Here is a 224,013-nt window from a genome sequence, read left to right on the forward strand (position 1 = left end):
CAATTTTTCGTTTTTGGTCTTCTGAGGTCCCAACTATTAGGAAAAGACGCACAAAAAATGTCTCCGGCCAAAATAAAAAATCCAGGGCTGAAAGGGATAAGGCAGACTCTTGATCGGCAGCGCACCTGTAGACCGGTTGACGTTACCGGCTGTCGCCTGGATCGGCCAGAATTCCACAGAAAGCCGCTAAAGCCGACGACGTGGGAGTTTGTCGAATTCGATGCGGTGGTCGTTTTACCATGCTATGCTCAGCGCGTGTACTCCTTTGTCACGCGAACTTGCGGGCATCGTTTTTATGTTGTCGCAGCCTTTCGGGGGAGTTCTTTGTTTCCCCCACGTACAAAATTTCACGACCAGCACGTGGCATGGAGTAAACCATGCCCCTGCGCTTTCTCTTCGGCCGGCCTGTCATTTGGGCACGAAAAGGCGCAGGTGCCAGCAATCCACCTGCTACATCCACTTCCACGAGAAGCATGCATGCCCGTACAGTTTCTCATGGCGAATTATGCGGCTTTCATCAAGCTATGTGTGGCGATGGCCAAAACCTCCACACAAGGAGTCGGCGCGTCTTAAGAAATTGGTCCCAACAATTTCCACAAAAAAGAAAAGCGATTCCGCCAGCGCTTTCTTGGTCAATGCCTGGCAGGCCGACAGCTGTCAGACGCTGCGACAAAAGAATTTGTCGGGGCGAGCTCTGAGAAGACTGCACCCCCAGGATGAAAAAGTAACGAGTAACGTGACGCCACACGTTACCGAAAAATGTTAACGTAAGTACGTTACCCGCTACAGTTTCTAAATTGTAACGAGTACGTTACTAAGTTACCGAAAAAAGTGACGCGCTACCGGTAACGCCGTTACTTGTAACGCGTTACCGCCAACACTGCATCCTAACAATCTTCTTTCACAATTAAATCTAAAAGTGAAGCACCAACAATAAATAAGTAGATTCGTCGAATGCACACGGAGAGAGAGCGAATTTATTAGAAGTCATAGAGGTCGGCCTGAGCTTGTGCGCTCTGGCCTGCTACAGGGACCCTACTGCTACTCTGCACAGGATAAAGGGGGGGGGGGGGGGAGTGACTATTCACGGTGTAAATTATTTGGTAAATGTCTGGCTGCCCGAGCGACGTATGCTTCACTACACCTAAGATTTCATGTTGATGCTTTAGGAAATGTGTCGTATGTTTCCGCCAGCCTTGTTTGTTCAGGTGCTGTTAACACTTCCGAGCATTCGTAAACTGTTCTAAAAATATTAATACTTAGAGGTTTGAGTTCGTTTATATTCGAAAACCGAAACGAACAGAAACTCAATCGAAATTTCGAGATATTCTCACACCCCGGCCTAAATTTTCACCTAAATTTTGCGACAAATGCGTTTGTATTTCGCCCCTATCGACTTGATCGTGGCCGGGGATCGAGCCCTCGAGCTTGGCAGCGCTACGCCTGTTATTTCAACAATAAGAATGATTTACGCAATTGTTTTGCAATGAAATTATGATATCAAATGCTTAATTACGAATTGATAGAACACTACTAGGTAACATTAACTGTTATGACAGATATTTCTTTTTTCTAAGCGTTTGTTATGTTTCAAAGTTGTATTTTTGCTTGTCTTTCTTCTTTTTTGTTTGTTTGTGTAGCGCTCATACTAGTATTGTTTACCAACGACATGCAGATGCCTTATTTTTCTGTATTTCCTCTGATGTTGAATATGCTATAGGTACATGCGTATCTAATTTGTCTCCTTGTTGTGTGCCTTTTATAGGGGGCCCGAATCTTCGTTAGGTGGAATTTACCACTCTTCTTTTGGGCCTTCCTGCATTCATATGGAAAGAATATTGAAATTGAGGCGCCATAGCCGCCGAGTCAAAGCGGCGGGTAAAGGTGCCCTACATCAGTGCATCTTGAATTGCATTTATCTTTTTATTGAACATTCGGAGGCAGTAGGATGGCTTATAATCGTTCAGAGGAGGGAACCTGAAAAAGACGGGAAAAGTTCGTTTTTTTTTCTTTCTCTCTCTTTCGACAGCTTGCCCTTAGGTATAGTGGAACAGCGTGTCAAAGTTATACATCAAGTTACTTGCTTCGTGTAGAAAGTCCAACTATAACAGTATTAATGAGCACTAACAGACAATAATGCCAAGGAAAGTATATAGGGTATGTTTTTAATAGTAAATGTAGGGTAAATGGGAAGAAAGAAAAGTGGACGAAAAGATAGCCTGCCACGGGCAGGCACCGAACCTGCGACCTTCGAATAACGCGTCCGATGCTCTATTCGCGTTATTCGAAGGTCGCAGGTTCGGTCTCTGCCCGTGGTAAGAGCTCTATCTTTTCGTCCACTTTTCTTTTTTCCCCATTTACCTTACATTTACTAGTAAAAACATCCCGTATACTTTCCTTGGCATTATTGTCTGTTAGTGCTCATTAATATTGTGTATAACAAAGAAAACGAGCCCTTAAAATTAACTATAACAGTGGACGATGAAATCCTCCACGAATCCAACGGTCAAGGTGTCGGGTGGTGCGCCACGCCTGAGGCTACTTACACGGATAAAGTCCATAGCAAGTGTGTCATCGTTATTAGCCCTGATATGGAGGTAGAACTTCTTGGAATCATGCAAAGGGGAGCGCTAAAGCAGTGTGGGAAAAAGAATAGACAAATTAAGTAGTGTACTTTCATGTGCATTTCAAGCCGCACAGAATATACGAGTTTGGACGTTATTTTAGCTACCTGAACTCGTGCTCGACTGTTTGCGACTGTCTTTGCAAATCTTGTGTTCTACTGTATGACATTTTGTGACCTTCTAATCATTATTTTTTATTGCCTATGTCGTCCGCTAAGCGAGGAGTAACCGGTGCAGCCATGAAGGCACCAACATCTCCTATTCATTTAAAAAAAAAGGAAATATAGAAAGAAAGAGGCATTTGCGCGCCGCATTTTTTTTTTTTGCCCCCTATTTTGCAAGAAGTCAAGCCTAAAATCCCTAGATTTTGTTCTCATTTTCTTTACGTGACACCTATTGAAGCGCCGCCGACGAATCTCATCGAGCCACACGCGGCCTGCGTGTACCCGCTGCCGGCCCGCACATGACTGTCTTCCATCCCATATATATATATATATATATATATATATATAGATGCTGAAGTGAAGTGGACGAACGAACGAAAAACGATGCTTTATTGCCAACGTTGCGGCCGGGGACCGGCCTTCGTCAGGGCACGCATGTGTGCCCTGACGAAGGCCGGTCCCCGGCCGCAACGTTGGCAATAAAGCATCGTTTTTCGTTCGTTCGTCCACTTCACTTCAGCATCTATAATTCTACCGAATCCAGGAAGACCTTCTACATATGTATATATATAAATATATATATATATATATATATATATATATATATATATATATATATATATATATATTTTTTTTTTTCATGAGCTACACAGACATGAGTGGTCTCAAGCATTTCTTTCGTGAGGCACCCCATGCGGTCACCACGTGTTCAGACACAACCGTGGAACAAAAAACTCCATGTTTCAGAATCGGCGTCGAGATTTTAGTGATTCTGGAGGTCCGCATCGATATATTCCTGGAACCCTGACGCCGAATCCCCTTCAGAAAAGGCCCGTATTGAGATATGGGAAATGCCTTCTTTCAAATAAATGGCAGCGTTGGCTGATATCGCCCTGCAGAGTCGTAGACAAACCCTGGTGAAACAGCGAGGTATGCGGCCCCCGTTCACTAATGACGGGGGGATTAGCGTGGGGGGATGCGTCGCGCTCGCACCTTGTCCACTAAACGGTGCGTGGCTAATATACTCAGATGTGCGTGGCTTCGTAAGCCTTCAGGAAAAGCATGACGGCAGGTGCCAGCTGCGACTGGGGGCCGTGGGGAGAGGAGGCAGATTCCGCTACCTAAAGCCATTCCATGCGTTTGCCGCCGGCTGTCAAACCAACAAGCCCAACAATACGCTATTCTGGAGTTCTTGGAACATTCTCGGTGGACTGCGAACATTCAAGTGGCGACAGGTTTACCGCGCTGGCTTCCAGAAAAAAAAAAAAAAAAATGCCAGTTCACACTGTTGCACGAAACGGTCTGGCTAAAGTCCCTAGATTTTTCCCTGTTCTTTAGGTCAGGCATTCGGAGGCACACAAAGCACAACCTTATCCTCTCTCCTGTACAGCATTGAGAAAGTGTTGGCGTGCGAATAGGGATTTTCGAGACCTAATCGCATTATATATAAGCACGTTCTCTCCCCCACGTATCGTCGGGCTCCCACTTTGGGCTAAATTAAAAAAAAAAGTGCGTTTCCATGAATATGGCAAGTGGCACATAGGTATCCGTGTGAGCTGCACCAGCACGCTTGAAAAGACCGTTGAGCCAGTCTCTGCCGGCCTCTCCACACAATAGAGGCAAAGGCCCCCCCCGCGAAAGTGTTTCTGTGTCCAAAAGAGACGTCCTCTTTTGCCCCCGTCCTTTCCGCGCTAGTGATTTCACCTCCCGTAAGCACAAACGTGCACAACTAGACCGCGCTTGCCAAAAACGAGAATGCTGTTTTCAGAAGTAAGAATTCGTGGAAGCTGTCTCGAAGAGCATGTGCCGGGTTCGAAAAGGCAGGATTTCAGAGAGAGAACCGTACGTCTCTGCTTGTTTTCTCTCGATCACTTATCGCTTCTTCGCTGGAGTTTCTTGAAAGCCTGCAGCGTGTGTTCCCGCTAGGAGACGGGGGACTCATCGCAAGACACATTCTTGTGTGAAGAAAGTGGCAGCTTCTTCTATCTTCCTTGTTTCCTGTTCTTTTTTTTTATCACTTCGATTACCTGTACACTAACTCGCCCAACATAATAATCTTCCTTAACAATTGCTAAAAGCACGGGTTCGAGTAATGCGCTTTATTTGGTGGCGTATGCACTTAGGCATTCCTGTGATATGGCCCTAGTAGCTAGCGTTTCTGGACAAATTCTTCGTAAACATGACGTCCGAAATAGATTTGGGGTGTGGTACGTTCACGTTTCTGGCGTTGACTAACCAACCTTTTGCTTGTACATTGTTAGGCTCAACCCACCTCCCTCTCGCACATTGGAAGCAACCATCTTCAGCCTATCTAGGCCGAAGGCCTCTCCCATGCGCGATCTGGTTCCATTTTATGCCTGCTTCATCTATTTGAGGAAAAACTGTAATCGCGCAAAGAAGAACCTTCTGCCGTACACGTCTGCGTTGCCGATCTCCCGGTGTCCATTCAGTCGCTCTAACTGACGGTCTGACGATCGGTTACCTGCATAGGCGTGCGCACGAGGGAGCAGGGGGATGGGGGGTCGGCCGGGGCCCCGCTTGATCGTCTGAGAGGGGCGCCAAGTGTTCCCATACTTTTACTCAATCGGACCTGTCCCGTCATTGATTACAGTGCAAGGTTACCATGCTGGTTTTTGACGATAATGGCGGCCATTGACGTTGCATTCCAAGAGTGCCTGACTTCCCATTTTACTCCCCGAGATTCGGGGACCAAAGGCAGGCCGTTTTGAGAAGCAGTGCGTCGTCGATTATTTTCATTTTTTTCATTCCACAGCTGCGAAGCTTGTTTTCTTTCAAACCCGACCGTCGGAAGCGGGGGGGGGGGGGGGGGGGGGGGGGACGTTACTCTAATTCCAGAGTTTCAGTCTTAGGTGTTAGTACACTGACAATACACGATGATTCTACACTTTTCCATTTACGCACAGCGGTAATTAAGCTGCCGGTCATGAGCGGGGATTTCCCACCGTATGCGCAAGAGCCCATCATGTTCCTTTAGTGCATTTACTCAAGCTAAAGAAGTAAAGAGTGGCTGCCTCATTCAAGAACGTGGAATACTTCATTGTTACGTTATTGCGCACCACTTTGAGGACGAAGACTGAATCACACGAACACAAGCGCTTGTGCTCGTGTGATTCAGCCTCCGTCCTCAAAGTGGTGCGCAATAGAGTAACAATGAATAGATGCCAACTTGCGGAGGCTAGGGGCGTAGCAAGAAATTTTTTTCCGGGGAAGTTCAACCATACTTTATGTATGTTCGCGCGTGCGTTTGTATGTGCGCGTGTATATAAGCAAAACTAAAAAAAAATTAGGGAGGGTTTGAACCCCCTCACCCCCCCCCCTGGCTACGCCCCTGCACGAGGCCATTAAAGCGATGTGACTTTTAAAAGCGACCTTGAACGATGGTTTTTCCCAGCGCCAGTGAACACTTCAAGAGAGGACACATACGTCGCTCTCATCCAAGTATGTTTTAATTATCGAAAACCAGATTCTACTTGTACACTCATTCCCATGAGTCACAGCCACGTGCTCATGGCATGTGCATGAATTTCAATTATTTATCGCATACAGCCAACAACTAGATAAAAAAATAATTGTCGCTTCGATTTGTTGGATATGCACACTGGCAGCGGGAAAAGATAATTAGCACAAGTTACATATGACCGGGCAACAAAATCGCGAATAGCATTGCAAATTTGGGCTTTAGAGCTTCGCGCCGGCCGCTCCCGCTTTTTATCATGGTAGATCGTGCCTCCTCTTCTTGTCATATCTGGGCAACAAGACGCGGACGGAATTCCCCACTTTTGCTAAACTTTTTCTGTCGCGACTGTACTTGATGAATGTAGACAACTACAATGTGGTTTTCGATAACAAAGCATTCTTGGAAGTCACAGAACCACGCGATCTTCTCGTCCAGTTTTTACTGAGCAAGCGGTGATATGTGTACACGTAGCAATAAATGGAAGGAATGGCTCTGGGGCCAACTACCATTGATGTTTATTTCCCACGCGCACCTGGCGTCGCGGATTATCTAGAAAATAACTTTGTGAGGGTAAATCGTTGCTTTTTTTTTTGTCCCAGCTGAATCTTTCCGATGACAGGTTTGAAAAAAATCCGCAAGACGGCTTTCCTGCAAAGTTTTTTTTTTTTTTTCCACCAGCCACTCTTAGTCACAGGACAGCTTATCTCGCTCGTTGTGTTTTTACCGCTCCCAGTTCCAGTGAAGGCACGCGAACATCACAAATGCTTTTCAAACGTCTTATACATATATAGCTTGCATTGACGTCACCGTGGCCGCCATCTTTGCGAACAAACTGGTTGAGACGCAGGGTGAACTCTTGCTCGAACGCGCGGAGCAAGAAACGGTGACATCAGATTAGTTCCGGTGCCCCCTCCTATTCTTTTTGTTCCACCTTGGCGCAGCTGGCGAACAGAAGAACGCGCGGGGAGGGAACGACTGGGTTTCCCCCGCTGAATTATGACACTCTACTATGACACTCTGAACTATGACACTCTAATATGACAACATGGCCGCCATGTTTGTGAACAAGCGCAGAGAACCTGTCTGTGACGTCACGTGCAAGCCATGTATTGTTACCTGTCAACCAGGCCAGTAGCCAGGGGAGGGGGGGGGGGGGATAGGAGCCCCCCCCCCCCCCCCCCGAAATTTTGGTGAAGTACGTAGTTTTACTAAAAATAAATTATGAAAATAGGTGTTTTCTCAAAGTAGCTTTTCAGCAAATGCCCCCCCCCCCCTGAAGAAAATTCCTGGCTACAGGCCTGCTTGTCAGCTTACGCGTGGTGAACGGGGAACTAGTCGTTCGGGGGACACACTTTAACTGGAACAGGCACAATGCTAGAGGTGTCCGCTGACCGCCCCCGAGAGTCGCAGACACACCCTGGTGAAAACTGTCCCCCGCTCGTTCATGACGGGGTGATTAGCGAAGAAGACAACGCGTCACGTTCACATCTTATTCGCTAAAAGGTGCATGACCGCACTTAATCTAACCTGCGTGGCTTTGTAAATCTTTTGGGTTAGGAAGAACATGGCGGCAGACGCCGGCTGCGCATGCTGGGGGAGAAGACGCCCAATGCCGCGATTTTCCCACTGCGACATTCGCCACTATAGTGGTAATATTTTCTTTCGCGACTGTAGATAAAGAATCATGAATGTATGACTACAATCTGGTTTTCGATAACAAAACATTCTTGAAAAGTTACAGAACCGCGCCCATCTTTCAGTTTTTGCTGAGCAAGCGGTCATATGTGTAGACCATGGTGTCAGAATATTTTTATCTTTTTACGGCGTGGTGTCGACGTAGAAATTAGAAAGTATTGGTTCCGGAACAAACTACCCACGATGTTTTTTTTAATATTTTTTTCATCGCATCTTGTGTAGTTGATGATTTATAAAGTAATTTTGTACCACCCCCTGGCTACGCCACTGGTTGCTCAAGAAACAGGCAACAGCAGGGGAATCCATGCAAGACATACATGTACAAAAGGTAACGTGAATTCCTGGAGGGAGCTGTTGGTCGCAGGATCGAATCCTGGCCGCGGCGGCTGCATTTTCGATGGAGGCGAAAATGAGAGGCCCGTGTGCTTAGACATAGCTGCACGTTAAAGAACCCCAGGTGTTCGAAATTTCCGGAGCCCTCCACTACGGCGTCTCTCAGAATCCCATCGTGGTTTTGGGACGTTAAACCCCAACAATCATAGGCGTGCGCAGGGTTCCCCATCAAGGGGGCTGAAGGTTCATCGCAGCGCCCCCCCCCCCCCCAAACATACTAAGTCAATGTATGGGGCAGATTTTGCGCCCCCCCCCCTCTTAGGTGACTAGAAGGGTCGATGTACGGGGCAGATTTTGCCCCCCCCCCCCCTCTTAGGTGATTAGGGGGGCGGTCCCCCCCCCCTGTGCGCACGCCTATGCCAACAATTATTATTATTAAATTACTGAAGGGAGCTGTCTTGCAAGGATTGACAAGGCGCGGAGAGGGATAGTGGTTTTGAGGCAAGGAAAAGACGCTATTTTTTTTAGCGTACGTCGCGATGGGGAGGGTGTGTTGAAAGCTAGCTAGAACATACAGGAATGGCAAGTTCTCGAAATCGGTGGTCAAGCGTTGACCACCTACTATGCGGGCTCTATTCCCTGTGGGGTATGCATTGAGCCTTGATCCGCAAGGCGGATGGATGGATGGGTGTATACGCTGGTATACGGCTGTGCCCTTTAGATCGGGCGGCGGCTCATGCCACTTAGCCATAAAGTTAAGTACTATCACTATGTATTGAAGGATTGCATTTCACTCGTGCCTTGATTGTAGCCACCAATGGGTTAGCCTCCTCCTGGTTATTTCTACTCGTTTAAAATCTATTTTGCCTTCACTGTCCCTAAACCCCAATGCTTTCAAAAATTCCGCGCCATTATCTTGGACTGTAGGGTGAAGCCCTTTACAGAACATTATCATATGTTCAGCCGTTTCCTCCTCCTCTCCGCACACACTACATAAAGTGTCTATGCCTTCGTATTTGGCTCGGTACGTCTTTACTCCCGTCCTGGCCTCAAACAGCAGAGAACTACCCCGAGAATGATCGTAGATCTTTTCTTTTGCAATTTCCCGCTTGAAAGTTTGGTAGGTCTCCAGCGATGATTTCGTAAGCATCCCCATTTTCCACATGTCCCTCTCTGTTTCCTTCACCTTCTTCTTAACCGATGTTTCCTTTTGGCTTGGTATTCTGCTGTTGTCTAAATACTTGCTTGACAATTTTCGAGTTCGCTTCCTCCATTTAGTATCAACATTCTTCATGTACAAGTAGCTGAAAACTTTCCTAGCCCAACGCTCCTCTCCCATTTTTCTCAATCGCTCCTCAAATTCTATCTTGCTGCTAGCCTCCCTGCCCTCGAACGATGTCCATCTCATGTCACCCTGTACCCCCTGATTTGGGGTATTCCCGTGTGCTCCCAAAGCAAGCCTACCTATGCCACGTTGTTTAATTTCCAATCTTGCTTGAACTTCTGATCTCATGCACAAGACCGCATTGCCGAACGTCAATCCTGGGACCATTAACCCTTTCCAAATCCCTCTCACAACGTACCTATTGTAGTTCCACAGTGCCCTATTTTTCATTACAGCTGCATTCCTGTTGCCCTTAGTCATTACGTATCTTTCGCCATCTTGGAGGTCCGTTCGTACACGCCATCCGTAGACCGGCGTGCAGGAGGAGTTCAAGAGATCTCTAGTCATTTGTGCCGTACGGATATCGGACACAGCGCGTGCAGTGAGTACGCGGACCGTCAAAATGGCGACCCCGCCGCTAGCGCTTCTCGCGGATGACGTCACGTGCATACCCCCGACATGGGGATGTGGGGCAAGGGATCACGCTGCGCCCTTCTCCTTTGGCCGCGCTTCCGGTACTTCCTGGTCACGAACGACGTGCGTTATCAGCGTGACATAGCATTCTTGATAGGAAAGTGACGAGAGCCGCGGGTTTTCAAGAAAGGAAACGCGACCAAGGCATTTTTTCTTAGAACATGCGGGACAAAAAGGCTCCCTGAAGGGTGCAAGCTCTGTCCAGTCATCAAGACAAAAGGGCGAAAATGCTATGTCACGCTTCTACAACACACGCCGTTCGGTACCGAAATGCACCGGGCGCGCGGCGATAACGGAGTAAAAGCAAGCCAGATATTTGACGAATATAGTGTTCTGTGGTGGAGGCCCCAGATACACTATTTTTTTTTTTTGTCTTCACATCTTAAGCGCCTTTCTATTAACTGTCGCCGCAGGCCGGGGCTTTCTTGAGCTTGAAAGGCAAGTGGTGAATGTTGAGTTTTTTTTTATTAAAGGAAATGCACGCAAGCCAGATAGTGCAATGATTGTTATTGGGACACCCTAAATACGTCCTCTTTCGGAACACCGGCACGCCAAGGGGTAATCACAACCTACTGTACTCCTGACCTGCACAGATATCCTCTCTCCAGCGCCCACGTTCTAGTTCACACCTCCTGCCGCTAGGGGCGTAATCTACAAGCCACTAGGAATGAGTAGCAAAGAGAACGTTGAGATTAGCAAGGGGCTGAGACAGGGATGTCCTTTGTCCCCGCTGTTATTCACAACGTTTATAGATACTTTTTCAGTTTCCGAACTCCCCGCTTCGCCTTCAGGGAGCAGGCGGCTGGCTGCAGTTCCCGCCACCGCAGCGCTGCAGTCGAACTTTGCGCCAATCAAACGAGGGTCCTCTGCTACAGCTAAGCGCGGTGTGAAGCGTTTACACGACGATTTCAGGGGAAGAAAGAGCCCTGCAGCGTAACTTCTTGTTTTAGGCATGAGTAGTATAACGTCGGGCCTAGATACGTGAGCTACGTCTTTCCGTGACCTCGGTAAAAACAGTAGCTCACGTAAGCGTGGTGCTAGGCGTGCACTTGTCGATTAAAGAGCCGTTTCGCCGCCCTGTAATTTCTTTTTTCAGATACTAGAAGCAAAATTTGGAGCTCAGTTGCATGAGCTACGTCTCAACGAAGCCTGGGTAAAAGCTGCGGCTCGTCTGTTTCCTGCTGCTAGTTATTTAAAAGCCGTTTTCGTGAGTCTTAGCCATAGGTCGACAAACTCACTCATTAGTCGACTCACTCAGACTCAGATCGAGCCGTGATTCTGTGTTTAAGTGAGTCCGGGTGATTAATATTTTGGTGAGTTTGAGTCTGTTTGAAAAAGATTTTAGTGAGTCTGGGTCCGATTGAGTCCGGTTGAGGAATTTTTGGTGAGTCTGAGTCCGAGTGCGCCCTGAGCGCAAAATGTATTTCTTGAGTGAGCTCTACATTTTTTTGCCGAACTTTGGTTCTATTTACTCAGTTTCAGCATTACTATCAGCCTTACGTCGGTCCACATCTATACTGACGCCGACTCACACATACTTAAATGCATCAGCGTTCAAACGTCAGCTTAACATTTATTGATGGGAGGCGTGATCGAGTTACGGAGGAAGGGGGGGGGGTGCCGTGACCTCCACCCCCCTCCCCCCCGAAAACTATTATTTGAAAAGTCCTGATGATGATATCTCGTTTGAGTCATCTCTTTGAATAAAAAATGTTCTTACTGGATTGAAACCATTGATATATCTCATATCTGAAGGTACCAGATCAAAAGGCACCATGTAGAACACCGATTATGCGAGATATTTGTGTTAGAAATGAGTCTGAGTGAGTCCGAGTGAGTAATATTTCGGTGAGTCTGAGTCAGAGTGAGTCCGGTTGAGGAAAACTTTGCGGAGTTTCAGTCCCAAGGGCCAATATATTTCATGAGTGAGTCTGAGTGAGCTCCGCATTTTTTGCCGACCTACTGTCTTAGCATAGGATCTTCGACATTAACTTTCCGCAGCGATAAGCACCTCAGCGTCCCGTGCCATAGAGCAAGTTGAAACTGAGCCTTTGCTGTAAGGTAAGACCCTCGTTGAAAATCCCACTGAAACGACGCTATTTCTCTATTCAGATGACATAAACCAGTGCACTTTCTTCTTTTCAAGTATTCAGATTTCTGGGTGTCTGTCAGTGGATAATATTTAGGATCATTCAAACAGACAATGCAAATTTTGTGGAAAGAAATAGGAAAACATCAATATATTGACACAAGAACACTTGCCACGGCTTTAACTTAAGAAAAGGAAAATGTATCTTTATTAAAGCACAGTTGTCACGAGCATTCGACTATCACACAGGTTTGGCCTTTTTTCTTCTTTCTGTGCTTTGATGGCACTGCCATTGTCTTGAAACTTTTGTCTTGCAAAGAAATGCGTCCTAGTTACAATGTAGACGGGAATAAACTTTGCAGTAAATTCACTGCAGTGTTGTTCGCCACCAACAAAGCTGGGGCTTCTCTGGGTAAGTGCATCCAAGACTCTACAAAAGAGGTCGCCAAAGGAATCATCTTTTTTTTATTCCTGGCTGATGACGTACTCCACACTCCTCACACATTCGAAAAGTGTCTTGGAGGGGTAAACGAGGCTGCCGCTCACGTATTCCCTCTCCAACACCAACAATGTTTCAGAAGGAAGGGAATCCTGCGCATCTTATATATCTTCAGGATGTCGCTTTCTTGGAGGTGAACATCGCACACCTTGCACGTATTTCCCAAACTTTTGTCCGCGTGTGTAATGGATCTTTCCTACTTTTGCAGAAACAGCGGGTCGGACGGCGGAGACAAGTGGCGTTTCTTGGGGTTTTTTCTGTACCGGCTGGTGCACCCGGGCACAAAACACGTCGGCATAAGGTCTGAGGCATGACGCACAGATAGCAGCAGTAGTAGAATTTACCTCGGGAGACGTCCACACATACACACGTGCTCAGTGCATCCACGCGTGGTCAATGCTTAGATCGTGCCCACGATACACAACAATCAAAGAGTCCTACGTCGCAGATATCAGTGTAGACGTGGGATTGTCTTCAGAAGAGCGTGGAAGCTTGCCACGTGCACAGACATCGACTATGCAAACGCACAGAAAAAAAAGGCGCTACCGAACACCAACACGAAACGCAAACAACAGCGGCGGCAGTGAAGCCAGCAGAGAGCGGCCGTTTACTTGGCGCAAAGTTAGACTGCAGCGCCCCCACACTCCCTAGGAGCAAATCGCGCCCGCCTTGAAAGGAGGAGTTCGGAAAAAAAGTATCTATAAACGTTGGTTATTCATGCTGTACATGGTGAATATGGAAAAAGCGCTAGAAGGTAGCAACTTTGGTTTTAAGCTGTCACACAAACAGGGCGGCGTGATGATTGAGCAGAAGCTTCCAGGATTATTTTATGCTGACGATATTGTCTTATTTGCTGACAGTCGAGAGGATATACAGCAGCTGGCGGATATATGCGGAAGGGAAGGGGAAGCTCTAGGACTAGGATTTAGTGTAACAAAATGTGGATTGATGGTATTCAATGACCCTTGTGATCAGGCGGTGTCAATACAGGGCCAAGAAATACCGAGAGTGAGCGAATACAAGTACCTCGGAGTATGGATAAATGAGGGTGACAGGTACATGGAGGTACAGGAAAAAGCCTCAGCAGCAAAAGGAAAGAGGAATGCTGCAATAATGAAGCACAGAGCATTGTGGGGATACAATAGGTACGAGGTGCTTCGAGGTCTGTGGAAGGGTGTAATGGTTCCGGGGCTTACTTTTGGGAACTCAGTGGTGTGCATGAGAGCAGAGGTGCAATCGGGAATGGATATAAATCAAAGGACTGTGGGACGCCTCGCGTTGGGTGCTCACGGGAAGACGACAAATGAGGCTGTAAAGGGCGATATGGGATGGGCAGGTTTTGAGGCGAGGGAGGCTCAGAGCAAAATAAGGTTCGAAGAAAGGCTAAGGAATATGAAGGAGAGTAGATGGGCAGAGAAGGTGTTCCGTTACTTGTATAGGAAGAGCGTGGACACACAGTGGAGAAAAAGAACTAGGAGGCTCACTAGTAAATATACGGCTGGTAGTGTAAGCAGTATGTCAACAAAGAGCGTTAAGCGAAAAGTCAGAGAGGCGGAGAGGATTTACTGGATGACAGCTATGGAGAAAAAAACCGGCTTTGAGTAACTACCGGAAGGGCAAAAATGAAATAAGGAGGGAGGCATTTTACGACAATTCAATGGGAAGCGCTTTACTGTTTGAAGCGAGATCGGGTTGCCTTAGAACGGGTAGTTATAAAGCGAGATTCAGTAAAGAAGAAGAACAATGCACGTGCTGCGGGGAAGATAAGGAAACGGCGGAGCATGTTCTGATTGAATGTGGAGACATCCACCCAGGTGTACGTTTGGGCACGAGCCTACATGACGCCTTGGGTTTTAGAGACAATGGAAAGCTGAACACACCCGCGATTGAAATAAGTAAGAGACGGTTAGAGTATTGGTGGCAGAAAACTAGAGAGAAAGGACAAAAATAAATAATGGGGAAAAAAAATAAGGACATTCTGCCGTAAAGGGCACAGAACGAAGCTGAAAACTTAAGGTTTTTTTTTGTCTTCTGGAGTAAAATAGTTTTAATTGAAGTAAAGACACTAGGCCAACGCTAAAAAAAAAGAAAAAGAGAGTAAAGGTTTTCTTTTTTTTTTTTTTTCGAGCCTGGTGGCACACTTGTCACCGCCCCGTTATAAAGGGGACGCTCATAGCATCCATCCATCCATCCATCCATACAAGCAACGTGGCTAACGTGGCGCTAGTCAACACTTGTTCGCCCACGTCAGCCTCGGCGCTCGTTGGGATGTTTCGGCCAGCGCAGAGCGATTGTATCGTGTATGCGTAAATGCAAAATACCTCGAAAATAAAGGTATGAGAAGTGATACAGAAGTTATTTGCATTACACGGCATCATATAGGCCGTCCCACACCATGCTAGCCTACGGCTACAGCTAGACGTTTTCAACCGCTATACAATAAATATTTAACCGCAATGAATATCTTACTGAACCCTCTGTTTAAGTTTGCAAAAACAGTCATATATATGCCGGCAGTTCGTCACAGAATGCGGGCGTTCTGACTCAACGCCGTGCGAGAGCGGGGACACGCGCTCCCATAGGAGCTTGCTGTCTGTGCAGATCAGGAGTACATTATCCACGTGCAAGCAAGGGCCACATGCTTTCTTTTAATCTTGCGTGTGTCCAATTAACGAGGAGCTCGTGGTCAAATCTAGCACAAACCCAAAATCGTGTCATGCCGCCAGAATGATGATACATGCACTGCAAAATATGTTTAGTCGTTACTTTCTCCTGAATGCCACAATACCAGCATAAGTGGTCAATGTGAGAAACTACGTGGTCAGTGGCGCAAGTAAAAAAAAAAAAAGTTGCAATTAAATACGAAACCATTGAAAAACACTGGAAGCATCATTGCCTGCGCATCACGAAGGGATAAACATGGCGGCCAACGTAGCCGTAGCGTTGTTTTGAAGCCCCGCATCATCGAGCTGTTTATCTGCACAAATTATCCGCGAAATAATAAAAAGTAGTCATGGGATCGTCCAAGAAACACAAGGACAAGGATCGCGATCGGGACAGGACAAAGGAAAAGAGCAAGGACAAGAAGAAGTCGCGTCGTTCGCGCTCCAAGTCGAGGGAGCGAGACGGTACCAAGGAAAAACATCGGCACCGCGACCGCAAACGCGCCCGCACTACTGTTGAGGACGAAGGACAGCCCGTGGAAAAGGTCCGCGTCAAAGAGGAACGCGAATTGTCGCCCAGACCAAAACAAGACCAAAGCGGGTCCGAAAGTGAGTGACCCGTGTAACCACATAGTGACCGTGTCTCCTGCTCGCTTCGTGTGAAACCTAGCAGCACAAACCATTCGTCGTTTAGAATAACAGTGAGCTGAGCTGGTTGGTAGGTGTTCGTGTTAATAAGACTGGGCGTGCAAACAGGGACACAAGAGGGAAGTCAACGCACCACAAACGTTTGTGGTGTCTTGACTTCCTCTAGTGTCCGTGTTTGCACACCGTCTTTTTAACATGAATGCCATTCGCCGTACTTCACTCTAACAACAACTCGATTCTGAGCAAAGTCTGTGGTAGTTAACTGCGTGGAAAGTCTTGCAGTGGATGATGTGCTTCAGCTACATGAACACGTGAATATTGGATTGGGGAGGCATTAACTAGGTGATATTTTGCCTTTCATGCGAGTTCATTAGCGTTGACGTCAGTTTTATTGAAGGTGTGCTTACAAGTAGAGCACACGCACACCTGTATGGATGAAAGACTCGTGTGCCAGAATGTTTTAACATGTTACTAATAGCACGACATCATTACCATTTTAAGTAATCTACTAGAAGTTGCATTACAATACCAAAATGATTGGCTTTGATTTTTGTTTACGTTCGTTTTTGTTCGTTCAGCTAGGGAGACAAAATCAAGTAGAACGAAAATTGGAAAGATAATACTTCTCGTACTGTTACGCAGTGAAGGCTCTGTGGTGTGGGACGTGAAAATTTCAGCGTAATTTTTAGCACAACTTTTGTAGCAGTTTCTGCGTAGTCGAAGAGCAGCCCCTCTCTTTAGCCTTCACATATAGGTCTAGCATGTAGGCTAGCCTTGGTAAATGTATTCCAGCTGTGAATTACAAATTTCATTGTATTCCCTGAGTGCCTCTGTCCTATGCGGTCAAAATAGGCTCTATGGTCCTGTACCTTCCAGTGCTCTCAGTTTTGTGATAAAGTTCACCTATTCAAACTCATTCTGCAGTTTAACTAATTCTTCATCCACTTTTATGAAAAATCGGCTAGAAAGTTTTGCTTGCCAGTATCTGACTTTACCCTTGTTAGTCTTGTGATTGTGAACATACACGAGAGGGAGATAATTATTTTCGAGCTCACATATTTATCTTAATTATAATGTGTCCATAACTTCGTATGATAACATGTGTTCATGTGCATGCGTTCCCCAAGCAGATGAAATTGGCTACAGCAAGAGAGACCAAAATGCTACTTGTCAGGTTTAATTTTTGCCTCTACTTGTGTGCTGCATTGAAAGGCAGATCACAATAACCGTATGCACACCACTGAAATTGTGCTCTGGGTAAACATAAAAAATTCACAGCATATCCACGGGTGAATGATGAAGAGCTTGGGCGAAGCTCCTGAAGCTGTGGGATGTAGTGGGAAGCAGTGTGAAGTAGTGGGATGTTTGCAAAGGCGAAGTAGTGGGCAGTTTGCAAAGGTAGCTTCCGTTCCTCCTTCATTATAATGGCTTTATGGTCGGCGAAGTCATGGATCGTAGTGGGACGCAAAGACGAATTAGTGGGCAGTTTGCAAAGGATCGGTGATGGGTCGTAGTAAACTGCCGGTTACGCCTTACGCCGGACGTGTGACAAGGTTAGACTAAGAGGAGCTTCGCCCCTAAAAAAAAAGAAAGCATTCTCTTTCTACTTCTGCTGTCATGTCCAAGGGATATCAATTCACATGCTGGCAGATAGGCATTACCGCAGCAATTAATAAGTGTGATGCTTCTTGGCTTCTTAGGTGATACTGGGTACCAAGACAAATCTTCCCTTAGCATTGACGAGACCAAGTAAGTTTCTTATTGTAATTTTGGTGCTGCTTCTTGCTGGATGTGGTCGTCTGTTGCTGACCATTCCACAACTTTTCCTTCTCTTTTCCAGCAAGCTACGAGCAAAACTTGGACTCAAGCCCCTGCAAGTTGATGGAGGAGGAATACCAGGTGCAACTTACTTCTGATTTCTTTTTCTTCTTACCAGTAACTTCCTTTTCAGTGATATCAGTGAATCTGATGTTTGTAGACACTGAAAGAGATATTTTGATATCATGTACCGCAAAGATAAACGTTTGGTTCATTTACGCTTCAATTTGCATAAAGTTTTAACCTTTTGCAGTTCGAAACCTTTACACCGTCCATCCGTTTCGGTCCGAAACTACAAAGCTCTAGTGAAAGAAGTTTACTTACTCTGTTAGAGACAGTGCATAATGCAGTGAGAAAACGCGCACTTGAATCAACTACGAAAGAACTTGTCGAGTAGTGCCCAACCGTGGACTGCTGCAGCCATGTTACGTGGTCTGGAGGGGCCCCGACAACAGACCACAAAGAGTTAAAGCATTTGCTATTTCCACATTTGTTTTGTTTTTTTTCCATATGCTTCCTTATAGTCAAGTATGTCAGCAAACATGTTAACTGGGATTTATCTGGAATAAAGATCCATTACTTTGCTTTTGTAGAACAGCTGACTGCCAAAATTTCTGCACCTAATTAAACTATACATTGTTTCTAGTCCAACGTCTGCTTGGTATTTGGGCTTTCCATATGGCATACGATCTTCAACTACTATTATGGGCTCATTACTGTGGACTGACTGTTCCTCTAAAGAATGAACAAAAGAAGAGGTCTTGATCAAGGGCTCGTTTTCTTTGTTAGACTCAACCTAATGAAACCAACAGACATCGACATCAGGAAAGGTATAGGGTACATTATTTGTAGTCAGCAACTGTAGTGTAGTAATTATGGTATAAACGTAATCACTGCACTACAGTTAACGACTACAAATAATGCCCGCTATACCTTCCTTGACATCATTGTCTATTGGTTTCGCCGGTTATCTATTTAAAGAAGGCATTTACCCCACTAAAGAAGGTTTCTCTTGCTTAAGGATACCCGTTGTGCTAGCTTAGCTGCTAAAGTGTTGCTCTGGCCCCGCCACGGTGGTCTAGTGGTCTAGTGATTGGCGGAACATGGGAGAGGCCTTTGCCCTGTAGTGGGCGAAGTCAGGCTGATGTTGATGGCTCATATATAGTTGGTAGTGTATGCGTGGAAACATGCGGTAGATGAATTCCGTCGGAAAATCGGCCACACGCCATAAGGGGTGCATGCACCATTTTTCGAACGTGAGTTTATTCTGCCATACAGATCTGAAAAAGAATTCACACTGTCAAAGGCGCCGTACGTCATACTATGTGTCTCAGTTTTAAACGGCGCTTGTCGTTGACGGCACGTCAACGTGGTGTACCGACAGCGACACCACGTCAGTGACAGTATACGTCAGCTACACCACGTCAACGACACCACAGGTAGCACACACACCACACCGATACCAGATATACATGACAGATATTGCCCCGCCACGGTGGTCTAGTGGTTATGGCGCTCGACTGCTCACCCGAAGGTCACGGGATCGAATTCCGACCGCGGCGGCTGCATTTTCAATGAAGGCGAAAATGCTTGAGGCCCGTGCACGTTAAAGAATCCCAGGTGGTCGAAATTTCCGGAGCCCTTCACTACGGCGTCTCTCATAATCATATCTTGGTTTTGGGACGTTAAACCCCAGATATTATTATTATTATTATTAAAGTGTTGCTCTGCTAAGCTTGAAAATGCGGGTTTGATTCCCGGTCTCAGTGGCTGCATATTCATGGGAGAGAAATGAAAGAATGCCCTTGTACTCATAGATTCGAATGCATATTAAGGAAGGTGAGACTTTGAAAGTGAGTTTCGAAATTTGGATATACAGCAGTGGTAATTAAAAGCTATAGCTATAAAATTTGCAAGGAATGTTAAAAATAGATGCAAGTTGCATTTGAGCTCAAAATTAGTTTTAAATTACATTTAGTGTTTTCTATTTTTGTTTTTTAAGATTTCTACATATAGGGGGTACTTCATTAAAGTCTGCTACCTGCAGAGCATTGCAATTTTGTACAAAGGTAGTCACTAACGTTTTACAGAAGTGGAACTAAAAGTGTGAGCGTACAACAAAAACTAGATTTGTTATGTTTATTTTACGTTTGTCGATGTAAGGTAATTGCCACTTATGAATGTTTTTTTTATACTGAAAAAAAAAATACCAGTGTACCTAGGCTACTGATTCTGGTTCCAGTTATGTAAATCCCACTAGTTAACACAACTGAAAATTTTCGTTTTCTTATGCCCTGCAGTTCCTGAGAGAAAGGTATTCAAATTTCCAAAAATGTTGCTTTGAGAAAAACGCAGAGATCACGTAGGGGAACACCCATGTTTCCTGTCACCGTGTCGAGGAAAAAGGACCAAGAATTATTTCTGAAACCGCGAGTATCCAAGTCTGATACGTTTTCTGAAAGATAAAGAAATTCTCTATCAGATGCTTGCAAAATCTCAAAATAGAATTTTTTGACCAAACAAAATCTCGCCTCACCTTAAAGAGACCAACAACAAATTATTGTGGTTCCTATTTTCTTTAGCGCAACAGAAAGTTTACCGGCCAGAGTGTCTAATCATGGAATGGTAATGTGGAAACCGCCGTGAAACATTTGTAATCAGAATTTTTCTATCTGCGGCGAATATGAAGTGACACGTGACAACACGTGCTGCAAACAGTGAGAGTGGTTTGTATTCGAGCACGGCGGTTTACTGCACATGCGTGCACTGCGAGCGCATGCGCCGCGGCTCGGCATTTCCCACTGGCTGCTGTGAAGGCAGTACCACTTCGCACTGTGCAACTCCTTTTACCTCGTAAGCAGCACAGAATAGAGCGGGGATGGATAATAATATACATACTCTAATTCTGAGAACTAATTGTGAAGCGCACGAAAGCATCAGACTACATGCAGCGAAGTGATCGACTCCATAATTCAGCTTCAAGGCACTTCCGCTAAGCTGCGCGACATACCAGTTTATTGTTGCTTTCAAACACGATTTAAAAATATAGATCCTACTCAGAACGCAAAAAGGATGCTGGAATCTGTAACTACATTTCACTGTCTCTTCATTTCTACCAGGATCTAATCACACATTCTGGCCAGTTGTTGGTTCCTTTAAAGAACCAAAAGGGCTCAAAATTGATCCAGAGTTCCCCACTACGGCCTGCCTCATAATCATATTGTGGGTTTGCCACGTAAGACCTCAGGTTTCTTTTGTATAATGCCTTCCATGTTCGTAGGCCTTGGAGATGCACCAGTTGGTGATGCCAACGAGGACGAGAGGAAGGAGGTCTTTGTCAAGACCGAGAACATGCAAGACAAGGTGGAGGCGCAGAAGCTCAGGGAGAAGATCACGGCAAATCGAGAGAAACGGAAAATTGCCGATAAGTACAGGTGAGTGTGGTTAGCTGCCTACTAATACACAGTGCTGTCAATGTTGCACTTGCGGTAATTCGAATAAAAAGGCTTTGCGCTGAGCGTGAAATTTGCGTACTGAGCATATTTAGCAATGCAAATGCTTTGCAAGTATCAAATGAAATGAAGCTGTCTTTGAACACTACAGCCTGCAAGTTTCTTCTCTAAACATATACCATAGTTGCAAATAGTACCAAATTATTTAGCATTTTATGTGCTTGATGACTCGACACGGTGGTCTAGTGGTTATGGCGCTCGACTGCTGACCCGAACGTCGCAGGATCGAATCCCGGCCGTGGCGGCCGCAATTTTTAATGGAGGCAAAAATGCTTGAGGACCGTGTACTTGGATTTAGGTGCACATTAAAGGGCACCAGGGGGTCGAAATTTCCAGAGCCCTCCTCTATGGCGTCCCTCATAATCATATTGTGGTTTTGGGACGTTAAACCCCAACAGTTAGTTAGTTGCTTGATGACTTCTAAAATAAATGTGTTCACGAGAACGCATAAGCCACTTTACTGTCCCATCTTGTGCAGTGTGGTCATAGGATTGGAATCAGAAATTCTGTGTGCAGAGAAGGAAAACTTTTGCTTACAGCATGACGTGGACAATGCTAAAGCATCATCAAGGTCCTGCACTTAATAGTAGAGTAGAAGTAAGTCAAAATGGGTGCTTCCGAGCGTGCCAATCTTCGTCCTCACGCTAGCAAAATTAGGAGCACAAGGCCCTCTTAAATGTGACAACCCAAATGCGTCTCCTTTTTAGTGCACTATAGCATCTAGTATATCAAGAAACTGTCACATTCCAGAGAGATCAAGGGCCTTGGGGACAGTGACGAGGACGACGACGCCTTGAGATGGGTTCAGAAAAGCCGCAAGATTCAAGAAGAAAAAAAGAAGGCCGAGCAGAGAGTGAGTGTGATGTCTTGCATATTTCGCGCTTGCATCATATTTTGGTTATTCCCAGTAAACCTGAAGCACGTTGGAGTTCTTGGAATTGGTTTGACTGATTGGTTGCCTCAAAGGGTAGTTCTGAATATCACCATTAAGAAGTGTGGGTATTTACATTGCACTCTAAATCAGTCTGTACAGTGTCTTCTACATCTGTGTTTGGTGATGGGGCAGTAAAAATACTTTGTTGTTTTTGTATTTCTTGAGATTGCTGTAGCATATACGTGCCCATAAAGAACATGGACTATTTCGGGCCAGGCAACAAAATGATCAGGATATTCGTGAATGTATGGATGAGTCTAGTGTGAAAAGAAGCGATAAACAACTTGTTGCCTTTTCATTTCTTTTTTCAAGGCAAGAATGTTAGAAGAGATGGATGAGGAGTTTGGTATTGGAAAGATTGTGGAGGAGGAGTTTAAGCCCACCAAGGTAAGTTTGCATTACTGCAGACTAGTCTTTGCCACTAATCGTGAAATGCTTACCGTGTCCGTTTCTTTCCCATTGTCAGGAGTACACAGCCAAGCACCTGAAAGGGCTCGAAGTGCTTCACAGCACAGACCGCTTCAAGGAAGGACAGTCCGTCATCTTGACTTTAAAAGACCAAGGTAACTAAAGTTTTTCAACTATGCAGGTGCCCACTGCAAGATTTGTAACACTAAGTGAAACACGACCGGACAAAGTGACAAAACGACTAGTGACATGATTGCCTTTGTCACATCGTCCTATCACATTCTTTGTCAGCTTATCCTGTACGACGAGTTGCCAGTCTGCGCTTGTGTGTGTGCCTTCCTAGTCTCCATTTTTCTTTTCACGCAGTTATCATGCGCAATGTATTACCAACTCACCCAGTGCACAGTTTTTCTAAATTGCCTTATCCTGCCGTCGTTTGCTTAGCGCTATAACTCTTGCTACTAGTAGTCACCATATACCAGCTTGCCCAATCCATTACTCTTTCTGATAATTGGACACTGAGATAATCTGTTGTTGAGAGAAATTGAAGGTTGTAATTGCCACTTGTGTTGATGATCCCATGGTAATAAAATTGCATCGAATGTTTTTGAGGCATTGAAGTGTAATGTGACAATTGTAGGCATTAACAAGGGGACGTATTATCAAGCTCTCAGATGCACAAAGTGGCACATTAGGACTGTGTTTTTAATATGGATGCATACCATACAGTTGAAGCTTACTGCAAATAAATCTGCATATGACACGAAAATGTTACATGGAATCTTAGTTATAAATATAAGCTTGTGTATTCTTTGCACACTGCATTGGCAGTGAGGAAACTTCTAGATTTACCTCACTGATATATTAATTTGTCACATCAATGTTAATTGTATATCAAGGTTTGGCTTGAAGAAAATGGAAACAAACATAGCGGCTGTTTCACGATGAGTGATAGTACTAAAATAACATAGTGATAGTGGAATCAGATGGATTAGAGCAGTGTTTTTTGTAGAGGCGAATAAAAAGGAATTCCGTCTACCTTCTTCTGTTGCTAGCGATGCTGTATTCTGAAGTGCATTTGTAGCCACCTTGCTAAGAATGCAGTTGAGACTGTTAAAAGCGTGTTGCTGTCTACTTTTTTTTAGGCGTTCTTGATGATGGGGATGATGTGCTCGAAAATGTCAATTTGGTGGAAGCTGAGAAGGCAGAGCGAAACGTGGAAAACCGCAAGGGCAAGCCTGGCTATCAGCCTTATGACGACACTGAAGTCGACGAGTTTGGAATTGTAAGTTCAAACACCTTTGCTTCTTTTTCTTTCTTTGAGGTCAGCTTCGTACTCCTTGCTGATAGAATAAACATTCTCGCATATTTTGTTGCCCTTATTAGTATGCTCTTGTTTCTCTTCCAAGCATATTCTTTTGAGCACTTGCTTCCAGTTTTACCAGTGTTCATAAAAAGCCTCCTAAAGAATAAAAATCGATGGTTTAGGTTCAATTTGTGTTATATTGGATACATATTACATCAGACCATAACATTACTTAACCCTTTCAGACACCACCTATGAAGAACTGTCTGTAAATGCGTCAAATCGATACAGCGTTATTTCAAGGCACTGGGTATTATATTGCAACAAAAATAATGTCATAATACGTTAATTTATGTGTGTTATAATAATCATTTCTAATTAATTTGTAATTAAATATCTCTTTATTCTGAAGCTGTTCATGCTCTGTTTTTGCATAAATAGAATGAAATCTCAGGCTACAAATATAGTGCAGAATCGTTTTCGGTTATGTACACTGTTAAAGGTTATGTACACGGTCCGCTGTTAAAGGGAACGCTCGAATGAGCACCCTTCATATTGCTGGCCCCCTAACGGCAAGTGGATGGGGAAACTTCGTTCGTGCATGGCACTGTTCTGTCAAAAGGAGTCGCAGCTGTCAACCACCAGTAGTCTTATGCCAATCTAAGCCACTATGCTTTTGCAAGAGAGTGAAATCCGAACATGCCCTGCACGCAAGTGTTCCCTTTAACAGTGGACCCGTCTGTACATGTTGAGCAAAGAAAAATTATACCTTTGAGGTGGGTCGCGCAATGCGGCACGACGAATGACTCGTCGAATATGCTAGTGCTTTCAGCAAAGTGATCATACGCAACAGTACACTGCAAAATAAAGTTAAACGAAGACAAACTTACTATGCAGGAGGTTCAATTCATCGAAAGCTCAATGTATCTTGCTCTTTCTTAGCCCCTAGTCGACACAAATAGCAAAAACAAGTGGTATACACAATTGCCTACATAGCGTCCCAAAGGGTTAGGGTGGGGACGAATTAACTGTCAGGATAATTAATGAATATTGCTTGAGTTCATTGAAAGATTGTGAGCAGCTGGGACTCTCGCAGCACCTGACAGAGCAGATCTCAACCATGCGCTTCTTTCTATGTGACCTCTGAGATCCGTTACGGCAGCGCATGAAACAAAGTTAACCCAAGGAATACACCTGGGCACACGAACGCCGGCATGCAAGTGCCATTACCACGCACCCAAGCCAACGAATAGGGTCACCTCCAGGATTTTTTTTAAAGATTTGCTTGTCTAGGCCACCTGCGTGAAATCTAAAGGCAGATGTTGGCCATTTCATCATATCTCTTCGAAAAATGTGATTTGTGCCTTTATTTTAGTAACAAAAAATTGTTGCTCGACTCTCTGTTTCTGCCTATAAAAAAGGGGGGGAAGGCGCTCCGCTTTAAATGTTAGCATGAAAGTTGACATAATGTAGCTTTGCTAATTATGCACTTAACTGCTCAAATCAGTTATTATTAATTTCTAGTTGATTACAACCTAACAAAAATTTTGCTCAGTCTGCTGAACAGTGTTGCTCTTGCCTTCCATCTCTGTAACAGAGCCGTGCCAGCTTGTTTCCATTCGAAGCGCAAGTATTTTTTCTGTGCTGATGACAGGTTACTAAGCATATTGGAAGTCTGTCACTTTTTTGTAATATACTATCTTTGGCTGAGTACTGATATCAGGATCTATCATTAAAATTTTCCGGTATGTTCAAGTTCTCGACCTCAAACCAGCGACACAAACGTATATTCCTGTGGCTAAACCAACTGTCTTAAACATCCAAAAGTGTTTGACGTTATGGAAATGAGTGGATGTCATTAGATCAAGCGTCTCTGCAAATGCTGTTTGGGTGGTATAGCAATGGCTGTAGCCAGTGATTAGGTTGTTTTAAAGCGCAGCTCTTAGGTGCCCGTTCCTCCGTTAAGCGGTGCTGCCGTTGTCGGCGGCGTAACCGATAGAGCGAAAGAGACTGCCCCAAGGAGTTTTCCACCATGAGATCCAGCGAGCCGCTGTGTTAGCATCTGCAATGCCTCGTGCCTGCTCGCGCTTCTTGTGACAGTGCAACGCATGCAGGCACGAGAAAGTGGGTGAGGCTTTGGAGAAGAAGACGTGCGTTGGTCGAAGGGAGACTTTGTGTGTGGAACGCTTCAGTGGACTCTTAAGGGCCCTTTATAGTGCGGCGCAGTGTTCACGTCAGCCAGCGGCAGCGGAAGTTGGCGACGCCATGTTCACTGTGTTACATTAACGTGAAAACCGAGCATTCTATACCGCACCACGTCACCTTGATGCACGCGACTTATCACAAAATGAAAACACCTTAACAGCTGCGCTCAGAATTTGCATTAGGCAGTATCATAATCATATGTGATCTTTTTTTCCTGGCTTGTTACTTGACTGTAGAGACTTCCAGCCTTGAGCTAGCAGCGACATCACCACAGCTTATATTGTTCTGATTTTACTCTATTTGCCCTTGACCCTGCTTTTAGGTAAAGAAAAAGTCTCTCTTGTACAAGTATGACGAAGAGATTGAAGGCGTCAAGCGGGAGAAGTTCAGCATAGGTAAGTTTCATGCCTGCAGCTGCGGTTTGTTTTGAAATGAAGCTGTCTCTGTAGTTAAGTGGGGATGTGGCAGTGAAAAATATTTTTGTTATTTATAGAAAAAATGTGGCATGCAGATGTGATTCATTATGCTGATATCAGTACTGATATCTCTTTTGAGCTATCTGTTGTAGTGTTTGAAGACCTGATAGACTCTCATTGTCATCCCATAATTAATTAATTAATTAATTAATTACACATTAGTTCGTGAACATTTTATCATAAGCATACTCACAAGGGCCCATTCTGGGCCATAAAGCTCTCGATTTATTTTTTAATATTCAAATAAGCACACAAAAAGTTTTTCAAATGTCCTGTACATATTGTTTTATTAACAACTTTTACAAAACGCCATTTATAAAAATCTGTATGATGTGGAGACATATATGGACAGCTTTACGCCACTCGCCAGTGTTTCAGGATCTAAGCACAAAAAACGGGATGGTTTTATCTTTTAATTGTTGAGAAATGGCATAGGGTTGACTGACAGCAACTGCACAAAAAGTGAAAGCTGAGAAAACAGAGCGCAAAGAAAATGGAACTCAAAGCTAAGAAAACGGAACTCAGAACAGAGCTAGTTTTATTTTCCATTGGAGAAATGCAGCTTTCACGTTACATTGGGCTCTAATCTCTCCACTGTACGATGATGCCAAGATGGCAGCACAGCACTAAGGGAAAGCTGCAACATTCGAATTTTCTGTAGCCTGATTTTCTCAGTTTTTGATGACAGCACACTTGTAAGGTGCTTTTTTCTCAACTTCTTCTGCTTATGCTCTTCAAATATTTCACCACAATTGTAATAGATGGCCTGAGGATCGGAAAAACAAATTCATTAAAAAATATGACATTTTGACTGAAATTATCGTTCCACTGTGGTTCTACTCCAGGTGCGGGTCCGACTGAGGCCGATAAGGAGAAGGAGCTGGAATTGGTGCGAATGAAGCTGAAGCAAAAGCAGAAGGCAAGTGTGATGACTATGCAACGGTGTGTTATCGAAAATGTGTTTTTCGAAATTTTGTCACTATGAAAGAGAAGTGTAGCGATTAACAATTTTTACCCTGATTGCTTTCGAGCCAACAACTTGTACTCACATCTTCCACATGGTGCAGAGGTTGTGGCTCCCACTGACAGCAAATTTTTTTCTTTTTCATCCACTTTCATTCCTTTTTTGCTTTCTTTTTCATTTCAATGCTTCAATTGAAAAGTACAGCTAACATTGCCTGTGTTTTTCTTGGCTTCGTTATCTATTGGACTTATACGATAGTTTTTAACAAAGATGGGCCCGGTACAGTAATCTATTCTTCTTCTCATTTGTCTTAACAGCTGAAGCGTTTTGTTCAGTTAATTATTGTAGTACTAAATATTAACAAAATTGACACCTAATTGGTTAGGCTGTCAAAGAGCTTGGGCTGTGTATAGAGGTTCATGCATGCATGGGTTGATAATGTGACACCAAGAATTCAAGCACTCTGTGTTTTAAAGCCGGCACATCTGGACGTCCTACGTTTCGTGGTTGTTTGACACCATTCGCAATTACTTTGCAGGACAGCCTCATCATGCCCGCTCCTCAGATTGCCACCGAGTACTTCACTCCCGATGAAATGGTAAGTGACCCTTCTTTTTCCTTTATGTGTTTCCATCGGTTTTAACAGTGGCTTGATTTCCCATGGTGTACAGGGAGGCCTGGTCTGAGACCAAAAATCTAAGACAGCTTTTTAAGCGTAGCTTTTATGAGTTAACAGAGTTCGGGGGTGGTGGCATCATATGCGGAAAAGCCGGCACTGGCGAGCGTCCAGAAATGTGGCCCTCGAATGTGTACTTTGGTGTCATTAGATGAAATTACAGTTTATATGTTGTTATTGAAAGTACAGTACTAACCGATCGAAACGGGAAAATTTAGGGCTAAGTAATGCCCGTAGTTTCGTTTCCAGCGTTGACAGTTTGTGTGATATCGGCGTAATTTTGACTTGAATACTTGTATCAGAGCCAACGTTACCCTTACCGGCAAGATTTGTGGCGAAATGGCCCAGTTATCACGAGCAATTGCTCATAGCAGTCGAATAACAGAGGGCTGAGCTAGTTGGTAAGTATTCATTCTAAAAGACTGCGCGTGGAAACACGAACACAAGAAAGAAGTCAAGACACCACAGATGCCAGTGTTTGTGTTGTCTTGATTTCTTTCTTGTGTCCGTGTTTGCATGCCCAGCCTTTTATGATCGTAGCAGCCGTTATACTAAAAAAAAATTGTCACATTTCTATGTAGCTTGGCATTTGTATGCAATAAGTGCCCTTGCCAATTACATTGGAATGTTTTATGCTGTGAGATTTTGTCTTATAGACTGTTATGTGTACTTTCTCCCCAGGCGACATTTAAGAAGACCAAAAAGAAAGTGAGGAAAACGCGCAAACGTGAGACCTTCAAGGCGGATGATCTAGCTCCGTTGCCTGGACATGAGGATGACAAAAAAGACCACGGATCACGGTAATATGCTTCTGAGTTTATTACAGCTTTTTTATATATTACAGTGGACCAGAACTCGAGCACTACAAGTAAGGCATTCTGTGTACAGCATGTAGAAGGACAGGATACTTTAGCATGTCATTTGCCTCTATGATGATCGCAGTTGACTGTTGAGCTAGGATCGCATGCTTTTTAGAGGCAGGCTACGAGTTTTGGTGAGCAGCTGTGTACAGTAATACCTCGTTATCTCGAAGTATTAAAAACCAAAAAAATGTTTCGAGATAAGCAAAGTTGCTGAAATTGAAGTGAAAAGTCGAGTTCTGTCTAAAAACTTCACCACTACTGATCAGCTATCTAACAGGAGTTTCTAAGCTGTATGCCATAGTGCATGTGTGCTTAAATGTGAACCAAAGTGCGATTTCTGTTAACATTGACGATGGATGCTTTTTTTTTTATTGCGAGTTTGATGCCTTTTATGGACAGTCTCGGCTGGTTTTTGCCGTCACCGTCGCCAGCGTCATGCTCCGTATATGTATAAGTATGTGTATATATATAAAAGTCCCAAAGAAAAATAATTCAGAAAAATGCTTCCGAAGTGTGGAATCGAACCAGCGACCTCTCACTCTGCAGTGCGTGGCGCTAACCACTACGCCACAAGACGCAGATCCCTTAGGTATCTAACGGCGAGCGTTATATACGCACCCTTTATCGCAGTACTCAGAGACGGCAGGCGTTATAAGCGTTTCTTCATTACCAGCGAGATAGCGTGAGGAGCGCAACGGGTGCATTTAAAAGTCGCCGGCCAGCTCGCTCGCTTCTAATATGTGCGCAGGGAGGACCTTGCCCTTCCGCTGTCTGCTCGCTCGGTAGTTGCTGCCGGGGGGGCAGATGTTTCTGCAGCGTAGCAGTGCGTCCATCACGGGCTGCTTTTCTTGCTATCGCATTCATTGCTTCGCCCTTGCGGCGAAACTGTGACTTTTTTCATTTATGTCCAGTTGTTGAAGGTTTCTATGGAGGCAGACTGTGCTAATTGTGAATGACGGGCATAACTTAAGGGTTCGACGTGATGTTGAGGAGCATTTTTTCGTGTTCTGGTATGACATTTATAGTAGTCATATATCGCCCCCTTTTGTCACCATAGACGGCGCCGCGAGAACAACTTCACGGAACCCGTCTTTGTGAATCCCCAGAGCCAGCAGTTCTTTGATGAAGCCGCAAAGCCACCTGAGGAGGAAGGTGAGTGAGCTCGTGTCTATGGCTTGCCTCAGTGTCCTGCATCTGTGTCGTGTGTCTGTGTCTGTGCAAATTTTAGTTTGGCAGTGCTTGCGAAGGCAACTTATCGTTTTGCTCACGTTTGCACGTTTGTCCTCTTTCAGACGTGGTTGGACCGGACGAAGACTTGACTGGTGTGGCAGTGGAAGAGGATGACACAGAGCAGACTCTGGAAGCTGCGCTAACGAAGGCGAGGCGGTTGCGTCTCGCCGAGGGAAGCTCTGTGCAGAAGGTGGGCATGCGCTCGTTGCAGCGCGTTAGTAGTTGCATCTTGCCAGCCTTTGTTGCTGAAGGAATGGTGACACATCTATTTTTGTATTGGTCAAAGAGACAGTACCTCACACTCCTTGCACAATTAAGGATCTCACTTTGCAGCTATGAAGCTATGAAAAGGAAGAATGGCATTTCAGGTTGATCATGAAGTTGCCCTGCATCATCAATGTCACTCCGGCGTGATGACTTAGAGCTAAATTTGCTGATAGCATGTAAGGCTAGGTGTGATGGTTTACTACATAAAAACAAAATTACGGCGCCATAGTTTGGAAAATTCGTGTGTGATCCTACTCGTTAGAACTTGGACCGAACCATTGTCCGAGCCTGTGCTGAGTCCAGCTGAGTGGTATTTTCGAGATTCCGAGAGTGCGCCAAGCAAACAGGTGTATATATTGTGAATCAGTCTGAGGGAGATTTGGTTATTTTGCCAAACTGTGGTGCTGTGTGCATTTCTTATGGCTATATTTTTGTGTGGTCTCTTGTTTGATGCCTTTTTTGGCCAAAAAGTGAAGGTGGGTGCCGCGGTCGTATAGCACAGTTAATTGGAGTTAGTACAAGTCAAAGCTATCAGTACTACAAGTTAAAGCAATAATTCTTTCGACGTGTCATGTTGCATATTTAGTTGGCATCCTTTGCTGTATGCAGGTGTCTGGTTTAGGTTCACAACTGTTTGTTACAGTAAATAGTTCATTCTTTTGTTCTTTCAAACAGATAGCAGAGTCTGCACGATTGGCACGCGACCAAGATGATGGCGAAGACAAAGCAAACGCGGCAAAAGCCATTGTGCTAAACTCCACGGCTGAATTTTGTCGAACTCTTGGCGACATTCCCACGTACGGCATGTCTGGAAATCGTGACGAGGAGGCTGAGGAGCTGCTGGTACGCGATTCCTTCGTATCTTTGTCAGACGCCGATTGCGTTTTTCTGAACTAGACTGTCAGAAGTGCTGCAAGTGACCTTTCCTATCTGATAAGAAGCCTGGCCTTCTTGCAGGACATGGACATAGACAATGAAGAGGAAGATCAAGAGGCAGGGGATGCGGCGAATCGCGGTGCATGGAACGAAGTTGACATTGAAGAAAAGCCTGTAGAAATCAAGGTACCACATTTCGTACTGATCTTTGATTCATTTGCCGTTACCTTGAACGGAGAGCATATTCCCAGGAAAAAAGCGCTGTGTGTGGAATGTTTCAAAAGTCGGTGCATTTACATAATTTATTTTGAGTTTAAAAGCAATGGTAATGTTTGAGTGAAGCAACTTTATCACAGTCGAGTGTAACCAGTAACGTTATCTGCACACAGCTGCGGATGAGATGCAGAACTTGATACCAACATCAGGCCTCCTTCAAACGGTGGTTTGGTGCTTCTTTCTGTTACAATTGCACCATTATTCTGTCAAGGGAAAGAGTTTTCGAGCAAGTTTCTCTCTGTACATGGGCTACATGCAACGTGGGCCAGTGTTCCATGCTTTCGTCGGTGCATTGGTGTACATAGTATTCAAGCTATGTTGTCAGAACACATGTGCATGAAAGGAGCCCAGCTGCAATACTTGCCTCATGTGACACGTTTTGGCGGTGGCAACATATAGTGTGTTGCGGCATTGCTTCAGTGGTAATTACATTAATGTCAAAAGTCATCCTACGATGGTTTCTCAAAATGTTTGGCAGCACTGCATGGGTAAAATGGAAGGCAACAAGTTACTGGACGTGCACTGACTTCTTGCCAGACGTTGTCTGTGTAGTGGTGCCACGCCACTGCGAACTTTCAATGAATTGCCAAGTTTTCCATTCTGCAAGAATATTAAGATATGTGCGTGTCTTACACAGGGGCGGCGCCAGGGTTTCTTACTGGAGGGGGGGGGGTGGTACCTAAGAACAGTGAGCTCCTTCAGGGAGGCGGAGAGGCTGGGAACTTATGCGCTGTGCTTTGAATATGTTTGCTGTTGGGAGGGCCAAGGGGGGGGGGGGCAGACCTTAGACGGGCAGCTGCCCCCCCCCTCCCCTCCCCTCGCACACCCCGCAGGCACTGCCCCTGGTCTTACACACACCCTACACATGAACCTGAGCTTGTACAGCTGCAGCATAAAAAAAGTCAGTGCAAGTGACCTTCTGGATCATCTACTTTCTGCCGGCCACCCCTGCTTTAAAACATAAATTATGCCTGCTGCTCATCATTGGCAAGCTTGGGCATTAAGTGGCGTGCATGGAAAGTTTGCCACATTTGCTGTCAGTCACTTGTGATCAAAGCGTGTCATGAATATTATATCTGCTGCTTCTGTTTTCAGGACCGTGAGAAAGAGCCTATTTTAGAAGAGGAACCTGACCTCTCAATTGGCATCTCCGGTGCACTAAGACTTGCAGTGAAGAAGGGTAAGATTATTAAAAGTACATCATGCAGGGCTTTCCGTTGCGGAGTCATCTTGATGTTCCTTGTTTCTTGGAATGTCTCTGGTCAGGGCTGTGACATTTGTAGGAGCTGCACTTGTATTAAAAATTCGCTCTATGGTTGCTGTGAACTGTCACGGGAACACTTAAAAGGTAACTCTCATGAAATGCGTCGTCAGACATTACTGTCTCTTCCACAGCTGCTTCACTTTGTGCTGAGGTAGTATTGTTTTCTTTGACTTATCAAACCTAAGTTCCCAGAGCAGGAATTACGTTGAGTAGGATGTAATGAATATCACATTTAAAAAACCAAGTCTGGCAGATGTCAGTGACAGTAGCAAGCGGCAAAGTTTAGAGCGGCATAGTTCAGTTTATTAAAAAAAAAAGTACCTGTTGTTGCAGCTGTGTCTAATGCTAAAGAACTTCCTTCTTAAATTAATAACACAGAGAGTGAACTTTCCCATTTATTTGTTTTGCCAAGAATAGGTTGAGCTCTATGTGCCCATAAAGTGCAAGATTGAATTTGATGTGTTAGGGTGATCTGGCTATAATGGTATGAGAAATAGGTCAAATGCATTGGCTAAACGCATGCATGCTTCCGACAAATGTGAAGCGATTTCTTTGGTAGTGGCGCTCTCTGACAATGACAGCTGTTGACCATGTTGCGATTTCTTTCTTGCATCACTTCGACTAGGCAGCGCACAAAAGGGCAACAAATACGTACACATAAAAAGACACAAACACAAGCGCTGTTCCTTTTTTTTTTCTTAAATTAATTTAAGCCATTAACGTTAATTTAAGCCACCTTTGGACCTTGGTTCACATACTACCACTGTACGTATAGTCAAAGCTCGATAAAGTCAAATTTGACAAGAATACCTCTCTTAAATTTTATATTTGTTATGAGTATATGAATTCATTATACATTGATATCAGCCAGAAACAAATCATATTTGTTTTGTTTTATGTAGTAATATGTTGAATTGATGTTTGTTGTGGATCGGCTGTATTGATGATCTATGAGCTCTCCTCAATGACATCCCTGATCGAACCTAGCTGAAGCCTGCGTGCTGTAGTTGCTTGATTTTAGCGATGCGTAATGAATGCTCGCTGCGAAGCCTCTCTGCTTGTGGCTCTGGCATATGTGTTGACCAAATGAGATGCCCCACAGGCTACATCGAGACTGGAGAGAAGAAAATCGAGGAGAGCAAGAAGCACAGTGACCTGCATGCACAATCATACACCATCGAGGAGAAGTTCTAGTAAGTACCTGTGGACTGCCTTTATGTTAAAAAAAAAGCACAAATAAGGTTTGACAGTGATAGAGGCTGGTAGGAACGACCAAAGGTGACTGGACAAGGCATAGACTTTGAACCTCTTTGACAAAATCAACCAGTGATGTAGCCGGGAACATAGGCGTGCGCAGGGTTCCCCTTCAGGGGGGCCAAGGTTCGTTGCAGCGCCCCCCTCCCAATTATGTCAATGTGTGGCGCTGACATTGCACCCCCCCCCCCCCATGCGCACACCTATGCCTGGGAAGGTACCTAAAAAAATTTGTCCACACGCCTAAAATCAACAGCAGCACAATACTGGCTGTTCCAGCTAATAAATACAAATACAAAAGCCACTTGTATGGATGAAAACAGCTTTATGTCATTAGCAACCCCTTAAAGGAGCCTTTAATCTTTTGTTGTCCTTTTTATTGTGTGGTTGGTACTGATTACATACAGTATAACCTCATTCAACGTAACCTGAAGTGACAGGGAAGTTAAAGGCGCACAGCATAGTAATGCATGAACCACCAACTGGCCCAAAGAATTACCATCCTATGACAGGGGAGATATGTTGCATTTGACAGTAGTCTCATTTACAGAGAAAGACGTGTAGATGCACAATTGCGTACAAAACCACCCAAATCAAAGTTGTTCTGTTTAAGCAATTTCCATTTACCGAGAGTCTTTGTTACATTAATCACTTTATGCCGCAAGGTCAGTAAAAGCATTTACTCGCAGTGGCTAGTAGTTGCAGATGTTGCAGCATGTGTAATGATCACTTAATAACTAGTAATAAACAATGTTTCGTTAAGCATGATTGAATTATGCTCTGACACGTTTTCTGAATTGAAGCTAGTGAGGGTTTTGAGGCATATTCACTTGGCAAGATAGATATGATCCTGATGCATGCTCTGCCATTAAATAGCAGTGCTATTCCACTTTGCCTGTTGATCTATTAAGTGAGCAAGGCTCTGTTCTTCTTCTTTTTGTGATAACTGCATGTTTGGGAGGATATACCTAAGAATAACCATAAGAGGCAGCTGCATGTAGCAAATATAAAAACGTACTAACAAATTAAAACAGTCACATAGAAAACCGAAGATAATTTCATAAAGAGAAAATAATCTCGTAGTAGAAACCTTCGATTCCCGCAACCGGCTCCCGACGGGGCTTCCCCGTCCGTTGACGTAGCGGTGATCACGTGGCCTCGCAGTGTGGCGAGAGTTAAGCTCGGTAGGAAAGGGAGGGCCGCACCGTGCTGCGAGAGCCGAGGGCGATGGCCGAGGATGTCGAGGTTCGGAGGAGGGGTGAACCTTCGAGAAACGCGCCAAGATGGGGTGTGGGTGAGGCTCTCAGTGGAGTATAAAAAAGCGTGTCAGTGTCGGTGTTCAGGAGTTTGCGCTTTCAGAATGGCAGACATTTCTCGTTCTCCCGATGAAGCCGCCCGACGTGAGCGTCAGCGACAGCTGACGCGAGAACGGGCGTGTCGTCGCCAAGCCAACCGCGATGTTCGCGCAAGGGAGGCCGAAGCTAAGCACCAACGAAAGGAAGACTTGAAAAACATGGAAGTGCGATATAGCGGGATGAAGGAGGGGCATCAGCACGCACGAACATACATAAAGTATGGTTGATCATACATAATGGTTGAACCCCCTCCCCCCCGAAAAAATGTCTGGCTACGCCCCTGGGCATCAGCTTCACTCTCTCGGGTGTTCGCGAGGTGGAGCTGGCTGGATTATGATTATCTTTTTGTTTATGTCCTTGCTTTTTAACATTTTAGCGGCAGTCAGTAACCTTTTATTTTCTTATGTCAACCGTTTAGCAATGTCGCCTATTCAAGCTCCGCGCATCGTTCTCGTCTGATCAATCTTGTCAAGGAAGCAACGCACGTGGCTTGAGAGGTTCAAATTTCGCGCGTTCCGCATCGCCACTGCTCGTAGCGCCCCCGTGTACTTCGCCACCGACGCTACGGCACGCATCTGACGCATTGCGTGCAAGGTGTACGTGGTGGTACCAGACGCTGTACCTCTGCCCTCATTAATTATCTTCACTTTTGGTGAAGGCACGTATCACCTTCCTCGCAAATACTGATTGGGCCAACGTTACTAGAACAAACTCAGTTTAAAAGCTCCGCCGGAGAGGCGGTCCGCGTGGCGGTCGTGAGAACTAGTGGCGCTGCAGTCACGTCTAGCTCCCCGCGGCTGGCGCTTGTGATCGGCGCCGCCGATGTACGAGCGCACGCGGGTTACAGCGTCGTCTGCGCTTTGTTAGCTCGTCATTTTTGCGACTGTTCTTGACCAGGCTTAGCGTCTTGTACGAAGACACGTGCATGATGTACGAAGCGTAACGAGGGCGAACAGATTAACAGTGCGGTATGCCGACTTGCTTTGCGCCGGGCTGCAAGAGCGGCTACCGCAACGACGACTCCGCTTCACGACACTTCTTCGGACCTCCAAAAGACCCTACGCCATTCAAGCTTTGCATCACAAAGATAGAAAGCTTACTGCGAAATGCAAGGTCTGTGACGTTCATTTTGAGAGTGACGACATTGTAAAGCACTATCGTCGTGTCGTTGCGGGACAAGAAGTTTTGATCCCACGTGGAAAGTGGAAACGCGCACCCGGTGCCGTGCCGCGCTTGTTCCCAGCACTTCCACCCCACATTTCAAAGCCAAAATGTTCGGGGTTTAGGCGCAAATCCCCCCAAAACGCATGGCGTCCCGCGAGAGTCCAGTGCCCAGTTTGGAGGAGCCGCCAGAAATAGAACAGCAAAACGAAAGGCAGGCGATTACCTATATACGCTACCGAGACTGAGGGTTGCATCACACTGACATTCGATCAGTTGTCAGCTGTCGCTATGCCTTCAAAGCAGTGGATTTTCGAGAGATTTTACGACGAGGTATTGAACAAGATGCGCGGAATATTTTACACTCGCGGGCTCGGGAACGGGCTGCTCAGCGCAAAAATTTGGCACGGTACACATAGAAAAGACGAGGACCAGCGCTGGTCCTCGTCTTTTCTATGTGTACCGTGCAAAATTTTTTGCGCTGAGCAGTTTAATAACTTAATACCAACTAGCCCAATCCCACACTTTGCTTCGGGAATGGAGACTTACTTGTGCAAAAGATGATTGTAGTTGGCGAGCAGTTTAACTGCGTAGTGAACGGCTACAGCACGAAACGCAAACGGCTGTCGTACAGTGTAAGAAGTGCTGCGGGCATGGAATATCTGCTCGGTGAAGTCGGAAAACTGAAGTTCAATACTGACGACTCTTCTAGCGACAGAGTACGTGCGAATAACTGCTCGGTGCTCACATCACGGCCGATCTGTTCGAATTGTTTAAGGCACCGTAGAAGGATGCGACGTATCAAGATGAGACATCGAAAATACAACTATCCGCTGAAAAAATTGCTCAGAGTCGACATCTATTCGACGTAATAGCACACTGAGATTTCATTTACCGAGTTCTCGTAAAATTTTCCGATTCTGGGTCAGTATCCCTTTAACCGTCGCGAAAACGTATCTTGTAAACATTGCAAAGCATTGGTAATGTTTTTGGAGAAAGTTTCTTTCAATAAATTGTAGACAACATGAGTACTGTTTTTCTAGGACGTTTCTGTATCTCTTGCCCCGCCACGGTGGTCTAGTGGTTATGGCTCTCGACTGCTGATCCGAAGGTGGCGGGATCGAATCCTGGCCGCGGCTGCTGCATTTTTGATGGAGGCGAAAATGTTTGAGGCCCGTGTGCTTAGATTTAGGTGCACGTTAAAGAACCCAGGTGGTCTAAATTTCCGGAGCTCTCCACTACGGCGTCTCTCATAATCATATCGTGGTTTTGGGACGTTAAAACCCCAGATATTATTTATTATTATTATTATTATTATTATTATTATTATTATTATTATTATTATTATTATTATTATTATTATTATTATTGTTGTTGTTGTTGTTGTTGTTGTTGTTGTTGTATCTCGAGTAAGTACGCTTCTTTGTACTCTATAAAGGCTTTTACAAACGTGTTGGGTTGTTTTTGGTCTAGATAAGACGGCAGCGGCTAAAATTGTGGTGGTAGTTATAAAAATTACGCTGAAAACCATCATTGGCTTAGAAACTCATATGCTTGGAAGTTAAGCGCAATGTAGACAGCTCGAATATTGTCACAGGGTCATGACGTCGACAAAGGCAGCAGTCAGCAGGTCCGAGATGAAACTCTTCATTTGGCCTAACTTGTGGCCGGGAAACTGAAAGTCACACGACAGAAATACACTGATAGCGGGGAACAGAGCGTCGACCGTCGATCAACTGACAAGCGGTCAAGCGCGGCGGCTTTTATACAGGCGCTATCGAACTTTCCAGCGATATCGCTGGTGGTGGCGGTATCTCTCGACAAAGCTGGAACATTCGCGTGCGGCGCGCAATGTTAACAAAACGATCTACTACAATCGCGAAGCTTCTCGAACACTGCTTCGCGGACAGCGTCGAGCGTTGATAACCGTCCTTGCTGGTCAAACCCGAATACATCAAAATAAAACAAGAAGTCGGCGTGGCAATATAGACCGAACATCGATTCTTAGCCATTCAATGAACAACGCACGCGGGCCAATGCATACAGACGACCTTATGCATATCCACCTAAGTATCCACCCAACTAGTACAATAAGAAAGTTGCCGCGCAGTTGCCGCGAGCAACTGCGCGGCGGACCGCAGCGTTATGCTGTGGCAGCAGACGACGCGCCGATAGTGGCGCAAGACGGAACTGCAGCGCCGCTAGTTCTCGCGACCGCCGTTCGGACCACCCTCCTCCGCTGGCGGAGATGTGGAGCTTTGAAACTGAGTTTGTTCTAGTAACGTTGGATTGGGCACATTGTATTTTTGGAAAAAAAATGTGGTTAAGTGCCGCGAAGTAAGCGGCTGTGCCTTAACCGTATGTGTGTTGAGGCCCAGGGGCCATTCCGTCCTTATCAAGGGGAGTGCTAACCGTCTCTCCTTTTATACAACACGTCAGTAAGTGTACGCCATCGGGTATATATAGTACCCCCGTTTCGACCTCCCAGTAATTGCGACCCCGTTTGTTGTCGCGTTACCGCAGCTAATTGATGTAGATTACATGGGTTTTCTTGTACTCTTCCGATTGCTGAGGCTTCTGCGGATTGGCCTTTTAATTGAAACCGGCGGTATCTGCGCGTTTTTAGCGCGGTTTAGCGAAATAGTAACTGACCACGCGAGGCCCATCCGCGTGAATTATGCAAACTTGGTTGTCGCGATTTGTGCGTGGAAGAAAACGCGCCGCGTGAATCGTTTGGCACTTTCTGGTAACTGAACGACGTTTTAACTATATGCTGCAATACAGCTATTACAGTGACGTATTGTTTGTTTACTCGTTTATTTCTTGTGCGCGATTGTGGCGCGCAGGGCGAAACGCCTGGGTGCACTGTGCGCGGTAGAAACGAGTGTTACTGTCGTCACAGCTTCACAAATCTCGTTTCTTGTCGTTTTAGTCGACTGGAATGGTGTGTCGTACGTATTACTTTTATAAATTGATTATGGATTAGTAATTAATCTGACCTTCAACGATGCACGTAATTTTTACTTTTTAAAGGCAACAGCCTTCAAACGAAAATGTAATCTAGACTATCGTTGTGCATTGTATGTCATCATCGATGCTTACATGGATGCGACGGAAGCGTATTGTGTCAAATTCTAACCGTGTTGCAGAAGTGGCGCGAAATTTGAAACATTGACTGGCACAGTGCCTCGGTTCTCCGCTAGGTAGAGCTAGCTTCCGATCACTGGATGTAAGTTAGCTCAGCTAGATCAGTGGTGCTATTCTGGACACTGCCAAATTTCGTAAAGGCGAAATTTAAGCCAATCAGAGAGGCAGTGGCAGCCCTCGAGGCCAATCAGAAATCGCCATTCGCGGAATTTGAAAATGCCCAGGATATCACCTCAAGGACAGTTATGCGATTTTTTACGTTTCATTCAGTGCGGAAAGAATGTTTGAGAAGTAAGTTGACCTTTTTAGATGGGAAGGAACTGTGTCAGTTCAATTTATACTAGACCAATGTAAGCAAAAGAAGATTAACAGTTCGTTAATCTTCCTTATAGTTCTGTGTAATCATTACTTCTTTAGCATAGGTGTAGCGGGAAAGTCAGGGGCGTTAACTACCCTACCCACCCCCGCCTGGAAAATTTTGGATTTATGTTCATATACGCACACGCACGGGGGGTCGACGCTTCCCCCATTCCTTCCATTCGATTATGCCCCTGTATTCTAGTTCATGCATCATTAAAGGAGTTGAGGCATGCAAACATGGAAAAAAGAAATCTTAATGGAATTGTTTGCCTCTCGCATCTCTACATGGCACTGACTTAATTGTCCAGGTAATACCATAAAAATTCCTTAGATTCTGTACAATGCCTAAATGTACTTACTCTGATGTTGAGTTGCTGTACCTTTCAATACTGACTACTCTGTGACTTTGCTTTATGTACCGTGTTGCTTTGTTTATTCATGCAGGCATATTGTTATGAATGTTTACTTCATATTGTTCTGACATGATGCCCCTCCTGCATGGGCCCTTCACAGGCCTGCAGTATTTTTGTAAATAAATAAATAAATAAATAAATAAAATTTAAAAAAGACAACACAAAAGCCGTTGTTTGTGTTCTCTTGATCTCTTCTATTGTGTTTGCACGCGTTCCTTACCTCCTTTTATGATGAGCTTTCTGTCGCTCTAAGCTTCATTTCTAGTTTATATTTCTCTTGTCTCTATCGGCGATATTGAGCTTTGCTTTTACGTTTTCTTTTAAAAATTGTTCAAATAGGAAAAAAGGTTCACTGATGATTGCGATACTGCCTAATGCGAATTCTGAGCGCAGCTTAGTGTTAGGGCAAGGCCAACTGTGTTTGAAGTTTTGGCTTTCCGCAAGATATCGACTGCACCATAAATCATAATTTTTGCGAAATAGGACAGCACCCACTACGCCATTATTCATCTTTCTGCGGATAAGCGAGGTACCCGCTACACATCTGTAAGGTATTGTGTGCACTTTGTTGATGCTGCATGTGGCTGATGATGAAGAAGAGTTACGGCTGAGCACTTTGCAGTGGGTGGAAAGCATTAAACCACACACTCGTGCAATTAGCATTGTGTGATGACTGGTTGTTATTTTACTCATCTGCCATGCTATACATAGGTTAACGCAATTCCTTGCCCGACATGATGCCTGTGTAGGGTCTTATTGCAAATCAGTTTCAAGCACCAGCGTAGCTCTGTGGTAGAATACTCGACTGCCACGCAGAGGGCCCAGGTTCAAATCCCATTAGATCCTGGGTATTTTTTTCACATTTTATTTTTTCATGTCTATCGGTTACACTACCGATGGCAACGGCGACGGCATTGCCGCTTCAACGCAGGAATGTGTGCCTAAGAGCCGTGCTCTATAAAAAAGTCGAGCCCCTCAGTTTGCCTGATTCTTCCCTGTCAGTGATTTATATTCTTTTATTTGTGGATTGTCCAAGCTGAAGCAGGACTGTCTGCTTTCTTTTTTCTATTTTTGAAATTTTAGTCACGCTACAACATTAGGATTAGTGCTAGGGCACGTTGCAGGTGGCAGCCATTTTTTTTTCTTCTCTTGCATCCATACAGCGATGACGACAAAGCGAGCCGCCGAGAGCGTTACTGCGGCCCGGTGTCAGACTTTAAGGAGAAGGACTCGTACAAGCCGGATGTGAAGCTCGAGTACATCGACGACGGTGGACGGATACTGAACGCCAAGGAGGCTTTCCGCTACCTGTCGCATAAGTTCCATGGCAAGGGCTCAGGAAAGAACAAGGTCGACAAGCGGGCAAAGAAACTCGACCAGGCCGTGGTATGGCACTCTTTTCTAACCTTTTGCGACACAGTTTGCCATTTATGTGTGCTAGTGGCAATTAAGAGACCACTTCTGGGCTCATGGTAAATTATAAACATTGCTACCTAAACTTCTTATATATCACTTGTGGTTGAAATATTCTGCTACGCGCGATTACCTTAGGGAAGGTAGTACCATGTTTAATGAGACGTTGGATGTGGGGCATTTCACCAGGAATTTCAAAATATATTTTAATTCTTTTTGGGAGTGCTTGCTGCCCGCAGATTAATATTGCACATAATTTGAGTCGGTCATTGAATTCGTCTAATGAAGCAACATGGCATGACTAACTGTACAATAATCAGATAATTATATCTATGTTGTAATTTAAATTAATTGCTGTGAAATACAACATAGTGTATTCGAACACTTCAAGTCGCTTTAAACTGAGTCTCCAGAACTTTGCCGTTAAATTGTGCAAATTTCATGCATTTATAAACAGTCTATCAGAATGCATGTTGCAAGGGGCTACACAGAGGAAGAAAGCATAGGAGGAAGGCAGATTATTTTATCGGTGACCCCGATTATTGATATCTATTGATATTACCTTTGAGGTCCCGTAAAGTATGCTTTGCATTTTGCCATGGCAGCTTAGCAACTAAGGCATTGCACCACTAAGCACAGGGGTACAGGTTTTACTCCCAGCCACGGTGGTCACAGTTTGATTGGAAGGGTGGGGGAACGCATAGATGCCAGTGTACTTAGATTTAGGTGCACATTACAAGAGCTCCGGCGGTTCAAAATGAATCTGGAATCCCCCACTACTGCATGACTAAAGATGTTGTGATTTTGGCACATGAAACTGCTCTATTTGCGTTTTATTGGGGACCTTGCATGAGGCATTACATGAAAATTAGAAGTAAAGGTGGGATGAATGTCATATTCTTTAAGGGAGAACGGCAGTTTCACCACTGGTGGATGCGACCTATTCTTGTATCCTTGAAAATTCCCCCATGTTCAAAAAAAAAAAAGGAAAACAAAAAGAAACATGAAAGCAAATAAATTTCCTCCTATGCTTTCTGAGATTTTCATCGATGTTGCCTTAACACGGATGTATGTTGACTTTACTTGGTTTAGATATTGTCTCGTGTGACATGCTGAATATTATTTCTTTGCACTGATGCCTCTTGCAGAAATTGAAGCAGATGAGCTCCACTGACACCCCACTGAGTACGCTCAAGTTACTTCAAGAGAAACAGAAAGAGTTGCAAAGTCCATACATCCTGCTTAGCGGAGGATCGAAAGCACTAAACCAGTGAGTCACATCTTTTTGATGCATAAAGTGCAGCTCACTTCACTTATTTTGTGCAATTCTGGTGGCCACTGCTAATGCAAATTTTCTATCTTTTTTCAGGAGTTCGCTGATGAAGCCAAAATAACAGCTTGGATCGGTTTTATTCCTTTTCACTGTAAATAAAAGACCGTAAAACATGGGATGTCTTGTGTTGTCAAAATAAAAGCTGAACATCTGGATGTTTCCTGTATAAGGAACCGAATTTAATTCCCCATATTTTATACATGTAATTGCTGATTCCTGAAACTGCGTAGCAAAAAAAAAGAATAATAATATCTGGGGTTTAACGTCCCAAAACCATGATATGATTATGAGAGACGCCGTAGATGAGGGCTCCGGAAATTTTGACCACCTGGGGTTCTTTAACGTGCACCTAAATCTAAGTACACGGGCCTCAAACATTTTCGCCTCCATCGAAAATGCAGCCGCCGCAGCCGGGATTCGATCGCGCGACGTTCGGGTCAGCAGTCGAGCGCCATAACCACTAGACCACCGTGGCGGGGCTAGCAAAAAAAAAAAAAAGAAACCCATACAGGCGTCAGATTTGGGCAATGTCTGTTGCACTGTTGCCTATGCATGCTTTTATAACAATGTAATAAACATTGCATAGTCCCCCCTATGTAATACCCCAGAAGAGGGACCTTTAAAGGTTAATGGGTGATGACGATGTAGGGCTTTTGTGGCTGTCATGCAAATAAAGAAGCGCCCGGGGACGAACTCCAAGACACATTTATTAGCAGTGTTGTAGGCGTTACTGAAAAAAAAGTAACTAAATACGTTACTCGTTACACTATAAAAAAAAATCGCAGCATATCCACGGAGTGAATGATGATGAGTGGGCGAAGCTGCGGAGGTTCATCGGTAAACCGTGAATCTTCCGTGAATTCTGCCCAGTACATCATCACCGACGTGAGATCGGGCGCGTTTATACTAAAGGTTCGATGAGAGTTATGACGACTTGCAGCTCACTTTAATTTTACATGACGCTGTGAATTTTCATTGTTTAGAAAACCATTGCTTTAGAAAACATCTGGCGTCTTTCGTTAAGCAGCTGGCGTCTTTTCGTTTTGCTTTAGAAATATCTGGCGTCTTTTCGTTTTGCTTTTAAAAAACATCTGGCGTCTTTCGTTGGTTTATTTCATCAGTCAACGGCGTTTTGAACAAAATTTTTATTGTTTAATCACGCACAGGAGAAATCTCACCAGGCACTACTTTGGAGGTAAACAATGGCTGCTAATGGGAATGAGAGACAGAAGAAGTCGGCTTTTAGCTAACACTTACACTTCTACTAACGTTTCCTACTGGAACATGCCAATGGCTGCTAATGGGGAATGAGAGACAGAAGAATTCGGCTTTTAGTTAACGCGCACGCTGCGAATTTTTTATTGTTCAACAACGCACAGGAGAAATCTCCCACCGGCACCACCTTGGAGATCAAGATCTGGTACTAGCGTTAAGACTGGTTACGCACTACGACGGGGACGAACGGGTGCCGCTTTAAGGAGCTTCGCCCCTAAAAAGGAACGCGTTACCGCCCTACGTTACTTACAAAAAAATGTAACGCGTTACCGTTACCGTTACCGAAAAAAAGTAACGGACGTTACCTCTGCCGTTACTCCGCAATCATAAATTTTAATCGATGTGTCTTTGCTGCAGGAACCCACAATAACAATAATTTAAATCTGAAATTAATTTCAGATTTAAATTATTGTTATTGTGGGTTCCTGCAGCAAAGACACATCGATTAAAATTTATGATTGTTTATGTTTCACGTAAAACTTCTAACCCAAACAACGAATATACGCAAAATGCTGATTTAACGAGTATTACTTGCTCAAATGTACCGGACGTTAGCAATGGTATAGTGGCTTAAAGTTGCCTTTAGAGTTACGTGTGATGGCTTCTGACTCTGGCACATGGTGAAGCCATTTTTCTCAATGTGACATTATACAGAATATGAGATTCAATCATCAACGCTATTCGCAAAGAAAGCATCAATGAAACCTCAAGAAATTTACAATAATTCTGATGGTGTGCTTCTGCTAGCAAAATAGATGCGCGAATTTTGTAGTAGTATAGAAATGCTTAAATGGGCTAGTCACGTAAAAAAATATCTGTGCATAAACATTTTTTGTTCACTTTAACCTGAATAATTACCGCAAAAATTGCGAGCGTTTATGTGAGGGTGTTCAAGATCAGCCTCACTCGCTCAGGAGTTCAATAACCAGAAACTTCGCTGCAGTTGCAGATAGAAAAAGCAAAATTTATTTTTAAAACAAAGTTGATAAGCCTTATCAACTTTGTAGCTACTATACCATGTCGCATATTTAGACATTTTTCAAAAACAGTTTCGTTATCTCTACAAGTTTCAAACAATGTTACTTTACTCTTTGTTGCGCATAGATTTCATACTCAAAATATCTTCTTTGTAATGATAATATTTGTGTTTTACAACGTCGTGAACTTTTGAGAACGATTGGTAATGAAATTGGTCCCTCCGGATTGAATATGTTTGATATTTCTTCCCTCGTAAATTATGCAGTTAATAAGAAAATTAAGTTCGTTTTCGGGCTACTCGCATGGGACCATGCATAAAATATAAAATATTCAATCAAATCTAAAATATCTTTTTCGGATCCGTGTCGATCTCTCGTGGAATCACCCGTTTCCAATAACCACGATTAGTACACTAACTGCGGTAATGTCTGCCGTGTAGCCACCTGCAACCGTGGTTAGCCAGCCGTTACGGTTGTTAGCTTAACCGCGGTTAAGGCTGTTCGTGTGACAGCGGTATTAAACTAGTGAGTTAAAAAGATTTTTTGTTTTTGAGTTCGCCACACAGAAAAAATTCTACGTTTCGCGTCTCGCTCGCATTCTTTTTCAGGGTTTTTTTCCAGCCGGGGGTCACGCCTATTCTCCACAATAAGGCGACTCTCGATCGGCAGCGCACCTGTAGACTGGTTGACATTGCCGGCTGTCGCCTGGATCGGCCAGAATTCCACAGAATGCCGCTTAAGTCGACGACGTGGGAGTTGTCGAATTCGACGCGGTGGTCGTTTACCATGCTATGCTCAGCGAGTGTACTCCTTTGTCACGCGAACTTGCGGACATCGTTTTTGTGTTGTCGCAGCTAGTCGCAGCCTCTCGGGGGAGTTCTTCGTTTCCCCCACGTAAAAAATTTCACGATCAGCACGTGGTATGGACCAGCCCTTGCGCTTTCTCTTCGGACGGCCTGTCTTTTGGGCACGAAAAGGCGCAGGTGCCAGCAATGCATCTGCTACATCCACTTCCACGAGAAGCATGTCCGTACAGTTTCTCATGGCGAATTATGCGGCTTTCATGAAGCTTTGTGTGGCGATGGCCCAAACCTCCACACAAGGAGTCGGTGCGTCTTAAAAAAAAGCGATTCCGCCCGTGCTTTCGTGGTCAATGCCTGGCAGGCCGACAGCAGTCCGACGCTGCGACAAAAGAATTTGTCATATATATATATATATATATATATATATATATATATATATATATATATATATATATATATATATATATATATATATATATATATATATATATATATATATATATATATATATATATATATATATATATATATATATATATATATATATATATGCGTGCGTGAGTGTGTGTGTAGAGATAGAATTTGGTTAGCAGTGCTTAATAGCATTATAGAACAAGTATAGTTACTTCCACGTAGCATACACTGGGACAACCACACATATACTTGATATGCACGTAACAGTATTGCAAGCAACACTTCTTATACATTACCCACACAATTTTATGCATGAATACAATTCTAGGAGGTGCTCACTAATAGCGTTTTTTAAATTTAGGTAAGAGTGAATGCACCTTTTCTTTTTCGTAATAAGTACTGCACTTTCTTGCACATATTCAAGTCTACGTATCTTATATTTTATCTTGTTCGCTCCTAGTCGAAGTAGTGTTTCTAGTGCATTGTTATTATTATTACTAGAGACCGGATTTTAGGCAAATGCCTTTTTTGTTCCTTGCGCTCCTATCGTGCACTTTGATATATGAGCATGAATTAGAGGTTAAGAAGGGCTTTTATAGTGTTTTTATAGTGCCTATAAATGCCTATTTTTGGGGTTCGTGCCTAAATGCCTATAAGTGCCTATAAATGCCTATTTTCAAAAACGGCGCTTATATGAGCACTATTTAACCTCAAATTTCGCTTTCAAGTGCAGTTTGAAACCGTTATTCATGTTACCGGGCAATATTGACCTTTTAAAACTCTATGTGGTTCAACAGTAGCCCTCTAGTTCAACCAACTTCGGGAAAAACAACCGCTAGCAGCAGTGAACCTGAATGGAAGCCCGTCTCAGCGTCTGCAGGCGAATGGGGAGAGAGAAATGAAGATGGGAATCAGAAAGAAGAAGTAGAGTGGCGTCCATTGCCGAGGACGTGGCGGGTGGCTTGTACAGCCGGTTGTCCAGTACAGAGTGCCCAAGGAAGTCAAGAAGAGCCTTGAAGACCTGCGTGTGGTGGTGGGCAGGGAACAGGAGGTCCCTCTGTGCAGCCGCGGGAAGGTGGAGAACGAATGCGAAACCGTGCAGTGCCGTCAGGGGTAAGGAAGGTTTGGATCAAAATAAATAAGTGTGATGCACACGCGGCTATTGTTTTCTTTGCAATTTACTTCTGAAAAAGCCGCTCCGAGCTCACATGAGAAATTGTAGTTAGCCACTGGGCGTTGTTACGTGCCCAATGAAGAGCGTTTTACCACAAGAATGTTTTAAATTGGTTCATTATGAGCCGAGAAACCGTGATGCAAGAAGGCGATCTTGAAATCCTTGTCACTAGCCCCGTGTATCCGCGTTGACGAGCCGTGTCGTTTCGGCGTTCGTTTCTGTGGGATGGACTCCTCAGTGCGCACACGTTTGGAGAGGCTGGCTCGGATCACGTATCGTTACACCGCATCGCACAGCTAGAACTGCTGTAAGGGACGATGGACCAAAAAGGCACCGAAAAGGCGCCAAGCGTTGTCGGGGCTGCACTGTAAACGAAAATTAGCCGAGATGGGAGCTTTTCCAGCATATGAGCCCCTAAAACCCCCATGCCCCAATCATTTACTCCGTGGTAGCGGGGTGAAGTCGGCACATGTCGTCGTAAAACGCCCCTTGCTTAATGAGGGAGTTTATGAACGACATGACCTTGTTAAACTCCCCACGGAGTTTTAGATCACGTGGTTAGAAACTCCCTATGGGAGTTTTAGAAACCATTTTTGGTCGTGATGTGCGTGCGTGTGTGAATGTGCGTGTGTGTACAGGCATCTGTTTGCAGCGACGATTTGCAGCGAGGATTTGCAACGGCCGGTTGGTTTGTGTAGACGTGTAGGACTATTTTCTCCACTGAACCGTTCTGGTCAGAGACAAGTTCAACTCGCGCCAGCGTCCGACCGCGAACACATCGAGCTGGCTGTCCCGTGTTTGTTCTCCCGTCAAGCGGCAGTGCCCATGCACACGAGTGCAAGCCTCCGACACGCCACGGATACCTCGCTTCAACGTGCCGAGTTACGAAGAACTGCGAAGAATAGTTTCATCGGTAACAAAAGTAAGCTGTTGCGATCGTCAGCGGGTTGTTTCTGGAGTTTCACCGGCTAAAACTTCGAAGCAGTAAGAAGTAGGCTTCGCTACGTCGTCGGCATCAAGCCGGCCGGCGGCCGGTGTGAGAGCTGCGCCGGCGACGCGCTCGCCCCGACCACCGGCAACGCTTGCTTCTCGGAGTGTCACCGAACCGATGTTCCACCGGCTGCAACTTCTAAGCGGTAAGAAGGCTTCGCTACGTCGTCGGTACCAATCCGGCGGCGCGTAGTGAACTCGCACAGCTACACCGGTCGCCATGGCGAGTTCTGTGTATAGCTCGCACCGGCCACCGGTGAAGCAAAGATTATGTTTCACAGAAAATAAAAGCTGCTGGAATGAGTAAGTTTAAATTGTCTCTTTGCGCCATGCAACCACCGTTGTCAAATGTATAGCGAGAAGGCGAGCGCCGATACGAGATAGATTGAACTACAGTGTACTAGACTGAACCAACATGCGGCCGCCGCTGCACTGCGAGCAACAGGAACCGCGACTACGAGCCGTCTCGTTCGTTGTAAGTGCATCGCTCCGTAGCTTAACGCGGATAGCGGACACCTGTTTTTTATTGTGTGTGTAAAATAACGGCGACGAAAACTGCACAGCAGCAAGCATTTTGTGATCGCGAGCTGCTGTTCGTCGTATAGCCGTGCCGTACTCCTGCGAGAGGCCTAGCGACGCCGTCGGCAACAACGCGGTATACCGGCGGCGCGGCGCGGTTCTTCGTCGGTGTTGCTGAATGTGTGCTGCTGAAGCGTTCGTGCACTGCCGCTCGTGGTTCGTGTACGATTAGGTGCATTTTACGGACTCACGCACTGTACTGCTAAGGCGGATACATCCCATGCGACAGAGTGCCAGCTGATAATCAAAATTCGCTAATTAAAAAGGCGTTGAATGTTAAGCGGGTTTACAGTAAAAGACGGGTGTACCTCAGTAGTATCTATAAGCCCACCACAAATATACACGTACGCCATGAATGTTTGGTGCATAATTACGCGGAAAAGGAGTGTCCCATCCGAGCTACATTGGAGGTCAAGATGTGGTGCCTATATATACTCGGTGACCAAAGTTTGATTGTGAAGCGCGGGGCGAGCGGTTGTCAGTTTGAGTGTTGTATTACTTTGCGAATGTTGTGTGCATGTTTGTGTACGTGTGATCGAATTTGCGTGTTTCGGTGCTAATTTAATTAAAGATTCTCTGGTGCATGGTGCGACAGCGAAAAGCATTTTTTTTTCGATGGTTATAAAAATTTACTCCCATACTTACCTGGAAAAGCTCCCCTATGGATGTAAACAAACCCCCCTCAGTCCATCCAAAACCTCCGTCCTTAAGGGGGGTAAATTTTTTACTCCCCTGGACGGAGTATATAAAACCCCCATCGGGGCGTGCGCTAGAGGACAAGTCCATTTACTCCCATCTCGGCTTTTTTTTGCTTACAGTGTGGCATTGGCACGACGCGGCAATGGCGAGAACACGAACGCATGCGGAATTGCGGCAGATAAGTCTGGCATCTCGCTGCGATTAGAAGTAAAAAAAAAGATACAAAATTGCCGAAGTTGCGCTAAGCCGAGCAAAGCTCGAAACAGCGAAACTGGACCATTCTGAAGACTAAGATGGTTGCTTCTAGGTTGTATCTAGTCTTAGCTAGTTGATGCAGTTTGTTCCCTAGGTTGCTTCTAGGTCGTTGCAAGGTTTAGCTAGGTGATTCTGGGTTGTTTCTACGTTGAACCTCAGCGTACAGAGGTTCGAGTTAAACCAGACTGTAACAGACACGACACGGATGTCGAAACTCCCGAGACAGAACCTCGCGCTGAAACCAAGCGTTTGCAACTCTCAGATCTACGGGCACTGTCGTTGACGTCGGCCTTCCATCGCTTCGGGGTCTTCTCGCAGCCGCCGTGGCCTTTCCCGTTCCCTGATTATGAGACGTGTCTTCGGCTCGCCGCCATCGCTTCTCAGCCATTTGTTGGGCTAAATGTTGCCTTCTTCATCTTTAGTTGACGAGTGGTGGGATTTACCCAATTTCTGTGGCACATACCCGTTTATGATGGTGATAGTTTTCTGATTGGCACATATCCGTTTTCTGGTAGGCCACACACATTACGGCTAGCCTGAACAGCTTCGCTGTTAAATTCCGTTTCTGTGTTTTATTATTTCTCTTAAAGGCCAACTCCGGCGATTTTTCGAGGTCGATGGATCTCAAGGAATTCACTGGGTGCGTTCCTTTGCACGTTTCCGTCATTTATGCTAAATTACAGGCTTGAGACATGCGCAGATTGTTTGCGAATGAATTTTAAAGATTGTCTGCAAACGCCTTCCTGGCTTCCCACAATTATTGCCAACATTGCGTCTGTGACGTCAGTATTGGGGAGGCGGCGGAAGTGACGCAGCCGAGGGCACCGCTAACTTCGGCCGCTACAGCGAGCGTCTGCTGTGCTGGCCGAGACACTGTCATTATTAGACGCGGCACTGTCAGTCGCAGACATTACAGCTGATGCGCGGCGTGCTCACCTCTCCACTGTGCGCCTGCTAGTCCCGGCTGTCACAGTTTTCATACTCCGCGCCGGCGTGACCGGCATGCCTTGCACGACTTCCGGTTCGTTCGTAACAACGCTTACGTCATACGTAGACTACAGATTGGGTTTCGGTATTGCGCTTTTTAGCTTATTTAAAATTATTCTCCAATTTGCCGAGTATTTCTGCTATCGGGCCCGTACAGGAGCGTCTCAGGAACATAAAAGCACCATTACTTTGACATGGCCAAAAAATCGGCGATTTTTTGGCCATTTTTTGGCGATTTTCCGGCCAGCCATCTACCGCATTGAGCCATTATGGATATTACCGCATTGCATCCATAAAACGCACTAAACATCGACACGATAAAGTTTTGGGGGGTGTGCACACCCATATGCCTGCCCCGTCAAGTCCTTTTGTCTATCGTCCGAACATCGTGAAGCGTGAACATCTACAAGTATCGATGCCTACCAACTCGCTCGAGCTTCTATTCCAATGCCGACCTAAGGTCGGACCGTAAGCAACCTGCTAAGGTGCCATGGAGTGTTGTCGACGTGCCTGGTAAGCCCTCGATATGCCTTTTTTTTTTACACAAGGTCGTCGGTCCACCTCGTAACCTCACAGCAAGAAAAGATGCAGCGTAGGCAGCTGACTGCTTCGCATGAAATCGGTTTCCACAATGCATGCGATCATTCGGAGTTTTTCTTTAGATATACCCGTGAACTGAACGTCAGATGCAGAGGCGTTGGGGCGTGGTTTTATTTGTTTTGTGCTAAGCACAGGCGTTCGCGCCGGCACGTCTGCGGGGGGTGAGAAGTGTAGCACCAAACTTTTCCAGGTTGTCTGACCAAGAAAGCTGCACCAGTGAACCCCAAAGTCACACACTCTCTTATGGTGCGTAGCACTTTAGGGGCCTGGCTTGTCGTCCATCAAGTATCTCATGTCGCATGGTTGCGCTCAAAATCAAATGGTCAATACAGGCCTACACGGCAGCAATACTCAAAACCGGATTAAAATAAACGAACAAGGTCTAAAATAACATTGTTACGGCGCCTCTGGAGCGAGAAAGAGAAGCTGTGGGAGAAGACGACGAGGACTTTGTTGTTGCTTCCGTAGGCTCACTCCATCCAGTGCTCCGCCGCTGAGCGTTCTCAATAAACGCCTCCTGACTCGTAACAATATAATTAACAGAATTAACCTGGAAGTAATCGCAATAATTAACTTAATATCGCTAAAAAACGCTTCGGAAACATGCGGCTCACAGCCTGCGCCGCGCAAGGGAGGGCGCCACCGCCTCGCAGGAGCGAGCGAGGTTCCCACTCCCGTTTCTTATCAATAAAGTTTATTCTTCCGCCTTGCTCCTCCCGCCTGTGCTTCTCCGGTGCTTCATCGCTACCTCTGAAAGGGGAAACAATCTGACGGAACTCGCTGCAGACGACACGTATCTCAATTGCCGTATACCAAGCAGGAACTTGATAAAGCGCAGCAAAAAGTAGCGCGCATGTCGCACACCGAGTTTGCGAATCTATCACTAACAAGATTATACTCGTGCCAGGGAAACCGTGCATGCTTACCTGAAACACTGACGCCATCGGCGGTTTGGTTACACATAAGTGGGAACACTACGAGAGGGAATCGGTGGGTGCCCGTGCTACGCACTTACTAATTCCTCAGGTTTCATAGTAGTGGAGCTGCATTTAGCGCAGGATTTAGAACTACTACAATCGCTACACAAGAACGAGTTGCTTTTTAACAAATACGCTGTTTAAGCTCGCCGTGATTTGTCTGTCGGAAACAGAAATGATAATCATCATGAACTGGCACGCGTTCTCTACATCTTCTTCTTCATCTTCATCTTCGTCCTCTTCTGCTTCGCTCCCAGAACACGTGCGCCGATTTCTCAGGCGTGGCCTGTAATAACACTGATGGGTGAGAGAACGTGTACAGAGAAAGAGAGAGAGAAAGGAAAGAGAAATTCTTGCCGAAAAAAATTCTTCACGAGGCGGGATTCGTACACGCGTACCCTCAATCCGAATGCGAGCGGCCTAAACACCCGGCTATCCAGGCAAGCTAGTAGAGCGCAGCATAGCCTTGTATGTATAGTGTAGCAAGGGGGTGGGAAAGGGAAGTGAGCGTGAAGGTGACGAAGATGGAAAGGAAGAGGGGAGAGTAAAACATAGCATAGAAAGAATGACAGAGAGAAAGAAATGCAGAAAGAGAAAAAGAGACAGAGACAAAAAATAGAGCGACAGAGAAAAAGGATAGGAAGGAGGAGGAAGCAAGCGAGAAATAGAGAGAGATGGAGAGAGAGAAAGTGATGAACAAGGAAGAAAGATGGAAGGAGCAAGAAATAGAAAGAAATAGAGATAGAGAGATAAATAGAAATTAACAAAGAAAAAAAGATAGAAAAAACAGAGAGAAGAAAGAAATAGAGGAAGAAATAAAGAGAAAATTTGCAACAGCCTTTTTAGCATTGCACCTCCAGTTGTTGTTGTTGTGTCCCTACACATGGCTAATGCCAACGCTGGGGGATGTTGTGCAAGCTACGCTATTTTTTCTTCTCAGTCGACTGTATTGATCCTCCCCCTCCTCCTCAATATATATATCAAAACGTTTATTGAGGAAAAAAAAAGAAAAGAAAAAAGTGTTTAGGGAGCGGGTGGGTGGGGCCCCTATTCCAGGGCTCCACTGGCTTGAGCGGCCCGCCGCGCCTGGTCGAGGAGTGCTAGTTGCACCACCCGATCCCCGCTGGCGAGCAAAGTCTCCCACTGCTCCCTTCCGGAAATTTTGCCGGCTATTTGCGGCGAGTTAATTTCGGGTGGCCTGTTCTGGCAATCCCACGTTATGTGGGCGAGAGTGGGCCTGCCTCCGCACCACGGACAGCTATCGCTGTACATTGTGGGGTGAATGGCATGTTTCAAAGAAAGGTTCGGATATGTATGTGTTTGTATACGGCGCCAGTCGTAAGAGTCCCGCCCGGATAGATCAGGGTGGGGTGGACTGTACTGTCGTCGCTCAAGCCGTTGGTGCTCAAGGATGTCTCGCGGTAAGGTTTTCTGCATCCAACGTAGTTTCGCACTGCCGCCCTGAAGGACCGCAATAAAGTTGTTTATCCATTCATCCATCCATCCCGAAACGGCTCACCTTTGCGATGACGTCATCATGTGACATCATGATGACGTCATTACGTGATGACATTTTTGCATTCTCGTGTTGACGCCGCCGATGATCACTTTTCGCGTTTTATTAGGCATCTAAGGCTTTCGCCTTAAGGGACTGACAACCAATTTTTAGGGCACCTATTTTCTTTAGCGCAACGGAAAGCTAACTGGTCAGAGTGTCTAGCCAGGGAATGGCAACGCGGAAAACGCCATCAAACATTTTTAACTAGAATGTTTCTATCTGCGGCGAATATGAAGATTTATACACACTTGACAACACATGCTGCAAACGGTGAGCGCGAGAGCGTTTCGTGTTCGAGCGCGGCGGTTTACTGCGCATGCGTGCACACCGCGCGCATGCGCCGCGTTTGGACATGGGCCACTGACGGCCGCGAAGGCAGCGCTGCTTCTGACCGTGCAACTCATTTTACCTCGTAGGCAGCACACAACAAAGCGGGGATAGATAATAATATACATACTCTATTTTTGAGGACCAATTATGGCGCGCATGACAGCATCAGACTACGTGACTATATATACGCACACCAAAGTGACCGACTTCATAATTCAGCTTCAAGGCTCTTCCGCTAGGCTGCGCGACATACCGGTTTTTCTAACCTTTAAACACAATTTAATATTATAAATCCTACTCACAACGCGAAAAGGATGCTGGAATCTGTCACTATACACTTCATGGTCTTTTCATTTCTACCAGGATCTAATCGCACGTTTTGTCCAGTTGTCGGTCTCATTAATATATGCGAGCGAACATCGACAACACGACGGTGAAAGTAATTAAGGCACGCTCAGTAGCTTCATTATGATCGTCATTGAACTATTTGCACGAGAGGGCACGGCCGAAGTGCTCGAGGGAGCGTGGGCGCGAGAGTGCGTGACAGAAGAAGAAAGAGGGCGAAACATATGGTCGCGTAGCGCGGTCACCTGCCCGTCATGGTTGCCCAGACACCGATGATCCTGCTCCTTGTCTGCGCTCTCGTTTGCCAAGGTAGGTGGACCACCCTTCTGTCCCGCCTTCCAGATCAAGAGACGTAGACACTATCGGGACTGGACCCGCAGTAGCGTCCAGGAACACCACTTTATTCATAGGCTTAACATCAATACCAGCGACCAGGGGCGTGCATGTGGATATATACACGCATACACACAAACACACGCACGAACATACAAAAAGGATGGGATCTTGCGTTTCCCGAGAAGCAAAGTGCGCTGGGCCGCAACGAATACGAAGCGAATTGGACCGTCTGCGCTCCGCTCAGTCGGGTCGGTGATGGAGTAGAGTAGAGTAGAGTAGAGTAGAGTAGAGTAGAGTAGATCCTATAACTTTGGCACACACCCACGCTGGGGTTGATGGATCCCGGGACAACGAACCTCCTCCCCTCCGCGGCTGCGATGGGCGTTGTGCGTATGCGCATAATCAGGTACACTGACGTTCATTCAAGGTTGACTTGGAGCTCTTTCATTTAGGAATTCTTTAGCGTGCATTGAAAGCACGTACGATTCACGAGAGTCCTTGAATTCATCAGAATGGCGGTTGCTGTGGCCCGGATCGAACACAGGACCTCGATGGTGCTCAACGGCACAACGCCATAGCAACCGAGCAACCACGACGGGTCGGAATATTAGCAATCCGCCTCTTTCATTTTCCTGTGCTGCCCTCTGCCGTTTTGGTAGGGGTTTAGTAGAGGCCGGGACAACCGGTACTGCCAGAAGCAAAGCCTCCGAGATGAGACGTCCCGCGACGTTTCCGCTAGGGGAGAGCGCATGCAAAGCCTCCGAAATGATGAGATGTCTCGCGACTTTTCCGCTAGGAGAGAGCGCATGCGCGGGGGCGCCGTGAAAAAAAAAGCGGATACTGTGACGCACTTCGAAGTTCAAAGACGAGAGAGTGGTTTCTCTCTCGTCTTCACTACCCTTATTACAGGCGCCATCTCCTCCTCGCCACCACAAAACCCGAGGACAATGGTCAGTACTAAGCGTTGAGCCTATCAGGATTTCGCGCTTTTCGGCTACGCGCTGTTATCGGCGCTTGCGCATGTCGAAAACGCACAAAACAAAGTGAAATCAGTCGATCACGCACGATAGCCATGCGAGACAAGGCAGAGCGAGCATGCGACCGTATGGCAAAGTATTTGGACCGTATTTGGACCAATCGAGAGCCTATATATTTCGTCATGACGTCACGACAAGAGACTGCTGGCGTCGCGAATTGTGCCGAAAAGACATGAAACGTCAGGAGAGAATAACGCGCTCGTTCGTTGTGTTTTCAGAGGCTGTTTAGGGGCTCTTTAACAAGGACACGCAACAAAGCAGTCTTCGTTATTCTATAGTCGTATACAACTTAAGAAGGCAGGAGAGGCCCCACCCAGAAGACCGAAGCGCGGCAGCCGATCGCCTCCGCGACTAAAGAAATAGTCCCGCTCATGCACGCGCCGATGTTCTCCGAAGGCGGAGCCCCCGGTCGTCCCGCTCATGACGTCAGTCCCGAGTGCGCGCCCATTGGTGCAGGCTTGTGCTCATCCGCCTTTGAGAAGGAAATACCGCTGCCTTCTAACGTTGTCACCGGAGCTGTTTGAAGCCCTGGGGATCCGTTGTCCACACTTTCTAGCACAGCTGCGAGAGCGAATCCTGACGAGAGGGAGAGCATGGGAGAAGCTAAGCGGTTGAAAGGGAAGGCAACTGTAGCGAGTTGAGCCTAGTAAAGCAAAGGTAGCGATATGAAGAGAGGTGAAAATGGATAGAGAGGATGATGGCAAAGGCAAAGCTATGGCGGGAGGGGAGCAGATGGTGTGTAGAGGAGAGAGCAGGAGCACGATTGGCTGTGCTGGTGAAAGGAGTCGACTGATTGGTTGCGCTCGCTCGAGCACATGTGATGCTGGTGAGAGAGGAGAAAGGGCGCGCCAAGCGTTTATTTCTCTTTCTTCTCTTCTTTTCTCCCACTTCCCCCTACCCCCTAAGGCACTGCGCCGTGCTCCCTATTGGGCTGCAGAAATTAGGTGCCTTCTTCCTTTTCCTTCGAATCACTAATAATAATAAGCATTTGCGAAAGCGGGGGGAAGGCGCGCTGATGCCGTCAGCTCCGCTGTTTAATCAGCCTTCGCTACATTAAAGGGACACTAAAGAAATAGAAAAAAAAAGATTTTTCTCATATGAGTACATTACTCTTCCACAATTCCAAAATTATGACGCATACCGCAAGCAGACACTTAAATAGGCGATAAAATGCTGGTGGTGACGCCACCTTGAAATTCCCGCACCAAACGTCGTGACGTCATAGATTTTGACGGAGTCTACTAGGTTCTACGTAGCTTGTAACCAGTAAAAATAGAGTATACACTGACCTCTGAGCGGGCCGTAGACTTAATATAACAATCATTAGAAAATTTCGTTGAGCCACTGTCGCCAAAATAAGAAAAATACACTTTGAGATCCGTGACGTCACGCGCGGAGATTTCGGCGCGAGATTTGAATGTAAACTTCGACCTCGATTTTCTTCACTATTAATGAACGTATGATGGTGAAATAACGACATTAGAGTTTTCAGAGTACAATTGATCAATGTAAACCGATTCATTGTTTCGCTTTAGTGCCCCTTCAAGTCAATTGAAGATCCGCGTGATTTTTCGTTTTCATCTTCCACCTGCATTTTAATTTTTGTCCCGGCCTACGTACGCCTCCAGGAGCCGCAGCCAGTGCGAAGCCGCTGGATGTCTGGTACCTGGGCAGCCTGGACTCCGGCTTGCACGGCATCAGAGGGAAGGTCTACGCGGCCTCTGGAGACACGCTGGTGCTCAGGGGCTTCAGCTACGACGGTCGAGCGCCAGGTGCGCGCTGCTCTCGTTGTCGCAGTGTTTGAATAACGCTCTCGCGACTACACTCGCTTGCGACCTATAAAAAAATTACACATCATCTCCCCCTACGGGCAACCATGGTGGGATGCGAAATCATCGCGGGGGGTACGCATCGAGTTCCCGTTTCTCTTATCTGACTTATGAGACAGTGGTTGTCGAGGCGTTTGAATTACCACTTGCCGACGCTGACGTTTACGTTCGGCTTCCCGAGCCTTCCTCTGCTCCGCGGCGGTGTCGCTGCCGCTGCAACTAGCGCCGACGTTGACGTTGTTCATGGCGTTTCACACACAGTTGCACAGAGAGAGAATGACGGAAGCAGAGCGAACGCGCGCTTCCGCAGCCTTGCAGCTTCGAGATCCGCTTGCCGGCGTTGTCGTTTACGTTCAGCTTCGCGAGCGTCCATAGCGCCGTTGCGAAGGAGAGTGCAACGGGAGCGAGCGCACGTCGCATTATATACGAGCGCACAGCTGTGGCGGAGAGAGAGGAACGGGAAAGAGGAACGGGAGAGGAGAAACGAAGCGGAGGCAGCGCTCACGCCACCTCCTCCCACCTCACGCGAGGAGAGGGGGGAGAGTTGGCGCATGCGCAGTATGGGTGCGGACGCCGCAGAACGGACACTGCCCCCGAGCATAAGATGCTTTCGCATATAAAATGTAAGCTCCGCCCACAAAAGTGCGGCGCGCTTGCCCTTGACCTGTGAAAGACAGTCGTGCTAGACGGTTTCCGCTCGAACCGTAAGTACTTTTTCTCGGTAATGTAAATACTACGCATTTAAAGAGCTAAAGGTTTGTCGTTACTACCTCGAACATCAAGTTTATCTGAGCAGTGATGTCAGACTCCCTGACAAAATTTACCGGGACGTTCAAGTATCCGACCTAAAACCGGCGACACAAACGTGTCTATATGGGAAAGTCAACTATATCTGAAACAATCGAGAAGTGCTTGACGTCATGAAAATGAGTAAGCGCTATTGGTTGAAGCATATATGCAAATTCTCTCTGTGGGATGGACAGCGATTGGCTGTGGGCGGAGCTGTTCTTCTTCTTAGGTTTTAAAGGGGTCATGAAGCACACCTTGGGCTTGTTGAAAAAACACATCCTGCGGAAAGCTGACACGGCTATGAACTGCTCTGCCAAATACTACAGTCGTGCGCGCCGCGTAAAAGCCACAAGCGGAGCGCGAAGTTGCCGTTTTCCCAGGCGCCCTCTTTTCAAACAGAGGCCGGTTCTCACTCTCGTCGGTGGGCGGGGCGTCTGGCAGTTTACGTCGCAAGGGACATAGCATGCTTATTGGCCGATAGCCGACGTAAATCGAGAGCGGCGTTCGGATCAGATGCGCTTCTTGCCGCGGGGTGCCGCCACTTGCCGGCGCCGCACTCCTCAGTACATGGTAGCCGCACTCGCGCAAGCGAATCACAGCGGGAGAGCGATCGCGTTTCATGACGCGCGCTGGCGTAACTTCTTTCCCCCATGCCATCCCTCCGTGTCTAGCTTCCAGTGCGCTCGTCGGCACGAGAAAAGAGAGAAAGCGCTCGGAGCGTGCGCCAAACCCCCGTAACTCCGCTGATTCTTGACGGATTCGAGAAATTTTTGCGGCAATCGATTCGGGAGGCAGTAAACTCCGATACTGAGGTCATTACATCATTACTTGGAAAAGTGGCTCATGACCCCTTTAAGCGAGTATAGCCCCTGCAGGCGCAAATTATGATGCACTCGCTGCAAATGTGTCAAATTCGCCTAGCATAGTTCCAAGGCACTCAGTATTACATTCCGAGAAAGAAAATGAAGGAATGTGATGTTTTTTCTGAATTTCAGTAACAAACCTTAATTAGCTTGTGATTAAATATTTATTGTACTTCAGTTAGTAACGTTCCATTTATACATAATAAGAATGAAATCGTAGGCTCAAACCGTGTGCGCAAATAATCTTTGCTTGCATTCATTTCAAGAAAAGAAAAATAATACTTTTGACGTTGGTCCTGGAACGCGGCACGTCGAACGACCCGTCGAACATCATAGTGCCTTCATAAAGTGATTGGTTACAGTCATACACAGCACACTGTGGTTAAGTCAAGACATCCTGACTGTGCAGAATGTTCAAATCATCCAATGAGCAATGTACCTTGCTCTCTTTTGGCCAGAAGTCGACACAACTAGCATAAACAAGTTGCGTACACAAACGTACGTAGCCATCGCTGCTGAAGGGGATAGACAACTGCCCGACATGCTTACTGAATATTCAGACAAGGCTTAAACATTATTAGTGCACCGCTGAGTATAAATGAATGAATGAATGAATGAATGAATGAATAAAACAAGCTTTAATTTCTATCGGTTAGCACACATCCTCACCCGTGACTTCTTAGTTGATTGAACCTTGTACATACTTTTGTGATCGTCGACCTGCACACACTCCAAACGTGGTAACCGATAAACGTGATTTTGTGCACCTCTATAGTAAGGGTTACATTAGATTAGAGTGCATGCATTCTAAACTTGGTTACCCTTACTATCGGTGTACAAAATCACATTTATCGATTACCACGTTTGGAGTGCATGACCCAACGATGAACTGCAACAAGAGCACCGAGACGGTCGATCACGTTACGAGGGGACCTCCCGATTTTACCGATTACCAGCGTTTAACTAGCTTCTACATGTTTCAGGAGCCCGCTTCATCATCGGCAGAGGAAACTCACCCGACGGGAACGGCATCGTCGTGAAAGATGACGCTGGCAGGTAAACACCTGGTGTTCTATACTTAGTGTGACGTTCTCACGCTTTCCACCTTCCAATGCTGCTTTTTGACATACTAATGATGTACTGGAAATGTTTAAGCACTGAATTAATTCATGTTTAAACTGGATATGGCGCGCACACAGACACGGACACTAGAAAGAAAAACGTGAACAATAGAGGCGCCTGTTCACGTTTTTCCACACCTGGCGACAAATTTCTGTGGCAGCACAGCCAAAGCTACGGCGGAGATTCTGCACGTGTCACTACGCCAAATAGTCCGTTTGCAGGCGATTGTTTACGGGTTCAGGAAAATGTGAAATCGACACCAGAGAGCCCGAAAGCTAGAAAGAGCCAAAAACGAAAATCCTTCGCGGGATAAACTTTCTCACTTACAAGGCAGAGTGTCCCGAGCATAATGCCTGTTTCGTTTATTTTTGTTTTCTTTTATGCTACGTAGTCTACAAAAGTTTGCGTTCACGGACTACATGCAGCAGCGTAGTAAAAAAAGTGTGTGCTTCGGCTCTGTAGCCTTGGCTGTGTTGCCACAGAAAGTTGTCGCCTGGTATAGTGTACATGTTTGTGTGCGCGCCTTATCCAGTTTAAACATGAATCAATACCAATGAGCCCAATTTGCCGTGCTACTGCATAAATTACTGGGGCTTTTCTCTGCCAAAGTAACGATGCGATTGAGTACACGCATTATGTTTATATATTCGGACACGTATTATGTTTATATAAACGATGTATGATTTGCATGTACAGATTAATTGACGCATGGCCCTGCCGTTGTTTATAAAGTGAATTCCAAAATTTGGCTGCACAGCAGTGGTATTAAAAACTATGGCTATGAAACTGGTAAATTATTTTGAAGGTAGACGCAGTTCCATTACAGCTCAAAATTAGTTTCAAATTGTGTTATATATATATATATATATATATATATATATATATATATATATATATATATATGCCACACAAAGAATAATTCAGAAAACTTTCCGACGCGCGGAATCGAACGGGCGACCTCTGGCTTCGCAACGCGCGGCGTTAGACGGTTAGGCCAAGAACAGTGCCGTCTGCTAGCCTATTAACGGCAAGCTATTTATATACACCATTTACTTTAGCATGCTTCCTGCGCGCGTGGCGCGCTTTAAAGATCGTCGCCCCGCTCCTGCGAACGCCGTTGCTTTTCGCCTTACAGGGCGTAGTCGCCTTCGTGCTCTTGTCTCGAGGAAAGAAGGGGCGGCCGGTGGGGTGGAACGGGGGGTACGAAGGTCACTTCGCTCGCTGCAGCGGCCGCGTCTACGAAAGGAGCGCGCTGTTCAAACAGAAATAAGTAACAACTGTGACAATTAGTTCGCGCTCGTCCTGTGTGTACCTGTTCGTTCGTTTCGTGCGTCCTGCTTTATGGTTGAGCAGTTCGCTTCAAGTGTCAAGCTGTGACGCATTAGTTCGCGCTCGTCCTGTGTGCGTTCTTTTCGTGCGTCCTTTGGGCTCGAGCGACGCGCTGGCAATTTCGAGCTGCTTTCCGTTCTTCGCGTTACATTCCAATTTATTGCTATCGTATTCATTGGTTCGCCGTTGCGGCGAAACTGACTTTTTTTTTTCTGTTTCTTTTACTTAGCTTCGAGGCACTCAAGGCGTACCGTAACCAGACGCTGGTGCTCAAGCTGACGGCTGGTAACAAGATAACCGACTTCAACTGGTTCAGCGTGTACGACAGAAAAGCAAAGGTAACGCATGCGACACTTGCAGCAGAGTCGCGAATGAATTGAAATTTGCAAAAGAGCGAGCGCCCCCTAGCGTACGTACTTTGCAACATTGGTAAGTTGACTTTGCCGCGAGAATAGTTTTCCGCACGAAATTTCTCGTCCATAGACTACTACTTTCGCTCTAACCGCGTCCGCCCCCTCCACATTTCAGCGAACGTGCGTGAGCACCGCAAAGGCTTTTCAAAGCCAGCGCGTCAGAACTTATTGCATTAAAAGGGGCCATGAAACGGTCACCCAAAAATTTGCGGATTTCAGCGAAAAATTGAAGTACAGGGTCTATTTTGCGTATACGTATATGAAAATTACACCATCTCCCGCTAAAGGGGACCATGAGGCGATGCGAAGCCGGAGCACTTGCACGATCTTGTTCCGTTGGCGTTCGTTGGGCATGCTACCGACCTCGCGTCGTGGAACGCGAAGAGGGACGCTACGCGCGTCGTATCTTCCATCTAGCCTGGCCGTTAATTCTCACAGGGCGAGCGGGGAACGCGGTCGACAGGCGGGCGAGAGGGGGGCAGCGTGGGAGCGGAGAGAGAAGCGGAGGGGACGCGCATGCGCTCGAGCTCATCGCGGCGTTGCGCAGGAGAGAATTTCGGCATGTCTAGCCCGCGTTTCAGAGGAAGAGTGGAAAGGGGGAGGGGAGAGGGAAAGCCGAGAGGGAAAGTGGAGAGGGGAGGGGAGTGGAGGTGTGTGGAGAGGGTATGCGCATGCGCAGTAAGGGTGGTCACGCCGCACACCACCACCACCGGATTGAGCTCCGCCTTAAGATACTTCGCATCTAAAAAATGAACCGCAGAGGAACGTTTCAGTGCAAAATAGCCCTAGAAGTCGCCGGCTATAAATGCCGCCCACCGCCGGCGGCCGCCGTTTTGCGATAGCGTCTGTGAGGTCATGTGCTTCATGGAGCAGAGCCGTCGTCTTCTACCAACGTTTCAGCCGCTGTAAGTCGTTCAATTTCAGTACCAAGCCGAACAAAGGTGCAACGGCTCGATTGCACGCGCAGTTGACCACGGAACAAAATCTTTCGACGGAATGCGGACGCCCGCACAGGAAGCAGCTTGTTACGTCACGGCTCGAGAGGGTGCCAGTGTTGCCCGACTATCACGCCGCTCACGTGATTATAAAAATGTTCAATTTTGTAGCGTTAAGGCTGTTTCACATGCCGCGATTGCAGCGAAGAAAATCGCTCGGTTCGTTCTATTCGCTCTGTTCGCAACCGCCGCTAATGGCGGTTTCGTTTCACATGGACCGCGAATGGTCTGCGATTTTTGCTCTGCGACTGGCGCGGCGCGCAAAGTTGCTTGCTGCCGTTGTTCGTGGCAGACACGGCATAATTTTCGAATGTAATGTAACAATCTGTGTGTTATGATATTCTTAAATTTTCATCACCGGTAGCGAAGAGAACGCCTGTCTTGTCATTTAAAAACACTTTACAATCTAAATTCACTTGAAAATACGCAACAACGGCCATAACCAAAACAAACTCGTTGGCGCAATTTCGACGGCTCCGCCGGGTCGGCACAATTTCGACGGGTCTCGACTGGAAAATCGCTCCGCCGCTGCGAACAGAGCGAAAAATTTCCAACATGTTGGTCGCTCGCCGCTGACCGCTGCGGCGAGAGCGATCGGCCTTTTTTTTCGCTGCGAGCGAATTCGCAGCCTGAAAATCGCTCTGTTTTGTGTCATGTGAAACGGCCTTTAGCTACACTTGCCTAGCCGGAGCCGATTTCGCGTGGAGGGTCATGAGCCGTGCTGCGCATGCGCGAGGATCTGTGATGTCACACAGCTGGGTCACCGGAGCTGGCATCTCACGCGCTCTCTGACACCGCCGCGCTGACTCCTTACACCGCTGACTCCTGACTCTCTGACACCGCGCGCTGACTCCGCCACCGCCGCGCGGGGCTCGCCGCTGCTGGTCTGCGCCGCATTCGAGAGGAGTGACGTCGTAGCCATATATAGACACAGTGGCGCCGGCGCGTGCGCAGCTATTCGCCTTCGCTGTGCAGTCGCCGTCTGACACTGCGCTGGGGCCGCTTGATAGCGCCTCTGACTGGCGTTTGCAGGTGGGTAACGCCATGGAGAAGGAGAGCGCAAATGCTGCTCGACGGCGCAGTAGAGCCGAGAAGCTTATCTCATCGCATCCCGAAGTAGTTGCCTGGTAATTAGCGGTTCAGCGTACGAAGAATGAACAGAAGACTAATAATCCTAGACAATCTGGAAAGCTAAGAATAATCAGCTGAACCTTTGCTAATGCTACGTATATCCTGGCATAGCCGAGCTAAGCCACTGCAAATTTTTGATTAAGTGCTCGACCAAATGCGCTAAAATTTCGCCAGCTTGTTTGTAAACGCACAAGGATTAATCCACATTACCATCGGAAATTCGGTGTCATGACCCGTTTAATGTCACGCCTCATTCTAAGCTCCGTAGTGTGCAGAGAGAAAGGGAGAAGCGAAACAAAGGAAAGGCAGTGGAGTGTTGAATGTAAAATATATAGCTTGTTAAGCTATAGACCAGAACACAGCGAATTCCATGCGCATCGCCATATTTGCATCGCGCGTCGCGCCATCTATCGCACACGCGACGAAACAACATGCGCGGGCTGCCACGCCAGCATACGCTACACAGAGCAAACGTGAAACTCCCGAAACTCAGCCCGTCGGAGAGCGTGTTTCGCGTCTTTTCTAGCCTGGACATTTTCGCTGATTTTATTGGAACATCAAGAACATCTTGCTCATGCAAGTCCACAATGTATACAGTACGTGCTGAGTCGGCTGCGGAAGCAACCTCGTCAGATACGTACGCTGTTACATTTGTAAAAAAAAAAAAAAAAAACGTTCTCGCAGTAGTACACGTGAATCGTAATTGCAGTGCAGCTCGCGAAAGAGTGAAACGATATTTTGTTGCCCCATAGGACAAGTTGTGCACAAAGGTTTGTGAAAGCTCATCATTTCAGCACGCATCGCGTAATAGAGTACGCTTTACGGGTAGCTTCGCGGAACGTAATTTTTGTTTCACGAGCGCTCTTACAATAATGCGTCTTGCTCACAAAAGCGTGCTATCAGAGAGTATAACTTGCAGTATCGTTCACGATCCCTTTTGGAAGCTACCTGCGCGATTTTATTCTTCTAACGATGGTGCTTTACAAGCGAAACTGCGCTACTCTTAGTTAAGCCGGTTAGCTACGCCTGCGACGTAAAGGACACTGGCGCGAGTACTGTTTACTTACGTGCCAATATATGTATTATGTGCAGCTGGGTGCCTCATGTCCAAATAAATTTGGCGATCAAACACTGACATGAAAACACGAAATTCTGGCCAGCTGTTGAGGAGCACCGTGCCTTTATTACCTTTTGAAGACGAAATCTCGAAGGCGTGGATGCCACCAAAAGCACTAAAGCTTAATATTAATACGTTGAAAGTGGCAAAGCATGCTGATTGCTTGTGCTTGAAAGCACTACCTTGCACTAGGTTTTCGTCACGGGAAACGCTCAAAGGTATGAAGTGCACCCCCACACAGAGCTATAGCGCCTGCCTTCAACCCAGCTGCGTGTCACGCAAATTACATTCGCAAAATGAAATAGGTGGGCATCACACTGCAGAATACACGCAGTTAGTGTACTTACTCGCGCATTTTCACTCGGCTCCTAGATTTTCTGCTTGAATCACTGCTATCCACTCGCGGCGAAGCTGAAAACAACGCACCGGCACTATTTCCGTGGCGCGTCGTAATCGTCGCAGACAACGCTAATATCCTCTTGTTGCGCTGCTTGTTTTGACATCCAAAGACAACGCAGTAGTGCCCAGACGAGCTCTTATACGCTGAAGCGGCGTGAACGGGTACTTTTTCGCACTTTAAAGACTCAGAACTGCAGCTTGCCCTGTTTACTTGGTGCAGCCCGCGCGCGCCTTGGCTGCCCGCTTAGCCCGGCGTCTGGGTGCGAGAGTATCCGCTCGGCTCGCCAGCAGCCTAGTTGCGAGACAGGCGTGCTCTGGTGTATAGTCTGTGGTCGAGGCTGTGCGTTTGCAAAACATAATTTGCAAAGTGTCAATTATCTGCAAAACGGCAGTGTAAACGCTCACAGCTAAAGAATACAAACTGTTGGAGGAGCAGGAATTGAGATGCTGTCACGTAACTACCGCGGTAAGCTTTGTTTGCGTGACGCACTTCAAGCATAATTCAGAAACATGCTCGGAAGGTTCAGGGTTAAAGTCCGCGTATAGTTAGAAGTAGAGTGTTCGATTACATGCGTGCTCAGAAAGCCCAGCGGTCAAGTGCCGAGGCATTTGGTAAATCGCGGATTCGAGTCATCATTCGCTTTATACCGTGATGTTTCTTAAGTATTTTCTGCGGAGATCTCCGTGTATTCTCATGGAATTTTACAATTATGTTTTTATTTCATTTTTTAAGGACCACTCCAATGTGACCAATTATCCAAATTTGCAACGTTTTAGCTTTACAGTGTCACAAACTCTTGACTTAATTATCATAATCATATACTGCTATATGTTCTCCCATGTGGTCTAGTCCGCATGGGAAATCTTTGTATTTTTTCGTGTTTACTTTTTATGAAGCACCCTACAAAGTCGCCAGTTATCCACATTTGTCATATTCTAACGTTGCAATGCCATTATATCGAATTCTTCTCCAACCACAAGGCAGTATACGTACGGACACGATTTTCCCGCAGATACTTTCCAAAGAATTTGCATTGAAAAAACGTTTTTGTTTTCAGTTCTTTTTTAAGGGCCCCTAAACCATCCAGAGGTCGAAATTTAGTTAAGGTGTTGCAGTTGTGCACGAGTCTACAACGAACATGTGGCCGCGAGAGTTTTTCGAAGTGGTGCCCTAACAGCGGAGCAACACGAGTTTGATGATCGAAATGCGGCCCTCGCTCGTTTCGCTCTTTCCTTCGCTACGCTCCGTTCGTTGGCTCGTCTTTCCTCCTGGCTGAGGTTCCTCCTCGCCGTGCGAGGAGAATAAGCATGGGAACGCGCGTATCTGCAAACAGAAAAATGGGTTCTTTGTGCTGCTGACATGATCAGGTTCTCCCGGTGACGTCACGACCAACGATGGGTATACAGAAAGGCCCGGAGAGGAGCATCACGGTATTCTTTTTTTAAACATTGTGACGTGCCCGCGGCGCGTAGCACTGCCGCGTCTGGCACTGTCGATCGTGACGTCACGCTGAACTCGATGCGTGCGTTTACTTGAAATGGTAAAAGAATATCGTGGGTGGTTTAGGGGTCCTTTAAGTATCCTTTGCATCTCTAACGCAGAGGAGCTTTGCTCACGTTGAAATTCCGGCCAACCTACATCTGCCGAGGGCGAGGACGGTGGCAACGCACATGATTGGCGACCACGCCAACGCGACCGCCATCGTCATCGAGGACAAGAACACGTTGCTGCTGAAGAACTTCTACTTCGACGGCTCGGTACCAGGTACGGCGGCTTCATAGCCGTGGATCAGGAAATCGCATTGCTGCCACCACCTCGCGTAACTTTGAAACAGTTTCATGTTTATGGGTACAGCGCGAGAAACGACGAAGACGGAATAGAGCAGAAGGGACACGGACGAGCGCTGACTCGCAACTGAAAAGATTTATTTGAAAAACACATGAACGTAAAAACAAAAGAAAAAAACGTATCAAAATTGCGTAGAAGTGTTAAAAACTAATGGAAAAAGTAACATAGCGCATCACCTAAAGGCACCATGCTGAAATGATAGGGGAACTCCGTGTCCGTAAGAGACAGCGATGCCTCACGCATGTGTCACCCATCTTATTAACGTGGAATGCCTCTATCACTTCTCTAGTTGTCTGGGAACCAGGCCCGTAGCCAGAATTTTTTTTCGGGGTGGTGGGGCACTTGCTGATAACGTTTACTTTTTGAGAAAAACACCTATTTTTAATTTGGTTTGGTAAAAACGCCTACTTCACCAAAATTTCGGGGAGGGGGTAGGCCCCCCCCCCCCTGGCTACGGGCCTGCTGGGAACTATGTTTTAACAATATATCTGCAGCGGCAAAAACAGATGAGCAGCCCCACGTGTTGCAATGCGATGCCAGATGCGAAGCGTTACGATTCCTCAGTGAATTTTTGTGCTCTCTTAAGCGCATATTAATGCATCGGCCGATGCAGAGATATTGTTAAAACATAGTTCCCAGACAACTAAAGATGTGATAGAGACATTCCACATTAACCGAATGGGTGACGCATGCGTGAGGCATCGTTGTCTCTTACGGGCAAGGAGTTCGCCTATCTTCTCAGTACGTGTGCTGTTAGGTGATACACTACGTTGCTTTTTCCATTCGTTTTTAACACTTCTACGCAACGTTGATACATTTTTTTTTGCTTTTACGTTCACATGTGTTCTTCAAACAAGTCTTTTCAGTTTCGAGTCAGCGCTCGTCCGTGTCCCTTCTGTGCTATTCCGTCTTCGTCGTTCCTCGCGCTGTACCCAAACATGCTACCGTACCAACCCGCCCAACTTTCAATACTGTCGAAGCAGTTTACCTATCACGTTCATTGTGAACCTCTCTGGGTATTACTGACAGTGGCCGCCAGGGGCGTAGCCAAAGGTGGGAGGGGAGATAGGTTCCACCACACTTTACAGGTATGTGCGCTCTCACTTGTGCGTGTATATATACACATGCAAAATTGAAAAAAAAAAATATCGGCAGATACCACGACTTCTGGGAATCGGTTTCATGCGAAGCAGTCTGCAAGCAATTGTATATGCTGCATTTTTTTCTTTCAGCCAAGCGTTACGATGTACATCGATGTGTATTTGTAAGTGTAGTAGTAGCGTGCACATCGTGGGCTTACCAGGAACGTCGACTAGACTGGCGTTTAAAGGGTAGTTTATAGTGTGGTGTAATGTCAGCACTCACGTTAGAGCACATACGTCAGTATTATCGAAACGAAGTGCACTTTACGGTGCGATGATGGACATATCAGTCAAGCGTTGCTCCGGGGTCGAGAAACGATTGACTATAGCTTCCAACTTCATTAGCTTCATCCAAACCTTCATCTAACCTGGCTACGCCAATGGTGGTCGCCGCTGGGTGCTGGCATAGAAACGAATGGGTCCCTCTTAAAGAAGTCGGTTTCGCCGCAAGGGCGAATCAACGAACGCGATAGCAACAAATTGTAATGTTATACGAAGTAAGGCCGGCAGCTAACTCCTGTAGCATCCGAGTTGACGTAAGACACGTAACTCAACAAAACGCTGGCGTAAGGCGACTCGCCCACTGCAGCGAGCGAAGCGACCTTCGTTCTGTCCATCGCTTCAACGCAAGCACAGCTGAACACACACAGCGCGTACAAAAGGTGTGAGGCGTGTGCTGATCCCTGTCAATACAGTGCGCGCGCGAGCGCTCAAAGTACGCAGTATCCGCCGGAACCACGCAGCCCCCGCCTCGGGGACACCCAGTGGGCCTTCCGGGAAACGAAAAACGACCGGCGCGTTTCCTCTCTGCTTGAGCTGCCGATCGTCGGCTGCACTCGCACGCTTTCACTCGCACATAGAACTACGACGCGCGGGGCGATGTTATCGCAACCTGGACTTTTTACGGAGCCTCACGGCGACGTCGACGGCGACGGCAAATGCACTGGAGTGTCCATATATTTGTTATCGCAATAACAATTGCAGCAGATTCGACGCGTTAATGCGCACCTAAATTCTGTCATGCCACTTCACACTTGAAACACACCACAGCGCTTGTGTTGTTACCTATCTTCGTCCCGTCCGTTTGCGTGCTGTTTTTTTCCCGTAATGCCACTCCAGACGGCCAACTGGCTTACTGGTGTGCATTTGCCGTATTACGTTCACTCGCGGGTTCTACTTCCGGTTTATGATCACATCCGGTATGTGTGTCGTCTCCGGTTTTCACTTCTGGTCCGTGCTTAATTCCCGGCATACACTTCTTTACGCTTCACTATCGGTGAATGCCTGGGGCTATGGAAGGGGAAAATGGTCAACATCGTGGACATCGCACAAATGTTCCAGAATGTGACTGGTGCCCTGGAATATTACGACCGAAAAAAAAAACGACGTCACGTCAACAGGAGGCTGTCTTCGTGACAACGAGCATGTCAGTGCCGTATAGGATTTCATATGACAGTACGGTAGGAAAAGAAATCACGTTAACAGGAGGCGCTGTCTTCGTGGGAACGAAAGTAATGGCATAACCATGGTATTTCGGCAAGTGTGCCGCACCTGTATGGTGCCTAGACCATAGCACCAGCATAGATGAAGGGGAAGGAGATAGGCGGGAGCGTGACGTGACAATATTTAAGCCTAGTCATAAAATATTTAAGGGAGAAATAGGCTCTGGTCACGTGATAGCAAGCGCCACTATTTGTCGGTAGCTTTTCTTGCTTCTGTGACGGGCTCCATACGGGGGCCTAATGCTATCCAGGAGTCGCCGTGCACTGGTCGGGAGGGACGGCGTCAGAGGACGTCGGCTTGACGAGCCTAGCGGAACCACGTGACGCTCCCACCTAGTTTTCCTTACTTCCTCCATGCGTTCGAATGTGGCTTAGAATATCCTTTAACATTCATCTTTTCTTTTTGTCGCTGCATGCAGGCACGCACTTCCTAGTTGGAAAGGGTAACGAGCCAGGACTCTCGAAAGGGATAATCCTGCATGAAAAAGGAAGGTGAGTTTTAGAGGCTGCAGATTGAGTGTAGATACTATAGACTTACGTGGTAGCGTGAACCGAAGCAGGCAATATCAGAGCTCTCAACCTCTGTATACAATACTGAAGGCTGCACTTACTATAGCGGTGTAGTTGCCCCAAGCTTGTTTCGCAGACATGTCGGTGTCGGCGATGTTGGTTGTGAGCGAAAATTGTTGTCCGGGAGCGAAAAATCAGAATTTAAGGGAAGATTCTGAACAAGCTATGTACCCAAACGAGGAATTTTATTTCTTAATCTAGTGTTTACGCGCCAAGTATGTATAGTCGGCGTCATAAGCTTAGACTGTATTCGATCGAACTGCGCAGTATACGTATTGTTATAACTGAGCGCGTTTTTAGAGCAGGCCGCAAATTTTAATTTAGGCTGCGCCTGCCGAAGCAGCGGTAACATTCGGCTTTTTTTTCTCGTGTCTCGTGGTCGCTAAACTTTTGGCGCTAAAATTACCAATCGGTCTAACTGAACACGCTAGCTGTTAAAGGGGTCACGAACCATCCCTCAGGCTTTGTGAAGGAACACGTCCCGCGGAAAGCAGACACTCCTATGAACAGCTCAGCCAAATATTGCGGTGGCACACGGCAAGGAGAGTTCAGAAGCGGAGAGCGAAGTTGCTACATTATCAGACGGCCTCTTTTCATACAGATGCCTGTGGTCACTCCCCTCAAAGCTGCCGGCGCATGCTGTTTGACTTAAAACAACAGATAACATGCTATTGGCTAATAGCCGGCATAAATCAAGAGCGTCGTTTAGATCAGATGCGCTTCTTGCCACGGGGTGCCACCACGTGCCGGTGCCGCGCCCCATAGTCTGCTAACATTACACAGTAGCCACACTCGCGCGCATGGGAATCGCAACGGGAAAGAGCGATCGCGTTTCATCACGCGCGCTCAAGGTCATGGTGCCACTGACGTAACTTCTTTCCTCTGTACCATCCATCCCTGTGTAGATTCCAGCGCGCTCGTCGGGATTAAAGCCCCTAGATTTGTTTTTGAGAAATCTAGGGACCTTAGTCGGGAAGAGAGCAAGCGCTTAAAGCGTGCTACAAATCCCTGTAACGCCGCTCGTTCTTGACGGATTCGATAAATGTTTACGGCAATCGATTCGCGGGGCAATAAACTCCGATACTGAGGTCGTTCGATGATCACGTGGGAAAAGTGATTCAGGACCCCGTTTAGGGCGCTACTCGATAAGCGTGTGATCTTGGTATATGCTGCTTGCCCTAATTAGACGCGACTCGTCGGACACGCAGTAACAGCGCATTAGGAATGTACGCCGGCGCGAACCTGCGTCTCACGCTTCCCAAGAACATGACCGTGGACGACATCGACTGGTTCGCGGTCTCCTGCGCCAACTGCACCAGGCCTCTGGTGCACGGCGCCATACCGAAACACATCAACGTGCCCGTCAACGCAAGGTTGATCAAGAGGAAGGTAAGAGAGAGGAGCTTTCGTGTTGCAAAATTACTGGGTGTTTTATAGAACTCTTACTACGTCTTGTATGCCAAGGTCATTCATCGCGTCGCAATGACCTTGAGCCGCCGGAGCACGAGTGTGGCAGGCGTGACGTCACGACACGTGATCCACCGCAAGAGACGTCGCAGCTGCGGTACCACGTGACCAGGCGAAGGTTTATTGAAACACCCCGTGCACATACGTTTTCCGTCGTGATGACTAGGTTTAGAAGAGTTAGGCGAAATTTTCTCTGCAATAATAATTGTTGGGAATTTACGTTCCCAAAACCACGATATGGTTATTTGAGACGCCATATAGTGGAGGGCTCCTGAAATTTTGACCACCTGGTGTTCTTTAACGTGCACCTAGATTTATGTACATGGGCCTCTAGCATTTCGCTTCCACTGAAATGCGCCCGCCGCGGCTGGGATCGAACCCGCGACTTTCGCGTCAGCAGCCGAGCAGCAACCCTGCGCACGCCTATGACTGTAGCCCGTGGCCGTTTCGTCTCTCCGTGAACGCTGTTTTCTCTCCTTTGCGTCGCACTTTTGCGGCACTTCACGGTCGACGCGCTCTGAGGATCGTCCAAATCAACCGGGTTGCGGCCAAATGTGATCAAATGAACGAGATATGATGCCAATAAACAATGCATGCGCTGGCCACGACCAGAGTACAGGTTCGAATTATCCGATTTTTCGAATGAACGAGCTTTTACTGTACTACACTTATTAATAATTAAAACTTCGCCGTCGCTACTTAAAATATTGCGTTTCCCCGAGCAGTGATGTCGCAATCTTTGCCGAAATTTTCCAGGAAGTTCTAGTCTTCGATCGAAAACCAGTACCATGAAGATGTGTCTGTATAAGGAAACCACCGACCTGAAATACGCTTTGACGTCACGGTAATGAGCAAATGCGATTGGGCGAGGCACATATGCAAATCTTCCCTGCATGGGTGGGGAAGCGACGGCTGTGGGCAGAGCTTTTATGTTGTGGCTGACTATATAGGTAAACACTCGAACTTGACCGCTTCGACCTATTGCTTCCTACGTCGTTTCTTGGCGTACCCCGTTTATAAGGTTCGTTCACTCCTGCGACTAGCACCGGTCGCTCGGCCGTTTGTGACTGGCGGTTTCGAAAAAGCGACGTAAAGCTACCGATGTTCACACCTGCGTGCGACCTAAATGCGTCGCCACATACAATGCACGTCTCCTCGTATATAACAGCTCGCGTTGCCATTGCGCCGTAAAATAAGCTGAAGTCCCGTTCCTGTGCACGTGATTGGCTCAGAGCTTTTGCGACTGCAAAATCGAGCAGCGAGCGACTGAGCGAATGCAGTCGCTTTGCGACCAAAGCGGCCATTTGCGACTATTCGCTTTGAGTCTACAACTTAGTCGCGCGATTGTTGCTAGTCGCAAGTGTGGACGAGCCTTTATTCCTTACAGCCCTCAACAAACTCGCACAGCAGCAGATGTTTAGTGGCGCAAGCAACGAGTGACTTTTTTTTTCTCTTCTAAGCAGTTCCGGTCGAGAAAGCCCCATAAAAAATAAAACTAGTGCGAAACCGGTGCTTCTGATTCAAGTTAGTTATATTGGATACATACAATAATGGAGCATAGGTTTACTTAAGGGCCAATTAGCTGTCAGGATAATTGACGAAAACTGAGCGAATGAGTTCGTTGAAATGAGCAGTCGCTTTTCTTGTGAGCAGCTAGGATCGTTTTCGGCAGCTGGCGGAGCAGATCTCAACCACGCGCTTAATTTCTACGTGTCCTCCGAGATAGGCTGCGGCAGTGCGACGAAACCCAAAGTTAACCCAAGAAACACACCAGGCCACGCAAACGCCGCGGTGTGGGTGCCACTACCAGACACCTAACTCAGAGTCAGAATGAGAATCAGAATTTTATTAATACAAATACAGAAATATTACATGTGTTTAGTATACATAAGGAGGTCCCAAAGTCAAAGACTGTATCGCCTTCAATTTTTTTTTGTTCTCTGATGCACTTTACCGTTCTCGTATGGGACAGTCACGACTGGGTCTGCTGAGGATTCGGGCCCAGCCTGCCAACCCGGGCGACTTCAAGAACTGCGAGACTGTCTACAAAGACGTGATACAAGTGGGATGGCACCTGGACGCAGACACCATCACTTTCAACGTGCGCGCAGTGGCCGGTCAGTTCTCGCTTGCATGCAATCCATGGCGCTATACCAGTCATGCAGAACAACAACAACAACAAAAAAAAAACCAATGTGCGTACTCCTATATGGTAGATTCGCCGCCAATAGCGATAAAGAATCTACTTGTCGTGGGCTCTCGTGGGTCGAGTCTCGCGAAATCTCGGGGGAAATAGTGACCGACGATACTGCGCGCATGAGAGTTATGTCGCCCTAAAGTTAGCACGACGCCCCCATCTATAATGTGCGGACTTTCTGCAGCTCTCAACATGTGGACCGCATTCGGCCTCAGTGGCGCTGACGACAAAAGCATGATGGAGGGCGCTGACGTCGCCGTGATCTCCGTCATTCCTCCGAACAACAAGGTCACCGTGGAAGACTATTACTTGACGGAGAAGACTCAGGTGAGGGGCGCGGGCGTACGTTCTTACCGTGGAATTGTTCGACGTAACACACACACACACACACACACACACACACACACACACACACACACACACACACACACACACACACACACACACACACACACAGACACAGACACAGACACAGACAGACAGACAGACAGACAGACAGACAGACAGACAGACAGACAGACAGACAGACAGACAGATAGATAGATAGATAGATAGATAGATAGATAGATAGATAGATAGATAGATAGATAGATAGATAGATAGATAGATAGATAATGCTTGACGGAGACGGTTCAGGTGAGGGGCGCGGGCGTACGTTATTATGGTCGCAAACGTGGAATTTTTCGATATTAAACGCACTCACGACAGACAGACAGACACAGACAGACAGACAGACAGACAGACAGATAGATAGATAGATAGATAGATAGATAGATAGATAGATAGATAGATAGATAGATAGATAGATAGATAGATAGATAGATAGATAGATAGATAGATAGATATGCGTCAAAGTAGGCGGGTGGATTCGCATTTAACAGTAAACATCAGCATACTGGCTATCACAATTTTCTGTGATTATATTGCGCTGGTATTTTTCTTTTCTTTTTTTGCTACATGCAGTGCTCCGGCAAGGACGGCGTTTGTCCGGACACTGTGCAGTCCGGCACCAACGACCTGACGGTCAAGTCGGCCACCTTCGCCAACGGTATCGTCGACGTGGTGTACTCTCGCAAACTGGACACAGGTATACGTGAACCACTGTAAGAGTGGTACCGCTCTCTCATGCCCACTCGGACGTGTCCGTAACTATAGTTACTGGTGTTTAGCGGAATGCGCAAGCTTCGAGACGCAAAGAAGGCGGCTTTGCCTGTGTCGAACCTCGAACCCTCTACGCGGCGAACACTGAACGAAACGGCAGCAAACAAATCTTCCGCGTGCAGAAATCTATACGTTACAGCTCGCGCTTCAAAGGCAGACTAAAAAGTGTGAGATATAGTCAGTTTCGCCGCAAGGATGATACAGCGAATTCGATAGCAACATAGTGGAATGTTATACGAAGTAAAGCGTGCGACTAACTCCTTGAGTATTCGATCTGGCATTAGGGAACAGCCAGCGCAGCGCTTGCGGAGGTATGAGCCGTCGGCTGACCTCCGTTGAGATAGCGCGTGCGCGACGGCGCGCTACCACGCCCTCTTGATCAGAGTTCGCCTACCAGAGCGACGCTCCTAATGTGGATTTGCGTTGCCTCCGGGATTGGAGGCACCTAACCTGGGTTTGCACTGCCTCCGTGATCGGCCCACCGTTGACGATGTCATGGTGACGTCATCATGTTACGTTACGTCACTTTGACGTGATAATGACATCACAAATTTTGGCGATATGTGACGTCTTGATGACGTCCTACGGTGACGTCATCGACTGATGATTTTTTGCATCACTTGTGTTGACGCCGACGCGGAAATCAGGCCAATTTTCGCGTTTGACGAGACATATGAGGCTTCCTTCTTATTAATATAAGGTAGTTACACCTCTCCGCATTACCGGAAGCACCACTCCCGATGCGAATGCTTCGCCCTTTGGGCGACACTCTGGTTTTGTTGTTGTGGTAGCTCTCAAACTGATGCTAACACGTACAGTAGTACTTAAAAGCAGTACGTAACAGCGACTTCCTTAGCGTAGTACAATAGACAATTTTAGACTTCCGTACCCAGTTCACTGTGTAGGCATCCTTCGCCACTGCGCATGCGTCATTTGCTAACCATGCCCTTTTTGAGTTGTAGATCCGGTTTTACGAAAACAGCCTGCGTGCCCAGGCTACCATACCATAGCTCATTTGCGTTGATCTCGAGTAGATCACTGAGCCGATTTACTTGGGTTCGGGTTTACGGAGGACAGAGCCTATTCTGAGACATCTGTACGTCGCGCTTAGGCAATAACGAATCCTCCATGGGCCCTGGTATACCAATATTGAAAATCTTCTAATGCCACGCGATGCCGCCGTTACCGCTGCAGCTGTTTGCGTGCTGGGGCTGAAACCCGTCTTCGTTGCCGTTTGACGCAGGGGACGCCAAAGACAAGGTCATAAAGGCTCAGGGACAGACGGCCGTGGTTGCGGCGCAAGGTCCGCTCAACGAGGCTCAAACGGATACCGTGCTCTACCACACCGCGGTAGTGACCAGAAGTAAGCGGCTAGTTAGATCGTTTCTGCCAACCGGCTCTTTGCTGCCTAGAAAATGGTTGAATGGTGGCTACCAACGTTTCTAGAACCACTTATGGCGACTGTACGTTGGTTCTGTAGGAAGGAGGAGAAAGTTATGAGGGGACCCAACATGTGACTCCGTTTCCAGCAACGCCTCATCCACAGGACCTTAACCTCTCCATTTTTTAAAGGGGTACACGGCTTTAACCGAAAAAACTGACCTTAGCGTTGATGCAATGAATGATAATCTGACTAGTATCATTAAGGAGTGTGCAGTGGAAGTCGGGGGTACAGTCGTTAGACAGGACACTGGTTAGCTATCCCAAGAGACGAAAAACCTCATTAAGAAACGTGAAGACACGAAAGCCTCAAATGCAACAGAAAAAATAGAGCTGGCGGAGCTTTCGAAGTTAATCAATAGGCGTAAAGCAGCCGACATAAGAAAGTATAATATGGAGAGAATTGAGCATGCTCTAAAGAACGGAAGAAGCCTCAAAGCAATGAAGACAAAACTGTGCATAGGCAAAAATCAGATGTATGCATTAAGGGACAAGGAAGGCAAGATCACAACCAATATGGATAGAATAGTTGAGGTAGCGGAAGAGTTCTACAGAGATCTGTACAGCAGCAGAGACAGTCAAGATGATAACGTAAGAAGCAGTAATAGCCCAGAAGAATCTGACATCCCACCAGTATTGACAGAAGAAGTAAAGAAAGCCCTAAAGGGAATGCAAAGAGGCAAAGCCGCTGGTGAGGATCAGGTAACATCAGACCTGTTGAAAGACGGTGGAGAGATTATGTTAGAAAAACTGGCCAGAATACCAGAATCTTGGAAGAGTGCCAACATCATCTTGATCCATAAGAAAGGGGATGTCAAGGACCTGAAAAATTACAGGCCCATCAGCTTACTGTCCGTTGTCTACAAGTTATTTACAAAAGTAATTGCGAACAGAATTAATACGACATTAGAGTTCAATCAACCAAAGAACCAGACAGGATTTCGTACAGGCTTTTCAACAATAGACCATATTCATACTATCAATCAGGTGATAGAGAAATGCGCGGAATACAACCAAATCCTATACATAGCCTTCATAGATTACGAAAAGGCATTTGATTCGGTGGAGACATCAGCAGGCATGCAGGCACTGCGGAACCAGGGCATCGACGAAGCCTATATAAACATAATGAAAGAAATCTACAGCGGATTCACAGCCACTATAGTCCTCCATAAAGAAAGCGACAGAATCACAATAAAGAAGGGCGTACGGCAGGGAGACACGATCTCTCCAATGCTATTCACCGCGTGTTTACAGGAGGTTTTCAGGGCCCTAGAATGGGAAGAATTAGGGATAAGAGTTAATGCAGAGTATCTCAGTAACCTGCGGTTTGCTGATGACATTGCATTGATGAGTAACGCGGGAGACGAATTACAGCTCTGATTACTGAACTGGATACGGAAAGTAGAAGAGTAGGTCTGAAAACTGATATGCATAAAACTAAAGTAATGTGGAACAATCTTGGCAGAGAACAGCGCTTTGCGATAGGTGGCGAGACACTGGAAGCTGCAAAAGGAGTACGTCTACTTAGGCTATTCTCAGGAAGGGCTTCCATTCGCCCATTTGACTCGACCACTTAGTTCCACTGGTTAAAAAGATAATTTTCTTAATTTCTATAATTACTGCCGTAATTAATGCTTGTACACATCTCAAAATGCCCTCTCCCACAGTTAAGGTAACGCCGCAGGTAGCACGCAGATACCTCTTTTCAGTGATTTAAAAAAAAAATATTGGACACATTTCTTGAAACACCCTGTATAGAATAACGAGCCTAAAGCGGCGACGACAGCCTCTGTGATTCCCGATTGTAACCTCCGTGACAATCACGTGACAGTGATTCATAACCTGACCTGACACTAGAGGGAAATCTGGCGCTAGTGTCTATGGGAGCTGCAACGCATGGCGCGTCAGCCAGCATGGGAATGATGGGTAGTACACGGATTTGTCTAAACTTCGTTCTTTCGGCTCCGTTTGGCTCCATGTGGCACGCAGCCTCTTTGTCGCAAGACCAAGTTCAGCAAATATTCAGCAGTTCCACTTAACCACCTTGACACCTTTTTAGGCTCACCAATTCAAGTCAGGTCACGAAGTTCACAGCGATCCATTCATCTATCCGAAACGGAAGCCAAGACACAATAACAAACGAAGCCACAAGTGTGTTTGAAGCCGCAAGCACGAAGATCGGGGAAATCCATGTACAACCCGTCATTCCCACGGTGGCCGAACAATCGCAGCGCCAGAGTTCCCGCTAGTAAATATTCGCAATGCCCATAGACTGTCGCGCCGCCAAACGGAATTCAGGAGCGTCCTCTCGAGGAGGGTTAGTAGACAAGATGGCAGCACTACGCAGTCGCTCCCTTGTTCGGCTGTGCTAGCCTCAGTGTTAACGCGTTGCCAAGAAAGGAACACTACGACTTTGCATGTTCCCTGCATTAGTGAACAAACCGGGCCCTCCGTGACACGAGAAATCTGATTCGTTCTTGCGAGACGCGAAGTTTTCCTGAAAATACGTGGCAGCTCGCGCTTCCAATGCTAGCCCTGAGCGTACACATATCAGCTTCGTGAGGCTTTCTGTAGCCACGTAGGCTAGTTAACGTCTGACATATTCAGTTGAAGCTCACCCTGTTTTACTTACATATAGCATCGGTCAGTGTTTCTTGTAGTGCATGAGTCCCATAACACTGTACGCGGGTGGTCGCGCGGGCTCGCGATGTGCTCCTTAACTGAGCGATTTCAAGTTGGCGATACATTAAAATAGGGCCTCTATCCTTTGTCAGCAAAGCGCTGTTACGAATCGTGCGAGCGACGTTTCAATCATTCGAGGACGTGTCTGCTCGACGCCTTTCGTGGAGCGAACGCTTTCCATCCACGCCGTCCTTCGCCAGTGTGTTGGGCCAAGTTGGGCTTCATAGCCACCGCTGCGCCGCTTGTTTTTGTACGTTTGTTGATAGGTGGCAGCACACTGCAAGCGATTTGCTTGTTGACCGGTCTGAGAGCAAAATGTTCTCCGCGCCCAGACGTCTCTGTAATTGTAAACGTGGTGACGCGGACTAAGTCGTTCGGCGGAGGAAATTCTTCAGATTGCTTTCAGCAGTGATGTTGAAAGAAACCGTCTTGACGACGAGTATTTTTCACTGGACGTAGAAGACTGTGAAAGCACTGAGATTGACAGCGACGATGAACCACCAGCTGCTAACCCACGAGAAGCGAGTTGCACTTCACGTCCCCTCGTGCGTCAATGTTCTTTCACTCTCGTAAGTCACTTTGATTGTAATTAATGTATAATATCCTTGAGCGAGATCAAAATAAAAGCATAGTTCCTCTTGTGCATTGCATGTATCACAATTATTGTGGATATTATGGAGCGCCGCATGCCGCCAACACGCTCGAGCTCGACCAACGAAGCGAAATGGTTAGAGCGATGGAACGTGCAGTCACGGCCACAATTCAGGGCCGTAGCCAGAAATTTTTTTCGGGAGGGGGGGGGGGGGGTTCAGCCATAATTTAGGTATGTTCGTGCGTGCGTTTGTATGTGTGCGTGTATATATATATGCAAGCAAAACTGAAAAATTTCGGGGGGGGGGGAAGGGTTGAAACCCCCCAACCCCCCCCCCCCCCCTGGCTACGCCCCCGCCACAACCCACGCCTCTCAGCTAATTTCTTCGACGTTGCGAAAAGCATACGTGTGCATTCTTTTCGATATTCATGTTTCGATCGTGCTGATCGAACCTGCAACATGCGAGTGAAGTGAATTGCACATGGCTAGAGTCTCAGCATGGCTGTGACACAAGCGCTACTGAATAGGATGTTAAATGCTTGTGTTCCGTTGAAGACGTAACTCCGCGTTCCCGACTGCGCAAGTAATGACGACGACGTATTATGTTTGCAAACCATCACCACGTTAAACGTGTGGTCCCGTGCAGCAGCGATGGCGCTACTCGCTGGCGGCCTACTACTGCCGCAAATCCGCCAGGCAGGCTCGGTACGTACTACCTCGGAGTGCCGTTCAGCTCATACGTCAATTCTAGTTCATGCAGTTTTATGTAGCACGCACAGGATTTCGCGAAGCATCGTTATGCACGGTAACGGAGCTGAAATATAACCTTTCACACCGCAGCAAATAATTAGGTGGCGAGTACTTAGCACTTTCCATGGTTTGGGAAAGTATTTTAATCTCATATCCATTTCAGCGCAGCTCATGACTTCATCCGGTGAAAGTGGCACGGGCCGTACGTCCGCACGTTCTATCTGTTCCTATGCTAACAAACGGGTTGACCCTCCTCCTGGCGCCATCTTGAATAGAGTCACTAGAAAAATTTCAGAGTATCGCATCTGTTTTCCGCGCGCCGCCGGCGACGCGATTGGCTTACTCGCATCACGTGACCTCTCGCCGCCATATCCCTTCCAAGCGCTTTGGGTGCAGGCGCGTTGAATGCAGAGTGCGGCCGGACATTTAGCAGTACCACGGTCCCTAGAAGTACTTCGTCGCTTTTTTAAACGCGTCTTGCAGATGCCAGAGAGTAGCTCACCAGTAATCGAACGTTGCTGGTGAGCTACTCCGGGAATTTCGTATATTTTTGCATTCTGTGTGGGAAACACTAACGTCAAAGAGCGTCGTTGTACGTGGCTGCATAGTTGGCCGCGGAATGAATTCGCCCCCCCCCCCCCTCGAAGAACACTCCTTTCTGCAGTGAACTACACAAACTTGGCTGTAAAAGCTCTCATGCAACAGGACACTTCACCTTTTCGGTTCACTATGTTCAGCGCTATTGAAAACTACATACATGCCTTTCTATTTGCTCGGCTGTTTGTATCTCGATCTGTTGAATAGATTGTGCATGCATTTCGAGTTATAAGCGTGTCACGCACGAGAGCGAAATTGAAGACTTATTAAAATAATAACTGTTTACTGTATACCTTGAAGGCAATTATCGCATGATCATTTGCCACTGCGCAAAACTGAAGCGTGGAACTCTGTTGATAAACTTGGTATAAGGCAATGTTATTAAGCGTATTTTATTTTTTTCAAAAAAGAATGTTGCTAATGCTGCATTGCGCCTAGCGTACCCTTACAATACTGTTTAGTAGGTGAGAAGTGGTCACAGCAAAAAATAAATAAATAAATAAAAAATTGGCTTATCCTCTCACGCATTGAGGGTGTGGCATACTTTTCTTCTTCTTCTGGCACGACGCACTTGGGACATAGACTAGTAGTGGGTAGTCGGCTGAGGAAAAAGAAGAAGTAGTTGGAACAATGGCGGAGATACATTAATAAACCGCGCTGTGTTTTCGGAACCGCGTTTCAGAGTGCTATATTTATTGGTGACCCGGACTACGAACGCGACCTTCCATGGAGCAGCGTGAGCATCTCGACGGCCTCAGCCCTGGTACCGCTGCCACTGCACCTGGCCATGTACCCTCTTCCGGTGTTGTTGGAGGTACTACTACTATAACGCTACCACAGCTGTGGCTTGCCGATCCCTCCTTATGGTTCATTCAAGTCGAGAACAAGTTCCGCATTCATCGCATCACGTCAGAAGTTCGCAAGCATGAAATGCTCGTTGAAGCGTTGCCGCCACAGGCAATGGCCGAAATACGCGACATCCTCGTGGGCCCGCCTGGTGACACTCCATATACGACAGTCAAACAGGCTCTTCTTCACCGACTCGTTCCGCCTAAGCATCGGCGCATTCAGCAACTTCTGTGCAACGAAGAGCTCGGGGACCGCCGTCCTACACAGTTTCTACGTCACCTGCAGCATCTACTTGGGGACCAGCCGGACGGCTTGGAAACATCCATACTACGTGAGTTGTTTCTACAGCGTCTTCCACCTACCGTGCGAATGGCTCTTGTCCCAGCTCAGGATAAGACGCTGTCGGAGCTGGCAGAAATGGCCGATGACATGATGGACGTGGCTCCGGCAGTCATAAACGCTGCCCACACCTCTCCGATTTCCGAAGCAGATTCCCTTCGAGAAACGGTAAAAGATCTCGCAGCTGAAGTCGCCAACTTGCGTCTGCAATTGCTGAGCATTCGCAACTTAAATGACCAGCCTCGTCCACACCGACCATCTCTCACGTCGCCTGCTCCGCAACGGCCCCGCCACCAGCCCGAGCACCGCTTTTCACCGCGGAACACATGCTACTATCACCGGCGTTTTCGTGCCGCGGCTCGCAGATGTGTGCCACCCTGCTCATGGCGCATGGGAAACGCTCCGGCCGATCGTCAATAACAGCGGCGGGCGATCAAGGCCAAGCATCAAGCCGCCTCTTCCACATCACCGACAGAACCACAGGTCTTCGCTTGCTGGTGGACACTGGAGCAGAAGTCAGCATAATTCCAGCGTCCAAAACTGACCGGCGTCTCCGCGAGAAGTCAACTCCTTTACAAGCGATCAATTCTTCGGTCATCGCAACTTACGGACAGAAGTCTCTGACCCTTGATCTCGGTCTCAAGAGGAAACTGCAGTGGTTATTTTGGATAGCAGACGTACGCTACGCAATCTTAGGCGCCGATTTCTTAAGGCATTTTCATCTGCTCGTGGATATGAACCGCTGTCGCCTGGTGGATAGCTATACCGGCTTATCGGTCAATGGTTTTCTGTCACGCGCTACGGCCCTAAACCCCACTTTCGTGAAACCGCCTACGTCACCATATACAGCTCTGCTCAACGAGTTTCCGGAGATTACAACGCAGTCTCCAATGGATAAGACCCCCAAGCACACTGTGACCCACTGCATCGTAACCACAGGCCCACCGGTTCACTGCCGCCCTCGCCGACTTGGCCCTGATAAACTTCGCATTGCTCGCAACGAGTTTGAGCATATGTTACAGCTGCAGATCATTCGTCCGTCATCAAGCTCGTGGTCGTCGGCACTACACATGGTTCCCAAGAAGAACAATGACTGGCGGCCCTGTGGTGATTATCGGGCTCTCAATGCAGTCACCGTTCCAGATCGATACCCGTTACCCAATATTCAGGACTGTACTGCCTTTTTAACCGGCACAACAGTATACTCGAAGATTGATCTCGTGAAAGCTTATCACCAGATCCCCGTTGAGCCTTCTGACATTCCCAAAACTGCAATAATTACCCCATTTGGACTCTATGAGTATTTACGAATGCCCTTCGGTTTGAGAAACGCAGCTCAGACATTTCAGCGTTTTATAGACGAAGTCACAAGAGGCTTGCCGTTTTGTTTCGCCTATATCGACGATCTTCTCGTTGCCAGCAAGGACGCTGAAACGCACAAGGCACATCTACGTGAGCTTTTCACTCGACTGCGTGATTACGACCTTGTCATCAATGTAGAAAAGTGTCAGTTTGGAGTCTCGGAGATAGCATTCCTCGGACATCAGATCACTAAAGATGGCATCACTCCTCTACCTGACAAGGTTCAAGCTATCCTCGAGTACCCGCCTCCCACGTCCATACGTAGTCTGCGACGTTTTCTCGGACTCGTCAATTTTTATCGCCGCTTCATCCCTAAATGCTCTACACTGCTGCAGCCTCTGGAAGCACTACTCTCGACTTCGCAAGCCGAGTCAGCCGCACTTCCCTGGGACACGGTCGCGGATCAAGCTTTTTCCGCCGTTAAGACCAAACTCGCCCAGGCCACCCTCCTGCATCACCCTTCACCAACTGCTCCCACTAGCCTCATGGTGGACGCTTCTTCAGAAGCAGTTGGAGCCGCTCTTCATCAATGGATCAATGGTGCATGGGCTCCAATTTCCTTCTTCTCCCGCAAGTTACGCGACACTGAGCGCCGATACAGTACTTTCGGACGGGAGCTCCTCGCGGCCTACCTTGCGGTGAAGCATTTCAGGTACTTCCTTGAAGGGCGACAATTTGCCATTCTCACCGACCACAAGCCACTTGTTTCGGCTTTACGTTCCTGCAGTGCCACGCACACTCCTAGAGAACTTCGGCACCTTGCTTTCATTGCCGAATTCACCACAGACATACGTTATGTAAAAGGCAGCTTTAACAGTGCAGCGGACGCTCTCAGTCGTATTACCATCAATGCCACGACAGGCACCACCGACCTTTCATTGTCTTCGCTCGCGGAGGCACAGGCATTAGACGATGAGCTTCCACGACTCCGATACTCTACTTCCCTCCGACTGGAACAAGTTAACTTTCCCGACGACGACGTTACGCTCTGGTGCGATGTTTCACACAACTGCACTCGTATCTATGTTCCTTCACAGCTGCGTCGTGCTGTTTTTGACACCCTCCACTCCATCTGCCATCCAGGCGTAAGAGCTACGCAACACCTGGTCACTGAACGCTATGTCTGGCCGCGCATACGCGCTAACATTCGTGACTGGGTTCGCACTTGCACAGCGTGTCAGCGTATCAAGGTACAACGGCACACCAAGCCTCCATGGGGAAAATTCCCTCTCCCTGATGCACGTTTCGACACCATTCATTTGGACATTGTCGGGCCTTTACCTCCATGTCGGGGAAATACGTATTTGCTTACGTGTATTGACAGGTACACTAGGTGGCCTGAAGCAGCTCCAATGCCTGACATCACGGCAGAAACAGTTGCTCGTACCTTTCTTGCTACCTGGATTAGCCGTTTCGGTGTACCATCAACGGTGACTACCGATCGAGGCAGACAGTTTGAGTCAGCGCTTTTCACCTCTGTCACATCTCTACTGGGTTGTGCGCGTATTCGCACAACTGCGTATCATCCAGCATCAAATGGCTTAGTGGAGAGACTCCACCGTCATCTAAAAGCAGCACTCGCCTCGCAGCCTCACGCCGAAGATTGGGTATCACACCTCCCCATCGTGCTTCTCGGCCTGCGTTCAACACTTCGGCCAGAACTTGCCTGCTCTGTAGCCGAGATGGTCTATGGCTGCACACTCCGTTTGCCTGGTGACCTCGTCAGCCCCGTTACTACGCAGAGTGTTTCGGATCCATCTTCTTTCGTCCAGCGTCTGCGGGTCTTCATGCAAAACTTGCGCCCATCACCAACTTCAGCTCACACTAAGAACGACGTTTTTCTGCCGGCAAACCTACAGACATCTTCACACGTTTTTGTTCGTGTCGATGCGTCTCGCCGTGCTCTTCAGCCTCGCTATGACGGTCCTTTCCCAGTCATCAAGCGTTCTGAACATCATTTTACAATCCTGCGTAATGGGCATGAAGACACAGTCAGCATTGAAAGGATCAAGCCGGCACCCATTCTGACAAGTTCCGTCTGATCATTTTTTTTTTCTTCAAGTGCCCACGGCCACTTGTCTGCAGGGGGGGCCTATCTGTGGCATACTTTTCTTCTTCTTCTGGCACGACGCACTTGGGACATAGACTAGTAGTGGGTAGTCGGCTGAGGAAAAAGAAGAAGTAGTTGGAACAATGGCGGAGATACATTAATAAACCGCGCTGTGTTTTCGGAACCGCGTTTCAGAGTGCTATAAGGGAATCGATTTCATGCGAGCCCTAGATCTATATACATACTGTGTTGCAGTAGCATGCGCGTTAAAGCTTTTCGGGATGTGCTATTTCTGATCAAAATAACATAAAGCACTGCACCGAGGAAGTTTTAACAAGAGTGCATTACGAAAAAAAAAGTTGAAATTAAAAGCAGTGCAGAAACCGAACCCCAGCCGTTTACGCCCTGGCAACGCCAAAAAAAGAAAAAAACTTTGTCGGAACGCAGCAAAATATTTGCGAATGCACTGCAACGTTGGGAATACTAAGGAGACAAAAAATAGGAAATGAAACAACCGAGTAGTGACGTCAATCATTTTTGATGGCCTATTTTCTACGCATCTGTTAGGAAATGACAACGTATTCGCAAAATAAGATGCACCTTACCTACCGCACGCCGATTCACCCATGCGTTCGGCTGCTGGCGTTCCGAACCGAGACAAATACTTCACGCACAACTTCCACTTGCCGTACACACACCACATCTATTACAGATAACACCCAGCTGAACAGCAAGCATGGTGCACAAGTAAGGTATGCGTCAGCGATCAGTTGAAGGACGCAATGCTGAATGTTCTTGATGTTCGATAATGTTCTCGAATGCAATATGAAGTGAACCTGAACACCGACTGCAAAGCTAGCGCATACAGTCAACATTCACCAAGTGTCGAAGTAAATGGCATCTCGCACGGTCATTACGCTAATGCAACTATGTCTACAGCTCCGGACCTTGCGAACACACCCGGCCGTGAACGAAAAGAGACCGATGAAGCCACGAAGAGAGTTCGCGAGCACATGGCAACATTCGCCGCACGTTTCATTAACTACACCGCTTACCGCGCACTCAATTCAGACTGTCGATGACTCGAATCACTTCTGATATCCTTTTGATGAAACACACACACACATATTGCAGTTACGCCGAGCGTAACACGGCATCGAGGCGAAAAGATCGGTCACTTCTCAACACACGCCACCAACGCGCCGGACGGTCCGGAAGGGAAATGGCCGCCGCCGCTCAATGTTGCCCGCGTGCAGCCTACCTTTGCGGTACTCTGAAAATTTCCAGTGACTCTAATCTTGAAAAGCACGGCGCGCCACCTATATATTCGTGAGCATTGCGAATTGTAGGAAACTCTCCTCCGTGAGTTCTGGTCAACCATTGGCAAACATTGGCTAACTCTTGACTGCTGACTCACGGCTTCACTCTTGAGACATTATTTCCACTCCAGCAATTCTTTTTAATCTAGGCGGGGTAAACGGGAGCTTCGCAAACTGTCGTCAGTAGTAACCTTTTGATGTGGTGCCGTCAGTAAATTACTCTCTGTTGCCGCAGATTACGTCACCCTGGAATTTGCGAGGACCACCCCGGCACTCAACTGTCCGCCGCTGCCGACAGCGCCGCAGCCGCCTATTCCCGGCGGTGGAAGCACATCGAAGTTATTCGGAGGACACGACATGATTGGAGTCACCAACTTCACCGCCTCCATTGGACCCACAGGGGGCGAGAAGTTTGGTTATCAGGCAATCACAGGTGCGTGCGCCTCTCGGGTTTCAGCATTAAAGTGTCACTAAAGATTTCAAAGGGTCCCTTATACATCCACCTCAGTCCACTCGAAGGCGAAAGCCATCTTTTTTTTTGTAAGTCGATGTATTGAGCCTCCCGCGCCCGCCACCCCCTCCGAAAGCTTTCGGCAACTGGTCCAAAGCTTTCTGCAACGTGGTTTTGTAATGCCTCCAAAATCGGAGGCATTGGAAGCCTTCACCTTGCTTTGCACTGCCTCCGGGATCGGACCTTTTTTGACCGAGCAGTGATGTCATGTGATTACGTCACGTCATGTGAGGTCACGGTGACGTCATGATGACGTCAAAAGTTTCGGCGATCTTGACATGTTGACGTCATATGGTGACGTCATCACGTGATGATTTCTTGCACCACTAGTGTTAACGCCGCCGACGGGGTACGTTGACGCGGGACGCCGGTCAATTTTCGCGTTTGATGAGGCATCTAAGGCGGAGGCTTTCGCCTTAATAACAGAGCTGAGCCACTTGGTAGGTATTAATGTTTATAAAGAAAGGGCGTGCAAGCGCGGACACAAGGTAGAAGTCAAGATACCGCAAACGCCGATTAACAATTGAAAAGGCGCACAGCGGCGGAAAAGAAGGTCGGCACAAAAGCTTTTGTGTCTAGTGTTATGATCGGATTTCACGGTGTGGCGCCGCTTGGATGAATCATTCCCATGGGAATGATTTGGCGGCGTCTGCCCTGCTTTCTGCATTGCCAACGTTCCCCGAAACGCACCTGATGCGGTGACAACGCGGCAGTCGTGTCCTGAACCCTTCAAAGCTGGTTTCCAGATGGCCTGGAAGTGAGCTGTTTGCAGCCAGGGCTGATTCAGCGGTATATTCACACGGGGGACAAATCCTCGGGGGACAAAAGGCGGAGCCTGGTGACGTCAGCTCGCGAGGAGAATTCGTCACAAATGTCCCCAACTCACACGGACGGGGCGAACGGAGGGGGAGACTTAACTACTCTTGTGGCTTATTGTACCGCCCGTTTCACCAGTTTCACCAGCTACTGACGACGAGCTGCAGATGACCCCAGCTGCAGACTGGACACCCACTGCCGCTCTCTGCAGGAGCAAGTGCAACAATGTGGCCAAACAAGAGCCCGAAATTCCGCCATATCCCCCGCCGCTGGGGGATCGTTTGTCATATCGGGGAAAAGGTCCCCGTGTCCTCCGAGGAGGTGCGGGGGGGGGGGGGGAGGGGGTCGCGCCCTCTCAATAATCCCTGACGTCGCGGTCACGTAATGCGCAATCCCCCACGTGTCCCCCTCGTGTGCATAGCGGCAGTCACTTGTGCACTGCTTTGTCCAACGCTCGCCGGGTGCCCGCGCCGATATCGAGGAGAGGAAAAGACCTGACGGCACGGCCAGTTTTCAGGAATTTGCGCCGCCGCGACCCCTTGAAACGCTTACAGCAAAGAACGCGCAAGCCACAAGTTTGGTGGCACCACACCTTTAAGTCAGTTGAAACTGGGCATAATTTTTTTACCACAGCCAGTGTCGGAACAGAACGAAAACCGAAAACGAAAAAAAAAAAACCGATATATTTGACCGGAACGAAAACGTAAGTGAAACTTTATCTATTATTTCGTTCCGGAGTAAAACCGAAATTTTTTCAATCGTTTTTCGGTTCACGAGAAAACTTCGCAATCCGGAACAACTGAGCTCATGCAATGTGAGCATATCTCAGGGTACAGTATTTGCGCGTACCTAAGGCAGGAATTCCAGAGCAAAGATATGTTGAAATTGTGCGAAAAACGAAAACAGTGGCCACCAGACATATTTATATTAACGCAAGTGGGCTTTTGCGCGCCTGTCTCGCAGGCCAAAGTCGACAGGGCGTTGTCGGCGCTGAAGTTTGTTACAGCGAAAGCTGTTATGAGATCACAACAGCTGATTTTGGCGCCATCGTTGTCCGCCACCGCCCGTGTCCGGGACCGCTATCGCGTGATGTAAGCAAAAATTAAATTACAAACAAATTTCTTGGAGCGGATGAGATTTTAACCCGCGCCCTCTGCGTGGCAGTCCGGTCTTCCACCACAGTGCCACGCTGGTGCTTGTAACTCCTTCGCAAAAATGCTCTATGCAGGCGTCATGTCGGGCAGGGAATCGTGTTAGCATATGTAATATAGCGTGGCAGAAGAGTAAGATAACAACCAGTCATCATCCAATACTAATACCTCTAAGAGTGTGTAGTTTAATGCTTCCCACCAGTGTTGCGGAGTTGCCCCACCAGAATTGGAATGACTCTGGAATCATTCCAGAATTTCGCGACCCCGGAATAGAATGGGGACAACGCTTGGATGAATGGAACGGGAATGGCATTAAACGCCTTTTGCACGGAATGGAATGGGAATGGAATTACGTCTTTTTCCGAAAATACAGCACGTTTTCGTCTACGTGCTGTTTTCAAGCTTCGAACATTATAGTAAGTCAGATCCTCGAATTTAACAATAAAGAGGTATTTTTAAAATGGCTTGGCTGATCACAAGCACGGTGCATTTATAAGCAACGCGCCCACTACAAACCGAGGTATAAGTTAGTGTACAAACAAATGCATTATCCCAGCAGATACTGAAGGGAGAAACAAATTACCCCTGCGCGTTGGTTCCCATTGATACTCCCACACGAAAGTGGCGAATACTCTATGCACAGCCTGATCTTTGTCTCACGAGCAGTTTAGTACCTGACACACGTAAATAACCTTTGCGACACGAAAGACATTGCGTACTTGCGCACAGGGAAACACAGAAAGTTCTCCTCACCCCATCCATGCTTGCGAGGCGCTCTTGACAAGCGTGAGTGCTGACGAGCAGTGCGGCCCAGTGTTCCGTATTCGATGCAAAGGCACAAGGGGCCGGAGAGCGGTGCACTGTTACAACTAATACCAGCAGATCTAGAGGGTTTCCCCATTAACCAAACCTTAGTTTTCTCAATATTCACCACCGCTCCAGACGCGTGGCAAAACTGTTTCTTCTTGAATACTACTTTTGTCAGCATAAAAATACGCTATGTCGTCGTTTTAGCATTAATACATTTCAGCTTTTAAGCTGAAATGTATTACTTTGGCCTGCATGGTCAGCATGTTTGAACGAATGGTGGTGTTTTAATATTGTTTAAAAACAATATTAAAACACCACCATTCGTTCAAACATGCTGACCATGCAAATACTATAGGTTGTGGAAAAACTGCCCCTATGAGAATTAGTAGGGTGGTTGTACTGCACGAGATGTGTCACCATCCTTACAAAAATCGGTTTCACCAGTCTGTCACCTATGAGTCACCGCCCAGTCACCCCATGTATACTTGGCCTTTCTGCAGACCCCGAGCAGACGGCAAGCAGACTTTTCTGATAATGTGCGCCCAGAGTGTGTGCGTGTGGATGTGTATAATATATATGTATGTATCTATATATTCTGGACCATGACACGTTTGATAATAATGATTAAATGAATTTCACCTTTCAGTCACCCACCAGTCACCCCCATATAGACCTAGTCTGCAGATTTTCTGCAGACCCCGAGCAGACGGCAAGCAGACTTTTCTGATAATGAGCGCCCAGAGTGTGTGTGTGTGTGTGTGGATGTATATAATATATATGTATGTATCTATATACTCTGGACCATGACAGATTTGATACTAATGATTAAATGGATTTCACCTTTCAGTCACACACTGATAGGGAGTGACAGAAAGCCTGTCACTTGTCTTCACGTGCTCTGCACTTGGGTTGTTCATGGTCTGTAGAATTTCTGCAGAAAGGTTGCAGCTTTTCTGGAGCACCATGTGACAGCCTGCCAGCTGGTAATTGGAATTCGCTAATTAAAATAGCGTTGCAATTTTTTCGGGTGTAGATTAACAGATCTGTGTGTTTTATGGCAACCTAAAATCCAGCATAAATTTACATGCATTCTGTGAACGTGTAAATTTAAAATTTTGAAGCGTAGGAATTTTCCCACCGGCACTGAATGGCAGGTCAAGATATCATGGCAATATATACCGGGTGGTCGGTTTTAGGTTGTGAAGCGCGAGTGTGCGGTATTTACTTTGCTGTTGTTGCGTGTACGCTGTGGTCGTGTGTTGGTGGGTGTATGTAGTACGGTATTCTACCCCTGGCTGCTGCATGTTGCCTGACTCGTGGTGCTAACTCAAAGGGTAGCTCTTATTATTTTTTTCATCCGCGACAAAGCTCCGCACATATTCTGCAGAAATGCTGCAGAAATTCTGCAGACGCTCTGCAGACGTTCTGCAGACATTCTGCCAGCATGCTGCATCCTGGCAGCCACAAATGCTCTGCAGACTTTCTGCAGAAAGGGTGTTCCAATTGTCTACTGGGATGTGACAAGGGGTGACAAAAAGTCTGTCACTTTTCTTTCCGCATTCCGAATCTGGGGTGACTGGTGGTCTGTAGAATTTCTGCAGATGGGCTGTAAGTTTTTTTGTAAGGGCAAGCTACTATCCCTCGACCTTGGTAACGTGTTTTGCGTACTTTTGCAGTTCTTAATGCATCTGATGACATCAGGTTTATGGGGCGTTCATTCTTAACTCGATAAAACTATCAAGATGCCTCTCCTACGTTGAGAAATTACAGGAATGAAATTGAACTTCCCGGCCATTCCCAGAGTACGAATGGGCCAAGCTTTTTTCGTTCCGAAGAATTGAAAGGAATGGAAATGCGGCAAGTTTTAATTCCCCGGAATAAAATTGCAATGGAATGGAGGCGCCCAATCCGCAACACTGCTTCACACCTACTGCAAAGTGCTCGGCCATAATTGTTCATCGTCATCAGCCACAGCACAAAGTGCACATAATGCCTTACAGATGTGCGTGTAGCGGGTACCACGATTCTCAGGAGAATGACGAGAAATGGCATAGTGGAAACTTCGATACTTAGAAAAATTGCGATGATTTGTGACGTAGTGGGTACACCTTACATGTGTACTTGTATTAGTTGCCCCAAGAGCCTCTACAGCGGGCTCTACGTAGTCCGCTCTTCCAGCTTTCGTTGTGACTATGCTGCGTGTTCCGCGCTGGCCTGGCGATCTTTTTATTAGAACAGCGGTCTCGCACATCAGAGAGTACACTCAATGACGTGCTGCTTCTGAGATCGTGCTTACTCCCTTGACACAAAGAACTGAGCCCGCTACAAAAATTCGTATTTGTCTTTTGAGAAAATATATACCATGACTGGTATTATTACTGGTTTGTGCTAGTTGGTATAAATTAGTGATATAGTTAAGTCCGCTCCCTTGAAGAACGTGTTTTACCGTTGTCCCACTTTCTTAAGAGGAGGGCAAGTAACTACATTACAAATCCTTGCATACAAAAAAAAAAAAACCGTTACGAACCGTTACGGAACATTTTTTTTTTCGTTCCGGAACTGAAACGGGACGGAACTTCTTGCGGTGGAACGAAACTAAAACCGAAACGAAAGTCATTTCGTTCCGACACCCTGATCCACAGTCCTTAGGAAATTACGTTGGTGTATACGGACTTTCAGCGCCGTCTTTCGCTTTTGCAGCAGCGCCGAAGACTGTAGCTTCTCTCGTGTGAGCGTAAAAACTTTAACTTCGTTGTGTGTCGCGTGCACAGGCATGCCCGGGTGGGGCATCTCGTGGTGGATAAACGGTGAGCTCATCCCTGTGCTGCACGTCGAACGGGGGAAGACGTACACATTCAACGTGCAAGGCGGGGACAACGTTAACATTAGCGCCAAGTACCATCCTTTCTACATCACCGACAGCAACAAAGGCGGCGGCTCGAAGGTGCTACCACCGGATGCGATCGGCAAACCGGTATATACCCTTTTTCTCTCGGATACAAAAAAAATAAATAAATTAGGAGAATAGCACGTGTGACGACACCCGGAACCTTCTGGATGGTTAGACTGGTTGCAATGTTCTCGCCAATTTAAATGTCACTGGATTCTGCACGTGCTAAGGTGCGCACTAGTAGTAATTTCGCGGTTCTAGCATTCCTAGAAGAAAAGTTACGAAGCTTGAAAGTTCTGACTCGAATGACTGAATTTTTTTTTTCACTCTTTCCAGACATCTGTAACTTCACGATTATAGAGTAAGAGTTGACGCCCTTGTGCATCTCTGAACATTCGGCTTTTGAGCCCATCGAAGATGACAACGAATGAGTGTGCGAAATCTGGGAAGAGCTTGTCAGAAGATTATAGGATTACGAGAAAGCGGTACAGGAAAAATAGCAAAAAAAGAAAGAAAACTTCGTCGGTAGTTGCTGGGATACGAAATGTTGTGGCTACAGTAATGATCGAGGATGCATAAAAATTTGTGAGAATATGCTGTGGCTGTATAGAAAATTAACATTCTACAAAAATCACGTTTTTCGTAATTTTTGGATCCGAGTGTTCTTGCGAGGCACTCGTCGTTATTATTTTTTTTGTACGCCAGACACCGTGTTGTGACGATTTCTTCTTGACAGGTTGACGAGACACCCAGTCATAACGATTTCTTCTTGACAGCAAACAAAGGCTCGCCAAGTGGTGGATTCGGCCGTGCGATCCCGGGGGGAGGTAGGGGGTTGGTGGAAGCAAAACATTACAGCAGGGTAGACCCCCCCCCCCTCCCATATGGTGTTGCTGTAATCACGACTTCCAGCGTACCATGTATACAGGGCGTCCCAGCTATCGCGCAGCACGATTTTTTTTTAAAAGGAGGAAAGTCGTTACGCCGCAGGACACCTGTAGTGCATATTGTTTCCAGTATACTGTAGTAGCCGCTATTAACTTTTTCGTTAATGAGGTTTAGTTATTTAGTTCCAATTATGTTTCTAACTCGACCGGTATACTTACCTAATCATTAAAAATGTCAATGAGGCATATGTAGGCATGCTCAAATGACATCTAACTGCGCTTTTTCAGCAATGTACTAATTACGCGCGTATTTTTTCCGGTTGATAAAGAAAGCACGCGAGATATGAAAAAATAACACCTTACTACGCTCCCAGCCGCAATGGGTGGGAGCGTAGTCTTGACTTGCTACCTCGCAGTGATCCTGTTTGAGCGCGCTGAAATCTAGTCACGTGTCATTTGTCAGATTTCGTGGGCTTTATTTAATAGCAAAAAAAAACAAAAACAAACCAGGACGCTATTAGTAGTTGTAAATAGCGCAGTTAGATGTCATTTGAACATGCCTACATATGCCTCACTGACATTTTTTGTGCAGTTACAACCTAATTAGGACTACTTAACTAAACCTCATTAAAATTAGTAGTGACTACTACAGTACACTGGGAACAATATGCGCTATAGGTGTGCTTCGCGTAACGATGTTCCTCCATTTTTAAATCGTGCTGCGTGATATTTGGGACACCCTGTATATATATACTGTTAATTTTCGCAGTGAGCCTTCTACTTATTTCTTAATTCTGTAATCCGTGACACAGGTAACCTGACGAAGGAAGAGGACGACACCAATAGATAGTGTGGGGTGTTGTCAAAGGGAGAGGGAAGGGGGCAACACCTCCCCCCCCCCCCAACCGCCCTCTAATTCGCAACTGGGCTCGCCACAGTTTGAACAAAAATCCAGTTTTGATTATGTAAGCAGGAGTTGCGGAAGTGTAGCGAAGCGTCATAGAAGTGCCTTGTCACTCTAGTAATCTTCATTCCGTAGGCAGGGCATAATATCGGCGTAGCACATTGCGCGCCCGTCCACCTAGGCGGTGAGTATGTAAACGACGTTGATTTTAACCTTCTTTTTTTTTTTGCTCGTGCTTAACGCACTCTTTCAGGGCAATTTGCTGTATGCTGGAGTAGTCATCGACCCTGCCGTGAACGCCATCGACCCCAGCAAAGGTGAGCGCAGCGACTTTAAGTGAATTGATGAGGGACGAACAAGACCTTAAAAGGGAAGCTAAAAACAAATAATAAGTCGACGTGGATTGTTGAAATATAGTTTCAGAAACCTCGTATAGTGCTTGTTTCGTGCCAAGGAAATGCCTAGTTTGAGAGGAAACCACGTTTTAGTCGTCCGCATACCGTTAGCGTAATTCAAACCGCTCACCTCCGAGAACGGCCTTCTGACGTAGCCATGCCCCATGGCATCCGAGATTGTGCGCGGCACCCACCGGCGCGCAATCTCGGAGGCCATGCATGCCCGCCCTTTACTTGCTCTACTGTCCGACCGCCGGCGCTGCGGCGCAACGGAGAAAGGGGTATTAGCGCAGCACAGCCCGGCGAAAACGGAACTTACGTCGTTCTCAAGGCTAACTTACGGAAGTTCTTTTTTGCATGAATGAGACTGAAACGCGGCTATAGTTGCATATTTCATTCCGTCTCGTAATGCACTGAAATGTTCTTTTCTTTCGTGCGTAGTTTGAGCGCTTGTGATGATTGATTGTACTGAGGCACAAACACAAGCCCACGTCACTGGGCTTCTGTTCCAGAATGCCATCACTGGTGGTGCAAATCGTGTCCCACATCTATAGTAATTTCTCGATTGCTAAAGCGCTACTGTGTATATTATTGACATTTCATACGTTCTCAAGCATTGACCTCTCATTGTGATATGTGATTTGCCTTTAGTGTCCATTTAAAGGGCCCCCAAACCAACCGAGGCCGAAACGTTGTGGTGTTGCAGTTGTGCACGAGTCTACAGCGAACACGTAGCCGCGAAAATTTTCGGGAGCCGTTTGTCGGCTGGTACCGCGTTTTCGCCGTTCGCCAAGCAACACGACAGGGAAGAGCACCGAGCGCGCGTATACCTTATATATTGTCACGTGGTCGTGACGTCGATGAAGACAGCAGTCGGCGTTTGCAGGATGAAACTATTTATTTGGCCGAACTTGTGGCCGGAAAATGAGAACTAGAACTACAGCAATACACGCTGTACAAATATAGCGGCGAACAGGGCGTCGTCCGTCGATCAACTGACAAGCGGTCAAGCGCGTCGGCTTTTATACAGGCGCTATGGAACTTTCCAGCAATATCGCTGGTGGCGGCGTTATCTCTCGACAAAGCTGGAACATTCGCGTGCGGCACGCAATCTTAACAAAGCGATCTACTAAAATCGTGAAGCTTCTCGAACACTGCTTCACGGCCAGCGTCGAGCGTTGATAACCGTCCTTGCTGGTCAAACTCGAACACATCAAAAATAAAAGAAGAAGCGAGCGTGGCATTGCCCCCCTCTGAGAAAGCATCGTCCCGATGCTTGCAACAGAACATGCAAAGGAAAAAACAAGTGCATACACAAATAAATTACAATAAAAAAGGAAAAAGTAGAGTTCTCAGGTTCGCTAACGCGCAAAAAACGGCTTAAGGCGCACGACATGGACGACTTCAGGTCGTGCGCGGCGTCGCTGGGAGTTCGTAATGCCGTCCGGGACGACCTCGTAGTCAAGAGCGCCGTGACGTCGAAGCACCTTGTATGGGCCGAAGTATCGCCGAAGAAGTTTTTCACTGAGCCCACGTCGGCGTATCGGCGTCCAGACCCACACACGGTCACCGGGTTGGTACTCCATGTGGCGTCGTCGAAGATTATAGTGACGGCTGTCGACCCTCTGCTGCTTCTTGATGCGCAGGCGGGCGAGCTGTCGAGCTTCTTCGGCGCGTTGCAAATAGGCGGCAACGTCGAGATCGTCTTCGTCGGTGGCGGTTGGTAGCATTGCGTCGAGCGTCGTTGCCGGGCTCCTTCCGTAGACCAGCTTGTACGGCGTCATTTGCGTCGTTTCTTGCATGGCCGTGTTGTATGCGAAGGTCACATACGGAAGGATGGCATCCCACGTCTTGTGTTCGACGTCGACATACATGGCCAGCATGTCGGCGATGGTCTTGTTTAGCCGCTCGGTGAGGCCATTGGTCTGTGGGTGGTACGCTGTGGTCCGGCGGTGGCTTGTTTGGCTGTATCTCAGTATTGCCTGAGTTAGGTCAGCAGTAAACGCCGTACCTCTGTCGGTGATGAGGACCTCTGGGGCGCCATGACGCAGGAGGGTGTTCTCAACGAAGAACTTTGCTACCTCGGCGGCACTGCCTCTGGGTAGGGCCCTTGTCTCGGCGTAGCGGGTGAGGTAGTCGGTAGCTACGACGATCCATTTGTTTCCGGTATTGGACGTCGGGAACGGCCCCAGTAAGTCCATCCCAATTTGCTGGAACGGCCGTTGAGGTGGCTCGATAGGCTGCAGAAGTCCGGCTGGCCTAGTCGGCGGTGTCTACCGCCGCTGCCAGTACCGACAGATGGGACTGCGTGAATTCGCCATCGACGCGCCGCGTCCACAGCGAGGGGAAAAACCACGTGACATCGCCGACTACCTCGCGGGAACGCAATGGACGCCCCGACAACCTTCCCGTTCGCCGTCGCCAGGCCGCTACGTCTCTCCCCAACGCCGACCATACACTGGCCCAACTCGGGGCCGTGAAGCTTCTCGACGCTGGCCGTGAAGCTTCTCGAACACTGCTTCACGGCCAGCGTCGAGCGTTGATAACCGTCCTTGCTGGTCAAACTCGAACACATCAAAAATAAAAGAAGAAGCGAGCGTGGCAATATAGCACAAACAGCCACGTTCTTGTTCGACCAATCGACGGCGTCTGCTCCTGTTGACGTCTCCAAATCACCGTTGTGACGTCACGGTTAACGCTGGGGATACCGGAAACATATAGATTACCACAATATATAATAGAGGGAACTGTGGCGCTGCTATCGCTCGGCCACCGTGGGAATGATGGGTAGTACATAAATTTTCTATAGTCTTCGTGATTGCGGCTTGAAACGCACTTGTACAAGGCTTTGTTTATTGTTGTGTTTCGGCTTTTGCTCCGTCGGATAAAATAATGGCTCTTTGCAAACCTCGTGAGCTGATTTGAATTGATCAACCTCAATAGGGTCGATGCGGAGAGCTGGGACTGCCTACCTTTCTATGAACTGCGTTGCAGCTCCCATAGACAGTACACTCGGATAGAACATAAAAAAAAATGTCACCTCTACCCTCAGCCATCGCTTCCCTCTGAGAAAGAATTTGCATAAATAGTCAATCAAATAGCGCTTACTCGTTTTCGTGACGTCAAGGACTTCTCTCGAGTGTTTTCGAGAGTGGACTTTCCCATGCAGACACGACGTTTGTGTCGCTGGATTTAGATTGGAAAGTTGAACGCTATGGTAAATTTGGTCAGGGAGTCTGACATTTGCTGCCCAGCCAAACGTAATGTTCGAGGTAGTAACGACGAACCTTTATCTCTTTAAATGCGTAGTATTTGCATTAGCCGACGAAAAGTACGTACGGTTCGAGCGGAAACCAGCTAGCACGACTTTACTTTTTTTTCCCCGTCTTTCTTCGTGTTCAAACAGCGCGTAGCAAGTGTCAACGATGCACAACCACCTGTAGCCCTTACTACAGCCCTTCTGTCTCACAGAGCGGACATTTTTAGGTTGTAACCGAGTGTAGCGCCATAAGTATACTATATACCGTTATGAAACCATTGCTGCAGCACCCGCAGCAGAGCTTAGATTTAGGTGCACGTGACAAAAAAAAACAAAAAAAAAAACGGTTGCAGTAAATTTATGGACTCCTCCACTACGGCGTCTCTCGCAATCGCGTCGTTGTTTTGGGACGTAAAGCCTCAGCAACGAATAATTCTATTCGACTATGGACGCAGGCGAAGGACGCTACTGCGAGTACAAGGGGACGTCCGAAACTAACAAGGCCACGAATATCGTGGACTTCAAGAAGAGCGTGAAGTTGGTTTGCGAGAGCGGCACTGCGGGAGTATTCACCTGGACGCCAGACAAGAACATACCCGACGAGGTTTACTACCAGGTTCGTCACTCGTCAGCCGATTGGGATACAGGGACGACGCACATGTTTTGCTTCATATCACGCGAAAAAAAAAAAAAAAAAACTCAACGGGGTCCCTTATACGCATTCTCCAGAGAAGGCGAACGCCATCATTTTCTTCTATTCCTTCACACTGGATGTATTGATCCTCCCACGACCCCTCCGAAAGCTTTCTCCACCTTAAGTGGTTTTGAACTGCCTGCAGGATCGGACGCATTGCAAGCTTTCTGCACCTGGTTTTGCACTGCCTCCGTGATCAGCCCATTTCGGACCTATAGCGATGGTTTCATGTGATGACGTCATCATGTGACGTCACGTTACGTGACGTTATGATGACGTGACAAATTTTAGCGATCTGTGGCGTCTTGACGTTGTCATACGGTGAGGTCAACACATAATAATGATTTGTTGCATCACTAGTGTTGACGCCGCCGACGCCGCCAACGGTGAGTTTTCGCGTTCGATGAGGCATCTAAGGCTTTCGACCTAAAAAAAAAAAAGAACGCCAGGCCTGCGTGGAACACGCAGCACAGTCAGAGCAGAAGCTGGACGAGCGGATTGGCTATTGTGATCTCGTAACAGCTTTCGCTGTAAAATCCAGCCAGTTGTACGTCGTGAAAACGGTCTAACAGCGAAGCTGTATGCGCACGAGTGTTGCGATTGGCTAGCGAGATCACGTGGTGTCGTAAGTCGGCCGCTAGATTTGAAATACGCGCGCTTACACTTGATTGGGCAAAGCGATATCAAGTGAGCTGCGGAGTCGGGGCAATGGCGTTTCAGCGAACGCCTCGCGCTACGCGATTCGCCGCCAGGAATCCCGCCAAGTGTGCGCTCTTTGTTGTCTACATGACCCTCTTACGCGTCCAGTTGGCCTGACAATTGGTTTATTGCAAATAAAGGGACACGAAAGAGAAAACCAATTTTTCTCGTATTGGTAAATTACCCCTTCACAATACCAAAATCGCCACGCTTGCCGCGAGAAGCGTGGTATGCGAGAAAACGCGCAAAAAGAAAATGCGGGTGGCGACGCCATCTCGAAGTACCCGCACCAATCGTGGTGACGTCATAGATTTTGATGACTTCTGCTAGCGCCTGCGCAGTTCCTAATCGCAAAAATTTTGAAGTGCATTTTCCTATGAGGGGGCTAGAGTCTTAACATGCCAAGTTTCAGGAAATTAGCTTTGGATAATGCCGCCAAAATACGAAAAATACACTTTGAAATCAGTGACGTCACGTGCGGTGATTACGGGGCGAAATTTCAAAATGAAACTTTGTGCCTGATTTTCTCCTCTGTTATTAAAGCTATGATGGTGAAATTAACGACGTTAGAGTTTTCAGAGGGAAATTTATCACTAAACCCGTTCACTGTTTCGCTTTAGTGCAAGTCTCTAATTGATGTAGTCGATGGAAGAGCGTCTTGCTTTCTCAGCATTTCGTGCCGAAAATGATGATCATCATCATTTTGTTGTGTTTATTTCTCGTTTTCGTTTTTTACTTACTTTTCCCTCTGGTCACGTGACCTGCATGACGCCTACTACTTTACTACTACTACTACGACGACGACGGCGACGCCGCCGTCATGACAAGCTGGCGGTGTTTATAAGAGGGAGGAACTGCAAAACCTAAGCGGAGATGTCAGGAGCATGCGACCATTTCATGGAAGCTCAGAGGCAACGCAGTTTGTGCCATTTCCGAGACGACCGGAGATTCGATCACTCCCGGCGACAACAGATATGGCAATGTTTCACTAAAATCGCTGCAAAACAAAATGTTTCCTTTGGGACCGGGAAGGACATGACGCGTCCACACGTCGCTCAAAGGTCGGGTCGCCTTGGTGCGATGAGTTGAAGGCGGAGGGAGCCCACGGCCAGGTGAAGCCTTTAGCTTAAAGGGACACTAAAGAGAAACAATGAATCGGTTTAGATCGATAAATTGCGTTCCGAGAACTCTAATGCCGTTAATATCGCCATCATATGTTTTTTAATAAAGGAGAAAATCAAGTTCAAAGCTTCATCTTTAAATTTCGCCCCGAAATCTCCCCGCGTGACGTCACGGATTTCTAAGTGTATTTATCGTATTTTGGCGCCATTCGCTCAACAAAATTTGCCCAAACTTGGTATGTTAAGTGTACGGCCCCCTCAGAGGACTATGTACTTATTTTTACCTTTTACTAACTACGTAGTCCCTAGTAGGCGCCGTCAAAACATGTGACGTCACGGCGAATGGTGCGGAAACGTCAAGGTGGCGTCGCCACCCACATGTTTTTGCGCGTTTTCTCGCTTACTAAGCGTCTTCTCGCAGCAAGCGTGGTGTTTATCGTATCGTGAAAGAGTGCTTTACTAAGACGAGAAAAATCGTTTTGCTCTTTAGTGTCCCTTTAAACTCTTGGATCTCGTTGCCGGGGGTGCGCACTTTCGCATGTGCCCCACATGGTCGCCGTCTTCTGCTTCTCGCACCTCACGCGGAGAAACCATCATTGATTCGCGCGCACATACTAATCCAGAATCACATACTAATGCCAGAATCCTTCAATATGAGAGTCATTCAATACATTTGCTGGTCACGAAGCTTCCGCGAAAGTTTGATATAGGGACAGGAGCGGCCGCTAGGGGCGCCCTCGCCCTTGTGGATTGATGGTGTTCAGTGATCACGAAGACCAGGCGATCTTTATACAGGGCCAAAAAATACCGAGGGTAAGCGAGTGCAAGTACCTCGGAGTATGGGTAAATGAGGGGGATAGATATATGGAGGTACAAGAGAAAGCATCGGTAGCAAAGGGAAAGAGGAATGCTGCAATTATGAAGCACAGAGCTTTATGGGGATACAATAGGTGCGAGGTGCTTCGAGGGCTGTGGAAGGGTGTGATGGTCCCGGGGCTTACATTTGGGAACTCAGTGGTGTGCATGAAGTCAGAGGTACAATCAGGAATGGATGTAAATCAAAGGAATGTGGGCCGCCTCGCGTTGGGCGCTCACGGGAAGACGACAAATAAGGTTGTAAAGGGTGATATGGGATGGACAGGCTTTGAAGTGAGGGAAGCTCAGAACAAAATGAGATTCGAAGAGAGGCTGAGGGAAATGAAGAAGAGTAGATGGGCAGAGAAGGTTTTCATGTATTTGTATAGAAAAAGCGTTGACACGCAGTGGAGAAAAAGAACTAGGAGGCTCACCAGTAAATATACGGCTAGCAGTGCGGGCGATATGGCAACAAGGAGCATTAAGCGGAAGGTCAGAGAGGCGGAGAGGACTTATTGGATGGCAGCGATGGAAAAGAAGCCGGCTCTGAGTAACTACCGAAAGGGAAAACACGAAATAAGGAGGGAAAGGTTTTATGATAATTCAAGGGGAAGCGCTTTACTGATTGAAGCAAGGTCGGGCTGCCTTAGAACGCGTAGTTATAAAGCGAGATTCAGTAACGAAGAAGAACAATGTACATGCTGCGGGGGACTAAGGATACGATGGAACATGTACTGATTGAATGTGGCGATATTCACCCAGGTATACGTGTGGGCACGAGTCTACATGAAGCCTTGGGTTTTAGGGACAACAATGGGAAGCTGAACACGTCCGCGATAGAAATAAGTAAGAGACGGTTAGAATATTGGTGGCAGAAAAGTAGAGATAAAGAACAAAAATAAATAATGGGGGAAAAATAAGGTCATTCTGCCTCAAGAGGCAGAGAGATGGACCGTGAATTTATATTTTCTTGGTATAATAACGTAATTTAATCAATGTAGATAAGGTATTAGGCCAACATGAAACAAGGAAGCTTTTTTCTTTTTTTTTCTTCGAGCCTGGTGGCAGACATGTCACCGCCCCGTTTTAAAGGGGACGCTCATAGCATCCATCCATCCATCGGCATCGGAGCAGCGCTGGCGCTGCATCAGTGCTACGGCACGCATCGGAACTGAAAAACGGGATGAAATGTACCCGTGAACGTTGATTATACCTTCAGAGTGATACTATCTTCAAGGAAGCTCGGGGAAGCTCTGATACAGTGCAATCTGTATCAGAGCTTCCCCGAGAACAGTGCAATCTGTATGACGCCTCGGAGGTAGAAATTCGTCTGCAACAAACGCATGCTGCTTCCGCTGTGCGATGTTTCTTCCGTTTTCTTAAATCTAGTGGAAATGCAGAGTCCTTCAAGGACTCTGGCGGATCTTAAAGGGTCAGCTGCCAGCCTTACTTCGGATAACATTACAATTGCATTAATTTCGTCGCCCTTGCGGTGAAACTGTCATCTTTTTTTCTTGATTAACGGCATTTTGTCTCTCGGCGCGTCATTTCTTGCAGTGCTTCACTCACTTTTACCTCGGTTGGAAGATTAAGGTACACGACCCAGGCCAAGGCCCGAAACCGGCCCCTCATCCTACCCAGAAGCCAAAGCCCAAAACCAAAAAGCCAAAAAAGCCCAAGAACCCTACTCCTGCTCCCAAACAACCGGCGAGTGACGACTCGGGAGACTCGGGCGGGTCTGGCGGTTATGCCGTTCGACCGGTGCTTCCACCCTTCTTGTTTGCCTGCGCTGCCGTTCTCGCCACAATTCTCCTCAGGCGGCACGCAAGGGACCGACATGTCTGACCGCTTCTTGCAGTAAACCACTGAACCACTGGCGTTGTCAATGCTGCTTCCTTTGAAACATTTATCGCAGCGCGGCAAAGCACTACACCCGGGGACAACAATACTCCACTTCACACATCAGGTGCAACTTCGAAACAGGCGGCGCAAAAACAAGGGCAAAGGAAAGACTACACACCACAAAGCGCTCTGTGGTCTGTAGTCTTTCCTTTGTCCTTGTTTTTGCGCCGCCCGTTTCGAAGACGCATAACCAATTCCAACTTGCCCAGACATCAATTCTTCAGGTGCAACACTGTGGAAGCCATGCAAGAAGTTCGGTTTTCTAACTCCGTGCGTGTCGCGAGGTCGGCTTTCGTGGTTGGCAATGCTCTTGCGGGCCGAGCGCGAGCCTGTGCATGATGCGTCGCGACTGGCAGCAAGGAAAAAAAAAATTGGACGCTTGAACTTCGCCTTCAAGAGTAGAACGCGATAGCGTAATCCGGCCCCGTGCGCATAGTCTTCTCAATTCGCCTTTTAGATGCGAAGTATCTTGAGGCCGAGCTCAATCCGGTGGTGTGCGGCGTGACCAGCCTTACTGCGCATGCGCATACCCTCTCCACACACCTCCTCTCCACTTTCCCTCTCCACTTTCCCTCATCCCCACCCTCTCCACTTTCCCCTCCCCCTCTCCACTTTCCCTTTCCCCACCCCCTTTCCACTCTTCCTCTGAAACGCGGGCTAGACATGCCGAAATTCTCTCCTGCGCAACGCCGCGATGAGCTCGAGCGCATGCGCGTCCCCTCCCCTTCTCTCCTACGCTGCCCCCCTCTCGCCCGCCTGTCGACCGCGCTCCCCGCTCGCCCTGTGAGAATTAACGGCCAGGCTAGATGGAAGATACGACGCGCGTAGCGTCCCTCTTCGCGTTCCACGACGCGAGGTCGGTAGCATGCCCAACGAACGCCAACGGAACGCGATCGTGCAAGTGCTCCGGCTTCGCATCGCCTCATGGTCCCCTTTAGCGGGAGATGGTGTAATTTTTTCGTGACGCCCCGCGGCGCATGCGCTCTCCCCTAGCGGAAAAGTCGCGAAGCGTCTTTTCATCTCAGAGGCTTTGCATCTGGCAGTACCAGTTGTCCCGGCCCCTAGCAAACCCCTACCAAAACGGCAGAGGGCAGCACCGGAAAGAGGCGTATTGCTAGCCTGGCTTCGGTTCTCGCTGCAATCCTCAACCGTGCCGTTAGGAAACGAACGACTGTGCGCGTAACATTGCCCGTTTCGCGCTATCCTAGAATGCAGCCCACTGCGCCATAATTCTTCCTTTTGCGAATCGGCGAAGGGCCCACTACGCGTCCGTAAGGCAACACGCGAACCTACGCAACTGTTCACTTTGTTGATGCTTTTGCTGATGACGATGGTTAAATACGTCTGAGCACTTTGTAATCGGTGGGCCTTTAAAACACCCACTCGTTGCGAAATTCACACGTTTTGACGCATGGCGTGATTCTAGATCTGCCGAATTTTTATTTCATTTGCATCTTTCTCGATTTTTTCGGTCACGGACAAGGTGATTTTTTCGCTCAGAACCAACGACGCCGACACCGACAACGGAATTTCTGCGAAACGAGCTACAACTGAACGATAAGCGATGTGGAACAGCATATGAGGCAACCTAAAGTTTGCGCGCGACGCCAGCGCCGGATGCTCCCCTGGTGGGCCCCTGAAAACGTCGAAAGTCGTCGGCTCGCCCGCGGTTGCCGCGCGCGCGTTTTCGGCGTAGCACGTGCTGCAGGTGATTGCGTTTCCAAGTTGCGAAGAAATCCACATAATTCCACAAGTAGGTACGCACCATTCTTAGGCCGCGCAGGGCTGCATCAGCCTTGAGAGTATAAGCACTGAATTTAACTGTGAAACTGCATACTCAAGGGAAATGCACAGGCAAAACAAGCGCGAAGCTGTACGCAAATTCAAATCGTCATTTATTTTGCACGCCTTATTTTGATCATTGTCGTACGGCAGACGAAGTGATCCTTACGCATACAGAAATAAAGTTTAGTCGACTCCTCCCATATCATCGCGCCCAATCAGTACCTTCAGGAAAAAAACACCAACTGATGTGAAAACTCGTTGTGGTACTGCGCATACCGCGAAATAGTTAACACAGTGATCGCGATTGCGTATCTGCACTAGTGTTCTCCGATAATCCTACTTGCGGCCTGCGAACCCGTGCGGCAGCCGCGTGACACAACGGGTTCTGTATTGTAGGTTAGTTTATTCTGATAAGCCTTTGAAAGTCCTTGTATTATTGATTGTACGCAGTACTCACCAAAACAAAGACAGTTTTGATGGTTTTGTATATGTCGTTCATCCGCTCCGATGACAAACATTTTTGTGCCTCGCAAAAGCGGGCGCTCAAGCTACACAACTTTTCATTTTTATTTCAAGCACGTAAAGAGGCCGTATTGGTGTAACGGATATCGCAGCATTCCGTTCTTTAGACACTAATATATGTACAAATCATTGTAATTGGTGACAAAAAACGCCAGGCCTGCGCGGAAAGCGCAGCACAGTCACAGCGAAAGCTGGAAGAGCGGCTTTTCTACAGCGCGTTATAAACTCTCCTGTGGCTACTAATACAGGTATATTAGCAACGTACCCACTACGCCACAAAGCGTAATTTTTGGGAAGTTTGGAAGCACCCAGCGCGACATTATTCGTTGTTCTGCGAAGAAGCGAGGTACCATATGTAAGCGATTATGTGCAGTTTGTTGATGCGGCGGTTGATGACGATGAATAATTATGGTTGCGCCCTTTGTAATGGGTTGGAAGCTTTAAACGACCCACTAGTTACGTAATGCATGTTGTGTGACGCCCGGTCGTTATTTAACTGTCCCACCACGCTTTATAACACACTTTAACCGGAGAAACGTAGAGCGAGAGAGAGAGAGAATTTACTTTATTGAGACCCTGAGGAAATGGATCATGGGAGCCTTATGGGCTTCCTTGGCAACCAACAGAAGTGCACTTGCGAGGAACCCACTACGCTATAAATCATTGTAATTTTTGAGAAGTAGGGCAGTAGGCACTGTGCCATTTTTCGTCATTTTACAGACAGCCGTGGTACCTGCTAAACGCATGTAAGGCATTATGCGTACTTCGTTGACGATGTGCGTGATGACGATGAAGAATTATGGCAGAGCTCTTTGTAATGGGTTGGAAGCATTCAACAACCTACTCGTTGCGCAATTCGCATTGTATGACGCCTGGTTACATAATTCGCGTTGTGCGACGCTTGGTGCTTATTTTACTCTTCTACCACGCTATATTGCATATGCTAATGTGGTTCCTTCCCGACATGAAGCCTGTATAGGACCTTTTTGCAAAGCAGTTTCAAGCACCGGCATGGCTCAGAGGTTGAATACTGGGCTCCCACGCAGAGGGCCCAGGTTCGAACCTCGTTCCATCCTGGAATTTTTTTCTTATTTAGTTTTTTTTCTTATTTCGAGAGAGAGAGAGTAAAACGTCTTTATTGATGTTTGCATGGCAAAGAAGCGCGTGGGAGGAACCCCTAGTCCGGGGTCCCTAAGATGACTCCAGCGACGAGTCGGGCCCGCTGTATTACAGCTCGGAGGACCTCGGGAGGTCCGTCGCGGAGAGTATCATCCCACAGCTCCTCGTTACGTAAGGAGCGATACTGGTTACGGACACCGGCGGCGGCGGCGGCGGCGGCGGCGGCGGCAGCGGCGGCGGCGGCGGCGGCGGCGGACAACTACGGCACCAAAAACGGCCGGTGAAATGATCTCATAACAGCTTTCGCTGTAAAAATTCTCGCCCGTCTTTCTGAGGAAAAGCAGCACGAAATGTTGCCATTCGCTCAAGTGCTGCTAGCCAAAACAGTGCGTGTCTGTGTATATATATATATATATATATATATATATATATATATATATATATATATATATATATATATATATATATATATATATATATAGATAGTGTGTGTGTACGCATCTTCGTTTCCACAGATTTTAGCAATGTGGCTTTTATGTTGCTCTGAAATGACATTGGAAAGAAATAAACAGCAGTCGTGTTTTTTTCTTCGCACTGTTCTATTTTCGGAAACCGCAGGGCCAGGAAAACAGCCCACCTGCAACTTGAGACGCGAACGCACCTTTCTTCTTTCGCCCTTGTGCATCGGTAACAGCTTGATGAGGGCTAGTCTGTTCATAATTAGAGCAGATAATAAAACAACAGCGTGACAGGAACGAAGCTCTTGTCCTATCGCATTCTTTCCCTTGTTGTCCTTGTTCTCCTCGTACGTGTTTCATCCTCTGCCCTTGTGCAGTTAACCCCAAAAATCGTTTACCAGGAAGCCTAGCTTAAAATCCGTTTTTGGGGGACGCCCGTTTTCGGGAGGTTTTCATGCAAACTCGTGTTGGCATGAGTTTAGTCCATGTTGGTTGTGTCGTTTATAAACGCTAATGTCATATGCACACACACTTTGAAGCAGGGTGAGTAATTTGACTTTTTTTGGCGTTTATTTTCATACAGAGGTTGCAGAGGTTCTCGTCATAAATGTTTTGCGCGATCATGGTGCCATTTCTTTTCACCATTATAAAAGCATGGTGCACTAATTTATTTTCAACCTTTAATTTGCCCAACCACCTGGGCATTACCGTCATCAAAAGGGTGGCTTTTTTGACCAGTCTCTTGGCAAACGTGCTCTACACCATCTCCACCGACCCCGTGAGACCACGGCCCGCAGTTCAACACAACGCTAGAGCAAGCGCAGCGCGAGGTTAGCGCGCAGGCACGCTCACATGAGCGCTGCGAGCAAGAGCACGCGCACTGCTGCTCCGCAGAGCGCGAGAGGAGAACGCGCGCTCGAGCGCCTTGAAGAGCGCACGCGTAGCACGAGAAGAAAACGAGAGGGGGGAGAGAGAGAGAAAGCACGCGTAGCACGCGCGCTCGTCCAGCGAGACAGATGAACAAACCGGCGGCGGAGGGCCATGCGTCGTGCGCGAACTAAAGCGCGAACGCATAACGAGATTTCCGAAAAAGGGGGCGCTTTTCAGAAAGACGCAGCAGTGCCCCCTGGCCCAGGTTTTCTCGTCTATTGATAGCCGCATAACAGAGTTTGTTGTTTTCTAAGGCACAAAAATATTCATGTGTTACTGAGCTTTAAGCAGGAAAAAGGAATCTGTTATGACGCGAACGCCTTTGGCGTAAAACGTCTGCTTGGCCTGTACAGTGTTGCATCTGATGTATGAAACTGAGTACACATCTGGCTGTGCGACCAAAGTATACGGCTGCGTAGTGACAGCATGTATGGCTCCGCACTGCGGCTTCCCTTATATTTTATCGTGGTTTTAATTCGAACGTGTTTTTAACAACCGTCATCATGAGGACGTCTTCGGAGCCGGTTTTATGGAGCATGTTGCAGGGATATAGCTGCGCAGCCATTAAAAAAAAAAAACTCTAAGGACACTCGGAGAAGGTGGGTAACCAGCGGAGCTGACGGGCGCAAGATCGCCTTTGAGAGTTATCTAAGGGATAATCAAGGATTTCTTTCCTTATTAACCCATATATGCCCAGTGTCCTACATAGAGGACGCTTCTTTGACGCACTCTAACATCGCTATTTCTTTAGCTGATGACTAGCGCCACCTACAGCACATCAAGCAGGCCTCATTCTCAACGTGTGCAAGCCTAGACATTGCTTGCTTTCCATGCTGCAACGTGCCGACCGCTTTCTCCGGGCAAACGCGTGCTTTGTGTGAAAGACGTCATGGAGAGGAAGAAGTGCAATGTCGGTGTGCACGTGAAACGTTTCAAGGCTTAGCATACCCGCACATAGCACCCCTAATGCCCAGTGTTTTTGTTGCATTTACCTGGCAGTAAATAAAGAACTTGTGCTTTCTTTTGAGGGTAGAAGTACACTCCTTATGAAAAAAATTTTTTCTGAGTATGGGCTTATATCGGTTAAACTGCCCATTTCTTGACAGATCCCCAGAGCGACAGTGCATTACTAGCTTCTGGGCTCTGCCCTTGCATTTACCTTAAATATTTCATCGTCACAGAGCTGAGGGTGATCTGGTAGCCTCCTCACTCTGCCCATTATGTGCAGTGGATGAGACTATTTTGTCTTTATGTTGCGCTGAGGGCGTTTCCCAAAGGCATGAAAGAGCGAAGCTGGACGATTCTGAAGTCTCTGGTTGATTTTAGGTTGTTGGCTACAGCTACGTGATGCTAGGTTGTCTCTAGGTTTCTTTCAGGTTGTTGCTAGGCTTTAGCTGGGCATTGCTAGGTTGTTTGTAGGTCGCTTCTCAGCGCAGAGGTTCGAGTTAAACCACAGGCAGTCACAGATACGACACGAATGTCAAACTCCAGAGACAAACTCGCGCTGAAACCGAGCTTTCGCACCTCCCATAGATCTACGGGAACGTTGTCGTTCGCGTAGGGCTTCCATCGCTTCGGGGTCTTCTCGCAGCCGCAGTTGCCTTTCCCGTTCCCTATAGCATTCTCTCGTTGAACGTACCGCTGAAGCACTCCGTGCAGATGCTTCAGCGATGCTGAAACGTGCGGCCACGGTGTTTATCACTGGGTTAATCCCGACGGTTTATTAAAGCTCTTCTCAATTGCTAGTTACACCTGTCTAGAAATCTTAACTGGTGTTTTCCGCCCGTCTGTCGCCTTCATTTTTAGTGCACCAGCGGTGAATAGGGGGATTTGCCCAATTTTTGTGGCACATACCCGTTCATGATGAGGATAGTTTTTTGTACAGACCAAAGCTTTTACGGCCGGCCTAAACACATTCGCTGTTAAAAGTCGGTCTCACTGCAAGGGCTAAGTAATGAATGCCATAGCAACAAGTTGGAATGTTATACGAAGTAATGTTAGCAGCCGACTCCTTTAGGATCCGATCTCTCGTAGCTCTACAAAGCACTGGCGTAAGAGGATACGGCCGCTCCAATGAGCGAAGTGGTTTTCGTGCTGTCCGTCGCCTGAGCGCGAGGCGGTTTGAGCACGGCTCGCACTACAAGGGTAGGAGCCGGTGGTTACAAGGGTATCCACCGGCACCCCTTAATGCTCCTTCGCCCGACGGCGCCGACCGTCGCGTTTCATCCCTGCTTGAGCCGCGCCCGCGCAAGCTTTCACTCGCACACAGAATATACGACGTGCGGGGCGATCTTACCGATTCTGACTTTATACGGAACATCACGGCGACGGCGGCAATGCACCTCGAGTGTCAATATAATTGCTATCGCAATAAAAGCGTTACATAGAAACAGTTCAGGGAAATTCCCATAAATCATTCCGTACCGGACATTCATTCTTTGGGAACCTCTTTTCTGGTGCTCGGCGGCAGAGAAATTCCTAGTTACTTCGGGGCGATCCTCAAGACACGTTTTCTGCGGGCCATATTTCGTTAACGTATTTCTGGAAATTTCTGCTGATTTCAGCAGTAAATTAACTTCGTTTGTGTGCCACCCGAACCACGTCCGGCCGCTCGCAGTGGGTATACGCACCACCAGCAAGCGAAAACGAAATAGAAGCAGTACTTCAATTGTGCAATATATTTGCGGCTTTTTCTTCATACATTTCTTTAATTTCTTTTTTATCGTTACGTAGCATTTCATGATAGTAACCAGCACTTCAGCTACCCATATTTTTCGCTTAATACCCCAGTGTGGGTACGAGCCATGTTACATGATCATAACAATGACAATGATGCTTATTTTCGCATCAATACAGTGTAATGATGGGAAAGGCCATGCTGAATAAACTGCCTGTCTCCGCATTTGCGTTCGCAGCACTCTTGCAAGGATGCACAACACGACAATACATCGGTCAAATACAAGAATAGATGTTAGAATAGTTTTACAGGAATACATTAAATGCAGTCTTATATTCTTACACAGATAAATGCATACTGGAATATTGGCAGCGCAAACTAACAGGACACAGAAGGGGAACACAAACAAGCGCGGTCCCGTTAGTTTCCTCTGCCAATATTTCAGTATGAACCTATACCAACTAGCCCGCCTTTCAACCCTTCTGCAACAGATAAATGCAGTCGTACAGAGACTAACAAAAAAGCACGATGCGTACATTACGTTTAAATACATTTATTGTAAAAAAATGTCACAGTTTCATCGCAAGGGCGAAGCAATGAATGCGATAGCAACAAATTGTAGTGTTATACGAAGTGAGGCTGGCAGCTAACTGTTTTGTATCGGATCTCGCGTAACTACAAAACGCTGGTGTAGAGAATACGGCCGCTCCAGGAAGTGACTATGCGTTCCGGCCGCATAGTCACTTCGCGTTGAGAGCGCAGCACGTAGAAGAGTATACGAGCCGCCTGCTGTGATGGCTGTCCAGATAGCGCGCGCGCCAGCTATCGCGACCGCGCCCTAATTTTCAAAGTTCAAAGTGGCTACTCGCGCGACAACCCCCCCTCCCCCCACCTCGCCTCTTTTCATGGTCGCTAAAGGCGGGCGGGGCGTTTCCTGTCTGATTCGACGACAGGCCTTCCGAGCAGGGTTGCCAATGGTGGCTACTTTTCGCCAAATTGGCGAATTTGAGAGTCCCGTGGCGACCTAAAATTATGAATGGCGACATGGCGAATTTTTGGCGATTTTCGGCTTAGGTCTCCACTGAGTTATGCATCATAAGCTCAGTGTCTTCTCAACGAATGAGCGGCAACATTCTCTGTATTTTTATTGGTTTTAGAACCACGAGTATAATGTGCACATTACGCGTCATTCGGTACGTCCGTCCTGTAACTTGTGTGTATCTCCTCAATTCAGAAAGGGAAAATAGACAACCACCCGTTTGTAGCACGAATCCACAAGGAAAGACACGACGCGCGTAGTGTTCCTCTTCGCGTTCCACGACGCGAGGTCGGTAGCATGCCCGAGGTCGGTAGCATGCCCAACGAACGCCAACGGAACGCGATCGTGCAAGTGCTCCGGCTTCGCATTGCCTCATAGTCCCCTTTAGCGGGTGATGGTGTAATTTTTTTATTGCGATAGCAATTATATGGACAGTCTCGGCTGGATTTTGCCGTCGCCGTCATGCACCGTATATGTATAAGTATGTATATATATGTAAAAGCCCCAAAGAAAAATAATTCAGAAAAATGCTTCCGAAGCGCGGAATCGAACCAGGGACCTCTTGCTCCGCAGCGAGTGGCGCTAACCACTACGCCACGGAACGCAGGTCCGCCACGTAGCTAACGGCGAGCGTTATATACACACCCTTTACCGCTGAACGGACTCAGAGACGGCAGGCGATAATAAGCGATTCTTCATTACCAGCGATATGGCGCTAGCAGCGCGACGGGCGCATTTAAAAGTCGTCGTCGAGCTCGCTCGCTTCTTATATTTGCGCAGCGAGAACATTGCCCTTCCGTTGTCTGCTCGCGCGGTTTTCTCGCGGTGAGGGGAAGAGGAATGTTTCACGCTTTCACCGTGATGTCCGCGCTCATGTTACCGAGCGCACGAAAGTCACTTGAGCTGAAGGGACGCCGCTAAACGAACAAACAGAAGATGAGCGCGAACTATCAAGTGTCAGAGTTCGACACTTGAAGCACGCTAGTTTCCTTCGCTGCTTCGGCCGCCTTCGCAACAGGAGCGATGTTCAAACTGAGAGTATCCATTGGAGAGCCTCACTTCGTATAGCATTAGTTTCTTGCTATCGCATTCATTGCTTCGCCCTTGCGGCGAAACTGTGATTTTTTTGCTGCATCAGTTGATACACATAAGGTGTATCAAAGTCTAAACATGTATATGAATACACTGGAAACGTGGTTGGAGGACATTAATTTATCCGTCGATATCAGTTAAAGTGCTAATTTTAATTTTCCCTCAAAGTGTTCCTTTTCAAATTTCGTTGCTTTACCGACAAGACATTGTCCTTCAGGTGGATTCAGTTAGGTATTTAGGGGTCACTTATACCGAAAAACTTAATTGGAGCCCGCATATAGAAAATATGTCAGCTAAAGGAACACGCGCTTTAGGGACGCTACGTAGGCTCAGTAGTCAGCGTTCCGGTTTACGCCGTGATGTGCTCATTATGGTTTATTGTACGAATATTCTCCCTATATTAGTGTTCTGCTGCGTTTTATTGCGATAGCAATTATATGGACAGTCTCGACGGGTTTTGCCGTCGCCGTCATGTCCCGTATAAGGTCCAAATTGATAAGATTTCCCCGCGCATCGAATGTTCTACCGCGGGTAAAAGCGCGCGAGCGGGGGCGACGAACGCGGCCGAAGCAGATATAAAATGAGCCGGCCCATTTACGTCGCTCGGAGGGCGCATGCGATAACATTAACCCGCTCGGGAGGCCTGCCGTCGAAGCAGACGAGCATGAAAAGACGCGAGGGGGGGGGGGTGTCGCTCGAGCAGCAACTTTGAACTTTGATTCTAAGGGCGCGGTCGCGATCGCAGGCGCGCTGTATCTCAGGAGCCATCAGCTGGCGGCTCGTATACCCCTTCTACGTGCTGCGCTCTCACGCGAAGTGACTGCGGAAAGAGCATCTCTCCCTGGAGGGTCGTATTCCCTTACACCAGCGTTTTGTAGTTACGCGAGATCGGATACAAGAGAGTTAGCTGCCTGCCTCACTTCGTATAACACTACAATTTGTTGCTATCAAATTCATTGCTTCGCCCTTGCGGTGAAATTGTGAGATTTTTTTTTCTGGTGCACCTGCTTACAAACTTCGGCAACTGGTTCTTCTAGAACGCGAATCATTACGTTTATGTCTTGGGCTTGCTAAATTTGTCGCAAATGATATTTTATATAAAGAATCGTGCCTGCCTTGTCTTCATACACGGTTCCGCACCCTAACAGTACGAACAACCCTAAAGATATATGCATCGCCACAAAGAAGGTTGTAGTATGTCTTTATTAATCTGCCGGCATTATTTTTTAACCAGCAGTGTTCTAGATTTTGGTGTTCGCAAGTCATTTTCGCACAGAAACTATTGGAAATGTTGCAAATGCGCCTCCGTTTAGTACTTATACTAAGCAGTTCTGTACAAAAAATTACAATAGAATTTGACGATATATTTCTCAAGAATTGCAAACATTTACCCGATAGATACCTAAATGGCATTTTGTAAGAACATTTGACAAAATTTAGAAACAAACATCGTGATAGCGACTGATGCTTCAGTTTAGGAAATAAAGTAGGAGTGAGAATTGCATCATTTTCTTTGGATTGGTCTTTTTCAGTTCGGTTACCTGACTTTACGGCTGTTTTTCAAGCGCAATTACTTGCAACAATCCTATAGCTTTACACATATTACCCCTATCTATATCAGAAGCAGTCATTCTGACAGGCTGTCTGTCTGTTTGTCCTTCCTTAGCTGCACATAATTTGTCAAATGCCTTAGAAGTATTTTATTCTCTCGTCCCAGGACGCTTACGTCTTGTTCGTTTGGTGTGGGTGCCAGGTCACAAAGGATTAACCCTAAATGGATATGCGAATGGACCCGCAGTTGCATCACGTGATGTTCCCATGATTTCTATATTTCCGACGTTGGCGTTCGTCTCTATAATGCGTGATTTGAAAAGTTTGCCACGTCGGATAACTTTGCTAAATCTCCTTTGTCAACATCTGAGTTTCCTCGTCTTGATTGTCCTTGGAAAAATCGATGGTGCTCCACCAGAAGGGCAGAAATATCAATAACCAGACTACGATGCCGTGTTCCCCCACTGAACTTTTACCTACACAGGTCTAGTCTTGTGCAGTCACCTTTATGCCTGTAGTGCAACGAGAGTGAATCTCTGCATCATTTCTTTTTAACAGGCAGATTGTTTACCAATCAAAGGAAAAGACTTCTAGACGAACCCCTCAGAAAGATGGGCTTAAATTTAACACTTCAGGTGGTTCTTTCCCTTGGTGCTACCGAAACGGGCTTCAGCCACAGGAACGTTTGCGATGCCGTATGTGAGTTCCTACCTGAGACAAAACGAACTGAACGTTGACTTGAAGAAAATCCAGCAAATTCAGGGGACATGAGGAAGAAGCGAACGCACACAACGCGTCATGTCTCGTGAATTTGCTGGCTTTTCTTCAAGTAACATGAACCAACTGGGCCAGATTTCGACACTTCAGAACGTTAAGGTTTTCTAAATTGAGTTCCTTTTTGAACCATATTGGTTTCTTATTATTATTTATTTTTTCTTTGATTATAATGTTACAAGAAAACGTATGTTTACAGATATTTACAGGAAGAGACAATGGCTGAATCAATGGCGGACAGGAACCTTTGTTTGTTTGTTTGTTTGTCGCCTAAAGGAGACTGGCTCATACCCACGAGGCGGATTGGCCACACTGACAATTATGAAGGGAAACGCAAACCCTATGAAACATAAAAAAGAAAGGAGAACGAAACGCGGTGTAAGTAAAAAATGAAAGAGTTAAGACATTAAAAAAATTACACCATCTCCCACTCAAGGGAACCATGAGGGGATGCGAAGCAGCATTGGGGGCGCACACCAAGTTTCCGTTACGTTCACTCGGCGTTTCCGTTAGTGTGTGAGGTTTGTATTTAGTGCTTGTGTTATCATTACGTTGTTTTTGTGCGTTGCTTTCCGTTAGCACCGAGTGAACGAGTGGCGCGGACGTTGACGTTACAACTCATCTGAACGGGAGCGAAGCGAGAATGACGGAAGCCGACCGAGCGCACGGGCGTATATAGACATGAAATGGGGGAGGGAGAGGAGAGAGTGGGTTACAGGCTGTATTTGGCTGCGGTGTGGCTGCATCACGTGGGAGGAGAGGCTGCGCCGCGTCTGCAGCGCGGGGGAGGAGAGGAGAGAAGGCGACCGAACACCTGCGTAAAGGAGGAGAGCGTGAGAGAGAGTAGGCGCATGCGGAGTGGAGCGCGGACGCCACCACCACAACCGGACACAGCCCCGAGCAAAAGCTGCTTCGCATCTAAAAGCCGCAGCACAAAGATTGAAAAAAAAGAAATATAATACTAAAAAAACATGGTTGATCCCTCCGCCATAGGAATCGGAATAACACGAAAGTGAAACGTTCCCTTATAGAAGTAACTGAATGTTTAATGTACATTGATATAAGAGAGTTTTCACAATGTATATTGATGTCTGGCAGCTATAGCACCGTTTAACGTGGATGCACCCACTTTGATGCTTGGTAGTACATCTCCATGCCGACGACTAACATCCATGTTCAATGATTAAACAAACCCTTGTGGTAGCTGTAGTAGTTAGCGGTGAAAGCGTAATCAGAGAACGAGTTGTGATAGCCGGAAGAGCGTCGCATATTGGACGCAGAACTTCGTGGCCATCCCGCTGCATGTTAAAATGTGATTGAACACTATACTATACGGCCGAACTAGAGGGAAACGCAAAGCGCGTCGTGCCGCCCCCCGGCCGCGATTTTTCTCGGGGCAAGCGCGTGAGCGGGGAATGCGGTGTTATGAGGCAGGCGCGCGTCGCAGAGCTATTTTTGGTTTGATTAGCGTGATGCTGTGAGCGAGGCCGACGCTTTTACGACGCTTGCGTTGAGGTCGCCACCTCGCGGTGTGTTAAGGCATTGACAAAATTGCGCTTCTATTGAAAACGCGCCGAATGGGACGAACGTGTAACGCGTTGCAGGTACTAATCGCGGGAGCCACAGTAATGATGAATTACTTTACCTTACCGCTCCCAGAGGGCAACACCACCTCGCCGACCGGGAGAGTGGTATATATAAAAGGCGCGTTTGTAAAGCCTCTGGAGTCTGTGACCGTGGCGCAGTGGCTAGCGCGCCCGGCATCTATTGTTGCGGACCGAGCCGTCGTTGGTTCGATGCCCGTTGACGGAACTTTTTTTCTTTGCCATCTGATCGTGTACATTTTTTCGACGTCATTTCCGTGACGGAAATACGTCACTGAAATTTTGGTGGACCCCGGCATAAAACACTTTCGTGTTAAAAAAGAGAAAAAGGCTGATTTCAGTGGTCGGTAGCTGCAGCAGCGCAATCTTCTGGTTTCTTGAATGAATTTGTGTAACGCAGTCATAATAGCACTGCGGCTTGCCCCAAACTGATCGGCTTCAAACGACAACAGGCTAGAAGTGGAAGGAACCTGTCTATTAGCACTTCGTCGTTGTTTCTTCCCCAAACCAGGACCCTCTACTACCGTATGCCACTAACCCACTACTGAATTGTTTTAATATCGATGAGTTATTTTATAAACTAGCTATTTTAAACATATTTAGTACATAAAACAATTTAATTTATAAAACAAGGTATAGACTGTTTCGGGGCCGATCCGCCACGGTAGGTTGCGCCAGGTTACCGAGGAACAACCAACCAACAGAACAACACAAATTCATTCAGGCATCCGGAAGGCCACGCTGCTAGTGCTACCTACCACAGGAAACAATTTTTTCTACACTTTATCTGTTTCTCTTTGAATGAAAGCCTATTATGCTAAACTTATTTACGTCGTGTTTCGCAATTCTATCTTTTTTTATGCTTCATAGCGTTTAGTATCGCCTTATTGAATGCTCCTCACTCATTTACCTTTTAAATCGACAGTGTGAGTGTGGTCAATTCCCCTCGTGGGTGTGAGCCAGTTCCCGAAGGCGATAAAACAAAACAAAACAAAACCTGTGACCACCGTACCTCCCCTCTGTGCCTCTTCTGTAATCAGGAGGAAAGGAATGGTCATTTCTTCATATCCTGTCGCCGGTTCACTACACTGAGGAAAAGAATACTAGTAGCACCTCTTCGAAAGCTGGGCCCGGATTTATCAGGACTGGTTATTCTTTCTTTTGGGACCACTACTCTGGGATGCAGCCACAGGGATATTTTCTTCGGCATTGAGGAATTTGTCATTCATGTTGCTAAATTCTGCCGGCTTTAAATATTTCATTACTGATAATTGGCACTTCATATCGATAGATTAGTTAACTATCGTATCTAGGAATTATGAACTACGGAAAATATTGGAAAAATTTCCCCACTACACGGCCAACCCCCTCCATTGGGTATGTGCCAGTGCAATTGTTGTTTTCGCAAAAAATGTACCAGTGCAAATTTCATTACTTTACCGACAAGCCGTGATACCTCAGGTCGAGTCAGTTAGGTATTTAGGAGTGTGGCATACTTTTCTTCTTCTTCTGGCACGACGCACTTGGGACATAAACTAGTAGTGGGTAGTCTGCTGTGGAGAAAGAAGAAGTAGTTGGAACAATGGCGGAGATACAATAATAAACCGCGCTGTGTTTTCGGAACCGCGTTTCAATGTGCTATATTTATTGGTGACCCGGACTACGAACGCGACCTTCCATGGAGCAGCGTGAGCATCTCGACGGCCTCAGCCCTGGTACCGCTGCCACTGCACCTGGCCATGTACCCTCTTCCGGCGTTGTTGGAGGTACTACTACCTATACTACTATAAATATAGCACATTGAAACGCGGTTCCGAAAACACAGCGCGGTTTATTATTGTATCTCCGCCATTGTTCCAACTACTTCTTCTTTCTCCACAGCAGACTACCCACTACTAGTTTATGTCCCAAGTGCGTCGTGCCAGAAGAAGAAGAAAAGTATGCCACAGGAGTAACCTATACTGACAAACTTGACTGGAGACCCCATATAGAAAACATGGCTACTAAGGGAGCACGCGCAGTAGGGATGCTGCGTAGGCTCAGCAATAAACGTGCCGGTTTGCGCAGAGACGTGCTCGTCATGATTTATTGCATGTACATTCGACCAATACTAGAATTCGGCTGCGTTTTGTTTTCTGGCGCTCCGGCTTATAAAGTTCGACCATTAGTTTTGTTAGAACGTGAATCATTACGATTATGTCTGGGGCTACCAAAATTTGTTGCAAACAATATTCTATACGAAGAATCACGCCTGCCGTCTCTTATCAAAAGATTTCATATTTTAACAGTACGTACATTCCTAAAAATCTATGCTTCTCCACAGAGGAGGTCACAGTATGTCTTCATTAACCAGCAAGACTCATTTTTTAAACACCAATGGTCTAGATTACGTTGCCCCCAGGTCATTTTTACACAGAGACTCTTGGACCCATTAAAAGTTCACCTCTGGGAAGTACAGATACTCAGCACTGTAGAAACAATTAGGATTGAATTTGATGATATATATCCGAAGAACGCGAAAAATTTACCATATAAATATCTAAATTGCATTTTGGAAGATCATTTGGCCTCTTTAGAAACAAACACTGTGATAGCGACTGATGCTTCCGTTTGTGAAGAGAAGGCAGGTGTGGGAATTGTATCATTTTCTCTAGACTGGTCATTCTCGATTCGGTTACCGGACTTCACCCCTATTTACCAGGCTGAATTGCTGGCAATAGTCCTAGCATTGAGTAAAGTGCCCCAGTGCCTATCAGCAGTGGTTGTACTAACAGACTGCCTCTCTGTCTGTTCTGCCCTAAGTGCACCTAATTTATCGAGTACCTTACAGACGTTCTATTCGCTGATTCCCAGGCATGTACGGCTGGTTCGATTGGTGTGGGTACCAGGCCATAGAGGGCTAGCACTCAATGAATACGCGGATGCACTGGCAATATCATCCCATGATGGCCCTATTTTGTCTGTATTGCCCACGTCAGCGTATGTCACAGCAGCGAGATTTGAAAAGCGAACCACGGCCAATACTTTCGATAAATCTCCTTTGTTTTTATCAGATTTCCCACAGCTAAAGTTTCTTTGGAAGAGCAGGTGGTGTTCATCTAGGAAGGAAGAAATACTAATTACAAGGCTACGCTGTCGAGTCCCACAACTAAACTTTTACCTTCACAGGTCGGGTCTGGCTCAGTCACCGTTATGCCTCCACTGTAATGAGAGGGAATCTCTGGAGCACTTCTTTTTGACGTGCCGAAGATTTAAAACACAAAGAAAAATATTACTAGAAGAACCCCTGCGGAAGTTGGGCTTGAATTTGTCACTTCCGGTTATTCTTTCATTTGGGGCAACCATATTTGGTTTTAGCCACAGGAGCGTTTTCAACGCTGTCTCTAATTTTTTACGAGAATCCAAAAGAATTGAATGTTGAGTGTAGCTGAATTCAGTTGTCTTATAAGCAACTGTATATAGTTATTTTTTTTATTGTTCTTGATGTTGTTTCCATATAGGAGTTTTTTTTTCTCTTCTTTAAATTTTGCGAGTTTATATGTAAAGGCTAAACATTTTCCTTCTCTAAGTGAATTAGTTTCCTAAGCGAGGCACCGTCCGCTTCATGGCCTATCCCCCGCAGTGGGTTGAGCCAAAGAACTGAGGAACCAACCAACCAACCAACCAACCAGGCCCAGAGGACAACAACAACAACAACAACACCGTCATGGTTGCCCAGAAACCAATTATCCTTCTTCTTGTATGCACTCTCGTTTGCCAAGGTAAGTGGACCACCCGTTTGTCGCATCCGCCAAGACCAAGGGACGCAGACACCACAAACGCTGGCCCCACACCAGCTTTTGTGGTGTCTATATTTCTTGGGTTTGCATTTTGATGAATTCTGCACCCATGTCACGCGAGCCAGAAATCCGGCAACCAACTACACAGGCTGTCTAACAGCAGCGCACTCAATGCACTGTTGACGCAGTTCAACCGTGTGGACGTGTGAGGGGTGTCAGCGCCGTCGCGGTTCGGAGCGTTGTCGACGTCGCCGTGATGTCCCTCTTTTGTGGGCGTAAGCACCACTCTCGTTCCGCGTAGTTGGTTCGGTGACGGACCCCCATGACAACGAACGCGTCCTCCCTTCCGCGGCTGGAATGAGCATTGGGCGCAATGCGTACAACCAGCAACAACAGCGTTCATTCAAAGTCGTATTGAGGCTCTTAATTTAGGGATTCTTTAGCATGCATTCAAAGCACGATTCACGAGATTTCTTGCATTCATCGGTATGACGATCAGTCACCCTGATCTAGCCCACGACCTCGATCGTGCTCAACGGCGCAACGCTATAGCAACCGAGCTACCACGACGAGTAACTACTAACTGCTAGGATACTACTTTGGTAAACTCTTACACGTTAACAGGAACAGGCAAGCAGAGTCTTCGTTGTTGCAGGGAATTTTTTTTCTTCAGCTTCCAGCTGCGTTTTCATCCTCGTCCCTTCGTGCGTACGCCTGCAGGAGCCGCAGCCAGTGCGAAGCCGCTGGATGTGTGGTACCTGGGCAGCCTGTACTCCGACTTGCACGGCATCCGAGGGAAGGTCTACGCGGCCTCTGAAGAAACGCTGGTGCTTAGGGACTTCAGCTACGACGGTCGAGCGTCAGGTACGTGCTGCAGGGCATCAATCCGTCGCGTTGTCGCAATCAGGGGCGTAGCCAGAAATATTTTTCGGGGGGGGGGGGTTCAACCATACTTTATGTATGTTCGTGCGTGCGTTTGTATGTGTGCATGTATATATACGCAAGCAAAATTGAAAAATTTCGGAGGGGGGGGGGTTTGAACCCCCCAACCCCCCCCCCCCCCCTTGGCTACGCCCTTGGTCGCAGTATACTTGAATACCGCTTTCACGTCTAAGCCACCCACCCGATATGCACGCTGGGATATTCAGACTAGGCCTAAACATCGTTAGTGCGCCGCTGAATTTAGCGATGCGCTTATGGTAGGGTAACGCACACTAAAATCCCCCGCACCTCCCCGAAGGGGATCGTGAGGAAATGCGAATGCATTTGGGTGCACCCGATGAGTGTGCGATGAATTAATGAAGAGAGACGAGAGTGTGCACGTAGAGGCGTAATGCTCGAGTTGCATTGTGTTACACTTCGTCCTAGTGGTATCGTTGCCGCGAGAGATTCTACTTCACCGACTTCCATCGCTATCAAGACACCAAAGCGCTCGCTCCCTGCATGATATATATAGGTCCGAGCGTGGAGAGGAGGAGCGCCCGAGCTCTCTCTCCGCCGAGCGAGCTCCGCGATGCGAGCGCCCTCACCGGGTACACTCCTCCTCTCCCTTGCCCTCCGCTGCTCCGCGATGCGAGCGCCATCACACGCCCGCGCGCTCCTCCTCTCCCTTACCCTCCGCCGCTCACCACCTGCTCCGGTTGCTAGGCGCGGCGCAGCTGTTGCTAGGGGCGAGGAGGAGCGCGTGCGGAGAGATCTGTGCGCACGCCGGCCAGGGACGCAGGACAACCCCCGACTAAGAAATGCATTCGCATTTAAAAGAACACACAGGACACAATTTAACAGGACGAGCGCAGGATGAGCACAGGACTCGCGCTCGTCCTGTTTAACAGTGTCATGTGTGCTCTTTGTAGTGCGTTTTATCCTACCATAAGGATATCGCTAAGATATAATGAACCAACTATAGCCCCATTCATCACATTAGCGCCGCTGAACATTGAAGGAAATAAAGAAGGAAATTTATTCAACGTTTTGCGCGCTTAGTCATTGGTTGTTGCTGTCTGCCTGAAGTAGCGTTTTATCATCCACAGCCTCCCACCATCCATACCAGGCAGTCACATTCTTGCATGGATGAGCTGCAGAGTAGATGATCTGGAAAGTTGACTAAAGCATCTTCGCTGCACAGCCACGTGGCGGGCACAGCGATATTTAGAGGCAAATGTGCCACCGCAGCCGTGATTCGAGATTACAGCGGTGATACACGTAACTGAGTACATTTCACTAACGTACTGGGATTGTCCGGAAAGTAGTTGGACTGAGTTTTTCCCGCGAAAACGTGGTGAAGGAGGGGTGTGTTACTGGGTGATGGGGGGTCTTAGCTACCAGCGCACCAGTCGCTAGTCGTCTCGTAGCGTTCACGGAGTGTATACACCGAGTTTAATGTGAACCCCTTTCATGGTGCCTTGTCATCTCGACAATGCATCGTTTATTAGAGCAGCGTTGCGCGGTGAAGTGCTGCGTCTAACTGGGTAAAACTGCGAGTGAGACCCATGACATGATCAAGAATGCTTATGGCACAGTGATGCCATGGGTCGATCAAGTGTTTCTGAGTGGAACAAATGGTTTCGGGATGGAAGAGAGCAATTTGAAGACGAGAAGCGGTCAGGACGCCCTACAAGGGCAAAGGTCACGACAATGCGCTCAGCCACACCTTTGCTGTCATGGACTTCCTGACCAAACATGGCTCCACAAAGCTTCCCTTATAGGCCAGATGTCGCTAATTCAAACTTCTTCCTCTTCCCCCGACTGAAAAGGGTCATCAAGGGCGGCACCTTGGCTCGGTCCAGGACATTGAAGAGGTCGTAACTAGGAAGCTGAAGAGCATTCCAGTTTCTACGTTCCACGCAGCCTTCAGTGATTGACAAAGTCGCTGGAAACGCTATGTTGATGCAGAACGGGCATATTTTGAAAACTATTAAGTCGATGTGCCTAAATTGTTAATAATTTCTTGCTAAAAAATTCAGTCCTACCACTTTCTAGACAAACCCTGTAGCTCTTTATTATAGATCGCCCTGCGGCACCATGATCTCAACGAACCGGCGTTGAAACGTGAAAGTTAACCGATTTCTTGCCACTTAATATTACTCCAAATTCCGACCAAGTTTTATTCTTTCTACTTCCTGCGCAATAGGCTCGCTCCTCCTGCTTACGCTGCCACCCGCAAAGTTACTGTCACGAGCGATAGCAGACGACGCTCGGTTTGTGTCTCGCGCTTTCGCGCGAAGAAAACGAAGAAGATCGACGCCGAGCTCGCGCGCGCTCGGGCAGCTTCGAGGAATAAAGAAAAGGGCCTGGCAGTCCCTTCCTGGTCTCCAATGTGTTCGGTCGTCTTTCTTACGCCGCCTCGGAACCCATAGGCACCCGTCACTGACCAGAGGGCGCGATGGAGCTCTTATCGAACGCCTGAGTGTTGAGGGCACCAGCCGCCAGGGATACCAAGAAAATGAAACGCTCGCTGGACACATCGACGCGCTCAAGTGTCTCCCTTCTGGGCGCCTCTTTCAACGAACGCTTCCTACGTGCGTTCGTAATCACCTCAGGGATGTTGCCACCGCCTTCAATGCAGCACAAACGCGTTTAGAACGCGCTCTTTTCAGGCTGTGCCAAGGCAGCAGAAACGCTACAAACGCGTTTCAAACTCACTGCATTGAGGCGATGGCAAGTCACGTTCAAGTCAAGGAGCGTTTCTGAACATAGAGGATGCGGAGGATAGACACTCGATTTTGCTGCGTCCACTCGCTAGGCTGTGTTTTCTGGCGCTACCATCGTATCTCGGAAACTGCATTGCAGGGTGCCTATAGATTCCGACGGCCACAACGGCACGTCACAGTTACTATGCATAGTACACATAACATCATTTAGAACTAACAGACAAGAAGGCCAAGGGAAGTATAGGGGATACTAATAGTAGTAATTGGGATGTAAATGTGAAAAAAGTGAAGTGGACGAACAGATAACTTGCCGCCGGCAGCAACAGAACCTGCGACCTTCGAATGACGCGTCCGATGCTCTACCACTGAGCTACGACAGCGGTCATCTTCCCGTCCAATTTATGGGGTGTATATGTGCATTTAAACCCAGGAATGTTAGTCAGCGCCGCTAGTAGCCATGACGGCGGGTGTGAAACACGTACTCTCCACACGCAAACCACATTGTCTCCTGCTCGGTTGGCATGGTGTACGAGCTCCCGCTCAGTTGCGGTACGGTTTACATCGGCCAAACCGGCCGGTGTATAAACGACGGAGTTTAGGGAGCATGCACTTTCCCTAAAAAACGAACTTTCAGCGCATTTACCTCTGCACTGCGGTTCCTACAAGTGTGAGCCTGGGTTTTCCGCTGTATCTGTTCTCGGTAAGAGTAATGATACCCTAGCACGCGAAGTCATGGAAGCGTACTACATTAAAAAGAAGGATGAAATGTGTGTAAGTGACACATCTGTTGTTCTGCGTGGCGGCGCGTTTAGTTTCTTTCAATATTTTCTAGATTAAATGATTCTTGTCATTCTCCTTATCTGGTGTGTTTTAACGAGCGTGTGAGGCGATGTGCTTTGCGCATCGTTGCTACGGCTGTATATGTCGCTGTTTTCCTGAGAATAAACCTAGTAGCGAGTGACGGCCTTTTCTCTTCTGTCTTGAATCCTTCTTTGGTGGCACGCGTCTTTTATGTAATTCATTAAGCATGCGCCAACTATCCCATAAACAAGTTTTACTAAAACAAGTGCACAACGACCACGCTGCAAGTGACCTCCCTATTTTTCACCGATTGTCAGCGTTTAACTCTTGTCCCTATTTCAGGAGCCCACTTCTCCGTCGGCAGAGGAGTCTCTCCCGACGGAAACGACATCATCGTGACAGATGACACGGGCGGGTAAACACCTGTGTACCATACTATGCGTTAAGTGCTCGTGTTTTGCAACTTCCGATGATGCTTCTACCGTACTGATGATCCATCCAAAATGCTTAAGCACTGAACTCCAACACGTTTAAATACTGCTTAAACACTTTTGCACAACGGAGGAAATTTTTTATTGAAAATGGTGGCGTGTAGCCATTTTCGCCTTTTCTACTCGTGCTTATACTTTCATACCTCTACCACTTGTTCAAATGCGTGCACAGATCACACGCCGTCAAAGTTCGTACAGCACTGCTTTTGTGTAGACAACCTGCAACTTTATAAATGAACAGAGACGGAACTTATATTTACGTTTTATTTTCCATTTCGGCACTGTATTTACATCTCTCCCGGCGCTTCTGCACGTTCCCTGTTGTTGTATACTTTTATATTTACGTTTCTCGTAATGATTTGGTGTTGCCGTTTCAGCAACGCATGAATTTATTCATGACTATGTATTGTTGCCTTTTCTGTCTATGCTAGCTTTTAGTTACATAGGTTTCTATTTGCACTAGCCCTTAACTTTCGGAAGGGTTGGGACACACTCTATGTTTATATAAATGATGTGTGATTTGCATGTACAAGTCGGCTTTGCATATGTCTACTCTGCTGTTTTTCAAACCAAAAAAATACAGGAACAGGCCTCCTCAAGACTTCTATCGAATTCAGCATTACTATCAGCCTTATGTCGGCTCACGTTTATACTCACGCCCACTCACACACAATTAAGCGGGCTAGCGTTCATACGCCAGCTCACTAGTTGTTGGTCAGAGGGATGAGTTAGGGGGGTGGGGGGATAACTAGCGCTGTTATCAGCACGTGCCCTTTGGACTCGCTATGGGACGGGCGTTTGTCGTTGGCTTTGAGAAAGAGGAGCGGGAATTAAAGGAGCGCCAACGCGCACAGAAGCGCGAATGAGCGCGAAAACGACGTAAAGGCCGCTGCCGCAGAACTTGCACTCGCTGGCGTCGCTGGCTTCCGTCTTCACAGTAGTGGAAGAGCTCTGATATATATATATTTTTGACAGCGGGGCTGTTTAAGCTCGAGCTTGGTCCGTCAGGTGTTCGCAGAAAAACCTTGCAATGCCATGACGTCACCATGCGTCGCCTAGCAACGCGTCGGAGGAAGGAAAGGAGGAGAGGAGAAGTAGAGAGGAGGAGAAGAAACGAATGAAACGAAATAAAATTCCTTGGTGAGGGGGAATCCGAAACTATGGGTACCCATGGTCTGAAGGCGAGCGATCGTAACTCGGCTATCCAGGCACGTTAGCAGAACAAACATTTACGTGGACAATATGATTTTGTTGCTATTGGCGAGAGGACGAGAAAAAGATAGAGAGAAAGAGAGAAACAAAAACAGAGACAGAGAAGAAACGGATAGAAAGAGGCAGAAAGAATAGTATAGCGAGAGGTGGGAATGGGAAGTGGGGGTGAGGAGGAGTTATGCGAGGGTAAGGAGGAGGGAAAGGAGAAGGGAAAGGCTACCGGCTTCCCTGTTTCCACAGTCTTCGAACCGCCAGCGCGTAGCTGCCCCGATTTCTTTTGTCTTCTACAACTTCTGTAAGGGAAAGCGTTGAATAAGAAGAATTCGAATTTGAGTACTTCGAAACTGTCACTGACGTGTCCTTTCTCAATAATTGAGTTCCTCTCTCTCTCTCTTTTGTTAGCTACAAGGCACTCAAGGCATACCGAAACCAGACGCTGGTGCTCAAGTTGACGCCTGGTAAGAAGATTACCGACTTCAACTGGTTCAGCGTGTACGACAGAAAAGCAAAGGTAAAGCAAGCGACTCTGCTGCAGCAGCGTCGCGACGAAATGCCTTCCAGAACGGCAGTATAAACGCGCACGGCTGAATAATATAAACTGCCGCAGTGGTGGAGCAGGAATGCAGAAGCTGTTATATAACCTACCGCGGTAAGCTTCGTTTGCGTGACGCACCTGAGGCATAATTCAGTTTCTTTTTTCTGTTCTGTACTATTCCGTTGTCTGCACCATTATGACTTGTCGAGGGCTTGACACTGTACAAGCTCGGAAGGTTCGGGGTTTAAGTACTTTAGAGACAGTGTTCGAGACCATACATGGTCAGAATGTCCAGGGTTTGAGTGCCGATACGTTTGATATAAGTCTTGGGTTCGAGTCGTTATTCACTTTATACCATTCTGTGTCCCATGAATTTTCTGTGGAGCTCCATATATTCCTGGAATTTCATAATTATTATGATTTTAAAAAATTTTAAGGACCACTCTAATGTGATCATCCACATTAGCAATACTCTAGCTTTCCAATGCCACGAATTCTTCAGTTATCATAATTACAGACTGCTATACGTTCCCCATGTAGTTTCCATGGTGCCTCGTGCACTGCTATGAGAAATCTTTCTATTGTTTTATCTTTACTTCTTAAGGACCATCGTATAAAGTTACCAATCCACATTTGCCATGTTCTAACGTTCCATTGCCATATTATCGAATACGCTTCCAACTATACGAACCAGTACACTGTGGACACGATTTCTCCGCGGGTTTGTAAAAGGTAAAAACAGCGCGATGGAGACGCAACGCAAGCGAATGAACGCACAGGGCGAGCACTGACTAACGTTGTTAGTCAGCGCGAAGGAGACGTTACACAAGTGAAGGAACACACAGAACGAGCACTGACTAACGCTGTTAGTCAGCGCTCGTTCTGTGTGTTCCTTTGCTTGTATTGCGTCTTCTTCGCGCTGTGTTTACCTTTTACAATGTGTGACCAGCTAGCCCAACGATCCACACTTCCCGCGGGTGCTTTCGAAAGAATGCGCATTCAAAAACGTTTTCGTTCTCGCACTGTTTCATTAATTGTTTGGTTCTAAATCCTTCGCATATTTCCGACGTAGAAGAGCTTTGCTCACGTTGAAATTCCGGCCAACCTGCACCTGCCGATGGCGAGGACGGTGGTAACGCACCTGGTTGGCGACCACGCGAATGCAAGCGCCATCGTCATCGAGGACAAGAACACGTTGCTGGTGCAGAACTTCTACTTCGACGGCTCGGTACCAGGTACGGTGGCTTCGTAGCCATGAGTCAGGGAGTCCCATCGACGCCACCGTCTTGCGGAGTTTCGGAATAACTTACTTATTAGCAGAGTGTAACGTTAGGCGAGTTGGTGCATGGCTTAACGAAATGTTTGTGTTGCAATTGAGAGTGATCGAGGATCCCTATCCTGTCTTCTCTCGTCTTTCTTCCTCATTCTCAGTTGCGCCGCGAATATCCCGTTTAACTTACCTCTTACTTTTACTGTGAACACCTTTGGGTCTTCCTGACAGGGGCTTCATGCTGCTGGGTGCTGCTGTTGTCAACCGAAGGTTCACTATAAACAAAAATCAGTTTGTGACCGAAGCACCGAAGGCAATAGAAACAAATTGTAATGTTATACGAAGTAAGGCTGGCAGTTAACTCCTTTCTGACTCGACCTGACTTAACTCAACAAAAGGCTGGCGTAAGGTAAAGCGGCCTTCGTGCTGTGAGAACAGCGCAAAATACGGGACAGTGAAACACACAGGACATGGCGTTGGGTCTTGTGTGTTTCACTGTCCCGTATTTTGCGCTGTCCTGCCGTAATGTCCGTGAACCAACTAACCCACATAAGAACCCCTCATTCTGTCTATCACTTCAACGCAAACACGCACAAAGGCGTGAGGCGTATGCTGATACCTGTCAACACAGTGCGTGCGCGACCGTGCCCAGCGTTTCAATGTACGTACTTTCCGCTAGAGCCACTCATCACCTTCCCCCACCCCACCCTCTGGGACACTCGGCTTCCTTTAGCGCTACGAAAGACGACCATGGCGGAGCCACGATTGTTGGCCGCCTTCGCGCGCTTTCACTCGCACATCGAACACACGACGCACGAGGCGATGTTATGGCAACTTGGACTTTATACGGAGCCTCATGGCGACGGCAAAAGTACGCCTGCAATGTCCATGTAATTGATATCGCAATAACAAATGCGGAAAATTCAGCGCGTTAATTCACACCCTAATTCTGTTAAGAAAAGAAGATTACTTTTAAGAGCTCGCTTTTTTTCTTTGTTAGACACAATATTAATGAGAACTGTCATGTCACTGTTATGTTATGTCACTTCAGGTGGCCAAGGGAAATTTTATGTCACTTCAGGCGGCCAAGGGAGTTCCTGATGTGCATTTGCGGTATTACGTTCACGTGCGGTTTCTACTTCCGTTTCTTTCTGATCACATCCGGCATGTGCGTCATCTCCGGTTTTTCTTCCCGGTCCGTGCTTAATTCACGGCCTACATTTCTTAACACTTCACTTTCGTTGAATGGCTATAGCTAAGGATAGAGGAGGCACTGGCAGTACCGTAGAATTTCACAAGTGTGCTGTAATAGCAGTAGCGTAGCCAGGAATATTTTCCGGAAGAGGGGGGGGGGGGGCGAGGGTCCAATCACTCTTTATGCGTGTTCATGAGTGCGATTGTATGTGTGCACGTATATATACACATGCAAAATTGGAAAATTTCGGGGAGCTTCGGACCCGCCTCCCCCGAGCCCCCTCCCATTGGCTACGCCATCATTGTGTGCATCAGTCTGTCTTGAAATATTCAAACGAAGCTTGTATGGCCTCGTAAGTATCGTTGGCATTGTAGGTGTGACAGCAAAAAAAAAAAAAAAAAGTGCTGGCGAGCGCAAAGAAATGCGTCTCTCGAAGGTGAGCCGGTCACAATTGTGTATTCCTATGCGCCGTTTTCCAATGACAAATGCTCTCTCGATCGCGAGCTCGTCGGCGATAAGCCGTTTCTGACACGGCGATCTGATCTTTTATCGAGGTGACCTGTCATTTCAAGTTGCAACATTTCATTCTGGCCTGGGTATGAACGCATGACCATCGCTGTTGCTTGTAGCAACTGAAGTGTGGCGCTGCTAAGCACATGGACGTAGAGTTACTGTATATGCTACCTTTAGGTATTAGAGTTACTGTATATACAGTAACTCTACATGGACGTAAAGTCCCTGGATATTTTTGGGAAAGTACCGTCTTTCTTTTGACCGAGCCGCCACGCCGAGCACCCTCCTCTCCCGCCTTCCACCTCCCCGCTTCACGGGTCGTCGCCTGGGCAACGCGCGCGTTATCTGCGTGACATAGCATTCTTGATAGGAAAGTGGCGCGAGCCGGGTTATAGGGCCGGCGCCCGCACGGTGGCCGTTTGGGAGATGATATAGATAAGGTTTGGACCATAGAGTTTCCTAAAATGACCTACCCTCGTATTCTAGAACGTCCCTTCACTCAACGCTCCACCTTGACTTGAGAAAGTCGATGGGAGCGCCGTTTCTAGGCGGAACAAATCACTGCATATCAGCGATTATCTGCAGCGATTCTTGAGAAGCGCGGCGTCATTTTCGGTCGAACAGCGGCGCTGCGCTCGACTTGTTCAAGTGAAGGACGAAGTTCGAGTCGAGGAGCGTTTGTGAATACGGGGGCTAGAGGGAACTCTGGCGCTGCGATCGTTCAGCCACCATGGGAATGATGGGTAGTACACGGATTTGCCTAGTCTTCGTGCTTGTGGGCTTCGAACGCACTTGTGGCTTTGTTTATTACTATGTTTTGGTTTTCTTTCGGATAAAAGAATGGATCGTTGTGAACTTCGTGACCAGATTTGAATCGGTGAGCCTAAAGAAGTTAAAGTGGTGAAGTGAAACTGCTGATTTTTGCTGAACTTTGTTTTGCGACAAAGCGGATGCAGGCGACGCGGAAGCCAAACGGAGCCGAAAGAACGAAGTTTAGACAAATCCGTGTACTACCCATGATTCCCATGCTGGCTGAAGCGCGATGCATTGCAGCTCCCATAGACACTAGCGCCAGAGTTCCCTCTAGTAAGTATTGTAGGAAACTCTATGGTTTGGACACTTGGGAGAGGAGGGTTGGACACTTTGGAGAGGATATGGAGGAGAGTGTCGCCACTTTCTATATATTGAGGGACTTTACATGGACGACGGTCCAATTCCCGGCACGGAGGAAGGAAGCAGTTTGGAGGGAGCGTTGCGCGATGTGATAGAAGGAAAGAAAAGTGGTACATCAGGCATGCACACGTCTATAGTCGGATAGAACTTTAGAAGTACGCGTCATTTTCTCCTCAAAGGCGGATGCACGCAAGCCTGCACCAATGGGCGCGCACTCCAGACTGACGTCACGAGCCGGACGGCCGGTGACTCCGCCTTCGGAGAACATTGCCGAGTGCATGAGCGGGGCTATTTATTTAGTCGCGGGGTCGATTGGCTGCCGCGCTTCGGTCATCTGGGCGGGCATTTCCGGACTTCTTAAGTTGTATCCGACTATATAGCTTCGCTTGCCCCCATTTTCCCGATAAGGGCTCCTAAAATTTTCTTTAACCTTGTTTTTTTTTTCTTTTTTTGTCGCTGCACGCAGGCACGTACTTCCTAGTAGGAAAGGGTAGCGAGCCAGGATCCTCGAAAGGAATGAAACTCCCGGATGAAAAAGGAAGGTGAGTTTTAGAGGCTGTAGATTGAGTGTAGATAATAGATTGCTAGGTGGTAGCGTGAACCGAAGCAGGCAATGCGGGAGCTCTCAATCTATGTGTAAAATGTTGAAGGCCGCACTGCTGCACGGCTGCATAACGGTGCTGTTACCCCGATTATTGTACGACAAAAAAAAAAAGCGCTTTCCTGGTGTACAGCCGCGGCCACGTCTGTGTAGAGCGCGCGAGCAGCCGGTTGGATGGATGGATGGATGCTATGAGCGTCCCCTTTATAACGGGGCGGTGACATGTCTGCCGCCATGCTCGAAGAAAAAAGGAAAAAACTTCCTTGTTTCATGCTGGCCTAATACCTTACCTACATTGATTAAATCTATGTTATTATACCAAAAAAATTATAAATTCACGGTCTATCTCTCTGCCTCTTAAGGCCGGTTTTTGCTCTGCGGGCGACACCTTGAGGTAGTTTCGGGCTCTGACGTGGTCAGCCTGACTACTAACTAGGCCGTGCATGCTCCTTACACACCACGTCAGAGTCCGAAACAGCCTCTAGGTGTCACCCCGCAGAGCAAAAACCGGCTGCTCGCGCGCTCTACACAGAAGTGCACTCTTAAAAAAAAGAGAGTCAAAAGGGAGTCACGTCTGCTTGACTCTCTTTGTGGCAGCCGATGACCACCTTTTTTTCTAAGGGGAGTCACAATGCTCTGGTCGACGCTCCTGAATGAAATAGATGACTCCCTTGCTCCAAGGGAGTCGGTGATGGTTCTGCATATACAGGGTGGGTTTTTTTTAAAAAAGAAAGCTTCACTGGCTGCGACCAAGATACAGTTCGCTGCTTTGGCTTGTGGTATACCGAAAAATTTTGGTTGAGAATATATAACATGGATTCGTAAAATGTGGAATTACGCACGTATTGTGTTATGGCTTCAGTTACGATATTGCTGAAACGGCGCTTCGAAAACGTCTACAAGTAAACAGGGTTCTTAAAAAATCTTGCCCCCAAGCGAAACATTCAGAGTTATGACAACGTTTAACAATGGCAGCGCTGACAAATTTGCGAATCTTCGCACGTTTGCAAGCGAGGTTTGTAGATTCCTACGACAGCATGTATGGCAGAAAACATACATTTATTAGTGAAATGGACGTGCATGGTGTTGAACGCACTGGCGATCGGGAACACATCTAACTCGACGGCCGTAAAAACATGTGCCGCAAAGCTGGCATGATAACCGCGCAGACCGGTTATCAAGGCGACGCTTTACCGCGTCTCCTAAAGAGCGACAATACTACCAGAATTATAGCTCGCGTGGTCATCATTTCTGCCCGCCACAGCTAAACTATATCTTCACGATAATCCGCGCGGGCCACCAAATCGCTCAGCAAACGTTGAGCACAGCTAGGCACGCACACACGGCCTCACCGCACTCTCCCTAGCCCCTAGAGCAGGGGATGCACGTTCACCTGCGCCCCCTCCCACCGTACAGCCCTTACAGACACACACAGGGCACGCTTCGCCTCCTCCACCCTGATATTATTCAATAGAGCTTTAACTATGCATGGATGTGTGTTCTATAGCACCAAAACAAAACCGAAACCATTTAGGCGTTCGTGGAGGCTACTTTAATCCAAAGCCGAAGCCATCAATACGAGACAGCCATTTTGGCGTCGTTAGACGGCATTGTTCGTGATCCGTCTCGTTGTGGTCGTTCTTTAGTCCGCCAGAATAATCTGTGTCGTCAGGCGTGATTGCAAGTGATTGTTTTGCGTGACTTTCTTCGTGCTATGCATTCGTGGCGTAGTATCGTATCGTCGGCTCACGCTTGCCGTGACTGGCTGAAGCAGTGTCACTCAGTGTTTGGGAAAAGCAGCCTCCGGACGGAGAAGTCCCTGCAGTAAGCTTCGTTTCGTCGTGAACTTGCCTGAGCAAGATGGCAGCGCATGACGGGTCCCAGTGGCACCGACAGACGAAGCCTGTGGACGACGCTCCTACGGTCGTTATAGATTTCAGGTGAGTTCTGCCGGCTTCTGCCTACAACTCTTTTATTCGCTTCACACGTAGCTTTGCCACTTGTCTTTCTGATGTTCCAGTTGCACGGATTTTGCTATCGTGTTTCAATGGCTTGGCAACGACGAAAACCGCACTGGACTATCCAGTAGCGGGTAAAACGGAGTGGTGCGCGCCAATATCGTGTTTCCTTATTCCATACATGCCAGAAAAACATGAAATTGCGAGTTGAAATCTCGGTTGCAAGTCGAGTGTGGTGACACGTAGAGCAACGTTGCACCGATATATATTTGAAGGGTAAGTAAGATCAGCTGATCAAAATCAATCTAATGCACCCGGCCCGAACATGCCTGATATCCAGATCATGATTTTGGCTCGTGAAACTCTAGAATTTAGTGTTTCTTTCCTTTGCTACCCAGACGTTGAAACACGTTTAATACGTATTTATTCGCTGCATATTCGAACTTCTCGCCGTGTTTGCTTGTATGTTTGTTTGTGTGTGTGTGTGTGTGTGTGTGTGTGCGTGCGTGCGTGCGTGCGTGCGTGCGTGCGCGCGCGCGCGTCCGTGCGTGCGTGCGTGCGTAACTGCTATAAAACTTTGATGCAATAGCTTTTGTAGCACGGTTTCATTTAATTGAAACAGTGGTGACTTGATCTTATGATGCTAAAAATTATCATGCAACAAAGGTAAATGTGAGTTCACTTCAAAGTTGTAGTTTTTTTTTTTTTTTTTTGTCCACAAACTGCATACGAGCATAACCTCATCCTCCTGTGATACTTGCTTTGTGTAATGTGGTGTGGTGCTAGTACCTAATAGTAAACACAACACCGGCTAGTAATAATGGCAGTAAACATACTGCTCAAACGCTGTGTTTCGTGGATATTGGATGCCTTTGTTATACCAGCCGTGGTTCAGTTCGTTATTATTTTCAACACAAAGATACAGTCTACAGTGATGTGGGCAGTGGACAAAAATCCTTTAAAATGGACTTGGAAGCGTTACGCTGCGAAGCCCAAGGACGCGGGTTCTATTCCTGACCCCGGCAGCTGCATTTAGAAGGGGGCGAGATACAGAAACTCCCATGCCCTCTGATTTGTGCACGTTGAAGAACTCCAGGTAGTTGAAATTAATCCGTGATCTCCCACTATGTAGCACCGCTTAATCGCATTGTGCTTTTCGCTCATAAATCTCTAGCAATTATTGCTTCGTCATTATACCTCGAAATACTCGCTGTATCCTATTTGAATTCTATTCGCCATACTCTGCAATGAATATTTAGCACTTTTTACAGCAGGGTACCTCATTTGACATTCTTTTACAATGCACCTTAATTGTCCCAATTTCGTGCCATAATCAGCTGTTGTTTTTAATATGTATATAAGTCACTTCAGCACTGTTCCTTTTTGTTTAGACCGGCTTCTCAGCACCTGCGATTGTTTAGGTTTGAGGTGATGTTTGTGGCTGGCACAGTTGGCCCGAGTTTGCTCCGCAACCCTCTATACTGGTCAAACGGAGCTGTCGTCAAAGCGGAGAGCTCTATGGCTGAGCAGAATTCGTCGCGAAGACCTGGACGAATCGGCGACGCACTACCGCGTTTGCGGGGCGCATTTCATCACAGGTGAGCGCGGCAGCAGCATAAAATGCATCACCTCGGCGTTATATTTTACGTACAGCACTGCAGGCGCGTACGTTCCATTTCAGGAAGACCAGCTTATTCGATGGACGAGGCCAATCCAGACTGGGCGCCGAGCCTCAATCTCGGCTACAAGTCCACAACGCACGCTAAAAGAAGCGCGAGCAACAGCCTACCTTTGAAACGACGACGATGTTGCCATCACGAAGAGTTTTCACCCTTGGTGGCTCCACGAGGCCGCTTGTGACATAATTGTGAGCCTCCAAGGATTTGTAGCTCTTAAGCTGCTCCCGCGTCACGAAACTTGTCCGTGAACAAGATAATCGTTGATATCCGCACGGTCTACGCTGGGATAGCAGCCAACGTCGTTCGTGAACTGATCATCGGAACCTATACTGGTCACGCGGCTGGTGGGTTGTCCTTCCAGACAAACGGAAAAAACGAGACCTTTGCCTGTTGCTATAGATCTGAAGAAAAAATGGCACATTAGGCCTTTAGAATAGCTGCACCTTCGTGCAGCTGTTCTGAAGCCAGGCACTAGAAGGGCACGCTCACAATGATGCAACAGAAAGAAGGCAGTGAAGGCAAGCCTAGTCTTGTCGTACATTCGCCATATTTCGTGTAGCCGTATACACATTTTGCCGTTTTCTTCGTTAAACTAATAATAACATTTGGCGTTTAACATCCCAAAACCACGATATGATTGAGAGACGCCGTAGTAGAGGGCTCTGGAAATTTCGACTACCTGGGGTTCTTTAACGTGCAGCTAAATCTAAGTACACGGGCCTCAAACATTTTCGCCTCCAACGAAAATGCAGCCGCCGAGGCCGGGACTCGATCCCGCGACCCACAGGTCTTCGTTAAAATACTGCTAGTCTAGTGGTTATGGTGCTCTACTGCTGACCCGCAGGTCGCGGGATCGAATCCTGGCCGCCGCGGCCGCATTTTCGATGGAGGCGAAAATGGTTTAGACCCGTGTGCTTAGATTTAGGTGCACGTTAAAGAACTCCAGGTGGTCGAAACTTCCGAAGCCCTCCACTACGGCGTCTCTCATAATCTTATTGTGGTTTTGGGACGTCAAACCCCAACAATTATTATTATTATTAAAATACTGCTGCCATGCTATACAGGGTGATTTTTTTTCAGACAGTACATATCTTTTATAAAAAAACTCTATGACAGTCACGCTCCAGTAGTACTCTAGTTCGAGGTGGAAATATTCTGCCGCAACAAAAAATGCGTTGACGGGACTAATTAACAAAAATCCGTTAACTAATTTTTATTTATTGACTTGAGGGCAGTTGTTTATATTAGAAATTTGTAGTGCGTGCCGCTTTATGGTATACCCATTTTTCAGAAATCATGAAAGTTTTACGTAACTCGAGATATTTATTGTGAAATTTTAAGGGCTAAATCAAAACTGATCGTGTCCGGCACACAGAAAACGCGGTTTTTCTGTTACGTCAGACCGGAGCTGCCCGCGACAAGGGAGTGACGAAATTTGAATGAAGGCGCGTCGTGGTCGTACCTTTTCGTGAAAACTGGCAAGTCATCTAACTTGCGTCAGCGGATCGCCTTACCTTTGCATGTGGCGTTTGGTGCTCATTTGTTTCTTTCGAGATGCGCGCATCCGAAACGGCAGTAATATCAACCTTTTCTTTCTATGTTTACAGATAAGTACCACACATCGCACCCAAATAATAAGCTGTTTACTTGTGTATTTCTGAATGCTTGCAGATTTTCCTGATCACATTCTGCTTCGGCCCACCTTCATTAAACTATCATCACCTTCTTTTCACGTGTAGCTCCAAGCTTACGTAACAGAGAAGCGACGTTTCCTGCACGTCAGGCGCTATCAGTTTCGATTTCGTCCTTGAAATTCAAGGATGAATATCACGAATTACGTGTAACTTTCGCGATTAAAAAAAATGTGTATGCCATAAATTGGCACGCGATACAACTTTCTAATATAAACAACTACCTCCAGGTCAGGAATTAAAAGTTAATTAATGAGTTTTTGTTAATTAATCTCTTCATTGCCATTTTAGTTGCAGCAAACTATTTCCTTCTTGACATAGAGTGTGTGCGCGAAAACATCTTGAGCGTGACTATTATACAATTTTGATAAGAAATATGCGTTCTCTAAAAAAACATCCTTCTAATTGTACGGAGGTCATGCAGCGGAAACAGTTGCAGCTGGCTAAGGGAGTAACAGACCCTCAAAGTACAGCAAAGTTAATGAGTATCCCTGGTTTTGTTCATTGCCATGACACTTCATGGAATCTGGTGTGTGAGCGCTGCCCTTGTCAGATTAAAAGGTGATCGATCTGTCTGTCATCATGTGTTTATTTTTGTGCACTTGACTATTTCAGGTTGCTTCAAGACTGCACATTGAAGCTCTACAGCTGCATTTGACCAGGAAGCCTCCTTGGAAACTTCGTGTCTCGAGGTAGTCAAGACGTGTCCAAGAATTCGGAATAGCCACGCTTAAGGTCTGGCCGTGAGTGGTCTCGAATCAGTGCAACCTGCTGTCCTTTTCACCAGAATGCCACCTGACCCTGACATGGTCTGGGAACACGACACTGCCAAGCTCATGCACGCAAGCTGTGTCACCTATTGGGGTCCTGTATCTCAGATGACTACATGAGAATCCTGTACTACATGAGAACTACACATGTTGCATGTTTTGCGCTGTATGCCACATAAAATATGTAATGGATGTCGCAAAGAAGTGCTTGATGGCTGGCCATTGATTCCTATTCATAAAAACTGACTGCTGGCTATGCTAATGTTTATGCCAGGTCTAGTATATTGCCGCATTTGACAGTAATGAACGATGTTAGAGAAACTATTGCTTTTCATATCTCACTCATTCTGACAGTAGTGTGTCTCGCTGTATTTCTGGACGGTGTTTCTGTATTTCAGTTCTGTACAGAACTCTCCATACCACCGCTAAATATATATATTTATATATATCATACCTTATATATATAAGGTACTTGACACACGACGTACGTTTTAGCATTAGCATAGTGCTAAAACGTACGTCGTGTGTCAAATGCCTTCCTACAGTATCAGGACCTTCGTGATCTTTCTGTAGCTCTTATATTTAAGGGTCATTCCATGCCAAGTGTCCCAGACGTGGCGCTTGCACATCGCAGCTTTTGCTGATAAAATTTGTGCCTTTTTCCTGTGCCACATGGAGCATTGTGGCAAAACATTCTTGCTCGAAAAAATTTTTGACGGTCCTGGCACTCCCTCGAATTTCGCTTCTATTTATTAAACTGTACCTAATAGAAAAATGTGTATAAAATCTACTTTTGTGTGTTGAGCTTCTAAACTGCGCTTGCGCTATCGCAGAGGTTCTGTTTAGTTGTCCCATTCATTATTTCCGAATTTTTGTGTTTCACTACCAGCTACGTAGCTTCAAAAACTACAAAAATCTTCAAAGTTCGTGAATTTTTCTTGAGACATCTGGAACTCACCCTAACCAATATTAATAATAGCCTGATTTCCAGGAAAGTGTATTTTAGTACAGAAATGTTTAGGGGTAAAATAGACTTAAGATCTTTCCGAAAAAAAATTGTGAAATTAGAGAAAATGTACGATTTGTTGCATGTTTGACCATATTTTTCATACTGATGCGGTCAAAGTAAAAATCCTCTTCATGCGGCGTTTGATAAAAGACTTCATTGTTAAGTAATGAAAAAAGTCTTATCAAATCATTTTTTTCTTTTAAGGAAGAAAATAATTTTTGAATTTGGCCCTCCGAACGCGTAGTGCATTTCATTTTGTTGCCACTTCGCCGCAAAGCACGTGGTAGCCCTTGCAGCTGACACTCGTCACAGGCAACGGCCAGATGCGAGATGTATGTCAGTGGCTCGTGAGTGGTCGAAAGTCTTGTCACGTTGATGTCAGGGCGACGAGTAATGAATTCGCGTTACAATGTGAGCTTGCTTGGCGGGCCCAATGGGAAGTATGGACGCCCGAGAGCAGCCTATGGCGTCGTTGGCACATTGTGCTAGAGGCCGTCTGTACAACATGTATACCCTGAGAAAGAAGTGTGTACAGTGTGCATTATTTCTTTCAGTATGTGTATGCTAGTTGTGCAGACGTCCCTCTAGGACATTGTGCCAACGACTCCACATGCTGCTCTCGGGCGTCCATATTTCCCATTGGGCCCGCCTAGCAAATGCTCATTGTAACGCAAATTCATTATTCGTCGCCCTGACAGCGCGACAAGACTTTCGACCACTCACGAGCCGCTGACATACATCTCGCATCTGGCCGCTGCCTGTGACGAGTGTCAGCTGTAAGGGCGACCACGTGCTTTGCGGCGAAGTGGCAGCAAAATGAAATGCACTGCGCGATCGGAGGGCCAAATTCAAAAATTATTTTCTTCCTTAAAACAAAAAAAATGATTTGATTAGACTTTCTTCGTTACTTAACGATGAAGTCTTCTATCAAACGCCACATGACGAGGATTTTTACTTTGACCGCATCAGTATGAAAAATACGGTCAAACATGTGACAAATCGTACATTTTCTCAAATATCACAATTTTTTCGGAAAGATTTGAAGTCTATTTTACCCCTAAACATTTCTGTACTAAAATACACTTTCCTGGAAATCAGGCTATGATTAATATTGGTTAGGGTGAGTTGCAAATAGCTCAAGAAAAATTCACGAACATTGAAATTTTTGTAGTTTTTGAAGCTACGTAGCTGGTAGTGAAACACAAAAAAAATCGGAAATAATGAATGGGACAACTAAACAGAACCTCTGTGATAGCGCAAGCGCGGTTTCGTAGCTCAACACACAAAAATAGATTTTATACACATTTTTCTATTAGGTACAGTTTAATAAATAGAAGCGAATTTCGAGGGGGTGCCATGATTGTCAAAATTTTTTTCGACCAAAAGTGTTTTGCCACAATACTCCATGTGGCACAGGAAAAAGGCACAAATTTTATCAGCAAAATCTGCGATGTGCGAGCGCCACGTCTGGGACACTTGGCATGGAATGACACACACACACACACACACACACACACACACACACACACACACATATATATATATATTGAGAGAGTGTAGGCATCGGCAAGTTGGTAATTCATGTTTGACTTTTTGAGCGCGCAAAAGAACAGGGATGAAAAACGACGCAGACACAGCGCTGACTTCCAACATATGCTTTATTTTCTACAGTGGTACATATATATATATAGACAACAAAGAGCAACGCACGCAGGTGCATTGTACAGGAAGGCTTCATGTAAAACCACAAATAAGTATGCATGATAAGCAATCAAACAACCTGATACCGGATTTTTTTCTTCTTTAAGAGATCAAGCGGTCATTCCTGACTACCACTATCGTCTAGTCACCCTGTGGGCCTTGCTTAGAAAGTCTAGTTCTTTTTGGATAGGTCAATTGAAGGTGCACTAATGCACATGTCTCTCAAACTTGCAATCTTCGCCGCTTCAATTATCTCGCGTGTTGTTTGTGCCTGGCTCCTTCCTGTCGCAGTGCACTGCGAATACATGTGATCGCACCCACACTTCCTGCAGTGGAAAGCCACATGTCCCACACCTCCAGTTCGCACGTTATTTGCATGCTCACGCAGCCTGTCATTGGCACACCGTCCCGTCTGCCCTATGTATTTCTTGCCACAGGACAGCAGTAACTCATAAACGATGTTGTTCTCACATTTAACAAAGCTTTCTTTGTGCTTTTTTTGGCACCTGGGTTTTTCAGAACCACTGTAGGAGGCCTTGCACAGATTATAAAGCTTGTTTGGTGCTGAAAGGACGACTCTTACGTTGGCGTTGTTTCCTATCTTTTTCAGCCTATGTGAGACATCGTGAAGGTACGGTATGACGGCGCATTTCTGCTTGACAGGCTCCGTTTCTGATGAAGCCTGCTCCTCACCCTCGCGAGCATGTTTGACAGTCTTGAGAAGACCCTCCGCCACAGATGTGACGACATACTGAGGAAACCCCGCCTTTTTCAGGCAGTCAGCTTGCGCCTGGAAACTACACGAACATTTGTGAGGACATGAGCGGTGAAGCGCATTCATTAGGGTTAATTTTGCAATACCCCTTTTAACTAGCTTGGAGTGGCCCGAAGAAAACGGCAGAAGCGGCTTATTGGCCCTAGGCTCGTACGACCAGCAGACCTGGTCTCGCTCGAAGAACATTCGTAAGTCAAGAAAACGCAAGGCGTTGTTTTGCGGCATTTCATGCGCGACTGCGAGCGGTTGCAGGAAACGCGTGAACAGATCAAGTACGTTTGAAGAATCATTGCCAAATTCGCCTGGACTTGATTCTAGAAAGACAACATAGTCGTCTACATATCTAAACACCTTCTTTACATTTGTGCCTGTTAGCTCCGTTTCTAGTTTCTAGTAACAGGCACAAATGTAAGAAGGTCTGTTGATCTGTTCACGCGTTTCCTGCAACCGCTCGCAGTCACGCATGAAATGCCGCAAAACAACGCCTTGCGTTTTCTTGACTTACGAATGTTCTTCGAGCGAGACCAGGTCTGCTGGTCGTACGAGCCTAGGGCCAATAAGCCGCTTCTGCCGTTTTCTTCGGGCCACTCCAAGCTAGTTAAAAGGGGTATTGCAAAATTAACCCTAATGAATGCGCTTCGCCGCTCATGTCCTCACAAGTGTTCGTGTAGTTTCCAGGCGCAAGCTGACTGCCTGAAAAAGGCGGGGTTTCCTCAGTATGTCGTCACATCTGTGGCGGAGGGTCTTCTCAAGACTGTCAAACATGCTCGCGAGGTTGAGGAGCAGGCTTCACCAGAAACGGAGCCTGTCAAGCAGAAATGCGCCGTCATACCGTACCTTCACGATGTCTCACATAGGCTGAAAAAGATAGGAAACAACGCCAACATAAGAGTCGTCCTTTCAGCACCAAACAAGCTTTATAATCTGTGCAAGGCCTCCTACAGTGGTTCTGAAAAACCCAGGTGCCAAAAAAGCACAAAGAAAGCTTTGTTAAATGTGAGAACAACATCGTTTATGAGTTACTGCTGTCCTGTGGCAAGAAATACATAGGGCAGATGGGACGGTGTGCCAATGACGGGCTGCGTGAGCACGCAAATAACGTGCGAACTGGAGGTGTGGGACATGTGGCTTTCCACTGCAGGAAGTGTGGGTGCGATCACATGTATTCGCAGTGCACTGCGACAGGAAGGAGCCAGGCACAAACAACACGCGAGATAATTGAAGCGGCGAAGATTGCAAGTTTGGGAGACATGTGCATTAGTGCACCTTCAATTGACCTATCCAAAAAGAACTAGACTTTCTAAGCAAGGCCCACAGGGTGATTAGACCATAGTGGTAGTCAGGAATGACCGCTTGATCTCTTAAAGAAGAAAAAAATCCGGTATCAGGTTGTTTGATTGCTTATCATGCATACTTATTTGTGGTTTTACATGAAGCCTTCCTGTACAATGCACCTGCGTGCGTTGCTCTTTGTTGTCTATATATATATATATATGTACCACTGTAGAAAATAAAGCATATGTTGGAAGTCAGCGCTGTGTCCGCGTCGTTTTTCGTCCCTGTTCTTTTGCACACTCAAAAATGTCAAACACACACACACACACACAGATATATATATATATATATATATATATATATATATATGTAAAATGCTTAACAATTGTGGTGACGTGGCTAAGGACTACGCATTATTTGCAGGATGTTGTGCCTATAGTTTAGGTGCTTACTGATAAAACAGTAGGTTGTCATTACAATGTGAACATGTATGAAATGGCATGAAGTGTTTAAAACCAATTCAAAGAATAATTTTACGAATCGCAGAAATTTCAGTTTGTTTATAGGATGAAGGCATGCAGACGTGAAAGAGAAGACACAGACAAACCAAACGCTAGCGTTTGAGCTGTCCGCATCTCTTCTGTTTCCGTGTTGCATGGCTTACTTTCTTCTAGAATCAACATTTTTTGTTGTTTTACGCGAGCGGAAATTGTTCTGAGACTCATCTATATAAACTTCGAGTAGTATTTTATTTCCCCCAGAGGAATCGAGTGCAGCACTGTAAAGTTGCTACAAAAACTTGTTGCGGCTGTCATACATCCACCACAGTGTTCCTGTTTGAGTAAACCCGGTGGAAGTGCCTTGTTGAGTAACAAGAGGTAGCGGCACCAACTTTCGTCGATTGTCAGATAAGAACCCTAATGGTGTTCGCTCTGATTTGAAGTTCTTTTGAAATTCTTGATCAATCTCTATAAAACTTGTTTAGTTTATGTGTATTTGTACGCTGATTTTGAAAATGCAAATATTTTTCTACTATTATATGTCGTGTTAAGTATATCAAACATTTCATGTGCCATGTTAGGCCTACACGAGTTACAAAGTAAGCATATCACAATAATATGAAATGGGAACTGTATGCAACATAACCAGAATGCATGTCCTAAACCCACTTAACAATAGTCATAGTATGCTGAACATTGACCAGTAAGTGTATGTCTAGCTGGTGATTCGCTCACGAGAGTTCAATATTACGTAACTTTTAACTCAAATGGGTTTAAAACGCGAGTTCGTATGTGGGCTAGTGGGTTCATGAACATTATGCCAGAACAGCGCAGTAAACTCCTTTAAAACTATTGCATACAGTTTTTATCCCCTAACTATAGCGATATGTCGATTTACTTTGTAACTCCAAGTTTGGAAAGGCTTGCTCATCAAGACACATGAAATTTTTATGTGTAAAAACTGCGTTTTCTTCCAGATAATTGCATATTTGAAATCGCCACATAAGTAAACCTAAACTCAGCAAGTTTCATCAATATCGACCAAGAAGAAAAATAAACGCATTATTTGTTGCAGAGTGTCTCATTGAGTACCACGAAGTGGTCACACTGACTCTTGCCAGGGGAGTCATGTACACCACTGTCCTTAAGGACAACGGAGTCAAAGGAACGCTCCAGTGGGGGTCAGCGTTACCATGGCAAAGGGGTCACCCTGACTACCTAGAGGTACTAGCGGGAAATAAAAGGTAGTCACGTAGACTCCTGCGTTGGGAGTAACGTAGACTCTCTGCTTGTGAAGAAGGGAGTCGTTGGTCTGAAGAAGTAAGGGAGTCGTTTGACACCCCAAATTGTGAAGAAGGGAGTCGTTGGTCTGAAGAACGAAGGGAGTCGTTTGACACCCCAAAAGGTCATCATATGTGTAGCGAGGCGATTACCACCCAAAGGTAGTCAGTACAGACACCCTTTTTTTTAAGAGTGTGGCCGCGGCTGTACATTAAGCGTTTTAACGCGACCGCGTTAAACGGCTCGTTTCGCAGAAATTCCGGCGTCGGTTTCGGTGACGTTGTTTGTGAGAAATAATGAGAAGTTAAATAAATGCTCCCTAATGAGCTAAGTACCTAAATTTAACTATTTTGTAAAAGGTCTGGTGTTTACACACCAAGCACGTGTACAGTCGGACTAAAAATTCTAGAGATCACGAGATCCGAGAAAACTAGGGTCTCGTGACTGTGTTACGAGAAACTCAGATCGTGTGACTGTATTAGGTCGAACAACACAGCATACATGTTGATAGCGCGTTTTAGAACAGGCCGTAGATCTAAAGTCAAGGCTGCCTGCCGAAGCAGCCGTAATATTAAGCTTTTTTCTTGTGTCTCGTGCTTTCTAAACTCCTAACGCTTACTGTACCAACAGGTAGAACATAGCACGCTAGCTGTTAAAGGGGTCATGAATCGCCCCTCGGGCTTTGTGATAAAACACATCACTCGGAGAGCAAACACTGCTATGAACAGCTCAGCCAAATATAGCAGTCGCACACAGCGAGGAGAGTTTGGAAGCGGAGCGCGAAGTTGCTATATTATGAGGCGCCCTCTTTTCATACAGAGGCCTGTGCTTACTCTCCTCAAAGCTGCCGGCGCCTGCTGTTTGACGTCAAACAACAGACAGCTTGCTATTGGCTAACAACCTTCTTGCGCTTCTTGCCATGCTTCTTGCCTTCTTGCCACGCTTCTTGCCACGGGGTGCCACCACGTGCCGGTGCCGCGCTCCATAGTCGGCTAACAGTACACAGTAGCCACACTCGCGCACATGGGAATCGCAACGGGGAAGAGCGATCGCGTTTCATCACGCGCGCTCAAGGTCATGTTGCCACTGACGTAACTTTTCCCCGTGCCATTCATCCCTGTGTAGATTCCAGCGCGCTCGTCGGGAATAGAGCGAACGCTTAAAGCGTGCAAGAAATCCCTGTAACTCCGTTCGTTCTTGCACGTATTCCATAAATATTTACAGCAATCGATTCATGAGGCAATAAACTCCAATATGAGGTCATTCGATGATCACTTGAAAAACTGGTTCAGGATTCATTCAAAGGGGCACTGGCACAAAATATCGCGGCCACGATAATCTGCGGGATCAATTGCCGTGAACATGCGTATATCGTCTACCAAGTCTCAACAGCGAATACAGCTGGGGAGGTAATTTATATTTCGCGTGTGCGATCCAGTGCTATACACCGCACCTCGCGACATTGACATCATCTAATATGATCTGAAGGTGACCTCCAATTTCCGAGACGTCACCACTGCGGCCGAGCTCCGAACTGGCGCAACAGGTATGATGACGTCATAGTCGCCACTGCGCTTCTGCCGGGCTTGCGCTAGCAGGCTGCTTTCGACGGCTGCTCGCGAGTCCGTGCCCGCTGGCGAACGTGCGGAAACTGTGGAAGCCTAAATAAAGTCGTTGCCACCAGACGATGATGATAAGAACGCGTCGACGACGATGACGGCGCAGCACGTGCGGCAGGCGAAAGAACGCTAGATGGCGATAGTTGCACCCGGTAGCTTGTCGCTCTCGGAGCTCTCCCCAACCGAAACTGAGACTTGTTGGTGATAAACAGACCGTAACTAATTATCTGTCGCGCGCTACAGCAAGCGATGGGCCGTGTTATGACTAATAGACGCCTTGCAACGTATTGCATAAAAAAAAGCAAAAGCCAAATTTTTGTGTGAGTACCCCTCTAAGGGCGCTACTATTGTACGCGTACGATCGCTGTATACAAATTATAGTTTACCCTAATTAGGCACGGCTCGTTCAACACACAGTAACAGTGCACTGGGAATGTACGCCGGCCAGAACCTGCGTCTCACGCTTCCCGAGAATATGACCGTGGACGACATCGACTGGTTCGCGGTCTCCTGCACCAACTGCACCAGGCCTCTGGTGTACGGCACCATACCGAAGCGCATCAACGTGCCCCTCAACACAAGGTGGATCAAGAGGAAGGTAAGAGAAAGGCGCTTTCGTGTTTCAAAATTACAGGGTGTTTTAGAACTCTTACTACGTCTTGTCTGCCAAGGTCATTCATCGCGTCGCATTGACTTTGAGCCGCCGGAGCGCTAGTGTCGCAGGCGTGACGTCACGACACGTGATGGGCTGCACAGAGGCGTCGCAGCTTCGCTCGCTCGGAGCGCCGCTGCTGTACCACGTGACCAGACGAAAATTGAATGAAACACTGTGCTAACTCTGCATAGCCTTTTGAAAACGAAGCCAAACGTACTTAAATTTCGGTCGTGATAACTAGGTTTCGAACTGTTAAACCTGACCCAATGTTTTAATTAGGTGAAGCCTTCTCTGTCAACCTCTCCTAGTTTTTGTGACCGTATATCGGCTGCTCCTGGTGTCTGACCGAATGGGCAACACTTGTTCTCTCCGATTATCCGTCCGCAACGAACTCGCCCAGTAGCAGATTTTTAGCGGCACGATCAACGAGTGACACTCTTCTTCCTCTTCCAAGCACTTCCGGTCAAGCACTTACTTCCGGTTTTCCGAGTATTCAGAAAAAAGTCTTCTAACATCTAAAACTGGTTCGAAATCGGTGGTTCTGGATCAAATGTAGAGTTATATTGGATCATGTACCATATCGGAGCGTAAGTTTACTTAAGGGCCAATTAACTGTAGGATCAGAAAGGAAAATTACTATATTGAGTTCATTGAAAGAACAAACGGTTTTCTTGTGAACAACTTAAGGAGTCTCTAGAAGAATTGATGTTGGAATTGGTTATGCATCTTCAAAACGGGCGGCGCAAAAACAAGGACAAAGGAAAGACTACACACCACAGAGCGCCTACACAGGGATCCTACATGACCTAGAACAGCTTAGAATCACTGGAAAATTTTCAGAGTATCGCATCTGTTTTCCGCGCGCCGCCGCCGACGCGATTGGCTTACTCGCATCACGTGACCTCTCGCCGCCATATCCCTTCCAAGCGCTTTGGGTGCAGGCGCGTTCAATGCAGAGCGTGGCCGGACATTTAGCAGTACCACGGTCCCCAGAAGTACTTCGTCGCTTTTTTAAATGCGTCATGCAGACAGGGGCGTAAGAAGACATTTTTTTTCGGGAGGGGGGGTGGGGGGCACGGGCCCGGTGTGGCTCCCCCTGGCTACGCCACTGCATGCAGATGCCAGAAGAGAGTAGCTCACCATCAATCGAACGTTACTGGTGAGCTACTCTGGGAATCTCGTTTGCCGTGTGGGAAAAATTAATGTCAAAGAGCGCCGTTCTACGTGGCTGCATAGTTGCCCTGAACGAATTCACCCCCCTCGAATAACACTCCTTCCTGCAGTGAACTGCACTAACTTTTCTGGAAAAGATCTTATGCGACAGGATACTTCACCTTTTCGGTTCGCTATGGTCAGCGATATTGAAAACTACATACCTTTCTATTTGCTCGGCTGTTTATATCTCGATCTGTTGAACAGATTACGCATGCTATCCGAGTTATAAGCGTGTCACGCACGAGAGCGAAATCAAAGATTTATTAAAATAATAACTGTTTACTGGTATACCTTGAAGGCAATTGTGGCATGATCTTTGGCATTGCACAAAACAGAAGCGTGGAACTCTGTTGATAAATTTGGTATAAGGCAATGTTATCAAGCGTATTTTTACATTTGTTGCAAAAAAATGCTGCTAATGCTGCATTGCACCGAGCGTACCCTTAAAATACTATATAGTTAGTGAGAAATGGTCACAGCAAAAAAAAAAAAAAAAAAGCAGATCCCACGCATTGAGGGAGTCGATTTTATGCGAGCCCTAGGTCTATATACATACTGTGTTGCAGTAGCATGCGCTTTAAAAAATCCGGGATGCGCTATTTCTGATCAAAAGAACATAAAGCACCGTGCCGAGGAAGTTTTAATAAGAGTGCATTATGAAAAAAAAAAAAGTGCAGCAGTGCAGAAACCGAACCCCAGCTGTTTACGCGCTGGCAACGCCAAAAAAAGAACTGTTTGTCAGAACACAGCAAAATATTTGCAAATTCATTGCAACGTTGGGAATATTAAGGAGACAAGAAATAGGAAATGAAACAATTAAGTAGTGATGTCAACAATTTTTGATGGTCTATTTTCTACGTATCGTAAGATAAGATGCACCTTACCCACCGCACGCCGATTCGCCAGTGCGTTCGGCTGCTGGCGTTCCGAATCAAGACGTCGCGCACAACTTCCAATTACCGTACACACACTACTTCTATTACACCTGTCAACCAGTTGAACAGCAAGCACGGTGCGCAAGTAAGGTATGCGTCAGCGATCAGTCGAAGGACGCAATGCTGAATGTTCTCGATGTTCGATAACGTTCTCGAGTGCAGTGAACCTGAACACCGACTGCAAAGCTAGCGCAAACAGTCAAGATTCACCAAATGTCGAAGTAAATGGCATCTCGCACGATGTCACTGCGCTAGTGCAACTATGTTTACAGATCCGGACCTAGCGAGCACGCCCGGGCGTGACACGAAACGAGACCGATGAAGCCATGAAGAGAGTTCGCGAGCACATGGCAACATTCGCCGTACGTTTCATTAGTTACACCACTAACCGCGCAGTCGATCCATACCTGTCGATGACTCGAAATCACTTCTAATATCCTCTTGAAGAAACACACACACATAATGCCGTTCTGCCGAGCGTAACACGGCACTGAGGCTAAAAGATCGGTCACTTCGCAACACACGCTAGCAACGCGCCGGACGGTCTGCAAGGGACATGGCCGCCGCCACCCAATGTTGCCCGCGTGCAGCCTACCTTTGCGGTACAGTGAACTCTCAATTGAGTGAACTTCAAGGGACCCAAGGAAATAGTTCACTTAACTGAAAGTTCACTAAACTGAATATTCACTAGAATATGGAACAGCATTGGGCACAGCAGACATTAGAGTCAAAAGTGTGAAATGCCATTTATTTTGAAAAGAAATCTGTAATTTTCATTTGGACTGGTGCCCTTAAAGCGCAAGAAGAGACAAAGCTTTCCAGAGAGTCTACGTTTCTGTGCACTGTCTCTGGCACAGCTTGTTGCTGAGACACGAAGTCTCGCAACTTTCTAACATACTCTACCGCCTCGGCTAGAGTTACAGGATTTGAACCTGCCGCCGATGGATGGGCGATTTAGTGGCGGCTCGCATCGGCTATGCCAGTGCTGCAGTGCACAAAACTTCGTTGAATTGATTTAAAAAATGAGCCTGGGTCCGCGGATCAAGTTCGTTCAACTGAAAAATTCACTATTCTGAAATTCGTTTAACTGAAAGATTTTTGCATAGAATGCATAAGAAAATCGCCGGGGATTTTGTAAAAGTTCGTTATTCTGAAATATTCGTTAAACCGACGTTCGTACAAGTGAGAGTTTACTGTACTCTGATTTTCCAGTGACTCTAGAACAGCTGTGATCAGTGCGGCACCTAACGGAGCAGATCTCAACCACGCGCTTCTTCCTACGTGGCCTCTGAGATCCGCTTCGGCAGTGCGACGAAACGCAAACCCAAGCAATACACAAGGGCACGCCAACGCCGCGGTGCGAGTGCCACCACTAGACACCTCATTTGAGGTTTGGGATCGCCTTCAATATTTTTTTTGTCTGATGCTCCTTACTGTTCTTGTATGGGACAGTCACGACTGGGTCTGCTGAGGATACGGGACCCGCCTGCCAACCCGACCGACTTCACGAACTGCGAGACCGTCTACAAGGACACGATTCAAGTGGGATGGCATCTGGACGCTGATACCATCACCTTCCACGTGCGCGCAGTGGCCGGTCAGTGCTCGCTTGCATGCATTGCGCTATGCCGGTATAATGTAGAACATGAAAACCTTTATTTCTATCCGAAGCGTTACGATACTCAAAATAGACAGCTAAAGCAGCAAAATAGACATCTAAGCACACATCAATCAGCTAAGAAATAGATAGCAAAATAGACAGCTAAGGACACATCGATCATACAGTTTCCTACATTATTTAACAGAGTGAACTGTGGCGCTGTGATCGTTCAGCCACCGTGGGTATGATATGTATTACAACCTAATAGTATGTAAACTCCGCCCACACAACCGCGGTGCGCCTGTCCCTCACCTGTGAAAGACAGTCGTGCTAGCTGGTTTCCGCAAGAAGCGGAAGTACTTTTTTCTCGGCAATAGTGTAAATACTACGCATATTAATAGTTCAAGATTCGTCGCTAGTGCCTAAAACATTACGTTTTGCTGTGCAACAATGTCAAGATCCCCGACGAAATTTAACAGGAAGTTCCAAGTTTCTGACCTAAAACCAGCGACACAAACGTGTGTCTGTATGGGAAGGTCAACTATCCGAAACACTCGAGAAGTGCTTGACGTCGCGAATATGAGTAAGCGCTATTCGATGTATGCAAATTCTTTGTAGGCGGGACAGTGATGGCTCTGGGCGGAGCTGAAATTTTTGCTTATGTTGTAAGCGAGTATAGCCTTCGCGACTGCGGCTTCGAACGCACTAGTGGCTTTGTTTCTTGTTCTGTTTTGGCTTTTGTTTAGGATAAAAGAGCTGATTTGAGTTGGTCAGCATAAAAGGGTCGAAATGGTGAAGCGGGACTGCTGAACTTTTGCTGAACTTCATCTTACGGACAAAGTGGATGCAGGCCACACGGAGCCAAAAGAACGAAGCTTAGGCAAATTCATGTACTTGCCGTCATTGCCAATGCTGACAGAAGCTCTATGTTTGGCAGCTCTCATAGACGCTAGCGCCAGATTTCCCTCTAGTGCACTAATATTAAACTCTGTGGTCTTAAGGCCCACTCCAATTCTCACGTAGCCGGCGACAACTTCGCGAGGACAGCGTCAGAGACAAATGCGACGCAGGCTACTTTTTGCTGTCCAGACAAGATGGAGGCTGAGCGAAATGCTGGGACCTCAACAGTATGGTCGCGTGCCCAGAAGTAGACGCTTTCTTAAGCGTTTAATGTAAGCCACGTTCGTTTCTTTTGCAGATTCCAACGCGAAAGAAGCTAAAGAAATAAAAGCTGTTTTTGCTTCTTTTAGCTTTCTCTCTTCGACGCGAGGTGGCGTCACGTTGTGACATCACCTCGGCTTTCCGGGGATAAAGGTGGGCAGTAAACAGTCCTTGGACTGCAACAGCACTGGCACTCAGCCGGCATCAAACAGTGACGGGACAAGTCCGACTAAATGAAGATATGGGGCTGTCTTGAAGCCCCCTAAGATGGTCATGAGGGGGGGGGGGTCCCCCACCTCCGTTCGCTCGCCTATGGTAGATTCACTGTGAACAGCAATAAAGAATTGTCGTTGGCTCTCGAGGGCCGAGTGGCGCGAAGTCTCTGGGGAAATAGTGAGCACGCATACATATCGCGCACGTAAGAATTGTCACCCTAAAATACCTACGACGTCCCCATCTATAACATGTGCACTTTCTGCAGCTCTCAACACGTGGACCGCATTCGGCCTCAGCGGCGCTGAGGACAAAAGCATGATGAAGGGCGCGGACGTCGCCGTGATTTCTATCATTCCTCCGAACAACAAGGTCGTCGTGGACGACTATTACTTGACGGATAGGGTTCAGGTGAGGGGCCTGCGGGCGTACGTGTAATAGTTCGACAGGAAACACGCACAGGCATAGATAGATAGATAGATAGATAGATAGATAGATAGATAGATAGATAGATAGATAGATAGATAGATAGATAGATAGATAGATAGATAGATAGATAGATAAGATAGATAGATAGATAGATAGATAGATAGATAGATAGATAGATAGATAGATAGATAGATAGATAGATAGATAGATAGATAGATAGATAGATAGATAGATGAGTGGATTCGCACTTAACAGCAAACATAAACGTGCTGGCTATCACCATTTGCTCTGTTTACATTATGCTTGTATCTTTTTGCCACATGCAGTGCTCCGGCAGCGCTGGCGTGTGCCCGGACACGGCGCTGTCCGGCACCAACGACCTGACGGTCAAGTCGGCCACCTTCGCCAATGGCATCGTCGACGTGGTGTACTCTCGCAAGCTGGACACGGGTACGTGAACCGCTGTGAGAGTGGTACCGCTCTCTAATGTTCACTCGGACCTCATCCTAATTTGCTTACTGGTGTGTAGCGGTGTCCAGCGGAAAGAGTGTGAAGGATAGTCACAGTTTCGCCGCGAGGGTGGAGCGACGAATACGATAGCAATAAATTGGAATGTTATACGAAGGGAGGCAAGCGGCTAACTCCTTTAGTATTCGATCTGGCGTAACTCTACACAACGGTGGCTTTAGGGAACACGGCAGCGCCAGCGTGCGAAGGGACCTTCTCGTGCTGTCTATCGCTTCAACGCAACGTAAGCGGTGAGAACGTAGCCCTTGCTAAGGTATGAGCTGTCTGCTCATCTCCGTCGAACTAGCGTGCGCGCGACGGCTCGTTATCACAACCGTTTGATCAAATTAGAGCAAACGATCTAACAGCGCGAGTGGAAGAAGGATGGCAAAGGAACGAAGACTCCGGGACAAGCACTTACATTCAGCCAGTCATTGCTGGGTCGAACCTGGCGCCATTTTTCAGACTGAAATATTTTGCATATCCTTTTTGTGTGTCCCCAAGAAGGCTCCACGAAACCAAAAAGGGATGTCGATATCGGGTGGAACGATTCGTCTTAGGCAGTAGCCCAAAGAACGCGACTGACAGGTTGTGACTGAGACATAGTGAATCGTCTCTACAATGACTGGCTCAAAGTCAGCGCTTCTCCCGTGGTCCTCATTTCTTTGTTGTCTTTGTTCCATTCACGCTGTTACATCCTTTGGTCTTATTATGAACCAGCTAGCCCTCATCAAGTTATTACTAATGCAAATTTCTTCTACAATGGGCTCCTTCCTTTCATCACCAGCCTGTCCAGACTCTGGACAGGCTGGTGTTGAGTTGTTTGGTGTTGAGTTGAGTCGCCGCCACTGCGCATGCCTCATATGCTAACCATGCGCTCTACGAGTTGTTGTTCCAGCCCCCGTTTTTCGAAAACAGCGTGCGTACCCAAGCTGTCAACATTATTCCTTTGCGTTGAACTCGTAAGGATCCGAGAGCCGATTTACTTGGGTTCGGGTTTACGGAGGACACAGCCTATTTTAAAATATATACCTCGTCCTTAGAGCGCAACAAACCCGGGTCCCGGATACACCGATTTTTAAACTCTCCGATGGTACAAGATGCCGGCATTGCCGCAGCAGCTGTTTCCGTGCTTGGGCTGAAACCCGCCCCTGCATTGCCTTTTAACGTAGGGGACCCCAAGGACAAAGCTATAACCGCTCAGGCACCGATGGCCGTGGTTGCGGCGCAAGGTCCGCTCAGCGAGACTCAAGCGAATACCGTACTCTACCACACCATGGTAGTGACCAAAGGTAAGTGGCAACTTGGCTCGTTTCTCCCAACCTGCCCTTTGTAACTTGACTAGAGAATAGCTGAGTGGTGGCCACTGTACGTTGGTTAGAGCATGGAAGATGCAAAAGTTAGGAGGGAGCATTGCGCACTGCGATCGAAGATTACTGGGGCCGTATTCTGAAACGATCGCGAAAGGCAACAATCGCCATATTGTCGCCTTTGGTGCGCGCTGATTTACTGTTGAACAAAACCGGCAAAGTGAGGGCGCAATCTAGTATTACCGTCGACGTAACGGTGCTCTACGGTGCTCCTGACATATGCCTGGTATAAACGAACACACCTTATCACCCTCGGTTGGCGGTAAAGTCTAGCATTTCAGGGCCGTAGACAGTAGCTTCTAGTATTCAATCCTTCGTGTATGTACGCAGCATTTTTGCGCTGAAGCTTTCAGAGAGCATTACCTCGGTGTGTTTTCAGTAACGGTGAGGAGTAGTGATGTGAGGGTGAGAAGGAGGGAAAGGAGGAAGGGAGGGAGGGGAAGAGGAAGCGAGTATACTGTCATCGTATGCTGTCATCTCATGTCGTCGCTTGGTGTCACGCAGGCAAAACCAGGTATAGAAAGGGGGCGGGAAAGGGAAGTGGGGGTGAGGAGGAGAGAAAGGAGGAGGGGAGGGTAAAGCATATCATAGCGGTGTATCCGCGATGCGCAGCGCCTATAGGGGCGCCACTGAAAGCCGCGTAGCGGCGGCCGTTGGAACCGCATGCGGGTCGCGTAGCGGACGCCTCCTTTCACTGCAAGCATGACGGAAGTGCGCGCGTGCGATTTGCCGCTTGTGCGCGTCCCTGATAATTACTTTTGCGGCGATAGTGTGCGCAAAGGAGCCGCGCTTTATAATAGTGGACATGTGTCCGTTGTAACAGCTGTGTGGGACGACAATGTCACTATACGCGCCAAGTGTTTGCCACAGACAAGCGTCAACAAGCTTCCTTACGAAGTGGAGCTCATCGTAGGTACACCGCTTTCTTTACAACGTCCCGATCACTAATGCCTGCATGCGTTGACGCATGAACCAACTTTTTTTCTCGACACAGTAGCTTCGTTTACGTGCCATGTGTTTATATAGTAGATTTTGAGGGAGCGCTGTCGCGCCGGCGCATGGATTTCACGGGTGCGGCCACGCGAAGGGTCAGCGTTGGTAAAACTTTGAAACCAGCACGATAAACTTGCGAAAAAATATCTCGGCAGCTTCCGCTAGTGGCGCGGGACTGAGTCACTGCGGAGCTGGTGGTCACCTAGCTTGTCATAGCAGCTTGGCTACGTATTTGCTGGGTGTCTTCAGAGAAGAACGTCGGTGCATGTCCGTCGACCCCCTGTAATTTCGCTGAAAAAAATATATTTTGTTGTCTTCACGAATACGTTTAGCTCTTCGACAGCAATTTGTTCGGGAACAAAATTTTCGTCAGAATGAGATGCATCCAGAGACTCTACGGCGATCTGTTTGAAGCGGTTAAAACAGTTCTGGCACAAAATGTCGGTTTCTCTGATGGATGAGGCTTCTTCTGGCGTGCGCCTTCAGGAGGAGTGGCGGCTTAGCCGCGCCAGACAGACTGGCGCCGGCGCGCGCGCAGACTCCGCCACTGTCGCGCGCGGCTCGCCGCTGCTGGTCTGCACGTTCGGGAGGAGTGGCGTCTACAGCCTCGCCAGACACACTGGCGCCGGCGCGCGCGCAGCTCTTCGCCTTCTGACACTGCGCTGAAGCCGCTCGGTAGCGCCTCTGACTGGCGTTTGCAGGTGGGTAACGCCATGGAGAAGGAGAGCGCAAATGCTGCTCAACGGCGCAGAAGGGCCGAGAAGCTTATCTCATAGGATCCCGAAGTAGTTGCCTGGCAATCAGCGATTCAGAAAAGAGAACACGTAAGTTCCATAATCGGCTCCACTCAGGCGTGCGCAGGGTTCCCCATCAAAGGGGGGGGCAAAGGATCATCTCAGCGCCCCCAGGCCCCACTAAGTTAATGCAAGGGGCAGATTTTGCGCCCCCCCCCCCCTTAGGCAAATAGGAAAGCCCCCACGCCCCGTGAGCACGCCTATGGCCCTACTCATAACACAGCTTGTGTAAAGCGAACGAGTATTAGTGGGATACATCAAGGGTGTTTTTTATTAGCATGAAGTCATGTTACGAGGCATTCATAGGAGGTTGATTCGGTTGAATGTCCTGTCAAAAGCCTTCAGTGCGAGTAGGTGCCATGTTTTACAGCCAATATGCATACAATTGAGGCGAGCGCACAGCGAACATTCTGCACCGGTGATCGCATTCCAGTGCCATCATTAGGTAGAATGCAGCCCATTTCGTGCAGCACACGTGTGATTCCACGGCGCTTTTGTAAAGGAGCCGCCACCTGCCCCACATTCTCTGGCATAGCGCTTCGCGCCATTCGTTTTTCAAGCGAGCCTAGGCATCGCGTCTTATCAGTGATAACAACCTCATGTGCACTGTAGCATATACAATGCAGGCGAGGCGACCAAATGTAAACGTAGTAGCGTTCGCTGAAGACGTATCGACATAAATTGAGAAATAAAAACACGGTAATCGTTCTAACACTGCCTAAACAAAGCGCGATTGCTTACCTTTTGCGTCGGACAGCCGCAATCCGCCGTCGCCGTCGCTCTCGCTCATGAAATAGCACCGGAAACTTGTAAAAGTGCGTTCCTGGCGAGTTTTTGTATGTGTTTGAGCAGCCGACCACGCAGCAGTTATTTTTCAACATTGCTGAAGCCCGAGAGAGTCGTTAAATCACGTTGAAAAACACATCCATCCGTGCACTCGCGTAGACGCTCGCTGAAACACTGTTCGCCGGGCCCCGCAAGCGCTTCTGAGCCATGGCGACAGATGGCGTGGTCGGCGCTTTGCGCATCGCCTATAGCATAGTATAGCAAGGGGGTGGAAAAGGAGAGTAAGGGTGAAGCGCAGAGATGTGAGAGTGAGAAGGAAGGAAATGAGGATGGGGTAAAACATAGCATAACCATGTGTACCACAGTATAGCAAGGGGTGGGAAAGAGAAGTGATAGTGAGGAGCAGTGATGTGAGGGTGCGGAGTAGGAAAAAAGGGCGAGGGTAAAGCATAACATAGCCAGGAGTAGTACAGTATAGCAGGGGGGTGGGAAAGAGAAGTGAGGGTGAGGAGGATGGAAAGTAGGAGGGGGAGGGTAAAACATAGCATAGCCGTGTGTGGTATCACGGCCGCTCGATAAAGAAAAAAAAAGGTGCGACGCGTTGCGTCGTGCTGAAACACATGGGCACAAGTGAGAACGCTGTTTTGACAGTTTCATCCGCGTTTGCGCTAGTGGACGTACAGCGACGTGCCTTTAGAACAAAAAAGAGAAAAAAAATGAGGGGTGTGGGGTGCGCGAGACGCTGTATCCCGCCATATATGAACATGCCGAGGAAGCCGCTGCGTTTCGAAGTGTCCTTGAACGACAGGAAAGGATGTAAACGTCAGCGACCACGAATTTTCGTATGGCACTGAATGTTGTCGAAGAGTCGTAATGATAAAATAAGAGATCTTTGTTTCCGAAGAAAATAATGCGTACAGAGGAGTGTTGATGACGTTATCTCCAACATTTTCCAAGAGTTCGAGGCTCCTCAAGAAAACCCGCAAAACAAGGACACTCCTGCTTTCTTTAAACCACCCTGGTGCGACCCGTCTTGAGGCGCCACAGCGGCAATAAGTTCAACTCGGCAACTCCCGTTGTTTTCTGGGCACTCAAAGGGCCGCACTTGTTTATCAGTATAGTATAGTATATCATAGTATAGTCTAGCATAGTATGTTGTAACAAGGAGGTGGGATAGGGAAGTGATGACGAGGAGGGAAAAGAAGAGGGGAGAGAGCGCCACTGCATCACAAATGAAGGTTTCCTATCCCGCCATGGACGCCGAGCAGGCTGCAAGTTGGGAACGCCAGCGCTTGCTTGCCCGTGTACAGCAACAACCCCAATTATCCCCAACAGAGGACCTTCGCGTCTCCACTTCTTAAGTTCCTTCTTAAAAATATGCTACAATACTTGGCAAACTTGAAATGTCCTACCTAAATACAAATATTTCAACTAATAAAGCCGCTAAAGAAAGCTTCGGACACCTTACTAATTAGACATACGCGACTGTTAGATTGAAGCCTACTAAGGTCGGACGCGTGATGTTGTGCTCCCTCCTACGTGTAGAGGCCTGGGCTAGTTGGTTAGTGTTCATAATTGCAGGGTTTTGCAGCGCGCGAACATAGGAAAAAGGACAGAGTAGACAGAAAGAGCGCAGCGCTCTTTCTGTCTACTCTGTCCTTTTTCCTATGTTCGCGCGCTGCAAAACCCTGCAATTATGAACCCTCCTACGTACTTAGAATACCTGAATATTTAGAATAACGAGCCGAAAGCGACGATCACGGCCTCCGTGATTCCCGGTTGTCACCTCTGGGATTCCCAGCTCGTCGTGTAATGAATTTTTTAAAGCTATGGCGGGGTAAACCCAGCTTCGAAAATTGTAATAAATTGTAATAAATGTTCTTCCTTCCTTCTTACCCTCCGTCTCGTTTTCGCTGTGTTTTCATCGCGGTAAACGGAAGCTTTGAAAGCCGTTGTCAGTAGTAACCTTTTTATGTGGTGTCAGTGAATCTGTAAGCTGTGGACGCAGATACCGTTACTCTGGAATTCGCGAGGGCCACCCCTCTACGCAACTGTTCGGCGCTACCGGAAACGCCGCAGCCTGTTCCCGGCGGTGGAAGCCAACCGGAGCTCCTCGGAGGACGCGACATGGTGGGAGTTAAGGAGTTCAAAGCCAACTTGGGACCCACAGGGAACTCGACCATTGGCTATCAGGCGATCACAGGTGCGTGTGCCCCTCAGATTTCAACGTTAAGACACGAGTGGCTGAAGAAAGCGTACACTCGCAAGCTAAAAAACAAAACAAAAAAATACACAGGGCCTCTTAAGCTACGCCTCAGTCCACTCGAAGGCGAAAGCCATCTTCTTCTTCCTTTTGTTCTAAGTCGATGCACTGACCCTCCCGCTCCCCACTCCGAAGGCTTTCTGCAACTAACGTGGTTTCGCAATGCAGTGACACTGAACGGTTGATTCTTGGCTGCATCTAGCGCATATCCTCTAGGAAAGAAAAGATTGCCTATTGCTCTTTCTGGTGTGTCCTGACGTGCCACGAATAGCATTATTTTTAAAGATACACGTTGACTCTCTTTTGGAGGGTCGCGCTGCCCACGACACTTCGAAGTACAAAAAAAAAAGAAAGAAAGAAAACAAATTGGGACAGCTACGTACTAGGGGTGCGAAGACTGAGGAAACCGCGGAGCTGTTCACGTTCCCCTCCTCCTTTCCTTCCTCCTCATCCTCACATAACTCCTCCTCACCCTCACTTCCCTTTCCCGCCCCCTTGCTATACTATACTACACATGGCTATGCTATGGTTTACCCTTCTCTCTCCCCTTTTCTTGCATTCTCACCCTTAATTCCCTTTCCCAACTCCTGGCTATAGTGTACTGTGCATGGCTATGCTATGCTTTACCTTCTCACCTCCTGCTTTACGTCCTCCTCACCCTCACATCACTCCCCTCACTTCCCTTTCCCGCCCCCTTGCTATACTATACTACACATGGCTATGCTATGGTTTACCCTTCTCTCTCCCCCTTTCTTGCCTCCTCACCCTTACTTCCCTCACCTTTAGACTGTGCCACATATGCGTGACCCCTAAAAAATGCACCGCAGAGGCTGTGACGTCAGTCTGCACTCCCGTGTACTCCCGTGGGCAGCTTTCACTACTGGTGCAAGGCTGGACTAACAGCGGAGCTTGCGGCCAGCTTCTGTCGGCTTCTACAAGCTCGACTAAGCCGATTCTGGGCTTGGCTAGGCGTTGCAAGGCTTGGCTATGTGAAGCGTATAAATACATTGCTTGGCGAAGTGTCGTCGTGGCTGCGTGAAGTGAGCGATTAACTAGTATGTTCTTAATTACCTTGCTCTAATTAGTAATGTCATAATTAGCATGGTGCCACTAGGAACTTATTACGAGGATTCCATTTGCAATGCCCTAATAACATGGTATAATCTGTGAGGCAGCTCAGATGGCGCGTGAAAGGAGCATCTGCGTAAGTAAGCCATCAGTTGCATTGTCAGACAGGGAGCTCTGTTTTTTAGGATGCGCGAGTCGGCGTAGCAGGCTCAGTGATAGTTGATGTTTAGTTGTTTCGTATCTTTGCTTCTGTTTTCACCTTTTTTCACTGCTTGTTTTACTGTTCACTCGGGTATATATAAGAGCATCCTTGTCAATAAAAATTGAGTTGGAAGCAACGCTTGTCCCGTCTTTTTTCCTGTCCGCCGTGTGTTATTTTCGCGCTGTAAACCTTAAGTATGCACAACCAACTAACCCAATCAGCCACATTATTTATCAAGGCCGTAATTTGCTATTTAATTATTATCAAGGCAATATTGAGCAATCAATTCATTAGCAACATATTAATTAGCGTGTTATTAATTAGCATGACGTTAATTAGCGATGCCTTAATTAACGAGTAGCCGTACCTAACCCTCATTATTGAGGCCTTCAGAAGATGAAGAAGAGGACAAAGAGGGCACACGCCGGCCGAGCAACGCGCTAGGAGGTACAGGCTGATCACGATAATGATAGTTTTTGCTCATTCTACACGGCCTAGCGTCGCGCTTAAACAGCTCAGCTGCGGAAACTTTGGCTCCGTCGTGTGTTGCGTGCGCAGGCATGTTAGGGTGGGGCACCGCGTGGTGGATAAACGGCGAGATGATTCCTGTGCTGCACGTCGAACGGGGGCAAACGTACAAGTTCAAAGTGCACGGCGGTAACGGCCCTAGCTTTGGCGCCAAGTACCATCCTCTCTACATCACCGACAACCCGAAAGGCGGCGGCTCGAAGGTGGACCAGACTACGCTCGGCAAACCGGTATATACCATTTTCACTTTGAATGAAGCAAAATAAAAAAAAAGATATGTAGAGAGGATAGCACGTGTGGCGGCACTCGGAAACTTCTGGGTGGTTGGAACTGGCTGCACAGATCTTAATCTTATTTAAATCTCATTGAATTCTGCACGTGCCAAGGAGTGTAACAAGTGTAATGTTACGTTTCTAGCTTTCATAGAAAGTAGGTTACGAAGCTTGAAAACTCTTACTCAAATGACTGAGAAAAGGTTTTTTTTTCTTGGTTCACTCCTTTAAAAAATTTATGAGTTCGCAATTAGAGTAACAGTTGATGCCCTTTCGCGGTCTCTAAACATTCAGTTTTTCCGCCCAACAAAAATTCCAAAAAAGGGCGTGCGAAATGTAGGAAAACCTTGACAGAAGACTGTCAGGCTATGAAAAAAAAAAACCGAAACAGAGAAAATAACGAAAACAAGACTTGAACGTCCTGGTATATTTTGTCATGGATTCTGATATCGCTGCGTAGACAAACGCAATGCTTTAAGTAGTAACGATGAGCCCTTAGCTCAACCCTTTCCCTCCCTTTGACGAGTATAGTCGTCATGATATTTTGTACTAAAATGACCGACGAAGACTATCCTCGTCATCGACAGTAATTTGTCACAGATGTAACCACTGACGCCTATACTGGCCATATAGTTGTGTTTCTTGATGCAAGATGAGCCCACTTGTCCATGTTGTGCTATTTGTGATTCATATTTCATTGCATTGCCATTACTTATTGCAGGGCTCCCAAACACGCGGCCCGCGGCTTCCCACTTAGCAAAGTTTTGTTACTTTGCTAAATAGTACTCGGCATTATTTTCTCGCCTATTGCAATTAATAGCGCTTTGTTCGGGTAAGCTACAGAGAAGGAAATGGTCTCAAGCGCATTCTTTTTTTTGTGAGGCACCCCGTGCGGTCATTATGAGTTGAAACATCACCGTGGAACGAATACTCTATACTTCAGAATTGGTGTCTAGATTTTAGCCATTATTCAATCAGTGTAGATGTGTTTTTCGAACATTGACGGCAAATCCCCTTCAGAAATGACCCATTTATGGAATATGGCAAAGGCGTTTTCTTCAAACGGCAACGTTGGGTGACGTTTTGTTCAAGCTATCTCTGGTGACACCGTGACGACGTCCCAAAGTTTGGCGATCTGTGACGTCACGATGAAGTCACATGATGAGGCCATTACGTGATGTCATGGCTCGCTCGGAGGAGGTGACGTGGTTCTTTTGTAGCGTGACCTACACTGCCCGAGGTTGAGCAGTTTCGCGTGGATCCTGGAGAGACGTGCGGCGCATGCGCGGGGAGCAGTGACGTCACACGGCGCACAAGTAAACACCGAAGTGGGCGCAGGAGGGGGGGGGGAGGCTGGGGGCTCTTACTTTATGAAGTTGCTGTTATGAAGCAACTTCCAGCATACCGTGTATATACCGTTAATTTTCGCTAATAGTGATCACGCTCTTAATTTCTTAATTCTGCCATCTGCCAAACAGGTAGCTTTGACGAAGGACGCGGACGGTATTGGGATTGTGGGGATTGAAGGGTGGGCTACCACTCCTACCAGTCACCCCCCCCCTTCTCCCCCTTTTCCCTTGAATCTGCCGCTAGACTCACTACGTGCACAAAAAAAAAAAAATATGGAAGTTTCGCAGTGGTGCAAAGCCTGGAGGAAGACCAGAGCTGGGTGGCCTTCCTTGTTTCTTTCTATTTTTTATTTCTTTCTTTCTCTTTCTCCGTGTTTCTTTCCTTTTGTCCCTCTTTCTATCTTTCTTTCTTCCCTTTCTTTTTCATTCTCGGTGTGTTTTCTGCCTCTTTCTCTCTCTCTTTTTGTCCTTCTCTCTCTTCTTTCTATCTCTTTCTCTCTCTGTCTCTATTTCACGCGTTTCACGTGCTCCACTTCGCCGATCAGAGTTTTCGTTTGACGCTCGCACCTGCTATACTCGGTAGTGGGGCTTGCCCAATTCTTGTGGCGCATACCCACCCGAGGAGTTTTCCACGGCGGAGCACAAGTTAACGATAACTTAAGCAGCTTCGCTATTCATATACTTTCGCTTGTCAGCAGGAGATCCGTAGCTACTGGTGTCTCGAAACGTCATAAAAGTGCACTGTCACTCTAGTAATCTGCATTTCGTAGGCAGGGCCCAGATTTCAGTGAAGCGCTAATACAAACTGCACGCCCGCCCACCTCGGCGGTAAGGATGCAAACCGACGTTTACGTGAACTTGTTTTTTTTTTTTTTTGCTCGTGCCTAATGCACTCTTTCAGGGTCATATGCTCTACGCTGGAGTTAATCTCGACCCCGCCGCGAAGAAAATTAACACGAGCAAAGGTGAGCGCAGCGACGTAAGTAAATTTATGGGGGATGTGCAATAACTTTAAGGGACACTAAAGGCAAATAATAAGTCGACGTGAACTGTTGAAATAGCGTTCCATAGACCTCGTAGTCAAGAGACGTGCGTGAACAATGTGAAATGATGAAACGTGCACTACTATTTTGTGCGGATTCCAAGTTTTGAAGAACGAGAGTGTCAGTGCCGGGATCCCGCACAGAGCTTGCATAGTCGAGCTTGCGACAAGCGAGAGTCTTACATAAAATGTGCTTTAGAATGGAAGGTGCCCTCTACTTAATTATGACATTATCCTCGAATGCATATTATAGCGGAGCAAAACAGGGGCACCGAAAGTTGTACACAAAAGTTGCACACAGAAAGATGACACAAAAAGTTGCACACAGGACGACCGCTAGCCGCCCTGTGTGCAACTGTGTGCAACTTTTTGTGTGAACTGTCCGTGCGCAACTTTCTGCGTCCCTGTCTTGTTCCGCTATGATATGTATTCAAGTCAAAACCAGCTAGCCCAAATTTCAGCTTTAACTGAGACATTCTCTTCTACTGTGACCGAAGGCGCAGGAGGTTACTGCGAGTACAAGGAGACGCCCGCAAGTAAAAAGGCCGCGACGTTCGAGGAGTACAAGAAGAGCGTGTTCTTGGTTTGCGACCGCGGTGATCCGGTAGAGTTCAGCTGGACACCGGAAAAGGACACACCCGACGACCTCTACTACCAGGTTGGTGCTAGCATTGTCCCTCGTCATCCAATCGTGAAGACGTGGTTTGTGAGCCAGAACACAGCATATCAGATTGGGATATGTACTACCTTACAGACTTGGTGTGCTTTGTGCCTTGACACCGCAACGAGGCTGGAGTCCCCAGCAGAAGACGCCACACCATGCTGGTGTGCCCAACAGTACATACCACGACAGGATGTTACCGCCAGAATACATCAGTATGGTCTGATGTTAACACCAAAGCGCTACAAAACCCAACGAACCCATGTACTCTGGTGGGTTTTTCAACTGGGTAGGCCGACACACATGTTTCACTTAATATCACAAGAAAAAAATCCTTAACCACACCTTTGTTCTTGGCCGTGTTTTGCGAGGAGGATCGCGTTTTATTGTCCTGGAGCCGAATACTTGATTCTCTTTCGCAATAAGTGATTTTTGCAATTATCCGGTCGACTTCTCTCTTCATATACAATATAAGAAAAAAAACATGGTTGATTTCTTCATCATAGGAATCAGTATAACACGAAAATGAACCGTGTCTTCACACGAGTAGAGTTGATTGTCTATTGCACATTGACCTGAGAGCTTGCACAAAGTCCATTGGTGTTTGGCAGCTATAGCGTCGTTTGACGTTGATGCACCTACGTAGACGCCTAGTGGCACATCTCCATCTTGACGGCTAACGCCAAAGGTCATGATAACCATCATGACCTTTGGTCATGATGATTATATTATCATTATCATCGTTGTTGCATGTACCGACTGAAGCGTCACTCTGCTATAGGCACGGGGATGAAGGTCCAACTTCCGGCATGGAGGAAGGAAACAGTTAGAAGATAGCATTGCACAATGAGAAAGAAAGAAAGAAAGAAAGAAAGAAAGAAAGAAAGAAAGAAAGAAAGAAAGAAAGAAAGAAAGAAAGAAAGAAAGGAAGAGAGAAAGAAGTATATTTTCCAGACAAGCGGACTGACATAACGTCTCAACAGGACCCTGGCTGATATGATAAGCACGTACGTAGATGTAGAGCACAAGAATTGGGACAACACCCTACCCTGCGTCACATTCTCGTACAACACGGCTCATCAGGAGACCACTCGGAAGGCACCCTTCAGTCTTGTTTACGGCCGTGAAGTTACGACAACGTTAGACGCAATGCTCCCTCACGAAAATGATGGCAGTGAGACGGGCGCTGAAGAGCTTGCACAACGAGCATAAGAAGCTAGGCAACTTGCCAGGTTACGAATCACCGAACAACAGGACTATGACGCCAGACACTACAATCTCGCTACAGACCCGTCATGTACAACGTGGGTGACAAAGTTTGAGTCTGGACGCCTATTCGTCGGCGTGGGCTCTCTGAAAAGCTGTTGCGAAGGTACTTCGGGCCTTACGTAGTTCTCCGACGCATCAGTGACGACAATTACGAGGTTGTTCCGGACGGCTCTCAGTGCTCAAAGCGTCGAAGATTGTTCATCACCAGAAATAGTTCACATACTTCGGATGAAGCCATAATTTCAGTGACTAACAATGCAGTTTTTTTTTTTTTTGCTTTCTGAACATTGATCATCAGGGCCATGTTCTTTTTTTTTCAAAGGGGGAATGGTGCCGCGTTTATGTTCCAGTGGCGATGACAACGAAGAAGTGCGATAGTTCTTGGTTCAGCGTAGGGACGTAGAAGACGTTGATGTCTTTTCAGCGACTGATAAAGTGTATTTGTTTGTGGTTCTCCGTGTCCTACCTGACACCACGTCGCTACAATATAAAGCCTTGCGGGCACTCCCCATGTGACACGTCGTAGCGTGGGTTTGTCAGAGCACCATGGAACAGGCGTTCATACATCTAGTGTGATGTATTCTACTAAATGTTCGGCGACTGTGACGTCGCAAGACGTGCTGCAAACAGTGGGCGCTGAGTGCCACAGCGTTCGCGTTTGTGCGCTGCGGTTTGCTGCGCATGCGTGCACTCCGCGCTCATGCGCAGTGGCTTGGCATGCGCAGCGGCTTGGCAATGAAGGGAGGCTACAGAGCCGAACCACGCGTGTGCTACCGCTGAAGAATATAGTCCCACAATTGTGTCCGTGTTTTCTGCGTGAGAATACAAAACAACATTACTTTATGTTCTACGGGACGCTGTTTGAAAAGAGGGTCAGCGCGCACCAAGGAGATATTTATATTTGTTTTGCTTTATGCAGTTTCATTTCGCGTTCGCGTGTGAAAACGTCGAACCTCTTACGTGCACCTCACAGTCAAAATGGCGTTTTCGTCTTCAGGTGAGCTCTCGTCACCCTCCAGCTTTTCCGACGACTCACCGAATGAGCTTCTGACGAATTTCAGTAAGAAATGGCTGTCTAAGACTGTGACGGCCGCTCAAATAATCAATAATCAAACCGCCGTCACAGAAGATACGGAAAGTTCACAAACCAAAACTTAATTCGAAACGCGCCGAACCGGACTACTTCGCGGAAGTACATGTGCAGTAGCTCCGCCCCCGTAGCCTTTCCTTCATTGCCAAGAAAAGTTGTCCGCGAGTATAGTTTTCTCGAAGGCAGCGCCGCTTCTTGGCGTCAACTTCTTTTACCTCGTTAGCATCACAGAATAGAGCGGGTATGGATTAGAATATACACTCTAATTTTAAGTACTAATTATGGTGCGCATAAAAACACCAGTCTATACGTACAGCAAGCGGAATGACTCCACAGTGCAGCATCGAGGCTCTTCCGCTAGTCTGCGCAACATACCTGCTTTGGTAATATTTAAATTCAATTGAAAAAAATATGATCCTATACTCAAATCGCGAAAAGCAGGCTTGAATGTGTAACTATAATTCACGGTCTTCTCATTTCCACCAGGATCTAGTCACATGTTCTGGCAAGTTGTCGGTCCCTTCAAGAAAATTCGCGGCACGTTTTCTTTTATTCCGACATTTGTAATTAACGACACTTTATTGCGATAGCAATTATATGAACACCCTCGGCGGATTTTCGCCGTCACAGGCATGTTCAAATCGATAACGTCGCCCACACATCGTATGTTTAACGTGCGCGAGCGCTGGGGAGGAACGCGGCTGAAGCAGAGATGAAACGAACCGATCATCTCCGTCGGATTCAGAGCCTGAATGTCCAACGAGACGGAATGTCCAACGAGACTGAATGTCCAATGGGTCACGTGACCGGCGACACTGAATGTCCAATCGAGACGGAATGTCCAACCGAGACGGAACGTCCAAACGAGACGGAATGTCCAACGAGACTGAATGTTCAACGGGATGGAATGTCCAATTTAGATGAGATAAACGCGCCCCAGTTTAAAATTTCTCAGACAACTCATTCATTGGGTTAAGATAGATAGAGTACATTATTTTCCTGTTGCTCAGTGAAGGCCCTCTGCGCCCTTCGGGCGCGGAAAACTAATCGTGGCTTCGCCCTCGCTTCGCGAGTGCGGCCATTTCGCTAAGGCTCAATGGCCGGTTGGCAGGGTCTCCGTCACGTGCTACTGGCCGCTGTCGCGGCCACGCGCTGTTTAGCCCGCGCGCCTGCCCCTTCGGGGCAGGCGCCCGTCCGTGCCAGCGTCCGTGGTGTGCCCGTGTCACTGGGGCGTCCAGACGTAACTGCAACGGCCCCTATCGTTACGTCTAGACGTAACGCTAGGCACTGCCAAACGGAAAAGCGAAATTTGTGACCGGGACGGAATGTCCAACGAGACTGTATGTCCAACGAGACTGAATGTCCAACCGAGACGGAATGTCCAACGAGACTGAATGTCCAACCGAGACGGAATGTCCAACGAGACTGAATGTCCACTATTGGACATTCAGTCTCGTTGTACATTCCGTCTCGTTGGACATTCAGGCCGCAAGCGTCTCCGTCGCACGAAGGGCGCATGCGATAACATCATCGTGCGTGCGAGGCTTTCCGTCGACGGCTCCTCTAAAAGACAGGAAACGCCCCACCCGCCTTCCGTCCGGCGAAGGGGCGCGATCGGGGGGGGGGGGGGGCTGCGTCTTTCGAGCAGCAACTGCGAATCTTAATCATAAGGGCTTGGTCGCGCGCGCTCTCTCTCTGGACATACATCACTAGACGGTTCATATAGCCTTGTACGTGATGTGCTCTCACACCGCTTCGCGTAGAGACGACAGGCAGCACGAAAATCGCTTCGCTCCATGGAACTGCCATATTCCCCTAACACCAGCGTTTTGTAGAGTTACGCGAGATCGGATCCAAAAGTTAGCCGCTGGGCTTACTTGTATTACGTTAGAATTTGCTGCTATCGTATCCATTGCATCGCACTTGAGGTGAATTCGTGATTTTTTTGTCTCATGGCATTTCACTTCTTGCAGTGCTACAGTCATTATTACCTCGGTTGGAAGATAAAGGTACACGACAAAGGCAAGGGCCCGCAGCCCCCTCAACCTCCTACCCCTGCCCCAAAGCCAAAACCGCCAACAAAGCGGAAGCCGAAACCACCGGCGGATAATAAGCCGGAAAAAAGTGCCCACTCAGAAGACTCTGGCGGTTCTGGCGACGCCGTTCGACCGGCGCTTCCGCCGTTCATGTTCGCCTGCGCTGCCGTCCTCGCCACACATCTCCTGAGGCGACAAGCAAGTGACCAACATGTCTGACCGCGTCTTGCAGTAAACCACTGAAGCACTTGAGTTGTCAATGCTCCTTCCTTCGTAACATTTATGGCAGCGCGGCAAGGACTACACCCGGGGACAATACATCTGGCTGTGCGACCAAAGGTTTACGGCTGCCTAGTGACCGCACGTATCACCCTCCCCCCAACCCGCCGCAGCGGTCTTGTGGCTGTGATGCTTGACTGCTGACCCGAATGCGCGATCGAATCATGGCCGCGGCGGCTACATTTTGATTGAGGCGAAATGCCAGAGGCCCTTGTGCTTAGACTTAGGTGCGCGTTAGAGAACCCCAGGTTGTCGTAATTTGCGGGAGCTCTCCACTACGGCGTCTCTCATAATCATATTGTTGTCGTGTAATAGCCAGGGTTTCTTTTCTCAATAAACTACCCATTCCTCGGCAGATCCCCAGAGTGGGTGCGCATTATTAGCTTATGGAGTCTGCATCTAACTTAGATATTTCACCGTCACAGGTCTGAGGGTGATGTAGCCTCCTTACTGTGTCCATTGTGTGAAGTGGATGACACTATATTGGCTGCCTTTTGTTGTGCTGTGGGCGCTTTTCATCTCTAAGAAGCGACAAATTTGACAATAGCGACAATAAAGGCTTGCAGCTAACTCCTTCAGGGTATACGGTCTCTCGTGATTCTACAAAACGTTGGAGTTAGGGGACACGGCCGCTGCAATGAGCGAAGCGGTTTTCGTTCTGTTTGTTGCCTCTGTGCGAAGTAAGCGGTAGGAACACAAAACGTACAAGGATAGGAGCCGTCTACTGCTGTCTGTGGAGATAGCGCGTGCGACCACGCCCTTTTTATCAAAGTTCCCAGCTGCTGCCCAAGGTACGCAGCCCGCCACAACCGGCGACCCTTCACGCTCCTTCGCCCAACAGAGTCGGCCGTCGCGTTTCGTCTCTGGTAGAGCCGCGCCCGTGAACAGCCTCCGCAAGCTTTCGCTCGCACATAGAAGATACGACGCGTGAGGCGATATTACCAATTTTCACTTTATATGGCACATCACGGCGACGGCAAAAATGCGCCTCGAGTCTCAATGCAATCACTATCGCAACAAAAGCGTTATAGAGAAACGGCTCAGACTAATTGTTATAAATCATTTCATACTGGACATCCATTTTTTGGGAGCATGTTGTGCACTGTCATGGGGACGTTTGATCGGCTGTAGAGAAATTTCTAGTTCAGGGCGATCTTCAAGGCAAGTTTTCTATGAGCCATTTGTCAGCGGAATTGAAACGCAAGGCTGCCAACATATGGGTAGAGATGGCGACCCCCGATGGAGGCAGTCGTCACGCACACTGTGAACTCTTTTTTTTTCTCTTATTTATCAAAACAGAGTTCCTTTCTTTAAATCTAGATTTAAAGAAAGGAACTCTTTTTCGAGAGGTGTCTGCGAAAGAATTCCTAACAATTTTTCGTTAAAGTCTTTCTAGAAATTTCTGCTCATTTCAGCAGTAAATTAGCTTCGGTTCAGTGCCACTCGAACCACGTCCAGTCCCTCGCAGTGGGTACACGCGCCATCAGCAAGCGAAAAAGAAATGGAAAAAGTACTGAACAATTGTGCAATATTTGCAGCTTTTCCTTGATACATTTTCTATTTTTCATTTCTCTTTAGCATTACGTAGCGTTCCATAATAGTAACCAAACGTATAGCTGCCCACATTTCTCGGCTAATACTCCAGTGTGGGTACGAGCCATATTACGCGATCATCATAAAGACAATGATCTTTATTTTCGTATCAGTACAATGCAGTAATAGAAAAAGCCGTGCGGAAAAAGCTTTCATTCAAACAGCTTGACAAATCATTGGGTCCCCGCATGAGCGTAGACAGCAGTTCTAGAAGGATACACGACACAAGAATACATTAATACAATACATGAAAAAGATCTTACTTACGAACGTAGTACAGGGATACTTAAAATACAATCATATATTCTTACGGAGATATATGCAGTCTTTTCCAGAGACTAAAACAGTTGTCATTCAGGCAACATGACGAAGCCGCGGGCCCCCCGCATTTGCGTTCACAGCACTCTTGCAAGCATACACAACACAAGAATACTTTAGTACCACGCATTTTTCTCGACTCTGCCTTTTTCACAAAATTTACTTCCGTAACAGCCATCGGCGTAATGAACTAATCACAAGACCGTCCTACCACTCCGTTCGCATTGATCGCTCCCACAAAGTTGGAATCATTTCCTGTCATACTGATCACTGTTATCATAGTTTTATTCCACGCACATCACAGGATTGGAACCGCCTTCCCGAAAGCATCGCCGCCATTGAAGACCATCAACTGTTTAAAACATTAGCTACTACTGTATAAATAGGAGCCGAAGAACTTGTATTTTTACTTACTATTTGCTGCGTTTTTTGCTTGCTTTTACTTGTTTTTTTTTTACTGACTCCCCTCTGTAATGCCTTTGGCATTGAGGGTATTAATAAATGAAATGAAATAAAATTAATAGATCTTACTGCCATATTGCAGGGATGCATAAAACACAATCATATATTCTTACACAGATAAATGCAGTCTTATGCAGAGACCAATAAGGAAAAACACGATGTATAAATTATTATGCAAGTACATTTCCGCTCGTTGCTGAGCAAGAATGAAACAAAGCAAACATACTGTGTTTATCCAAAGAGAACGGAAGACCAGAAAGTCATCATTATTTTAACTTCAACATCGACAACAAGTACCTTCAGAGGTGCAATTCTTATTACTGTCCTCTCTTTATGGATATTTTACATATTATATGTTACCGGCTCTTTATCGAGTTTCTTGGTCCAGAGTCCGTGTGTGTGCCACAGGGAACCGAGCTCTATACACCTACAACCAGCGATGTCATCTTTAATTCGCGATTGGTTGGTTGGTTGGTTGGTTCCTTAGAGGAATAGCTCAACCCACTACGGGGGATCGGTCACGAAGCGTGCGGCAGTAGACTGTGAAAAAATAAAATAAAGGGAATATGCGAAAAAGATAATTTATAGTAAAGAAAAAATGTTGGGGCAATTTTGATTTTTTTCGTTTTTTAATGAAATGTTAATTAACCGATTGTTAAATAATAGAATTGAATAAATAAGCAATTACAGAAATTTAAGTAAGGGAATGAAATGATATATTTCTACTTATAATATTAACATGGCAGTCTCTGTTTCTTTCATATAAATGAATATGGCATCATATATGCCCCTGTTGCATTGCCCTAGTGCCGACGCCCCCAGGGAGAGCAATACCGATGTGGAAAGCTCAAGGCCAAGTTGTTCTGTATATAGATTGCAGTGTATATCTTAACTTTCACGACATTCGTACGGGAATGGAGTGCTGTAGAGAAATTCATATGCGAATCAAATCGATTTAATAGATGCATCAATCGCTAATTTCTAGCTCATGTCCTCCTGTCTTAATGATTTTTTTGTTTCCTTTAAAGGTTACGTAGCATGATTTATGTCGGAGCCCAAAATTGGTATTCATTAAGAATAACTTCTTTCTAACTGATGCCCCCTTTAGTAAGATTTGAAAAAAAATTAAGAACATGTGACCCGCCCGACTCTTGGCTGATCACCCTGAGTGGGTGGGTGCCTGTCATCTCAGTAGCATCATCATCGTTACTATAAAACCACCCAATTACTGGCCAATCCCTCACAGTGGGTATGAGCCACAGTGACTAGGCGAACGACAAGAACAGCGAGCTGCAACGCCATACTGCTTCACCGATAAGCATGTGTCGACAGCACGGACCCCTGCAAGTGCTCGTGCTGGCCGTCTGCCTGCCTATTCACCAAGGTAAGCGCGGTGCAGCGTCGTTGCCCCAGTACTATGTGCCTTTCGGCTGCGTTCTACGGGTTACGTAGCCACAGGCACTCGTCGCCATGGGCCTCGTAGTCCACGTTGCCACGTAGCCACGTAGTCCCATTGGGGCGCAGCGTGCGCTTGAGGCGCAACGTCCACATAGGTGGACGCGATTTGTCTTACAGCGTAGCAGGTAAGCTTTTCATTATGCCTTGCGGAGTCGACAAGAAGCTGTAGATGTACATGTAGATCCTGTACTGCTGGCTCACACCCACTCAGGGGGATTGGCCAAGAATCGGGTAGCTTAGAAAAAATATTTAAAATCTAGAAATCAGAATTTCTTATTTTGTATAACAAGATTTCTTTACAAGTTAATTTTGCGAGAATAGTAATTAAAAAAAAGGAAATAGGTTGTTGGAATTAATTTTCATTAAATAAGATATGAATTATTGTAGAAAAGAATCTTGCTGTATTTTGCTTTTGGTTAGCTATGGAACTTTGGGACTGTGGTTATTGTGTAAATCTTTTTGATTGTTCTATGAAATCTTGCATGGCCTCGCATACTTTCCCGCTGCTGTGCCCAAGGGTAAGTGCACCTAGAGATAGTAGATTTGAGGTTGTCAACTCAAATCCCATGATGCGTAACGGCGTTTCTAGAGATGTCTTTCGTAATGTAGAAAATTTTTGACAAGAGATCAGAAAGTGTTCTGAAGCTATCGTCATTAGCGACCGGCGCGCTCTCTCTTCGTCCTCTTCTTCATGTTCTTAGTCTTCATGCTTAGCCAAGCCAATCAAGCCAAGCTAAGATCAAGGTAATTAAGACCATGCTAATTAATACCACACCAAGGCCTTGTAAGAAAGACCATGATAATTAAGACCTTGCTAATTAAGGTCATGCCAACTAGAACGTGCTAATTAGGACTATGCTACTTATTTACGTGTTAACGCACCTCTAATTAGGACTATGCTAATTGAGACCACAATAATTAAGACCTTGCTAAATAGGAGTGTGCGAATAGGGGCCTTGCGAATTGATACCTTGGTAATAAGCTAGGTCAGCCATAAACTTTGCTGCTAGTCTATCCTTTCACCACTAAAGCAAGCTGCCTACATATTTTGTCAGTTCTTTGGACTAGTGGGTGAGAAAGACCAAGATAGAATGCGCATTGGATGAACTGAGCCTTCTGCACAGTCAGTGTGACTGGAGTTAACCACAATGTGCTGCGTATGACCGTAGCCAATCACTTTTGGGAAGGCACCTCGATGTTCGACGTGCCGTGTTCCAGGACCAACGTCAAAAGTGTTATTTTTCTTGGCTCGAAATGAACACAGTCGTAAACAAATTGCCCATACATTTCAAGCCAACGATTTGATTCTTTTTTATGCAAAAATGGAGTATGACTAACTGCAGAATAATTCTAAGTTTAATTGCACGCTAATTACGATTAATTACCGAGGCTCATACAAAACAACGTATTACTTTGTTTTCTTTCTTGTAATGTAATACTGACTGCCCTGAAATTGTGTTGCGCGAATTTGACACATTCATAAACAGTCCATCGTATTTCGCACCTGAACAAATATTTCATGGAAGTGACTTTAATTCGGGATAGTGTTCGCGTTGCCTTTGTCGTTTTATAGCCTTGCCGCAGGCATAGTCGTAAGTAGATCCGAAATTTTGTTACGTTGCAACGCCAATGCCTCTTGGTCGCAGGCGTGCTGGCCGAGTACTACGGCAAGTTCGTCGGGTACTTCAAGACGCTTGAGCACAATGTCTCGGGTTCGGTGTACGCGGCCAGCTGGAACGCCTTCTACCTGGTCAACTTCACCTACGACGGACGCGGACCGGGTGTGTTCGCATCAATCAATCAATCAATCAATCAATCAATCAATCAATCAATCAATCAATCAATCAATCAATCAATCAATCAATCAATCAATCAATCAATTAAGTGGTCGGTTGGTCAAGTCAAGTCAATCAAGCCATTTGATGAATCAATCAATGTCGGCGTATTTCTCGCCGCAATCGAGAGTTCCGAGATGAAATTTTTCCTCCATCACGCGGCTGATTGGCATTGCTGTACGAAGGAAAGAAGGCAAATTTTTTTCGAGGGACTCGTTTCTTTGTTAGTCTCAGCTAGATGAAGACAACAGAAGACTAAGCCAAGGAAGACATGGGGGGCATTAATTGCTATCTTCTAATTGCAATGTAGTAATTAAGACATGAAATTAATTAATATGGAAGGAAACTCACCCTTTTCTTTGGTGTGATCCAATCCCACAACCTTCGAATTGCTATATACGGATGCACTGAGCCTCTTAATACTGGGCGTATGCCATCGCCTGACATGAGCAACGATTCATTTTACCTGAGAACAGCGTATTTACTCGATGCACTGTGCCTGCTCATTGGCGCAGAGGCCTTCTTCTGGGTCGGCACCAACGCCACACCCGACATCCATGGCGAGCCCCTTGCGGACGAGAACGGCGCGTGAGTATACGTTGTCACGCGTGAGAACCAAGTATACCTGCTTCTTAGGCATTGTACGCGACACGGTATACGTCTGTACGCGACATGTTTTGCGGGCACTTGTCTCGAACCATTGCCACCATGCACTTGCATCAAAGCAATTTCATCAAGCACTTGCATCAAGCACTTGACATCAGTCACTTGACGTCAGGCAGTTGACATCTGGCACTTGACAACTGTCACCTGATATCGGGCACATTTGCATTCGAACGCACATACGCCAAGCAATGTTGTTGACTGCGTGGATATGCAAACAAGGCAAGCATAGGCGTGCGCAGGGTTCCCGCCTTTCCTGGAGTAAGTAAGATGGGAAGCAAACAGTTCGTGGAATGCAACAGCAGGGGTCTTCGGCCGCCTTTACAATCGAAAACCTGCGTGGCCAGACATTGCCCCCTCCCCGCCCCTCTAGTGCGCACGCCTATGAAGGCAAGTAACAATTATATGACATATGGGGCCAAATATGGCCGTGAAATGAAGTTCCTTTCGCGCCTTGTAAAATGAATATTACCAGTTCTGTAGGTTGCATTGCATTAGAATTGTACCTATCTTAAGCAAATGACGTCTTATACCGTGTCCGTTTTCAGTTTGCGACCTCTCGGCGTCTACGACCGTGCGACGATGCTCATTAGGCTGAGAAGTAATAGGAGGATAGGCGACTACCGCTACCTGTCTGTGTACACCCCGCGTTCATCGGTGAGTGTTGACGCTGCGAAGGCGTGTCAAGTGCAAAAAGCTGTACGTTTTCTCGCGCTAAAACCTGTGGGATATAGATGTATCGCGATGGTACGCATAGAGTTAAATGCTAATTAAATGGGCAATGACACGGTCACCCAACAAATTGCGGTTTACAGCGAAATATAGAAGTAGAGGGTCTATTGTGCCTGTACATATATGAAAAATGGACTGTAAAAGAATATTGCATTGCAAAATGAGCTCTAGAAGTCGCTGGCTATAAACCCCGCCCACTGCCAGCGACCGCCATTTTGCCGTGGCGTGTGTAACGTCACGTGCTTCATGGAGTGGAGCCGTCGTCTTCTACCTAAGTTTCAGCCGCTGCAAATCGTTCCATTTTCAATGCCAAGCTGAAGAAGGCTGAAATAGCTCCATTGTACGCGCGGCTGACTACGAAACAAAATCATTGACCGGAATACAGACGCTCGCATAGCAAGTGGCTTGTTACGTCACGGCTCGCGAGTGCGCCAGTGTAGTCAGGCTCTCGGGCCTCTCGCGTATTATAAAAATATACATTATAAATTAAGTGCTCGACCATATGCGCTGAAATTTCGCTAACTTGCTTGTGAACACCCAATGATTAACACACATATCACAGATCATCAGCGAAAATAGGGTGTCATGACCACTTCAAGGGTTAATTAAGTACAGTGCAGACTGGAAATATCTAAGGTATATAGACCATAAATGACTAAAACTATAACGACAAGTGGTCAAGCATGGCTAGTTAAAACCGGGGGCGCTGTACTTGGCATCGTCGAATTCCGCCATATCATCGACCTTGATAAATCCGACATTTTCAACCAATCGGCGATGTATAGGAAGGCTAGAATCCAGAAAGAGTAGACATGACAGCGAATTCGACTACAGACGGCAGAATTCGATAATGTGCAGAATGGCACCCCGTGCGACTTTCGTGGCGAAAGTATTCTTCAAACTTTTTCACATTTTTCATCGTGCGAACACTGGTATCGAAGCGCGGAAGCCGTGCCTTAGAGTTTTCTATACACATCTATTTACATCATTTTCACATCCGATGGAAAGGAAAAATGACATGCTTAAGATATCATAAGAGATATAAGAAGGTAGCTGAGTGGTCTTCGTCAGTACCAAGTCATGCCTCTACGACTAGTCGTAAATTATAAAACAACAATAATGGTCTACAAGTCTCTAACAGGCAATGTCCCTCTTCACCACTCCCTTTTTATGCCATCACAATTGCAAACAAGAGCCCGTCATTGCGGTAACTTCCTAAAACCACTGGTTAAAAATATTTATGGCAAAAGGCGACTTTATAGCGTTGGCACGTCGTTGTGGAATAACCTACCAGTTCAAGTGAAACAACACCATGCTTTCATTTTCATGCTTAAACGTCATTACAAGGAACTGTATTAGACTATTTATATGTTTAGTATTAAAAAGTGACATGATAAACTAACTAATGTTTTGTATGCTGACCAACAATGCTATTAAACAGAAGTATAGAAATATTAGATGTATTAATTATGTTCAGTATGCAAACCAAAAACCAGTTCAACTGCTGTGTATAAGTTATATGTTTTTCAATGTGTTCTTTATCTGTGTATAAGTTATATGTGTTTCAAAATTATCCATATCTTAAACTAAAATGTCGTTCATTGTATAACTTTGTCTCCTGCCTGTACTTTATGTATACTATAGTTGCATGGATCCAAACTAGCATTCTGCTAAGGATCCAGATGTTGCTAACATGTTTTTGTTTTACTGTATTTCATTTAATGATAATAAAGTTCAAAGTTCAAAGAGACCAAATAATGGTACATCTTAGCAAAGCGCATGATCCGGCTAGTTGGTATAGTCCATGCTGTCATCTAAGCGCAATAAAATATTGGCGCTTTTGTGTGCAGCATTCATTTTGTCCCTGTCGAAAAATTATTTTGCGCTAAGACGACATCAAGGCAGGTGTAGGCGATATCCTAGTTGATATTAGGAAGAAATCATGGACCTGGGCAGATGATGTCACGAGATGGACGGATAACAGACGGTCGTATAGGATACGGAGAGATGTGAAGCGCGGCATAGGACGGCAAATTATTAGGTGGAGCGGCGAAATAAAAGAAATTTGCTGTCATAAAAAAATTCAGGAGCCCTTTCCTTGTCGGGAAGATGGAGGGCAAGCGAAGCTTGACGTGTGCGTGGCTGATCTTCTACTATTCTTTGTCTTTCTGTCTTTCGTAGTATCGCATTGCACAATTATCCCTCCTAACTTATTCCTTCCTCCATGCCGGGAATCGGCGCTTCATCCTCGTGCTTGGCAGAGCGACACTACCGTTGCTACGGGCAACAGCGACGGTCATTCGTTCGTATCCAGGCGACGATGGAATGCGGCAACGTGAAACAAGTCGCCTCGATGAAAGATCAGATCACCATATCGGAAACGGCCCGTCGCCGACAATCCCACCACCGAGAGATCATCGATTATTGGACAACGACGTATACAAAATACGCATTTGATCGGCGCACCTTCGAGTGTCGCGTTTCTCTACACTCACCGGCGCCGGGTTTCTCGAGCACAACGCCGCCGTCGCCGCCACCAAAAACTGTTACTCATCAAAAATTTCGCTTGAAACACACTCGGCTCGCGGACGGCAGGGCGGGTTGGAGGTCACTGGGACGGGCCTTCGCCTTGCAGTGGACGCAGGATAGGCTGCAGGAGTGAACCTGGATGGGCTGTTTGGTATATGATGAGACGGGAACTGGTTTATTACTGGGATGTGCAATATATTCGTCACCGCCCCGTGTCCAGCGCTGTTTGTTCCCGCTTGCCGTCTTAATTATAGAAAAGGCTGAGGACGATGACGATGATGATCGACGGTGCGCGCGTTCTGCAGGCAACTTTCGGTTGGGCGGCAATACCGGATAGCTTCGAGTCGCCTCGTCCGCAGTATCTGGGTGTCCTAAACGGCATCGACGAGGTCATCTCCGACGGCATCGTTCTGCTGGACTCCAGAACCATCTTTCTGCCGAACTTCAGGTTATTCGGGTCGCGCACAGGTGAGCCATTCTTACGATAATGTACCGCATATAAACTAGCGATTATGTATCAGCAAAAATCAAACCGATATTAATAATAATTATTGGGGTTTTACGTTCCAAAGCCACGATATCATTGAGACGCCGTAGTGGAGGGATTCGGAAATGTCGACCTCCTGAGGTTCTTTTTAAGTGCACCCAAATCTAAACACACGGACCTCTAGCACGTTGCCTCAATCGAAATGCAGCTGCCGCGGCCGGGATTCGATCCCACGACGATTTTCGATGCCAACGCTGGCAGCAAGCATGCCCGCCAATGAATTCTCAGATGTTATACCAGTTGGCGCACTGAAAGTCGTCGGGGCACGGGGCTGTAACCCTTTTAGCCCTTCCTAATCCGGCAGTGGTATTCAGGTTACCAATCCGGTGGTACAGTGGTTACGGCGCTCGGTTGCTGGCCCAAAGTTCGCGGGTTCCATCCCGGCCGCGGCGGTCACATTTCGATGGAGGCGATATGCTAGAGTTCTGTGTGCTGTGCGATGTAAGTGCACGTTGAACATGGTCGAACCTTCCGGAGCCCTCTACTACTGCGTGCCTCATAATCATATAGTGGATTTTGGCACGTAAAACCCGAGGTCTTATAGTTTTCGGGGCAACCGCTGAAGGCCAGCGCTGACGCATCGGTCGTAAAGCCCCTGGATATTTTTGGGAAAGTACCGTCTTTCTTTTAACCGAGCCGCCACGCCGAGCACCCTCCTCTCCCGCATTCCACCTCCCCGCTTCACGGGCCGTAGCCCGGGAAATGCGCGCAAACCTCTTTCTTTTTTTCTTATGTTTTCATTTTTCACCTAACACGACTTCGCGGTCACCAACGTTGCGCGCGTTATCAGCGTGACATAGCATTCTTGATAGGAAAGTGTAGCGAGCCGGGTTATAGGGCCGGCGCCCACACGGTGGCCGTTTGCGAGAGGATATACATATGGTTTGGACACTTGGGAGAGGATATGGAGGAGAGTGTCGCTACTTTCTATATATTAAGGGACTTTAATCGGTCGTTTTAGTGTCGTTTGTTTGTTTTTTGTTCAGGAAAGGCTCATTTCATGGTGGGAAACGGCAGGGTCGCCACCGGCAACGGCTACGTGTTCGACGAGAGCAACGGGTAAGGCGGCCCTCGCTGTCGGACCGCGTGTGTGTTCCGAGTGCCAAGCATGACTTGCAGATAAGCACATGCGGTGCAATAGCGCCAGCCGGAGCAAGATTGTAGCGCTGCGGTTACGCCGGCTGAAAGCACATATTCACTTAGCGATGGTGAAGGGATGTCGGAGTTGGACTGTGTCGAAAGCCACGTTTTCCATTTTTTCGCGTTTCTTTTTATCGCGTTAGTACTGCATTATCGACACGCGCACACATCTTCGAAGTGTTACCATCTTACCTTGAGGCTGTCGCACCGTTGCTTTTGCTCAATCAAACCCTAGAACTAAATTATCGGCGTGCTCACACTAATGGGGCATTACTGCAATAGAACCGGTGGTCACTTGGGCAAGAACGTGACGTTGACGCTGAGGGAAGGCTACAGCTGGGACCAGTTCGAGTGGTTCGCCGTCTGCTGCCTCAACTCGTCTCGGGACTTGACTCACGTCTGGCTGCCCTTCTCGGAGAGCCTCACTGTGCCCGTCTACGAGGCCGTCTCGACACAAGGTAAGGCGTTTCATTCTGTGCCTTAGAGTATACTTGAAAGAAGGGAACCATGACAATATATAATTCCGTGTTTTTTTTTTTGCGTACCAAAACCACAATATTGTTGTGACGGAATGAGTTTACTTACAGATGAGATGATATGATAGGGAAGAAAGAGCAGTGCAATTGCGGGTCAAGACCAGTCCTAATTGTTCGAAAGACTTTCCATGGCAAAAAGAAAACAAAAAGCTGCCCGGGAATATAGAAGGCTGGACTAATTTGGGGGGGGGGGGGGGGGGGGGGCTGGCTCCTCCCTTGCCTACGTGCCTGCAGCCTAGGGTTCTTTAACGTGTACCTAAATATAGATGGCTTGCACTGACGTCAGAAACCGCCATGTTGGTGCACCGCAGGGTAGGACGCAAGGTTAGTGACGTCGCGTTAAATGTTATCATTACATCAATTACAAGCTCTTTTGTTATTGACGCACAGAGGCTAATAACTTTGTGGCCAATCGTTATCGTATTGAAGTACGTAAAGCGCAATGTGATTATGCTGCCTTTAAGCCATCAAAAGACGCCATGATGGTGAACCAGTACGTTATGAAGCTGCGCCCATGACGTCACGTGCAATCTATTTATATGCACACGAATCCACAGGCGTGCTCAGGGTTCGGCGTTAGAAGGGGCAAAGCTAGCCCCCCCCCCCCCTCCCTTTCAATTGGACGAGTCTGAAAGGAAATAAGCTTCGAAGTATATGCATGGAGAAATGAAAATGAAGCAATGACGTGCTGCTCACGACAGCCTTCCTTTGGTCCTCGGCTTTCCGGAGGCAATATAAGGAAGTAAACAGTTCTTGGTATGCGACTTCAGGTGCCGTCGGCCGCCAATATAGTAAAAAAGATACATGGCCATAACCCTGAGCAACAAAAGAATTGCGGGACAGGTCTGACCGAGTGAAGACGTGGGGCTGACTCCGGGTGCCCCCTATGGTGATTTGGTGTTCGTATTTCAATCGCCGAGCACCGTACTTGCGTTGTTCAGCCCTAAATTGTCGCGTTTTGATTCGTCGGTACTGTAGATTAGGGAACTTCGCCCGTGACGTCGTGTGAAAGCTGTCGATACGTCATAATTGTCGTAATCTCAACTACATACATCATCAGCTGCGCGCTCGCTTTCGTTCTAGAATCCGTGACGCCGTCCTCCTCGAGTCATCCGAAGGCTGGTACTGCGCCTTCGCACGGAAATGGCGCCGACAGAGCGTGGAACCAATCGGCCGCTCGGAACCGGGGCCGACCGCCGGCCAGGGTTGACTCCGACTCGTACGGCGTGCGAAGGACGGTGCGTGTCGCCACTGCGGACGCGCCGGCGCTGCCGGACCTCAGCTACGACGGACGGGCCGGTCTGCCAATCGGAAATGTACGTTGTTGGCCTATAACTGGTATAATATGGAACGAAACAGGGGCAGTTGAAGGGCTCGTTTTTCTTTGTTAGACCCAACCTTAACGAAAACCAACAGAAAACCAACCGAAATACTCGGTAAAGCGGGCCGGAGGACGACAGCCTTTGTAAGCATCGGACGCGTTCGTTATACAAAGGTTGCAGGTTCGGTCCCTGCTTGCGGCAAGTCGTCTTTTCGTCCACTTTAATTTCTACAAATCTATGTCATAATTACTGCAACACACTCAAAAGACTACAGATAACGCCTCCCATACCTTCCTTTACTCACTGATTGCGTGTTTGGTTTTCATTGTGGTATAATATTAGTGGCGTGAGCAACAAGTAACACTCTTGTTTCTTTTCCAAGCACTTCCGTATGCTTCCGGTTTTCCGAATGTTCAGGAAATTTGCTTTAAAAATACAACTGGTACGAAATCGATGGTTTCGGCTTCCAGTTGCGTTTTACTGGATGCATATGATATTAGAGCATAAGAATACCTAAGATAAGGACCAATTAACTGTCAGGGTAGTGAATGAAGTTTAATTGACTGAGTTCATTGAAAGAGCGGACGGTTTTCTTGTGGGCAGATAGGATCGTTGCGGCACATGGCGGCGCAGATCTCAACCATACGCTTCTTTTTACGTGGCCTCCGAGATCCGCTTCGGCAGTGCGACGAAACACACAAAGTCAATACAGGAATACACCAGGGCACAGGAACGCCGACGGGCGAGCTCCACTACCAGGGATTAGGGTCAGGGATTAGGGTCCCCTTTGGTTTTTTAGAAGGTGGTATCGAGCGTAGAACTGTTGTCATTGGGAAAGCGTGAGACGCTGTGAACACCTGACCAGAGAACACCTTGCAGAACAGAGAGGTGTACCTAACCTAAGGAGAAGATGGTGAAATGGTGAAAAGGAGGCAGGCGATCGCTAATCGCCAGTCGTCCACGCGTGTATACTCCCTGGTCACCGTTATATATATATATATATATATATATATATATATAGATATATATAATATATATATATATAATATATATCTATATTTATATAATATATATATATATATTATATATATATATAATATATATATATATATATATATATATATATAATATATATATTATATATATATATATATATATATATAATATATATATATATATATATATATATATATATATATATATATAATACATATATATATATAAATATATATATATATATATATATATATATATATGGAAACATACAAAGACATATAAGTTGTGTTTTCTAAAACGTAAGCTCAGAAATTCTTCTTGCATTAAGCTTCTTAGTCAGTTACTTTACATATATAAGACCTAAGCTAGACTACTCTTGCATTGTATGGGACTCCTTTACTAAAACCAACAATAAAAAAATTGAAACAGAGCAAAGAAAGGCTGTTGAGTTTGTTTATTCTAAATTTAAAATTACACACTCACCGATTGAACTCATGACTGCTAACATTGAATAACTTCAACTACGACGACGAAAAAAGAACCGCCGGTAGTTTCTATATGTACTTCTTAATAATAAGTTAGCCCTTGACCCCCATGCATGTTTATGTCCCCTGTCCACTAGACATACACGGCATCGTCACACCCATTCATTAACCCCGTATTTTGCTACAACTAATGCGTTTCAGTTTTCTTTTATCCGCGTACTGCATTAGAGTGGAACCGTCTAACTGATCTTAGTCAATTTTTGGTAACTTAGAGCCTCAATAGGTGTTGTTAATTTGTGTTACGTTTCCATTTTGAGTAATATTTTCTCATGTTAACATTGACACGTACTGTTAATTGGTGTTCTTGTTTCCATTTTGCGTAATATTTTCCCATGTTATACCTTGTGTTTTTGGTTTATGCTGCCTCTTGTACCTTTCTTGCTTGGACCGATTCTTGGTCTGCAGTACGCAATAAATACAAAAAAAAACTATCTTCTTTCTTGGCTATGTCTACCTCTTTAGGCAAGGCATGATTAAGAGTGTACAATTGCGCAATATGAAAAACACTTGAGCAGAAGGTGTCGCTGGAGCCGACGTTTCGTCAAGTGGTCTTCTTCAAGGCAGCCACTGCCTGTGAGTCGCACAATACAGCATTCGTAAAATAATGAGGCAATATATGCTTTGTTCGCACTCGCCAAAGTCATCTCTTTGTCAACCTTCCCATTCTAGACAACGGGCCTTCGAGCCAACCATTTTGTTTATCATCATCGTAATAATCATCGATACCATCGCGGTCACATAATTTGAATTCCTCATTTTAGCTTCGACAAGCAGTGGTTGGGCGGTATCAAGCACCCGTCGACCCGTCGAAGTTCGGCAACTGCGAGACCATCGTCGACGACACGATACAGGTCGCCTGGCAGCTCGACACGACCTCCATCACCTTCGCCGTTCGCGCCAGGGCCAGTAAGTGTAAACAAATGGTGTACCGCAGGGGCACTGCCGTGGCCAGGAGGGGGGGGGGGGGTTGAACCCCCGAAGTTTTTCAATTTTGCATGTGTGTATATATACAAGCACACGTACAAATGCACGCACGAACATACATAATTATGTTTACTTTTCACTACTTCTGTTTACTTTTATTATAAATGTGACACTTTCTGTTATGTGTATTTCTAACTGGGCCCCGCACAAGCCTTCGGCTATCTGACCGTGCAGTTAGTGCATAATTTGTACAAGATAATGCAATAAAAACATTCATTCATTCACATAAAGTATGGCTGAACCCCCCCCCCCCTCCCGGCCACCTCCTGGAAAATTTATAGCTACGCTACTGGACAGCGGCGTGGCTTAAAACATTTTATGGGGGGTTACGGGGCTTCACCTAACTTTTAGTTCGTTCGTGTATTTGTATGTGTGCGTGTATACGGAGGCCGCAACTGATATTGTAGCGAAGCTTGGAACGCTATATTGGTTCGTCCTCTTCAGCGCCCTGTAGTGGGTCGTCCTCTTCAGCTCCTTTCTGAGAGAGCGCCGCTCGTGCTGGGAGTCCGCGCTCCGTCTTGACTGTCACCGTTGTGTATCGTCGCCGAGCGGTCACCAATAAACGCCTTCACAGACATATTTTAATCTGGCGACGTCATTTTAGAACTGGGCCGCGACGGAACTTTTTTTACCAGAAGAGATGTTACCAACAGTGGTGCCGAAAATATGTTTGCGATTGAAGTGCCTTGTCAACGATCTTGTCCGCCGCAGTCGACGTTACTAGACTAGTCTAACAACGTTGGCCGCGGTGGTGTAGTGATTACGGTACGCGCAGCTGCTGATCCAAACGTCGCGGGTTCCATCCGGCGGCCGCGGCATTATAGAAGGAAGCGAAATGCTAATGCTAATAATAATCAATCAATCAATCAATCAATCAATCAATCAATCAATCAATCAATCAATCAATCAATCAATCAATCAATCAATCAATCAATCATTTATTTAACGTGCCCAGGAACAACCGTAAGGTCTTTGTGCAGGCGCACGCAAAAAAAAACAATAAAAATAAACTATACAATACAGACAGTCTTCAGAAATAAAAAGAGCAAATACACGTAGACAAAGAGAAATGAACACAAAAGGGGAGGAGTAAAATAAGACAACACGAGAAATATTGAAGGGGAATGAAAAATTAGATTGCATATATACAACTATGCGGAAAGACGGAGAAGGGAAGACTTTGTACATTGTGCCATACTATGTCAAAACAGTACAAAGCTCGGATAAAAACAATGATTGTGGACTATGAAAATGTCAAGATCAAGAAAATTAACATTATAGAGACTTTGTATTCTGTGAACGGTAGAGTGTTGGAAGAAGCAGGCGGGTACATGAAACGGTCTGTTCTCTCTGGTTAACTTACGCGGAATTCGAACATTAACACAATTGAGAAGTACAGGGCAGGATATGATACCGTGGACTAGCTTGTAAAGAAACAAGAGATCAGAACGATTTCGTCGGCAGTGAAGTGATGGCAATGATAATAATTCAGCAGTATTTGAACGAGATTTTTTAGCAAAGCGATGGTTATATATGCTAAGGAATTTTTTCTGGACTCGTTCAATGGTGTTACCGCTGGATTGAGCAATGCCATTCCATATCACGGACGCATACTCCAGTTGAGGAAGACATAGCGCGGTGTACAATTTTCGGAAGGGCATAGGAGAACGGAATTCTCTAGACAATCTGCAAACACAGCCTAGGGTGCGAAGACCCCGCAAAGCAACACGCTTAGCGTGAGCAGAAAAGTTTAACGTGCTATCAACAACAACACCAAGATCACTGATCTCATAAACCTTGCATAAGGACACAGAATTGACAGAGTATTGAAATGACACGCTAGATGTTTGCGAGTGATAGACATGAATTTTGTCTTCGAGGCATTCAGAGAAAGGTTATTAGCGTTGCACCATTCGGAAAAAGAGCGCAAATCTGACTGCAGCAAGCGACAGTCGTTAACTGAATGAATTTCCTTAAAAATCTTGATGTCATCGGCATACAAGAGGAAAGAAGAATTACGAATGGCAAAAGAAACATCATTAACGTAAATTAAAAATAGGGGTGGGCCTAATACTGACCCTTGAGGGACCCCACTAGTCACTTTATACAAAGAAGACGTTTGGCCATTTGCCGCTACATAACAATATCTATTGAGCAGATAGCTCTGCAGGAGATTCACAACCGACAAGTCAACACCAAATTGCGCAAGTTTAACCATAATCAGTGTGTGGCTGACTACGTCAAAAGCCTTGCTCAGGTCACAGTAGAGTACGTCAACCTGTCCTCTCTGAGAAATAGGTGTGGAGATCTGCGTCATGAAACTAGCAAGATTTGTGGTAGTTGAGCGGCCAGCGAGAAAACCATGTTGATTAGGAATCAATGAGCTTTAACACTAAAAGACAATATTTTGTGAAGAGCCAGCTCGAAGATCTTTGATGTGGCACATAGTAGAGAAATCGGGCGATAATTAGAAACATCTGTTTTAGAGCCCGACTTAAATACTGGGAAAACACGAGCAGTTTTCCACATGCTAGGAAATGTGGAAGTGTCCAGGCAGTTATTAAATATCGTAGTCAGTACTGGGACAAATATACTACTATAAGCTTTTAGTATGGCGGAGGGGATGCCATCTGGGCCACATGATAAGGATGGTTTTAAGCACTTAATGCATTCGCAGATAAGATTTTCATCCAGCGACAAAGCACTGGGTGAGCGAACTGCCTTAGGCGGTCTGATATCAGTGCTAGAGTCTGAGGCCTTATAAACGGATGAGAAATGTGCGGCAAAACAGTCAGCGACGGCATGCACTTCTACCCCATTTGAGTCTAGTAGTCTGAAAGACTCTCCGCTTTTGCTGGACCGTTTACGTACATACTTCCAAAATTCAGCTGGCCTGTCAGAAGCGCTTTTTTCTAAGAATTCAATATACGAACTATGATCCCGTTTATATAGGCGTTTAGCGAGAGTTCGAAAAAAGCTGAACTCTTCCTTCCACTCGCTCGATGGAGAACATTTAGATTTCCTGTTGTGCGCGATCTTTATGCTTCAGTGCACTGATAAGTTCAGATGAGAACCAGTGGGGATATTTACGTTGTTTTATGTGTGTATTGGGGAATAAAATTACGCATGCTGCTCAGTGCAAGCTCCGCAAACTGATCAACCTGGTCATCAACATTCGGTTTGTCAGTAACCTGTGACCAGTCAACGGTGGACAAGTGATGATAGAGGCCCGTGTAATCACCTCGCTTGAACGCAAATCTTGGAGATTTGTTTACGTAACTGCTGTAGCTCGTTGTTTCGGCTGATGCAGATAATCTTACGTTAAGTGGTGGGTGGAATTTGTCCGGACGTACAAGAGAGATGTTGGAGCGGGAAACTTCAAGGGGTTGATCGTTTGACCACACACAGGTCTAAGACGTTGCCACTGGAATTGACGACTGAATTATGTTGCACTAGGGAATTAAACGCCAGAAAGTCCAAGAGCAGGCTGCACTTTTTCTCTGTGAAATGATTGTAATGAGAAAAGGTAAGCGTGCTCCAGTCAATTCCAGGTGCATTGAAATCCCCAAGAACAATAATTCTGTGCCCACTATGAGAAGATATCACAAGTTCAATAGAAGACATGACATCGTGAAACGAGGCAGGGGAAATGCTGGGCGGTAAATAGAAGCATCCAATCAACAATTTTTCACGGCGCTCAAGGTTGATTTCTAGCCAGATCGATTCTTCGATAGTTTCTAGGTCTTTCCGTCTAACGGATTTCAGTGAATTGTCAATGGCAATCAGCACGCCACCGCCTTTCTGTTTGGTTTCACTGAAATCTCGGTCACGGCAGAAGGTGGTGTAGGTCGGGGGAAAAAGTCCGATGAGGGAATTTCAGTGCCGAGCAGGTTTCAGAGATAGCAATAATAGGAAAAGCAGACGAAAGAACATTAGAGAAAAACTCGAGTGTCTTGGTACGCAGACCCCGAGCATTTTGGTAGAATATGTCTACGTCACACGGCACTTTGGATTCCAGTCACTATCTCAGAGGGATGAAGCATGTCATCGCGCAGCTCCCCACGAAATGGCTTGAAGAGGCATCCGAGGGGCCACATCGAAGGGTCATTCAGGCGTTGTAGTGTTTCCTCGTCAACTTCAATATAGAATGAAGAATATGACTGGAACTTTGTTTGAAGTCGCCGGCAGGAGATGGGAGGACAGATCCAATGAAGCAATATGTTTCTTAATGTCAGCAGTAGTGGTGTCCGGGCTCAGCTTCGTAACAAAAATGGCCTTTGGCCATTGTGGCCTTTGTGGCCGTTGAGCTACAGATATAGTGGATGTTTTCATAACTCCAAACGAGGCGGGTTTCTTCTTTCTTTCACCCTCAGTCACCGCTGCAGAAGAGGCTGTCACAGGCATCACACTGACACGCTCCGACGTGTCTACGTCAGCTGGCGGCGAAGTCGAAGATGAAAGAATTTTGGAGAGGGGTTGTTCGGAGAACGCAGGTTGCTTGGAGGTCACAGACGGGTCAACGGTCACATGCGCTGGGGGTTTCACAGGTGCCTTCACTGCCACGGCGGCCGTGCGGCGCGTCAGCTCCTCATAATAATAATAATAATAATAATAATAATAATATAATAATAATAATAATAATAATAATAATAATAATAATAATTGTTGCAGTTTGGGTCCCAGAACCACGATATGAGTATGAGGGACGCTGTAGCGGAGGTCTCCGGAAATTTCAACTACGTGGTATATTCTTTAACGTGCTCCTAAATCTATGTACACGGGCCCCTTTCATTTCGCCGCCATTGAAAAGCGGCCGCCGCAGCTGGGATTCGACCTCGCGACCTTCGCTTCAGCAGTCGAGCAACATAACCACTAGTCCACCGCGGAGAATAGGGCGGCATGCTAGAGACACGTGCACTGTGCGATGTCAGAGCACGTTAAAGAACATCATATGGTCGAAATTTTTCTGAGCACTCCACTATAGCGTCCCTCATAATGATACCGCGGTTTTGGCACGTAAATCCCTGCAAATTGTTATCATGAACGACCTTTCAACACAGTGCCGGGCATGTGGACCGCATTTGGCATCAGTGGCGCGCAAGACAAGAGCCAGATGGTTGGCGCGGATGTCGCGGTGATCTTCATCATGAAGCCGAACAACAAGGTCACAGTCGCGGACTTCTACTTAACGGCCAAGTCGCAGGTGGGTGCTTCTGTGCCGCGCTTTGGCAGCCAAACAATCATATTACAGCCGTCAGCACAAGTAACACGAACGCTCCGCAGACTGGCCTGGGCCAAACTGTACTGACGCCAGCGCCGCCAAGTGTATCTCGGTACGTTTGCCGCGGATGGCGACAGCTGGAGCTGTCGACAGCAAGCGCACTCTCTCCGCCATTCAGACAACACACGCGAAAGACAAGTCGACCACTCAAATCGAGCAGCGCTCCAACGATCTTCAGCTGCCGCTAACATGTACCGAGATAACACTTCGCGGCGCTGGCGTCAGTACAAGTTGGTCCAGTGCAGTCTGCGGAGCGTTCGTATTAGGCGTGCTGACGGCTGTACATCGACTTGTATTTACGATATACAGGCGATTTCACAGAGTGTTTTGGTTAGGCGTTTTTGACGCTCTGCTCAGCACCTATGTGGGGCAGGATTGCATATGCGCCCTCCGCCCTGCCGCAAGCGGCTAACCGAGCGGGGCTCACGCTCCAAAGCGGAGCGTCGCTGCCGTTACTACTAGTGAGGGGCATAGGCGTGCACAAGGGGGGGGGGGGCGGAGTGTAGGGGGCCAGCCGCCTTCTTTATCATCTAAAGAGAAAGCGCCAATTCTGCCCCATACCTTTACTCAGTCGAACCTTTCACGTCATTTTTAATGCACAGGGTTATGGCATGCTTCCTTCCGATAACAGCAACCAAAGGCGCCTGATTTTGCATTGAAAGAACTGTTTACTTCCCACCTTTAAAGGGTCACTAAATGGAAACAATGAATCGGTGTATATCGATAAATTGTGCTCTGAGAACCCTGATGTCGTTAATTTTGCCATCATAGGTTTATTAATAGAGGAGAAAATCAAGTTGACGTGCCTCCTCTCCTCTAATGGAGAAGCCAGCCCACGCCTACATGGTGAAGGGTGTGGATGCGCGCGCGCCCACCTTCACGCGTGCGTCGACTCCCCGCATATTCCAAGATGGCCGCAACACGGAGGCTCCGAGCGAGCGTTATAGCTGCGACACCTCTCCGCAGCGGATCACATTGCGTGACGTCACGCCTGGCTCACTCGTGCTCCGGCGGCTCAATGTCACTGTGACGTGATTATTGACCTTTGGAGGTGAAGCGTAGCAGTTTTTGCCGCCAAAAAAGTTTGATGGAATCATTGTGATCTGTCCAGTAGGCAACTGCCACGTAAAAAGTTTAATAAAGATTTAAAGTGTAGTACTGACACGAATTTTGGAAGTTTTCGTTTTGTTGCTGGAAATAAAAGCACTAATGTCGAGAGTCCTAAAAAGAGTACCGTGGTGCCTCCAATCACATTGAAAGTATCTTTGATACTACTATCTTAAAAAAAAAGTTTCGATCTCAATATCAAGGGGGCGTCCCCCCCCCCCCCCCCCCCCAATCCCCTAATCACCTGAGGGGGCCGCAAAGTCTGCCCATACCTTTACCTAGTCGGACCTGTACCGTCAGTGTTTGAAGTGGAAGGTTATGGTCATGCAGGTTTTTGACGATAATGGCGGCCGGACGACCACTGATGTTGCATTCCAAGAGTTGTTTCCTAACCCCATTTTTAACCCCGGAAAGCCAGGAAGCAAAGGCAGGACGACGGGGAGCACGTCATCGCTTCATTTTCATATTTGCATCCACTGCTAAGCTTGCTATCGTTCGAACCCGACCAACTTTAGGGGGGGGGGGGGGGGCTGTGGTAAGACTTCGCCCCTAATGAGGAATCCTGCGCATGCCTATGCTCATGAGCAAAATGTAAACTCTGATAAAAGGGGCGGCAGCATCGTCGTCCAGTAGTTTTCACAGCGTGGAACTGGCGAGAAATTTTTTTTTATCAGGCATTGGACATCCTCGTACAGCGTTACGCTGAATGAGGATGGAGAAAGGCGTCTTGAATAAAATTTGTGCAAACGCTGCTTTTGTTGTGTATGCAGTGTTCCGCGTCCAGCGGCGTTTGTGCGGACGACAAGCAGGGCGGCAAGGACGATCTGACGGTCACGTCGACGAACTACGCCAACGGGATTGTCGAAGCCGTGTATTCTCGCAAGCTGAACACGGGTACGGACGCAATCGATCAGTCACAGTTAAACCTCGGTATAACGAACGTAAGTGTAACGAAATTCTCAATATAACGAACGAATAAATCCAACAGGCAATTAAACGAAGGAAACCATAGGGGGCATTAATTGTTGTCTTTTAACTGCAGCGTAGTAATTATGGCGTAAATTGGCATGAATTAAAGTGGGCGAAACATTTTTGAACTCACAACCTTCGAATACTTCATTTGGTTTTGTCTAACAACGAAACGAGCCCCTAAAATGGTCCCCTTCTTTCGTTCAATATACGAAGTATTTCGCTTCCCGCAAATTTATGTCCGTGGTAACGAAGCGCTTTATCCGTGGCTTAAATATAACGAATTTTTAGTGCTGCTTCAGATGAAGGCATAGGCGGTAAATTGAAACTTCTGCTGGGATTTACGACAGTAAGACGTTCTGGTGGGCTAGTTGGGTCATAGCTTTTAGACGTTATTAAACTGCGCGAAAAGACGAGTGCACAAGTAACAAACATACAGAACACCACGAGCGAAGTGGTGTTCTGTATGTTTCTTACCTGTGTCCTCGTTTTTCGCGCAGTTTAAAGGGGCCATGACATCCAATTTTCGGCCATAATCTGTTTTATGTGGATTAATCCTAATAAGCTGGCGAAATTTTAGTGCATTTGGTAGGGCACTTAATTTATAATCGAATATTTTTATAAACACGCGAGCGGCCCGAGAGTCAGGCAACACTGGTGCACTCGCGAGCCGTGACGTAACAGGCAGCTAGCTGTGCAAGTGTCTGCATTGCGGCGAACGATATTGTTCCGTGGTCAGCTGCACGTGATATCGATATATTTTAGCTTTCTTCAGTTTAGCACTGAAATTGAACGATGTGCAGTGGCTGAAACTTTAGTAGAAGAAGACGGCTACGTTCCGTGCTGCACTTGACGTCACACGCGCCATGGCAAAATGGCGGTTGCCGACGGTGGGCGGGGTTTACCGCCGGCGACTTCTAGGGCTTGTTTTGCACTGAAATATTCTTTTACGGCGCACTTTTGAAATCTGTATAGGCATAATAGACACTCTACTTCGAATTTTCGCTGAAAACCACAAATATTTGGGCGACCGTGTGTTGGCCCCTTTAAGGGGACACTAAAGAGAAAAACGATTTTTCTCGTATTAGTAAATTAGTCTTGCACGATACCGAAATCATCATGCTTGCAGCGAGAAGACGCTTGGTAAGTTAGAACTTGAAGTTCTCGCACCAATCGCGTGACGTCACAGATTTTGGCTATGTCTACTGGTGCCTACGTGGTTCCTAATCGGTAAATATGAAGTAGTACATTGTCCTCTGAGGGGGCCGGGCACTTAGCATAACAAGTTTCAAAGAAGTTCGTTGAGCCAATGTGGCCGAAATACGAATAAAATATTTTGAAATCCGTCACGTCACGTGCGAAGATTTCAGCGCGAAGTTTAAACATGAAACTTTAACCTTGATTTTCTCTTCTATTAACGAGCCTATGATGGTGAAATCAAGCACAATAGAACTTCCAGAGTATAATTTATCATTCTAAACTGATTCATTGTTTCACTTTCGTGTCCATTTAATAACGTCTAAAAGATTTACGATACCACGCGATCGCGCTAAAAATCACGTGACGCGAAGGGTTCGCTTAAAAGCCATTGGTTGAGCCGGAAGGTCACGTGTTATCGCTTTGACCAATCAAGTGTAAGCTCGCGCATTTAAATCTAGCGGCGTATTTACCACACCACGTGATCTCGCTAGCCAGTCACATACACTCGCGCTCTTCGCTGTCCGGCGGTTCTCACCGCGGGGAACTTAGATTCTTTTTTCGTTCACTAACATTTCTCCGCCTTGCAAGATTCAGCAGAAGGGACATATTCGTCGTCTTGTTGCGTTCTATTACGCTGTAAAATAACTGCTTAACCCTTTCAGGCCCACATCACTTCTGCCCAATGTAAGCAACTGGTTTTTACAATTCGAGATACGCATGATTGTGGTAGCCTAAAAAAATGAAAGAAAGAAAAAAACTGCTCACACTTTTCAATCAACAACAGTTAGTGACCAAATTATTTAACAATTTATTAATATTTAATAAGATTGCGATTATTGTTTAATAATTAATTACGGTGCTTTAAATTATTTGGATGGGATAGAACAATACCGAATAGGCAAAATTCAATTTACAATACCGAACTAAAATAAACGTCCTAGCTGTGCGGAGTGAAAGAAGCTGTCTCAGCGATTTGCAGGAACCAGTGCGACCGCTTCTATAAGTTCTTCGGTCACACGTGAGCTCACTTTCTTGTGTGTACCAGGTTGTCAACATATGTAGAGCAGATACTATGAGTTCTATAGCGGAGGAACATCGCATTTTTTTTACCAGGTGGTTGCTGACTTGCCTAATAATTGATGATTCCAGTTGGAATCAGTGAGCCTGACAGAGTTAAACGCGTTGTTGGGCTAGTTGGTTCATACTGTGCAAAAAGTAATAAGGCAGCGCAAGGCGAATAAAACAAGAACTATACAGGCAAGAGCGTCACTTGCAGCTGGGTTTATTCGAAGAACGGTTCCTTGTTATACCGTGCACCCAGATGGGCAGTTACATTTGCGCAGAAATCATGCTCTGCAAAAATTGTGCTTCTGCTCTACGCAGGGTGACAGGCGTATATCACTGATACAGATATCTCATTTCTCAATAATAGAATATGCCTCCATTAGTTCACGTGCAACGGTATTGCTCCTTCCTAGTATGTGAATATTTGTAAGACCCGTGACTCGTGAACTGATGGAGCCCTATGTTATCAGTGCGAAACAAGATGTCTGTATCAGTGATACCCCTGTCACCCTGCGTAGAGCAGAAGTACAATTTCTTGACGGCATGGTTACATAAACATGTGGTTGTACCTTATTGTTCTACGCAAATGTAACTGCGAACCTGGGTGCACTGTATCAAAAGGAACCGTTCTTTGAATAAACCCAATTGTAAGTGACTTTCTTGTAACGCGATTTGAAGATTATCGCGCAAACATCGACTAAATACAAGAGCAGCGCCACAGTCCAGAATCCTCTTTCGAGGAGAAGGAGGTATCAGGCAAGCTTTCCTCACATTTTTCGCTGTTCCTTCGCTGGTCACTCTCGTCTGAGGAAGGCGCTTTTCCTTTTCTTTTTGCTTCAGAGAACAGGCAGTGATAGTACCGAACACAACGTATTCGGTACTGCGAGGAATCTGACGCTCCGATGTTTCATCTTTATCATCTGCGAAGACAAGAGCGAACCGAGCCTACGCTTGATCGCAATCAAGTGAGTGTTTAAAGTAGAGAGAAAGGGTGGCGAGTTCGGCGTGCGTGGGGGTGGCTGTTGTAGCATCGAACAGCCAACTAGAGAAGGAAGAATACGAATTTTGATTTTCATTGTACCGAAACGGGCCACTAGGGCTCTGGGACGCTGGGCAGGTCGACGCTCGCGCGATATCATTCAAATCGCGCTAGACTGTATACCTCTTGTTTTCTTCGCGTTGCGCGATTACCATTTGCGAAATAACTCCTGCACAGTGGGCTTCTCGTTGTTGCGTCTGTCGTCACGTTGCTTGTGTTGTCCAGAGGTCTTGTTTCGTAGTTTGATGGCTTGACCGCAGGCGACAAAAAAGACAAGCAGATACCGCCCACGGGTCCAGTGGCGGTGGTCGCTGCACAGGGACCCACGAACGTCGGACAGCCGGACACCGTGCTCTACCACACGAAGATAGTCACCAGGCGTGAGTACATGCCATCACACGTACTGTTAGCTTCGTCTTGAGCGCCTCCTCCTCCTCACAACCACTCTTCCCTTTAATTAAAGGGCCTCTAAACCACTCCGTACGAGCGAGTGGCTTCTTTGATCTCGCCTCTTATTTTTGATAAAACACGTGGACAATGTCAGCACTAAGCGTTGAGCCTATCAGGATTTTGCGCTTTTCGGCGCAGTCGAAAACGCACAAAACGAAGTGAAATCTATTAGACTGGCTTATCTGGACATCTGCAGCAGTTCTTTAGATGCAGGCAACCATACCATTTCCATTGGCTGTGTTAGTACCTTGTACGTCGCGTCCTTAACAGTGCTGCGCACGTAAGGACGCCGAGTTTCGCATAGCGAGCGAAATGTCTGCGCAGGCGCTGTATGTAAAACGTGGCGTTCTGATGTATACGCCACGCCATTGTGTAAGCTACCTACACGGCACTGGAACCAGGGTGTCGCTACGAAATGTTTTTCGTTTCGGTTTTAGTTTCGTTCCATTGCAAGAAGTTCCGTGCCGTTTCATTTCCGGAAATAAAAAAAAAATGTTCCGTAACGTTTCGTAACAGTGTTTTTTTATGCAAAAAGTTGAAGTTAAGGTTGTCATAAAAAACACTGGATTCGCCATATAGTTACTTGCCCTCCTCTTAAGAAAGTGGGACAGAGGTAAAACACGTTCTTCAGAGGAGCGGAGGTAACTGCACCACGAATTCCTACCACTAGCACAGACCAGGATACCCTTCAAAGTCATAGTATTTGTTTTCTGAAAAGTCAATTACGATCTTTTTTTAGCGGGCTCAATGCTTTGTGTCAAGGGAGTGAGCACGATCTCAGAAGCAGCGCGTCATTGAGTGTACTCTCTGATGTGCGAGACCACTGTTCCGAAGCATTAAAGTTAATTTCAGTGCATTTCCAAGCAATGGGGTGGCCCTGTGGTAGAACACCTGCTTGCCACGCAGACGGCCTGGGTTTGATTCTAACTCGAACCTAAGATTTTTCGTATTTATTTTATTTGCATCTTTCTCGATTTTTCGGTCACGGACAAGATGATGATTTTTGGCTCACAACCAACAACGCCGACACCAACGCCGACGCCGGCACCGGAATTTCTGCGGAACGAGCTCTTTAACGCCATCGTGTTAGTATCAGCAAAGGCACTACTAAACTCAAAATAAATACACAGAACCACGTCTGCTTGCGCGTCTCACACACGCAAGGCAAGTGGACTCTATAAATGCCACTCGTGTTAAAAAAAACTGTAGCATGTGCCTTTAGGTAACCAGACTTCTTTTTAAAAATCTGCTAAGCTCAGAGAAACTACCAGTATTGTTTTTAAAATTTTCACTTGAGGCAGAAAGCTCAGGTTGTGCACGGCCTGAGAAAAGGGGGCATGGTTTCTTGTCAGTTGGCCTCGAAAACCTGGTCCTTTTGACTGAATCAAAACGCAGGAAAATGTGCTGTGCACTGGGTATTAAGGAAGGCCTTATGATTCCAAGAGCAAACAACCAGATTTCGATTTTTTTTTTAAATTTTACCCTACCCTGTGTCCTCAAAGGGACAGTAAAGAGAAACAATGAGTCGGTTTAGATCGATAAATTGTGCTCCGAGAACTCTAATGTCGTTAATTTCGCCATCATAGGTTTATTAATGGAGGAGAAAATGAAGTTCAAAGTTGCATTTTTAAATTTCGCGCCGAAATCTCCCGGCGTGACGTCACGGATCCCAAAGTGTATTTATCGCATTTTGGCGCCATTGGCTCAACAAAATTACCCCAAACTTGGTATGTTAAGTATAGCCCCCTAAGAGGACAATACTTCATTTTTACCGATTAGGAACTACGTAGCCCCCAGTAGGCGCCGTCAAAACATGTGACGTCACGGCGAATGGTGCGGAACCTTCAACGTGGCGTCGCCACCCACATTGTTTTTGCGCGTTTTCTCGTGGTGTTTTTAGGTATCGTGAAAGTGTACTTTACTAATATGAGAATAATCGTTTTACTCTTTAGTGTCCCTTTAAGAAAAGTGTAATACTATAACGCATCGAATTATCCACTTGGTCGACCATTGAATAATTCACTCTGCGTCTTTATAATGCTGCGTAGAGCCCGTCATGCTGGAGTTCGGCCGGGCCCCGAAGCGCAACTGTCCGGCGCTGTCCGCGCACCAGGCGCCACCCCCGGACAAAGGCAGCAAGCTGTTCGGAGGTCGAGACCTCTTCAAGAAGTACAACATCGACACGTTCACCGCCCAAATCGGACCGACGGCGGGAGAACGCGGCTACGAGGCCATCACTGGTGAGGACGTCTGTCATTAGGTTATTTTTTATTTATTCATTCATTTTACATACCTTCAAGCGCCAAGGCAGTGCAGAAGAGACTAGCGTGCACACGCATGCGCAGGCAGGGTTCCCCATTAGGAGGGACGAAGTTTCATCGTACGGCGCATTGCACTGACCGTAGAGTTTTCTGCAATAATGCAACGAAAGTCTTCGTTGTGCTGAACCTACTGAAGCGCTCCCTCTCGGCGCTCGTTAGTGTCATGATACAGCACTTCCTTCCCCTCTCCCAGACGTCGACACCGCACCCGCCAACGAAGTTCACTTTCTTTGTCATCTCTTCGTGTGTATGTCACCGACGTCACTTCCGTGACGTAAATGACGTCAGTGAAGTTTTGGTGGACCTCGGCATAAAACACATTCGTGTTAAAATGAAAATGAAGCGATGACGTGCTTTTCATAATGGCTTAATCTGCCTTTGGTCCCTGACTTTCCGGGGGCAAAGATTGGCAGTAAACGGTTCTTGCAACGCAACATCAGGGGCTTTCCGCTGCTATTACCGTCAAAACCTTTCATGGCTATTACCTTGCTCTTTAAATGACGGGAGAGGTCTGAGTAAAAAGTACGGGACAGACTTTGAGCCCCCTTAGGTGTTAAGAGGGGGGGAGGGCGCCCCCCCCCCCTCGTGCGCACGCCTATGGGTACCCTTACGCAAAACGATAACAGAATACCACAAGTCCCTACCAGCGACAAGTTGTCTTTCCGTCCACTTCGATTTCTTTATATTTATTTCATGATTACTACACCACAGTCGAAGACTACAAATAATGTCCCCTATAACTTCGTTGGCCTCATCTTGTGTTCGTTTCATTAGGTTTTAACAACGAAAATGAGCCCTTGATCAATTTCCCTTCTTTCGTTAAAAGTTATGTAATGTCAGTGACACGCGCGCCTTACAAAACTGGTGAAGAAAATAAGAAATGTTCACAAAAGAAAGAAAGCAGGAAATGTTTAATCCCGAGTAACAAGGTCACGAGGGCCCTCCGCAAGCCAGTCATACGCCTTCTGGACATCGGCGAATTGAACTGGTCGAAGCGGTTCAATGGATCAATGTTCAATACACATTGACAGTTCAGGCGTTTCAATGCACATTGGCTGTTCAGGCGTTCAAAGCACATTGGCAGTTCAGCCGGTCCAAATCACGTTGGCGTGTAGGCCTGCAAGCAATGACAGGAGAGTCGTGAGCCAGGCCGCATAACCGCTTCGGGTGGTTCACGCGCCATTGACTCATGTAGCCACCAATGGCAACTATGCTTACGGGGGACGACAAGGCGCATGGGCATGTAAAGCCATGCAGCGTCGCTGTAAAGATTTGCTGAGGTTTAACTCTGTCAAACCTAGTTACAACGAGTGAAGGGTGCAATTGGTTTGGTTTTTGTTTTTCTAAGACTATGCACATAGTGACTCATTAAACCTTTCCCTTGTCACGTGGTAGCGCCGCGGCGAGGCTCCGAGCGAGAGCAGTTGCGATGCCTCTCCGCAGCGAATCACGTGGCGTGACGTTACGTGCTATGCGCTTCTCCTCTTGCGCTCGCGTTACGACGCGCACAGGACAATGGCTGGACTTACAACTGAAGTTTACTAAAAGAGGTATTGACTAGAACACCACCACGCATGTGTAATGGACCAGCAGCAGTAATCATGCAAACTAACCCGCCTTACGACGTGCAATACAAGGTGAAATTATAGTTTTTGCAGAGAAATTTCTTATCTGCTAAATGGACTACGTGTTTTATCACAGGCCAGGCTGGCTGGGGCATCTCGTGGTGGATCAACGGCGAACTAATTCCCGTGCTCCACGTGGAACGCGGCAAGACGTACAAGTTTATCGTCGAAGGTGGCTCGGACTCGTCGAATTCGGCCCGCTACCACCCCTTCTACATCACCGACAGCAGCAAGGGCGGCGGCTCCAAGGAGGAAGCTGCGTCCCTCGGCAAGCCGGTACGCTGTCGCACTCTCTCGTTCGAGACGGCGCGCGGCGTGAAACGACAGGCTCTCTGTCGGCTCCCTCTGGTTTTGAAAGAAGCTTTTATTGATCACAGAATTTCGGTGGCGGCGTCGTACGAGAAATAGTACGGGAAGCTTGCACTACGTCACGCAAAGCTTGGCACAGCGACGCACGGGCTCGTCGTCGCTCGCTGGGCAACCTATTTCCCGGTTTCTCTATATTTCTCTATAGAGCTTGGGCGCCCTTCTTTGTTTCTATTTAGTTTACTCTTTCTTTTACTTTTTTCTCTCTGTTTTTTCTGTTTTTTTCCTTTATTTCTATTCCTCTCTTTTCTTTCTCTTTCTTTCTTTTTCTCGTTCTCCCTTATTTCTCGCTTGCTTCCTCTTTCTTTCTATCTTTTCTCTCTTTCTTTCTTTCTTTCTTTTTTGGTTCTCTCTCCTTCTCTTTCTGCGTTTCTTTCTCTCGATTTCTCTTTCCCATTCTTTATATGCTATGCTTTACTCTCTCCCCTCCACGTTTCCATCCTCCTCACTTTCACATCTCTCCCCTCATCTCACTTCCCTTTCCCACCCCCTTGTTATACGTACTATACAAGGCATCCTCATCTTTAGTAAACCTGCGGGGAGCAGTGGGATTTGCCCTATTTCTGTGGCACGTACCCGTTGATGATGAATTCTCCGGTGTAAATGGACATTTGACGGCCGGCTCTAACAATTTCGCTGTTACAATTAGGGCACCTTCGCACTGGTAGTGCCCAGCCTGAAGGAACAGCTGAGCTGGGCGGCCTTCTTAGCATAACAGCCAAGCCTAGCCTAGCGAGAGCCAGTTAAGCCTAGATATAGCCATATGAGCATTGAGAGGGGAAGCTAAGCCTGGGAAAACCAAGTTGAGCTTAGGAAATCTAAGTTGAGGCTCTCTCTATATATTTATTTCGCTTTCTTTCTTTCTCTCTCTCCTTCTTTCTCTCTGTCTTTCTCTCTCTCTCTGTTTCTCTCTATTAATTTCTATTAATTTCTATATATTTCTCTTTTTCTCGCCCATAGCAGCGCAATCATATCGTTCAAATAAATGCTTGTTCTGCTAGCGTGCCTGGATAGCCGAGTTGTTACGGCGCTCGCCTTTGGACCGTGGGTACACGGGTTCGAATCCCGCCTCGCGAAAAAGAATTTTGCGTCATTTTATTTATATCTTTTCCTCCTCTCCGCGTCTCTTCTGCTCCTTCCTTCCTCTAACGCGTTGCTAGGCGACGGATGGTGACGTCATCGTTCGGCGAGGTTCTTCTACACACACCGAACGGCCGAACATCTAAACAGCTTGGCTATTAAAAGGCCCCTCACTAGGCCACATAAGCAATTCTGATTAGACACTGGAAGTTGTTGCGTGCCCAATGAAGAGCGTTGTACCGCAATAATTTTTCAAATTGGTTCATTGCGAGCTGAGAAAACGAATATTTTGAAGCGGTGCGAACCCATGATGCGAGGAAGCGAGCTTGAAACCCATGCCACTTGCCCCGTCATGCGCACGCAAGGTCACGTGCGCATGACGTGCCCGAGCCAGCACGAGCACGCGAGCGGTGTTGTGTTGTTTCGGCGTTCTCTCCGGTGTACTGCCTGTTTCTACGGGATGGATCGCTCAGTGCGCGCACGTTTGGAGAAGCTGGCACTGATCATGGAGCCTTAACCGCGATACACCGCGTCGCACCGCTGGAACGATGCACCAGGGACGATACACCAAAAACGCGCGAAGCGTTCGCAGGGCTGGCGTCTGCACGACGCCGAAACGGCGAGAACACGAACGAATGCGACACGGAGGCAGACTATAGTCTCGCGTCTCGCTGCGCTTCGAAGTAAAAAAAAAAAAAACAGAACACGCACACATTGTTTGTGTGTTTTATTATTTCTCTCAACTTTCATTCATCTATTCAAGCAACAGATTACACAAATCACGTATGTCGCCTTGAATAATTCTCGCAGTGTCACGTACTACTGTGGGGGACGTGAGAGCACCATTGTCTACGTAGAGGAGCGACGTCAGAGCACAGATGACTACGTAGGACCCTTCCTTGTTGTACGTCATCCCCTCGATCTTAGGACGTGCACCCGCGAGCAGGGCAAGCGGCATTCAGTTTGAAATTGCACCTCTTTCCGCGGCGCGTAGCGTTGCAAATCTTGGCAGACGTGATCGTGAGCACCCATTGTACCCATGCATTGCACTTGTCAGCTGGAAATGCTCAGACCTGGTGAGGGGCCCTTTAAAACCTGGCGCCCGCGAGCGCTCCGAAATGCGGCACCTGCGCATTTTTTATGCGCCGTTTTCCAACAATCCGCCTTTTCCATTTTCCTGCGCTGCCCTTAGCCGTTCTGGTAGAGCTTTGGTAGGGGTAGGGTCTAGTAGGGGCTCCGACAACCGGCATTGTCAGAAGCAAAGCCTCCGAGATGGAGGGATGTTTCGTGACTTCTCCGCTAGGGGAAGGGCGCATGCGCCACGGCATCGCGAAGAAGGCGGATTGATGCTCTTTCGATCGTGGGCTTCTCGGCGATCAGCCATTTCTGATGTGGCAATCTGGACCCTTTTTCTCACACATACAAAAAAAACGTCTTACGCTAAACGCTAGAAATTTTCGCTCAGAGAATACGTCATTCAGTCACGATGCGGGACATATCGTTAGCGAAGCGGGCTGACGAAAGAGAAAGCCTCTACTTACGGAAGAGAAGTTCTACGAATTCGGCCCCCTGATCTTTTATCGAGGTCGCATGTCATTTGACGCTGCCACATTCGATTGTTGTCTGGATATGAACGCATGACCGTCATTGTTGCCTGTCGCAACGGAGGGGTTGCGCCGCTAAGCGCGTGGATGAAGGTCCAATTCCCGGCAGGAACAGGACGGCGACCGAAGAGACGCAGACTATAGCAGCGACAGAGTCGGACATGGAGCACGAGCGAGAACGAAGACTATTGCGAGTGCAACCCTTTCGTCAAGCTCATCAACACGACGGAGGGAAGCGGCGAACGGCGCGTGAAGGACGACTTGCTGAGCAGAGTGAGACCTAGGAGAAGGAAGGCAAAGAGGAGGAGAAGAAGAAAAAATATCAGGAGCCCTTGTCGTATTGGGAAAATGTGGACAAGCGATGCTCGGGTGTGAGTGCCTGACGCACTACTTCTATTTCTCTCTCTCTTTCGTTCTCTCTTCCTTCCTTTCCCGTTCTCTCTCTTTCTTCCTTTCATTCTTTTTTTCTTTCTTTCTTTCTCTCTTTCTCTTTCCTTCATTCCCTCTTTGTTTCCTCCTTTCGTTCTCTCTTCCTTTCTTTCTCTCTCTCTCTCTTTCATTCTTTCTCTCTTTTTTTCTTTCTTGCTTTCTCTCTCTCTTTCTTTCTTTCTTTCGCATTTCGCAATGATGCCTCCTAATTTTTCTCTTCCTCCATGCTGAAAATTGGATCTTCATCCACGGCTTAGAAGCGCAACACTTACGTTGCTACAGGCAACAACGACCGTCATGCGTCACACATTGAAATGTGGCAACGTGGAATGACGAGTCACGTCGATAAGAGATCAGATTGCCATACCAGAAACGGCTGATCGCAGACAAGTCCACCATCGAGAGAGCGAGCAGCAGTTAGTGGAATACAAATAAACATGTGACTTGCACACCTTCGAGGGCCTTATTTGTGTACACCCGTAATTCTGTATACTCTTGAGTGCCGGTTATTTTTCTTTTTTTTCTTTTTTCCTTTTTTTTTTTGCGGTCACACCTGCATTACGAAGTTTTGAGGCATGAAAGCGCGCTTAACAAAAAAAAAATATCGCGAATACACACGTGACTTTATCTTAATCAAGCCCGATTTTAATCCTCCTCCTGTCGTCTTTTTTCTGTTTTTCGCCTTTTTTTTTTGTCAGGGAAATCTCCTGCTCGCTGGCGTAGTCCTTGACGCTCACAACAAGGTTGACGTATCCAAGGGTAAGCGTGACATTTTGACGCCAGATAAATCTGCTTGTCTTGCCAGCATGATCAGCCGAGCTGATCAACCTGGCCGTTTTGTCCGTGACGCGAAAACAAATTATCCTCATCATGAACTGGCCCGCGTTCTCTTTGTCGTCGTCTTCTTCATCTTCTGCTTCGCTCATATCATAATTAGCAATCATAATTAGTATATTAATTTGCAATTAATATACTACAAAATGTCACAAGCTCCCTTATGCATTTGCCTAAGACGACTGGAAGGCGAAAGCCATCATCTTTTTCTTCTTAGTCTATTGTGTTAATCCCGCCCTAAAGGTTTCCGCACTCAACGTGGTTTTGCACTGCCTCTGGGATCGGAGGAATTGGAAGCTTTCCATACTCGCGGACAACTTTTCTTGGCAATGAAGCGAAGGCTACAGAGCCAAATCGCGAGTATCCTACCGCTCGTGAATGTAGTCCCACAATTGTGTCCGTATTTTCTGCGTGAGGTATCAAAAATACTCCTTTATTTTCTACATGTGCCCCTTTCAGACAGGACGCAGCTCACACTAGCGAGATATTTTCATTTGTTTTGCTTTACACGTTGTCACTTTGCGTTTTTGAAGGCGTGAGAAAGTGGCGCCTTTTACGTGTACCTCAAACGCCAAGCGGCGTCTGCGTCGATATGCAACGCTGATTGCGCGTAGCCATCACTTTGCACAGGGGCGCGAAACGCGCGCCATACCGGACTACTTCGCGTAGGAGTACATGTGCAGAAGCTCCGCCCCCGTAGCTTTCCCTTCATTGCCAAGAAAAGTTGTCCGCGAGTATACACCTGACGGGTTTTTGCAGTGCCTCCGGGATCGGCCCACCCTGACCAAGCGAGGATGTCATGTGATGACGTCATAAATTGGCGCCACGTGACGTCACGTCATAGCAACGTCGCGATATGATGACGTCACAACTTTTGTCAAATATTGTCATGATGACGTCACTAGGTGACGTCAACACATGATGACGATATTGTGCATCACTGACGATATTCGTGTTTGACGAGGCATCTAAGGCTTACGCCTTAATTATGTCCCCTGTAGCTGTAGGTGGCTTGCACTGACGTGGCGGAAGCAGCCACGTTGGAGCACCAACATGGTGGGACACGAACTTTGTGACGTCACGTTAGTGTCATCAGTACATCGCATGCTGATTCCTTGGTTATTCATGCACGGAGGCCCAATAACATTGCAGCGACGTCGTTATCACGCTGAAGCATGTTAGTCGCCATGGGATTGCACGGCCTCGACGTCATCTAAGCCGCCATGTTGCAGCCATGTCTCGCGTCCATGACGTCACGTGCAAGCTGTCAATACCTTACTTGACTTCATTGTCTGATGGTTTCATTAGGTTGTAAAGGAGAGCTTTGTAACTTCGCATTCTTTTTCCAGACGGACAGGGCATTGTAGCAGTGCTAAACGTTATGTCCAACTATCCATACTATGAGATGCGATCTAGCTTCTAGATTTGAGTGTGGACACATCAGCGATAAGCCCAGAGCAGTTTTTAGAAGGTCTTGACGACAAGTGTTGAAGCTTGAATCACGTGTATCACAATGTTAAACAGCACGCGTCCCATAGAAAGCGGCCGAAAACTTCAGCGCATGGGTGCAGTGAAGAATACGATGTAATTTTCTTTCCTGTCGTTCTCAAACTGCGAGCAGCTGACTGCAAGGCCGGATTGAACTGCGTTTTGCGTGGTCAGCATAGACAGTGCACGCGCGATTAAGTTTATCTCGTTTTCCTGCAAACTCCAATGCACTCTCTAAGCAAAAAATGAAAAAAAAAAGGTCGAGTATTTGGGAAGTATTTCTGCCACGGGACAACAATTCTCATCTGGCTTGCTCGCCTTTCCTTTCTTAAAATCTCGGCCCTCACGCCATTTTCATATCAAGAATGTTCTGTCACGCTGATAGCGCGCGCGCAGTTCGTGACCGGGAAGTGCCCGAATCGCGGGGATAACGCTATAGGTAGATGACGATATTGTACTCCGTTTCATACATCACGTGTAACACTACGGATGCTAGCGAGACTTCTTGCAGTGGGTGCGTTCGCACCAAGACGTAGCCTAATAATTTTACCACCCGTAATACGGCTTTGTGTTGTTTTTTTTTTTTCGTTTTTAGATAGATTGAGTAACAAACGAAGATGCTTTGTGCCTTAGAAATAAATAAATTCCGTTATTTACACGGTTGCCAATAGGTTGTTCTACGCGTGTTTTCGTATCATGACCTCCGCGATCGGTTCCGGTAGTGCGCAGCCTGAGCCACTCGCGGAGGCCACGTTTGCAACGGTGAAATCCAAGCGTGAGACGCACGGACTTGCACACTTTGCTGACCAAACTTCTTGCATAGCTTCTACATCGTTGCACCTCATGTATGAATGTATAGTTGCGTGGTATAAAAGCTCCCCCAAGTTAATACTCAGTTTTTCTTTTTTCTTAGAGTGCATGCATTGCCATGGTGGGCGGGTCCGCACCATTAGTCCGCGCCTGCTCACAAAAATCTTGTTTCGTGTCAGGTTTTTCACTTCTGCGGCTTTAGTTGTCACTCGCGTTTGGGCTTCGCGATTGGGCTTCTTCCTCACGGTCGTCACTCTCTAAAACTCTTGCACTCCCGGTTTCACTCACCGCACAACTCATCCTCTAATGTATGTCCATCGCGTTCGAAGCTCCTACTCACAAGGAGCAGTAATGAGCTAAGCTTATCGGTCATTTTCGTTCGCGCTAACATTTTCAAGTACAGTCTTTTCCCCACACTCCGAGAAAGAGTCGAGTATTTGGTGAGTATTTCTGCCGTACAACTATAATCGGCATCCACCTCGCGTGCCTTTGCTTGCGCTATCGCCGCGCTTCCGGTATATACTTCCAAGTCACGAATGGCATGCGCGCTATCAGCGTGACATGGCATTCTTGATAGGAAAGTGGCGAGAGCCGAGTTTTCAAGAAAGGAAACGCGAGCAAGCCAGATGACGATGGCCGTTGCAGGGCAAAAAGACGCCCCGTTTACTCGTTCTTATGCTACATTCGGGTGGTCGTTTGAGAACGCTCTGACTCGATTTGAAGCTGTTGAATTCAACAGCTTTAAAGCTCTACACCGAGAACAAGCAGGTATGCAAATCATGTTCCTCCTTCCATGTATACCGGTCCGCTCATTTCAGCGATAATACTTAGTTGATCTTTTACATCCGTTTTTGAGAGCCTCCAGTTAGCGCTCTGAGACAACCGCCCGAATGTACGATTAGAGTGCATGGGATACCATGGTGGGAGGGTCCGCACCGCACGCGGAAAGTCAGGCTTTTCATTTACTTCTGCGACTTTAGCTGTGGCTCATGTTTGGGCTTCGCGATAAGCTCTCAACCTCGTCTGCACAGGCACGGGTCGGCTCTGCGAGTTGCAGGAAGGACCGAACGGCGTGAGCGACAAGGCCACCACGTTCGAGGAATACAACAAGACGCTGACGCAACAGTGCGACCAAGGTCAGCCGGGACATTTCACCTGGACGCCCGACAAGACTACGCCCAACGTCGTCTACTACCAGGTAGGCGGTGCCTGCCGTTTGCTTTCAAATATTATTCACCGAAACGCCTCTTCTATGAGCAAAGCGCGCGGGCACGTCAGCATTATTATACAGATATAGTGTAACGGGCATAGCGGAATAGCGGGCCTAGCGGAATAGCGGGCATAGCGGAATAGCGGGATCGAAATGCGCATGCTCAGTACGCTAAACGACCCGTAGCGTGTGCCGTACGCAAGCTATTTTTCAGATGTCACCGTGTTTTGCGTGGTTTACGCAGTGAACGTTAACAACTGTGGCGGTTTCAGGCGCCCGCTTCGGACTGAAGTTGGCGTTGCTGTTGAAGGATTGACTTAGTAGTTCGCAGCAAATGACTGCGCTGAATGGCCTCGCTTAGCTTCAGGTAGCTGCGACGACCGAGTATTACGGATAACTTCGCGGAGCTTTTGAGATCGGTTCCCATTTCGAACGTTCATAGGCCTAACGAGAAGATCAACATAAACAAATCTGCAACATATGAAGGGGGCTCCTACGCACTGCGTTCGCACGCCTATGGTCATGGCGCCCGTTGAACAACAACAAAAAAAAAAAAGATTAGAGACCCTTCACCTAACTCTAAGGAAAGCACAGATGAATGTCGATCTCCCTCGAGACATTCACGCAATTACTTAGACGGTCTTAGTTGATTGCTTCCTGTAACTTGTTCTCTTTTGGCCGCATAGATATTGCTACTGGTTCTGTCATACCGAGGCTTTGTCGACGAGGTGTTAATTCAGATTCGGTTCACTTGCGTGCGTTTATACTGCTCTAATTGACTCCAATTTGCATTTTATTCACATTCAATTCGCCTTAATTCGCATTCGGTTCACACTATGCACTAATCGTATCACTTCTAATCGCTTGGCAAAACGTTACTACAAATATGTCCCCCCGCCTTGAAGCTTTCTGCACATTGCCCTCAGTTGCACTACCTGCGGGGCTGGTCCTTCCGGACTTCTGGTAGCATTCATGTTCACGCAGCCGGACGCCGTATATTTAGCCTAAAGCCTTAGGTGCCTCATGAAACGCGAAAAGGAAGTGACCGTCGACTTCGACACGAAAGGTACAAAAAAGTCGTATGACGTCATACGAGGTTCCGAGACGAGTCCCACGAGGTGTGAATATGTGACGTCGTCATGACGTCACAGGTCGCCGTAATTTGCCACATCACGATGACATATATGACGACGTAATTACACGACATCGTCGGTTCTTCAAAGGTGGGCTGATACCGAATCCAGTGCGACACCAAGCAGGGGCGTAGCCAGAAATTTTTTAGGGGCGAAGCTCCTTAAGGCGGCACCCGTTCGTCCCTCGTAGTCGTCGTCATCGTAGTAGTGCGTAACAAGTCTTACGCTTTGACCTCCAAGGTGGTGCCGGTGGGAGATTTCTCCTGTGCGTTGTTGAACAATAAAAAATTCGCAGCGTGCGCGTTAACTAAAAGCCGAATTCTTCTGTCTCTCATTCCCCATTAGCAGCCATTGGCATGTTCCAGTAGGAAACGTTAGTAGAAGTAGAAGTGTAAGTGTTAGCTAAAAGCCGACTTCTTCTGTCTCTCATTCCCATTAGCAGCCATTGTTTACCTCCAAGGTAGTGCCTGGTGAGATTTCTCCTGTGCGTGATTAAACAATAAAAATTTTGTTCAAAACGCCGTTGATTGATGAAATACACCAACGAAAGACGCCAGATGTTTTGTAAAAGCAGAACGAAAGAACGCCAGATGTTTTTCTTAAAGTGTAGTAGTAGCAGTTGTATGTAGCCACCTCGCCCGATCGTCAACGGGCGAGGTGGACCGGCAACGGCGCGAGGACCCTGCCGTACGAGAGTTAAATCACACTAAAAGACATACTTTGCGGGCGATACACTCTAGTGAGCTTTCAACTTTTCGTCTTAATGTACATGATAAAGAAATTATTTCTACGAAAAACGCAAGGCACACCTTGAGCAATATATTTGGTTTTGGGACGCTAAATGGAACCATGAGGCGATGCGAAGCCGGAGCACTTGCACGATCGCGTTCCGTTGGCTTTTGTTGGGCATGCTACCGACCTCGCGTCGTGGAACGCGCGTCCCGTCTTCCCTCTAGCCTTGCCTTTAATTCGCACAGGGCGAGCGGGGAATGCGGTCGCTCTTGGCGCACTTGGCGCTCTTTCGCTCGGGAGCGGACTTCTTCCTTGCATTTCACCGATCACAAGTGATAATGAAGGGACCACGTAAACCAACAGTACAATAAAAGTTTGATGTTAAAATATACACGATGTTTCACACTCTTTATATTATGTACTGGGCGCATTTCACGGAAGAGTTTCACGGTTTACAGATGATTCCCTCCGTAGCTTCGCCCCACTCATCATCATTCACCCCGTGGATATGCTGTGATTTTTTCGGTGTAGCGGAGGTTCAACCGCCCTTTAGGTATGTGCGTGCGCTTGTATGTGTGCGTGTTCATACACATGCAAGAAAACATCACAGGGTCCCTTATGAACTCACCTGAGACGGCTGGAAGGCGAAAGCCATCTTCTTTTTCTTCTCAGTCGATGTATTGATCCTGCCCCTGATTTTTGATCCTGATCCTGATTTTTGTGTATAATAGAATAATAAATGGACTTTGACTTTGACTTTGCCCCGACACCCTCCGAAAGCTTTCTGCACCTAACGTGGTTTTGCATTGCCTCCAGGATCGGGGGCACCTCACGTGGTTTTACACTGCCTCCGTGATCGGCCCACCATTGACCAAGCTACGATGTCATGTGATGACGTCATAATGTGACGTCACGATGACGTCACATTGACGTCTAAAATTGGGCAATCTGTGACGTCATGATGGCGTCATATTGTATCGTCACCACATGATGATTTTTTCCATCACTCGTGCTGACGCCGCCGACGCGGGACGCCGGTCAATTTTCGCGTTTGATGAGACATCTAAGGCTTTCGCCTTAAAATGAACAATTCCGGGGGTTTGAATCAACCTCAGCCCCCCCCCCCTTCCCCCCTTCCCGTCTACGCCAATGTCACGAAGCGAGGAGCAGAAGGTGGGAGAAGGGCGGAAGGAACAATGCAATATACTGAGAAGAAAAAGAACAAGATTGCTTTCGCCTTCGTGTCTCCTTAGGCGAATACATGATTGACCGGGTTACCTTTTTTTTTTTACTCGTGAGCCTTACGGGGCTATCGCATTAATAAACTTTCACTTAATAACTCTCTGACGACAATGTCGACGACGCTTTGCCGCTGCACTGCGTGCGCAGTGTTACACGCACTACTACCTGGGCTGGAAGATATCGGTGACCAATCCAGGCGAAGAGGACAAGCCTCTTGGCACCGGTGGTACAGATGCAGGCCACCCTGGCGGTGGCGCGGGCCGAGCAACCAGGACTATCCTAGTGTCGCCGCCGTTGCTGCTGCTTTTCATCGGCTGCGTACTCGTGCGGCTTCCCTGACATCCGCCTTTTTACTGTTTAACGTTCTCCGTTCAGTTCTTGTGTTTTTTGTTTTTATAACACTCTTTTGCCTTATGTTCTGCGATAACATTTCTTTCGTACCCAGAGTTGCACAAAGCCTTGTGCACAAGTTGCCCTGTTTGCTGTTCTGGCCAGTAAGATGAAGTGTCCGTGAGCCGCGGAACAATATATAGTTGTAAGCAAGTCTGCCACCGCTTTCTTTCTTTACTTTATTAAGCGACAATGACCAGTTAAGCGCTTATGTTTTCGTCGGTGTCCTTGCAGCCTCACCGGATGATTAAATAGCTAAAAACGATTGCACCCAACGTTTGCGACGTTGCGACGTTTAGCCATAGACGGAAAGAGCGTACCACGCGGCTATTCTTTCCGTTTTTTTTTTGTCAATAACTCACAAAGAGACACCAAATGAAAATATATTTTGGAATTTAAAGCAGCGCGAAAGAGAGATGACATATTGTCAGAGGCACTTCAGCTGACACAGACACTTAGCGGCAAGTATATTTTTAGGTATCTTTTATTTTTTTATTTTTTTGCAATACGAAGCATTGCACTCGCATCGTCAGAAGAGGTTTGGAAAGAAAAAAACGCAGAAACGCTGAGTGAATGGTAAGGGTATAGCACCGTCGCCGTCATAGGCGTTCGCACAGGGGGAGCAGGGGGGCCGGCCGCCCCCCCTAATCACCTAATAGGGGGGCGCAAAATCTGCTCCGTACATTGACCCTTCTAGTAACCTAAGAGGGGGGGGGGGCGCAAAATCTGCCCCATACATTGACTTAGAAGGGTGGGGGGCGCTGCGACGAACCTTTGCGCCTATGGTCGCCGTGATATGCCCGTTTACCAGCTAGCCGCGACGTCATGAATATTCCCGGGTTTCTGCTTGGGGCTAATAACTTCTTAGCGGCGAAGATAAACTAGGTTCTGTTATAAAGAAGTCGCATAGACAAAATATAGCAATTACGGAGTATTTTTGCTCGAGCATAAATTAATGCCAAGGAAAGAGAAGAGGAAAAGGGGTCGCCCGTGCGCGAGTTGGTTAGGGATAGTGTCCTGCAGTGGGTCTATAGGAAAGCGTGTCGATGAAGAACTTTTGTTAAATGGACCTCACTCACATACTCATGTTGCCGCCAAGGCTATGCAGCGACTCGAGACGGTGCTTAACAATGATCCTTCAAATAAACAAAGAAAAAAGATAAACAAGCGGCTTCAATATCTGCGACGTCACATGGGCGTGCCGGTGATTGTGTTCCGGCTCGAAATACTAGAAAACAAAAATTATGACAGCTTCACGCACTACTGGTGCCAAGCCTGAAGGAAGAGCGCAGCTGGGTGCCCTTCTTTGTTTCTCTATTTATTTTTATCTTTCTGTCTCTTTCTCTCTGTTTCTTTTATCTATTTTTGTATCTGTTTCTATTTCTTTCTTTCTCGCTCTATCTTTGTTTTTGTTCTTCGTTTTCTTTCTCTCTATTTCTGTCTTTTTCTTTCTGCCTTGCTCTCTGTTTCTTATATCTCTCTTTCGTGTCCGTTTCTTTCTATCTCTTTCTCGACATTGTGCCCTACTCCCTCCGGTACAAGGGTTGCAGAAATTGGCATATTTCCTAATTACACAACACAGCGCTTCACTATCCCTGTGCGACACGACATCCTCATCTATAGAGACGCGACTCGCTATTACGATTTCTCCGCACCGTTGGGAAGGAAGAGGCCGCAAAAACTGAACTAATGGTAAATTGAGCATTCCTAAAGTTCGTTTATACCACTTCTGGTAGAAACATTTTGCTACACACGACCGCTTTGGTGAGGGCACTAGCGTGGACTGCTTCGGCAGGAATTTCGAAAATATTTTTCTACCTCTTTAGAAGTGCTCGCTGTCAGCAGATAACTATCGCATGCAGTTTGGGTGCGTCGCTGAATTCGGTCTATGAAGATAATATAGCGTGACTGGCTGTGCAAGAATTAAAATTATTTACGTGGTAATACGACTAGTTGCCGTAAAATACTTCAATCTAGCACTTCTTGGCACGAAATTATGTAAGTTTCGCGCATCTATAGACAATCGATCAAAATGCGTGTCGCAAAGGGCTGTGGGTTGTATAAATTAACGGCCTTTCCTTATTTCAACTCACTACTTTTTTTATTTTTCTTAATTTACAAGTACTGCTCTCTCTGTACGACACATAGCAGGGGTAGGTCAGTACAAGATATTGAGGATGCAAGAACGAAGTTGCGTAATATAACAGGCTAAAAGAACACAAAGAAGAGGTGAAACAGATTTACAGATTCCAAACCAAAATTTAAAAATCAAGAATTGAGTATCGAAACTTTAAATATTGAAACATTGAACGTACAAGAACATAGTTTGCATGATATATCGGGTTAAAAGAATGCACAACAGATTCACAGATTGCAGATCAAATTGGAAATGTTGTCAAGTATCAACACGCGTATGTTTTGTCATTTGTGCACAAAATTGTTCCGCAGGCACTATTCTAACAGTGCCATAAAGTTCGTTCTACATTTCAATTGTTGACAGGAGGAAATAAAATTTAAAGCAGTTCAGCTGCAACTTGAGTGGCACAATGTACTCCGGATCAGCGCGCCTGCGCACAACGTTGGTGACGAAATAAATGGGCACACAAATAAATGTACACAAATACACAAATGTACACAAATAAATGCACACAAACAAATGTACGCAAATAAATGCAAATAAATTTACGGAGGAACTGATGATTTTGTGAAGCATGATAAGACGATCTTCTGCGCGTGCCTGAGCCAACGACGGCAGGGGATAGTGATTCAGCGTGAAAGGATGGTGAGAAATGGCGATCGTACCTACCGAATATGAATCGTATCGCTGCTGCCACTACTACTACTACTACTACTACTACTACTACTGCTACTACTATTAATGGAACGAAAGAAGAATTTTCACCTTCGAATAACGCGTTATCCGAAGGTTGCAAGTTCGGTCCTTGCCGGCGGCAGGTTGTCTTTTCGTCCACTTTAATTCCTTAACAATCAGATCATAATCCGCCTCTTTCATTTTCCTGTGCTGCCCTGTGCCGTTTTGGTAGGGGTTTGGTAGGGGCCGGGACAACCGGTGTTACCAGAAGCAAAGCCTCCGAGATGAGGAGACGTTTCGCAACTTTTCCGCTAGGGGAGAGCGCATGCGCAGGGGCGTTGTGAAGAAGGCGGATGACTAAATATAACGCGCCCTTTACTTTACTTGGCTTTATTGTTTGTTAGTTCTCATTACTACTACTACTACTACTACTACTACTACTAACTACTACTACTACTACTACTACTACTACTACTACTACTACTACTACTACTACTACTACTACTACTACTACCCTAAACTCAAGAAACTACCTCGCCCTCCGCCAATGGGCGAGCACGTCGTTTTGAGAGTCTCGCTAGGAAACAGTTTATATTTGCCTGACATGGTTGCGAAACGTTACACGTACACACCGTCCTGCAAGAGGCTCACGATTGTAAACATCAGCCTCGTCCCACTTATCCGGTCTCACGTGCACCGCGCCGTTCATTCTACAATCATTCACGCTCCAGCAGCGTCGCGGCACGGCGCCCTCTTATTGTTCGCTGCATCACGGCGATGTCGTTTTGACGTCTCGCGCGCGGCCGACCATTGTGGCTCCCGTCTCGTACACGGACGTCGAGGAGTCGGGTCGATGTTCTTTGTTGCACGACCTCTCTATGCATTGCTTCACGTTTGTCGCCCTTTTATTCATTACACGTCGACGGCACACTAAAACAGCATCGCCAAGGAACAACACGCACGCAGTGTGTGCATTGTGAATAAAATCCCATGCTTCATCCCATGTTGAAATGCAGCGCAAGCGTGATGAACCCGTGAGTGAGATTCGGTTGACGCTTCAAGCACCACGGTACCCAATGCTTTACAGCGACGCTGTTGTCGTTGTTGTTGTTGTTGTTGTTGTTGCTGCTGTTGTTGTTGTTGTGCTCTGTGCATGGCACATACCCAAAGCAGGGTATTGGTCAAATATTGGCTAAATTCTTTCAATATTTTCTGTGTTATATATTTCCTAGATGTGCTAGTTAATTATTTATATAAAGCGCCAATTATCCGTAATGATATATTTAAAGCCCGGTCTCAGTCTACCCCGTGTCGTCGTCGTATATATTGTAGTAGTAGTAGTAGTAGTAGTAGTAGTAGTAGTAGTAGTAATACCAGTAGTCGTAGGCGTCACACAGGTGACGTGACCAGAGGGGATGGAGTGAATAAAGAAATTAATAAAACAAGATTATGATGGTGGCGATGGTCGCAATGATTATAATGCTAAATTCTGATCATGATGCTCCAAATAATGAGGATGATGCTAAATGATGACGATGACGCTGCTTGCGTTCCAGCGCAGCCATTGTGGGCCCCGGCTGCACTGGAACGCTGCCGTAGCGTTCCAGCGCGGCCGTCAATGAGCGTCGCGTTGGAACCACATGATTAAACCTGAAGCTCAAAGAAACCACAAAGAAATCCTGAGTTGAGAACTTCGCTGAAACTACGGAGCAAGAATGTAATGGCTGATGAAAGGGGCCACAGCTTTGCTGTACGACGGTTTTCACAGAATTATTTGTTTATCCCGACGCACACTTTCCCTAGGGAATGCGCGCGCGCGCGCGCGCGTGTGTGCGTGTGCGTGTGCGTGCGTGTGTGTGTGTGTGTGTGTGTGTGTGTGTGTGTGTGTGTGTGTGTGTGTGTGTGTGTGTGTGTGTGTGTGTGTGTGTGTGTGTGTCTGTGCCGCAAGATCCGTGTCATGTATGAACTGAAGCAGTGGCTTGTGGTATCTAATATAAGTGCCTAGGTGGCTGCAGCGGCGCGCTGCTGAAAGCGAGGACGCGAGTTCGATTCCCACCCACGGCGGCGACATTTAAACGGGGGTGAAATGGAAAAGCGCGCCGTGTACTAAGCTTTACGTGCGCGTCAAAAAGCGTCGAATTCAATGCGGAGCCCCCTGCTGTGGTTTCTTCGTAATCATAATCTTGGCACGCTAAACGTCACTGATTGATTTTTTTCCCTCTTAGGCCTTCGATGGCGACAGGTTATGCATGTCAAGCATTTAAAAGTTTCCATAGATGGTTTTTTTTATTGTAGAATTGTAAATACCGATTTATATTGGAAGTGCTGTTTATGCACAAGCATGCGAACGAACGAACGAACGAACGAACGAACGAACGAACGAACGAACGAACGAACGAACGAACGAACGAACGAACGAACGAACAAGTCGTACCATGGATAGGACGCGGATAGGAGCGCCAGCGAAAGAAGCAAGCAACTCGTAAGTTCCTCCTCCGCACAAGACCAAGCGCGCCAGAAGGACCGTCATCACGAAAACCTGCCTCCTCGGTCATAATTGCCTGGAACGGTGGTGTGGCTTCGCGGTCCCTCATCTATACTCCAGGCCTTTCAACAAAGCTAGTTCCTAAGTATCAATGCCCTTGAGGCGTCGTACGTCAAGCATTGCCAGTTAACTGTATTATTCCGCCCGTTCAATCTAGGGACCGCCGCGGTGGCGGCCGCGGAAGTGTTCAGGTCGACCGACTAAAGGCGCACTATGACCCGCCAGTCGTACCTGTTCCTTAAGTGGCCATTATGGCTGCTTTTCTACCTAGGAAGGAAGGAACAGGAGAGAGAGGAAAGGCAGGGATGTTAACCAGTCTAGAAGGACCGGTATGCTACCCTACAATAGGGGAGTTTGAAAGATAGAGAGAGGGAGAGCACGCACGCACAAAGTCACACACCTCACAGTCATGATAACGCCATTAGTCTATAACTGCCGGTGCAAGTCTGATGTCTTCAAGAACTTGGGCCGCTGAAGTAAAAGGTTGTCTCCTTCGCGCTCCGCGACTTCGAACGCGAACTCTACGCTTCCCTCAGCGGCCGCCCGGCCGCTTGGCCCCACGATTCCTGAGTGGACGAGCGAGGCCATGCCTCGGAAGAACTCTGGCAAGAAGATGAAGCAGGCCGGCAAGGACCAGAGATCCCCCCAACAGCAGGAGGAGATTTCCGAGCGCCAGACCGTTCCTGCCTTCGATGACCGGCCACTGGAGAAGGCCAAGGAAGCGCTACCACGCTCCCAGGCCACTTCGGAGCCTCCCGCCACCGCTGCGGCACCCCCTAAGCCTGCCTGCAACACCTCGGCACCTGCTGCCCCTGCTGCTGCTGCTGCTACCGCACTCGCCGCTCCTCGCGAAGCCGCGAAGCCTTACCTGCGCTCGCGCTCGGGCACTCGAGTGGGACCCACGACCTACGGGCTCGACAGTAACGGTCCGTTACGACAAGCTGTAGAGCAGCAGGAAAAACAGGAAAAAGAGGAGTACCAGATCTTCGAAGCCTGGTTGGCTCGTAAGCGTGCCACACAACGTGCTGCAATCCACGCGGCACATGCAAGCACGAGCTCGGCACAAGCACCGACTGCGAGCCCCAACCAATTGGAGCAGCAGGCGGTGACAACGATCGGAGATTGGCTGCTAAACAAGGCCAAGGACGCAGCACCAGTTGCCGCGGACCTTCCCGAACCAGCAGCCGCTACCACGCCAGCCGACTCAGACGCGCCGTCTAGTTCACATGCCGAGACGTCAGTTGACGAAGCCATGGACACCACGGCGACCTCGCGTAAGCGAGGACGCGAGGAAGACGCAGCGGAGGGCCCGCGGAAGCAAGCGAGCCCACACGCTGCAGCGGCAATCACAACAACAGCTGCTGCGGCACCTGCTCCCTCCCCCCCAACGCGGGACGACGCGACGAGCTCGACAGCAACTCCCGCAGTCCTCCTCGCGCAGGCGGCCCCCGCCGACAATGTGGCAGCGCCCCCTGCGGCTCCCGCAGGAACGAGGAAGGTAAACAAGCGGAAGGCACGTCCCAAGCGACGGCGGCGGCCGCGCGAGCTCGTGTATTCTGCTGCTGAGCCCCGGACAGCTCCGAGGCAACTCAACACCATGGTCGCCGTGCCGCGCCCGTGCCCAAGCCCCCCGCCAGCCGCGGACGACTTCGTCACCGTCGTCTCCAAGGCAGCGCAGCGGAGAGCAAGGGCACTCGAGGCCGCGGCTGTTACGATCGATCCTGCCGTGGTAGGGACAGCCCTGTTCCGTCCCTCAGCCCCTGGCGGTTCTTTCAGCGGATCGCCGCGTCTGACACTCGCGGCGGCACTCGCTAAGCGGCCCGGTGTGACGGCGGTGCGTGTCAACCACCGTCTAAACATCGTGGCCGCGGACGCGTCGACACCGTCGTGTTTGTCCGAGCTCCTCGCCATCAGGGAGCTCGGCGGCGTCCCTGTCACTGCCAGGGAGCCCGCGGATCGTCGCTCCAGCACCGGCTTCGTCTACGGCGTGGACGGTGACCTGACGAACGCGGAGCTACTCGCGGGCATCACATCGGCGGTTCCCGTGCTCTCGGCAACGAGGGAGGGTGCCTCGGTGAAGCTACGATTCGCCGAACCGCTCCCACCTGAACGAGTCGTGCTGCTCGGCCTGCGGTTGCGGGTGCGACATGTGAGGCCGCGACCACGCCAGTGCCAGCAGTGCGGTCGCTTCGGCCACGTTGCCGAGGCATGTCAGCGCAAGGGAGCGTGCATCCGCTGCGGCCGCCAACACCTGGAGACGGAGAGCTGCAACCCCCGCTGCGTCAACTGCGGCGGGGCCCATGCAGCTGACACCCCCACCTGTCCTCGCTGGCAGGAGGAAAGGAGAGTGGCCACGCTCATGGCCGCCACTCCAACGCCGCTCTCGAGAAGGGCGGTCAAGGCCGCAGTACGCGAGGAGTCCCGTGAGGTGCGCTCCTACGCTGCTGCGGTCAAGAACAAACTTCTCGAGGGCAACACCACGGATCCCGGCCTGCAGCGCCCATCTCCTGCGCCGCGCCGATCTCTCCTGTCAACGGCGAGCTCCCCCAAGTCGAGCCTGCCTGCTGCCCCACCCGCCGCGCCTGCCGAGGACCCGCGGGACACTCTCATCACAAACCTGCTGGCCACACTGCAGGCTGTGATGCAATTCCTTCCTGAGGAACACCCGCTGCGAGCCACCTGCCTCCAGGCGCTCGGCGCACAGCCGGGTGCCCCCAGGAGCGAGTAGACTCGCCCCTACTCGTCGGCACATCCCCCCGAGGAGTCCCGACATCGTCGGCTACGGCTGACCACAACCTCGGCTGCGGATTTCAACCGCTGCAGCCTCAGCTCCACGCCAACCTTGCCGCGCCCGCGCCTGCTGCGCTCTGACCCCTTTCCTCTTTTTCTCTTTCTTCTCTTCTTTTCTCCCACCCCCCCTACCCCTACAAGGCGCTTAGCCGTGCTCCCTCAAGGGTTGCAGAAATTAGCGTCGTTTTCCTTTTCCTCCAGAACCACTACAACAACAACTGTCTTCGTCGGCTTCAACCGCGATGACCTCTCAGGAGGACATTCCAGAATGGTTTCTACCGTCACTTGTGTGTGACCTATGCAAGCTAGCGCGACTGCGAGTGATTTTCGCTGCGCATTGTAGCGAGGACAGTCGCAGAAGATGTGCTGTAATGTCTCCTCGCCATAGGTCGGCAGACTCACTCACGAGTAGACTCGCTCAGACTCGCTCAGACTCATACCGAGACGTGAGTCTGAGTCTGAGTGAGTCCGGGTGAGTAAAGTTTTCGTGAGTCTGAGTCCGAGTGAGTTCGGTTGGGAAAAATTTTGGTGAGTGTGAGTCTGAGTGAGTCCGATTGAGGAAAATTTTGGTGAGTCTGAGTCCGAGTGAGCCCTAAGGGCAAAATATCTTGCATGAGTGAGCCTGACTGAGCTCCACATTTTTCGCCGACCTATGGCCCTATCTATTGATGTAATCGGGGGTCTGCCCAGATGACCGGAGCCAGCCAGAGTCCCGGGGAGATGTCGAGGAGAGGAGCCCGGAGCTGTTAACAGTAACGTTTATTACATATTTACAGGTAGCGTGTTGCTACATGATGGGGTTAGCATCATGGAAGCTCTCGAGGGGAGCTTCTCGTAGCTTGTGACAGCTTGAGAAAACTTGTGAGAGCTCGTCGGGAGCGCATCGGCGCTCGCATTTTATGTCCTGGCCTTCCCAGGGTTCCCTGTAGGAAAAAAACAATGGAGGCCAGGATAGTCCAATGAAAATTTCCATCTTCACCTCCGCCCCCAAAAGGGGAAGGTGAAACGCCGCCTCCTTCCTAACCCACGAAAGGAGAAAGAGGCACGTCCAGTCCGTCCCATGGCGAGGGAAAAACACTGCCCACCGCGCACACACGGCACAGCACGAAGACGTTGAGTCTTACGTGGAAGTCAATTTCGTAGTCTGTTGCAATGATGGGTATGCGCGAGGCAGACCACGAACTGTGGAAACAGCGGCAACAAGGCGCCACGGAGAACGTGGGAAATGCATCCGAAGACGGTTCCCGGACGCTGGGTCCTTTGTCCGGGGCACCTTGACGACAAAGCCAGCCGCCTCGACGGCCAACAACTCCTCCCAATCTGTCAGTCGGTCAGGCGTGCCCAAAGGGTTTTACGAGGGGCGCAGACAACCTGAGAATAATAGACGAACGACCTTCGTGTTGTCGCCGCTCTTGGGGCATCTCTGGAACAGCTGACCCGGAAGAAATCAGGGTAGTCTTAGCCGCAACGTCTCATGCGTCAAAGCGGCGCCAAGCCAGGCAGGCCGATCATAACAGCCCGTCCACCGTCACAGGAGGTCTCGAAGGGGTTGCAGCACCAAAGCACTCCGCAGAGACCGTAGATCTGCTCCCTTGTAGACGTTGACGCAGGCTGCACCAATCTCTGGACCTGAGCCATGGCCAGCAAACGCCAGAAACGAACCACGCAAGACCCGAGGCACAACAAACATAGAGCACTCAACTGACCTCGAGAAATGCCAGGTTACAGTTTTGGTAAAACTCCCTAGAAATTTACAATTGGTGCGCTCACTCGTGAAAATCAAGAATCAGATAACGAATCCATAACAAACTCAGACCTACTACGTGCGAAGCAAATCAACAGCCTAACGTTTTGTATCATTTCCCAGAGAGATTCACAGCGTTCAAGGCACGCAGGTGCTACGGGCGAAACAAAACGAAAGGAGGTAGTTAATGAATTACGCCTCTCACAGTATAAGTAAAACTCAAAATCAAACTGGCGCGTATGAAAATAAAACAAACAGAGAAAAAAAAACCTACACTACACTGATGTGCATACTAACAAGTGTGCTGCAATTTACACAAGGTTTATACAGAGGCTTTTACCCTCAGCCTACCTCTCTGCTAAAAATCAACTTGCGCAAAACCCTCTACTCGGGTGTTAGGTTTCGCTAAATGTAAGCAAACACTCAGTTCAACAAGTATCTTAATGTGTGCAGTTATCATGAGGAAGAAAATAAAAGTTACAAAAATCGACATATTCCTTGCTCATCTGCAGACACGCGAACATTAAAAGCAAAACAATTCAAAACTGGATACAAGAGAAATTCTTGGTAGCCTTACACTGTCCGAACATTATGCGGATAAAATAAAATCAACAAAAGCAAAAACCTACACTTCACTGCAAGAACAGAAGGTTTAAACAGAGGCTTTTACCTCCAGCCTACTTCTCTGTTA

At 47.2% G+C, this 224,013-nt stretch overlaps 4 protein-coding genes and 1 non-coding gene across 6 annotated transcripts; 4 read left to right on the forward strand and 1 right to left on the reverse strand.

The window, feature by feature from the left end:
• Positions 1-15,651: 15,651 nt before the first annotated feature.
• LOC119374338 (U4/U6.U5 tri-snRNP-associated protein 1) lies at positions 15,652-48,063 on the forward strand. Of its 2 annotated transcripts, XM_037644414.2 has the most exons (21): positions 15,652-16,012; positions 17,752-17,800; positions 17,892-17,950; positions 21,150-21,303; positions 22,132-22,234; positions 22,628-22,702; positions 22,782-22,878; positions 23,869-24,008; positions 26,557-26,629; positions 27,556-27,629; positions 28,213-28,272; positions 29,032-29,150; positions 30,271-30,365; positions 30,506-30,633; positions 31,386-31,553; positions 31,668-31,772; positions 32,958-33,042; positions 34,229-34,319; positions 41,980-42,202; positions 43,378-43,499; positions 43,599-43,676. In XM_037644414.2, the coding sequence occupies exons 1-21, from the start codon at positions 15,754-15,756 to the stop codon at positions 43,621-43,623; spliced, it is 2,304 nt and encodes a 767-aa protein (XP_037500342.1). In that variant the 5' UTR covers positions 15,652-15,753; the 3' UTR covers positions 43,624-43,676. The 2 variants fall into 2 exon arrangements, with proteins under 2 accessions (XP_037500342.1, XP_049266937.1); XM_049410980.1 differs by lacking the exons at positions 41,980-42,202; positions 43,378-43,499; positions 43,599-43,676 and adding an exon at positions 47,829-48,063.
• Positions 39,208-39,330, reverse strand: LOC119375673 (U6atac minor spliceosomal RNA). The gene has a single exon (XR_005180422.1). It is a non-coding gene; the product is annotated as a U6atac minor spliceosomal RNA (small nuclear RNA).
• A 7,716-nt stretch (positions 48,064-55,779) lies between the features above and the next one.
• On the forward strand, positions 55,780-100,360 carry LOC119375055 (protein Skeletor, isoforms B/C-like). The gene is made up of 15 exons (XM_049411136.1): positions 55,780-55,834; positions 58,527-58,670; positions 61,363-61,435; positions 63,060-63,168; positions 68,488-68,650; positions 71,798-71,870; positions 73,157-73,337; positions 75,388-75,532; positions 75,797-75,939; positions 76,576-76,699; positions 78,017-78,136; positions 88,992-89,189; positions 94,816-95,018; positions 96,979-97,042; positions 100,290-100,360. The coding sequence occupies exons 1-15, from the start codon at positions 55,780-55,782 to the stop codon at positions 100,358-100,360; spliced, it is 1,866 nt and encodes a 621-aa protein (XP_049267093.1).
• Positions 100,361-122,907: 22,547 nt separating this feature from the next.
• On the forward strand, positions 122,908-213,585 carry LOC119375056 (uncharacterized). Its single transcript, XM_049411137.1, has 33 exons — positions 122,908-122,962; positions 123,701-123,844; positions 127,774-127,846; positions 129,537-129,645; positions 130,742-130,904; positions 134,287-134,362; positions 149,097-149,277; positions 152,937-153,081; positions 154,727-154,869; positions 155,214-155,337; positions 156,567-156,686; positions 161,346-161,540; positions 163,429-163,601; positions 165,921-165,984; positions 166,559-166,719; positions 171,055-171,333; positions 175,102-175,153; positions 176,874-177,008; positions 177,578-177,650; positions 178,274-178,382; positions 181,346-181,454; positions 182,520-182,592; positions 182,956-183,131; positions 184,293-184,525; positions 186,834-186,978; positions 192,117-192,259; positions 194,215-194,338; positions 197,978-198,097; positions 200,216-200,407; positions 202,190-202,389; positions 206,291-206,351; positions 209,756-209,922; positions 213,189-213,585. Exons 1-33 carry the CDS (start codon positions 122,908-122,910, stop codon positions 213,378-213,380), a joined length of 4,509 nt encoding a protein of 1,502 aa, XP_049267094.1. The 3' UTR covers positions 213,381-213,585.
• Positions 213,586-219,374: 5,789 nt separating this feature from the next.
• LOC119375057 (ice-structuring glycoprotein) lies at positions 219,375-221,516 on the forward strand. The gene has a single exon (XM_037645254.1). It carries the CDS (start codon positions 219,375-219,377, stop codon positions 221,514-221,516), a length of 2,142 nt encoding a protein of 713 aa, XP_037501182.1.
• The last annotated feature ends 2,497 nt before the right edge of the window (positions 221,517-224,013 follow it).

Source organism: Rhipicephalus sanguineus, chromosome 11 (assembly GCF_013339695.2).
Source record: "Rhipicephalus sanguineus isolate Rsan-2018 chromosome 11, BIME_Rsan_1.4, whole genome shotgun sequence".
NCBI lineage: Eukaryota > Metazoa > Arthropoda > Arachnida > Ixodida > Ixodidae > Rhipicephalus > Rhipicephalus sanguineus.

What these genes read in the sequence shown, in the direction of transcription:
- LOC119375057 (XM_037645254.1), top strand. Translation starts at nt 219,375, where the DNA reads ATGCCTCGGAAGAACTCTGGCAAGAAGATGAAGCAGGCCGGCAAGGAC.
- LOC119375056 (XM_049411137.1), top strand. Translation starts at nt 122,908, where the DNA reads ATGGTTGCCCAGAAACCAATTATCCTTCTTCTTGTATGCACTCTCGTT. An exon ending in GTGACAGATGACACGGGCGG is followed by an intron (nt 127,847 to 129,536) that starts GTAAACACCTGT and finishes CTCTTTTGTTAG; the next exon opens with CTACAAGGCACTCAAGGCAT. An exon ending in CTCTCGCAAGCTGGACACGG is followed by an intron (nt 155,338 to 156,566) that starts GTACGTGAACCG and finishes CTTTTAACGTAG; the next exon opens with GGGACCCCAAGGACAAAGCT.
- LOC119374338 (XM_037644414.2), top strand. Translation starts at nt 15,754, where the DNA reads ATGGGATCGTCCAAGAAACACAAGGACAAGGATCGCGATCGGGACAGG. An exon ending in TGATGGAGGAGGAATACCAG is followed by an intron (nt 17,951 to 21,149) that starts GTGCAACTTACT and finishes CCATGTTCGTAG; the next exon opens with GCCTTGGAGATGCACCAGTT. An exon ending in AAAGCCACCTGAGGAGGAAG is followed by an intron (nt 30,366 to 30,505) that starts GTGAGTGAGCTC and finishes GTCCTCTTTCAG; the next exon opens with ACGTGGTTGGACCGGACGAA.
- LOC119375055 (XM_049411136.1), top strand. Translation starts at nt 55,780, where the DNA reads ATGGTTGCCCAGACACCGATGATCCTGCTCCTTGTCTGCGCTCTCGTT. An exon ending in TGTACGACAGAAAAGCAAAG is followed by an intron (nt 63,169 to 68,487) that starts GTAACGCATGCG and finishes TCTCTAACGCAG; the next exon opens with AGGAGCTTTGCTCACGTTGA. An exon ending in CGCCATCGACCCCAGCAAAG is followed by an intron (nt 97,043 to 100,289) that starts GTGAGCGCAGCG and finishes TTTCCCATGCAG; the next exon opens with ACACGACGTTTGTGTCGCTG.